Consider the following 288358-nt stretch of genomic DNA (forward strand, 5'->3'; position numbering starts at 1 on the left):
GTCATGTGATGTATCACAATTTTTCCCCTTCGCTAAACTGGGCATGGGCATGGCCAGTGTGTGATGCATTTGGCCCATGGGCTGCGAGTTTGACAGCCCTGAACTAGTTGAAATGCAGGGGAGTTAAAAGATGATGGTTTCATTCAGGAAGCTGATCACTTCTCAACCCAAGATGCCCACCATGAATTGAAGTAGTGTAGATTTGTGAGGTCAGTCCTACCAGACTCAAATCTAATAGTATTGAATGATCTCTGCCAATGTTTAGTCCCATGATGGTGAACTTATGGCACGCATGCCGAAAGCGGCACACAGAGCCATCTCTCCGGGCATGAGAGCCATCACCCATTGCTCTTTCGGGTTCTGGCGTGCCAGCCAGCTGGTGTTCGCGTACTTGGAAGCACTGGAAACCAGAAGAGCAGCTCCCAGCTGTGCATGCGCACTCTGGGAAGATGATCCTTTGGTTTCCGGCACGCGCATGCGCACCGGCCACCTGGTCTTTCAGTTTCTGGCGCGCATGCATGCGTGAAGACCAGCGTGCATGTGTGCGCCGGAAACCAGAAGATCATCTTTCCAGTGTGCACATGCGCACCGGGCAGCTGCTCTTCCAGTTTCTGGCATATGCACGCATGCACATGTGCACACACTCCCATTTCAGCACTCTGTGCCAAAAGGGTTTGCCAACACTGGTCTAGTACTTCTCTAAATAAAATTACATATCAGAAAATATCTGCTTGTAAAAAGATGTATTTAGGAAAAAGTATTCTTCTGAAAGTTACAAATAAAAAGGGATAATTATATTAAAAAAGCTCTTTAACATTAGAAACATTTATTTTTTAAATAAATATTTTAAAAAGGAAAGTTACTTTCAATAGCTCCATCTGTTAAGAAAATTGCGAACAAGCAATTTTGTTCCCTACTGACATAAAGTGAAACAAATTTATACTGTGCAGCATATCAAGATCCTCACCAGTTTTAGGCTGCTTTCCCTTTATAATTCTAATCCAAGTTGCCTTAAAAATGTGGCTTCATATGGCTTTCTATCACAGATTGCATGGATTAGGGCAAGTCTTCTGCCCTCATTTCCCCATGCATAAAATAGGACATTTATCAATTGTCCAAAAACTGGCCTATCCTAAATGCAATTTCTGGATCATTTTAAAATGTGGTGTAACTTTTGCACTGCATTTTATTACATAGGTGCTGCAAGATAATGAATAATTAAAAATGGCATAAACAAAATCTAATGGAAAAGGAGGATTGATTAATATCCCTCTACTCCCTCCCCCCCCAAGTACTGTACTCTATGTTGTGCTAACCCATCCTTGTCAGAGGAACACAGTTTTTCTAAGCAGAACATTATCCTAATGCATTAATGTTTGGAATTATAAAGTAGTTAGCACATTTTCAATTACATAGCACATTTGGCAATTAACATTTTGTTAATCATCCAGGTCCTAATTTTATGATACCTTTAAAAGAATTATCTTACCCTCCACCTAGGTAAAATGATAGTTTATTGTCAGTGAATACTAAGACTTGAAATTTTGCATGCAGATTTGTTCAGAGCAGCTTCTGATATTCAGAAATTAAAGCATTTCCTTTTTTTTTCATCCCTTTATTGCAACTCAACATTGATTAAACGAAAAGATTTTCCTTTTCACAAGTACTTTTTTTATTTACAGTTGTGGGTTATTAGAGTAGACCTTTGGGGGAATTTAGCTGCTTTCTACCGGTATTAATATTTATCATAGTGGTTTTTTCAGTTTTATTGTTGATTTTAATTTATTGATGGTCACCCAGAATCATAGAAGTGAAATGGATGAATATATACATAATATGGATATATGCATGCACAGATGAAGAAAGAAAGAAAGGAAGGAAGGAAAAAGGAAGGAAGGAAGGAAGAAGAAGAGCAGAGGAGAGGAGAGTTCCTACTGCTGATTCTGTTAATTTAATTATTCTACATGTTTTACTCATTAGTTTTATCTGATATATTTAGTACTAAGAGCCCTGGTAGCACAGTAGTTAGAATACAGTACTGCAGGCTAATGCTGCACACAGCCTGGAGTTGGTTCCTGAAGGGCTCAAGCTTGACTCAGATTTCTTCTCTTCCAAGGTTGGTAAAATGAGGACCTAGATTGTTGGGGGTAATATGGTGACATTGTAAACTTGCCAGAGAGTCCTGTAAAGCAGGGGTCCCCAACCCCCAGTCCGTGGACCAGCATTAGTCCGCAGCATGCCAGAAACCAGGCCACACAAAGAAATGAAGCCCCATCCATGGGATGCAGACATCATACAAAACCACAACCCCTCCAGTCCATGGAAAAATCTTTCCATGGAACCAGTTCCTGGTGCCCAAAAGGTTGGGGGCTGCTGCCATAAAGCACTATGTGGCATTATATATGTCTAAGTGCTATTGCTGTTTATATTTTGATTTAATATTTTTAATTACATTTTGCTAGGAGACATTGGTAATCAACAGGATAGCAAATTAAATAAATACATCCATAAAATTAAATTGGCACAAAAATGTATAGAAAAGCTGCAGAAGAAATACCCTTTCAAACCTAAGTAACAAATAGATTACGAGCAGCCTTGCAAATGCTTCCTCTCTTGATTCCAATGTCTTATCCGTGGAAGAGATTTGTGAATAGATAGGCCTGTGAGTGTGACAGAATATACTGACAATATGTAATTAAATAATTAAAAATAAAAGAATGTTAAAATAACTATGGGCCTTCTGGGAGATTCAGCTTTTGGCATGCTTTTTGAAAAGCTGGCCAAAAAACACAAGGCTAGGAGAGTTCCCAATAGATAGAGATTTATAAAAATGTAAAGATCAAGGCTTTGCTTTGGACCTCAGCCAGGTGCATTATTTGATGGAAAACATGCGACTGTAGGGGAGTGAGAGAGTTCACATAGGGAGATGCAATCATATCCAAAACGTGCTGTGCTTCAGCCATTTGGTTTTTTTTAAAAAAAAAAAAAATCATAATGAGTTATGTTGTTTTATGTATTGCAGCTCATTGCTTGTGCTAAATGGTTTTGGGCTTGCTGTCAATGAAGTCTCCATTACTGGGAGAGAACAAAAAAGTCAGTTGCAATGGAATCATCTGAGAATTTATTTTTATTTTTTTTAATTCTGATCCAGAGAGCATTTGACATGCAGCTGCCTTTCCTTTAGGCAAATTTCAACATTTTCGGGATGCCTTGCGCACGGTCACTCATGCCCTAGTTACCTCCCGTATGGACTATGTAATGCTCTCTACATGGGGCTCCCCTTGAAAAGCACCCAGAGGCTCCAACTGGTCCAGAACGTAGCTGCGCGGGTGATTATGGGCGCAGCTCGTTACGCCCATATAACTCCTCTCCTATGCGAGCTGCACTGGCTCCCGGTGGTCTTCTGGGTGCGATTCAAGGTGTTATTTATCACCTTTAAAGCACTCCATGGCTTAGGACCTGGGTACCTACGAGACCGTCTTTTGCCACCAATAGCCTCCCACCGACCAGTTCGTTCTCACAGGGAGGGACTACTCAGGGTACCGTCAGTCAAATTATGTCGACTGGTGACTCCCAGGGGGAGGGCCTTCTCTGTGAGGGCTCCAACCCTTTGGAATGAATTGCCCCCGGTGATACGGAATATCCCTGATCTCCGTGCTTTCTGCCGTGCCCTCAAGACCCTGATGTTCCAACAGGCGGGGCTAAACATATGAACATGTGAATGATTTTTTAAATGTGATCTAATTCTGGGTTTTATTTAATTGACCAAACTAAGTAATAATTTTAATTAGCAATTTTATGATGTTTGTGTGTCTATATTTTTCTTGACTGTACACCACCTTGAGTCCTACGGGAGAAAGGCGGTATAGAAATATAATAAATAAATAAATAAACATTCATTCTTTTCCAGCAGAACTGTCATCTGGATGTTTTCTACAAACATAGAACCATGTTGCACAGGGTTAGAACTCAGGTCAAATCTGGGAGTGTAAGAACTTAAGCATCAACCAGGTCATTTAATATTTAGTTAACTGTTGCATTCTTAAACAAACAGACATCAACCAAAAGAAAAAAGAAAAAATGAAGCTACTTAAGAGCATGTGTATGTTTCTGAATTTTGTAGGTTTTTTTCCAAGACCATAGTTATTTTAATGGCAGCTCAAATAGTGTTCCTGATTCTTTTCTCCTGATTAACACATAAAGTAGGCTGTGTGATTATCTGTCCATTTACTCAGATAATCATTTCCAGAAACAAATGCCAAGACAGTGGAGAATTCTGTTCTGCTCAAGTGAGGATGGATATGGGATTTTTAGACTTAGTTAAAAAGTTACTCAGCAGACAATTTAGATTAGAAAGAGACCCTTTTGACAGCTACAGTAGATAATCACTCCTGCCCTTCCCTCAAGAATTCAAGGGGAAAAAAGATTCATTCTTAATTTTTCCCTTTGGACACACATACCAACACCTTCATGGAAAAAGTTTACAGGAGAAGACAGCTGTGTTAGCCTACCAGAAGGATTTAGGTAGCACCTTTTAAATCAAATAATTTACTTTTAAAATTCACTGAATTTTTTTCACTGAATCTGCACAGAAGTGTTTAATGATTTTTGGATTTGTGAATAGATAGGGATTGGGGTATGAAAGAAGTGTTTTATGTAAAAGAAATATTAAGTTTGCTTGTGGTTGTTGCAAAGAAGATTGCAGCCACTCTTTAAATATTCTAATATATGTATTACTACTGACTTTATTTCCTAAATTATTTATAATTGTAATGTCTTTTCAAAAACAAATCTGTGTCACCTGTTACCACTTCAGAAATGATAACTATGGCAATTTGGTAGGACTGGCTGAATTATCACTCCATAACTGCAGTTTCTAATATGGTTTGCATTCCATATTGGGAACCATAACAGGAACTCATTCATACTGAAATATAAGCTCACAAATAATATTTGTCAACAGCTAATTTGGCATACTGAATCTCTAATTATCAGGGCTTTGTTGATAAATGGATGTCCATTACTTGAATGTACAGTAAAATGTCCATGTATCAATGGATCATTGTGAGTGCAACATCATCAAGACAACATTTTCAGATCAATTTACCCACAATGCTTTCAAATCAAGTTGGTTTGCATCAGTGGTATTCACTTACCTTCACTACCAGTTCGGAAATATGAACGCGCACACCGCTTCCTGCGCAAGCACAGAGCATCTGTCATGCCGTCCAGGCAGGCTGCCACCAGTTTGCCCGAACCAGGTAGAACCAGTAGAATCCCACCATTGGTTTGCCTGTTCAGAAACTAGCCAGTAGATGCCCAGTTATTAAATATGGTAAAATCCAGAAAGCAATGTGTTCAAACCAGTCTTCACTTTAGAAACAAGGATGCTTGACTAAAATCAATCTATACATTGGCTGTGTTTGCTCAACATGTATAAGCAGCTTATTTTCTAGACTGGCATAGAAGATTGTGTGAAGGCAGCTGCTAGATAGGTAGGTTATGCAAACCTAGCCATGATATTAATTGCATGATGTGCAGACATTTCTCCACATTTCAACCTAAAGTTCTAATCTGAGTAGGATAAATTATACATGGGAAGATTACCTGTCACTTTGTTCTCTTTAGCAAGAAAAACAAAAGGTTTTGCGGAAGCTGATGAAACTTGTTTCCATCCCATTCTCAGGCCATTCAGGCAACTTTAACATGGCAACTGAGGAAACAAAGACTGAGACTTCCTTTCTTTTCTATGGTAATCTCAGTCCAGTTATGGATAAACTATATTTTACCTTATGTAAAATAAATAAATAAAAAATGGGGAAAATTGTGTCCTACATAAGTAAATTAAAATGGAACTTCTAATTTAAGCCACAATGTATCAATTTGTTTAAAATTTCTGAAAGGAATTAATATAGTTCTCACTCTCAATATATAAATTAATCTAAAAGATTAAGGAATCCAGTTAAAATATGGTTGGATAAGAATGTAATAAATAAATTAATAAATATCAGTTATTTTTTTGGGGGGGTGATGCAGATTAAGAATCTCCCTTTTAAAGCAAAAGCTTACAAGTGAAAAAGAAGGCTTTAATTTTCCTGACTTTAAATTATACAGTTGGACATTTTGTATAGTGTGTTAGAATGAAAATTACATTGAATATGTACCATTATAGACCACATTGAAGAGTTGTTATTTGGCACCCCTAGAAACTTGGCAAGTGCTCGGTTCTAAGTATACAAGGAATTCTGTGATATTTCTGACACTGTAACCAATAGAAACCAGGCAAGAAATTAAAATTTAACCTTAGTTCTCATGAGAGATTGACTCCTTGGAATAATCCTTATTTGAAGATGACTGAAAGGTAAATGGAGAATGTTAGGGTGTGTGTAAAAAGTATTTGTTGCTTGTGCAACGAGCAGAGCAGAAACACACAGGGAAGGAGATAAACGTCCAGCTCGTGTGAGAAAAATACTTTATAGATAACAAGCAGTCTCGGTGTAAGTAAAACAGTCCAAGGTCATAAACAGTAATATCAGTCCAGTAAGTATCTTCCCTTACCAAAGCAAACAGACTTTAGTAACTCTTGGTATACAGTACCATATAATAGACTCAGTAAGCAACAGGATACAATCAGGTATCAATCCGGAAGAAGCAGGAAGAACCAGGAACGCTTCTCTGTGCTGCTTATTTATGCACTGTAGCCTAATTACAGGGCTCAGCAAACCCTGATTACGTGGCTCAGTTGTTTCTTAAAGAAACAGATATTGCCTGACCAACAAGTTAGGAGTAAGCTGCAAGCTGAACCTAACATTCTCCCCATTGGGCAGGACAATATACACAATAGATACAGAAACAAAAATACACATCCAAATCATACATTGTACAGTGGTATCAGTTACATTTCAGATTCTTAATCCAAATCTTTCACAACAATTGGTGTGTTTAATAGCACCTTGCGCTTTGGTAAAACTATCGGCAATATTGTCCTCTGATGCGCAATATTCCAATGTAATCATGTTATCCTTAACACATTGCCGAACATTCAGATAGCGTATATCAGTGTATTTAGTCCTTGTCTTTACAGCAAGATTTGTTGCCATTTTAATGGCTGCCTGGTTATCCTCATAAACCGTGATAGGATAGTCCATTTTGAATCCAATATCTTCCATCAACTGTTTATAATAAATCAGTTCAGTACATGTAAGTGATAGACAAGAAAACTCCGCTTCCATGGTAGACAAACTTATGTGTTTCTGGCGAATTGATTTCCATCCAATCAGGCAGTTATCCAACATGATTGCTATTCCAGACGTAGATTTTCTGGCAAAACTGGCATCAGCATATGCCTTTAATATAATATTGGCATTTGGTTCTAAATACATAGCAAAATGCAATGTTCTTTTAAGATACCTAAGAACACGTTTAGCAGCCTGCCAATGCCTATCAGTAGGCTCTGAACTATATTGTGCTAGTTGATTAACACTAAAAGCTATATCAGGCCGTGTCCAGTTGCTCAAATACGACAAACTACCTATTAATGATTGATACAGTTCTTTACTGAACTGTGGACTCTGCAAACTATCCTGTTGGAATTCTTGTGCCATAGGAGTCTTGGCAGGTTTACATAATTCCATCCCATATTTTTTCAACAATTTGCAGATCTTATTAGATTGTGATATTTTAAATCCTCTAGATGTTTTCAGGATATCCAGCCCTAGATAATGCCGTATATGTCCTAGATTTCTAAGTTTAAATTTTGTTTGCAACTGACCGATAATCTCTCTGGCCTCAGCGTCAGTTCTGGTAATTATGGCAATGTCGTCTGTAAAGAGTAACAAGAATGAAACACATCCATCCTGTTCTTTTTTAAACAGACATTTATCTGCTACGCCCTCATAGAACCCAATGTTATGTAATTCCTGCACTATACATTGGTTCCACTCGTAACCTGATTGCCTTAAACCATATAGGCTTTTCTGTAGCTTCCAACACTCAGTTCTATCCTGTGTATCATAACCAGGAGGTTTCTTCATATATATTGTATGCCTCAACGGAGCGTTCAAGTAAGCTGTCTCGACATCTATATGAGTAATAGAGCATTTATTTCTAGCTGCCCAAACAAGCATCGTTCTCAAAGTGCTCGCTCGTAGACTTGGAGCAAAAACCTCATCATAGTCTCTATCTGTCTGTGAGAACCCTTGTGCAACAAGCCGAGCTTTATGGGTTACTACCCCATCTACACTTTTCTTTACCTTATAGACCCACCTACAGCCTATAAGTTTCTCATTTGGTGGTATTCTTACAACTTCATAGACACCAAGTCTCTTCAATGAATCAATTTCTCTATCCATTGCCTCTTGCCAGGCTTTTTGCTCCTTTTCTGGATATAATTTTATATCATGATAACTGGATGGTTCGATATCTACTTGGCAAACCACTGTGGCTTTATAGCGATCTGGTGGATGCCGGTCCCTGGAAGATCGTCTAGGCATAACAGGACTAACATCAGGTATATTGGGTTCATCCTCCCCTAACCCTAATTCCTGTTCCTGTTCTTCCACCTTAATAGATGGTTTATCATCCATCTCAGATGAACTATCATCAGGAATATGGTCCATCTTAACATCTATATCTGTAAAACCATAGTCTGCTTTTTCTAACCTGTCCCAGCCTTCATGTTCTAGGAATTTAGCACTAGCGCTACACAAAACTTTTGTTGTACCTTTTTCCCAGAACCTATAGGACCTATGGTTAGCCTCATAGCCAACAAAAATCATTTTCTTTGCTCTCTGTTGGTCCTTCCTTCTCTGACTAACAGGTATATGCACCCAGGCTGGTGCACCAAAAGTATGTATATAACTTAAATCAGGCTTCCTCCCGTGCCATAAAGTAAAAGGAATTTTTCCTGTAGAGGAGTGCACCACATTATTTAAAATATGATTGGCACATAGTATTGCTTCTCCCCACAATTTATCAGGTAAACAAGCATCAGCCAGCATAGTCCTAGTCATAGCTTGTAGGGTCTGGTCTCTTCGTTCAATATATGCATTATGTTCTGGCCGAAAAGGGGCAGAACGTTTATGCTGTATCCCAGCATCCTTCAAAAACTTAGCCAACTGATGGTTAGTAAACTCAGTTCCATTGTCAGTAACAATGCATTTCACCTTAAACCTCTGCTTCCTTTCAACAAAACGAAGCCAGTTTGTGATACATTGAAACGTATCACTTTTGGACTTCATAAGGTAGCAAAAACCATATCTGGTAAAGTGATCAACTATACTCAAAATATAGCATGCTCCCCCTAAACTGGGTTTCTTTGGCCCTATTAAGTCTAAAAAGACTACCTCCAAAGGTTTAGTTGTTTTAAACCCATTGCAGCGGTTTGCAGGTGTAACTTTACTTTTATGCTGGTTACAAGTATTACAGTTCAGGTATTTGCTGCAAGCCCTTAAATTAATGCCGTTAGACTGCTTAACAGTCAAATGCAACAACCTGAAATTCAGATGACCAAGCCTTCTATGTAGTAAATGTAAGCATTCATCATGAGGCTTTACATTTCCAAATTTAGCTTTTGACTGAACTAACAGTAATGACTTATCCCTAATAACAAATAAGTCGTTTTCTAATTCTGCAGTAACTACAGTGCCTTCACATTCCAGCAAACATTTGTTGTTTTTAAAAGTTACTGTAAACCCAGAATGTAGTAATGACTTTACAGATAAAAGGTTATATTTCAAACTAGGGATATAAAGCATGGGTAAAGGGTGCTTACTAATAGAACATTGAACAAGTCCCTCCCCAGCTACAGTCACATTCCAGCCATTAGCTAATTTGACCTTTTTAGTACTTTTCTTCATATTTAGAAACAGTTTTCTGTTTTTTGTTATGGATTGAGAGGCACCGCTATCAATCACCCACCAATCATCTTTTATATTATTAGATGAACTGGTTGCTAAATTACACCCTTTCCTGGGTTTAGCAGAGTTTCTAGCAGACACTTTCTTATTATTACAATATTTTGCAATGTGCCCCTTAGCCCCACATGCATAACAGCATTTAACAATATTGACATTTTCATATACAGCTTCCACTTTTGGTTGCTGTTGCATCCTTAACTGGTCTCGTTCTTGGCTACGTTTGGCCTCATCCAGTAACCTACCAGTTATACTGGCCAATGTTAGTTCATCTCTAGACAATACTTCTAATGATGAAACAAAAGAGTCATAACTGTCATCCAACGATGAAAGAATAATATAAACTTGCTGCAGTTCAGTAAACACAAGGTCTTTCTCATGTAGCTCCTGGAAAAGCCCTGTCATGGAGTCCAGGTGAGCCATCATGTCTCCTCCTTTCTGAAGATGTAAGCGAAATAGTTTCCGTGTCAGGTAGATATGGACACCCACAGAGTCACGAACGTAGAGCTTCTTTAGCTTTGTCCAACACCTCGCAGCAGACTCTTCGCCCCGGAAATGGACAAGTTGCTGGTCTCCCAGTGTCAGGCCAATGATGCATAAAGCACGCTCGTTGTCCCTGTGAAACTTCGCTATCTTTTTGGCATCTTCTTCGTCAGCAGCATTCAATGCAGTTATGTCCGGTGGATTATTAACCATGTCCCACAGTCCTTCTTTTCGCAAAAGTAGACAGCATTTTGTGGACCAGGTAACATAGTTTGTACCATCCAACCGGGTTATAGTAGAATAACTTGTACCTTGCTCAAAAGCCATCATCTTGACTACTACACCCACTGCCTGCACTTCTCACTTCCACAAAAACAAATTAAAGAGCCCTGGAACGTTCTGGGCCCATAACCAATGTTAGGGTGTGTGTAAAAAGTATTTGTTGCTTGTGCAACGAGCAGAGCAGAAACACACAGGGAAGGAGATAAACGTCCAGCTCGTGTGAGAAAAATACTTTATAGATAACAAGCAGTCTCGGTGTAAGTAAAACAGTCCAAGGTCATAAACAGTAATATCAGTCCAGTAAGTATCTTCCCTTACCAAAGCAAACAGACTTTAGTAACTCTTGGTATACAGTACCATATAATAGACTCAGTAAGCAACAGGATACAATCAGGTATCAATCCGGAAGAAGCAGGAAGAACCAGGAACGCTTCTCTGTGCTGCTTATTTATGCACTGTAGCCTAATTACAGGGCTCAGCAAACCCTGATTACGTGGCTCAGTTGTTTCTTAAAGAAACAGATATTGCCTGACCAACAAGTTAGGAGTAAGCTGCAAGCTGAACCTAACAGAGAAAATGGGATAGTTACTCTTAATAACTTGATTATTAAAGATACATTACAAAAGGAATTTAATTTACCTAGCCAGCTTAGTCACAATATGTGCAGTTATAGCACCTACAAAATTCTGGTTTGTTGTTCTTGAATAGTCTTACTTGCCTTTGAAACACAGTTAACATTGTATTAAAGAAGATAGAAGCTAATTTTATAGAGGCTAAATTAACTAAACTAATTCAGTTATACCAACAACTTGAACATTTTGCAAATACAAATAATAATATACAAAAATGTAATAGAAATATTTTTTTATTGAAAAATCAATACTCTCTGGCTTTAAGGAACATTAAATGTTTCATAGGATTTTTTTTAAGAAGTTAATTCATCACCACCAATCTGCTTTAAAAACAATGTGTTGGACCTCCCAGTAAATGTGTAGAAATGTCATTATAGTCATAGAGGTGAGCATGTCAATTGGTATTTATTTTTGGGTAGGGCGGTGTTATTATGATGACCCCAGTCCTTTAAGTTTTGAAGATCTTAACATACTGCTAAATTATATCTTCAACATTTAGGATGTTCTGTTATGAAGAGTTGATGTTGTGCCTGGATTGTGCTAAAAAGAGTGAATACATGTTCCTAGAAGGATGCCTGTATGCCAGATTCTAAAACGTGATTGAGCAAAATTTGTTAATCTCCTTATTAGGGTTTCATGAAGCAATCTGGTTTGGAAGGAGGAATAAATACATCTGATTTAAGGAGGTATTTGATAGGGCACTTTGAATCACATTTTCCCTTTTGAATCCAGATTGCAGTTCAGACTTATCCTATATATATAAACCTTAAACACTCATTTAAATCTTAAGTTGAATCTCTATTTCCGTATGAAACAGAACTGCAAGTAAATTTAAATTTATCACTGGGTGCGCTTGAGGAATGTACTGTATATTATATTCACTCCATTTTCTTAAAGTTATGTTTATGGAAGAATCTATAAAATATTTACTGTGCAGCAAGTGAATATATATGGAACTGATTTTGCCTGCTAAGGTATTTTACCATTATGAGAGTACTTTTTTATGCCACACTGGGTTGCCTATTAGTGAAAGAAGCTATAGATATTCTTTATATCAGGATAGTAGAAATAAATTGTCACTACTAATACAGGTTATGAATATGCTTGTTTTATGTATGAGCTACTATACTGAAACAAAAGGAGCAGAGTTTATATAATGAAAAAAATCAGATTATTTAAAGATTAATTAGATATGAAATAGAATGTAAGAGAAATATGGTTGATAACTTTGAGTCATTTTTCAATTAAAAGGTTATGTATATTATTAGGAAGTTTGGGTCTTATATTTTACCTACAGTAGAAAGAATACTTATTTCTGAATTTGACCTCTGTACAATGTGCTTCTGATTGTTTTAATTAAAGGAACTTGTTATGAGCAAAAATCTGTGCATCGTATGAGGAAAAATGTTTTCACAGAGATAATCTCCCTATATATGTAGAATAATTAATCCCTAGCATATATAAACAATATTTTCAAAGACTATTGTGATGATAAGGAGTAATATTTTGTAAGTTTCTGAATGTTCAGGATTTCAGCAAGCAATAAAAGTTAAATTTAAGAATAAATCAATGATGGTGTTCTATGTACAAGTAGAAGTTTATCACATCTGGGATGCAAAAAATTAGGTGATGCACCAACTACCTCTGCTGCTGTCCTTCTGGTCCCTCAGATTTTCACACCTCAGAGATTATTGGAAATATATGAGTATTTTCTGGAGTTCTTATGACCTCTGAATCCAAAACCATTCATCCTGTACAAGAAGGTAAGTTATTTTTAGTGTGGAAAAGGAAATTATTCAACCTGTCACACATGAAGGCAAACCTTCCTTGTGCTAAGCTCTACCAAACTAAATCCAGATTTCTGTTCGGATTGTTGGAGTTTTCAATTGAGTGGAAGGCAAGAAATTATACAAGTATATTGAGATGATCAGGGAAACTATTTCAAAACATTTCCAATGAAGACATGTTTTTACAAAATGCAAATAAATTTATTGTTTTTATTAAAACAAGTACAGTAAACTTAGATGAAATGGACTGACTTAAGGTGCCATGTTTTTGTCATTAAAAAGTAACACAGCTACTTTTTAGGATGTTGTATATACCTTTTTCATAATAGAACTAATAATTCACAATAATTCAACCCATGAAAGATGTGAAATAGTAATTACAACAAAGCTGCTAGTCAATTTTTTTAACTCTTTGAATATGACTTTGAATACACCCACTCTTTTATAATGTTGGGCAGTTCCTTTGACAAGTGCAATTAAGGCCCCATTTAGTTTTGTCCTCCTTTCGTGCCTATTTGCAGACAACAGCAATAGATGCTGCATTCATTAAGTTATTCACATTTAGACAAAAGATAGAGATAGTTGATTCTAAGGCAATTGTATCTGCATGTGATCAACATGGTTCTACAAACTGAGATAGTTTTTTTTTAAATAAATTTTATTAAATTTTCCAAGTTAAAGCCAACATAAGACAAAAACATTGATTATACATAACAACAAAAACCATACATTCCCTCCCTCCCTCCCCCATTCATAACACTAGACATACAAACACATCCATCCCGGCAGATAATATTTCTGCCCTCATTAATAAATAATTGTGCCCACAACACAGAATAAAATAAATAATCCCCAGATATGGTTTTCAAACAATTATCTTTCAATCTAGATAAGTATATCTCTCCTCATATTGACTTAGACCCTCATTTCATCTCAATCCTTTTATTCAACCACCGGTACCAACTGTCACAACTTTGAAAAAAATTCAGAATCCTCTTTTTCTTTCAACGTATACATCATTCTGTCTGCTTCAGCGCACTCTAATACTTTATTTATAATTTGGACACTGGCCAGTATCTCTTTTTCTTTCCACTGTTGGGCGAACACTATTCTAGCTGCAACTAAGATATGTAGAGTGAGATACCATTTTTTCTTACTTAGCCCCTCTGGGCGAATACCTAGAAAATATATCTCATGTGGAGATCCACATTAGTAATTTCCTTAATCCAATTCTTAATCCTTCTCCAATACCTCTTTGCCATTATACAAGTCCACCATTGATGGAAAAATGTACCTCTGGTTTTCCCACATTTCCAACATAACTCTGATGCACCTGGAAACATTTTAGCAATTCTTGCTGGTGGGAGATGCCACCTATACAACATTTTATATGTATTTTCCTTGAAAGACGTTGCCGTAGTCATTTTAATATTTCCCCCCACATTTGTTGCCATTTTTCTAAAGGAATTGAGTACCCAAAATTCCTCCCCCAGGCAATCATAGTGTCTTTTACAACCTCCTCTCCTATCATTCATTCAAGCAATTGTGCATACATTTGGTTATATATTTATGATCCTCTCCCATTAATATTTTATCAAAATTCTGCTCCATCACATATATCCTGTAATTATCTCTACCCTTCCTGTAGCGAGATTGAACTGTAGCATAGGTCCACCAATCTAACCTAATTCCTTTATCAGCCAAATCTTCCCTAGATCTTAATATCCCTTGGGCATCCACAAGCTCTTTATATCTATAAATGTTATCCTGTTTAAGAGTTGTTGGGTATGTCATCGCTTCTGTTGCTGAGAACCAGGTTGGGTTCTTAGTATAAAATTTTCCTCTAATTATGTCCTAGGATTCCAGCAACAAACTGAGATAGTGGGGGGGGGGGGAGAAGGAAAGAAGCATCAGGTTCTTGCTTAGCTGGGAAGATGGATATATATTAAATCTCAACATAAATGAGCTGTCGTCTTGAGTTCCGCATTCACAATAAGAAAGAAATGTTGTGTTCTAAGGTTCCATACTTGGCCTTCTGTTGTTTGACATGAGTCAAAGTGGCGCAGTGGTTAGAATACAGTACTGCAGGCTACTTCACCTGACTGCTAGCTGCAGTTCAACAGATTGAATCTCACTGGCTCAAGGTTGACTCAGCCTTCCATCCTTCCGAGGTGGGTAAAATGAGGACCTAGATTGCTAGGGGCAATGTGGGCTGACTCTAAACTGCTTACAGAGGGCTGTAAAAGCACTATGTAGCAGTATGTATATCTAAGTGCTATTGCTATGTTTAGAAATTACTTGAACATGGAGTTAGAAAATACAATTATCAAATTTGTAGACAATACACATTTAGGAGGACATAGCAAACATCTTAGAGGACAGTATCAAGATTTAGGAAAATCGTGGCAGGCACAAAGTGAATTTTAAAACATGTGACTAGAGGAGGGGGGAAAAAATCAAAAGCATGAATTTCGTGACTCAGAAGGGACTGAGAAGCCAGGAAAGTAGCTCCCTGTGATTTGTTGCTATGAGCCCTTGTAATAGGAAAAAGTTGGATTGCTTAAATGTGTACTATTTTTGAAATGTACTGCACTTTTAAGTAGACTGCCCAGTCCGTTCTCTCAAAGAAAGGGTTTAATGCTATGTCTGAAGAAGTCACTGCAGAACATTGAGACACCTTGTGAGCTCAATAGCATTGTTTCAATTTTTATTGTTGTTGCTGTTATTGTTGTATTTTATTAGACTACACACATATCTGTAGGCTGTTTCCTAAATATAAAAGCAAAGTTGTAAAAAGTTCATTGTTAGAGTGGTTTATTTTTTTAAAAAAGTGGATGATCTAGGAACCATAGAAGGAAAGGTTTTGAGAAACTTTTCTTCTCAAAAGGTTTGTCACCAGACATGGCTGAAGTGAATGAGATAATGATCTTACTGGGAGTACTTCAGCATTCCAATTCAGGACTGGTAACTAGGGGTTATTTGGCTTCCATGTGGGGAGAAAAAGTAAGTGCGTGTGTGTCTGTCTGTGTGCATGATGGTGTTTAATGAATAGCTAGGCAATTCAATATCTACCAGATGTTTTGAGTTTCAAAACCATTCTCACAGCTATTTAGCCAACAGTAACAAAGAACTAAGGGATGTGGTGGCTCAGTGGCTAAGATGCTGAGCTTGTCGATGAGAAGGTTGGCAGTTCAGCAGTTCGAATCCCTAGCACCATGTAATGGAGTGAGCTCCCATTACTTGTCCCAGCTTCTACCAACCTAGCAGTTCGAAAGCATGTAAAAAATGCAAGTAGAAAAATAGGGACCACCTTTGGTGGGAAGATGATAGCGCTCTGTGCACCTTTGGCATTGAGTCATGCCGGCCACATGACCACGGAGACATCTTCAGACAGCGCTGGCTCTTTGGCTTAGAAACGGAGATGAACGCTGCCCCTAGAGCCAGAAACAACTAGCATGCATGTGCGGGGGAACCATTACCTTTACCTTTTTAACAAGAACTAATGGACTTGTAGTCTAAAACATGTGAAACACATCAATTTACTAATGCCAGATATATGGCAGTATTTTTATTATTAAATATCCCCCCCCCAAGCTTTGGAGAGTGACATAACTTCCAAGAACATAACAATTGGCTACCTATTTTTATTCTAGCAGGCTGCAATAACAGAACACTTCCTTTGATACTATGGAGGCTAATTTGCTGATTCTTTTGATTCTGTTAATAATCACAATGTACAATAGGTTTTCCTGTGTGTTCACTTCAGTAAACTCTGTATAAACAGAGCATAAATCTCTCCCAATCTTAAATTTTGAAGTGGAAAAAAGTTATTATAACTCCTCTGAAACCATAGGCTTCTGAATGAGATTATGTACTGAATGTTACTTTCACTTATTCATTGACAATGTTGTGTGTGCTAACTGTACCTATCAAAGTCTTGAAAATATTCTTTTTAAGCCATTATTTACCTCACCTTCCTCCTCCTTCTGACAGTAGGACAAATCCTTTGTCCTCCTGAATTCTCTGGAGAGGAACAGCTATGAGAAGGTAATTATTATGAATGTGGTAAAGTGCCTTATCTGAGCTAAGGTTTTACTAACATATGCTGCAGTTTATGAACATAAGCTGCTGGACAGTAATGTCCTTGAAAGGGTCATGCTGAAAACAGTGGAACTGGTTCTTTTATTATTAAAATAATAACTGCACCATATTTCTCATGTTATATAACATGGGAAATACAAAGAAGGCTTTAGAAGAATACACAAGAGCAGGCTCTTGGCTTTATGCCATCCAAAGCTAAAGGAGTGCCGAATCCAGAGAAATTATGACAGCTAGAGCTGAGATTTCCTGTGCAACAAAAATGAAATATAGTTTCAAGCAGTTCTGACTGTTTGTTCACTTAAAGGCAGCGTTTGCATATGGAAGTCTGGACAAGCCATACCCAGAATCCATGGGAAGGAGTAAAAATATCCTTTCGATTGACTGAAAAAAACTAGAGATGTGCAGTTTGGACTTTTGGAAATGTATAGAAGAAGCATCCTGATATAATAATTTGTTTTTACTTACCTCACTATGCATAAAATGTGTTGCTCAAGATGGGAGACATCTGCCTCCCAAAGTATTTATATAAAATATTTCCTTTTTGTCCTCCTTTGGCTGCAAAAATTCAGAACATTAAAAAGAAGCATAAACTGTATTGGCAGTCACGGAAATGCAGTATAATGAAAACAAGCAATAAGAGGAGGATGAAACGTATTAGCTAAGCAGATGAAACCAAAGGCAGGAAAGAGTATTTAAAGTCTAAAAAAGTGACCAGACCAAATGTCAGCTGAGATGTTTGGACAATTAGAAATAGCAAAACTTGGAGACTGCAAGTACCAGATTTATGCTAAATGTAGCTAAAGTTACAGGGCCTCAGACAGAGACAAAGTGGGTACTAGGCAAAGTCATTTTGAAGAACATACTGAATATCTCTCCTTTGGGCTCATCATCCAGCAAATGTTTGATAATGGCAGAATTTACAACTTGGAAGTTCTGGACATGATGAAGGCGTTCATCACACAGCCAGCATTTGTCTGCAGATCAGCTATCCTACTGTTGCCTCTGTGCCCCACTCCATCATCAATGGATACAAGTGTGTCTTGACTGAGATTGTGGAGGCAAAGTACTTTTTCTCATTAACTGAAAAGGTGAAGGCCTTCCTGGCTGATCTGTCAGCTTTTGCAGCTGCTGCCCCAGCAGTGATTGAAGCAGCTGCTCCTGCTGAGCAGCTCCAGCCAAAGAGGAAGTCAAAGAACAAGTCTGATGAAGATATGGGCTTTGGGCTCTTTGACTAACCACCTGTTGTAGGCTGAGTACAGTGGAATTCAAAAGAAATAAATAAAAGTATACTTCTTTACAAAAAAAAAAGCTTCAGGCCCTCACATTTCAGAATATCAGTTTTCTGGTTTTGCAAATGAGTTTATTATTACTTATATTAAGAAATAATAATAATAATAATAATAATAATAATAATAATAATAATAATTTAAGAAAGGCAATCCTGATTACTTATTTTGTCATTGTTTTCTCTCTCTCTCTCTCTCTCTTAATGTATCTTAAAAATATTTTAAAAATTATGTTTAATTTTTATCCTATAATCTATGAGAAAGATCAAGCTAGCCAAAGCAATCAGTAAATACACTCATTTGAAAATAATTTGTATGTTTTACTTTAAATATTTTTCTATTAAATAATTAAAAGTTTTCAGATTGTTTCTTTTTTTGAGAGGGGGGGATGCAAGGTCCTGTTTTGGTACATCCCTTAGTGAGACCTTCTGATTTAATTTTTTAACAAGAGGCCTCCAAGGTTTATATAGCTTAGAGCCTCACTAAGGCTAAATCCAGCACTGGACAATGCTGTAGCATCTTATCCCTAGTTGAGCTTTGTTGGGAACGTCACCTGGAATGAACATACCACCACCAGAAAGTCTTCGTTATTAATAGTACACAATGTATTTCCGCTAAAGATAATCTTTGATCCATGGAATGCTCTTCTTATCTAACAGGTTTTCTACCCCATTCAGAAGTTCTTCCCTAGGCAACTTGGTGCACTATCCTAGTGAATTCAGTTATGTAATAAAGAATTAATATTTTGGAGATTAATACTTGCCTACCTTAAATGCCTAAATCTGACGATCGAGACATGACAGTTTGGGGGCACACCAGACTTAAAAATACTCAGGATGCCTTGTAGAACCATTTTTAATTTTCCATTCTCCTGGTGAGTTTGGATTTCTGAAGTGGATCTTGTGATGTGCTTACATTACAGAGAGTTTAAAAAGCATCCTGTTGGTTTTACCTGTTAACTATAATATTCCTATCTCTTATATTCCATATAGTAGATAGATGTCAGATTAAGTGGGTTGGGTAAACAGTGTTGTAGAAATTCAAAAAATTGTGTGCCTGCTTCACAAGAGGGGAGGATTATTATTATCTTTGAAGTATATTTGTCAGTATTTAACTAGGGAGAACAATTTATGTATATTTCTGTCTTTTTCTTTCTTCTTATGCACTTTTTTTTGTAGTCTTGCTAGCTTATTTTTATATTTTAAGGTTTTGAATAAAATAAAAAAAAATGATAGAAAAGCATCCTGGAAAAAAGCAACATGAGCGGTGGTGACGCAGTGGTTAGAGTGCAGTACTGCAGGCTACTTCTATTGACTGCCGGCTGCCTGCAATTTGGCAGTTCAAATCTCACCAGGCTCAAGGTTGACTCTACCTTCCATCCTTCCAAGGTGGGTAAAATGAGGACCCAGATTGTTGGGGGCAATATCTGAGGGGAGAGGAAGATTGGAAATATCAGCTCCAGATAATAACAAGAAACTGTCTCATGTGAACTGTCAGGTGTTTCAGCAGATGTTTGCCAAGCCATGAACATTTTATCACAACAATACTTTGATGACTAATTGGACAAAGTGACCTGCACTAATGTGGGGAGGGAGGATTCTATGCTTTAATTATATTGGGCTGCCCGGGAATTAGCCAGAACTGATTTTACTTCAATCTGTGCCAAAATGATGTACTCAATAAAGTTTTGCATGAAGAGATTGGATAGTCTTGTTAATGTTTACTGGGTTCATCAGTCAGAACTCTGACAGCTATGGTATGGTATGTTATTTGCAAACTAGAATGTTTAAATACTATCATTTTTTTTAAAAAAAGCAAAGCAAAGCCTATTCGGGATAAAACCATAATGGATGAATTCATGCATAATGGTAAGTCAAAATCAAACAACCCAGCATCGTTTAGCATGATATGCGAATATAAACCTCTAGTCTACCAACTTGTTACATTATAGGTCACTAGCAGCAGCCTTCAAGAAATTATGAAGACATCCAAAGACTTCGATAATAAATTGCCATTTACCATTTTGCCTTATCACTTTTCAGCCAGAATATTTGTGTGCATCTATCTTAGATGAAATATATGAACGTCAAAGGTTGAACTGTAGTTTTCCACTGAAAAAAAAAAAAAAGGAAACATTTCCAGGCATCTTCAGTAAAGAATTCCCAGCTCAGCGATCCCCTCTTGGCCATAGCTGGTGTTTAGGAGAAGACATACGTTTCATCATCTGGATGTCTAAATTCCAATAGTGAAAGCATTCTAAACTCAATGCACTGTAGCAACAAGCAAATGAACTGTTAAGCACTGGGCTGTTCTCTGGGTTATCTTGAGAACAGAGACGTGTAAATGTACAAATGTTGATGCATATGCAGGACACGTACACACACACACACACACACACACACACACACACACACAAATGTTGATTCCTTAATTTGGAATGCATGAGTGAGGCTGAATTTTTTTTAATAATTAGAAGCCTAAACCATACGTAGAAAAGGTGTAAGAAGTGAATGTAGGTTTGAATGCATCCTGACAAAATAGTTCTAACTTGAGAAAAAAATAATTCCTTGCTGATACATCAATCTCTATCTCTAATCTACACTGCTATTTAATTTCTATCTCGTTTACAGTATCTGTATCTATATCTAATATATATCTGTACATCTAATCTATGTAAAGAGCCTTGGTGGAGCAGCGGACTAAAGCGCTGTTAAATAGCACTTAGCTGCCAGCTGCAATTACTGTGAGTTCAAATCTCACCAGGCTCAAAGTTGACTCAGCCTTCCATCCTTCCGAGGTAGGTAAAATGAGGACCCGGATTGTGGGGGCAATAAGCTGACTTTGTATAAAAAAGAAAACCACTTAGGGGGGCCCAAAAAGCCCTACTAAGCAGGTATATACAAAAGTATGAAGGCTATTGCTTAACGCATTGTAAGCTGCCCTGAGTCTCCAGAGAAGGGCGGCATATCAATTGAACCAATAAATAAATAAATAAATGTCTATATCATCTATAACTACTGCATATATCAGGACCATATTGGTTGGAAACATGCAGAAGAGGCCTTCATGCTGTAGTGGATAGACAATGGCTAAAATGATGATGATCTATATTTATACCTATATCTTAATCTATACCTATATCTCATCTATATATCTATATCTACATCTACATCTATATATCATATAATTATATTTGAGCACATTTTTCATAATAGACAATAATAGACATTATTGTCATCATCATATCTTTATCATCATCATCAAAACTCCAGTTTCTTTTCAAGCCTGTCAAAACCTAATCACAGCAAGCTTCTATTAAATCAATGGACATAGGATACAATAGCAAAAGTCTTTCATACTGACCTTGTTGGCATTATGGCTCATATGGTATTATATAATTAGGTAAGAATTACCTAATTATAGGTAATTTCAGGGCTCAAAAGATTGATTGACATTTGTTTAACTTCAGCAATTTCAATTACTGTAGTTCTTTGATCAGTAAAACATTACCAGAAACTTTAACCTATGCATTTACAGGTAAAGGTTGACATGATATGGAAAGTCAAGGCCATGTGGATTTATTTATTTATATTTTGTATTTCTTAATAGCCTATCTCCCTTAAAGAGGGGCTCTGGGCAATGTACAATGTAATATAACATACAAACGTTGACATTAAAATTAAAGTGGATTAAAAGAAATTAAAATTATAGACTAATGACAAACATCAAAAGGGTTTTAAAAAACCATAAAATGGCCATTGGTTAATATATGGTAGAGAGGCTCATCTGGCTAGTCCCATGGTTGAATAACCGTCTTCCCCCCCACCCACCCCATGAAAGGCTGCAAAGCAGGGATGAAATGCTCCCGGATCGGGCCGGATCACCCGGTCCGGTAGCAATCTTAGCCGGTGGTTTGGTGATCCGATAGTGATGGCGGAGCAAAGCTCCACCCACCTGCCCAGGTGTCATTGCTTCCTGGTTTTAATCAGGAAATAATGTGTTTTTTACCTTCTGCGCATGCGCAGGTGTGCGCACACACATGATGTGCGTGTGTGCTTCTGAACCGGTAAGGAAGGTAAGTAGATTTCACCCCTGCTCCAAAGCCACCCCTTTGTGGAAAGGTGAGAGATTGGGGAATTTCCTCACCTCTGAGGGCAGGATTTTCCACAATTCAGGGGCAGCAGCAGAGAGAGCCATTTTCTTAGACCCTGCCAGTCAAAATTATTTGATTGATGGGGATTGCAGCACTCCTTCCCTGCCTGATTGAGTGAGATGGGCTGGAGATGGGGCAAAGTCAGTTTTACAGGTAACCTGGTCCTTATGCCATTTAGGGCATAAGGTGATGCAATTTATAGGTGATGCAATTCTCAGAGCAAGGGTGTTATATGTGACCATTTTTCAGGCACTCAATATAGCTTGTGCACTCTGCACCAACTGAAGTTTCCAAATACTTTTCAGAGGTAGCCCCATGTAGAGCATGTTGCAGTAGTCCAACTGGCAGGAGTAACCAAGCATAGAGCCTCCCTGTCCAGTAAAGGGCATAGTTGTCGCACAATGTGGACATGGGAAAAGACCCTGCTGGCTTCAGCCATGACCTGCTTATTGAGCAGGAGCCATGACTCCAAAAGGACCCTCAAGTAATGCACTGGATCTGTCTGGGATGGTGCAACCTCATCCAAGACCATTTTACTGAGGTTAATTTAATTTAATTTAGCATATTCCTTCCCCTTGTTGTAGTGGAATTGCTCATTGTGGTTTTCTCCAGACATGACAGATGTCACTTCCCAAAATGGTTGTTCCCTTGCAAAGCATTTTAATACACGGCATTGCCTTTCAAAATGATCCCACACCTGGCTAGGAATTTTGAGAATTCAGAGAATTCAATGCCTCTGGAGGCCACCAGACTGGGAAATGCTGTCTGATGAGTTTCATAATTGATTCTAATTCAGATGAATATACAGCTACAATACTTAGAGTCTCTGCTGTGTGTGTGTGCAATGGTTTGAGAGGCTACATATCATCTGAAAGGCAATGAGTAATGTAGCTTTTGTTGATTTAAATGAGAAGTGAAGGTGCTCACTGTCTCAAGTGTGGTTCTTGGTAACTAACAATATCAGCAGTTCCACTGTTCCTGAAGGCTGACTTTTCTTGACATTGATCTGGAAACCCTCTTGTTTCAAAATGGAACATTCTCTTAGGGTTTAATTTCAATCCAGTGTGCAGCCGCAAAACTCACTCTGTGTTATTTCTCACCTCCAACTAGACAGCAACTTGGCTGCAGTAAATATCAGCCAGTGGGTTTTTTTTAAAAAAAAATGTTGCCATTCAGCGTAGGTACCTATTAAAGTTATTCACAGTGCTGTTTTATTAAAGTAAGCACAGTGTTGGCAGAGAGTCATGCTACATAAATATCCCTTGGTTAAGATCTAATAAAGTAGAACGTCCTGACTAATGTTAAAAATACCATATAACAAGATGTGCATGTCAGATTACATAAAAGTGAAAGTTAAAAGCAGATTAATAGAAAATTATTGCACCCTAAACCAACATAGATATGCACATAGAAAGACGTGCTATTGATTCCATGTGTACCCTACATAGTTCCCTGTCAGTGGAAAGCTTTCGTAAATTAATCTGCTGGCTTTCTTGATAAGAAAGAAAAAAAAAAAAAGACAGGTTTGGGATTTTTTTGTACCACAACCAGAACTTGACTACATCTAGAGAATGTTATTTTATTTTTTTTAACCAATAACACTCTCCCCTCAGTTTTGTCCTCAGTTTAACCAGTGGGTGGTTAAAAAATAGGAACATTTAAGAAATGGTTCTTAGTTATCAGTCAATATTTAGACCCTTGAAATTAAAGCCAATGAAGAGTTTTTGAGGCTCCCGCAAGACCAACATATGTATTTTCTTTTCCTTCTGGAACACTGTCCACATTGTCAGATGTTACAAAGTCCTTTAAAGAAGAAATACGATAATACTAATTTATGACATTGCTCCATGCTGTTCCTGCTAATCTTTGCAAGTAGGGCCCAGTTTAAGCTAAGGCTCTAATGAGATACCAAAGCTTAGGGAAAACCAACACTGCCCTGCCTTCTGAATAATTCGAACAATATGCTTCTTTGCATCAGCGGAAGGTGATGCCATCCAGCAATGCAGCTGAAGCAGGGGTGGGTTCTAAATATTTTTACTACCAGTTCTGTGGGCGTGGCTTATTTTGTGGGTGTGGCTTGGAGGTCATGTGACTAGGTCGGCGTGGCTAGCTGGTCAGAGTCATTTCTGGAAGGTCCTCGCACTTACGACCGGTCCTCGCACTTACGACCCGACTCATTTGTTTGCTTTTAACACTGATCAGCTGTAGGACAGCCCTTTGAAGCCCCGTGGCAAGAGTTTAAACAGTTTTTTTTCCCTCTAGTCATCAGCTGGGACTCAGGAGGCAGCAATAGATTGGGACCAAATAAAAGGTAAGAATAACGTGGGTGGGTGGGTGGGTGGGAGGGAGGGCGGGGGGGGGAGAACCGGTTCGGTGATGTCATATCGTCACCGCTATTGGCTCGGCCGAACCGGACTGAACCGGGAGGAACCCACCACTGAGTTGAAGGGTACCTTACACCCTTGAGCTGGCACTGTTTGCATCCTGGCACTGTACTGGCCAAACAGTGCATGACATTTGTGTTTCTTTGGGTGCATACGCAGGCTGTATTGTGCTGTGTGAAGTGTTTGTAAAGGCAGCTTTGCAAAACACATTGGGGCTAACAAAACAGCTTTTTGCAAAACATTGAAGATCTATGTTCCATGAAAAGCTAGCGCAATGCTCCAAAGGTTTACATATGGACAGAACTGCTTTGCCTTGGGGAGAGTCCCAGAAGAATTGTTGCCCTGTGCAGACAACTAGGAAAAGTTTTCAAAGCAGCTGCATCAAGTCTTCCTTTGATGCTTCAAGGAGGAGAGCTTTGCTCAAACCAAATGAAATGTGTCAAGCATCCCTTTCATACACTTTGCACAATCTCCTTTATTCTTCACACACACGTACAGAAAGGCAAAAAAGAAAAAAAAAGTCAATTTTTCCCCCCATGGTTCTTATCACATGCTTGTTCCTCTACAACAGCAGGCTCTTTGGATTACATATACTTATTTATTTGGGCTTTTTTGGTGCAGAAAACAAGCCAATAGTTCTTGCCTTTTCTGAACCTGATCGTTGTGAAGGGGAATCTTCTCAAGATACCTCAAAAAAAAAAAAAAAAAAAAAAAAAGGCAGCTCAAATTGGCAGAGTGGAGTTCATCTTCAAACTTTTCACTGAACTGTCCCAATGGAATAGTGGCATGTCAGCTCTTAACATGACAGCTCAGGGTTGTCATGTAAAAAGACTGAAACCAATTGCCAAATAATTTGTGACAAGTCTAAAAAATATAAAAGAAGTCCTGTCACTAAAGAAGAGACTCCCCCCTCCACCTCCAGCAAATCCAATAATTTCCAGTAGAATTTAACCAGCTAGCTACCCAGGTGTTAAACAATGTGTGCTTCAAGAAATCAGCTATTAGGTTTTTAATGAATAATATTACTGCTGTACAAAACTGGTGAGTGGCCAATGGTGTCAGTACGTAACATATATCTCGTTTATTATGCTGCTTTGAAGGCAACAGTGTGGAGGAAAGCAGTATACAGTAGCCTCTTTACCATATTCAATATGATTGCCATTATGAAATCAATCTCAAGTAACCTTTATTTAAAATGCAAAAGCAAAAAAAAAAAAAAAAAGCTTAGGCTGCTAAACGGATAAGTTGGAAGTTTTGGTAAATGGATGGAAAGGGATGTTGTGAGGCTCAGTAAAATACATCATTATACCAGGAACGAAAATAATGGTACTAAATACATTCGAACTAAGATTTATTTGTGCTAGGGCCATCTATATTCAGATCAGAACCACGGGCTGACATGGACATCATTCAGCCTAATACATCATTTTGCAAGGGTAACATGAGAGTTAGCAATTTTTTAAAGCCATATTATGTAGAAATAGCTGCAACCACCATAAACAAGAAACAAACAAAAATACCTCAGTGCTTTGCCAGTATGTACTTCTGGGAAGGGTTTGGACTAGAGTACAGATCTAATATTCTTTGGGGGGATCTCTCTCTTCCAATTATTAATGAGGCCTGACTTTATTTAGCTTCCAAGTCCAGACAAGGTGCTAAAATACAGTGACAAAAAGTGACTATAGAAAAAGAGCAGGAGGGAGAGAAGGAGGGGGTGGTATCTCACAGTAAGCCTGTTGGCTCAAGAAGCCTCTATGTACTATAAAGTAATGAGCTCAGTGACCAAATACATAATTTGCAGATGGAATGTCTTCGAATTCATTTTCTGGCATCACCAGGGAAAATGATGGTGAGCGGCCATAGTCCTCAGTGTTAACTATGACAAGTCCTAGAAAAGCAAGCAAATTTCAGAAGCATTCTGGAATACTAGATGTTCGAACATCTAGTAAGAGCTGTTTCATTACTGCCTTATGCTATGCAAGGAGAGAAGAGAAGAGAAAGCCAGGGTTTTTTGGGGGGTAGGGGATGGGTTATAGATCAATGTTTCCCAACCTTAGGCATTTTAAGATGTGTGGACTTCAATTCATCTTAAAATGCCTAAGGTTGGGAAATGCTGCTATAGATGAAAGCGTTAATATCCCCCTTTACTTTTGCCTCTGACTAGGGTTGAAATCCCGCAGGTTCTGACAGGTTCTGGAGAACCGGTAGCGGAAATTTTGAGTAGTTCGGAGAACTGGCAAATACCACCTCTGGCTGGCCCAGAGTGGGGTGGGCGTGGAGATTTTGCAATATCCTTCCCCCAGGAGTGGGGAGGGAATGTGGATTTTGCAGTATCCTTCCCCTGGAGTGGGGTAGGAATGGAGATTTTGCAGTATTCTTCCCCTGCCATGCCCACCAAGCCACACCCACCAAGCCACACCATGCCCACCAAGCCACACCCACAGAACTAGTAATAAAAAAAATTAGATTTTACCATTGCCTCTGACCCACTGCTTGCATTTGCCCCAGATGCTTCCCTAAGCAATGGAAGATTTTTCTTAACCTTTCTGTAGACATTATTCAGTTTTATGGACTAAATGGTTTGATTTTCTATAGAACTTCTTCCCTTTCCTTTATTGGGTTATTAACCTTCATAATTTTGAGCAGAGACTGTGATTTCTCTGGCCTAATTCTTGGGATCCTGATGGGAGTGTTTTGAGAGCAGCAGTTCTCTTTGGAAATCATTTGTAATAAATGAATTTCAGCCTGAACAGCTGTTCCTGAACATTAGCCATCTGAAATCTCCAAAGCCTAGAAACTGGGCATGATTACATTTATTTATGATTTTAGTATACACTCACATTAAAATAATTAATCCATAAACTAATGGTCACTATTCAATAATAATAGCTATGACATTTAGAATACCAAATTCTATATTATTTAAACATCTACTGATTTATTTAGCATTAACTAAACTTAGAGATAGGGATTTGATGGATACACTAGCCATATGATAGACAAATCAATAATCAGTGTCATTTCTTTTTTGCAAAATTTAATGGTTAACAATGCCTCTGAAAATAGAGGAAAACTTAAATTAGAAGTTAAACATGTTTAACTTCCAAACATCTGAATAGCATTCTTTACTTAACTGAAAGCAGCAAGAATTTTAAAAGTGCCTAATTCTTGCAGATGAAATCCTAATAGGCTATGTCTTGATACAGAACATTAAGCTTGAGTTAATAAGATAACTGATAGATATAGTTAGTAACAACAAAACACATGGGATTCTAATCAATCTATTGTAAAATCAGTGCCTTTAAGAAGATTTATCCCTGTATTGTCATGGGATATAATGCTGGATGAGCATCCAATCTGCATCACATTATTACAAGGAATGACAGGCCTATGATTGCTTCATGGTCTAGCTATTTCTTCAGTGCAATGAAAGACAAAGATATTGGAAGTGTACATGGATCGTATACACACACACATACATATATAGATATACCCATGAACAGACAAGCTACTCTTTGATATTATCATTGGGTTGGAACATGGTATACAAGTAGATGCATGTATCTTGAAAAAGAAAGAAAGCAGAACTTTAATATGCTGTAAGGCAAGGATGCAAGAAGTGTGATCAAGAGACAATATAAGAATGTACAATATTTTTGTGTCTCTCCAAGCTTCCTCTAGATGGATGAGGCCATCCTTCTTCTCCTCCCCTTCCTTTCTTCCTTCCTTCTTTCCTTCCTTCCTTCCTTCTTCAGGTCAGAATGTGTGCTTAAAGCTTGCAGTGGCTTAAAAACTGATGTCATTCTTTGAAAGCATGAAACTCTTTCCAAATGGATGCCTCAAATGGATGCTTTTTCAAAGGCTAGTTTTTTTCCCCTTTTCCCTGAAGATGTTTCACCGGCCTGACCTAAGTCTTTCCCCTTTTTAAATGGAAATTTTAAATTTGGTTTTAAATTATTGGGGTTTTAAATTTGTTCAGCCAAATTATTTAATTCGTTTTAATCTATTTTAAATTTTGTATTTATATGTTTTATTCTATAGCTGTTCACCATCCTGAGTCCTTCGGGAGTAGGGCGATATACAAATTCAATTATTTATTTATTTATTTATTTATTTATTTATTTATTTATTTATTTATTTATTTATTTATTTATTAAATTTTTATACCGCCCCCTCTCCCGAAGGACTCGGGGTGGTGAACAGCCAAAATTAAAAACACACAATACAAATATTAAAATACTTTAAAACGAAATTAAATTTACCTTTGGCTTCCCCAATTTAAAACCCCTTACCCATAAAATTCCCCAATTAAAAGATTTTTAACCCAGCCCGGCTTGCTGAAATAAAAAATTCTTCAGGGCCCGGCGGAAGGTCCGGAGGTCCGGGATCAGTCGTATCCCTGGGGGTAGCTCATTCCAGAGGGCGGGTGCCACCACAGAGAAGGCTCTTAATAAAATAAATAAATAAATAAATAAATAAATAAATAAATAAATAAATAAATAAATAAATAAATAAATAAATAAATATTTATTTTTATTTTATTTGATTTCTAAACCGCCCTATAAATAAATAAATAAATAAATAAATAAATAAATAAATAAATAAATAAATAAATAAATATTCTCATCCAAGAAGCTTCTTCACTTCTGGCTGGATGGTGGAATGGGGGAGGGATGGAAGTATAAGTTCTGATGAAATTTCTTGGATGAGAAGCAAAATGTCTTCCTCTTCTTTAAAGGAAAAAAACATAGTCTAGTTGCCTTTTGAAAAAACATTTTTGAGACAACCGTGACCTGGTTGACTGAGAATCTCTATAGACATTTTTCCAAGTGGATCTTTATTTATTTTTTTATTTTTATTTTTTATTTGATTTCTATACCGCCCTACCCCCGAAGGACTCAGGGCGGTGCACAGTCAAACAATAAAACACATACATACCAAATTTAAAAGTAGAATTAAAATCAAATTAAATAGTTTTGGCCCAGACAAATTAAAACCCCAAACAATTTAAAACCAATTTTAAAATTTGAATATATAAAATACTAAAAGATATTTAAAATTTAAAAATCTTTTATAAAAGAGGGAGAAAATTAGGCCAGGCCTGCCTGGTGAAATAATAAGGTCTTTAGAGTGCGGCGGAAGGTGTGCAGATCCGGGATCCTCAGTATCTCCGGGGGGAGCTCGTTCCAGATAGTAAGTGCCCCCACAGAGAAGGCTCTCCCCCTGGGGGCCGCCAGTCAGCATTGTTTGGCGGATGGCACCCGGAGGAGCCCCTCTCTATGAGAGCATACCGGCCAGTGGGAGGCTATTGGTGGTAGTAGGCGGTCCCACAAGTACCCAGGTCCTGGGCCATGGAGCATTTTAAAGGTGGTAACCAAAACCTTGAAGCGCACCCGGAAGACCACCAGGAGCCAGTGCAGCTCGCGCAGGAGGGGTGTTATGTGGGAACGCCATGTCACTCCATTACCACCCGCGCGGCCGCACTCTGCGCCAGTTGGAGCCTCCGGGTGCTCCTCAAGGGGAGCCCCATGTAGAGAGCATTGCAATAGTCCAGGCGGGAGGTGACAAGGGCATGAGTAACCGGCGTAACGAGTCCTGATCCAGAAAGGGACGCAACTGGCGGATCAGGCGAACCTGATGAAAAATCCTCCTGGTCATGGCCGTCAAGTGCTCTTCTAAAGACAGCCGTGAATCCAGGAGGACGCCCAAGTTGCCCGCCCTCTCCATGGGGGCCAATGATTCACCCCCAATAGTCAGTGATGGCACCAACTGACTATATCGGGACGTCGGAAACCACAGCCACTCAGTCTTGGATGGGTTGAGCCTGAGCCTATTCCTCCCCATCCAGATCCACACAGCCTCCAGGCACCGGGACATCACTTCAAGGGCATAGTTGGGGTGGTCTGGGGTGGAGATGTACAGCTGGGTGTCATCAGCGTACTGATGGTACTTCACCCCAAAACCACGGATGATCTCACCCAGCGGCTTCACATAAATGTTGAACAGGAGGGGCGAGAGGACCGACCCTTGCGGCACCCCACATATGTGGGGCCTCGGGGTTGACCTCTGCCCCCCTGTCAACACAGACTGTGACCGGTCAGAGAGAAAGGAGGAGAACCCCTGTCAACACCGTGCCTCCCACCCCTAACTCTTCCAACCGGTGCAGCATGATACCATAGTCGATGGTATCAAAAGCCGCTGAGAGATCTAACAGGACCAGGAAAGAGGAACATCTCCTGTCCCGAGCCCTCCAGAGATCATCTACCAATGCGACCAATGCCATTTCCGTGCTGTACCCGGGCCTGAAGCCCGACTGGAACGGATCTAGATACGTCGTTTCATCCAAGTGCTGGGGGAGCTGTTGTGCAACCACACTCTCAACAACCTTCACCACGAAGTGAAGGTTGGAGACCGGACGATAGTTTACCAACATTGCCGGGTCCAGGGAAGGCTTCTTGAGGAGAGGCCTCACCACCGCCTCTTTCAAGGCAGTGGGAAAGTCACCCTCACCCAACGAAGCATTTATAATCCCCTGGAGCCAGCCTCGTGTCACTTCCCGGGAAGCCAGTACTAACCAGGAAGGACACGGGTCCAATAAACAAGTGGTCATGTTCAGTCTGCCCAGAATCCTGTCCACATCCTCAGGGGTCACAGGATCAAACTCATCCCAGATAACATTCTCAAGACCTGCCCCTGTCGCTCCCCCTGAGACTACCCAGTCGGAGTCCCAATCTTCCCAAATCTGAGTAATTTTGTCATACAGATACTGGACAAAATCCTCGGCTCTACCCTCCAAGGGTAGAGAGATCTTAGTCTCAATTATGTTAGGGAGACAAATGATTTGCCATGTAGAACTTTATATATACCACTTCATAGTGCTTTTACAGCCCTCTCTAAACGGTTTACAGAGTCAGCATATTGCCCCTAACAACCTGGGTCCTCATTTTACCCACCTCAGAAGAATGGAAAGCTGAGTCAACCTTGAGCCAATGAGATTTGAATTGCCGAACTGCAGCTAAGAGTCAGCTGAAATATCCTGCAGTACTGCACTCTAACCACTGCACCACCTCAGCTCTATTTATGCAATCCTTGAACCTGCAGAAGTTGTAAACTCTGCTTTTCTGACCCCATGGTATATAAGTCTAAGTGCTATTGCTATTTCATCAGCTCCTTTCATCTCTGCTGCAAGTTACATTGCTTAGCGCATTGTAAGCCGCCCTGAGTCTCCAGAGAAGGGTGGCATATAAATCAAATTTTTTAAAAAAAGTGAAAAGAGCTGCCTCCAGAACAGAACAGAACAGAACAGAACAGAACAGAACAGAACAGAACAGAACAGAACAGAATTCTTTATTGGCCACCAATATTGGACACACAAGGAATTTGTCTTCAGTGCATAAATTCCCAGTGTACATAAAAGCTATAAGTGATAAATCATCATAGTCATCATAAAAATACATTAATCATAAATCATAAGGTACAACACTTAGTGATAGTCATTGGATACTAAATAAGCAATGAACATAAATCATACTAGGAAACTAAATAAAACAATATAAATCCTAAAGATTCAAGCAATGAAGTTATAGTCATAGGTAGAAAAGGAGATAAGTAATAGGAAAGATGAGAAGAATAATAGTAATACAGCCTTACTAAATAGTTTGACAGTGTTGTGGGAATTAGTTGTTTAGCAGAGTGATTGCATGGGGGGAGGGAACTGTCCTTGTGTCTAGTTCTTCTGGTGTTCAATGCTCTATAACAGTGATGGTTAACTTTTTTGGTGCTGAGTACCCAAAGCGCTCATGCACTCATGTGAAGGCACCTGTGCGTGCCCAAATCCCTAAAATGCAATGCGAGTGCCCCTGCACATCTGCCCCAGCCCCCCTATGCATGTGCTCTAGGCCTCCCTGGGCCCCGTTTTGGCTTCCAGGTTGGTGCTGGAGGCTTTCCAGGCTCAAAATGGGGTGCAGGGGGGGCTGTCATGTGAACCCCAAAATGCAATGCAAGTACCCCCACGCACAAGCCCTGCCCATGCATGTACCCTGTCCCCTATGCATACACATGTATGTCCCCTGCATGCGCCTAGCCCCCATACATGTGCGGCAGAGACCTGAAGACCAGCTGGTTGGCGAGAGGCGTGTGCACATGCATGGTGGAGCTGGGCTGGGGCAAAGGCTGGCGTGCTCACAGAGACAGCTCTGCCACCTATGGCACCCGTGCCATAGATTCACCATCACGGTTCTATAATGTCATTTTGAGGGTGGAAGTTGAAACAATTTATGTCCAGAATGTGAGGGGTCTGTAGATATTTTCACAGCCCTCTTTTTGACTTGTGCAGTATACAGGTCCTCATCTGAAGGCAGATTGTGTCTGTGTCTGTCTTGTTTGGTTGCAGAGCCAAATCAGACAGTTATAGAGGTGCAGATGACAGACTCAATGATTCCTCTGTAGAAATGTATTAGCAGCTCCTTGGGCAGTCTGAGCTTTCTGAGTTGGAGCAAAAAGAACTTTCTTTGTTGTGCTTTTTTAATGAAGTTTTTGATGTTAGGTGTCCATTTTAAGTCTTGAGATATTATAGAACCTAGAAACTTGAAGATCTCTACTGTTGATATGGTAGTGTTGTCTAGTATTGTAAGAGGTGGTAGAATAGGAGGGTTTCTCCTAAAATCTACCATCATTTTGACGGTTTTGAGTGTGTTTAGTTCAAGATTGTTCCGGTCACACCAAAAGGCTAGTTGTTCAATCTCTTACAAGCTTCAGCCTGAACTTGGTATAAACAGGAAAAAAAATTACACTATAAGAAAAATATTACAGAATGAATGAATGATGTCTGAATAGCCAGGTCCCAGATGTACATTCTCATGAAGTCAGAGTAGTAAAAAAAAAAAAAAGTGTTAAACACAGCTTGCCTTTGATTGCAAAATAATTGAAAGAACTATGTGACTAACCTGAGCTTTCCACCTAAGACAAACATCTCTACATTCATTCATATGTTAAATAGTGCTGCAGAGAGTCCTGCCAACTTCTTTGTTTAGTTAATTACTGCTAGTGCTCTTGCTTGCTTATGAGAGAGAAGAGAAACAAGCAGGAAACTCATAAAAACACATGTTCCTGAAGACAGCAATCATTCATGCCTTAGACAGACTTTTAGAGCATGCTTGCTTGAATCTCGTTCAAGCAAGTGCAATTTAAATCTACTGAAAGCCTTCTCAGTTGACCCTTTGTCTGGCTGAGTTTCTGCTAAAGGAGAAACGGAGTCAGGCCCTAGAGACAGCAAAGCCATTTTCATTTGGCTAGGGATCTAAAATTTAGTTTAAATCATATTCAATTCACCCAGCCACAATCGCCTTCCCAAAGTCCTTGCTATTACTAGGGGCAATAATACCACACTACAGCGTAAGCTGCTTCTCTGCCATGATGCTTCTGGCCATTTCTTCAGAAGTTCAGCCATCTCACATACATGACTCTATATCATTTTATAATAAAATAGAAATAAATACATGGTATAAAAATGTTGTGATGCTCAGCATCACAAAATGCCACCAACAAAGCCAAGAGATGGGCTCTACTACACACCCAGAGCCCCAAGACCAGGCAGACAACCAAATTTTCATGGAAGGCCATCAAGTTTAGGATTACTCTAATTTCAGAGGGATGGTGTTACACAATAGGGCTCTATATCAGAAAAGGCTGTCATCCTGGACCCTGGCAATTGATTTTTCTTAGCCAGTGATATACGAAGTATGCCCCTCCTTACCGGATCCAATGGACTGAGTAGAAACAATTGGGGAGAAATGGTCCTGTAACTAATCTGATCCCAAGATTATTCCAGCAAGTGGCCCTGTTTCTCACATGTCTGCATGCCTTTTCTTTGCTTTCTGAGATACTTGCAATTATAGAAGTCTTCACCCATCCACATCTTCCCATTTTAGTTCCTTTGATAGTAAAACAGTCCCTTTCTTTTTGTTCCCCTCCATTTTGCATCTTATGGTAGATCTGATGCTACCAGGTAAATGGTGCAGTTGCTCTTTCAATCTTTCTCTATAGTCCATGGAAATTTTGTAGTCAAGAGAAACCGATAGTTCAACCTTGTACAAAATGCCTTAAAAAATTACGCAAAGGAGGCTTTGCAGTATTGTGGACAGGTAATGGGAAAGAAAGAGAAGGAGGCTTAGTCCAGCTTAAGAAGAAACTGAAAAGGTGACCACTAGAAGATAAAACAATTGAATGGAGCAAGCATTTCTAGGTTTGAGGACAACCAACAACAAGATTAAACAATGAAAAAAAAACAAAACCCAAAACAGCAACTGCCAATCAGAAGAGAACATGGCAGCTGGAAACTCAGGACGAGGTGGCTTCCCAGACCAGCAACCAGATGCTAGAAGGGAGGGACCGTGCCAGGCAGTGCAGCTAGTTGTAGTTGCGTTTGTGACTATATTGGAAGAAAATTCTGGACAATGGCTCCAGTTTTGAACTGAAGCTGGAAAACATGGTTGTGTAATGGCATATGGGAGTGATCTTATGAGATGAAACAATGAGACACAACCACGGGGATAGTCTAATAAAATGAAGTTTATCAGGCAGCAGGAATGTGGGAGGGACAAGTGACCCAGAAAAGATCCTCCTTGTTTAGGGGCTGTAAATTAGGGGGCTATAAAGGGAATGGGGGAAAGTTTGGAAAGTTTTTTTTTCTCCCATACATTGTTGATTTGAATTTATATTTTGTTCTTTTTATGGAGATTAAAGGTACAATTTTTTTCTATACTCCTATACAGAATATTTTAAAAGCAGCAGAAAATAACAGTTCTGATGATTCTTTTTTGTATTCATTCATTTCATTTGTTTCCCTTGATGCCTAAAGCCACATTCATTGAACTTAATGTTTCTGAAGTCAACAAATATTTTGTTCTAGGATGAAGATATAACATTTAAATGTGATGTTTTAACCAATATATAAAAAAAGCAATTTAAAATGCTTTAATAACTTTGGTAGAATGAGCCACAACAAAAAGTTCAAGTTAAGCCTCAGAATATGTAACTTACAGGATAATCAATATTAGGTTTTGCAGATAAAGTATATTAAGAAAGCTAATAGAGTGCAGTTCTTAATATATTACATTTCAAAGCAAGTTCCCATAGAGTTCAATGGATATTTCTGCCCTGTATTTCCCAAATGCACACACAATCCCTGTTCATCTACATGTTCCCACTGAATTGACAAGGATTAAGCATAGGATTTAACGTAGCCCACCCTGACATTTGAAAAGCATTTATTATGGTACTACATGATATTTTCATTGTGATTTAGTGAGTTAATGCAAAATACAAATAGCACTAGGCCTAGCAGCTGAGGTAAAATTATGTAGTAAAACAGAAGGATTTCGGGGTGGGGGTTTGCTTGGTTTGCCTGAATGAATCAAGAAGATTTTTCACTCCTTTTCCCATCAATCCTTCAACACATTTTGCAATAAGGATTTCTAGAGCCTGAAGAAATCATTCTCATCCTCATCTATTTTATTGTGCAATATTATCCAAATTGCTTAGATGTCAATGCTGGAAAGCGCCAGATTGCAGATGACTTTATTAATCTCTCAGTAATGTTCATCACCAAGGACTGCATTGCCTCTTTGTGGTTCACCTGGGAGACATAGGAACGTGAGAGTCATTTTATGTCATTTCCAATCCATTCTTTAGGGTTGCTTCAAAGGCAGCTTGGCCATTGAGCCATGGCAGCTCGCGTGGATTGTTTTTGTGCCCACATCATTCAACTTGAATACACAATTGCTGAAATGATTGTCAGATAATTTTGGGATACATTGTTCTCAGTATATGCATGTTGAAGAGCTTCATTTCTCAAATATCAAGTAAGCTTATGATGTTTGGATAGTTTCTTCTCCCCCCAATTAAATAGCTACTGTTTAAAGTTCAATACTTAAATGTGGTGTCTGCTTTTTTTTTTTTTTTTGTATTTTTCATTTATATTTTAATGCATTTTAAAATGCACTTTTTTTTTTCAAAAGTCTGAGATTTTAAACTGTACCTGTAGTACTAAGATAAGTAAGATTTGAAAGGTGAAATATTACAAGGATGAGAGCTTCTTGGTCCATATTTTAGTTTTTCGGCTATTACTTCCCCAATTTCTGCAGCAAGTATTACCTATATATGTGTTCTCTAAAATAAATCCCACTACATTCAGAAGGATTTACTCGCAAGTATTTGGCCTTGGAAATCATTTAATTTTGCAGGACTCTATCATGAGTATAATGGGTTAACCAACAGCACAAAAAATTATTAGTGTTAAGATGATCACAGTTCAGGTTGTCCTGCTTTGTCTAAACATTTGTCTGAATTGCATCACAGGTTATAAACATTGGAAATCCAAAAGATTGTTCAGTGGATAACTCTAAATGACACCTGTGTTTCTCCCACAGATAATGGAATAATTGTAAATGCAATGATAAAAAAGTAAAGCCCATCTAATAAATTACACAGCACAAATTATTCTCTCTCTCTAATTGCTAATGACTCATTGTCATTCCTGTTGGCAGGAACGATTAAGTGCGAAAGAGCTATGGTGATGTTCATGTGATTCAGTATTTTCAGTAACACATTAAGATGGCTGGAGTGGAGATTATGCTAATCATATGTGTTGTTTACACAGTGATGAAAAGAAGCAAAAATATCTCAGTAATCAGAGTAAGATAGAAAGATAGAGAGACAGAGCTTAAGCCTCATCTTATTTCCATGTAGCTCAAAATTATTTTTGTATGCTCTCATGCAGCTTTTTTCAACTTGGTGACCTCCACATGACTTGGAGTTACAATTCCATGAATTACAACAAAATGGCTGTTCAGTTCAGTTGGAGAAATTCCAAGATTTCTAGTCCCAACACATATTAAGTATGCTATATTAGGAAACTTCTGCATCTTCTGCATTCCTATATTAGGAAACTTCTGCATCTTGAAAACTTTTCTACTAGAACTTCTGGGGTAGGTATAGCAAACTGAAAACAGCTGTGCAAAAATGGATCTGGGTCACATGTGCCCTGGAAGACTGCTCCCCATCGGGAGACTGCAGAATAACAGTTTTCTGCAGGTTTGAGTGCTGAGAGATAATGGGATTAGAGTCACTTTGTTGAGATGGGTGGGAGTAGAGTAGAGTAGAGTAGAGTAGAGTAGAGTAGAGTAGAGTAGAGTAGAGTAGAGTAGAATAGAATAGAATAGAATAGAATAGAATAGAATAGAATAGAACAGAACAATAAAATAAAATAAAATAAAATAAAATAAAATAAAATAAAATAAAATAAAATAAAATAAAATAAAATAAAACAATAAAACAATAAAACAAAACAAATATTGCTTGCAACCACAGGAGATACTTTTAAAGGACTCTAGATTCTCAAGCCTCACTTTCTAATCACTTTCAGATTAGAAATTGCTCATTTACTACTTTTAAACTGTTGGGGACCCTCAGAATGATAAATTTTAAAATGCTGGGTGAGTTGACCTTTAAACCTAAACCCCACAAAAATTAATCATAAGCTTAAAAATTTAAAGAATATGAAGCAAAAAGTTACATAATATTTTGATCTTAGAAAGCGATAAATGGACTAAAGGACCAGATAAAATTGGAATAATTACACTTTTACAATAAGGTTTTGGAATTATTTATAAAGTACAAGCATAACATAGATAATTTCATGATTTCAAAAATTGGAAGAAAGTTAGGATTTTAGGTAGAGGAAAGATATATATATTTCAATTTATATACCGCCCTTCTCCCTGAGGACTCAGGGCGGTGCACAGCCAGAATTAAAAACATGAAATACAAATATTAAAAACAATTAAAATCTATATAAATTTGGCCCAAAATTTAAAAACCACAAACCAATTAAACATTTAAAAATTTAAAAAAATTTCTTCCTAAGCCAGCCCGGCTTGCTGGAAAAAGTGGGTTTTAAGGGCACGGCGGAAGGCACTGAGGTCTTGGATTCTCCTTATCTCTGGGGGCAGCTGATTCCAGAGGGTAGGTGCCCCCCAGAGAAGACTCTCCCCCTGGGGGTCACCAGCCTACATTGTTTGGCTGATGGCACCCTGAGGAGGCCCTCTCTATGGGAGCGCACGGGTCGCTGGGAGGTCGTCAGTAGCAGCAGGCGGTCTCAAAGATAGCTAGGCCCTATGCCATGGAGCGCTTTAAAGGTGATAACCAACACCTTGAAGCGCACCCGGAAGACCACCGGGAGCCAGTGCAGCTCGCGCAGGTGTGGTGTTACATGGGAGTGCCATGCTGCTCCCATCACTACCCGCGCTGCTGTGTTCTGGACCAGCTGGAGCCTCCGGGTGCTTGCAAATGGGGCAAAACATTATGATATCCTTTTCTACTCATTTTGAAATAGTAGCTGGGCCTACACTATATAAGGGATGTCCAAACAAGGTTTAGTGACTTAGTTTCAACATAAAATGCAGCATAGTTAATAAACAACAACAATGGCTGAGCTTTATTTATTATGCTTAAAAGCAATTCAACCATGTATATATGAATCTAACCATAGACTTAGCAAAATATTGTCTCTCATTATTGCCGAGCATTGGATGAAATAAAGGATACATATATAAGAACAGAATAGAAATATAGAATTGAGACTCATATCCAGTGGTGGGATTCAGCCAGTTCGCACCACTTCGGGAGAACCAGTTGTTAACTTTCTGAACAGTTTGGTGAACTGGTTGTTGGAAGAAATCATTAGGGCAGAGAACTGGTTGTTAAATTATTCGAATCCAACCACTGCTCATATCCCATAGCCAAGATCTATTCCATCAGATGAATTCCCAATACATGGAAATGGTTCACTCACTGTGGAATACACTGCTGTTGGTCAGATAATAGGCAAAATCTTGAAGAGTTTAAATAATTCAAAACATCAGTGCATAAATAGTTTTGCATGTCTCTATCACTTTTAGTCATTTTGCTGAATAGCTCTGTTTAAAAGACATTCTATCCTTATATATTCCAAAATCAGTTTCTACTGCTTTTTAATATGTTGCTTTAATCCATTTCAAGTTAGATTGAAAAGTACAGGCTGATATCAAGCACATTCCTTTAATTTAATTTCCACTGAAAATCAATGAGAATTACACGAGTAAATATATTTAGGATTTTCATTGTGTATCTCACTGAAGGTATACAAATAACTTTGGCAATCTTAAGCATAGGTTGATTCCCAGCTAAGGATGATAGCGTTCATAACTAACTCTCCCTCTGATTAAAACCAATATCTTTTATTTTTAAGACAGTATTTCTGTAATACTGTATGTTTACTTTTGCAGGGTTTGCTCTTAAGTAGATAAATCCTTAAAAGGGGCTGATTATATATATGGATAAAAAAGTATGAGAATCTTAAATGGAGAGATTTGTTTTTTATAGTGGGCCACATGATAGAATTGAGTTAATACACATACACACTATATTCTAAACATTTTTTTAAATAATGACATTCTGTATACAAACACCTCGCAAAGCAGCACAAGTGGCTAAAGTCCTTTTAAATCAGGCACAATGACGATGCTTCAAATTAGTCACTGGGTGCTAGGTTGAGCTATTTATCCTGAACTATAAGTTATGGTTTCATAACCATACTCAATCTGTCCTTCTATTATAACACAGCATGGCCAGTTTCAAGACCAACCTTTTCCATCATGCTGTTAAATAGCAATCACAGTAATTACTGATTATGTATTTTTTAAAAAAACATAAAAGATATGGATGGTTGAAAGTGACCTAAGGAGCTTTCCCTCTGTATATGCTTGGAAAATAAACAAACTTGTTTCCTATAGACACTTACAAATGTCACATACATTTAAACTACACAGAAGTTATACGCAGTTATTAAGTTAAATAGATTATCTTGATATTAATTGGCAAAATCATAGTGTAATGAGGCAAAATACCTGACCGATCCTGGCTAAATTCCATCATTCTTCTTCCAGCACCATTTATTCAAGAAAACGGAGGCCCCTTAAAACTTATTTTTGCTTTTTTTTCCTGAGAATGCATCTTATTTTCTTTCACCTCTGTATATATTTTATATAAAAGTCTCAAAGGGATAAAGGATTCCATATCAGGATAATTTAGAAATTTTACCTCCTTAGGATCGTTATCTGAAATAAAATTTCATAGGCAATGTCAGAGTGTACTAAACTAGGGTTGAGGATCCAGACAGCAGCTGTCTTTATTTATTTTAAAAGCAACATGTATGTTTTGGGAGGGAAGAGTAAAAGAGAATTAAGTTAGGACCCCTGGTATTGAGATAACTTTTCTTATTTTTTTCATGGAAGAGGTTGCAATGGAAAAACAAGCAGTAGAAACCAAAACTCTGTTTCATATTCTATATATCTTTTGCTTTTTTCTCATTTTTTAAAAAAAACATTTCATCATATAGTTTTTATTCTCTCTCTTTCTCACACACAAGCACAGACAAAACACACAAACAAACAATACATACTAAGTTAATGTCCTTCCTTCCCTTCCCTTCCCTTTTTCTTTTCTCCTATCCTATCCTATCCTATCCTATCCTATCCTATCCTATCCTATCCTATCCTGGTGCCATTACCCCTTAGTGACTTTTTGCATTAAAAAAATTGAACTGATGATTTATGATTCTGGTGATATGATAGGAGAGAGTTATTCTATTACCATAAGAGTAAGAGATAAAGTTATAATTTTACTTATAAGTGCTGTAAAGATCAGAAGCTAACTCTTTGTATTCTTTCTTTCTCTTGTATTTTTTCCTTTTTCTTTCTTGCACTTTTAGCTTTCCTTTTGATTTCTTTTTTTCCCTTTTATATTAGTTTTTATTGGTTTTTTTATTTCCTTTTCAAAAATCTTTAAGAAAATATATTTTAAAAAATAAATCTATACAGCTGTCCATTTCATAAACATGACTCTGGCTGGCATAGTGTAAGTAAATCAAATAGTTAAAAACAAGGCCAAACAACCATTAGAAACAATTAATCATAAATATAAATATGACTGGAAAAGAATGGACCAACATTCTCTATGTAATGTAATACTGTCTTTTTATACCATTATAAGTAGTTTTTTTTAGTTTTTTTTTATTGAACTTCTATACCGCCCTTCTTCCAAAGGACTCAGGGTGGTGTACAGCCATATTAAAACACATATAAACTTACAAAATTTAAAAAAACAATTTAAAAACGAATATATAAAAATTTGGCCCACAAAATTAAAAACTAACATACACCCATTTTAAAATTCATATTAGGCCAGTCCGGCTTGTTGGAACAAAAGGGTCTTCAGGGTGCGGCGAAAGGTACGCAGGTCGGGGATCATACGAACCTCTAGGGGCAGCTCATTCCAGAGGGCTGCTGCCCCCACAGAGAAGGCTCTCCCCCTGGGTGTTGTCAGTCGGCATTGTTTGGCTGACGGCACCCTGAGGAGCCCCTCTCTGTGGGAGCGTATTGGCCGGTGGGAGGCTATTGGTGGCAGAAGGCGGTCTGTTATGTAACTATTTAATTCATGCATTACTTAAATAAAGAAAAAGATAAAGAAATGTTAAAACATTTAAAACATCTAACATTTAATAATGTAAAATGCATTAAATGCAATTTGTAGTACATACAATTTCATATATACAGTAATAATTTTTTTAAATAATATTTTATAAATACACAAATTGAATCCTTATTTTTGTGTAATAATAATTATGGATAATTTTCCCAATGGGGTTAAGCTATAGGTTCAAAGGGAATAATAAGCTTCCTTGACTATTGTGGGTCATGAAAATATTTGCACTGTTTTAACAATATTTCAAAACACAGACATTTAACATAACACAGAATCTATCATCCAAACAACAGTAACAAAAATCTGTAACAGATGGTGAGAAGGGATTTGTTCCCATTCCAGCTGAGTAGTTTATTCCATGACTTTTTTTCTGCAGCTAACTGGGAACACGTTCCAAAATTCAGAGGTACTGAAGTTGCTACTCACGTGGAAGGAATATCTCTATACACCCTATTTAACCATCCTTCTACCTTATTACTTGTTACAGACTTATTCAGTGGTAAAAGTCAATTGAAAAAGATCTATTCTGAGACAGACTATAGAATAGATCGAGGAAACCAAACTCTCCAAGGTGTTGCTGAACTATAAACCCCAACTTCATTTCCCATTTGTCATATTTCTGGACTGGAATGTCAGGATTATAGTTCATCAACATCTACAGAACCACTGATTTCTTTCTCTAGCAATTTAAGTTGTGGTACCAGACCACATTTTCCAGCACCACACTTTCCCAGGGTACAGGACTTGGCACTTTGTAATAACAGTTCCCATGTCTTGAGCAACCTTATCTGCTTAGGTGTTTCATTTATATTATCGGAATAAACATGAGTTGATGCACAAGATTTTCTTTTCTTTTTCATGAGTGCAGACATTTGTTTAAATTCTGGAATGCCTACTACCACCAATAGCCTCCCACCGGCCGGTACGCTCCCATAGAGAGGGGCTCCTCCGGGTGCCGTCAGCCAAACAATGCCGACTGGCGGCCCCCAGGGGGAGAGCCTTCTCTGTGGGGGCACCTACTATCTGGAACGAGCTCCCCCCAGAGATACGGAGGATCCCGGATCTGCGCACCTTCCGCCGCGCCTTAAAGACCTTACTATTTCACCAGGCCGGCCTGGCCTAATTTTCCCCCCTCTTTTATAAAAGATTTTTAAAATTTTAAATATCTTTTAGTATTTATATATTCAATTTTAAATTGGTTTTAAAAGTTTGGGGTTTTAAATTTGTCGGGGCCAAAATTATTTAATTTGATTTTATTCTATTTTTTAAATTTTGTATTGTATGTGTTTTTATTGTCTGGCTGTGCACCGCCCTGAGTCCTTCGGGAGTAGGGCGGTATAGAAATCTAATAAATAAATAAATAAATAAATAAATGCAAGGAAAATAGAAAAGGAGCCAGAGATAGATGCCAAGTCAAGGCAAAGTATGAGCAGAAGATACCAAACAGCCTAGATCTGTAGATTACTTGATACAAGTAGTCTTCACTTGCTGATCACTTGTTCAGCAACCGTTTGAAATTACGATGACAAATGCTACTTATGACTGAGCCATCACGTTATGGCCATCCCAGCACTTCCATTTGATCATATAGTTGTGATCTGAGTGCACTTTCACTTCATAAGTGAAAACCAGTTTGCACTTATGACAGTTGCAGTAGCCTGCGGTCACACAATCGTCATTTGCAACCTCTCCTGCTGGCTTCCCACAAGAAAAGTCAGTGGGGAAGTAGACATGGAAGGTCACAAGTTGCTCTGTTGAGTTCTTCCTGCTCCTTCCAAACATCCTGGCTTACTGAACTCGTACCACTGCACCCCCTCCCTTGCTCTCCTGTACTCTATAGGACTCACCTGTTTTATCAGCCTGCTTGCAATCTCCCTAAGGAAAAGCTTGTTGTGACTAGGACTTGCAACTTCTTACCAGCTTCCCCATTGACTTTGTTCATGGGAAGTTGGCAGGAAATCACAAACCTGATCATGTGATTCACATGATCCTTGCTCAACAACAGCAACAAGGGTTGCTGACATTGCCATCACTAAGCAACGTCACATAATATCACACTTACTGACCTCATCCCACAGCGACAGAAATTCTGGTTGCAACTATCATCGTTAAGTGAGGACTAGTTCTAGAAGGAGAAAACATATCAATTCCTATAAACTGTTGAAAATTTTCTCTGAGATGTCATTAAACAATCTCTAAACAAAATGTTAATGAGATAACTGAGAATAAGGACAAGTTAGAAAGCAAGAAACTTCAGGGGTATCAGTAAATCAATAGCAATCACCTTTCATGATAAGAGCTCTCTGGTTTTTCATTTTCTTTTTCTACATTTCATTTTTATTAGGGTCATTCTTGGATTTTGGTGGCACTTTTAAATGATTATTTTGGGGTTTTGTGCCTAGATTTTGCTTTCATCTTCTCTGAGGGACAGAAGAGATTTTATTACTTGAACTGCATCTCTCTTGCAATTTTTTTGGCCAACCTTGTTCTGCGTTCTTGAGTTAGTCTTTTGGGGCTTGAAGCTTAGCCTCTCAGTGTCTTGGAAAGCACTGAGCTCTTTTTAAGCTCTTCTGAACTTGTCTCTTATTTGCATCAAGAATTTTTTTTTCTGTTCTATTTTGAGCAGCTCCCTCATGAATGAACTCTTCAGTCTGAATTCTCTCACAGAATGTTAAACTGTCCTGTTGCAACAGACATACAAGTCCACAGGAACCTGTTCTACAGATTAGATAATTCTAAGGGACTTATTTTTAAGAAATCATTTAATTATATTATATCTATTGATTCATACTCTTCATATTAATAATTTCCTTTCAAGATGAGTAACATTATGCACAGTGCAGGCAAGATATGTGGAATAATAGGTCAAAAAATTAAAGGCACAAGATTTTTAAAAAGGAGCAAGGAGCTAAATGCTGTCACCACAAACACCATTCATGATAGCTCCATAACTTTGTATCTTTGCAAATCATCCTTGCTAACTCTGCAGCCATACAGTCCTTCATATATTGCCTTTTTAATATATATATATATATATATTTGAACATATTGACAACTTAATCCAATCAAGGCTTTTTCAGTATTTCTCTTATTTTTTCTTCATATATTTATTTTTTGTGACTTGATCCTCATTGATTCTTTGACTAATCTTTTCAATGTATTTCTTCCATTCTGGTCGCTTTTGCATTTAATCCATATCCATCCGTCCATCCGTCCATCATCAATTTTTTGATCCTATCACTTTTTGTTTGCCAGACATACTTAGGTAACCCATCATTACTCCATTTAACCTATTTCTTATGTTTTTTTTCTCACATACCTAACTCTCATTTCCACACAACAAAATATACAAAAGTATGTCTATAATCAAATGCCTTTTTACTTCTTTCAGTGTTAATTTCCTGCTACAGGTCACAGAGTATTATCTTTCTACCTGAACGTTCATGTGTTAAAATTTCTCCACCAATTTACCCAAGTTTGTGTATGTTCAAAAAAAGTCCACTTATTCATTTAGTTGCTTCGTTTTTTGCTTTTTATGTATACCTACCAATTGCTAACCCTGTTTTTAAACATTCTTCTGATATACATAGCTAATTTGAAAGTACTTCATTAAATTTCCATAGCAACCAAAGAAAATATCACTATGTGTGTGTGTGTATGTTTATGTACATATGTATATATGTATATATGTATATATACCATGTTTTTCAGAAAATAAGACCGAGTTCTATTTTCTTTTAGACTTGAAAATAAGCACTTGGGCTTATTTTTGAGGCAGTCTTACTTTTTTTGAGTTGCAGCAGACCAGACTTGGTGAGTTGGATGCGTCGTGGATACACTGTTCCCTCCATTCCGAGCCTTCAGCATTCAGAATGGAGGCTTTTTGGCGAACGGACTGAGGGAAGGATGGCAGGCAGGAAAATCCCCTCCCCATTTTCCTCCTGTTCACCAAAAAGCCTCCTGCGAGCCTCCCAAAAAGAGGGAAAAAGCAAAGCAGCTGGCTATAGAGCTGCTGGGGAAGTGGCCCAACAAGCAGAAGTGCTGTGCCCAGAAAGAGAAGGCCAAAAGCGGTATTTGCGCTGCCTCAAGGGGCCAGCGGGCTGCAGTTGCAGCCGGACAGTTGCCCCTCTGCGCCACCACTCGGTCTGGCTATGCCCATCCCCCCGGGCTTATTTTTGGGGTAGGGGTAATATTAGGTTAAAATAATTAAGGTTAGGCTTATTATTGGGGTGGATCATGTTTTCGAAGAAACACTGTATGTATGTGTGTGTGTGTGTGTATGTATGCAATGTGCTTCATACATGTACTGTTCTATGTGTGTGTTTATTTACACACAAAAACACAGTTAAATCAAAATTTTGTTGTTTACTGTACAGATTGAAGTATCATTATTTATAAAGTCTTCTATTGCCCTTATATACCAGTTCCTCTCTTAGGGTTTCTAATACCACCTGAAGCAAACAATACTTCTCCCTTTCATGATAAGGAGCCAGTTAAAACTGTTTAAAAGCAAATGAAAACTTTTGTTAGAATGAGGGAAATAAACAGACCTCTTTGGGATCTAAAGCAAATCTTTTAAATTGGGTCTTTGATTCCCCCAGTTAAAGATGCAATGGCTACTTTCAAGAGAGGAGTAGAAAATTCCACACAATTATTACTTTTCGGAGGAATGGAAATATTAAGGGTTCAGAGTGATCTTATGGAGTGGAAGGACACCTTCCATTTTTTATCAGTAGTAGGGCTACCATATCTTAGCTGCAAATTTCCTTAGGACCAGTAGAGGTCGGCAAAGAATTTGTTTTTTCCTATATTTGCTGCCCTCTTCTGGACACACATCACTATGTTTCAGCCTCTCTTCTTGTGCTCATTCACCACCTGGCAGCTCCGCTCCCATCCATGATGCGATTTCATAGGCTAGTTCTCTAGCTGATCATGACCAGATTTGGTTTCTTTAAAGCCTTATGAATGCCCCTGTGCTTCCAGGTTCCATACACCTGCCTCCCTTATTTTGCCTGTATTTGCTTCACCAGTTAGGATCCGGCTGGGAATCATGGTTTTGGAGAAGGCTAGAGTGCCCTTGCTTTCCTCATGATTACTTTACAAGGCAAAACACTTTAAAGATGGATGACAGGAAAAAAAAATAGATTAATGAGAATCTCTGCAGCCTGGTCTTTATGGATGGACAATTTCTCTTTCTTCAGCTTTATTTACTGGCATACAAATCTGATGCTAAGAAATATGAAAAGGTCTACTCTAAGTCTACTTAAGGTAAATCATTTTATCCAAAAATATTTTCCTGCCCAAAGTAGAAGAAAGTGCTACTTAATAGAAAAAGAAAGTGCCAAAAGAAATAACAACTGCAACATAAAAACAATACCTAAGTGGAAAACTTTATGGGCTGCCAATTAGTCATTTAATTTCCCACCCCTGTGTAAGTTTTGAGTATTCTTTTCTTATTCACCTAAATAAAGTAACATAAGGTGCCTAATCATCTTATCACATTGATCTTTTATTACACAATATGTCAAAGCCATAAGACTGTTAATAAAACTGTAATGTTTTTTATAATCTACAGGGTTTAAATGGAATTTTATGACTCTTAACTTCATTCTACTGTAATCACCCAGGAAGTCAGTTGACTTTTTTACAAAAAAAATATTAAAAATCTTTGCACATATTATGGAGTAATAAAAACATTCTTGCACTTAAAATAATGGTGTCTGGATAGCAATAAACTTCATTTGCAATGGATTGCAGTAGAAATACTGCCAATATGTTGCTCATAGTATCTTTCCAAGGGAAGCTGAACTCTATTCTTTCTACCTAAAAATGGATGAAATCTGTCAGGCTGCTTTTGCGTTAATTATATAAAAAGTGCACATCCTGAATAGCATGTTTAAAGGTCCTCCTAATCATTGATGCCTAGGTAGAAATCCCCTTATCCAGACATCTTGTGTGCACGAAGGAACATTTGGCTGCTTCTCATCAAATGTTGCACCGCAGTAGTCTAGATACATTGCAATTATTTTGGTACCTCAGGTAATAATAAAGTCCATACATAGCTCTCCCAGTTCCTTGCAGCAAAAATATAATAGTGATAAATTAAGTAGTGATTTCCCTGTTTTTTTCAGGGTATCCAGAAACCTAGGATGGTCATTTTACTCTGCTAACGATAGGGCTGACCCTGCCTCTCCTTGACCAGTATTTCATTAAAAAAGATGATGATCATCATCATCATCACATGACGGAGTTGCTAAATTAATCCACTAGTCATTATGTAAAAAATATGACTTACCTGTATCTGAAAAGTTATGGGAACATAGGGAGGAAAAAGTTGTCGAAAATGGGAAAGTGAAGATCTTGTGGGACTTTCAAATACAGACAGATTATCATTTGGAACACAACACACCAGATATCACAGTTGTCGAAAACTGAAGCATACAATTTATTGATATCGGTGTACCAGGAGATGCCAGAGTCAAAGAAAAAGAACTGGAAAAAAATCACAAAATATTGCGACCCAGCCATTGAAACTATGTGATTATGGATGAAGCATCCATAATCGCATAACAGCGATACCCATTGTCATCGGGTACCATGTCCAAGAATTTTATAAAATACATCAAGAAATTGCAGCTTCCTGCAAAACATCAGCGGAACTGCAAAAAACTGTGCTACTCGGAATATAGTACATTTTAAGAAGATACTGCCAGTCAATGATATTTATGATACATTTTTAAATGTTCAGTTGACTCAGTTTCATGTTTAATGAATAACAACAACAACACCTGGAGTATTCCTTGAACCGCATTGGTTGTTATTATTGACAGAAACTACATCAATCAATTGCAAAAGACAGCTTTAGTTGAAATACTAGCTAGCTAGATGATATACTATACACACACACACATATACATATGTATCTAATGTTGTGCCTAATGTTTTATGATGAATGTATTTTTACAATGACTATGATCATGATCTATCACTATTGTTGTATGTACACTGAGAGCTTATGCACCAGAGACAAATTCCTTGTGTGTCTAATCACACTTGGCCAATAAATAATTCTAATTCTAATAAAGGCCCTACATATTATATTGTATATGGAAATCCAAGGAGTGCGGCCTGTAGGAATTGACAGATGAATTTTTTTTCAATACACAGATTTTACAAATCATTATTTTTATGGTTGATAAAACTGCTGAGAGATTATTTAGGATTACTTACAGAAGGAGGGGACTGCTCTAAGCTTTCTTGCAGGGTGTGTCCAAATAGTAATAGTAATTTCACATTATCATTATCTGCTATAATTTATCCCCTTGCATTATTAATAGTTATTTATCTATTCGCATTTGCATGCTTCCAAACTGCTAGTTTGGTAGGACAGGAGCTCATCCTGTCACTTGGTGCTTGGGTCTTGAACCTCGGCTGCCAGCTTTCCAACTGACAAGCCCAGCATTTTAATTTTATCTTTATTAATAATTATTAATGATAAATAAATAAACCTGATATGGTGTCAGCGTTCCAGCGGTGGCATATGAAAGGAGAGGTGAAGCTTGAACTTTTGCCTACTTAATTCCTTTGAAGATTCTGTCTCCTCGGAGATGGGAGGAGGGGAGAACATTCCTGTGATCTGACGGAGATGGGCTGCGGAGAGTGGCTTGGAAGATAGCCAATGAGAAGCAGAGAATTGGGGATCAGAAAGGGAGGGCTTGGGGGGCAAAGGTCAGTGCTGACCGCGAAAGAGCCAGGGACAGATCGCTATGCTCAATAAAGAGAAAATTTCCTCAAAGATCAGCAGTTTGGAAATTCATTTATTTTGAGATTGCATCGAAACCTGACATATGGATTATTTAATCAGTAAATTTATGGACACCAGTTTGCCAATTGCACCTCTCTTGGTGTTGTCTCCCATCTCTCATCCCTCCTCTGCCTTAAAGTTTTTTTAATTAACAATAAATAGAAGTATGGAGAACAAACAAAAATATATTATATTATCAAGAGAGTAAAGGAATTAAAATGGAAATAGGAGGGTCACATAGCAAGAACTGATGGTAAGTAAACCAAGGCAGTCATAGAATGGATCCCACTTGATAAAAAGTGGAATCCATAAAACAAGATGGATTGACAACATCGGCAAGTATTGTAGTCCCAATTGACAAAAGAAAGCTCAGGACCATGTAAGTTAGAAACATGTGAAAATGCCCTACATCCTGCAGTGAACAGACAATGGCTAAAATGATGATGATGATGATATTGAAGTAAACTAGAAAGTAAAAAAATCAGTATCACCTTATGGCAGAATCCTAGAACCCAATGTTGAAAAGCATCTCTAAGAGAATGACTTGTCCAAAGTAATGGAGCAGGATCTTTATTCCCATAAAGTTTTTGGACAAATTTTAGAGCTATTTTAAAAAGATTTTAAAAGCTGTGCAAGCTGTGCTTTATTTCAATGTATGCCAATCTGTTCAAAAAATGATGATGATAGTTGCAATGATAGTGAACATCTTTGAACCATTCACAAGGAATACTTGTGAATAACATTATTGGTTCACCAGATTGCCTTTTGGTTAAGGAGGTACTTAGTCACTGGCTACCTGAGAACCATTTACTTGTATACAATATTTTAAATGGGTTACTGATCCCAAAAGTTTTAGAACAAGAAAATAAAACTTGCAAATTATTCAGAACTATTTTTTCACATACTTCTGGCCAGAAAGAGAAATTGTTGTAAAGTCCGTTGAGAAGCAAGTGTGTGGAAGATGGAAGGAAAATGGGGCCCTTTGACCTCTCCAAAATTTAACAAGTCTCTGCTTAAAGCAAGAATCTAAGACAAAGCTCCAGTGAAGTATGGGATTTGGCACTGGTGCACTATCCATAAATGTATAATCCGTAGCTTCACATACTTCCTATGCATGAATGTACTTGCTATAGGAGAAATTATCTTCTACTGAGAATACAGTTCCAGCTGGTATCAGGAATATAAACCTATCTTGCAGTTGACTGGCATACAAACCTCTGTGAAAAACTATACCACAAGAAAACTATAATTCATTGTACATAATGTGAGAACATGTTAAGCAATGTGTTTCCACCATACAGAGATAACATTTATAACCAAGGTTTATCATGCCATTTCCAACAACCCCAACTCCATTCTTCTGATTAAATAGAAGCTCCTCCTGGTGCAACTCATCAAGAGAGGCAAGGCTGCCCTCTCACAAGTGGCCTCACTGATCTCCATTGTTCTGCCTGCTCTCAGCCATGCTTGTCCAGGATCAGATGGAAGAGGCACCTCCCTGCTGGCCAGATGCAGATGTTGCATCTTCTCTTCCCTGTGCTTCTAGTGGAGCCTTTGAGTTCGACAGCTGCAGCTGCCCCTCTTCTTTTTCTTCTTCAGCTGGCCATTCATCCAGTCACCTTTCCAGCAACTTCTCTGCTGTGCTTGGCCCCTTCACTGTTGGCTCAGAGCTCTTAGCAACATTCCAATGCTCCTCCAAAGTGTTCAGAGTTGGCTCTTCTTCATTGTCTGAGCTGGCGTCTGGGGAAGCCATCATCACCAGCATGGTGGGGGCCAACTGGGCCTCAGGGTGGGGGAGAGCCATGTTCCAGGGAGCAGACATTGACATAGAGAAAGTGTTCTTCTGGGATCCTAAGAGACACCATTGTTTAATCAAAGGAACCCAGAGTGCATCTACTACCAGACTGGATCAGCTGGGCAATAAATAAATACCTTGCTTTAAACTTTCTAGCTATGAAATTATTGGAAAAGGAGTGGAAAACATTTTGGTGATGAAAGAGGATATTATTCAAGTCATTTTAATTAATAGCTTATTGTTTTATATAAAAACAAGTCTGGGTTTTACTTTCCTTAAGAACCATATTTTGTAAAGAATTTGGAAAATTAACTTGAGGAAGAAGTAAGGACTTTGAACCATTTCCTTCAAATATTAATTTTAGTGGATGATGATGATATATTATTATTATTGTTATTGTTATTATACAGGAAGCAGCAGGTGAAGCTAAGTAGAATCACATCAGATACCTGTACTATTAGCACAGGGGTTCTACAAGGCTGTGTGCTCTCTCCACTTCTCTTCTCTCTATATTTCAATACTGCATCTCAAATGATCCATCTGTTAAACTACTGAAGTTTGCAGATGAACAACAGTGATTGGTCTCATTTGAGACAATGATGAATCCGCATACAGATGGGAGGTTGAACAACTAGTCTCGTGGTGCGACCAGAACAATCTGGAACTGAACACACTCAAAACCAGTGTGGTGTAGAAATTGTGGTGGACTTTAGGAGAAACCTTCCCATACTACTACCGCTTACAATACTAGACAACACAGTAGAGACCTTCAAATTTTTAGGTTCTGCGCCAACTCAGAAAGCTCAAAGAGCTGCTGATACAGTTCTACAGAGGAATTATTGAGTCTGTCATCTGCACCTCTATAACTGTCTGGTTTGGTTCCACAACCCAAGAAGACAGACATAGACAGAAAATAATTAGAACTGCAGAAAAAACAATTACTACCAACCTGCCTTCCATTGAGGACCTGTATACTGCACAAGTCAAAAAGAGGGCTGTGAAAATATTTACAGACCCCTCACATCCTGGACATAAACTGTTTCAACTCCTACCCTCCAAACGACGCTATAGAGTACTGCACACCAGAACAAGTAGACACAAGCAGTTTTTTCCCAAGCGCCATCACTCTGCTAAACAAATAATTCCCTCAACACTGTCAAACTATTTATTAAGTCTGCATTACTATTAATCTTCTCATCGTTCCTATCACCCATCTCCTCCCACTTATGACTGTATGACTGTAACCTTCTTGCTGGTATCCTTATGATTTATATTGACTGTTTCCCTATGACTATCATTAAGTGTTGTACCTTATGATTCTTGATGAATGTATCTTGTCTTTTTATGTACACTGAGAGCATATGCACCAAAGACAAATTCCTTGTATGTCCAATTACACTTGGCTGATAAAGAATTCTATTCTATTCTATTCTATTCTATTCTATTCTATTCTATTCTATTCTATTCTATTCTTTTCCATTCCACTCCACTCCACTCCACTCCACTCCATTTCTAGTCTAGTCGTCATATTATTATTATTATTATTATTATTATTATTATTGTTGTTGTTGTTGTTGTTATTGTTGTTGTCGTCATCATCATCATCATCACAGTCAGCCAGATGCACAGACTTGGTTTGACATTTTTGTCTATCTATCGAATCAATTACCAAGGACCTTGGATAGGCAGATCTGGATGTTTGGTGGTGTTACAAATACCTTCACAAGATGGAAACTGTTCCAAGTAAAACTGCCTTCTGTAATTGACTGACGGTGAATTTGTCAATGCCAATGGTGTTAAAGGGGTGCTCCATTTGTTGTTGTTGTTGCTGCTGCTGCTGTTATTAGTATCAAAAATGGAAATTTTCAATGAAAAGGGCCACAAATTCTTGATAAGACAATGGATAGAATAACATTGTGTTTTATATTTTGGAGCGCTTACAAATTCTTGTAAGAATAACAAAATAGAGCAGCATGGATCAGGCATTGTAAAGCATACTTGTGCACTTACTACTTATATCTACTTCATTAAGCAGGCATTAAGCAGGCAAATTTATATCCTCCTTCATTAGGAGTATTCAAATAGAGAGACAGTCATATCATTCTAACACCTCTATGATTAGAGCAGCAATAAATCTCAGAATCTCTTTCTCCAACTATATATTGGAGATCGCAATTATATATTGCTGAAAGCTTTTATGCAAACTCCCGTCCTTTACTGCAAAATTTTCAGCTTGCTCTTGTTTCTAGCGCTAGCAATATTAGTAAACTGATCACAGTCCATTTCTTTTCATGGTATAATTTCAAGTTAATCACTCAATAACATTTACTATCTGGAACAAGCAATGAAATGTACCTTTGAGTAAAACTATGTATGGTAGCACATTTTTAAAAAGCTATTCCGCCAAAGAAAATCAGAGGCTGCTATAATTGGACCATGAAGTTTTCATGATAAACAGGAATAGGTAGAAACAGCCCCGGAGTAACCGTTAACAAAAAGAAGCACAGTCTAGGGCACCACAGGAAGAGGAGCATCAGAAAATCTTCTCCTTCCTCAGCTATCATGCCCTTAACTCTTTCATTTCCACGTTCAAATTTAATTGGGTTTTATTTTTTGTAATTATCCTTATGTGCCAATTTCAACTTCAGTCTGCATTGCTAATAAGAAACAAAACAAATGAACAAAAAACAAGACAATTGACTACAGTTTAAAAGTTTGGTTTGAAGATGTCGCCACGTATCATGTTTGGTTCTGTCTTGTGGTATGAGAGATTTTCTTCCATTGTGGCCACCATGATCGGGCTGTGCTTAAAACATCAGTTAGCATTAACCCAGCTCTGGGTAGAATTTATAGATTTAATTGTAAAGTTTTTCAATTAACCTACAAGGGCTCAGGCATTTATTGAGAAGGGGATCAGGAAAAATGAAAAATATCTAGAAAATTACAATTCTTTGTTCTAAGCATTTGTTATGTCCTTCTACTGAAAAAACTGGTGGGGCTGGTCTACTACAGGTAGTCCTCAACTTACAACAGTTCATTTAATGACTGTTCAAAGTTATGGCACTGAAAAAAGTGACCTATGGCCATTTTCCATACTTACGACCATTATAGCATCCTCATGGTCATGTGATCAAAATTCAGATGTTTGGCAACTGGTTCATATTTATGACTGTTGCTGTGTCCTGGGGTCATCTGATCAACTTTTGTGACCTTCTGATAAGCAAAGTCCATGGAGAAGCCAGATTCATTTAACAACCAGGTTACTAACTTAACAATTGCAATGATTCACTTAACAACCATGGCAAGAAAAATGGAGCAAAATTCACTTAACAAATGTCTCGCTTAGCAACATAAATTTTGGGCTCAATTGTGATCATAAGTCGAGGATAGATAGATAGATGAGAGATAATTAAAGGAGAACAATATTTTAACAGATAGAAAGAAAAAGCTCTTTTCAAAAAGTGAATTGCTGGGTTTAAGTTACATGTTCTTCTCTTCATATTTTATTTTTCTGTCCTTCATACATTTCAGTTGTTATGAGAAAGTTTACTAAGCATGTGTGTACATATGTTTGTGTGTGTGTCTGTGTGCACATGTTTAAATACTTTAATTGTTATATTTCAATAAACAAGCATTTTTTAAAATCCGGGATCTAAATAAATAAATAGAAGGCCTGAGCTAAGTAAAGCCTAGGAACATAAGACTCCAACTGCTACTAATCATTTAATCACTTCTAAGGCCAACAAATTAACAGTAACACCACTGGATGTGCAAAGGACATAAAACCAATTAACACACAGCAGTGCAAGTAAATTATACAGAAGGGAAAAATCTAATCTTTCTTTAAAATGGTTTCCAGAAGCTCAGTACAACAGAGAGAAAATTCCAGTATCTTAATGATAAGTCTGATTAGCCAACATTGGAACATATTCCTAAAATAAGCAAAACATGTTTAGTGGGATTTACTTCTAGAAAAGTATTTAAATATTACTGATACCAGTATTTCTAATGGATGTTGGAGGAGACAATGGTACACATTCCCTAAGAAGCCATTATTGGACTCAATGGTTCTGGATAGTTTTGTGTGTGTGTGTGTGTGTGTGTCCATTGTTAGGTAAAGTTGTTGGAGTAGTTACCGGTAGGCTAAATCTCCTAAGGTCCCTTGTAATGGTATGTGAAAATGGCTTTGGGAAATTAGGGGAAGAATTGCTGTCCAGGAAATGATCTGATAAGAGAGGACTATGTCCGTAGCTGTGTAATGGATGCAGAAAGAGGTTCAGAATGGACTCCCTCAAGTTATAAGGACACAAAGAAGATGGCAAAAATCCTGTATTTTCAGACATTCAAGATTCTATCAATGTAACCTTACAATAAATTAGAATTAGTTCATCTGGATGTATTTCCTGTCTGATGTACCTAGTGGGAAGGCTTATAATTCTGGAAGAAATGAATTATCTGGACCTATTACAATTAAATTTCAGATCAGACTTATCACATTTTATGATTCTTTGTCCTAAGCATTTATTAGACCCAGATTAAATCATGGTCATAGAATCAGTTGTATAACATCAACCACATGGATGATCTGAAGTCCTCGAAGTGTTAACTGTAATGAACAGATACTGCTTTCATGATGGCATTAGTTTACCTTATTATAAGCAAATTTGCTTGCAAATGTGAGCCTGAAATATAATGAGATAATGATAAAATGAATATTGATAAAGTTCCATATTAATTCTCAGGGAAATATTTATTCTATCTGTCCCATACAGAAGAAAAATTGCACACAGAAGCCACAAATTTGTCCTCACTTTGTAAAGAAGTGAATTTCAAGGGAAAATATATAATTACTTTCTAAATAAATCTGTTTAGAACAGATTAAAGCAAAAAAAAAAGTTTATTTTTTGTTTTTGTTTCTTTTTATTAGTGATGTGGGTTGTTTATTAATCAGTGTTTAACAACGTAATTACAGCTGTTTTTAGTCACACTAGACAACACAGATGAATAAATGATCTGCAAGTACTGGTGTGTGGAAAAAAGGTAATGAATTCTTTTCAGAAGCCCATTAATTTACTAGTAATACATACAGAGTATGATGAATTAGAAAATATTGTATACTTCCTGAATATTGCAACAAAAGTTGCAAAGCATTTAATCATTCTGTTTCCCTTCATTTATTTCTCTTCCTGTGGCATCCTATGTTGAGATAACATTTTTTTGACTCCAATAAGGGAATCCACATAAAGTTTTGCAGCCTATAGAGTGCTTTTAAAATGGGCATTGCTGCATATCATTTTCTCTGGCAGCAGCTGTGGCAAATGTTGATGCAAAGTAATTAATTCTTTCCATTGAGGCAACAGACTTAGTGCTACTTGGCCAAGGCCTAGAAAATTAGGTTTACCTCTTTCCACTGTCCTTAACTACCCTTGATACAACTTGAAAAGGAAACAATATTTAAGTACAAGGAAACCATTTGAAGATCAATCTTATCTAGTGTGAACTACCGTATTTTTTGGACTATGAGACGCACCTGACTATAAGACACACCTAAATTTAGAAGAGGAAAAAACAAAAAAAGGTTTTGGCCTACCTTTTTTCGGGCTTTTTTTCAGCCCTTTCCCAGTATTTTTTCAGCCTGTTTCCAGGGCCTTTTTCGGGCCATTTTCAAAGCTTTTTTCGGCCTGTTTTCAAGGCTTTTTGCAGCCCATTTTTGGGGCCTTTTTTGGCATATTTTCGGGGCTTTTTTAGCCCTTTTTTGAGGCTTTTTGGGGCTGTTTTCAAGGCTTTTTTGGCCCATTTTGGGGATTTTCTTCGGCCTGTTTCTGAGGCCTTTTAGGGGCCATTTTTGAGGTTTTTTGGTGCCATTTTCAAGGTTTTTTTTGGCAATTGGGCCAAAAAAGCCTTAAAAATAGGCCAAAAAAGCCCCCAAAATGGGCTAACAAAAGCCTAAAAAATGGGCCCCCAAACCCTCAAAAACAAGCTGAAAAAGCCCCCAAAATGGGCCAAAAAAGCCTAGAAAACAGGCTGAAAAAAGCCCTAAAAACAGGACATGCGGTTGCCCAAAAATGGCTGGTGGCTGGGCGGGGCTTCAGCCATATTCGGCCTATAATATGCACAGACATTTTTGCCCCCTTTAAGACAAGACAAAAAAGTGTGTCTTATAGTCTGAAAAATACGATACCTTAAGTTTGTCAAACAAAGTTATGATACCTCATAGTGCTTATACTGGTGTAGTGCTTCCATGGCTGGTAGTTCTTGGGCAGTGTTAGGCTTTAGGTTTAATGATGGTGGTCTAGACCAGTGGTCCCTATCTTTCTAGCTCCGTGGACCAGCAGTGACAGGCAGCAGAGGGCAGAAGAAGGCGATAGCAGCAGGGGGTAGGGGATGGTTTTGCAAGTGCAACCTAATCTGATACATGTACAAATGGAGCTTTGTGCGTTCACACCGCCACTTGCATGGCAATCCGTGGACCAGGGGTTGGGAACCCACAGATTCAGACCACAGATTTCCTGACTTTTTGTCAGCAGCTACCCGAGGGTGATGGGTGGCTAATATGTCAAAAATATAATAAACTGACTGGCATGGTCAGAGGCAACTGAGCAGGCATTGAGCTCCTGTCTTTATACTTTATACAAAGACTATCCTGTCTTTGAAAATGCCAACCAGAGTTGCCAGCAAAATATCAGCTATTCTGTGGTCAAGACCATGGTCAGGAACCCCAGTTCTGACCAACTTATAATTATTTTGCTATGCAAAATCTGGAAAGCAAATATGTCTATAAAGCTTAACCAAAGCTTCCTACCTAGACCATTGTCATTTCACTGTGTAGTGATTGTCTTGACTATCATTATGCACCCTGGATTTTGTTTTGTAGTTGTCAGACCCTGAAAATGAATTCTGTTCATGGTTTGTGGTATTTTGTGAACATTTTTCTCAGAGAGGCCTTTCTGAGAACTTACACTATGACCTCTCCTCTCTCCTCTTCTCTCCTCTCCCATCCTGTCCCCTCCCCTTTCCTATCAAAATCCCATTTTTTTGCTCATTAAGAATGATCTGCTAGGAAATTAGGCTCTGCTCTCTCCCATTATTGTGTCTACATCTACAAAAATCTATCACAGATTGGTCCAATAAAGCTTAGGCAAGGCACAAGAACGTAAGTATTCATTCCAAGTGACTTTAGACTGATTATAAAGAAATGACAGATATAATCTCTCTCTCTCCCTTTCCCTTGAAAATCTAGTGCTTCCGGTTTTGGCTGAAATGCAACTACACAGTTTCCCTTAGCTTACTGCCTTCACTTGTCTCTTTTCCTCCTCTCTGAAAAAGATTTCAGCAATTTCACTTTCTGTATTTCCCCCACAGTGGAAAGACATTTTAACAGGCTGTATTTTTCAGCTCTTCATACCTCAGACTTGGTGAATCCAGATGCTGCTACAGATAAGGCCTGCAATGCTTATCTTGTAGACTGAGCAATATATTTGATCTACCTGGTTCTTATGACCAGTCCAAAGTCTGGACCAAATAGCACAGCCAGATAAAAACTAAACAGAAGATTTAGGAAAGATTCAATGCTTACTGTTTTTTCTTCTTCTTTATCTTTGACCTGGAGTGGACAACAGAAGTTCAAGATGAAAACATAATAGCAGCTTTGTTGACAGAAGTTGACTTCTCTTTGAATCTCCACTGTTTCCATGTTTTGGAACTCAGAACTGACAATGTTTCTCACTATTTATGCTGTTATAATCCTAGTTTTGCAGATGGAATTCAGTCCTGAAATTAGTTATTTGCCCTTCTTTGTGCCAACCAGCTGCTTGGATTATTCATTTTTCCATGGCCATAGAGCCTACAGACCTCTGCCCTTCTAAAAATTCTACAACTGTCCATACAATCTATGGATTTTGACCTCCTTCCCACATTTTAAGATATACCTTTTGAAATGTTTCTTGATAAATAGTGGATACCAACACATTCTGTATCACTTTTGCTGATGAAATCCTTTCTCACAGAGATTTCTACTGAGCTACACATTTCTATTCCATGTTTTTACTCTTGGGTGTTTTCTGAATGTCTAGGCACATTCTATAATCTTATCTAAAGTCCAGTTGCCAGAATTGATCACCTTTAACATGTAATTTTGTATTTTTAGTCCTTTCCTGTGTAGTATGGCTATGTATATTTGGTATAAAATGCTTGCTTCTGGGCAATTGTCTAACAATAGCCTGAAATGAAGACATGCATGTGATATCAAAATGCTAATGATCTTACCTTAGCAAATTGCAAAACTTGTATACACATTTTCATCTCACATTTCCTTGATGCTTTATGAATGATCCTCCTTGGCATGTAACACTCTGATTTATTCTTAATTGGGTAATGGTAATGTAAACTGCTGATAGCTGAAAATGCAAATGATCTGCAAGCTCTAGTAATGAAAATCAAGGAGCACAGTAAAAATGGGCAACTAAGATTAAATATAAAGAAGTCTAAACTCATAACAACAGGTGTGGCAACCAGCCTAAGAATTGACAATGAAGATATCAATGTGATGGATAGCCTTTTAGGATCAGATATCAGCAGTAAAGAAACAAGTAGGGAAGAAAAATGCCACATACCAGAATCAAGGCAATTAGGCGGCCTTGGAAAATATATTCACATGCCCTGAAGTGTTCCTATCTACAAAGATCAGATTTGTGCAGGCAATGGTTTTACTTGTGATACACAATCAAAGTAAAAATTGGACTTTGAAGCAGGATAGAGAGACTATTGAAGCTTTTGAATCTTGATTCCCCCCCCCCCATTTTAAAAAATTATCGGACAGGAAGTTCACTAATCCTTGATCAGAGGCAGTTTTTGTGTTAGATTATATTAGAAGTCCTTCATTCATTTATGGTGAAAGGAATGAATGGATGGAAATAAATAAATAAAAAAGTAAAGTCTCCCTTAAATCAACCTCAGCTGGTGATAATATGGAGATGTCTGTATTGTTTTCCTCACGACAGTCCCAAAATGGTTTGCCAGATTTGTTTCCCCCTTAATCTCTCTGATTTACAACCATGGAATTTTCTAGTGGTCTCCCATCCAATTATTACTCACTTCCAATCTGCTTAGTCTTTTCAAGAACAGTAGTCACATAGTGCTGCCATCTGCTGTCAGAGAAGTAAATAAGGGAAATAAGTAAATAAAAACTGGAAGTACATGATAATTTGTACCAGACATTAGGGACTAGTTGAGGGGAAATCCCCTTTGAGGTTAGTTTGGTCCTGCCCTTTTAGTTGCCATTTATGCATATAAATACAAATGCTAAAATGTAAAATTTATGTATATAAATTGCCAGGGTTCTAACAAATTTGTTGTTTGATGATGGATGTCGAAGTGTGTGTGTGTTATGCTGTATTCTGCCTAGAGCCATAAGGTCTGAATTGGCCAGACCTTATAAACCTTTAAATAAATAAATAAACAAAATAAGCTGTTCCTAAATAAAGCTATTTATATGTGGAACAGATAGTAGACCTATTAATGTGCAATTTTAATTTACAATACCTCTACCTCTACAAGAAATGGTTTTATGGAGGATGATAAAGATCATTGCAAGATCTTTGTGGGAGTGATTTGAAGAAAAAGGTTGAAGGGGTAGTCTAATAGGATGATTTGCTTGAGGAAGTTCTTTCAGGAATCTTTATGAAGAAAAGAAGGGAAAGAGGATTTGCTTTAGCATGAAGCAGAAAAAGAACAGAAGAAGCAGGAATTGTTCAGGTAAAGTGTGATAAGCCAATAGAGAAGGATCACTCATTTAAGGAAAGCAAAGCTAGGCAACTTACGCAGTTTTAAAAGAATAAATAGTGGTTGAACAATTATAGCCAAGTCCAGTGCAAACAGCAAATAAGTAAAATGACCAAATAAGAGGAAAAAATATACAAAACCACAGCAATGGGAGACGGAATTCTGACTATCTATTGTTAAAATGGATATTTTATCCATTTAATATTTTCTGAAAAGTTTTAAAAGAAAAAAAATATTGCTTTAAATGTTAATTATTGGCCTGCCTGTACGCACATTTATTTTGGCATTTAAAATTTTCCATTTCCATTTTGCTTCAGTTGAATTCAGCAAGATTTTATTTTACTTTTAAAACTATGCTTTGATTTATAAGCATCCTATTAAGCTTTACATGAAATAACTTCCAGTATGCAGATTTCATCCTTGAAGACTGAGCCCACTTTCTCAATGCCTTCACTGTCTTTTTAAAGGCTCACAGCAGTTATCCATCTCCTGAATATCTTGCTGTCCTCTCCCTCTTTTTTTAAACAATTAATTGTGCCTTACCTTTATATTTAAACAGCGGTTGGGCATCTCCTTTTAAATATTTATAATATTTGCTTAAAAATATCAAATCTTTCTCTGGAAGGAGAAAAGAAGAGCTCATGAAACCACCAAAGTTAACTAGTCAGGCACAAGCACAGTTACTTAGAATCAAAAGGTTGTGATCTATTTCTCTTCAGTTGAAGATTGTATACACATGACAATACAATGAGCATGTTTACATGGCAACTGACCTAATATAAACTGCTTCTTCATCATTTTAAGGCATGTAAGCAACATGCCTGCAATTTACCCTTGTAGAATTTGAGAGCCCTACAGCTGGAATAAATAAAGTTAAGTATCTATAACTTCTGCTGGAAAGAGGCTTCTGGGAGCCATTTTTCTAAGTCATAAACGATAACAGTCAATGTCACTGATTATTTGTCTGCCATCAGCATGTTCAGATAATGGGTTACGATAACTACTCCAATATCCATTGGCACTATGTGGGAAATAGCCCATTTGTTGAAAGCCAGATTTTCTGCGAGTCACTCAGTGTTATATACATTTTTTCTCTAAGTCTCTATGAATTTACAAAGTTTTATCTTTAGATAAATATTCCTATTTTGTTTCTCTCTTCCTCACTTTTTTGGTCCTATTTGGATCCCAAAAGACAAATATGCACATTAAATCTTAAAGTAAAGCACCACATTCAGTTTTAAAATATATTAGCCAAACCCATATTGAAAACAACCTTTCCTTCCAGATAAATTGAGCCTTGAGTCTTCGGAGTCAACTTGTATGCCGCCTTGAGTCTTCGGAGAAAGGCGGCATACAAATTGAACAAATAAATAAATAAATAAATTGAAAGAACACCTCACAGAGACTGTGAATTCTGGGACTGAGCTCATGTATCACATTAAGACAGAGTGGCTTTGGCTTAATGTGTTGTGTGAAGCCACCCAATTGTGATTTACACAACAAACCATAGTTAAACAAACCTCGGCTTAGGGTAAATGTTGAAACAAACAGTGATCCCAAAACATGTGGATGGTAAGTGGTTGGAACAAAGTAGTTACAGCTAAAATATCCTCAAACCAATATCCTTTTCATATTTAACCATTTGTTCAGCAATATTCAGATTATCCTTCACAATTCATTGTCAGGCTTCAAAAGCAAATGTTGAATGTAATTGGGGGCTACTCCATCACAGGCAATCAAGTCATCCCACACAATGCTTCCTTTCCATGTAATAGCCCAGCAACTAGAAAATCGTACTCTACCAAAGTTTGGATTAGCTGAAGAAACTGTCTCTGGCTGACTGTTAAAAGAGACTCTTCTGAATATGGTGGTGATTCGGGTGATGGTTGTTGTTAAATTCTATATGTGAGCTATTTCCATACAGAATTGATTAGTAAAACCACCATGAAATTCTGGCATAATTGAAACAACACCCCAGAAGGCAAGCTACTTTGGTATTATTCCCAGAAAACAATATGTGTTCCTTAAATCATCAGGAATCAAATTTAGCTGTAGGGTAATTTTTATATTTACTGTACATATACACAGAATACTATGACATATCTTGGACATACAGTCCAATGTTTTCTGCAGGAAGACTTAAAATAAAATCACAACTACATTCTGCAAAAAGAGAATTAAAATGTGTCTTGATAATGAGCCATCACAAGAATCATCCAGGACAGGAACAATGTGGTTTCTAAGGTTGGAATGAAAGTGTTTCTCCTGCAAAATCCTCTCCTTTCCTGAAAATCTGTCATCTTTCTCTGTTGAGAGCTGCAGAACTAGAAATAGCTTTTATGAGTACTTTTATGGTACCAAGTGTCTTACCTTATTTTAGATATAGATGCATTGACCTTCAATTTCATAAGAAACTATTTATTTTCTGAATACAGGCCTGCTACCATCAATTGAAAAGTAAATAAAGTACATTACTTAGAATGTACTTTATTTCTGTCAATTGTTATGTCCTTTCTGTCAATTGTTATGTCCTTTCTGTCAATTGTTATGTCATTAATAATTGGCAAGGTTATCTGTCTAGAAATCATGGAAGAAATTTTTACAACAAAAATATGTTCTTTTCTAAGTACAAACACCTTGATTTTCTATTTTTGTTGTCCTTACACTACAGCTAGAGAATAAATTTTGCATTTTGGTCTATAATATTCACTCAGAAAATAATACAATTTTACATAATCATATTTAGATACCATTTCTACATGCAGGTACTTATGCAGAGTAAATGTAATATACTGTACGTGTTCAGGCTCCTGTAAACTGGAAATTCAGTTCCCTTTTAATTCTTAATCAGTTCCAATTCTTAATCAGTTCTTAATCATAGAGCAGTGATCAAGTGCTCTATTTGCAGGTTTTCAGTATCCTTACGAAGCGTACTAACTTACTATTTATCTTCAGGGAAGATAAATCAAAACATGATTGGCAAAAAATCCTCATAAAAATAAAAACATATTAAGTAAAAAATAAATATTACTAAAGTTTGCATTCTGTTAAAATCATTTTCACATCCAGGAATTCAAATGTTTCCTTTACAGTAAGAAACTGGGTTCTTTAACAAAACAACTCTGTCTTGCTGTTGTTGACAAAAAAAAAAAAAAAAAGAATTATTCTATATTCAATTTATACAAAGGCATTACTAAGATGCCTAAAACAACAGTAAGACGTTGTTCACCTTTATGTTGCTGAGAAAGCATGCTTTGCATCATTGGGCTGAACTTTAAAAAACTGACAACTTTCTTAACAAAAGAAAGCAATAAAATTCTTGTCTGATTAGAAGTTGCCTCTACTTGAATCTTCCAGGAGGAAAAGATGCTGAATAGCAACTAGCTTTATGTCATCATTAAACTGATTTCTTCACAAACACTGTAGTGCTGAAGACAGTAGAAAGCACTACCCCAAAAATATTGCTAGTGAAAATAATTTTACTTTGAAAAAAAAATCAAGGAAAAAATATAGGTTAAATTTTAAATTCAATGCAATTTAAAAGTTTTACAATGGTTGCTTCAGAAACAAAACCAAATATTTTATTGCAGATACTTGTAACTGGCAGATCAAATGAGGTGACAGATTTTTTTTAAAAAAAATCTTTTTTAAAAAATCTATTTTTAAATCCCCCCCCCCATATTTGAAATACGAAGGATAGTGCAGTTTAAAACCTATTTGGGTGTTACAGATTGTAATCAAATACCCACGGACACTTATTCCAACTTTAGAATGATCTACATACAAAAATAAAACCTCATTTGAGTTGTGGAATAGAATTAGCCAGCTGTGGACAGGGATGTTAGAAGCTTGGAAAATAACTCCCGCTACATCTAATACAATTTTTTGAGGAAAATCATGCATAAAAGCAAGAAGAGGATCTGAGGTCAGGAAATAATAATGACACTGATGTATCTGATTTGAGAGGTAATAACATCATCAGGATTTGTATTTTGCTGACTATTGTGTAGTGTAACTCATAAACGGAGCAACAGAATCAACTTGGGCATTTGGTCTATATAGGAGCCACAGACCCACAAGAGCTTTATGAATCCAGTATTTTCAAAAGAGACACAAACATCCGATGGCACACCCCGATCGTCCCCAAAAGTGATCTGCTCCCATTCCAACAGCTTTAGAACGGAAAAGTCGAATTGTTTGCGTGTGTGCGTTCACTAGCGCGCGTGCTTTGGCGTGTTTCCACTTTCTGAATCGCTGCCACCGCTTTCCCTTATTTTTAAAAGCCAGCTTTTGCGAACCAACTCTCATTAGGGAAGGGAAAAGGAAAACCCTTCGCGATGAGCAGTACTCGTCCAGGAGCACAAGAACGTAAACAGCCAACTCTCTCTCTCTCTCTCGTTCCACTGCAGCGTCTGGAAAAACGCGCGGGCGGGGATAGGCACCCCCGGGGCCTTTTGAGGAGAGGGGAAAAAACAACAACCACCGCCCCCTAGGAGGTCCCCGGGCGGGTGCCTTATAAAGAAAGCGGGCCCGGGTGCTTCCCCTGGATGGATCTTCCTTTCTTAAGCAATTTTTAAGAGCATTGCTACCGTCTTGCAGACTTCCCTCCCAGATTCCTCCCTCCCCCCCCCTTTTTTTTTTCTTTTTCCAGGGAGACTCTATTGTGGACGGCCAAGCAGAGCTCCAAGAGAGATGGGGGCCCAACTTCAACCAATTTAAAAAAAAAAAAAAAAAGAGCGGGTGCTGCCCGGAGACCATGCAACACCCTCTCCCCCCCCCCCAAAAAAAGGCGCCTCATTGGCTTTCCCTCCGGGGAGGGGAGCAAAGGAAGACGGTGTTCTTGATCAAGGGAATCCCCTCTGCTTCCCCCCACCCCCCCGTTCTTTTCATTCATCGGGGAGGAAGGGTGAAGCTACTTGGACCAGGGGATCATCCCGCAAAAGAAGGACGGAGGAAGGAAGCAGGTATACAGGCTATTCTCCTTCCAGATGGAGCACCGCTCCCGGGGGTACCGGGAGAACCACTGCTTTCTCCTTCCTTCTCGCGCGTCCCGCAGGAATATGAGGCAAAAGAGAGGAGGCAGCTGCTTGGCTCTTCGCGCCTCTCCTTCGTCTCGGGAGATTCTGGGCAGGGTAGCTGGGGGCGTGGCCTTTCGACTCCTCGTGGAGCGAAGATTTCGCCAGCCCAGCTGCTGATTGGTGGCTTTTTTTTTTTTCTTTCTCCTTCTTCCAAAGAAACATGTCAGAGCTTTCATTCCCTGCTGCTACAAACTTGCCTAACGCTCCCTCCGCCCGGCCAACTGCGCCTGCTGGAAACAGGCACTCCAAGGGAAATTACAAGAGAACCTGAGAACCGGCAGCAACCTGACGCTTCCTTCCCGTTGATTGGACGAATGGCTTAGCTCCGCCTCTCAAGATGGAACGATTCGTTGTCCGGCGGCCGTGATTTCGCTTTCTCTTAGGTTGGCGTGGCCTGCCAGTCATTTTGAAGGACGGGCTGTTCTTTCTCCATTGGTCCTGCCCCCTTTTTCTTGCCTCCTCCTCCTCCTCCTCCTCCTCCCCCCCCCCCCCGCGCCTATTGATATTATTGGAGTGTGGAGCGAAAGGTTCGGTCTGCAGTCGGAGACTCGCAGGCAGCAAATACGGAGAGCGAAAAAGCGAGCCGGGAAAAGCGAGAAGGCAGTCCGCGAAGAGCTGCGTTGAAAGAGCACTGCACATTAAAACACATCGCAGCCGGAGCCAGCAGTAGCAGCAGCAGCAGCAGCAGCAGCCCGAGCCAGCCGCGGGAGCAAGCAGAAGCAAACGCCAAGCGCAGTCTCTCTCTCTCTCTTTCTGAATGTATATGCATAATATCCTTAGCTTGATTTAAACATCTCCAGCTCACGCATCATGGTTTTTCAAACTAGGCTCCCTTCTTGGATTATTTTGTGTAACATCTGGCTGCTTCAGTTTGCACACACGGGGGAGGCACAGGCTGCAAAAGAAGGTAAGATGATGCTTGGCCACAAAGTTTATCGCTCCTTTTTCTCCCCCTTTTTTTCCCCCCTTCTCCCGCTACGAGGGCTTTTTTCGGGACCGTTCTCGAGATTTGCGACTTGCCTGCCGCTTCCCTTGGCTCCGTCCCGATGCCATCCAGGCGAAAAGGAGAGCGTGTCGGGCACCTTTCGCCCCGTGTCGAGCGCCTCTCGCTTCTGCCCTTTCCGTCACGAAGTGAAACCGACGTCCCCCCCCCCTCAGTCCCCTTAGGCATTTGATCAGGAAGGAGAGAGATCGGGATCGCGCCCCGATTGTGCCTTTTTGCATCCGAGACTACGGCGCATTTTCTGAACTGGGTTAGCTGCGCGAAGGGACCGCACGTGATGGAAAAAGGTCTGGGAAGGCTTTGAATCTCCATATATGCCAGTTAGCGAGGTTGGGGAGGGGGGCTGGGAGAAAAGGGGGGAGAGCGATGGTTAGGATTCTCGGATAGATTCCTCTTACCAAGGTTAATTTTTATAGATTGGTAGATGAACCCTCTCTGCTCTCAAAACACATCTGGCTACCAGGCGATTACCTCCCGGCTTCCTACATCGCCGGAGTTCGGGATGGGAAGGGTATGAAGCGAGCGACCTGTTCCAGGACTGCAGAGGAGTTTCGGCTCCTAAGAATGTATCGACTCTAAGGATTAAGGGAGGGTGGAAAAGTAAACTGCTTTTCCTTTGATAGCCACCCGTGTCACCTGTAATAGCTAATAATAAAAGGCCATCTGTTCGTTTTGTGCTGGTGGCGTGATCACATCTCGCAGGGCGCGGGGTTTTAGGCAAACGAGGAGAGCCGGCTAGTAGAAATATTTGCATCACGTACGCAGATAACGCCGCGTATCTCTTGTATAATGCCGCGTTCTTATGGACGCTGAATGGGCATTACGGCCTCCCCACACCCTCAATCGCTCGCTCTGTACATAATATGCGTCTGTGTGTATAAACCGGTCCAGCAACACATTATTATTATTATTATTATTATTATTATTATTATTATTATTATTATTATTATTATTATTATTATTATTACCCATATTAATGTCAGATCTGTTTTAAAAGGGACAATTTGAAGGCAGTGCTTTTCGGAATAGGCAAAAAGTATGTTTTCTTACTTGGGGAGAATCGAAACGACGTTAAAGACCGATAAAATGATTTCTTTTGGGGGGGGAGATTGAGAGACCCCCCCCTCTCCGTTTCCGGATATTTCTTTTTTTTTTTTTCCCTTCTTTTTTGAACTATGGGGAGCATCGAAAAAGCAGGCTTTCCGCTATCAACTGGAAATGGGAAAGAGAGGGTCTCGGAGATGAAATAAAGCTAATACATAAAATGGAAGTCCATATGCATGCCTATGCTGGGGAATGGGATCAAGCTTTCTTGAAAACTTTTATTTTAAAGATGAAATCGCTTAGCTCGGGAAAAGAGAGGAGGAGGGTAAAAACCGACTAGAGAACAAAACTCTGGATTAGGGGGCGAGATATGTGGCGGAAAGCAAGTGGCACCTTCCCTTTGGAGTCCTGGAGTCGCCGTGCGAAGTAATTGAAGGTGTGTGATTTCACAGATGCTTGTAGTGCTACTTTGCTAATTTAGGAACTGGCTCTCATTTGGACCGAGCTGATCAGAGAAAAGGAGTTTGTGTAGGAAGTAGTTCTGATCTCTTGACAACTGTCACGTTTACCTGGGCAAGGCAGACTCGCAAAACTTTCCAACTTTTGGAGTTGTTCTTGGGCTCTGAATACCTAAGAAGGATCGATCATCAGTTGCGCGCATCTGCTTTCCTCCTCCTTAGGAAGTGGGGGTGGGGAGTGCATGTGAGGGATCGGAGTTCAGGGTTTTTTGTTTTGGGGGGATTTTTTTCTTCAACGGGTTAAGAAGCCCTCGTGAGTGTGTGGTGAAGACACACAGGTTTGTTTTTTTTCCAGCCATCCTACTGGGAATCAGAGTTGAGCCAACGGCGCTCCCGCTGAGTAGGGCGAAGGAGAGAGAGGTAGGCAAAAAACGAGGCTCACCTCTCCATTGAAGTTACTCCGGGGGCACTTTTCCCCCTGAGGGATCGGTATTCTTTATCACCTGTAGGCGAAGCCCCCGGCGCGTCACAGGTGCTGAGCCGGCAAAAGTGGAGTCAGTGGCGGTGGAGGTGTGTGTGTGTGTGTGTGTGTGTGTGTGTGTGTGATGCTCTTTTAGCAGCTTAGTAAGGAGAAGCGCGGGAACTGGCCGCTTCTTGCAAGAGCTCAGCCCAGGAAAAAAAAAGGAGGAGGGGGAATGAGAAACTCCTCCGCGCTTCGCTCAGCGGGAAGAGGAAGCACAGCGTGGGTGGAAAAAAAATGGCTTTCGGACACTTGGAGGTGAGATGCTGCTCTCCCTTTTAACGGGAGGCGTAGCCAGGTGAGGCTAGGACTCCCTCCCTTCCTCACCCCGTCCCACCAGGGAGATACATCCTTTCTTGTCTGCTTTCTCTGAGAAAATAAGGTCTCCTGTGACTGGGTTTGTGGACTGGGGTCCCTTCATTATGTAGGCAGACTTCATTCTTCTTTTAGAAGTTCTGTTAACTGACATTGGCACCTTGAGGCCTAAGTGGGGGAAATTAGTAATAAGGAAGGGTTTCAGGCCACATGCAAAGTGACACTCGCTCACTCCCCAAGGAATACTGAAAGTCATCCCTGCTGCTCTTTAAGCAAATTCTCAGAGGTGGAGTGTGTGACACTTTAGGTCTCAGGGAATCTGAGATTTCTTCCTGTCCAGACCACTAGCCACCATCTGCCCCCTGCATAAGATAAAGGCATGCATGACCCAAAACAGATTATATGGCTTCCCCTCAGTTTTCAGTCACTGAAACTGAACTAACAGAGGGGAGGGAAGGGCACTATGCTTTCCTGAGAAAATTAAGCATCTGTCTAATATGTTGGGTTATTCTGTTGCACTGTGCCTTTTCTGCTTGGTTTTGTCAGGGGAGGGGAAAAAAAACTGTTATCTTCCCTTTTTAGGAAATCAGCATAATAAAAGAATAAGTTGCTTTAGAGTTCTAGTGGCATTTTGAGATCCTATCATCTGATTTTTTTAAGTATGTTTCCTGTTGGTGCAAGTGTGTGATGCAGATTTGATAGGATTTATTTCCCCCCCCCCTTCCCATTTTCAGATAATGACTTGGTTTGAGTCAAAAGGTGTTTCTTTTGAAAAGAAAAAAGTTCTGCTTACAACCCTTAGCAGAAACTTTAAGGAACTTCATGTCAAGAATAAACAAAAGGATCAAGAGAAAGTTGCTGCTCATCTTTCAGTATCATAGAAGAGAGTTCTCCTAACTTTTTCTCAGCACACATTGATACTATTAAAATTATGATTTTGCATGTTCAGGAAGATTTTTTAAAAAACTTTTTATTTTTCACTTTTTAAGTTTTGGAATTGTATGTGTAAAATATTTTTAAAATGCAATTGCTCTTCAGTCTGTTTTAAGGGCATGGAGTGGTTAAATATGTAGAATAACCTTTTTTAGCTGAATTTATTAGCCTGGTTTTTGATTAGCAACTCAATACAGAACTCTCTTATCTATTTTTTTTAGAAACTATTAACACCATAGAAGGAATCCCTTAGTTATCTGGATTAATTAGTGGTATAATTATGTAGAAATGATGCTTTTTATATGAAACCTAACTTCCTTCACTGAGAAAGCGTAAAATTATATCAAAGGTACACATGAGATTTTCTCAGTATGTTTCCACAGTATGTAAGACTGCAACCCTTTATGCCTATTTGCAAATACTATTGAAATCACTGTAACTCTTAACTTTCATATGCACATGTGATCAGGCTATGCACATAATCCTCTTTAACTATATTATAATTGTTGTTAGAATATTATAAAATTAATGTTTAAGAAATCATTCTTGAATATTCTGATTATTATTATTATTATTATCAAGTTTGTTTTATATAGGGACAGGGTCAAATGTTACAATTACAAAAAGTATTTTAAATTTAAAACAGAGCATCTATTTATTTGTGCAAAGTGTTGATAGAATTTATTACTAACTAGTACAAAGTGTTGGTAGAATTTATTACTAACTAAACATAGATGCATATGTTTTATATTAAGTTGTTAATTGAAATATTTTTTCTTAGTATAGTAGGTGAGAAAATGTATGATAACAAAGCAATGAATAAATATCAGATTACTATAAATGCTTCCCAAAATGATGTTGAAAATAATTTTTTAATTATTAATCCAATTGTTAGCAGTTTCAGCACCTACCAACAGCTTGGGACATCTTACAAAACAACACAAGTAATCTGTCCACAAAGTTTTACAGTTTTGTTTAGATGCATTCTTTGCTGAATAAGTGTGAAAATTGAATATTGTTACTGATATACCAACCCTTTTATGTTTATGTTATAAATTGGAGTAAAAGTCAGAAAAACTGTTGCATTTCTGTCATAAGTACATACATAAATACGTATGAAATTTGTGGCATGAAATAAAGGTTGAATAGATTTCATATTTAAAAAGTTACTATTATAAAGGCATTACAGTATAAAGGAGATTCCTGCCATTTCCTTTAACTCTTTGATTTATATTACCTACTAAAGTATCCTTGTGAAATCAATCACTGATTTCAGTATTTTCAACCAGCTGCTAATTTCTTCTTGAATAAAAACATGGAGGCAAAGTAGTTTAATGCCCTTAGTTTACACATAATCAGCATGAGAGTACAATTCTTAAAATACTTTTAATACATAGATATTTTTTCTTTCAGTAATATTGCTGGATTCTAAAGCACAACAGACAGATTTGGAATGGATTTCTTCTCCTCCCAATGGGGTAAGCATACCATTTAAATCAAAATCCAAAATCAGAATGAATAGTTTAAATGAACTTGTTCAAAATTCCTTGAATAAAACTTTCAGTGAAAAAAATTCTGTTCTGAAAAGCATTGTGATTCCGATACAAACTAATATAGATATTTTCTTAGCTGTTAAATGCCTTAAACTGCGGCATATCTCAAAGAACTTTTTAAAACCATGAGTAATATTTCAATTTTCATTCTTAAAAACAACTTTACTGATCATAATGTTGAATATTATTTGCATCATTCTATGTAATTAATGTATAAATATATTCTATTAATGCATTATAATTAATATTTCAGGTACTTAATCATTCTTGTAAAGTTTCTAAATGCAAGACCAATTTTGCTGGCTTTAAGGCAGAAATTTGTATCTTTAATTCACATTTTTTTCAAAGCAGGGTTATCTTGTTGATTTCTGAAAATATCCTTATAAACAATTGTTTCATTATTGATTTAAATAATTAACTTTCAGACCTCATTTGGAACTCATTTACTCTTAGGCTTCAGTTCTTAATATGGTAAAAATATTTGTAAGACCCTTGTAGTGAAAGGACAGAGCAAAATTTTGAATAATATATAATTATTTCAAAGATTATTTAAGTAGCTATGACGTGACTGAATACATTAACTTTAGAAACTGCAATCAAATAAGTATTTATTTTCTAAATTCTCTCTGAAGCTTGATTATTTTAAATGGATTTCTACTGCCTATCATTTAGAGTAGTTCATATTAATACAAGTTTCAAATAAAAGTTTATACAATCAAGCCTTTAATCTGGCACTTATAAGGAAATCTGGAACCAAAAGAAAGTGAATTCTGAGTAGGGATGTAGAAGTGTGACAAATCCTGTAAATAAAAAGAATGAAAACTTGAAAGTCTGTTAACTAAAAAGAAAGATCATAAAATCAATCCAGGCAATGGCTGGAAACAAATCTAATGGTTTTTGGAATGTATGAAATGTTAGCTGAATGCTTAAAATGAGAATTAACTTAAGTAGTAGCACTTCACACTGAAGGAAATCTTTTAAGAAGAGGATTAGAACAATTTTAGAATAAATTGTGATAGTCCAGCTTTGAAACAATAAAAACATGTGCATGGTTCAGAGAGAGAGATATAAAAACATTGAACAGTAATCCAAATATAACTCAAGGATGGGCAGTGCCTGAGAGTTGACAATTGTAATATACTGTATTGTATATGTATTGTATACATAAAAATGTAATATACTTTTGGGTGACCAAAATGATGCAATGATAGGAGTAGTAAAACCACTGGAGTTTTTCCTCCCGGGTTTTTTGTTGAAATTTAGTACAAGTTTATTGATTTTTTTTTTTTTAAAATACTATTTTAAAATATTAAATTTCTTATAATACTTTCCCCATAGTTTGGTAACATTTATTTATTGACAAGAAACCTCATTGATTCCCAACAACTCTAATAATTTGGTTGTGGGAGTTGTAGAAGATTTAGAAGGCTTCCATTCATCCAGGACATATATTATGCAGGCAACAGTTACTGACTGTTTAGATTACACTTACAAATATGTCCTATTAAAAATCAATGATCTGATTAATGATTTGTTTTAATATGCTTTCCATAAATACAGCTCAGTAAAGAGTCTCTAATATATCTTTAACATGTAAACACTATGTATTGTGCTTAAGAAGGCTTTCCTTTAATAGTTGCACTCCTTGATTTATTAATAGTTAAGTGACAAGTAAGAATGAGCATAGTTTTAATGCCTATCATAGTTTTAATGCCTATCATAGTTTATTAATTATTAAGAAATAGGGATTAATGTCTACAACACTTAGCTCTTTCCCTGTCCTGGTACTGATGTTGCCTTTGTTTTCTTTTCTGGTGTCAAGTACAACTGTATTTGATCAATAATGATTAATCAGTAGTGGTTAAAGTTAGGATTATGAAAGTATTTCATATATTTTAGTGAAGAGAGAACCTGGAAATACTGTCAGTGCTTATATAAATGTTGTGATGGCAGTAATGGCATTAAGCTTGAATTACAGTTACAGAGTCCTAAATAATCAACTGAACTTGCAAGGCATGTAATGTTTACGACACAATGTAAAATTTACCAAACATTTTTTTATTATTATGCTTGTCAATTTTCAGTGGTATATCAGATAGCAACGATTGAGCTTAATATCAGCAAAACGTTTGTAAATATAATTAAATTGAACTCTAGATTCATATAACTATTTTGAAAACTAGCCACATTAGTGATTTAATATTTGCCATCTTTGGTAATGCAACTTCAGTTTGTTTATATTAGAATGACATATATTGAAGATTTGAGATTTGCTTGAGTAAATTTGAAATATAAAACTGATTCTAATGTCAGTAAAATTATTATATTTTATTTGAAAATAGATTATTTCAGTTTAAAAAGTTTAGTCATGTTACATATAACTTATCCGAAATGTTATGATTGTGCAGTGGCTCATCTAAGATGGCATTTCATAATTTCAGGCTGTTTCAGGAAAAATAGTTATAAAAGTGAATTATAGGAACATTTTTTTCCACGTGAATTTGCTAAAAAATTACCAAGGTTCAATTAGATATTTCTTCTTCACATTTTGGACCAATTACTTTTATTAAGATTGAGAGTAATTTTACTTATGAACTAATAATCTTATTACTGTTTATTTCTTCCTTTAGGAAAAAAAAATAGCTATATTATATTCAGTTATGTTCCTGTAATGTCAGAACATTCTATAGTGGGCACCGGGTGGGGCTGGAGTGAGAGAGAGAAAAAGAAAATTTTGTTCCATGAACTCCATTTATGTAAAGGTTTACATGAGTCCATTTAAGTGGAAATAATGTGGACCAGGAAGCTGAATGAGTCAGTTGAATGACAAAACAAACAAACAAACAAACAAACCTCATGAATCAATAATTTAGGTATTGGCTAGTAAATAAAATAGATAAATAGAGAATAAAACAGTTAAATCAGAAATGGCTGTCTTTGTGGTTAAGAGTTTATGTGAAAATTTACTGTTTAGTTTTTTTTCTAAGGGGAAAAAACAAAATTACATTTTTTTTAAAAAAGAAACTTGATAACTGTTTGATTTGACGTGAATGTAAAATTTCTGACATTACAGTTAGAATATCACATTTCTTGCACATAAGAGAATATTTTGAGGGTACATTATTTTCATATATGGGCCTGATGGCTCAGCAGACTAAAAGCATTGTGATTAACACCAGCTGTCTGCAATTACTGCAAGTTCAAATCTCACCAGGCTCAAGGTTGACTCAGCCTTCCATCCTTTCTAAGGTAGGTTAAATGAGGACCCAGTTTGTGGGGGCAATAAGCTGACTTTGTATAAATATACAAAAGTATGAAGGCTATTGCTTAATGCATTGTAAGCTGCCCTGAGTCTCCGGAGAAGGGCGGCATATAAATCAAATTTAAAAAAATAAAAAATGCAATAGGAAACATTCATTGAGAGAATTTTATGTATGTAGGTACACACGTTGGTCAAAGGCTCCAATAAAATTTACCATTCCATTTGATCAACGTGGAATCCTATTGTTTTTGGAGCTGGCCAGTAGAACTCCCTGTGATATTTTTCTCTCTACCAAATGGATTTAAATTTTAGTTCTTATAAAATACAGTCGAGTTTTTAAACAACCCTTCTTAAGAAGCAGGTGGAAAATGAAATAAATTTTCATATGTTAAACCACTTATTTTTGACCTGGCCCTATGTAGCAATAATAGTTTATCTCAATATTAGAATGCAAGCCATTGTTTTGAGAATTGGTAATGCAATATTTTGGAAGTTCTTCCACATTGACCATACTGCTGTCTATGCAGTATGCTAATTTCATGTTTTTAACATTTTGCTTTATTTACAGTCTTTTTCTAGGGTGAATAGATACAGTGGTCACCATATTGGTTGTTCACACTAGAATTAACATTTCAAATTAGGGATGCTTAATACTTGCCACTGTTACATCTGCTCTCTGCCTATAAATTTATTCTATTAGGCATTGGATCATATCATTCCCTTCCATTTTTAAATAGTTCCTCATTCCATGCTAAAAAATTGTAAGCTGTTAAAACATATGCTCTGGTTACTAGTGGTCAGGGGGGAAAACATGATGGTACATAATCTTGTACTATATTTATTATCTAATTTTTCTCTATTAGAAAAGTTTATCTCAGTATGGATAACTATGCCTTTATGTTCCAGTGGGAAGAAATCAGTGGACTGGATGAAAACTACACACCTATACGAACATACCAGGTATGCCAAGTCATGGAACCCAACCAAAATAATTGGCTGCGGACTAACTGGATCACGAAAGGCAATGCACAAAGGATTTTTGTAGAACTAAAATTCACTCTGAGGGATTGTAATAGCCTTCCTGGAGTCCTCGGGACATGTAAAGAAACGTTCAACTTGCATTATTATGAAACAGACTATGACACTGGAAGGAGTATCCGAGAAAGCCAATATGTAAAAATAGACACTATTGCAGCTGATGAAAGCTTTACCCAAGGTGACCTTGGGGAGAGAAAAATGAAACTCAATACAGAAGTGAGAGAGATTGGACCTCTGTCCAAAAAAGGATTCTACCTTGCATTTCAGGATGTAGGGGCTTGCATTGCTCTGGTTTCTGTCAAAGTGTACTATAAGAAGTGCTGGTCCATTATTGAGAACTTAGCGATTTTTCCAGACACAGTAACTGGGTCAGAGTTCTCCTCCTTAGTTGAGGTCCGAGGAACCTGTGTCAGTAGTGCCGAAGAAGAAGCAGAAAACTCTCCTAGAATGCATTGTAGTGCAGAAGGGGAATGGTTAGTGCCAATTGGGAAGTGTATCTGCAAAGCTGGCTTCCAACAAAAAGGAGACACGTGCGAACGTAAGTAAAAAACGTATTTACGTAGTTACTTTTTTTTTTTTTTACTGTTTTTAACAAATGCCTCTTTAATGGAAGTGTTGCCTTACTTAATTCATAGAAGCCAGAAATTAGAGTGTCTGACACTAAAGAAACAAATTCTGTTCGGGAATGGAAATCAATAATTGGATGTTGCATTTAGAAAAGCCATTAAAGTAACTGTCAAACTAAACAGTAGTTTACCTTTCCTAATGCTATTACATACAAGCAGTTACATAACATTTTATAAGAGAGAGGCCAAAAAAGCTATTTAGTACTTAATGATTCTTTAAAATAACACTTGAGAAAAATGTGTCTTGCAGAGAGGGTATCATTAATAATCCAAGGATTACCGTTCTTGCAGTATATTCAGTAGCTAATTTGGGAAACTGTGCGGAAAGTTTTAAAAATATAATGCGTTTCTGATTAACATACTGAAAAGCAGTTCAGACTGTAGTATTGATAGGAAAGCTAAGGATATGTGGAATATTTCTTTTTAAAAAGGAAAAGGAACACAATAAATAGTTTCTTTAAACTGAAATCTTGGAATAGAAATATCTGAAATCTTGGAATAGAGTTCAGGGCTGAAAACAGGCAGCAGGAGAATAGAATAGAAAACAGGCAAGCATACTTGTTTTTCCCCTTTTACAGTCTGCAGCCCTTGACATTCTGTAAAAGTTTAGATGATTTCCAGAACAGATTTTGAATTAAGATTTAGGAATTGCAAAATATATAAAAGCATACTTTCTTTTCATCTGCAAAACTGTTTCTAGTGGAACCAAATTATTGGATCCTTCTCTTTATCTGGAAGAAGGAGATAGAATTTGATCTGAAAGACTATTTTCAGAAATTAGGTATCTCACAAGTTGTGTATAGATACTATTTGTCAAGGACTGACAAAATAGTGACTTTGGGCAACGGGCACAAATATACCTTTTTAGAATAAACATTCTGCTTTATTAGATAGGCTGGGGGCTGAGGGGATATTTCCAAGAAATACCAAATGAAATTGACTATATAATAATGGGTTTGATTAGTGTTGTCATGTATGATTTTCTCTTTTTGTAAAGAGAAATTTAATTTACATTAAAACATCAATTTGATAACTTCTGAAAGTCATAGACAGCTGGGGTCTTGGCTTTTGAACTTCTGACAAAGGGTTATGGTTATCGACAATGAAAAATAGATGTTTCATTAGCAATTTACCATTTGGTCTGACTGGTGATGGAGGAGACAAGTAGGGCATTTTCAGTGAAAATATCTGTCATGAAACATATATTTTCTCTGACATATGTATAGTCCTCTTTTAGGATCAGCAACTTGCTAAGTGAAATTGTAACACTGTTTATGACCTTATTTCAGCTTTTCTTTGTTTTATAGACCAGCAAAGGTCATAAAATGCAAGGTTTGATAATAAAATTTACTTTTTCATCAAAACTGTAACTGCAAATGGTAGCTAAACAAAGCAGTTGCTAAATGAGGACTTCCTGGACTGCCGCTGGCTTTCTTCATTCTTGCTTTTCAAGCCCAAACAAATCTGTTAGCATTGGGTAACAGCTAAATATTAAAAAGGATATTTCAAATATTGAAAAGCTACCTGTGCAAAATTAGTTCAATGTCTACATCTTGATTCTGCTTAAAACACTTGCATAATGCTGTGTGTTCATCAGATTTCATGATGAGAGTTAGGGTTTCCCACCCAATCTTTAATCTTTTTTTAAAACTGATTTTGCAGTGATCAAAATAATGTATAATGACACTTTAAACGTTATTGTTTAGGAGAACTTGTTAGAATTAAAAGTTAAAACAGAAGATTGATGGAGATACAGCTGTTATGATTAGAATTCAAGTAAATTGTTTATTAAATAGGGTTCTTAATTTTAAACTTCAGTGATGTCAACTGAAGCATTAAATGATAACTTGCAGTTGAGTGTCTCTCTTGTGTTCATTTTGTAAGAATACGTCTCATGCCGGCTGACTGCCAGAGAAACTGCTAAAAGAATATATTCTGTTGGAAGTGTTCCAGAATCGAGGGAGACAGGCAGTTCTATCATTTCTGTTCTTTCAAAACCTGTTCTTTGTGAAAGTTTCAAAATGAAGTTTTATTTTACATTTGTTGTGAGAAATGCGTGATTAGTAATTACTACCTATATTAAAAAAATGTAAGCTGACTAAAGTTTGAGGCACATATCTTTCATTAATTCCTTGGCTCTGATAACTTAGGACTTTCTCAGTGATAGCATTAATATTTAAACAGGTGGTGACAAATGGATGCTATATAATGATAGCATTCATGGTGAAACTGGTAGTTCGAGACAATCATGGGATCAAATTTGTTATAAACCTAATCCTACTATTAATTCAGTGGAATATTTTGTTTTCGTCAGACTTTGTAGAACAACCCAAAATCAAATTATTCTGTGATTTTTTAAAGTCTTTAATTGATTTGTAAGCTTTGCATTTGATGTATAATATTTTCCACTCTCATATAAAATATTTATGGATCATGTAAAAATGAATGTTTGCGCTGTAGTTCGGTGCAAAATGTAGTTTTGACATTTTAATTTCCATATGCATTTACCCAGATCTACATATATTTCAAAGCAGCTTTTTGAATTTGCAAAATTAATAATCTATTCCCAGAAAAAAAAAACCACACACCCAAAGAGCCTGATTTAACCTTCTCCTCCTCCTGAAAAGAGTAATTAATATCTAACTTTTGATGTTGCAAAATGTAATATTGTCCCTGATCCTAGACGAAGGATTACAAAAGAAAACCTTTTCTTTGTAATTTCCTTTTATGAATTAGCTAATTAAGTAAAATGAGGTCTAAAACTCAAGTACATTTCAGTAGATGATGTGTGTGTGTTTAGGATAGTTGTTCAGAGAATTAGTTTTGTAATACTCTTTAAATATTTATAAATTGCAGATTACCAAATATCCTAAGGCAGTTTCTAAACAATATGAATAATATCAAACTAAAATATAAAATATATTTTAAAATCCTGGTTAAAAAGCATATTTTCAAAGTTTAATGGAAAACTTTGTTAAAGGCTTAAAACAGCATTAATTGCCATGTTTTCTAAAGGAAATTGATCCTCTAGCAAAGAAGTAACAGCTAAAATTACATGAGTCCAACCTGTCTCCATAAAAAGTAACAAGCAAAGGTGTGGAGCATTAATAAATAGTAAGAGATAAAGATTGAGCAGATATAAATGTACTGAGGCAGCTCAGATGTAACATTTTATCTCCACGGTTTTGTATGTCACTAGAATCAACATCAGATGTTAATGTTGCTACAGTATACTTTTTCAGGGTGCTTTTGTGCTATATAAATCATTGCTGGATAAAGTGTATTACAGTATGCAGATATAGAGAGCATTAGCTTGTGCACCACAGCATTTACACAAATTTAACCATTTTGCATATAAAACATTGTGAGATAAAACTTAAATTTCGCATTCACTGAAAGTATTAACTGAACGTATTGAAGGGAGTATATATTCAGAAAGGAGAATTTTTCTATCTTTGATTTTTCTATCAAAATGCAACTTCTGATATACATTCCATTATATTAATTGTACTGTTTTGTCTCTTGCATTGTATTAGTTATACCTTTTAAGGGCTTTAATGGCCAAGTATGTATAAGCTATACATGGGGATAATTGTGGAAAAAATTGCAGAAATTTCTTTTCAAATGGAAAATAGAACTTGTTGTTTAGTATTGCGTCTATCTAATAAGGCATGCACCCTAATTTCTTTTGCTTTTGTCCAGTCACTACAGTATGTCTCCCTCCTCTCTGTCTCTTTTAATCAATGGGTTGGAAAGAAATGGCACGATTAAAATAGAAGGAGCCTTCCTAATATGAATAGTTTAAGTAAGATAGACATATTTCTGTTATTGATAATAATAGTGTTTCCGGTGTTTCTACCAGTTCTACTCACTGGTAGAATTCTCATTGTACTATATCCGTGATGGTGAACCTATGGCACATGTGCCAGAAGTGGCACGCAGAGCCCTCTCTGTGGGCACGCATGCTGTCACCAGCTGCTCTTCTGGTTTCCAGTACGTACATGCATGCTGGCCAGCTGATCTTCATGTGTGCCGGAGCGCCGTAAACCTGAAGACCAGGTGGCCAGCGCCCCCATGGTCTTTGGGTTTACGGTGCTTTGGTGTGCGTGTGCACATGCGTGTGCGCACATTCTGCTTTCGGCACTCAGTGCCGAAACGGTTCGCCATCACTGTACTATATTCTATAATATATAATTAACGTAAAAATATAATTAATGAATTGTTTTTCTTGTGTGAGTAAAAAACCCGATACTCCATTCTTTTGTTACTTAAAAATGAAAATAATATCAAATTGCTCATACACAGTTATAAAATACTAGACTTTTCATGACCCATTAGGTCATTGCTTTAGTTGTATCATCATTTTACAGATAATTACTTACCTACACAGATCAACAGAATGACTGTGGGTAGCAAAAAAGCTGTAAAAGACACAGCAATTTCAATATTTCTTCTGGCTTCCCTACTGACTTTTCTTGTGGAAAGCTTGTAGGGAGGGAGTCAATGGAGAAACTGACAGGGAAAATCACAACATGCTTGGATAAGTCTCCCCCACCCAGGCGCTATCCCTCCAATCTCTCTGTGCACATGCCATGTTGGCACTTGCATATCCCTGTGCACCTTCCCCAACCTATACAACAACTTTGTGCACCCTCCCTCACCTACGCTGCATTCTTGTTCACTCTCCCAACTTATGTCTTTGTGATCTTGCCCTACTGCTCTACCCTTGCACAACATCCCTGACCCATGCCACATCTCTCAGGCACCCTCTTACTTCCCCACCACTTAGTTGCCTGCTGGACTTGGACTTGTAACTTCCTGCCAGCTTCCCCACTGACTTTGTACTTTGCTTGGGGAAAACAGAGTCACCACAGTAGTACATTGGTGTTGGTGGCTACAATGTTTTCAAATTTAAATCCCAAGGGAGTAGTGGGTCCTGGATTTGGGGCACATTCTCTAAGTTTGCAAATTTGTGGCAGTTTGGTTTGACAATAGTCACCCTACAATGTGCTGGTTCACCCAGTTGAAGGTTACAAACAGACAGACAGAAATGTTTTAGTAATATAGAGATTTCATGTATTTCAAAGATTTTTTCCCCCCAGTGTGCATGAAATGTACATGAAATTAACTTGGGCATTTCTGCTCTATTTCTTAATTTAAGCTCTTTGTTTCTTGTCTTGTCTGAACAATTTTCAACAAATCTGCTCCCTCTTGCATGTGAGAGCTTTTTGGATATTTTAGAATATTTTAGTTAATAGAGAATTTTATTCTTATAGTTAATTACTTAGTAGAACGGATGTACCTTCCATGTGTCTAAACTGGGGGGGGTCTAAGTGGAGGTACGGTTCTGCTCTTTAATGCCAACCAGAAAAAAGAAAAAGAAATGTGTATGCTGAAGCACAATAATAGAAAGAATCAACTTGGACCATGCAAATTGCAATATTGGGCATATACAGTATATGAAATTAGATTTCGGGATACCTCCTAAAAAAGAAGTGTAGTTGTCAAGGGACATTTTACGGACTTGGAAATTTGTCTTTTTTGTGGGTTGGTTGAGATCTACATTTACATAAAGAACTTGCATGCATATATAAATGGCATATAATTTGTCTTTATGAAGCGCTTGTGCTATAATAATACTGTCTTGAAATAAGCTTTGTTACTCCGCGTCCAGACAGTATATGAATATTAACTATTCTTCCTTTTACTTCTCCCTGTTTAGTATTGATTATCTTCCTTTTAATCAGCTGAATGTTAGATTCAGTACTTCTTTACAGTTCCAAATTCACAATGGCAACACAGCTTATCAAAACTGTTTTTTTTTTCTCTAAAAGAGTCAGTGCATCAGCTCCTCTTTTAACAAAAATTGTGTTAAATATTTGTACTCATTTTTGTAATATTTATATTACATAGAAACCCTGGTATCTGTAATACTATGGCTGTTATTTTATAGAAAATTGTTTTAAATTTAAAATAGTTTTAAAATTTAAAATAGTTTTAGTTTGCTATAAATATAGATACATACCAGGGGTGAAATGCTCCTGGTTCGGACCAGATTGCCTGATCCGGTAGCAATAGCGGGTGATTCGGAGAACCGGTAGCAAAAATCCCTGTGCCCCCCCCCCCCACAATGCCCTGCTGAGCCACACGATCATCAGAGGCTTTTTTTTTTACTTTTAAAAGCATTTTTTCTACAACCTCTTCCATCCAAAAAATGCTTTTAAAAGTTAAAAAAAAAAGCCTCTGATGATTGCGCGGCTCAGCTGGGATTCTCAGAGGCTTTTCAAAGCATTTTTTCTGCAACCTCTTCGGCCAAAGAGGTGATTAAAAAAATGCTTTGAAAAGCCTCTGACGATCCCAGCTGAGTTGCCTGATCGTCAGAGAGGCTTTACAAAGCATTTTTTTGCAATCTCTTCAGCCGAAGAGGTTGTAGAAAAAATGCTTTGAAAAGTTAAAAAAAAAAAAAGTTGGCCACCCCCACCCAGTCACATTACTTCCCCCACCAAGCCACGCCCACAGAACCGGTAGTAACAAATTTTACATTTCGCCCCTGATACATACACTTTCCAATCAGTTTTATTGTGTCTCTGTGTGTGTATTATGATGCATTGAACTAAATGGCAGAGAGCCAGTATCATATGGTTATGTTACATTTTTTACCAGAAACCAGGAGATCATGAATTTGATAATCTTGATCACACACTCTCAGTAGTAGGAATAAGGTAGTGACAAACCATTGAAATTATTGCCAAGAAAACCGATGGATTTATCCAGGCTGTTTCCATGAGTCAAGACTGACTTGAATGCATTTTTAATATGTTTGTTTGCTACCCATCTTGCCAGAAGGTGACATTGGGTGATATACAAGGTTATATATAAATTATGCCTAAAATTATGGCAAAAACATGGAGAGGGAGGAGACAGAGTGCCCAGGAGGTAAGGTGGGCTCTGCTATTGGTCGATCAACCATCTGCAGTCTGAAGCTCCCCCATGGGTCCCCAAGCCAAATATATGATCTTTGTGTTTTTTATTATCGGACTTATATGCCGCCCTTTCTCCACAAGGACTCAGGGCAGCTCACAGCAATAAACTAGCGAAGTGGGGAAAAGTCACGATACGTCACATGACACTGCCATGATGATGCGAGTCTGACACCCCTGGTGTAGCTGAATAAAAGCAATAAAATGTTTATTGAATGTGGACATATAGGTATTAAATCTGAAAGTTTATGAATTAATCTGTTTCATATTGATGTGCTGCAAGAGGTAAAGTGTCATTTTTGTAAGTAAGTTAGTTACTTACTGGATGACTTTAGTGGCTTTTGAGAAGTCAATATTTCCAAGTTTTCCAGTATAACATGAATAGTTGTAAAGCCTTAACAAGTGATTGTAAAAGACCAGAGGAGGCATTTGAGAGTTTTGCAAGGGAAGTTCAACTTTTAGTTTGAGGGGAAAGCCCTTCAGGACCTCCTCTCACAATAAATAGGAGGAAATACACAATGGCTGCTATATGCTCCACTAAAGGAGAGACAATCATTCTGACTTGACAGTCAATAGGTAAGAATAGCCATTACTAGTAACACATTATGGAAAACAATGTGAGATATGCTCAGTTGAAATAGATTTGGGAGGGAGACAGTAATGATTTGCAATTGTTTATTCTTTTTCCTATCATACATAATTATTTTGGCACTTTGTTTATTATTTTTCAGATCCATATTTCTTTCTGCAATTTGCTGCATCATATAGTATATAGTAAATCACTCAGTCTTCTCCAATACCATGTAGAAAAGTGAATGTCCATCACACATTCTCTCAATATATACTCTATGCACTTCTGTGTTGCTCTATTATATAGTGTTAATCAGGCTAAATAAAGTGGGAATAGAAGAATGGAACTAAAACATAGAATATCCATTATTGATTATTTAATTTTTCAGTGCTGCGTTCTTTCACTGTATTTCTGAACTGTCTGTTCTGGACTGATGGAAAAACCTTTGTAAAAAAATTAGCAATGAACAACTGGATTATATGAAGTAAAATGAGCAAGTGTAAATGAGAATTTTGTATACTAATCTTTTTCTTTCTTTTTTAAATGAAGCAACTTCATAAAATTCAGAAAAAAATGTTCCAAATCAGTTTGGAATGTACAAATTAGGTCATTTCACAGTAAGAAGTGAACTAAATGAATTCTGAACAGAACCCTACTTACAGTAACAAGTACAGTGGGACATTAGTACTCATTGTTAATTGGTTCTGGGAAGCTCTATGAGTAGTAAAAATGATAAGGACCAAACATTTTTTCCCATAAGGAATAATGTAGTGAGTCATGAGGCAGCTGACACCAAGTTCTAGCTTGTGTATTGAGTACCAAACAATGAGTACTGGGACAAAATGTTTGTGTCAAAATATCAAAATTTAATGAGTTTCAAAGCAGTTAAATATCAAGGTACCACTGTACGGTTGCCAGGATTTTTGTCTCCTGAAAGCTACTGTTACATGTAATCTAAGTGTGGATCATTAAAATGCTCCATGCCCTCCTTTGAGTTACACAGAATGGACTTTGGACTGAACCTCTAGTATGGCTTCCCGTGGTGTCACAAGGCTTTTGCACCAGATTTTCTTCTGTTGCTGACATATGGCAAAACAGTAGACAGTATTAATAGTATCTTTGGAACCTTCATAAACGCCAGAAAGATTTGCTCATAGGAATTGCTTAGAAAATAAAATGGTCAGGGCAGATAAATTGAACGGATACAGAACATCAACATATACAGAATTAGTAAGGATGGTAGAGGAGAACCTCATTAATTTGTTCTAGACCAGAGGTGTCAAACTCAATTTCATTGAGGGCCATATCAGGGTTGTGTTTGACCTTGGGGGCCCAGGGTGAGCATGGCCAACTCAACATCACTTGTCTTGGGGGGTGCCTGTGGTGGCCCGAGCACTCTGCCAGTGAAAATGGGCTCCGTTTTCGATGGCAGAGGCACTGCGGGCCAGTACTTAGCTGTTTCCAGGGTGGCCCTGCAGGCCAGATCTAAGCAACCCATGGGCCAGATCGCCCCCTGGGCCTTGTGTTTGAAATCCCTGCTCCAGAGGAAATGAGTTTATTTATTTATTTATTGGTTCAATTTATATGCTGTCCTTCTTCGGAGACTCAGGGCGGCTTACAATGTGTTAAGCAATAGCCTTCATACTTTTGTATATACCTGCTTAGTAGGGCTTTCGGCCCTCCCTAAGCGGTGTTCTTTTTATACAAAGTCAGCTTATTGCCCCCACAATCCGGGTCCTCATTTTACCTACCTCGAAAGGATGGAAGGCTGAGTCAACCTTGAGCCTGGTGAGATTTGAACTTGCAGTAATTGCAGGCAGCTGGTGCTACGTAACAGCACTTTAGTCTGCTGCGCCACCAAGGCTCTACTGGCCAACTTTGTGACCAGAGAGCCAATATGATGCTCTTAACAAGTTGGAGCATGGAACCTGACCAATCTGATGTGGGTGGAGGGGTGGAGGGAAGCTGGCAAAAGAAAGAATGGATTTGAAAAGGGGCCAAATTTTTAACAGAAAAAAAATTCAGATATTTTCTGCCAATCTATCCCAATGTTTGGGACAGTTGAATTGAACTCATTGCACTTACTAAATCTGAAAAATGTTTCCTCCATTCTTAGTCTCTATTATTACAGTGCTGGAAAGAATTCTAGAAGCTATTCTCTGTTAAATTTTGGTAACTTGTTTTGCTTTGTTTGTTAATGCAAACATGTTCAAAATCATGGGAAACTAATTTAGAATTCTATCAAGTTAAATGAGATTTATAATTATATTCCATCTGTAAAGTTGTTGTCTGGAGATCTAGTAAATCTGAGTTTTTGGATGAAATATCAAATATCAACCCAGTCTTGTCTGTTGTAGATGAAATATTTTATTGTCATAGTTTTTCTTCACAATATTGGCTCTTCTCTCGGGGATGACATATTTTGGATCCATTCATGGTGATTATATGCATTGGAATCTCATTAAATGTCTTTGGCAGTGGGAGGCAAAATGAATATGTTTGTCAAGTTTTAAGATTTTTTTAGGAATTTAAATTATGTATATCTTTTTCATATTATTATTGTTCAATTTTTATATCCACTAATATAATATAGTTTTTGTAGTTTAGTTCTGAACTATGTAGATGTTACGTTGGAAAGAGTATTTCTCCCTAAGACTGCATGCTTCATATATTGTTTTTTCTTTGCTTAAGAAATTACACATTTTAAAAAGGGCCTTTATAAAGATATAAAAATATATTTAAAAAGCAGATAACAGCCTTCTCCCCTATGTGTTTGTTTATAGAACATGACAATATTCCAGGAGGATAAATAACAATACCATTGACTTGTCTTATGTATGTGGCCTTTCCTCTTCAAAATAAAAGTACTCATTTTTTAAAAAAAACAACAGTATGCAGTATAAAGTTTTGTCCTAAGTTGTATATGTAGATTGTTTAAAGTAATTAAGGTAGAATAATTATATTTAGGGTAGGAGTCATAGTTATCTTGGAATCTGAAATATAAATTTTCATGTCACATGTTTTCAACAGAGTGTATTCCTATAATGGAGAACTAAATACAATTGAATACTGAGTGTCTATGGAGATTCTCAGTCATCCAGGTCATGGTTGTCCCAAAGAGGCTTTTTCAAGAGGCAACTGGACTTTCTGGTTTTTCTTTGAAGAAGCTTGGATGAAAAGTGAAACGTCTTCAAAGGAAAACCAGAAAGTCCAGTTGCCTCTTCAAAAAACATCTTTGGGACAATTGCATACAGAGAAACTTGCTATACCCTTAACATATACAATAACATTTAATTTTCCTTTCCTATAATATTCCTTTTATCACTTCTGTACTACATAAAAGAAAATACAGATCTTTGTTTTTAATGTTAGATTTTTGCAGCTATATACTTGAATGTTTATATTTAATTTTATAAGATACAACACATTCATTATTAATTAGCTCTGAATCGATGCTTGTCAAAAATTGGAGGGTAGGAAAATAATTGACATTGATGGACATGACATGTGACTACATATATCATTTGGGCATGAATATACTGCATCATTTTGGCATCGTTTGGGAATGAATCTATTGGGGATGAATATGGGCATTTATTTGGGCATGAATCCAATGCAACATGGATACGGAGATTTGACAATAGTTCTTTGCCTGAATTATCCAAGTATAAATAAAATTTGCCTGAAACCAGAAGTTTATAAAACCATTGTCGTCTATTAAGAAAAATGTGTATTTTACTTGGCAAATGAAACCAAACATGGTAAAATGAGAATCCAGGGAGGAAATTTAATATCGGTGAAACAGGGTAATATAGATGTGCAGAAAATATATTTGATTCTGTGTTTCAATTTTACTTTTTAAATGGAGCAAATAGGATTACCTACTGGGAACATTTTTTTTTTTGGCACGGACTTTGGAAAGAATGCAGTCCACAGGCACTGTGCTGTCATCATGGAACTTTCCTCTCCTTATATTATTATAGTTGGCATTGGACATTTTAACCTATCAATTAAGGATCTCTCTGGATCAATTAATTATAACTTGAAAGAACTTGCACCTCTTGAGACAGCCTCTTATTGCTGTGCTTTGGGGCTAATCACTCTGTGAACATCGGTAGAAATCATGCAGTGACAGTCTGCAGCTGGCCATTCACTTGCATAATTATCAGATGCTTTCAGTTCCCCGAGCCTGGTCCTCAGAATATCTCTTGAAGTCCTTAGGGACTGATTTTTCCTCAGTGCTCAGGTTTCTAATTTAGGAGCATTGCTTTGCATGTTAGGCCAAGGACTATTATTACAAACATGTTAAGGATTTAATATTTTATGTTTTAGACTTTCTATTCCTATGTGAATAAGTGATCTGCAAAGCTCTCTAAATGGACTAGATCAGGGGTGAAATTCTCCCAGTTTGGACCGGATTGCCCGATCTGGTAGCGATGGAGGTGGGTGGTTCGGAGAACTGGTAGCAAAAATCCCTGCCCCCTCCAGTGCCCAGCTGAGCTGCACAATCATCAGAGGCTTTTAAAACAATTTTAAAAGCATTTTTTCTACAACCTCTTTGGCCGAAAACATGCTTTTAAAAGTAAAATAAAATAACCTTCAGATGATTGCACGGCTCAGCTGGGATCATCAGAGGCTTTTAAAAGCATTTTTTCTACAACCTCTTCGGCCGAAGAGGTTATAGAAAAAATGTTTTTAAAGAGAAAAAAAGCCTCTGCCAATCAGGCAAGTCAGCTGGGATCATCAGACGCTTTAAAAAAAAAAAAAAGAAAGCCTCTGCCGATCAGGTAAGTCAGCTGAGATTGTCAGAGGCTTTAAAAGCATTTTTTTTTACAACCTCTTCAGCCAAAGAGGTTGTAGAAAAAATTGTTTTAAAAGTTTTTTTAAAAAAAGTTGGCCACGTCCACTCAAGTCATATTACCCCCCCCACCAAGCCACACCCACAGAACCGGTAGTAACAAATTTTACATTTCACCACTGGTCTGGAAATCTTTTCCCAGTTAGATGAGTCCATTATCCTGAGCAATTCAAATTGAACAAGATGCCAGTGTTTTATTAATTTGATTGTCTTGTTGTATTAATGGAATATATGAGGACTCTTTCCTTCTGTCCTCAAATAAATGATTTGATCAAGCAACCATTTTTTTTTTCTTTTTGCATTCTAAAATTTTTGGAATGTACTGATAAGTTTTGATTTGCCACTTCGGAATTGTGTTAATGCTTAAGAAGATATGTAATGGTATTCCTATAATGTCCCTAATGATCTGCTAAAGAGCAAGAAAACAAAACAACAAAACTACAAAATAACAAAGCAAATACAACTTCACTTCTAAGAGTCTAAGTTTACTTACTGTTTGTTTACATAGGGTCTGGGATTAAATAGTACAGTAGTCTTGGGTAAGCAACTTGAATGTTGGGTACCTGAAATAAAATGATATGTAACAGTCTCTCTCTTCTCTTCTCTTCACCAGTCCACTTGCCAGTTCCAAAACTAGATTGACAAGGCACATGGAAAATTGTTGAAAGAGTCACAAAGTATTTTTTTTTTTTAGATCCCTATTATGGGCCTTAAATTGGTAAACTAAAAGATGAATGTCCACATATGTAGGTAGTACTTCAAAAGAAATTATTATGATCAGGCCTTCTATTTATCTGTTGCAATTTACTGTAAGAAGTAGATTTATCTAAGGCAGGGCTCCCAATCCCCAGTCCATGGAGAGGCACCGATCTGCAAGATGCCAGAAAATGAGCCCTGTAAACAAGTAAAGCCCCATTTGTGGGATGCAGGCAGCACATGAAACCACACCCCCTGTGGTCCACGTAAAAACCTCTCTCCACGGAACCAGTCCCTGGTAGCTAAGGAGTCCATATTTTTTTTTAGTCTTGCTAAAGAAAATGTTTCGTGTAATCATATCAGATCTAATTCTAGATCCTTCCATTTCATGACAAAGCTTTGAGTCAGCAATAGTAACTAATTACATTATCTGCATTGTACTGATTGCAGTATTAATACATGTGATTATTTTCGATCAGTTGGGATAAAAGCAAAAACAGAAGCTTTCAATCTTAAATAAATTGAAATGGTATTAGTTTTAAAAAGTTTTAATACTTAAAAGTTAACACTGAAGATTCACATAGACTATAGGTTTGATTTTGTATTTTGTTTTCTTAAATGACTTAAACAAAAGGTACAAACACACACTGGAGAAGTTATATGTTAAGTTGCATTTACATTTCATTTATGAGGGCTAAAGTGCATGAGAGACTACTTCTCTGATTTAGTTAAAACAAAAGCCTGATCTGCAAATGGATATATTTTTTCTATAGTAAATACACTTAGTCTGCCATTTTTAAGGCTTTCATATGCAGTGTGGTGCATTAACATAATGCAAACAATGACTCCTATTAGGCAAACGTGCAAAAATAATGCTGTTTGTGAAGAAATGAGGAAATTGAGGCCAAAGTAAATGATATGGACAAGATGGGATTGGATTCTATCTGTTCCCATCTCTGGAGACGAAATGAATTGTTAATTATTTTTTTCACTGATGGCAATGGCATGGCTTATGAGAATGTAATTCAAATTGTGCCAGTGAAAAGTTACTCTTCATCATGAGACATACATTGTTCCTTTTAGCTAATTCCAGTTCTCTACTTATGCAGAAATATTTGTCAATAGAACTACATTGCTATCACATATTTAAATGGTGATGAGGTGACTAAATAGAACAGCTGAGGACAAATATGTATGTTTAAATGTTACAGTGAAAATGCTTATTGCCGATATAATATATATGGCAATAAAGGATTGCACATTATTTAGCCATGGAAGTGATTTAAGTTTATTTATTATGACAAGCAGTAATAAGTATTTTCCTTCCTTCCTATATTATTTTGTTTTGTTCTAGTTTGCTCCAGGGAGTTATCTTTCTTCATTGTTTCTGTGATTATGAGTGAAAGGATTATTTTTGTTTCAGTAACTTTCACACCATATCTTTTGTACAAAGTAGAAGCTTTTTTTTTTTTTTGAATCATTTGACAAGTGAGGTGCAGTAGCAATAATAAAAACAAAAAAATCTGCTTTATCTTTTAATTTGTTTTCATGTAGGACTTTTTAATATCTTCAGCATCCTGAATTTATTCCTAATATGAAACAGGAGGGAAATCCTGCTCTAGTCCCAGTGATCAGGCCTCCAAATCTCCTTGGAATTTAGCAGAAGAAATCTGGGTTAGACATTTTTCTGGGAAATTGTCAATAAATAAATAAATTAGAAATACGGCATCAACAACATCAGAGCTCTGGTGGCTCAGCAGACTAATTAACATCCACTTACATCTGCTGCCTGCAATTACTGCAAGTCTAAATCTCACCAGGCTCAAGGTTGACTCAGCCTTCCATCCTTTCTAAGGTAGGTAAAATGAGGACCCAGATTATGGGCGCAATAATCTGACTTTGTATAAATATACAAAAGTATGAAGGCTATTGCTTAACGCATTGTAAGCTGCCCTGAGTCTCCGGAGAAGGGCGGCATCTAAATCAAATTAAAAAAACAACAACAACACAACCACAAAATAAAGTTTTTCTAGTTTGAAAACTTCAGTTTTATTTTGTCATATTCACATGGTTATTCAGCATATAGATGTTTGATTCCTGCTTACAATTTCTAATTTGTCATACTTTTATTGAAATAAAAATTCTGTCAGAGTGTGTACTATTTTTATTCTGAGTATAGAATTGCTCCTTTTTATAACAAACACTACAATTCACTTACTTCTTATTGAACTTTCAGGTGAATTCAGTGGCATTAATTTTTAAAAACATGGGCAGAGAAAGGTTGGTTTTCCTTTTGTGATTTACAAATATAGAAGAATTTTTTGTGGGCTTGTTTCTGAGAACAAAGCTTACCTGTAGGAAAGTCAGATTAAGGCCAGTTAAGCCGATGAGCTACATATGGGTTAAATTCTGCAGTCATACCACATATCAGTTTCTTCCAGATGCCATTGGGAAACTGAGATAAATACTGCAGCATTTTCCTGTGTTGACATGGTGTTCGCCTGTCTGACTGCGTCTTCCCAACAGACAGCACTGAAGCAATTACAAAATAAAAAGACATCTGTGCCAAGGCTTGGCTAGTCAAAGAAGGACAAACTCTTGTGTTTAAGGGTATAGAATCCAATCAATGAAAATGTCTGGACCTGTTAGTACCTATGAATCTGAAGGCCACTGGGAAACTCGGAGAGGGTCTTTTGTTGTAGAGATAGAAAAGAGGCCCAAACAGTGACACTTTAGAGGAAAGGGGTCAGCCAGTAGGATCATCCATCTTCCTCAGTGGCAGCTTTCTGTCAGCTCCTAACCCCACTCAGCAGAGGATCTAAACCTCTATTGTTGACACCAGCCAATTCTCAGCCAAGTGTAAATGAAGTTAATATTCACTGACCTTATGCATACCCGATGAAGGCCCTCAGTGTCATCTTGGAAATAATGTTATCTGACACTTCAAAAGCAAGTGCTGCCAGTTTGTGTATTTTTGTGTGTGTGCTGTGCAAGTAAGCAGAACTGTGTTGTTTAGCTATCAAATTGTTTGTCTCCCTTGATATGTATTATCACTTAAGAAAATATTTTTTACTCTGCATCAACCTAAATATAATGTAGGGTTTTGTTGGTTAGTTGGCAGGTTGCTCTTATAATGCTCTGCGAGTATATAATATGCTGTACTAGTATATAGAATGATTGTCATAGTTGCAATTCTTAGTAAGGAGTATGTGCTAATACTATTAACTATGCATAGCAGTTGTAACGCTTAAATATCTGTTTAAGTGCAAGATATATTTCGACATTCTTTTTCTCTGAAAGGAAGCATGCTGAAAGCAACTGTTGCTCTTATTTCTGTTCATTTTTCTTCTGATTGTTTAGAACCTTATTTTCAAATAAGAATGAGCATACATTAGTTTAAGAACCAAGAAACTTTTGAATAAAAAAACCCCCCAATTATCAAAAGTGATTTTATTAAAGTGCCACTTTTTCAAAATAGAAACTTTGTAACTAATTCCTCTTATATTCAGGATAAAATAAAAATGCAGAATATGTTGATCTGGATGGCCTTTTCTGGGTTTTTTGGGTTCAGTGAGAATGAAAGAAATGTATAAGACGTTGTTTGACATATTAATCAGTTTTGAAGTTGTTTCCTAAAAGTGGTTTAGCATTTACTTGGAATGGTTCAAGTATTCTTGAATGCCTCTTATATTCTTTGTTTAACTTTGTGCTAACTTTTCCTTTCCTTATTTGTTCTTTTTCTGGAAAAATAAATGGTTATTAGCCATCTGGATGATTACTATTTACATTTAAAAAAAAAACTCCAAATAATGGAAACATCCAATCCGTTGATTTTTATTCCAAAGCATGATAGTATTTATGTGATTTAAATTGCAAGATGCTCTTGGAATCCTAGATAAAGTAGAATTACATTAGTATTTTAACCTACTGCTTAAAATGACATTGAATTAAGCCACTGACAGAGAGATTAAAACTGCATCACTTCTTTCATTCATTTTTCATAAATATTTATTATTGACAATGTTCCTATGTCAGAGTAATTTTATGATCAGCTGTAAATCACTGTGTATAGATTACCCAGTTCAATCTCATTTACCTGAGTGATCAGAATTAATTGATTAAAGATTGCCAGAAAATTTCCATGTTGCCACCTTGAGTTCCTTGGTAAAAAGGAAGCTTATAATACAATAAATAGAAAAAAAAAGTTTTAAGATATACTTAAGAAATTTCAACACATTAATTTATAAAAAAGCAATTAGAAGTCTGGTGTATTAGAAGATTGCTTATGTAGTATAAACTAGTTTATTTTCAAGTGATCATCCTACTAATTTTTTCTCTGATTTTGTCACTTATTAATTGTAAATCCATGAACAGTGTTTTTCTTCCTATGGGATTGTTTGATCAAAGGCAGGTAGCTAAAGTAATTGCTAGTTGTAAAGTAACCTCAATAGCAAAATTTTCTTTAATTATCAGCAAAAGCTTTGCAGTATGGCAAAAGCTCACAAATATATTGTGACATAAATTTCTATGGACTGCTCTATATTAGTGAGTTAATTTGATACATATTTTTGAGTTAAAGTGTTCACTTTGAACAATAAATAAATTCCATTCTATTTATTAGCCTATGAACTACATATCAAGTTAGTTCATTAAAAATGTGGACTCAAAACAAAATAAACCCTCCTACATTCCTATTGCAATTATTTTTGCAAATTACGTGTCAGATTAAAGTTTTAAAGGCATTTATTGTTTCCTTTATGAACAATATTGGTGTGTATTAGTGATACCACATAATATTTTAAAAACATAAACATAATATGGACTCACTTTAGGCTTAACTAAATAATATTCCAATAAAATCTAGATAGACAGAAAAATATTCATTAGTGTCTTATTATGGAATGGTTTTTAAGGTTTATTTCTTTTTATGATTTATTTTTATTGTATGCTACCAGAGTCACATTTGAGAGCTATATAAATGGGATGGATGGATGGATAAAAAAGTTGGATATCTTTAGATTACAGAATAAGTAGTAAATGATACAATTGCTATATTCAAATATTTGAAAAACTGTATCATAGCTGGAACAATTCTAATCCACTGTTTACTAATCTAGAAAGGAGGGAGATAGAAGAAATTTTGACAATGAAGCTTGCTGGTAAATCAATAGAATTGGAAGATACCAAATTGACATGCTAAGTTTTCCAAATGTTTAAAGTACTGTTTTCATATTGTAGCTGACTAGCTACAAATACATTTTGTATAGTACAAGGGTAAATATACACAAACACCATTTTATAGTTAAAGATTGAGTTGCTTTATTTTATTTTTTATTTTTGAAAAACAAAAAAAAAAAAAGCTATCACAGTATTTTTTTGTTTTCAATATTGAATAGGTATTTTGCTTTTTTTGATCTAGTTTTCAAAATGTTAGTGTCTTCATAGGCCAGAAACCAAACAAGTGATCCTCAAATAATGCAAATGGAAAGTGTTTGGTTAAAGGAACACTTCTGTTTGTTTTTCCTGTAAAGAAAAGAAGTAAAGATTCTTTGTACTAAATGTCAGCAAAAGATTCATTACAACAATAGTGACATCTCTAGCTGTGAATTGTGAATTTTTGAGAAAGTGGCAGGTTTTTTTTTTCCTTTGGAGCAGTCTAAGGGAAAGATAAACTAGTATTACCAACAATTGCTTCAATGTTGCCTTTCTTGCCAGCTTTAATTTGCCACTCTGACCAGTATTTCCTACCAAGAGATTTAAGCAAAACTTCATGTAGGGAATGAGAAGATAGCATATCCTAAAGAGTTAGAATTATTTTTATCCTGATTAATCTCACTGGCAGTGGGGCAAGATTCTAAAAGGCAAACTTTGACCCATTTCTGTAATTCAGAATAATAGGTAATTTTCACCTTTTCTTTCTCTGGGTCTCTGTAGGAAAGGTCTTTATGGATTGGAGTTCAACGTGTATTGCATTGTCAGCACAGCTGTGATTTCTCTGACAGTTACATCAGTAGAAAAAGGGAAAGGAGAAAAAATGGAATTAAAGCATGAAAAATTGCTTTGTTCTCTAGAGTTCTAGGAAATGGGTTTTTGAAGCTCCATGCAACCTTTAGCACCTCTGAAGATAATTATATTCACAAAGAGTAAACATCAAAATTGCGTTTGAAAAATTTGATATTGTAGGAGAAAAGACAAAATAAAATCAATTGCGAGTGTAGGTAGAATATTTTATAATGAGTAGTCTGCATTATTCAATTAAAAAGTTTAATTGTCTAATTAAATATCAGCTTGAAACAGGCAATTAAGTATATCCTAATATGTTAAAATAAAACTAAAATTTATGTGCACCAATTGATGGGATATTTTAGACCTGAGGTTTCACAAGGAATATATTGTCCATCACATGTGTGAATCCAAGTAAATATTTTCCTTTCCCTCAGTTTTTTATTTTTAAAACCTACAACAATAATATGTTCTAGAATATTCATTTTTGATGATAGATTTTTATTATGCTAGGTTACTCTGGTAAGAATACTCCAATTTATTATATACAGATTATGAGAAACTTGTAAACATCATTTTGCTTGTTGTATTTATAAGATGTTTATTACTTCAAAAGTACCATCAGATTGGCATACCATTATTTATTTAAATAAAATTGGCTATGCAATTTGAGTCAGTGATACCTACATGAAAACAATTATATACCCTTACATCTATCAAGGTTTGCTATTGTCATAACTATCTCCAGCAACTCATCTGCATCTCAGAAGCACAAAATCAAAGAAGACAAAGACTTGGTCCTGAAAGAGGATTGATTTGAATTGAGGGAGGAGGAGTAATAATATCAAATGTCAGTCCTACATAATACATTCTGTTATGGTTTCTTGAATGGTCTGCGTTTACTGCTGATTCTAGCTCTCCTCAATTAATACCTGAAACATATTTCAAAAAGAAATCAGTTTCTAGAAAAGGAACAGCTTACTACTTTCTGAATTTGAAAATGAGGTCAAGAGATTCTGGTTCAATCTCTACAGTCACATATGAGTTTAAATGATAGACTATATTGTGATTATTTATTCATGAAAAAAATAATGCCATGCACTTAAGAAACTCTGGGCAGTATACAGTACAACATAGATATAAAAGAAATACCCAACAAGAGTAATCATACTCTTTATTAAATCATCATCATAAGAAGGCAGAACAGATAATAATAAGACCTGATGATAGTTAAGAACAGGAAAATTGAAGAAAGAGATAGAGGGATTAAATCTGACTTCATAAGACCAATCCTTAAGAGCAAAGGCATACAAAGCCAGAATTGCGAAGATTGCAACAGACAGCAAATATGGCTTCTGCAAAAAAGCTGAAGAAACAATGGACTCAAAGCTGCTGCAAGAAGATCACACATACTGATTACAAACAACAGTGTGAGAAAGTAGCAACATTGGCACATTGGAAAATCTGCAAAAAATATCATTTGCTTGCCAGCTAGAAGTGGATGGGAACACAGAACAGACAAAGTAAAATGAAGATGAAGATGCTAAAGTATTGTACTCTGGGAATTTAGAATTCAAACAGACAAACACCTACCACATAACATCCCAAACTTAACAATGATTGATGAGAAAAGCAAAAAAAGTCTGGATAGTGGATAGTGGATATTGCGGTACCTGGAGACTAGAAGAGAGAGAACTGGAGAAAAATCATAAAACATGAAGATCTGCAAGTAGGAATAGAATGACTGTGGCAAAAGAAATCACCAATTGTAATAGATGCCGTGGGTACCATCCAAAATTATCTAGAATACCATTTGTATACAATCAACATTGACCAAATCACCATCGGTAAATTACAAACAGCAGCTTTACTTTGAAAATATTGTTATATCCTCCAACAATATCTTTAACACCATCAAACAGCAACATATCCCTATCCCAGGTCCTTGGAAAGGACTCTATAAGTGGATAAAAATGCCAGTCCAACCTAAACATCTGGCTGAATGTGCAGTCAGTCATAATAAATGTGTAAGGGGAAAAAATGCCTTTAATATATATATAATTATATATTTAATATATATTTAATATATATATTCTTTTCTTTATATATTCTTCTTTATTTGCTTTCTTTACTTATAACCAAAAAGAAGACACTGAATACATGAAAGGCCCCATACCACTAAAAGAATAGTAGACAGAATATATAAAAGTTCTGGCCATCACCCAACTTCCTACTAATTCTGGAGTTGCCTCCTTCCTTTGTGCATGTGCTTAGTAATTATGGATTTTGACTAATTCATTGTGCCACAGTTAATAGCCCTACAATCCTAGAAGAAAGGTGTAGCTACTTTAATGTGTTGCAGACAAATATTGTGAGTGTACTTTTAAGCATCTTTTTGCCTGTGAACCCAAAATGCTGAATCATCCATCTTCCACCCATTATTTTCTCTTACACATGAAAACCCTATCAACCCACAACATAAAATTTCACATGCATATGCTACCCCTCTTTATTTTTGACAAAAATAGCACCCGAAAAGGGAGAAAAACTCAGGAAGGAAAAGCGTTATAGCAAACAGTGCTAGGAAAGAGAACAAGCTGGATGGAGTTAAGAGGAGGGGAAGAGATAGTTGGACAGGGAAAAAAGTGCCTTGTTAGGCTTCATAAGGTTCCCCTCGTACATATGTGCTAGTCATTCTCGACTCTAAGGGGCGGTGCTCATCTCCGTTTCAAAGCCGAAGAGCCAGCACTGTCCAAAGACGTCTCCGTGGTCATGTGGCCGGGATAACTAAATGCCAAAGGTTCACGGAATATTGTTACCTTCCCACCAAAGGTAGTCCCTATTTTTTATGTGCTTTCAAATTGCTAGGTTGGCAGAAGCTGGGACAAGTAATGGGAGCTCACCCTGTTATGCGGCACTAGGGATTCGAACCACTGAACTGCCAACCTTTCGATCGACAAGCTCAGCGACTTAGCCACTGAGCCACTGCGTCCCTATTTTAGGCTTCATAGAAAGGGTTAAACTCATCAAGCAAACAGCTCTTAGTAGGTTGCAGTGGTATCAACAGTCATGGGTATCTCTCGCTCAGTAACACCTTTTGGTCTTACAAAGTGATTTGCTCACTTACAGTTTGCGTCCTTGTCTTCCTATATGGTTAAACGGAATTTTTTTCCTCATGTTTCCTAACAAAAAATGAGGCCTAGAAGCGATATTTCTTATCGTTTCTTATTCTTGGCATTAAAAAGAACATACAAAGTTTCTAATGTGCACTGTATGTCTGAAAGTTAAGAACATTCCTGATGTTGCAGAAAAGTAACCCATTTTAAACTCATTAAAAACACATTGTATGTTTATTCTCACTACGATGTGTTAATAACACTTTGAGCTATTAGTGAGTATCTGTTGTGCCTTTGCAATAAACTATATTGCTAGGTCAGCATACATGTTACTATCTTGTGATAAATGAGTGGTATTAACATACTAGGGCATAAATAGATTAAAAATAGCTTAGGATACCAGTTTTTTATTGTATATTTCAGCTATTTCTTCCTTTTGCTAAAATTATGAGTCAAGCATTAAATAATTTATGACTTCACATTTACAAATAGGATTACATTGTATTGATCTCATTGCAGCATGGACTATTAATATGGAGATACAATATTCATCATCACTTTAAGTTTGCTGTTTATACGGGTATGAAATAGTGACATAGCCGAAAGTCAGATTTCCTATTGGTTACGTAGACTTGACACAGGCAGAGGAAGGTCTGTGTAGAATGTTAAAAATATAGCGGGGGGGGGGGAATCCTTAGCCATAAATTTCACCCCAACTTATTTACTTTCACATCTATTTTCAAATAATTTTTTTACAGTCATTTCAGATAAAGTACAAAAATGTTAATGTTACTAATGGAATACTTGTTAAAATTTATAAATAAACTACTGAGCAAGGAGTAAAGTTGCAAAAATATTTTTAATTGATAACTGAATACAAAACATTTTTAGCCATTTTCAGATTATAGTTAATAGTCTTCCAAGTATATTGTGTCTTTAGCATGGTGAAAAATTAATACTTCCTTAATACATTAGAGTATTTAGAGGAAGGTTCAGTTTCCTGCAACTTCCAAATTAAATGGATATTTATCCAACAAATGTTGGATAAATGTTTAAAATACACGTATCGAAAAAGGGGGATGAGGCAGAGGGAAGTATAAAGAAGTGTATAAGAAGTGCTTAAACCTCATTCTGATTTCAAAGTATCTGAAATTTAGAAAAAAAATCCCAAATTATTTTAACCATATTTATTGCATATATACTTAGTTTAATAAATATGAGTTTTAATTGTACTGGTTTTGTTTTCAAAGGTATATTACTAGTATGAAACACAAGAAATATAAGAAAATTAGTTTTTATCTTGATGAAATACCTAGCTTCTCTAATATAGATAAAATGTGTACATTGTTACTCCTCTGTAATCATATTTTTATTCCATTTTTAAAATTTAATTTGCATTTCTTCTATTTTTCCATCGTGATGTTAAAGTTTATATATTATAAGCAATATTGATACAATTCATTCCATAAATAAAGTTCCGATAATATACTATAAGCCTAGGTTTTTAAATCATTATTTCATTTCATGGTGATTTACATTCTTTTTTCTTTTTGTTTTGAGAGGAAGAGTAAATAAATCTGTTAAAATTAAATGGTGCTTATTTCTACAAAGGCCGATGAAATATTGAGTGTCTCTAGCATAAAATTAATGTATTGGAGGTCTTCATTTATACAATCAGAATGGAAAAAATATCTCAGGATACCTGTCTGGTCTTTCTTTTTAAGCTCTAAATAAAACTCAGTTTTCTTTGAAAAGGCAGTGGTGAGTTAGGGCTAAAGAGGCATGATAAATGCAATCAAACATTATTTAAACGCAAATCAAATAATCTGGCAACAGGTAAATTCTTGCATTTTCTCAATTTTATTAACTTCTTCCCTAATTTTTCATACAGATCCACAGCAGTAGAAATTTCTCTTTAATTTAATTTATATTAATTTATATTCTATGATAAGAGTATTCCTAGTTTTTTGCTCTACTCGTATTGGCAGTAAAATAATTGAAGTTAAAATAATTAAACACAAAATCACTTTGTACTAAAGTACAATGGTGCCTCGTCCAAGATGTTTAAAAAGTTATGTTTAAAGTTTTGTTAGCAGGTTTATTACTTGTTAATAAAGTACATGTTTTAGGATTGAGGCAACTATGTTTAAAGATGCTCTGTTTAAAGGGTCTTTGGTTTCTATGATGTTTTAATCATGGAGAAAATAGGAGGCAAGAGTATTATCTATACTTAGTATTTTGAGTTGAGTCCAACTCTCTCTCTCTCTCTCTCTCTCTCTCTCTCTCTCTCTCTCTCTCTCTCTCTCTCTCTCTCTCTCCCCCTGTTCTGTGTGCTGTTTGATTCCATCCATCTATCCTTTTATTCTTCCATCCATCCAAGAAAAAAGATGTGATGCATCTCTTTTACTGTTATTTGGTGTATTTAATTTATAAATTCATAAAATTGTAATAAATTATGATGCCAGTGTCAGCCAGAAGGAGATTGTGACAAGGTAAAAATTAAAAGTAGTGAATAAACTTTATTCCTCATCTTTTTATGTATGTTTGAAAATGGAGAAAAAGTTCAGAGAGAATTTTATGTGGGAGGAATGTCAAAGCCAGCAACTTTTTTTTAAACAAAAAAATCAAGATTTTATATTTCTGTCATTAGCAAACTATTTAAATTGTTAAAGAAATCATTATAGGCATTGTCTAATTTCCCATGTCAAGTTTTCAAGACATGAACAATGCATAGTGATTTTAGTAGCACATTAATAAGCTAATCCTTTTTTATAGCTGAAGTGTTTTTCTAAAGAAATAGAAATAAATTAACCCAAAAAGAGTCTAACTTTTGTTTTTATTCTGCAGAAACTGGAGAATTTTTGAATAAAACAGCTTCTTCACCATTGCATGTAATGGCTGAACTTGTTGCTAGTTAGAATAATATGTCAGTATTTGAGGGGGGCAGGGAATTTAAAATAAATTCATCTTTAGTTTAATTTAACTTTAACCCTAACCCTAAATTTGATGCTGGGTTTGTTAAGTTTTGCAATACAAAGTCCTCGAATTACAACAGTTCATTTAGTGACCATTAAAAGTTACAAAAAAAGTCACTCACTGAAAGAAAGTGAGTGATGACTGTTTTTCACACAGTGGCAGCATTCCCAGGGTCACATGATCAAAACTGAGATGCTTGACAATTGACTTACAGTTATCAATCACACTGGTTACAGTGTGATTCTTTTGCGACTGTCTGACAAGCAAATTCAATGGAGAAGCCACTTAATAACCATGTTACTAATTTAACAACTGTTAAGTGATTCAGTTAACAGCTGTGGCAAGAGAGGTTGTAAAATGGAGCAAAAAGATTGTAAAATGGAGCAAAATTCACCTAACAACTCATGCTCAGCAACAGAAATTTTGGACTCAATTATGGTCGTAAGCAGGGGTGGGTTCTAAATTTTTTTTACTACCGGTTCTGTGGGCGTGGCTTATTTTGTGGGTGTGGCTTGGAGGTCATGTGACTAGGTGGGCGTGGCTAGCTGGTCAGAGTCATTTCTGGATGGTCCTCGCACTTACGACCAGTCCTCGCACTTACGACCTGACTCATTTGTTTGCTTTTAACACTGATCAGCTGTAGGACGACCCTTTGAAGCCCTGTGGCAAGAGTTTAAACAGTTTTTTCCCCTCTAGTCATCAGCTGGGACTCAGGAGGCAGCAATAGATTGGGGGTGGGCCCAAATAAAAGGTAAGAATAACGTGGGTGGGGGGGACGGCGGGGGGAGAACCGGTTTGGTGACATCATATCGTCACCGATACTGGCTCGGCCGAACCGGACCGAACTGGGAGGAACCCACCACTGGTCGTAAGTCAATAATTACTTGTATCTGTTTAGTCGTAGTAATTGTGATTTCAATCTATCACTTATTTTGGCTGAAGTGTAAATACTGAAATCCTACTGCATAAAAATATTTATAAAAGGTGATCCTAGGAAATGCTATTTAATTATTAACATAAGATGCTTTCATATCTTCATCAAACCTCGTGTTTTTTAGGAATCTAACAGTACAAAACATTTAGAGAAATAAGATTCTATTTACTTACGATGGGTGTTTTACTAAATGAATGGGAAACTTCTTTTTCACAGTTTCTGACTCTTACAACTGGAATTTTATTTTATTTTAGACATGAAACAAATTCTAGTACTGAATATAATAGTATTATGTTATTTATAATAACGAATATATTAAGCTTTTTTAAGAACAGAGGAAAGATCAAAATTTAACAGTACTGCGAATGGCCAGCAATCCAATAAACATGGAACAGCATCCCTGAAGTCTATTGAATAACTATGAAATGTTTTAGAAGTTTTTATTGAACAAAGAGGAAAATGCTGATTTGTGAGGAAACCCTTTTTTATTTCACATATCAAGATTTATAGGTATAATAAAAAAACCTGAAGCAGAACGATTCTTGTGATAATTAGGGCTTGCTGAGATTCTGTTTTTCATGCTTTCAGTTGGCGCTGAGACTGTGAAATCTCCAGCTTTATATATTGCTATGTGAGTATGGTCTAGAAAAGAATTTATACTGATTATTTCAGTTTTCTTTTTATAACTTTATATAAAGTTTAAGATAGGATTTCAGAATCTGAAGGAACAGAGGGTTTTATTCCTTGCTAGTATTAACTAAAAGCAGTAAAGCTGTCTTTCCCCCCAAAATTTTATACAAGAATTTTCTGTAATAATTAGAATATTTCTATCTGTTTTTATATATGTGAATGCCATTATACATAAATAGTTTATCTAAAATTTAATTTAATTTAATTAATCATATTTCTATGCCGCCCAACTCCCAAGGGACTCTGGGCAGTTTACAAAAGAAATAATACAAACAGTGAACATATTTTTGGCATAAATTTATTGTTTAATGCTATTTTTCCTTTTCACTGTGCCCATCTTCATGGAATTTTGGAAAATAAATATGTGAAGGCAAACGAAAGACTTAAAAATGGGCTGGATCTCTCTCTCTCTCTCTCTCTCTCTCTCTCTCTCTCTCTCTCTCTCTCTCTCTCTCAATACATACATACATACATACATACATACATACATACATACATATATGTCTTTGGTTATTCGGGTTTTCTCCCGCGTAAAATTGGAGGTTTCTTGGCAACGTTTCGACGAAGTCTCATTCGTCATCTTCAGGCTGGTGTCTTCGGCTTCGTGCTTCTAGGAGCAATGTGTGTGATCGCAGCTGTTTCTTCCTTTTAACTGCCAGTGGGGGTGTGAACTGATTGGGTAGGAGCTTGGCTGTGTTCTGATTGGGTGGAGGTATGTTCTGATTGGTTGGGGGTTTGGCTGTGCTCTGATTGGATGGGGGGTTGGCTGTGCTCTGATTGGATGGGTGTGTGTTCTGTTTAGGTGGGGGCTTGGTTGTGCTCAGGTTAGTCTGAGTAGCAGGGGGATTTGAGCTGGTGAGCTGTGTTGCTGTTGTTTGGCTTCGTGTTCGTGGCCGTGCTACCTCTTCATGGTGGGTGTCAGTCTGCTTCATGTATGGATTGGAGGGGTTTAAAGGGGCTAATGATGCAGCTGTGGTCTGGCTTCTGGTCCGCGGTCGTGCCTCATCCTCAGTGTGGGTTTGAGTCTGCTTTCTGCATTCCACACTGAGGATGAGGCACGATATATATTACGGGTAGGGATAGTTTATAGACACACACATACAAACACACAGACACAATCCTTGATGCTTCCTTAATAAGTGATAACCAATGCATCTATTCTGCTATCTTCTCCTTCCCTCTCACAAAATCCAGAATAAAACATATGCATTCCATATGATTGCTTTCCAGTACAGATAAGCCTAGGGCTACTTCTAGTAAAGAGATAGGAAGTAATTCCAGAAATTATTTTTTGCTTTGAACTAATTGATCTTGCTTAGCCATCATATTCTTACCTTTAAAATAAAATTTCTAATGGATCAGCTGTTGCTGGCTGCTATGTAAGCCTAGTCATTTGTTTTTTTCTGAAAAACGCTGTAAATTAGGCTATAACTTGGTGGACATATCTATCTATACTTACCAGTCCTGTTTCTTTGTACTGTCTCTGAAGATGATTTCTATTGCAGTTCTCTTGAATGACAGATGCCATATTAATGCTTAATGGCACGGAGGTGAACAGTAGTTACTAGATTAGATATTGAGAACATCTTTTGATGGACCATGAACTGAAGCTACATGGCCTTTTTGGTGCAGAACCTATTCCTAGATTGTTTTTAATCTTTAGTCTGGATTAAGTGCCAAGGGTGTAATCCCTTAAATGCAGTATTTGTGATATGTGGTATTCATGTTTATTTTTGTTAAGTATAAATTCAATTCTCACCAGGCTCAAGGTTGACTCAGCCTTCCATCCTTCTGAGGTAGGTAAAATGAGGACCCGGTTTGTGGGGGCAATAACCTGACTTTGTATAAAATAGAACACCACTTGGGGGGGGGGGCAAAAGCCCTATTAAGCAGGTATATACAAAAGTATGAAGGCTATTGCTTAAAAGCATTTAAGCTGCCCTGAGTCTCTGGAGAAGGGCGGCATATAAATCAAACTAATAAAATAAATAAATAAAATAAATAAATAATAATAAATAAATAAATTATTTTCATGTAGCAAAAGAATCGAAATTATGATCTCACCATTTTTGCTGCCTATCTGTAATCCACAGAGATTGTAAAATAGAACAGTGATTTAATTTAGTAGATTAATTTTACTTTCCATGGTATGCATGTTCCACTGAAAATAGGCATAGATTGATAAAATATTCCCCCATTCTTTCTTGGATTCTTCAATCTCTATCTATCTCTATCTCTATCTCTATCTCTATCTCTATCTCTATCTCTATCTCTATCTCTATCTCTCTACCTCTCTATCATCTTTATCTCTCTCTATATGTATGTGTGTGCCTTTTCCCATATCCAGTCAATTTTACAAATTTTACAATTTTTCCTGGATCATGTCTTCCGGCTCCATCCATGCACATTATTTATTATTAAGAGTATTTATGAAATACATCAGAAACTGCGATCAAGCAACAGTGCCCATAAGTATCTGATAATAAGATGACTTTGTATAAATATACAAAAGTATGAAGGCTATTGCTTAACGCATTGTAAGCCGCCCTGAGCCTCCAGAGAAGGGCGGTATATAAATCAAATTAAAAAAAAAAATTGCAATGCTCTTTGTAAGAGAATCTGGATTATAAGAAACCTGAATATCAGAAATGCAGTCTTTGAAATATGGTCAATAATTAACAACAATTAACAATGACCTGAAACTTATAATAAAGATAATGTATAATTAATTATTCATGTATTAACTGCAGCTAGAATTATATTTGCACAACATTGGAAAAGTGGAGAGATTCCCATTGAAGAGAAGGTGATAAGGAAAATATTAGAATGTGCAGAAATTTACAGATTAACATTAGCAATTAAGGAGAAAGAGCAAACTGAATATTATATGATATGGGAAGTATTTTATCAATGGTTGGAGAATAAAAATGGAGTTTGGAAATGAAGAAGACTAAAGAATAAGTAGAAAATATATTAAGATAGAAATATAAATAAGAGGAAAATTGTTAGTATGTGTATGAAGAGAATAATGATATTTGATGTTAATATGGTATTATTACTAAAAGATACTAAGAAGAAAATGGAGAGTTTTACAATATTTAAATGTTTAATATACTATAATATTAATGTTAATGTGTATGTGAAAGATGTGACAAATGAGGAACAATGTAGCACAGAGATGTTTGTACCGAGACGATACATTACATAAGGAAAGATGGAATGTGTATCTTTGTATTTAAAAAATAAAAAACTTTAAAAAAAATATTGCTGAATCTAAAAAAAAAAAAGCAATGTCATGGAACGAAAAGCTAGAAAATTTAATTTTCTAAAAAATTAAAATTAAACCAGAAACTTAAAAGTATAATGAACAAAGTAAAACACTGAAAACTTTTAACAATTCTGTCCACAGCTGGTCATTCTCTCCTGTGTTGGTGATCTCAGTGTATATCCCTGTGTCTATGTAGCAAAATTTTGGCACCGAATAACATATACAGTATGTGAACTATAACTTATATTAAATTCCTCAGTGTAACCAGGGAACTTATTTAATAATGATTGGAATAGCCATCCTTTCAGAGCAGAAAATTACAAACACGTTCCATGTTTCTCACTGCATCTTGGATACTGATTTTTTTTTTTTTTTGAGCCTGATAGAAAGGAGAGTGTTAAAGCAAGCACTGGTAAAAAAAAAAAAAAAAAAAAGCCTTTCTATAATTGGAATAAGTACAAGAATACAAATATTTTGGAGGTGGTGAGCCTCTATTACCCTCAGTGACCAGGGAATCTTTGTAATATGGCTCAGCTCATATTGCAACTCTTTGTCTCCAATCTGTCAGCAAATTAATTCATTGGCCTTAGCCAAACCCTAATTGAGCAGAAACTCAGGAGACAGACCAATTAGGCTCATTGTACTCATCACATGCATCCACTTTCTAGTTTTACATTTATCCCTTTTAATTAGAAAATCAACCCATTTAGAGCAGCTGATTTTTAACCGTATAAGTAGAATTAATTGCCAATTCCTTGCCTCCATCTTGGTGAGCCTTGACCAGCTTGTATGCTCTACCGGGCACACATCTGGGTGTCATAAATGACAATTTTCAAAAACCCAGACTGCAATTTATCAAAACTAGAACCAGATCCCAGCTATGTTAATGTTGCATAACATAGCTGAGCAGCAGATTTTGTGTCAAAGAATGTAATAGCAGCTAGGATAAAGCATCTTCATTGGCTTCAGTGCTGATTAAATTGGCAGTTACATTGTTAAAGGCCATATTGGAAGCATAAATTAGAATAGGCTAATAGACTTACAGCCATTCCTTTAGTGACTGTTTGAAGTTACAATGACACTGAAAAAAAGTAGTTATAACCACTCTTGAAATTATGACCATCATAGCACCCCTATGGTCATGTGATCAAAATTTGGGTGCTTTGTAACCAGCATGCATTTATGAGGATTGCAGTGCCTTGGGGTCATGCAATTGCTGTTTGCAGTCTTCCCACCAGCTTCTGACAAACCAAGTCAATGGGGGAAGCTAGATTTTCTTAATGACTTCATGATTCACTTAACAACTTTGGAAAAAAGGTCATTCATTTGGACATGACTCACTCAACAACCACTTTCCTTAGCAGCAGAAATTCTGGTCCCAATTGTAGTTGTAAGAACTACTTGTATTTAAGAATAACCTTGGAGGATAAAATGGACCACACTGTTGAATACATCTTTCCTATCCATCACACTGATATGATCACCTGGTATCCTGCTTTCCTTTTCTATTCTATCGCTGTTGTATAAAATAAAATAACTGTATTTCCAATGTCTCTTATAAGAGCTGCAGTGGTGCAGTGGTTAGAATGCAGTACTGCAGGCTACTTCTGCTGACTGCTGGCTGACTGCAATTTGGCAGTTTGAATCTCACCAGGGTCAAGGTTGACTCAGCCTCCAATCCTTCAGATTGTATGTTGACTCTGTAAACCACTTAGAGAGGACTGTAAAGTACTGTGAAGTGGTATATAAGTCTAAGTGCTCCCATGTTTCCCTGAAAATAAGACATCCCCTGATAATAAGCCCTCCCCAAAAAATAAACCCTCCCCAAAAATAAGCCCGCCCCGAAAATATTTAAACACATGTGCAGCCAGTCCCTGCCATTTCTTCTGGTTAGGGTTAGGGAGACAGAGCTTGAAATCAGGTAAGATGGCAAGAGGGGCCCTGTCTTGCTCCATGTGTTCCAAAATAATAAGATCTCCCCGAAAATAAGGACAAGTGCTTATTTCAGGGTTCAAAAAAATATAAGACAGGGTCTTATTTTCGGGAAAACATGGTATTGCTATTACTCTGTGAAGTTTTTTGATAAACAGATTTAGATAAGTTAGATTGTTATTAAAGCCTTTTTTCCTTTTTTATCTTTTGTCCCTCTTTTATCTCTCTCTCTCTATCCCATTCCCTCCCTGATTTTGCTTGCCTTTTGGTCCATATCGCCAGTTAACTGTTTTGATGTTTTGCTCAAACTTGTTGCTAGCTAACCTAAGTGGTTTGTGTGCTTTCTCTGATCTCAGGAGATAACAACCTGCAAATACCCCCCTTTCAATATAAATATCCTTTCTATTTTTTTGCTAACAATGTAAGGAAACCTTTTCTCTCCCTAGTCACATTATTAGCTTCTGAATCACATTGGATATGGCATGCAGTTTGAGGAGCAGAAAATACAGGTAGCCCGTGACTTAAAACAGTTCAGTTAGTAATCATTCAAAGTTGTAACAGCAGTGAAAAAAAGTTATTTATGACCATTTTCACACTTATGACCATTGCAACATCCCCATGGTCACATGAACAAGATTTGGACGCTTGGCAACTGACTCATATTTATGATGGTTGCAGTGTCCTGGGGTCATATGATCACTTTTTGTAACCTGACAAGCAAAGTCAATGAGGAAGCCAGAATCACTTAATAATTGAGTTCTTAATGAATGTGGCAAGAAAAATCATAGAAATGGGACAAAATTAAAATGTCTCACTTAGCAACAGCAAATTTGGGCTCAATTACGATCATAAGTCAAGGACTATCTGTACCCCTTGTTACCATATACATGTTTTTACTGATATGAATACAAAAATATCAGTCTCATGATCTCATTTCCTGGCTCCAGGTGGGAACTAGATAGTGGGAACCCAGGACTTTAAATCTGGATGTTAAACAATCCATAAGTATTGACACACCATGATGAATTTGCTCTCCCACCACTGACTGAATGGAACAAGTGTGTTGCTTCCATACCTAATAAACTTTGTATTTTCTTACAATCCTGACATCCGTTGTTCATTATATCTCCAGGATCTTCCCATGGCCAATATTGTCATTCATAGCCATAGTTTGTCCCTCCCCACCAACAATTAAGCAATTTGATTTTGAGTATTATTTATTTATTTATTTATTTATTTATTTATTTATTTATTTATTTATTTATTTATTTATTTATTTATTTATTTATTTATTTATTAAATTTCTATACCGCCCTACTCCCGAAGGACTCAGGGCAGTGAACAGCCACGAAATAAAACACATACATACAAAAAATTTAAAATCGAATAAAATGAATTAAATAAATTTGGCTGAATTTAAAATACCCTTAATTTAAAATACCCATATTTTAAAATACACAAAAATTTAAAATTTGCTCTTAAAAGGGAGAAGATTTAGGCCAGGCCAGCTTGATGAAATAGAAGAGTCTTAAGCTCGCAGCGGAAGGTGCGCAGATCCGGGATCCTCCGTATCTCTGGGGGGAGCTCGTTCCAGATCGTAGGTGCCCCCACAGAGAAGGCTCTCCCCCTAGGGGCCAACAGCCAACATTGTTTGGCTGATGGCACCTGGAGGAGCCCCTCTCTGTGGGAGCGTACTGGTCGGTGGGAGGCTATTGGTGGTAGCAGGCGGTCCCGTAAATAACCAGGTCCTAAGCCATGGAACGCTTTAAAGGTGATAACCAGAATCTTGAAGCACACCCGGAAGACCACCGGGAGCCAGTGCAGCTCGCGCAGGAGAGGTGTTACATGGGAACTCCACACCACTCCCATAACCACCCACACGGCCACACTCTGTGCCAGTTGGAGCCTCCGAGTGCATCTCAAGGGGAGCCCCATGTAGAGAGCGTTACAATAGTCCAGACGAGAGGTGACGAGGGCATGAGTGACTGTGCGTAAGGAGTCCCGATCTAGAAAGGGACGCAACTGGCGAATCAGGCGAACATGATGAAAAATCCTCCCGGTCTCGGCCGTCAAGTGCTCTTCTAAAGACAGCCGTGAATCCAGGAGGACGCCCAAGTTACGAGCCCTTTCCGTGGGGGCCAATGATTTGCCTCCAATAGCCAGCGATGGCACCAGCTGACTATATCAGGACGTAGGAAACCACAGCCACTCAGTCTTGGATGGGTTGAGCCTGAGCTATAGTTTGGTACGGTTAGAATATGACACGGTTAGTCTTTGGGCTGTTCTATCAAGACATTTGAAATACATGAAAAGCAACAGAATGTATACATTTCATACAGAACATAAATAAATTACAAGGGATTTTTTTTATTAGATTAAATATGCCTGCTTATCAAACTAAATATTGGATGCAATTGATTAGCTAAATATTCTAACAATTAAAAAAATGGAGGAATTGTAAAAAAAAATGGTCCATATATATGTGTGTGTGTGTGTGTGTGTGTGTGTGTGTGCATTTGTTTATATGTATATTTTGGGCAATATAATAAATAATATAGTATAATATGCGGACTGGCGAATAGCTAAAGCTTCTGAACAATTCTGTCTTACCTTTTCCTTGATTTTTCAGTGGGTTGGTGTGTTCAAGTCACTTAACAAAATTCAACTGGAAGCAGATTCAGTAGAGAAGATACTCACTAGAAATAAGTGAGATCTTCCCGTGTGTGCTTTGCAAACACAATATAAACTACACTTTCCATCCATTCCATGAATTTGCCTCCAATTGTTCTGCTGTAACTAATTTTTGATTGTAATATTTTTTTAAAAAAGATATGGTCCAATTTTTTATTGGTTAATAAGACTATATATACTTCCTTCTGGAATGGTAATCCAGAACATATATGAGCCTGTTTAAGTTGTTTCTAGGATTATAGAACTGCTTCAGAAGCTACTCTCAGAAATCTCTATGAAGCCACCTTCACTACTATTATTATTATTATTATTATTATTATTATTATTATTATTATTATTATTATTATTAATCTATTCTGGAAAATGAGACAGTTATTGAAAAATGATGCTACCTTTCTGAATTTACATAGCCTATTACCTAAAATGGGGAAATCTAAATGTCTGATAGTGATTATAATTTTATTTTTATCAAAATGAAATATAGAACCCTGTAACATTAGAACCCTGTGAACATTTTAGTGGTTGTTAAGTACCTCAATTATATGCTAATAAAATGTTTTATGAATACATTGCAAAGTGTTGGGCTTCATTTTTTTTTTTAAAAAACAAGACATTACAATTTTTTGTTAATTATACAGGAGTCTTTCTCCAACATAAAAAGTTTTGTGTTTTCACACAGATCACCAATACATTTTATTTCAGGATGTTCTACCTGCTAGGTGGGCCTTGTTTAACTATGAAAGTAAACCAAATGTAAACGTTGTTTCACCTGGACTCCATCTGCGATTCTCTTGTTTTCACACTATCTGTCATCTGTTTTTCCTCTGTGAGTGCTTTTTCATTTCAGATGGGTGCTTTTGCTCTGTCCCCCTCCCTCAAAGTTATACTTAGTGGTAAGTGACATTGCCAAATCCTCAAGTTCAGCCAGACAGATTTGACAAACTATCAGCTGAGCTGAGACACTACACTGATGATCAGGGTATGCAATTAATAGAGACAGCTTCATTTCACAGTGCTGTGACTCTTGCTTTACTACTTGGAACCTCACAGTTATGGATTCTGTTAGTAGCCTCTCCAAGAAAAAAAATTCCAGCAAATAAACCTGTCACACAGATATCAAAATTTTGTTTAACTCAACCATAAAGAATCTCCTTCTGTTCAAGTTTGATTTAACCCCTGTCCTGTGGTACTATATAGTTATTTCATCCCAGAATGTCTTTAAATTCACTCATTCCCTCTCTCCCTCTCTCTCTCTTTCCACCCACACCTATATCCACTCTTTCCCATACATACTAGTATTATTTTTAAAAAAAAAAACACGTGAATTTTTTCATAGTTTTACATTTATACTCTGTTCACATTTTTTTAAAGGAATAATATAGGTTATTTTCCCCATAGGTAATAGTCTTTGATAGTTTAGACGCTGGTGCAGTTGCCTTTCAAAGCAATTACCCATTACTAGCCAGACCTATTCAAACAAAGTCTTTTTAAAAATACCATTTTCCATATTCAGTGATTTATATCAGATGTCAACATTTTACAACTTAGCTCTATTATTTTCAATAGTATATACACTTCAATCTTTTAGGGATCACTTTTGAGTTAATTTATTTATTCGTTTTGTGTACTGTGAAATACTGCTATTTCAATTTTTCCCAAATTTTGTGTATGTGTGTGTGGGAGTTCCATCTTGAGTAATTGATTTCCATTCAGGTATAGAATTAAGCTGTGATTGTCCAGATTCCAAAATAGTGTATGGAACGAATAGCACCTATCATTAGAGTCTTCACTTGTTTTCAGGAACAGGAGATTGTATCCATACTATTTATACATGTATTGAATTTCAGTGGACTCTCATCTGTATTGCATGTGTCTGGGTAGCTAACAATATTTAAAAACAGATTAAAAACAATATAACAAAATTATAAGTAAATTAAATAGCAATCAGGAAAAAATAACCAAGTAACAAGAAGCAATAATGATTTGAAATAGGTAATAGAACTAAGATACATACACTACCACAATATTTTTAATGATCAGCCCATCAATTTCTCTAAAACGGTGGCAAAATATCTGTTTTTGATAATGGCTCGTAGAAGCCTTCTACTACCCATGTAATGTAGACAATTGTAAGATAGGCTATTTTTAATGCATATTTCCTACATATATAAAGAAAAGTTTTCCATTGGTCTATAATAACAATTATGTTAAGAATTGAATAAGGGCCAAAAAAATTAGATATTTGGGAATATGGTTAATGGCAAAATGCACCATGATAAAAGAAGATAATTATAACAGACTATTAAAACAAATACAAAAGGACTTGGATAATAGGACTAAAATTACAGATATTAATTGGCAGAATCTCAACAATCAAAATGAATATATTAGCTAAATTACGATATCTTTTTCAAACAATTCCAATAAAATTAGACAATTTTTTTTTTTGGAACAATTAAACAAAATTGTTTAATTGTTATTGCTTAATGCATTGTAAGCCGCCCTGAGTCTCCAGAGAAGGGCGGCATATAAATCAAATTAAAAAAAAAAAAATGGTATCAAAATTTATCTGGTCAGGAAAAAAAGCCCGCATAAAACTCAAACTCCTACAGGACAGTAGAAATAGAGGAAGATTTGCCCTCCCAGATTGGGAAATTTATTATCAAGCTGCAGCCATGACATGGCTCAAGGATTGGATCCAATTGAAAAATAAAAGGATACTAACAATAGAAGGCCACAATCTACAACTTGGCTGGCACGCTTTCCTCTGGAAGGGGAAAAATAAATCCCATTCATATTTCCAGAGGCATCTATTAAGAGATGCTCTGCTAGGTATTGGGGGGGGGGGATATCATTATACGAAGATCCCTATTTGGTTATTGACGATGGAGGCAATGATGTATCCAAACACTACAGATCTTAATAAAATGGTAAGCTATGCAGAACTTTTGGACAACAAAGGAGAATTAAAATCGGCCCAAGACCTGAAAAAACAAGAAATTGCTATGGAATGGTGGCCTTATCTACAAATTAACACAAGATACAAAAAAGATCAATATGACATATTTATTTATTTATTTATTTATTTATTTATTTATTTATTTATTTATTATATTTCAATACCGCCTTTCTCCCGTAGGACTCAAGGAGGTGTACAGTCAAGAATAATATAGATACACAAACATCATAAAATTGCTAATTAAAATTATTATTATAACATAGTTTGGCCCAATTAAATAGAACCTAAAATTAGATAACATTTTAAAAACATTCACATGTTCATATGTTTAGCCCCTCCTGCTGGAACATCAAGGTCTTGAGGGCACAGCGGAAAGCATGGAGATCAGGGATATTTCGTATCTCAGGGGGCAGTTCATTCCAAAGGAATATATGAGAAACAATTGGAATTAGACAAAATAATATTAGGAATGGGAGGAAAAATGATTACTAAAATATATAACATACTTTTAAGATATAAAATGGAGGAAGAGACAGTAAAGGAGACAATGATAAATTGGGCCAGATATTTTGGCTACAATATTGAGTTAGAACATTGGGACAAATTGTGGGAAAGAAATTATAAGCTTACTATGGCAGTTGCCTATAAAGAGAATCTATATAAGATGTTCTACCGATGGCATTTATCCCCAGCAAGATTGGCCAAAATGTTCCCAAATTTATCCCCTGAGCTTTGGAGATGTAGACATAAATCTGGAACATTCTATTACGTGTCCCAACGCCAGGAAATATTGGCTTAAAATTAAAGAATGGCTGGAAGGAATCACGAAACATAGGATAGAATTGAAACCAGAACTATACTAGACCCAAAAATAGACAAGAATTATCAATATATAATATTACATATACTAACTGCTGCTAGGATCACTTTCACACAAAACTGGAAACAGAAAACTACTCCACCAGATGAAATGGTAATTAGGAAGATACTTGAATGTGCTGAAATGGACAGGATGACCATGGAGTTAAAAAGAAAGAAAAGAGTCGGAGTATTATAAAATTTGGAGTAGACTGTACAAGTGGCTAGAGAATAGAAGCCCAAATAAGAAATAAATGTTCAAAACCATTGACTATAATAGAAAGATAACTGTATACGCATATAATCAGAATATATTATATTATGTTATTATTACAATATAATTATACTATTACTAGAATTGTAAAAACATATGAGAAGGCAAATATTGAATAGTGAATTACAAAAGCAGAACATACATGCTGATACGGAAAGCTGTAAAATTATACTATATTGTTGTGTTGTTTGTGTATTTTATCTGTTTACATTTGTGTTTGTATTTTTTCTTTGTATTTTTTCTTTTTTTCCCCTTTTTCTTTTTTTTTTTACTTATGATTTTTAAGCTTGGAAAATGTTCAGTAAAAACTATTTAGAAAAAAAATTAGTAAATAGGATTCCCCCCCCCCCCAGTTTTGTTTCTCAGCTCCTCTTAGATTAAAAGTGCTGAGAACTGTTAATGTCTTTTCTTCCTGACCTAAGATTCTGATGGTTTTGTGAATGGCAGCTGGTATGAGATATAATCTGACTCCTCATTTATCCTCCCCTTCTGCTCTTTTCATGCCTTCACTGGCATATTTTGAACAATAGACCATTTTGCAGACAAAGTTCTGGTGTCCTAAGTGCTTTCTCTTAGTAGATGTGACTTAACATTTATTTTCATTCTAAGCTCTTCAGTCATCATGTCTTTAAATTAAAATTGTGTTGTTAATCTGCTTACTTAGAAGTAAGAACCAGTGAATGTAATAGACCTTCTGAATTGACATCTATAGGATTGTGCTGTCAGTTTAATTTAGTTATGCCATAGATTTTTGTGAGCTGATTGCCGTGGTGGAGATTTGCATATATATTAACTTTGCCATCACTTGATGATTTGAATGTACCTATGACGATTTGATGTGTTTGCGCAAAAAGGTAATAGCCAGTAAAATTGACTGGATATGGGAAAAGATACATACAAACACACGCACACACAGGCACACACACACACGTGTGTGTGTGTGTGTGTGTGTGTGTGTGTGTGTGTTTTCCCATATCCAGTCAATTTTACTGGCTATTATCTTTTTGCGCAAACACATCAAATGTGTTTTGATGTGAGATATATATATATATATATATATATATATATATATATATATATGTATGTATGTATGTATGAGTAATGAAAGAATTGGTGTATTAAACTATGATATTTACGAGTCATCATTTTAAAATGTAAAACTAAAGCAAGACCTTTTTCAGGCAGAGACATTTCTGTTGGGTAAACAATACTGAATGAGTCAATTTTGATAGACATTATGAATATATATGACAGTTCCAGTATTATTCTCCAGAAAGAAAAACGTATCTGAGAAATACTTGACAGGTGATAGCAAACGTTTTGCTGGTGTGCAGTCAGAAGATAGTTCTATTTGAAAATTTCATTCACACTATTGCTGAAGAACTATTATCAGTCCTACGTATACTTTTGCATTCAGTGTAACTTTTTGACGGAAGCATACATAGCTTTTAAACACTATTGTCATTTCAAAGAAGTATATGGAAGATTGTTTAGTTGAAATTATTAGTATGACTAATTCTCATGTTCAGACTTAATTCCCTCTTAAGTCATTTATTGTAGATTTCTGGATCTTTTTTATGCACTATTTTTTTTCACTGTCCTGTAAATATGTCTTCCATACCGATTTAGCTTGGACATCTAGGTTATGTAATGGTTATGCTAATTTCTTAATGTTGGTTCTATTTTTAATTTTTTTTATTATTGTGCCTCAGCTTCTGAATGTGTGTGTTGTTTTTATAGTTGTGTGTTTTAATTATTTTCTTTACTGTGGTTAGCTGAAATTGAGATAGGTGAATGTATAAAGTAAAAGGAAGGAAGGAAGGAAAGAAGGAAGGAAGGAAGGAAGGAAGGAAGGAAGGAAGGAAGGAAAAAGAAAGAAAGAAAGAAAGAAAGAAAGAAAGAAAGAAAGAAAGAAAGAAAGAAAGAAAGAAAGAAAGAAAGAAATAGCTAGATCTTACGGTGAGGTGGTTATTATTGTATAGTAGCTAGTCGTATTTCCTGAAGCTTGGCACATATCCCACATACAGACCTACAAACACATAATTGTATATTAAATGCCACAGAAAGTATACTATTATCTTTGTACAGTTGTAGTGATAGTGACCACTACAAGAAGCTAAAGAGCTAAAGCTAAAGCCAATGCATTTTTCTTGCACTTGCCTCCTAATTGGAAAATAATTGTTTTGTTGATGGCCTGTCTTAGTAGATTCAGCTTAAGCATGATTCCATTACTTTGATAACTTAGCTGGCCATTAATATTGTTATGAGGGACACATATTTAAAATAATACATGGCTGTTTTATTCTCTATGAACGAAGAGCTGCTCTGAAGCCTCTACCTGGAGTGTTGCTTAAGTAACAGTCCCGGTGGATTTGTCTTTTGTGCATGCATATACATGCTCAGAATACCGGGAAGGATTCCTCCAAGCAGCCAGGCTGAGTCTTCAAAAGACTGTTCACTTGCAGCTTATCTCTCCAAATATTTTTCACAACACTTCTTTATTATTGTTGATTTCCTTCAGCCAACTGAACAAACTGCAGGTGATTATAAAATGAATATTTCTTTTACTATGGGAGAAGGGATGAGACTCACACCTCAGAAGATAAGATAATTACTAGCATAAAGATAACATCTAAAGAATGGTTATAGAAATACAATCTTTTTTGAAAAATATTTCTGTGCTTATGGAATTGTGAGGGTCATACAATAGCAATGAAGAGTTGACATTAAAATTAATGTCATCCAGGGGTGAAATGCTCCCGGTTCAGACTGGATCACCCGATCCAGTAGCAATGGCGGTGGGTGGTTCGGAGAACCGGTAACAAAAATCCCTGCCCACCCCCCATGCCCAGCTGAGCTACGCGATCATCAGAGGCTTTTTAAATTTTTTTTAAAAGCATTTTTTCTACAATCTCTTTGGCTGAAAAAATGCTTTTAAAAGTTAAAAAAAGCCTCTGATGATCACGTGGCTCAGCTGGGATCGTCAGAGGCTTTTAAAAGCATTTTTCTACAACCTCTTTCGTAAAAAAAAAATGATTTTAAAAGTAAAAAAAAAAGCCTCTTATGATCGTGCGGCTCAGCTGGGATCGTCAGAGGCTTTTAAAAGCATTTTTTCTACAACCTCTTCGGCCGAAGAGGTTGTAGAAAAAATGCTTTTAAAAGCCTCTGACGATCCCAGCTGAGTTGCCTGATCGGCAGAGCCTTTTAAAAGCATTTTTTTACAACCTCTTCGGCCAAAGAGGTTGTAGAAAAAATGGTTTTAAAAGTTAAAAAAATAATAATTTGGCCACGCCCACCCAGTCACATTACCCACCACCACCAAGCCACGCCCACAGAACTGGTAGTAACAAATTTTACATTTCACCACTGATGTCATCTCAGGTTGGATATAAGCAGAGGTGGGTTTCAGCAGGTTCTGACCAGTTCTGGAGAATTGGTAGTGGAAATTTTGAGTAGTTTGGAGAGTAAAAATTCTGACTGGCCCCACCTCCATCTATTCTCTGCCTCCCAAGTCCCAGAGGAAATGGGGATTTTGCAGTAACTTTTCCTTGGAAAGGGGAGGGAATGGAGATTTTACAGTATCCTTCCTCTGCCATGCCCACCAAGCCACACCCACCAAACCATGCCACACCCACCAAGCCACACTCACAGAACTGGTAGTAAAAAATTTTTGAAACCCACCACTGGATATAAGCTAATAGAAAATGCTGAAAAATTTCATATTCTACTTTTGAAAATTGCATAAGGTCTTCAAGTACAATGTTTTGGAAATCATCACAACAATTGTATGAAATAACCAGAATTAATAATCTATATTATATGGAAGCAGGTTTTTGATGAAAGAAAAACATATTGTTTACCCAGAGTCAAGTAACTGGATATAAATTTATTAAATAAAATAAATTAATTTAATTCAACATTTCAAATTCAAAGGCTATCTTTTGGAATCCAGACTTTTGCAGTCTGGTAGTTCTAAAATAATAGAATTCCAGTTTCAGACAAAAATGTGAAAGTTTTGAATGTCTTCATTAAGAGCACATATCATATGTTTTCTCTATACCCGATACTGAGGTGTGTTTAAAAGACGTTATATTTAAAATGATACCTCTTTTGTTTCCTTCTTTCTTAGCCTGCGGACGTGGATTCTATAAGTCATCTTCACAAGATTTGCAGTGTTCCCGCTGCCCAATGCACAGTTTTTCAGACAGGGAAGGATCTTCGCGATGTGATTGTGAAGACAGCTATTATAGAGCACCTACTGACCCACCATATGTTGCATGCACAAGTGAGTTATTCTTGAGTTGCTTCCTATTGCTTAGCCAATCACAGTCATTGATTTCCCCTTCTCCCATTTAGTTCTGTATAGGACACAAAGCAGCAGTAGAAGCATTTTCAAATGCATTTTGCAAAATAGCAAAAGGGAGAAAATTAAAAAGAAACAATGTAGAATCCAATAAATTTAACGGCTGTTTTTTTCAGCATAACCTGAAGCAGACGCAGAATAAACACATAACTGAAAGGAGACTATGATTCTTATAGATATTTTTAGCATGATATATCTAAGGTGGCACAGCATCAAATTAAGAATTTCTGAGAAGAAAAATAAGCCATTGATGGCTCAATTAATGAATATTTGCAGACCTCTCAAAGACAAAGCCGTACCCCATGTTTTTGTAAATCACATTACAGAAGATTAAAAAAAAAAACTTAAATTTATTCCAACTTAAGCATTTCGAAAGGAGCAAAAATTCATTTTGAGGAATTCTCTGTGAGTCAGCTCCAGAGGTACATTAATTTACCCTTTAATTTCAGACAAGAAAAGCTGCAAAAAGGTCTGCAGTAAATACATAGAAAGTGCCTTTGTTTCCTTAGTGGAAAATAAATATGGCTTCTTGTCAATTGAATTCAAGTAGGAGTTTTTAGTAGTGTGTGGTGGATAAAATGAAAAGTTTAAAGCCTGGCGAGCTTTAGCTTGGGTAATTAAAACATGAGCTAAATTTTCCCTGCTGATTTTTCTTTCAATCTCTATCTCCCCCCCCATCCCTCTTTTGTGTTTGTATTTAACAAAGGACCGCCATCTGCACCACAGAACCTTATTTTCAATATTAACCAAACTACTGTGAGTTTGGAGTGGAGCCCTCCTGCTGATAACGGAGGAAGAAATGACGTGACCTACAGGGTATTATGCAAGAGGTGCAGCTGGGAACAGGGTGAATGTGTTCCCTGTGGGAGCAATGTTGGATATATGCCCCAGCAAACTGGATTAGCAGACAACTATGTCACCGTCATGGACCTGTTAGCTCATGCTAACTATACTTTTGAAGTTGAAGCTTTAAATGGTGTCTCTGACTTAAGCCGTTCCCAGAGGCTTTTTGCAGCTGTTACCGTTACCACTGGTCAAGCAGGTAAGTCGTCATATTTTAGAGCACGTAGAACAAAGAGAACTATATTGTTAACAAGTGAAAGGAGGCTTAACTCACTGCACACAAATGCATCCATCTCTACATCGCCAGTAGGACGTTATTGGTGTGTTACTGATTGCATAGGTAGCTTTATGTCAGAGTATTTGGGTTTCTGATGGCCTGAAGTTTTCAAATTCTGAATGGTTGCCAGCCTGAATTTTGATGCAGATAGACTCGCTTACTAGTTAGGCTAGCTTACTAGTTAGCAAAAAGACAACAACTAGGCAAGCCTAAGGCATCAGCATTTTGGTCAATGAGTTTAAATCAAATCAAATAAATAAAACATCTCTTTCTTTCTGCTGTGTGGAATAAGATAAAACTGTTAGCTTTATATATAATAGCTGAATACTTTGCAGCTCCATTAATTGAAATAGATAAGTTATAGGTTTGCTTAATTTTGCTTCAGTGGGGCTTTGAGGTGCTTAATGTTGGTTGAATTGTCCCTTGGGAGTTTAAATTATTTTTGTATATGTTCTTAATTTATTAAGGAATGTCTGAAACAGAGAGACAGCATGATTTACTAATGGTTTCACTGTTCAATCAAGAAACCATGTGCCTTTTTTATAGTACTGTCATCTAGCATTTTCAGAGTTATATTTAATTTTGAAACAATTTGAAGCCTTCAGTAAATACCTGATTTACTTAGTGCATTCAGTATTCATAGTCTTCTTCCAAGATTATGCTTTCAGTTTATTTTGTAGCTTCAGTTATTTTATGATGAAATTCAGTAAGACTACAACAATTATTCTTTGTGGCTTATATTTATGATAATATGACAGGTGAAATGTCAGGCAAAATCACATCAAACTAGAATGTCCCCAAAGGGGAAAATGTGTTTTAGTGATTTTGCATATTGAAATAGAAACTTCCTATTCAGGTATGTGAAATAATAAATTGCTTGTTGATAAAATGGTGATCTGAGAATGCTGTGCTATTCATGCCTTTTTATTGTTCGTGCAGAAGAGATTGGTAACTGTAGTTGCTTTCTGAGTTTTCAGTAAAATTCCTATGTGGAGTATTTTTTTTTTTAATGTTCAGATAAATAACTTTGGACTAGAGAGCTATTTTGGGAATATTGGATACTAGGTTATGCTTACAGTAGGCAAACTATATTCAGAGAATAAGACGGGATATGTATAAGAGATTAGATGAATTCTTTTTCTTTTGTTTCATTGTTTCTTTTTGTTTTCCCATCAATCCTCAACCAGACATTTATGCAACCACATCTTTCCAAATGTTACTAGCAAGGAACATCAGAAATGCAATTCCCATGTAATCCACTCTTTCAATGTGCCTGTTTTCATATTGTGTGGTAATTCTTGGAATAAATTTTAATGCAGAGGCTTATTTTATTAAGCAAAAATATTCATGCATAGGACCTGTCAGTAAATAGTTAATAATTAACTAATACTATGTGTCAATTAGTCACATTTATTTGCTTGGGATAGCTTCTCCTTGCTCCAGTGTAAGAGATAATCAGAATAAATAAGAAGGAAAATATACATTATCAGGCTAAATTAAGTATTGAATTAAGGGCCTTTTCCAGCTGTTGAGTTAGAGTACAGTATAAGTGATGTAAATTTTTGCCAGTTCATATCATGTTTTATTGTGTCAGTACCTTGATTTTCCTTCAAGAAAATGCATGATGAAAGCTGCCCTTAGACAGAACACAGAACATAGAATTGGGAATGGAAGGGACCTTGGAGGCTTCTAGTCCAACCCTCTGCTTAAGCAAGGAGACCTTATGCTGTCCCAGTCAAATGGTTGTCCAGTCTATTTTTGAAAACCTCCAGTGACAGCATAAGGCCAATAGGGGAATAGCATAAAGTTTGGTAGAGAGACTTGCTTTTACTTATAAGAATGTTTTAAGAGTAAAATACTCTTAATACTCAAGAGTATTTTATTCATTCACTGCAGACAAAATAAAGATAAGATCATGAGAACACAGAAATAATAGATGTTGGGAGAAATAATGTGATCTTCAACTATTATCCTTTTTAATACTGTTGCTTAAATTCTATTTTTTTGGGAAATGGGAATAGCAACACTGTGCAACATTGTGATTGCGAATAAGAAGATCTGACTTCTTTCATTAGAGAATTTCACAATTTGGATTCTATCACACAAAAGATCATGAATGTTTTGTCTTAAGATTGGCTAGGAAACTTTTATGGGATTTGAAATCTACATATCTTAAAGCTGCCAAATTTGAGAAGCAATGTGTTAGCTCTTGATCAGATTGGTTGTTCTTCTCTGAAGTTTAGCTTTGTCCTCATCAATTGTCTTCAGGCTCCCAAAGCTACTTATGCCTACTAGGGGGTATCTCGGTAGAGTTTCTGAAGCATATATTCCTCTGTTATTCCATTTACATGATTCTTAGGTAACTCTCAACTACTCTAACTACCCCATCCAGAAGAAATTTCTGGGCACCACTTCCATTTCTCCTGTTGGACAAGAACTAAATTATACTCTCTCAGTTTGCCCATTCTTTGCCTCTGTTTGTTCTTGCCACTTTAAATTTGTAGCTGAGGATTTTGACTTTTATCTGTGCACTTGTATTATATGTTATTCTACTTCACTATTATGGAACTCCTTGTCTTGTGTTCTTACATTTTTATTCCTTGCTACGTAACTTATATTTAATTAATGTGGATTGTAATATAGATTGATGGATCTATCCATTTTCATTTTGTAGGATTTATTTTCTGGACCTATGCCTATAATAAATTATTTGATTTGATTTGATATCAGCAGCTGTAGAAAATTCAGGAGAATAAATCAAAGTTTGCATAAATCACTGTATTCATACAGCTTCATCCAGACATAGAGTTGCGTAGGTCTTTGTGTATAACTTTGTACAATTAAAAAAATGTCCTGAAGATATAGGTATTTTAATTGAAAGGAATATGAATAGAGATAGATTGGAGCTATGATTTTGAGCAGTTTTGCATAACACAACCCTTTCGGTCACTTATATCCTCCTAGATAGGAAAACAGTCTGACAAAAAATATTAAATTAATTTCAATCAGTCTAGTATGAATTTACTTTATTTTTTAAAAAATTAAATCTTCCCTATGATTTACAAGGTAAGATTTGTTTTAAAATATTTCTTAAAACAACCTTTTACTGGGCTCACGGAAATTAATTAATTATATTATTTAGGCCCAAACCTAACAGTGCAGACAGTCAGGACCATACTGTCTGTATCAACTGCAGCATTTAAAACTTCATTTGTGGATTTACCATTTCCCCTCCGGCTGGTTATGAAAAGGAACAAGAAAAATGAACTACAATGTGCAGAAGTATAAAACAACAAAACAGCCAACCAAATCAAAGGAAGCCATTAATATAGCACATTGGGGGAAAACGATGTTATCTGATGATAACTTGCTGAATTTAAATGTGCATGTGTATTTTGTCCCTAGTTTTGTCGTGTTGATTGCCAGGTTTTCCGAATGCCTGTTGATATTAATTTTCAATACATAAAGATCCTGAATCTTAGCATCAACAGGAACTAAGACCTTTCAGACAGTACAATGTTTTGAACATTGTAAACTATGTTCAAAACAAAACAAAAAAAATCCACTTTATACATGAACCATTCTCTGTTCTGCGTATGGAACAAGTAATGCAAGAAATCTTTTGTACATCCTTAGAATCAATCATTCAATCCATGAACAAAGAACACTTTTTACTCTTTGTATATCAGTTTAATTTTGCTTATACTAAACTCTGTATGTTATGGTAATCCCCCTTCTTTCTATTTTACATCTTGTGCTATATTTTTATTGCTTTAACCACCTCAGTAATTTAAACAGCAAAATGATCCCTGATTCTGGATCACGTAAGAACAAGTTTAAATGAACTCTCCCAATATATAGATACAGGGGTGGGCTTCAAAAATTTTAGCAAGGGGTTCTCTGCTTGGTTGCTGGGTGGGCATGGTGGGCGTGGCCTAGACAGCCTCCTGCACTATGGTGGGGGGGTGTTCTTGCCCTCCCCAGGCTCCAGAAGTGTTCCTCGAGCCTCCGGGAGGGCAAAAATAGCCTCCCTAGGCTCCGGAGGCCCTCTGGAGGCCGGAAACGGACTCATTTCTGGCCTTCCTGAACTTCCAATAGGTTCATTTTTCATCCTCCCCAAGTCTCCATGCGCGCCCTGCACTTACCTGCATCCAAAATGGGTCATGTGGGGACTCCTGGGAGGGGCAGCATAGGGTGGGCGAGGCCAGCCAGGAGTGGGATTTGGGGGTTTTCCAAACTGCACAGAATCTTAGCTAGAGGTTATCCCAAACCCCTCTGAACCTCCAGCAGCCCACCCCTGAATATATAATTAGCTGGGTCACTATATACATCCATCAGTGGCAAATTTTCCCATTTATTCCTTTGTTTTAATCAGTTAATAGGTCACATGAGGACCCCTTCTTTTATTCTGTAGCTTATGACTTTGCTCAGGACTTCAATGGCTTTGCAAAAGTTGTCAATCACTCTGTCCACCGGTCCTTATTTTGAAACTTGTTGAGATTCTCAAAAATTCTGAAAGGTTAGTGAAATTGAAACTTTTAGAAGCTTCATTTATTTTTTTTTCTAGGAGGCATGTCTTTACATGTATTTTTAATTAGGCATCTTTAGTAACCAAAGATGCCTTTTAACTATGATGTTACTCAAGTTGGGCATCTTGATGTACTAACCACAGTTAAGAACACTAGGCTTCCCATGGTATGTCCAAACCATTCTCTAGAGCTGTTTATTTATATTTCTTTCATGTTTGCTCATGCTTTCTAATCTTCAATACTTCACAGGACAAGTAGACAATCTAATAGGAGAAGTAGTAAATACTATCTTAATAAACCTGTTTTACTATAGGTAGTCCTCGACGTACAAACACAATTGAGCCCAAAATTTATGTTGCTAAGTGAAACATTTGTTAAGCGAATTTTGCTCCATTTTACGACTTTCTGGTCACATGTGTTAAGTGAATTACTGCAGTTGTTAAGTTAGTAACATGGTTGTTAAGTGAATCTGGCTTCTCTACTGACTTGCTTGTCAAAGTTGATAACATGACTCCAAAACACTGCAACTGTCATAAATATGAGTCAGTAGCCAAGCATCTGAATTTTGATCATGTGATCATGGCAATGCTGCAAGGGTCCTAAGTAAGAAAAATGGTCTTAAGTCATTTTTTCGGATGGTCACTAAACAAACTGTTGTAAGTCAAGGATTACCTGTATTGGAAAGCAGTGGGATTTCACTCTACTATTTCCATGCTGATGTTGCTGAAACACTCTTATTGGGCACTTTGTGGGTGTTACACAGCTGGTGGCAACTTTTCTTTTATATCTTTCGTATAAATGAAGTTAGCCCACTAGAGCAGGGCTATCAAACTGGCGGCCCACAGGCCAGATGTGTCACGCACAGGCCACACCCACCCCAGCTCTGCGAATGGGAAAAATCATTGCAAAATGTCATGTGACGGCAATGTGACACGGCGAGTTTGACACCGTTGTAGTGCATAGAAAGTCAGCCCTTACACACGTAGCTATTACTTACCAAGAGTGGGAGTTGGGAGGAAAATTTGGGGTGCATTTTACTTTACCCAGTTTGACTCATTGAATTTATGCAAATAAAGGCAAACATACTTTTCCCAGGATAATGTTGCAGGATCCTACCTGAGTCGGGTCATTGGGAACCAAAAGTTTATACTTTTAAGCTTTCAGGCTTATGCTGCTCGAGCCCATCATCAGGGAACTTCTCTCTTTCCAGAATATGTGCACTGTGCTATTCTATGTGTTATATTTATATGGTATTTATAATGTTGATTTTATATTTGCATTTAGGAAGGAAAGCCCATACATTTTAGGAAAAGAGGTGAGGTACTATATGATTGTTTAATTTCAAAGAAGAATAGTCAGGGATCTCTCTTGATTCCAACATAGTGCAAAACCATAGGCATATCCTGCCAGAGTCAGAGAGAAGGTGTTAGTTACTTCATAAAACATGATTCCAAAGATCTCAGACAAAAAAGACTACAGTAGTTTTAGAAGTGTTGCCATTGCTTGTCTCAGCTTTGCAACTTTCTTCTCATAAGTGCAGGAGCGGCCATAAGAAAGTCAAGCAATAATGCTGCTATGAATAGGTATACCTATATGTATACCTAATATCTATATATTTAAGAGCTGCGGAGGCACAGTAGTTAGAGTGTAGTACTGCAGGCTACTTCTGCTGATCACTGGCTGCCAACAGTTTGGCAGATCAAATCTTACCAGGCTCAAGGTTGATTCATCCTTCCATCCTTCTGAGGTGGGTAAAATGAGGATCCAGATTGTTGGGGCAATATGCTGACTCTGTAAACCGTTTAGAGAGGGCTATAAAGCACTGTGAAGCAGTATATAAGTCTAAGTGCTATTGCTATTGCTATTGCTATACAATGTTCACATTTTTTCTTCTGTGAGTGGCATGAAATGCATACTTTTTTAATTAGTCTATTGTCTATGAAAGCTTCTTTTCTTCATGAACGAAGTACATAAATACCAAAACATTCTCACATTTCTCAGTTTTTTAAAGTATTTCATTAGAATGTTACTTGCCTAGAAAATGGGAGATTTCTGCTTATTTGATTTATAAATAGGTTTTGCGTCTTTGTTTAAAACAAGATATTTTATTTAAAGATTATTAAGACCCAAAGAATGGAACCTATTTATTTTACTTTATTGTTCTGAGTGCAAATCAGTTTGCTGTATAAATTGTGGCCTCCACAGTTAAACGGAAAGAAAATATTTTAGAGAGAATGATTGATGACTATAATTATGTCTAAGAAAGCTTGGAATTTAGTGGAGAGACTTGACTTCTGTTCATATGTGTGCAGTTACACATAACAAATATACATTTACTATGAAGAAAAGAAAAAAAAATAGCCAAATTTATAGCTGTGTTAACTAGAATTCATATGATTCTTATTTATGTCTGTGATTGGTTGTACTATACAAAGCAGTAGTTACTTTATGTAGTCAGACTTGCTTTATGAGAGTAAACCTGTACCCTATATATTGCTGTTGTGCAATTAAATTAGATGGTTACACTGATAACAATTACCCATTATGTTGTTTGAGTTTATTTACTCTTCAGGGTTTTATTCACAAAACACAAATCATTGCCTAAAGATAATATCAATTTATTTAAAGAAACGGGGAAAATGACATAAAATATATACATTATTCCTTTTTTTGTTCTGCCTAGGCAACATTGAATTTTAATGAAAAAAAATAACCATGGCATAAAAAATAAGAAAATTAATGCCAAATCAGAGGAGACTAAATGTGCAGATTATTACAATTAAATACCTCATCATTTGAAATAATACAGAGGAATTTTTGTGAGATTTCAAGAAACAGTTGAGGTTATGTTGTAAAGGATTCATTATATAAGTATGTTCCAATATAATTAAAATAAAATTTAGCATGCAGTTTTATAAATTGTAGCAGAAGGTTGCAACAATATTTGTTTAGATCTATCTATCTATCTATCTATCTATCTATCTATCTATCTATCTATCTTCTATCTATCTATCTATCTATCTATCTATCTATCTATCTATCTAGCATCTATCTGTCATCTAGCATCTAGCATCTATCTAATTGTATATCAACTTTTATTGAAAATAAATCAGAAATTAATTTTTAAATTTAAATTTATATTCTTCCATCTATTCATTCAAAAACATAACTTTCCCAATGTCTGTTTTTAATTAAAAGGGCCCCCACATATACTATTTTGAATGTCATTTTCTAAAATATTCTCTTTTCCTGATGTAACATTCCCAAATATATGTTTTAAGGGATTGTTTTTAATAGGACAAGGAATGGGCCATTCATTGGAATCTGGATGAGGTGGCAAATAAATCAAAGCAAATAATTTTTCTTTAAATTTGCAATAGTTAATAAGCCAGCCTTGTGTTTATATTTAAACATAGTGATCCAGTTATAACGGTAGATAAATATAGGTAGTCTTCTTTTAGAAGCCATAATTGGGACCTGCAACTTAGTTATTAAGAAGCAGTCACTATGTGAAACTGCAACTGTGGTTACAACTTTGCTTCACTTTTCCTTTGCTTTACAGACCTGCAAAGGTTATAAATACAAGCCTTGATTACAAATTTATTTTTTCATCACCATCGTAACTGTAAATGGTCTCTGTACAAGATGTTACTAAATGAGGACTATCTGTAGATTGGAGTAGGTTACTCCTTCTGCTCCAAATGTCAAAAAATACAAATACAACAGAGGTAGATAAAACTGCATATATAGGGTACTAAATGCTGTTACATATCAAAGTTTGTCTTGTAAATGATATGCTATACTTTTTCAAGTAACTGAGAAAAGTATTATAAAAGCAGTACACGTATAATATTTTTTTAAGAAAAGCATTTTAAAAAGTATAAAACAAATGCCTTGCTTATAAAATTAGTGTTTTTTTTTCAAGTTCAGTTTTTGCATTTATCTGTTTTAACTGCTGTCTCTTGTACTTTAAAAAAGGAATGTAGAATATTTATCATGACATATAAACAAGCTTGAGTATACAATAAAATTATGCAATTACGATTTTCGTATGTTTTTTCTACACTATTACATGGCTAACTTTTTTTAAAAAAAATCTTTATCCTATTATTTCTTACATTTAAAACTTTATGTTCGAGTATTTAAACAATAAAGTACAATGATGCATGCTGTTCTTTATTAAGTATATTCCATACCATTTTATAGAAAAGGTTCTTTGACTGCTTTACGCTGCTTTAACCAAAATAACGTTTATTACTCCCTGAGTTAACTTAATGTCAGGTACGTGACAGGATTTACTAACTTATTTTATGCTCGAAGTAAATGAAAAATCAGTGGCTGCCTATGAAAAGTAAGATTCATATGAAAATAAGAAGTCTTGTCATTCCAAAAATTATGGGGACTATCATTTTAATATGCTTATTTTCTTTATTTTCTAGACTGCTTATTTTCTTTAAAAATTATATCAAATTGTAACAAAGAATAGTGTTTCCTGCTTTAAATTTAGTTAACCACCAAATGTCTTCTAAATTTCGACTGGACTGGACTGGACTGGACTGGACTGGACTGGACTGAACGGAATGGAATGGAATGGAATGGAATAGAATAGGAGTTGGAAGGGACCTTGAAGGTCTTCTAGTCCAGCCCCCTGCTCACATAGCATGAAGAACTAGAATAAAATAAGGTTCTTATTTGTTCTATTTTATAGGTTTAAATAAAATCAGTGCTGGCATATATCTTACTAACATAGTACAATACTCTAAATTAAAACAATACAAAAACATCAATATATATTTAAAGACAATGTGCAATGACCACCTTAAAAACAGAGTAGTTGAAAAAAAATGATTGTTTAAACAAAAAAAAACCTGTTTTATATCAGGGTCATATACTTAGGAAGCAGAATATTTTGATTGATGGATGGATGGATTGATTTTGTTTGATTGATTATATGCCATCAAGTCTGTTTATATCTAGCTGCTAGTTCTCTCTCCTTCCACCTTCCCCAGCATCAAAACATTCTATATAATGTATCTATCTAAAGTAGGATAATTTGAGACTAGTGATTTTTGTGAGAACTCCGAGTTCTTTTGTTCAATTATTAATTTCTCTGGTTTCTTGGCTGTTCGTGGTATTCTCAGGAGTCTCTTCAATAGCAGAATTCAAAAGCATCAGTATTCTTCCTACTTAGTTTCTCCAAAGTCCAACTTTTGCTTCCATAAAGTTTCATAAGGAATACCATTTTCTGCCCTGTTTTGATCTTTATAGGTATATAAATGTCATGGCATCTGAATATCTTTTCTAATATCTTTATTTATTTATTTATTTGATTTGTATACCGCCCTACTCCCGAAGGACTCAGGGCGGTGAACAGCCAAACAATAAAATACATAAATACAAAAAAATTAAAAAACCAGATAAAAACGAATTAAACAATTTTGGCCCAGACAAATTAAAACACCCCAATAATTAAAAACAGATTAAAATTTACATATTAAAAAGAGGGAAAAGATTAGGCCAAGCCCGCCTGGTGGAATAAAAAGGTCTTCACAGCGCGGCGGAAGCTGCACAGATCCAGGATCCTCTGTATCTCCAGGGGGAGCTCATTCCAGATAGTAGGTGCCCCCACAGAGAAGGCTCTCCCCTTAGGGGCCGCCAGTCAACATTGTTTGACTGACGGCACCCGGAGGAGTCCCTCTTTATGAGAGCATACCGGCCGGTGGGAGGCTGTTGGTGGTAGTAGGCGGTCCCGTAAGTAACCAGGTCCTAAGCCATGGAGCGCTCTAAAGGTGGTAACCAAAACCTTGAAGTGCACCCAGAAGACCACCGGGAGCCAGTGCAGCTCGCGCAGGAGAGGTGTTACATGGGAGCGCCATGTCGCTCCCATTACCACCCACGCGGCCGCACTCTGCGCCAGTTGGAGCCTCCGAGTGCTCCTCAAGGGGAGCCCCATGTAGAGAGCATTACAATAGTCCAGGTGGGAGGTGACGAGGGCATGAGTGACCGTGCGTAAGGAGTCCCGATCCAGAAAGGGACGCAACTGGCGAATCAGGTGGACCTGATGAAAAATCCTCCCGGTCACAGTCGTCAAGTGCACTTCTAAAGACAGCCATGAATCCAGGAGGATGCCCAAGTTGCGAGCCCTCTCCGTGGGGGCCAATGATTCGCCCCCAATAGTCAGTGATGGTGCCAACTGACTATATCGGGATGTCGGAAACCACAGCCACTCGGTCTTGGATGGCTTGAGCCTGAGCCTGTTCCTCCCCATCCAGATCCGTACGTCCTCCAGGCACCGGGACATCACTTCAAGGGCATCGTTGGGGTGATCCGGGGTGGAGATGTACAGCTGGGTGTCATCAGCGTATTGGTGGTACTTCACCCCGAAATCACGGATGATCTCGCCCAGCAGCTTCACATAAATGTTGAACAGGAGAGGCGAGAGGACCGACCCTTGCGGCACCCCACATATGAGGGGCCTCGGGTCGACCACTGCCCCCCTGTCAACACAGACTGCGACTGGTCACCGCAGCACAGTGCCTCCCACCCCTAACTCTTGATCTGGGCCAAGTAATAATCTGCAACATATTTCTTGACTGTTTGTTTCTTTACTGTTGGTGGTTTATCATTCAAGGCAGAAGCTAACCACCATTTCAGTATCTTCATTGTCACTTCTAAAGCTCATTGTTCAACCTGTTGCCATAAATTCGGTCTTCTTAGTATTTAATTGACTTTTAGTATTCGGAGTTGCAGGTTCTTTGCACTTTTGGCTATCAGGGTCGTGCCATCAGCATAGTACAGGTTATTTATGTTTCCATCTTCAGTTTTAAACCATGTTCATGTTCCAATTAAGTTTCTCTTTATTCAGCATAAACATAAAAAGGGGAGAGTGTGCATCCTTGTCGCACTCTATATGATAGCATGTGGTCATTGAAAAGTAGATGGTACCTGATATTTTTTCACCACCATTTTAATAGGATATTGAGCAAAAAAAAAAAAAGAAAAAAAAGGGGCAATTGCTTTAGAGGACAGAGAAACTTGTTTAGACAAAGTGGTTCCCCATATTCATGAATGGGACTGGCTTCCCTTCCTAAAGGTATCATGCTTTTCCCCTCACGCCTCCTTTTCAAAAATTCTTCGAAACAAGGTAAAGGTAAAGGTTCCCTTCGCACATATGTGCTAGTCGTTCCCAACTCTAGGGGGCAGTGCTCATCTCTGCTTCAAAGCCAAAGAGCCAGTGCTGTCCGAAGACGTCTCCATGGTCATGTGGCCGGCATGACTATACACCAAAGGCGCACAGAACGCTGTTACCTTCCCACCGAAGGTGGTCCCTATTTTTCTACTTGCATTTTTCATGTGCTTTCAAACTGCTAGATTGGCAGAAGCTGGGACAGATAACGGGAGCTCAGCCCATTACACGGCACTAGATATTGCAAAATCTCCATTCCCACCCCACTCTGGGGCCAGCCAGAGATGGTATTTGCTGGTTCTCTGAACTACTCAAAATTTCCGCTACTGGTTCTCCAGAACCTGTCAGAACCTGTCAGAACCTGCTGAATTTCACCCCTTCCCAGAAATATTGCTCAAGCAAATGGACAGTATATTTTACTGCCAATTCCAATGTAAGTATGTTCTGTGCATGGTGAATTTTTGGTTCGATAGTCTAATAGTCCATTGCTAAACAAGGCAGTTGTTAAGTGTGGCATTCGCAATTTTATGACCTTTTTTCTACAGTTGTTAAGGAAATAATTGTAATTGTTAAGAGAATCACGTTGTTAAGTGAATTTGACTTCAGCTGGGAAGGTTGCAAATGGCAGTCACATGAATCTGCATGGGATGCTGCAACCATTGTAAATACATACCAGTTGCCAAACACTTGAATGTTGATCATGGGGATGCTGCAGTGGTTGTAAGTGTGAAGGCTGATTGTAAGTTACTTCCTTCTGTGCTGTTGTAACTTTGAACAGTCACTAAATGAATGGTTGAAGCCAGGGATTACTTATACATCATGTTAATCGCCAGTGGGTGAAGTAATTATATCGAAATTGTGTTTTAGAAAAGACAGCTTTTTAACTCTGCAAAAGTAAGAACACATTATTTCCTATGGTATACATTAGTTAAGGAGATCTACACTTCACAGAATAGTTCTAATTGCTACTTAGCTTTGGTTTCGTCCCTGTGTGCTTATCCACAGTGCACCATGGTGGACGAACTAGCTTGCATCATCTGACTACCGTGATTCCCTGAAAATAAGACTCTGTCTTATATTTTTTGAACCCCGAAATAAACACTTAGCCTTATTTTCAGGGAGGTCTTATTATTTTGGGGCTCGTGGAGCAAGACGGGGATACTCTTGCTGTCTTACCTGATTTCCATCTCTGTCTCCCTAACCCTAACCAGAAGAAATGGAGGGGACTGGCTGCACATACGTTTAAATATTTTTGGGGTAGGCTTATTTTCAGAGGAGGGTTTATTTTTGAGGGAGGATTTATTTTTGGGGGAGGGCTTATTATCTGGGGAGGGCTTATTTTCAGGGAAACATGGTAGCTGTGTTCAGTTTGGTGACATCTTCCAGGGCTTCTTCTGCCTATCTTGCCTCATGTCCAGGCAGGTCCAGCACCGGTTCCTGTTTGCCACATGCAGCTAGCCTTTCCATTGGAGTGATACCCATTTATCTACTTGCAATGATGCTTTCAAACTGCTGTGTGGGCAGGGAGGAGTTAGAGATGAGTGATGGGAGCTCACCCTGTCCCAAACAGGGTGCTCAAACTGCCAGAGTGTCAACCATTTCTGATAGGCAGATCCAGTGTCCTTAAACTGGTATGCCAATACGTTGCCTAACATAATTTTGTTGATAATTTGCTGAGATAGCAGTAAATTTCTAGTATTATTTGATGTTCTTTTCCTACTTTTAATACTAATATCGTAAATGTTGATTTTTTAAAATATTTGTTTCATTAATGATGAATGAGAGCAAGTCTGATAAGACAAATACTCTGGTGGAATTATGTATGAGTCTACCAATGGAGTGAATTATAGCTACAAGCAAAATACATTGATCCAAGAGGATCATTAACAGCTTTAGTCAATTAAACCAAGTACCAGGGAAAGGAAAGGACATAATCATGATATAAACCTTTAAAAATTGTTGATTTTTATCTGTTAATCATTGTCATTCTTTTATATTCTTATATTAAATTATTATATAATCTTTATTGTAAGAAGAAATAAAGTAAAAGATACAATCTGTAGGGAAAAAAATACAGCCATAATGCATCCCACTTAAGAGAAAGTCAGTCATATAGGGATAGTTAATTATTGTGAAGCAGCAAAATTAATTTAATATGACTAAGAAAGAAAGTAATATGTCATGTAACAACATGCTGAAGATATACATACAAATCGATATTTCCTTCTTTTGGAGAGGATACAAGAACAAGACAAGGAGATGTGGGAAAGACAATTAATATGGATTTTGATTCTTAATTATCCATAGCATGTCGACACGAGATAATTACTATTTCAATTTTAACAATATTTGTGATTTACAGCAGTACTGTAGAACATGGAGGAACCAAGATAAAATAATATGCTAAGAGTTACAAAATAGGATCTGTATCTTAACATGAATTAACAACCGCGCATCAGTTAATATGATATTATTGACTGACTGTTTTTTGTTTTTGTTTTGGCCAGGTTGATATTATTTTACTTTGCAATGTGTAATATTTAAGCTCTTATAAATACTGCATAAAGTAAATACCCAAATGTAGATATATATATATATTGCATGTTTGTACACATTGTGAAATGCATATGGTGTTATGGGGGATAGGATTTATGCTCATGAAATTCTAGAAACATACCCCAATCTTTCAGTATATATGGGGGCCTCTTTTCATTAGAAGAGACCTTTAAGTAAGGCCCAATACACATATAACTTACTGATTTCTGGACAGTATAATCATAAAGATTAATGATATTGTGAGGCAGGGAAAATATATTTTAGTGCTTTTAAATTAAAATATACCAACTGCACTATTCATATTAAATTAAATTAAATGAATTCTTGAAATATATCCTTGCTAGATTATTCCTTTTCTATGAAAACCTAAGAGTTTTTCACAAACTTATAGAGACATTTTATGTATAAATATTTGTTCAGCAATCCAGTCGGGTGGGTTTCACTTACCTTTGCTACTGGTTTGCTCGTGCGTGCACCTAGTGCATGCGCAGATCGTATTTGATGACGTTTGGGCAGGTGGGCGGAGCTTCCTGCCGCCGCTGCTACCAGTTCGCTCAAACCGGTAGCAACCCACCACTGGATCCAATTATATAAAAAACATCACCTATTGCTCAAATGGTCTTGAATTCTACAATATAATATAAAAATAAAGGCCTATTGATTAGCATTTACTGACAAAGATTCCAGTGTTATTGGTGGTGTAAAAACCTTTGATATGTATCAGAGTTGTAGTGCTAAGGTTTTTGAAATATTATTGCCTCTTGTATGTACAAACATCTGAAACACTAAATATAATTGAGTACCACTAGCTGTATGGCAATACAACTAATCAAGTTAGATACAAAATTCAGTGGCATATCTGAATTTGTACATAAATGTCCTTTGTCCCATTTTTTCAAACATGTGCTATTTATTCTTGCAAAGGTTATTTGTAACCTTTCTAGCATACAATAAGTAGCATACAAGCATGTGCACTGTCTGTTCCTAAGACCAGCATTATCCTGGTTTATTTTCAAGATTGATTGTAATTTCAGTCTGTAAAGTTATCCAGAGAGGGCAAAACAAAGCTGACGTCTCAGTTAATTTAAGAAACTGAAGATGTAGTATAAAGAGTATAAATTAGCCATAATCTCCTATTTCTTACTAAATTCACTTTCTAATCTTAAATATAATTATGGTTTAAGCTAACACAGGTGTTGGCAACTCCTATTTCCTGACATTCTGAGTCTCTTCTTGAAATTTTACAACAGTGTATACAAGTTTTTGAGGCAACAACCACACATTTCTTGTGCAATCTACTTTCTTGAGAGTTGTTTAATCTTACATAATTGAAAGCAACTGAGGAATGTCTAAGAACAGCATGATTTATTGTTTCTCTCTCTCTCTCTCTCTCTCTCTCTCTCTCTCTCTCTCTCTCTCTCTCTCTCTCGTGGGGGGGAGGAGAAACTCAGAATAATGTAATAGCTAATGAATAATCATTCTAACTGCCTTTCTCCCTCATTTTGTGTTACTTGTTGGAGGGAGGAGAAATGTTGTGGTTGCCTATTGAGTGGGAATTGCTAGGGAAAATGGCTCCTACTCTTTCTGTTGCAATACAGTATGCTAGTAAGTTGTAAAAATATGCAATTGGAGATATGTTCAGGCCAGTCCGACTTGAACTGCTGCTAGCCACACCTGTATCTCAATTTGGAAAGCTGTTTGGCATAATGAGTAATGCTTAGGAGTTCCTGGCTCACAGTTTCTTCTTTGAATATATTGACATTTGGAACTGGATGAATCCAAATTTAGATGTGGAATGAGAGGTTGAGAAGAGTCCCTGACATCTATTTATTTTTGTTTATTCAAATTACTGTTCTCCTGCTTAAAGTTTGACAGACACCTTGCTGATATGAAATTACTTAGAAGTGCCTTGTGGGGTTTTTTTCACCTGCTTTTAAGCATACCTGAATATTACACAGCTGAACAGTATGCTGTTGTTATTACTGTGACAGTTTTATTTCTATGTGAAATGATTTGCATTAACAGGTAGAAACAGGACTGCCAACAAGTGAACCACAGCCAGAAATAACTCATTGTCTAAGTTTTTTCATTAATTTGTTTTATATTATACGGTAGAAGGAGACTGTCATATCCACATTTTCTTATAATCACTAGTCAGAAAAATGATTTTATGCTATTATTCTTTTGTTAAGGTTAAATCTTGCCCCTCTTTAGGTATTAATGCTATGTTAGCCCCTTACTAAGTCTTTGGCATCATGCCTCCCTATAGGATAGTATTAATCAGAGGGATTGTAAGAGTTTGGCCTCAAAGCATAGAGGTAAAAGAAGTAATCCATCTGATCCTGGTACTTTTCCTGGTTTAATTTCTTTTATAGCTTCAGAAACTTCCCTTATTTTTATACGTCTGTTCATATACTATCTTTGGTTCTCTGTAAAATTTTGTGAATTTTGTTTTTTTTTAAAGTCAATCTTTTTTCCAAGGAGATATGTTTGTTTAAGTAAGAATAATACTATTGAAAAGTTTTTTTTTCCCCTATAGCCATTGTTCATTTATACAGCACCTCCCTCTTGAAGTTTTAAAATCATTTTTCTTTTTGTTTTCTTAATTTATACCCTAGTGATTTCCTTCGTTTATCCAAATTTTCTTGTGCGCTATCGCTATTGAATTTTGACTTAAGTAAATAGGTGTCACTGATGCAGAATAGATCATTTACTTGAATTTCATAATTTTTCTTCTTTGTCCCCTTTAAAAAAAAACCCTAATTTTTCATGTCAATATTTAAACAATTCACATAATCCAGTATCTGCAGTCTGTTTCTGTTTCCAGCACTGTGCAAAAGTTCCAAAGCAGTGTACAATTTCATTATTGCACTTGCCAAAATAGAATTAAATACTGACTTGTCATTGTAACTTCAATTCTTGAAGGAGAAACTTTTTAGTTACCAGCAAAAGATAATAGTTGGGGTTTCTAACATTGCTATTCTGCAACCTCTCCCACTTTCTATATCACTTTGTAGGAAGTTAGCACTCACCCCCCTCCTAGAAGAATGAAATATTTTAGGAAATATTTAAAAAGGCAGAATATTATATTTCCCTGGATGAGAAATGGAGAAACATGTTTTAAAGACAAAGCAGCTTCCTGCCTCTCCCCCCACACACACCTTTGTCAATGGGCCATTAAGGCCTCAGCCAAGCTCACTCATTTCCCCCCACCTTTGTCAATGGGCCATCATCTGCAACACAATAGGACACATCTAGCAACAGAAACTCACCACATGACAAGACTCAAGCAAGCTTGAGAGACAACTTACAAAGTCAGCTAAGACCCCTAGACCATCCGGAAGTTTGACAACCAATCTGGATACATTTCTTATACAGGAACAAGAAACTCAGAGGTGGGGCCCAAGGCATAAAACCAAGGCACTCCCAGCATCTGGGGCTTCTTTGTTTTCTACTCAGGAACTCAAGCCATGTGATTCTGCTCAAGAGCTCAAGCCATGTGCTCCTGTTCAGGAACTCAAGTCATGTGATTCCTGTCCACCATTAAACCATCTTTCCAAGCAGTCTCCATGTTTCCAGTGTCTTTTTCCCCACTTGGAACTGAACCCAGATGGACATTTCTTCCAACAACTTCACACATTTATTACTTTAGGTTTTATATGCAATATTAAATAGATTGATTTCTGTAAAATTGATGTTATAGCAAAGTTTAATTGATAGACTAATCTCATATTTGCACCTGCACAGATTATTTATTTACATTTTATTGATTGATTGATTGAATTTGTTTTCCACCCATCTCACCATGAGGTGACATTGACATTAGTGTCAGCACTTGTTCTTTTACTTGGCAATCAAATACCCCGAAAAGCTTAGAAACAGTATGTGGGAACAGCCATCTTTCCTAGTTGCTTGTCCCAGAACCAAGTATTCAGGAATACAAGGACTGGCTGAAAAGGAATATCTTTAATTTAAATAGGGAAATTTTAAATAACTAAAATGGAGAAAATAATCCTTGAAATGGGCCCTGTATTTAATGATCATGTAAACATCACCATATAGTATACAATCCTGCTAACAATGGACTAGCTTCTTAAAACTATTACAAAATAACTCTACATTTCATCTCTTCATCCAGGTGTAGACAACCTATTGTACCTTTTCATTGGAGTTAAACATAGGTCCACAAAGGTATTACTTCAAGTTTAGAAAAAATATGGAAGTCTTATGGTGCCAATTCTGGACTATGTGGGATCGGTTAAAGTGAATAAGACCCAACATCACAATTGCTATTTGAATGGCTCCTGAGATGTGAGGCCTAATATCGTATGGTGGCAAAAGTTCCTTCTTGTGCTTTTGAACTCTGTTTAATTGTTACAAAGTTTCCAGTGTTGCATTGTAGTGCTTTAGGTTGATAATGGTGAAAGGCTCACCTCTGGCATTATGGTCTTAATAAACAATTTGAGTTTATTTTTATTTATTTATTAAATTTATTCACTGACCATCTCTCCAATAGAATTGAAAATCCATGTGAATTACACTATTTAAATTTTCCCGAAATCGCCAAAGCCTAAGATTTGATTCCCCCCCACCCATTGGTGAAGTTTTGTAATTATATTCCATGGACTGATGCTGCATTTATGGGTTACTATGATAAACCCATGTTTCATTGGCTCAGTGCTGTGAAGAAATTCACTACCTTCATTCTTGTTGAGTGACAGCAATTGCTGACAAATGTCAATTCTCAGCTTTCATCTCTGCTCGCAGCATGCAAGGAACACATCATGCTCAAACCTTCCAATATAGAAGAACATCCATAATGCAATGGTCCACACGTAAATGTGAAATTTCAAGCTTGACAGCTATTTCCCTTTTGAGTGATCTGTCAATTGCCCTTAATCAGTTTATCACCTTTTCTCATGTGAACTCGCTCAGTTGCTGTCACAGATTGTCTACTTCATTCTTGATAACATACATCAACTCTTCCTGGTTCACCATCTGGTTGTTTTTTGCCCTAGCAACGTGGCAGTACTTACACCAACACAGTTATTATCATTTGCTGTGAATTTCAATTGGAGAGACTCCTTTGGCAATCAAAGAAACAGTCACATGGTGCTTAAAACTCAGTGTTGAGTGCTCGCTGCAGGCTTCCATTTCATGAACTGTAACCACACCTTTTCTCAAAGCAACTTTCCCTCCAACAGAAGATAAGTAATGAATTAACTAATATATCATAGCTTCTAAAACATCAGACCTGTCATCTGCTGCTGACATAAAAGTCTGGAGGCATTACTTTTCGTTCAAAATGTATGATTATTTCTATTAATAGAAAACATTTACATGGACTCACCCAAAAGGTAGCTGGTAATATGAACCTTCACTGCCAACTATTGAAACTGTAACAATAACAGAAGCTTCATAAGTAATATGGACGTGGCATGCATAACAATTTATGATAAATTCATGAAGGTTCATTTTGTATTTCTGGTCACAATGAGAATATATCTCCTGAACAAAGCCCTGCATTGGTGGCTGTCATGGTAATGACACCGTAATAAACCACTGTTTGTAAAACAAACCTCTGTGTCTTGTATTTTGCTCCTGGGTTGTCTCAAAATAGTAGTCATGCTGTAAACACTCTTGACAGAGGCAGGAAGGGCATCTGACCATTAAACCCTCTGCTAGCTATATTCCGTTGCCTAGATTCCACCCCGCAAGGGATTATGGAGTCATTAAAAGATGATGGCAATGAAGGTTCATTTTATGAGTTTATAAACTTTTTTAGTTTTTTTAAACCTCATGATTTTTTAACTATTTATAGCCTTGTATGCATAGGTATGTCATTCATGCCATTTTATTTTTATTAGTTTATTAGTAGTTTATTAATGTACCAATAGGCTTTTTATGACATATATAATGATATTTTTTTAAAAAAACCAAAAAACAAAGTATCACTGCTGTTCCATCTTAAATGGTTTTGTGTTTTATAATCTCTTTTTGTTGGAAATAAAATTTAATCTCATACGTCGAAGAAAAAATAAAATAAAAATGTACGAAGTAACTATAGTTACTGTAAACTAAAAAGGCAAGGGTGTGCCTGAATTTAACCTGTACTTTTTATTTTTTTAAAAAAATCTTTTGATTTATCTGTCACCTGATCTATCAGCAATGAATAATTTTCATGGAAGGTGCACTTTAATTACATTCCCATTTGACTTGCATTATCATGTTCTATCTAGGTAATTAATCTCACCAAGTATCCAATTTCGGGCTTTATTGCTGGCAGGCGGGCCTCTTGAATTATGTGTGCTTAAGTGTGTATTTGGTCTGTTTTAAGATAGCCATATCATGAGACTATTTTAGGGATTCTACTCACCAACTGTTAAAATGTGACCTGAACTTTGGATGATTTAATCAACTCTGGTTGATTCATTTATTTCGCTTCATTAACTACTTTTTAGAAAGTTTGATAAAAAGGTTCAGTTCACAGAAACAGAAAAACCATTAAAGTAGCCAAGATTTTGGCTATGTGTTGATTTCTGGACCGGGACTCCCTACGCACGGTCACTCAAGCACTCGTCACTTCTCGTCTGGACTATTGTAACGCTCTCTACATGGGGCTCCCCTTGGGGTGCACCCGGAGGCTCCAACTGGTGCAGAATGCGGCTGCGCGGGGGATTATGGGAGCGACGGGGCGCTCCCATGTGACTCCTCTCCTGCGCGAGCTGCATTGGCTTCCGGTGGACTTCCGGGTGCGCTTCAAGGTGTTGGTGATCACCTTTAAAGCGCTCCATGGCTTAGGGCCAGGGTACTTACGGGACCGCCTTCTGCCACCAATAGCCTCCCACCGGCCGGTTCGCTCCCACAGAGAGGGCCTCCTCAGGGTGCCGTCGGCCAGACAATGCCGGCTGACGACCCCAGGAGAAGAGCCTTCTCTGTGGTGGCACCTACCCTATGGAACAATCTACCCCCAGAGATACGAGTGATCTCCGACCTCCGGATTTTTCGTCGGGCCCTAAAAACTCATTTTTTTCAGCTAGCCGGTCTGTCCTGATTTTAGGGTTAGTTTTAAAATTTTAATATTTATTTTAATTGACAAGTTTTAAATTATGGGCCAAATTTATAAATTATTTTAACTTTATTTTTAACTGATGTTCGTATAGATGTTTTTTATCTGGCTGTTCACCGCCCTGAGTCCGAAAGGAGAAGGGCGGTATAGAAATTTGAATAAATGAAATGAAATGAAATGAAATGAAATAGTTAGGAAAAAGATAATGCCCACATTTACTGAGTTATGCTGCTTCATTATTCCTTTTTGGTGAAACTCCTATGGCTAATTTATCCTGCCATGTGAAATGGGATCAATGAAGGGCAAAAAAATGGTACCTGGATTAAGGGTGAGAAAATGACTGTATTTGCCCATTGTTCCTGGTTCACTTTATATTGTAAACGGACCATAGAAAAAGTAAGATGCTTTAATTTTTTAACTACACTAATTGCTAAAGGAGCCGAGCAAGAAGAGTGCTATACAGATTAAATCAGTGATATGGAAGGATTAGGAGAGTAGTATTTTTTGTTTCAGGAATGAAGTAAATAGAAGTATGTTCAAAGAAACATACTCCCTGCCACGCCCTACCCCAAGTTGAACAGTTGAATTTCTTACTAGAGTGTATTTTTACTGTGAACCAAATTCTACTATCCTTCCTGATGTGAGGTTAAATTTAAATAGTGGCAAGATGGGCGACAAATTTATAAACAAACAAACAAACAAATATTGCAGATAAATTAAATTTAAAATTCAATTTTTTTCTGAAAATGGAAAGGACTTAAAATGCTTAAATTGAACCTACATATTAACACCCATAATCTGGTAGAGAAGATTATTCTTAATTCTTATTTATGTAATACTTTAATAGGATTCTAGCTAAGATCTGTTGTAATTAAGTTTATAAAATAGTCCAAGCCATGGAAAATAATAATAATAATAATGAACTATAAAAGAAATTAAAATAGAAGCAGGAATGTAATTAGACTTTTTATATCCTTTAAGGTTATATGTAAAACAAAATGCTTTCATCTTTCTGAAAGTGATTGCTTTCTGGGAAATAAAGTACGTAATGGTATTCTGAATTTAATTTGAGCCTCTTAGTTCCCAAAAGTTTGGCTTTAGTTTGTGCAACTGAAGCTATATGATCCTTTACAAATTTTAATGTGCTTAATATTATAATGATACTTGTCTATACGTTATATTATTTTAGATACCTATGTGAAGAATTACGGTTTTAGTTTAGCATCCAAACAAATTTCTGATGTTCTTTTTTATTTGCATAACTTTTTAACACCTTGTTTTAGATCTGCATTTAATTATCTGAATTCTTTTCACACATAATATAAATAACTTAAGAACTACTCCTCAGGATCTAATATTTCAATTATTTGGTCCAGTGTTCTGTTTGCAACATCAACGAAGTGAGAATTTAAAAAAAAAACTGTTTAGTTTTTTTTTGGCACAAATATCTGTTGCTCAAGGGTATATTATGTGTGAACATGGAGAATCAGTTTAGTAGTTCTGATAAACTACATTTATGTAGTGTAATATAAAGTTGCTGTGAGAACTATGCTGAGTTATCTGAGGAATGTTTAATTCTTTTAAAGCATAACATAAGCAAAGTGGTACTTTCATAAGTAGTAGCCATGAATTACATAAATGTTTTATGTGAAATATCATTTATCCTAAGGCCAGCAGTTTGGTGTTTCAAAAAAATCCAGATGACCATTAGTTGGCGATAAAGAGATATATAAAACTCTGAGGCTATCTAGAGGTCCTTGACAGGGGTGGGTTCTACTTACCTTTACTACTAGTTCACAGCGGGGCTGCACGCTCTTCTGTGCATGCGCAGAAGCATTTTGATGATGTCGGGGTCGGTGGGCGGAGCCTCCCATCGGTTTTACTACTGGTTCTATAGAACCGGTGCGAACCGGAGGCAACCCACCACTGGTCCTTGAGTTTTGCATCTTAGGTCTGGTAGCCCTAGCTTTTCCTGGCATTGTTGCGGAACTAATCAATTTGGTAATAAGTAAATAATAATTTATTTATGTTTATAGTAATCATATGGATAGAAAAAGATCTCTATTATTATTATTATTTATTTATTTATCATATGATCACAATATTACAGAAGAGAAGCAAAGTTACACATCCAGTCCACATAATTATACACAAAACTTCTATGCGGTACAGAGATTGCCCCATAACTGGATGTCCAATTCAGCTATCAAGACAGTCACCTCTGGTGTTGCTTTGTGCAGGTCTTCTAGGGAACCAGACAATGCATGTTGTGGGCAGTCTTACACAATATGTTTAGTAGTTTGCATATCAGCATCACAATTGCAACGAAGGAAATATTTCCATTCCCACTGATACAGAGGCAGAGGCACTTCTGTATCACACCTAATTCTGTTCAATTGTGTCTGGATAGGACGAGGCAGGTCAAAACCAGGTGGTTTGCTAGCGGGATAGTCAGGCCACAAGAAGCTATCTTAGACCATTCCTCTCTCCAGGCATTCTGGAGGTTAAACTGGGTAGAGGTTAAGTAAGTAGCTGTTTTCCAAGTTGGCCTGAGGGATTTCAGTCTTGTGATCGACTGTGTAATGTCCTGGTGAATAGGGAGGGCCTTGTTGTTCATTGCCTTGACCACAGCTGGACGAGTGCTTGTTATCATCTAATGTGGGGTGGGGTGATATTGCTAAGTACTGGCAACAAGTGCACAAGAGTGAATGCAGTGTGCCAGAAATGATACAATATCAGGGTTCGAGAATACTTTCACTACTGGGAAGGGCCCTATAAACTTAGGACCCAGCTTCTTACAGGGCAGCCTTAACTTGAAGTACTTTGTGGGCAAGTAAACCTTGCTACCCACCCGGAGCAGTGGCTAGGGGGAGCGGCGTTTATTGGCTTGAGCTTTGTGGCTTTTTGCCGCTTCTCGCAGAACCCATTTGGTGTTCTCCCAGGGTTCTTTTAGTGACTGCATCCATTCATTTAATGACATGGATGAGGGGGGTTCCCTGGGAAGTTCAGGCATGGGGATAAACTTCATGCCACTGGTGACGTGGAAAGGTTAGGGTTAGGGTTGACATACACATTGTCTGGCAGAGTTTGACATCTATCATTTGGACATGGACTCTGTTAAGATACATTCTGGTCCAGTATTCAGCTGTGGAATCAACCAAAGCCTGGACTGTTGTTTGTAGGGTGTTAGGATCAACACCCCCAGGATGTTCCTGCCAATCTGTTCAGTAAATTGTTGCAGCAATTCAATTTTGCAGCTTTTTTTTTTTTTTTTGGTCTATGGATTCAGTTTATTTTTTAACAACAGTAATAGTTTCATGACTTTCTATCATACTTCTCTCTTAAGCTTTCTTTTTAGTTAAACATCACAAAACCCTTTAGTCTTTCCTCAAAGAAAATTTGCTTCAAAAGTCATTGAAGAACTGGTTGTTTCCTCAGGCATATGGGTGATAAGTGATTCTTGTTGGCTGGCTTTGCATTTTACATATGATTAGTCATATTTTGTTTATCTCATAATTTAATGTATGTGTATGTTTTGAAAAGGCAAAGTATGATCACTAAATTTCTTACAAAGATATTTCAAGACTCCTACCTAAAAGAATCTCAAAAGTATCCAATACTTAAGCATGTGTTTCATATTTGTGCAGCCTTATTAAGATGCAGTGGCTCACTTTAATGTGAGCCAACCATCAATTATTTAATTTAACAGTTTGTGAGCAGTGTGGGTTGTTCTGCGAAATTATAGTGCAACTTTAAGGTTTTGGGTGTTTGCTTTAGAGCAGTCAGTTATTTTTTATGAATATTTTTTATTAAAGGAAGATTTTACAAAGATTTTAAAAACATCAGAAACATAAAAAAAGAGATTGCAAAAGGATAAAAAAGTAAGAATAATTTTAAAAAACCAAGAAAAAGAAAGGTATCTAAAGAGCAGTCAGCTTTATAAACTTTATGAACTATATTCCTAATAGTAGTCAGCATTTTCATTCCTATATTCAGTGCAGCTTGTGTGTATGTGTATGTATGCATGTATATGTATGTATGTGTATATACACATACACACATGCAATAGAAGCAAGGTAAACTTCACTACGGAATCCAAGACTATTTCTGTAGCTAATGAAACTTTTCCCCTCACTTTCTAATAGTACAATGTATTTCCTTTTATTACACATATAAGCACCAATGGTTTATGATATAGCACAGAATCTGTCTCAGGGATATTACATTTAGAGTGAAACTGAATATTTACTGCTAGTCACACAGAATCTTGGATTGTGCTATGGGACACTGGCAGTGGTGGGCTGCTGCTGGTTCAGGCAAACGGGTAGTTCCGATCAGCACCTTGGCGCTATCAAGTCCTATATAATCACCGGTTTTTCAATGCACGCATTCACATTTTCATACACATTTCAGAATGCGTAATAAAATTTCATTTTATTACAACCGGCAGCAGCCCACCACTGGACACTGGTCATTAGCTAGTTTCATTAGGAAGCCAGACTGACTGATAAGAGAATAGGAAAGTGATGTGCCCTATGCTCACCAACCTCGATACGATGACCCACCAGTATTTCGTGCTTTTCTTCTGCATGTGATGTAAGGCTAAGATGTGACAAACTTTTTAGCCCTAACGTAGAGATGTATGATCTTAACTAGAGCTTCAGAGTTCTTGTTCAATAATGCTGGAATTCTGAAGAGAACATCAGTTGTTGCTGCATTGAAATGATGCAGATTGGAAACATCACATCTTTATAGCTTCATAGATGTCTTTTTTTTATTATATGTCAGCGTATAAAATTCTCATTAAAGAAATTGCAAAATTTTATTTCAATTCTGTGAGCATTTTGGTACAGTTGGAGACACTATCAAAGACCACTGCAATGTCACTAACAGATGCTAGGAAGAATCAAGACTAATATATATCTGAATAGAGGTGGGGTTAAAAAAATGTTTGTGGTTTGCTCAGCAATTCAATGAAACATATGTTACTATAACAGTCCTAAACATAATGATGTAGAAAGCAGCAGCATGTATTACCAAAACTTCACAGCATACCATATGTTGTTATAGGCTTGCTGGATGGAGAGAGCTAGATAAAAGTAGAAATTCAGCTAACTTGGGGAATAAACCACATCTGAACAATATTAGTAATGTCTGCTAACAAATGTGATGCTTTGCTTCTGCTAGTCGATTATAAGGAAAAAGATAAGTTGCAAAGGAGGAGTTTCCAGACTTACCATTTCAAAATATTTCCATAATATTTACTGTATGGTGCTGATTGGAAACTTATGAACAAAATACTTCCACACTTAATGATAATATATACATATTGAATTTTTAAAAACCAGTTTGAACTCTGAAATTCTTTGAACACTTTCCTGAAGAATAACAATGCTTGGCTGTTTCAGGTTCATTACCTACATCATTGTATTCATATTTATTACTTTGTATAATTAGGAAACAAATATTGTTCCATTAAATTAAGTACATTATTACAGCATTCAGCTTATCTTGTCATATTTTGTTTAGATGGTATGTCAACCATTTATAATATTCTCCTACTTAACAGCTAATGTTGTTGTTTTTTTTGTATGATTATAATGTTAATATCATTTTGTGGCTAGAAATAAAAACCAAAGATGTTTACATTGCTAAATGCACAATTCAATTATTACTTTGTTATAAGTGCAATTTCACAATTCTCTATAAAACAGCCACTATAATTTTTTTCCACTGCATTAACCATAATGATTTAAGACATGTGAACTGTTACATAAAACATTTATATCAATTTTATCTTACATCATGAATAAAAACTTGCTTTATTGTATCTTACATAGTACAATAATAATTCACAGTATATAACACTATGAAGCATTGTTAATAGTTTTAATAACTTCACATCATATATTATGAATTTTTTGAATGATAGTAATATTGGTACAAATACATTGTACCAGTAGAGTGATTACTAATGCAAGTACTAAGTAGGAATATTTGGCAACCAAAAAACTTAAGTAATAAGCAATAATTATCTATTCTCTTTGAACAAAAATATCTGATAAATTAACAGCACATTCAGAAAAAAAAATGCAGTTGGGTATGTTTGTGTATGTGTTTATGGAAGGGCAGATAATTCTAAGATACCAAGTGTATTAGAAATTAGCATATTTATCTGCAATCACATGTGATTAGTATAAAAAGTACAGTATAATTAATTATTGCTGAAATGTATATAATAATTGTGATATACATCATTTTAAAAATATTTTAATCTTTGTTTAAATTAATCAGGTATCTGTTCATAAACGAAGTGTATGACACCACATTAATACAATAGAAGTCATTAATACATGATTATTACAGTGCGAAATACTTTAATTTCTGTGGAATAGTTTGAAACCATGAATTAAATTTTAGTAGCTTTCTGCCTCAAACTTTAGAAAAACAGTTTTCTGGTAACTTACTATGTATTAAATTAAAGCTTCCTAATTCTTTTTAATATACAAACTAGTAGTTTTCCATCTGTTCTGAAAGTTTAAGAACTTAGTTTGTCTAAAATATAATACAATTTCTTTGATTAGACTTGAGGAAATATATATTTAGGTATCAATTATAATGGTGTTTTTTAAAAATGCTGACTTTCCTTTTAAAAAGACTATCAAGATGTATGTATGTATGTATGTATGTATGTATGTATGTATGTATGTATGTGTATATATATCCCTCCCTCCCTCTCCCTATCACTCTCTCTCTTCAAACTGCTACAGTAGTCTGCTTCAGTTTTGTGTGTGCTACAATTTTATAGTCCAGCTGTTAACCAATTACTACTTTTAGCTTGAGTTGAATCTGCTGAGCCATGGATCAGCAAGATTGCCAAGGGTATTTTTTGCTTCCTTCTACTGCACAACTAAATCCCTATTTACAGTATTCTTCTGTTTTCAGTTCTTGGCTATGTTATGGAGAAGTACTTAAAAATGTGTGTCTTTTTGGTTCAGTAGTTATGATGTATGCCCAGTTTGACATAACTTTGTTATAGTTTAAAAGTCCGTGCTGTTTGAAAGACTAGTCGCATTAAAACAGATTTTAGATATTTGACAGATTTGATTGAAGGCTTTCTGAATAAAAAAATATTAAAAATATTTTTTTAAATATTAAAAAATATATGCAGTCTGCATCAGGGGTGGGTTCTACTTACCTTTACTACTGGTTCGCATGCACAGATCGTCTATGACGACAGCCGGGTGGGTGGGCGGAGCCTCCTCCTGGTTTTACTACTGGTTCGCAAGAACCGGACCGAGCCGGGGGCAACCCACCATTGATGTGCATACAGTATTTGAATAGCACATGATGGTTTACTTCACACAGATATACAGAAAGTAACAAAAGTTTATTTTGATGCCTTTCTCTCCAGTTTCTATGGTTGAATTAATAAAAGTAATAATAATATAGTTGCTTGTAGACCCCCCCTTCAAATATTTTTTGAATATCACTGATGCCTTTTTGTTTGTTCAGTCATGTTTCTTAAATTATATATATTAAATATTGTAAGCCATCCATACTTCTGCAGGCTCAAAATCCAATAAGTTAAATTAATTTAGTTAAATTAAAGGCAATAAAAAGTAATTCATAATCAAAATCAGTTATAAAAAAAATCAGTTATATATTCAGATATTCTACAGGAAAAAAGAAATAATAACTTTATTTGCATCTTTAAGTTATTTATATATTCCTTATTTCACATTTGGGTTTTTTTCTCTGTTCAAAATGTGATACAAATATTAATATATGATACAACTATCTCACTATGTCTAAATAAAGGCAAAAAGGAAAATATTGTTTTACTATAATGTAACTATTTTGTAAACATTTTTGCTTACCATTGTAGAAAATGCAAGAGCATGGAAAACAAATTAATTAGTTGCTCCATTTCATAATTCTTTTCATTTATATTATTTTAGAAAATTATGCAGTCTGTTTACACATCTGTTTATGTTAGTTCAGTCTGTTCATAAATACAAATTGCTTGATTTCTCTAAAGCAGTGTTATTTTAAACTTGGTCAGTTTTGAAAAACATTGTGTTAAAGTCTGGCAATAAAATGTTTGAGCAAACATAGAGTTATAGGAGAGTTGGGTAATAAGATATACGCACTTTCTATTTCACCTCCTTTTAATCATTACTTTTGTCTGTTATTTATTTCCACTGCAATTCACATGTTTTTAGGATACCCCTCCTAAAGGTCCATGTTATTGTTCTTCCATTCTTTTTATTCTCTTTTATACATTAAAACTACAACTGAAAAAAAAAACATGTTTTACTTTATTATATTTATAATTTTCAATTTATACTTACATTTATTATAATTATGATTGGTGGTCAGATATTTAGACTACTGATAGAAGACAGTGTTGTATCTTAGGGGTGAAATGTGAGGTCCTTGATGTTTTCTGAGCTTGTTTTTTTTCTTGCAGACATTTCATTACCAAACTAGGTAACATCTTCATTGCTAATAGGAAATGAGATTAGCTCTCATTTTATATACTAGTGCAGTGGTTCTCAACCTTCCTAATGCCGCGACCCTTTAATACAGTTCCTCATGTTGTGGTGACCCCCAACCATAAAACTATTCCTAAAACCATTGAAAATATGTGTTTTCCTATGGTCTTAAGCAACCCCTGTGAAAGGGTAGTTCGACCCCCAAAGGGGTCGCGACCCAACAGGTTGAAAACACTGTACTAGTGGGTTGCTCTGTCAGTATTGATGGGAGTAGTCTTAGTGATTCCTCGATTAGACTGTTATTTATTTGTTTGTTAGAATTGGTAGTTCCTTGATTGTTTGCTTGTTGATTGTTGTTTTAACATGGATCTTGATGTTAATATCTGCTCAGCTGGGTGTTGATTACTGATGAGGAGGTGTTTTAGTCTTTTTGTTTCCTTTTGGCTTTTGATTGTCTCTTTTGAATGGTATGTCAGTATTGTTTATCTCTATGTGCCTATTGAAGGCTGACTTGTCTAGGTGCCAGGCTTCCAGGAATTCTCTAGTGTGTTTTTTTTAATTTGTCTTAATCTAGGACAGGGGTGGGCAAATGTGGCTCTTTTACAACCTGTGGGCTTCAACTCCCAGAATTCCTACGCCAGCTTGGCTGTCTCAGGAATTCTGGGAGTTGAAGTCCACAGGTTGTAAAAGAGCCACATTTGTCCACACTTGCTCTAGGATGCTCACAGTATCTCAGTTGACTCAATGATTAAGTCTGTCCATGTGTTATGAAATAAAGTAGTTTTCATCATGTCTTCTGATCCCTAATTGGTGTTCATAGCTGTCTTCCATAGTGGCTGTTGCAGTTCTTACACTGTCTTTTGGTTTACTTATGATGTTTTGGAGAGTTTTAGTTGGTTTATGTTCTAACAGTGATGCCATCTGGTTGTAATCGTCTCTTGGTGGTTTCTGTGATGTTTCTGATGTACAACAGTATTATACTTTTCACAGCTTGTGTTGGTTGTGCTATATTGGGTTGAATGGCCAGGCACTTTTTGATAAAGTTGTGTGGATATCCATTTCATTATAAGATGCACAGATGATCACTTTCCTTTTTCTGATGTTCAGGTTTGCTGCAGTGTGTTTGGGCTCATCTAAATAGTCTACTTATACAACTTCTCTTGTGGAAGGTTGGGTTGTTATTTTGGTAGTGGAGCACTTGGTTATTGTGGGTAGTTGTATAATAGACTTGTGTTTCTAATTTGCCATCACTGCCTCTGCTGATGAGGATATCCATGAAGGTGTTACTATTTTCTTCTTCACTAGTATATTTTATTCCTTTGAAAATATTGATGGTTTTGTGCAGGGTGGATTTGATTTAAATCGAGTTGATTTAAATTGTGATTTTTAAAGAGCAGCTGTCATCTCTGCTACTCCTTTGACCCACTGTTGACTCACCGATAGTCCTAGTGTTGCAGAATATACAGCCTCATGCTACATAACTAAGCTCCATTTCATGCTGAATAAACTAAATTATTTATGTATCTTAAATAGAAAACTATCTTACAATAGATTTTTACCCCAAAATTTTTTTATTAAAATAAATTCGATAAAAATAAAAAAAATCCAATTTAAATAAAAAAAATCTGATTTTTTTTTATTTTTTAAAAAAAATCATTGATTTTTATCCACCCTGGTTTTGTGTGTGTTTTGTCAATGCCTGGAGTGTTCCAATGATGCTCCAGATATTTAGTATGGAGAAAGTAAAATATGCATGCATATACTATTACGCAGTCATACTAAAATTTTGGATTAAATAGATTTAATATCCATATTATCTCTTTCCCTTCCCTTTAAATTTTGCAATATAGTGAAGTGAGTTCTTTCTAGGCAAAAAGTAGGCCACATTGCCAGACTTTTTTTTTTTTTTGAAGTATTCAACATTTGTGCTGGTTGTCCTTGGAAGTCTAAACATGCTTTGCACTCTGAAATTAGGAAGTGACATTTCTGAAAAGGATCAACTCTTATTATATTAACATAGTAATAAAGATTTGGCAAGTTAAACTATATAATTAGCCATAATGCTGTATCAAAATAATTGTTTATATGAAATGGATATATAATTATTTGTCTCAAATTCTGTGCTACACATTTTGTAAAGGAAGGGCTCCTACCAATTCCCTTAATTCTCCTTTGTTTTCAGCAGTCTCATACATTATTCCTGAGACTGGAATTGTTCAAATACTGTGTGGTGGTTTCTGTGATGTCTCTGATGTACAACAGTGTTATACTTTTCACAACTTGTGTTGGTTGTGCTATATTGGGTTGAATGGCCAGGCACTTTTTGATAAAGTTGTGTGGATATCCATTTCATTATAAGATGCACAGATGATCTCTTTCCTTTTTCTGATGTTCAGGTTTGCTGCAGTGTGTTTGTGCTCATCTAAATAGTCTACTTATACAGCTTCTCTTGTGGAAGGTTGGGTTGTTATTTTGGTAGTGGAGCACTTGGTTATTGTGGGTAGTTGTATAATAGACTTGTGTTTCTAATTTGCCATCACTGCCTCTGCTGATGAGGATATCCATGAAGGTGTTACTGTTTTCTTCTTCACTAGTATATTTTATTCCTTTGAAAATATTGATGGTTTTGTGCAGGGTGGATTTGATTTAAATTGAGTTGATTTAAATCACAATTTAAATCATGATTTAAATCACTAGTAAAAAGGCTTGATTTAAATCAACTCAATTTAAATCATAATTTTTAAAGAGCAACTGTCATCTCTGCTACTCCTTTGACCCACTGTTGACTCACCGATAGTCCTAGTGTTGCAGAATATACAGCCTCATGTTACATAACTAAGCTCCATTTCATGCTGAATAAACTAAATTATTTATGTATCTTAAATAGAAAACTACCTTACGATAGATTTTTACCTCAAAAGTTTTTTATTAAAATAAATTTGATAAAAATAAAAAATATCCAATTTAAATTAATTTGACGGCCGTGACCAGGAGGATTTTTCATCAGGTCCGCCTGATCCGCCAGTTGCGTCCCTTTCTGGATCGGGACTCGTTACGCACGGTCACTCATGCCCTCGTCACCTCTCGTCTGGACTATTGTAACGCTCTCTACATGGGGCTCCCCTTGAGGAGCACTCGGAGGCTCCAACTGGCGCAGAGTGCGGCCGCGCGGGTGGTGATGGGAGCGACATGGCACTCCCATGTAACGCCTCTCCTGCGCGAGCTGCACTGGCTCCCGGTGGTCTTCCGAGTGCGCTTCAAGGTTCTGGTTATCACCTTTAGAGCGCTCCATGGCTTAGGACCTGGTTATTTACGGGACCGCCTGCTACCACCAATAGCCTCCCACCGACCAGTACGCTCCCATAGAGAGGGGCTCCTCCGGGTGCCGTCGGCCAAACAATGTCGACTGGCGGCCCCCAGGGGGAGAGCCTTCTCTGTGGGGGCACCCACTATCTGGAACGAGCTCCCCCCCGAGATACGGAGGATTCCGGATCTGCGTACCTTCCGTCGCACGCTTAAGACGTTCCTATTCCAGCAAGCCGGCCTGACCTAAATTTCTCCTCTTTTAAATGGGAATTTTAAATTTGGTTTTAAATTATTGGGGTTTTAAATATGGATCAGCCAAATTTATTTAATTTGTTTTATCTCTATTTTAAATTTTGTATTTATATGTTTTATTTTATGGCTGTTCACCGCCCTGAGTCCTTCGGGAGTAGGGCGGTATACAAATTTAATAAAATGAAATGAAATGAAAATGAAATCAAAAAAATCTGATTTTTTGATTTTTTTAAAAAAAATCATTGATTTTTATCCACCCTGGTTTTGTGTGTGTTTTGTCAATGCCTGGAGTGTTCCAATGATGCTCCAGATATTTAGTATGGAGAAAGTAAAATATGCATGCATATACTATTACGCAGTCATACTAAAACTTTGGAGTAAATAGATTTAATATCCACATTATCTCTTTCCCTTCCCTTTAAATTTTGCAATATAGTGAAGTGACCACATTGCCAGACTTTTTTTTTTTTTTTTTGAAGTATTCAACATTTGTGCTGGTTGTCCTCGGAAGTCTAAACATGCTTTGCACTCTGAAATTAGGAAGTGACATTTCTTAAAAGGATCAACTCTATTATATTAATATAGTAATAAAGATTTGGCAAGTTAAACTATATAATTAGCCATAATGCTGTATCAAAATAATTGTTTATATGAAATGGATATACAATTATTTGTCTCAAATTCTGTGCTACACATTTTGTAAAGGAAGGGGCTCCTACCAATTCCCTTAATTCTCCTTTGTTTTCAGCAGTCTCATACATTATTCCTGAGACTATTATTCCTGAGACTGGAATTGTTCAAATACTGTGTCTTATCATCTCTTAGCAAATGCTACAATTATGACAGTAAATTCATCCTATAGACATGCTTCATGACTTATGGTTGTCTCTTTCTCACAATGTAAAGGTTTTATAAAATAACTTCACTGTAAACAGTCCTACTCCTTTTGCATTTGTAATTTTTGTTTCTGTCATCATAATTTCTCATCTTCCTCTTACCATTGGTAACTTTCCATCTTTACTTTTCTTGATATCATTATTATTCTGGATTCTTTATGGCCTCTAGATTTCAACTCATGTCTCTTGTCCCTTGGATTTGTTGCTTGATCATTGGATCCTTGATCTTGGCCAGAGCTCTCGACTTTTGCTGCATTACTTTCCATCTTTAGATATGGGTAAAAAGGATTCCTTTCTTATAAAAGTTCTGCCTTAGATTGCATATCAGTGGACTGTATAGGCATTCAGCTTGCTATCTTGTTGACTGGCCAAGAGAAATGGAAAATAAACTGCTTTGATGTCATTTTCCAGTTTGAAAGTTAACAGAATAGCAGAGTTGGAAGAGACTTTGAAAGTCTTCTAGTCCAACCCCATGCTCAAGCAGGAAACCCTATACTATTTCAGACAAATTGTTGTTCCCTGATTTGTCTGCTTAATCCCACAGTCCCATGCCAAGATTGTATACCAAACTCAGATTCTACCAGCAAGAAAAAAATTGTTGTCAGTGGCTTTTTCAGCCAGTATATATGTATACCCAACTCAACTTTGAATGATTCCGATCCATGTTTTTCCTTGCTCTCAGCACAAGCTATCTTCTATCTTGGAGAACCATAACAATTGTATAGGATTTTTTAAAAAATAGCTAATTCATGAAATCACTGCTATTTTCAAATGATCCCCAAAGTCATCCAAACTGTGGCTTGACTCTGAAAGTATTTTTAAAAAGTACTTCCCAAAATTCAATGCTTATAAAGCCAATATGAACCCAGGGCACACACAGGATCTTCCTAAGTAGAATTGTTAATAGAAACAATTACTTAAGCATAAGAAAGGGTGTTGTAAAATAAGACACCTACTGATATTTTTATCCAAACCAAACTAATAACTTAGCCCAATTCTGATGCATAATCATGGATCAGCTGAGCATTACCTTGGCACATTTGGATAGCAGCATCCCATCAGAAGTCATGGAAAGGTATTTTTACAGCACTGAAGAAGCTACTGTATATATCAGCAGTTTCTTTGGCATGATGTTAGAGTAGGGATATCAAACTCAAGGCCCAGGAGCCAGAGCCAGCCCGTGAGGTGCTTAGATCTGGCCACAGAGCCACCCTGGAAACAGCAAAGGACTGGCCTGCAGTGCCTCTGTCAGAAAAAAAACAGAACTTGGAAGGGCCACGTGTGGCCCTCCCGAGCTCCATTTTCTCTGGCAGAGGGTTGCAGGAAGCCATCACAGCCGAATATGGAGCTCTGGAGCCTGTTTTTGCTGGCAGAGTGCTTGGGCCACCACAGGCGTCCCTGACATGAGTGACTGTGACTCGTGTCACTGTGACATGAGTGACACGAGTGGGCTGACTATGCCTACCCCTGTCCCCTGAGATCAAACACAACCCTGATGGGGCTGCATGAAATCAAGTTTGACAACCCTGTGTTAGAGGATCTGCCTATCAATGATCCATCTAAGAGGTCACATTACTGATTTCTCATTTAGGCCTTTGAAGCTTCTGGTCATGATTTAATTCTTACTAAGGTACTCAAAGCAATTCATCATGGCCTCAGTATTTACATGCATGTTTCTTACTGTCTTGTTGATGAGAACATGTACTGGTTGATGTAACAATGGGGCACTTGAATAAATCTACAAATGACCAGAATTTAAGGTAGTTCAAACCCACCAATATGAATATTATTTAGAAGTAAACATACAAATTGGTAGAATGATCCAGGTCTAATATAAAATCATAGACAAACTAGTGTCATGTTCCCAGACAAAATAATATTTTTTAAAGGGAGAAGAAACAAAAGAATAGTTTAACAGGGTGAAAGACCACTCCAGCCTCTTAATATTTGGAAAATATGGATGATTTCAGATGGCATTGAATTTCTTCTTGTATATAACAAAATATTTTTTAGAAAAGGATTTCTACATATTTATTCTATATTAGTTTTTATTTATTAGAGTAAACAAAGATGATTAGAGCAACAAAGATGGAGGCTAAATCATATGAATAACTTAGTATGGAATTGGGTATGTCTAGTCTAGTGAAAAGAATGACAGTGTTCCAATATTTGAGAGGCTGCCACAAAGAAGGTCAATCTGTTGTCTGAAGCACCTGAAGGCAGGACAAGAAGCAATGGATGGAAACTAATCAAGCAGAGAACAACCTACAACTAAGCAGAAATTTCCTGACAGTTAGAACACTTAACCAGTGGAACGATGTGCCTTCAGAAGTTGTGTGCTCCAACAATGGAGGTTTTTAAGACAAAAATGGACAATCATTTGTCTGAAATGTTATAAGTTTTCCTGCTTGAGCAGCGGATTGGACTAGAAGACTTCCAACTCTATTATTTGTGGTTGTTGTTATTGCTGGTTTTATATCGTATGTATATGCTTTGCTTTTAAGCAAGCAATTGGAAACCTGTTGTTGTTTTGAAAAGTGGCACTTAATACCATAATTTTCTTTCTCAGATAATTTAAAATAATAATTGGTCTTTTTTTCTGTTCCATTTGTTGTCGTTTTTCTGTAGCAAAGGGCATGAAAAAAGCAAAGAGTATATTGTAAAAAAACCCTATTACTGTAATCAAAGCAACAATTTTCCCATATCAGAATAACAAAAGAATATTTTTTATTCTGATATTCCACTTGTTTCCAGCTGGAATTTAGAATAAACTATCAGAAGGTTTTTATTATGTTTTCTATATTCCAGAGAGACATGATTGTACACTTTCTTTGTCTGTGGGATAATTTTGAAAAAGAAATCCCTCTATTGCTGTCAATTTTATCTAATGCAAGCCACACAGTTTGCAAATTTAGATATAAATGTCTGAAAGTTCAATTTTATGCTTACAGCTTAAATATATTTCCTTTTACAATATTGTTTGCAATTATCTGCAATTATGACCAATTTGCCACTGATTTCCTGAAGCAGACATTTTTAAAGTACTATTTTGCTTTCTATATTTGAAAAGCAAATAATTAAAAGTTTTACAAAATATCATAGTTGTGTCGCAGTTCTGTTTTGAATTCTGTTAAAATTGCAGTGCATTAATGAAAAGAATACAATAATCTTCCATGGCAGACTCAAAAGGCCAAAAAGTTGTTGTCCAGGTGGTATGCAGTTCAGTGGTGAGATTCAAAAAAATTTACTACCGGTTCCGTGGCATGGCTTGATGGGTGTGGCTTGGTGGGCATGGCAGGGGAAGGATACTGTAAAATCTCCATTCCCTCCTCACTCCAAGGAAAGGTTACTGCAAAATCCCCATTTCCTCCCGATCAGCTGGGACTTGGGAGGCAGAGAATAGATGGGGGTGGGGCCAGTCAGAGGTGGTATTTACCATTCTCTGAACTACTCAAAATTTCCACTACCGGTTCTTCAGAACTGGTCAGAACCTGCTGAATACCACCTCTGATGCAGTTGCTCCACAAAGTACTGTAGATATCTTTGTGGCACAGTAATATAGAAAGGAAAAGAAGTTAAAGCAAAAGCTCTGATTATTTTTGGATGTTCATTTTGGGTGATGAACAAAATTCCTGTAGAAAATATTTCATTAAAGTTTCTAGCTTCATGGGGAGGTATGAAGTCAATTGAAAAGTTGTGGATTCAAATATATTGTGTACATAAATAATGACACAGATTAAACAATTCACATTAGATATGAAGCTTTCCATTTTAATATAGACCATAACTTCCTTAGAAAGTAATTAACCATTGTTCTTAAACTGGTTTTTAAAAGACAATAATTACATAAATCAGACATGAGGAATCAGTATCCTTCCAAATATTGCTAGAGATGCTGGAGAAATCTAATTCTGTCCCTAATCCTTTAAAAATAAGTATGACATTTTTAATTAACAGTTTTGAAAGTACTTTGCAGTTTTCTAAATAGTTTAGGAAAAAAATAAAATAAGTAATGAATTTAGCTAATTCATCTATTACCTCATTATTATAATCTATATTTATTGTTAGTAAGTTGACAGCCATAATGTTAATATTGTTATCAATTGATTATTTATTTATGAGATGTGTTTATCCTTTGAAACCAAAAATACTGTTTGTTTGTTTGTTTGTGTGTGAGTGTATGTTAAAGTTGTCTACACAAATAAATACACATGATTATTTTAAACGTGACAGTATTAACTTTTAAGTACCGTGTTTCCCCAAAAATAAGCCCCTGTCTTATATTTTTTTGAATCCACAAATAAGCGCTTGGCCTTATTGCCATGTGCTCAAAAGCCCGATTGGGCTTGTTATCAGAGAATGTCTTATTTTGGGGAAAACAGGGTATGTGAGCAAAGAATAACAGTATATACGTATTTTCAGTATTAATTTTCTTTTATGTTTTTAACTAACTTTTTAAAATTGATTGCTTACAACTCTTGCAACCTATTAAATTTTTTTCATCTTGTATTTTGCTGTGCATCAATTCATGTTGCAATTATACATCACCCTAGCAGTCTGTGTGATTATAAGTGGTGAAAAATATGTAATGTATTCTAATCTCTGTGTAGGCAGCTACAAAGTATGAATTGCCCATGGTCCATTATGACAATTTACTTTTCAGGTTTTACAAATCAGGGAAAAATATGTAGCAGACTATATTACTGAAGTTATATGATAACCATGAATACAGAGTGGAAGATCTCTTCACTCTGGTGGCAGATCAGATGTGTATTTTCTAAAATCTAGTGAAGTCTATATTCACTCACCTTATTGGTGCATGTTGTTTTTACAATCATATTGGCTATTTAAGTCTACAGACCATTTTTCAGCATTACCAGGTTTCCCTGCATTTTATCTTATATTGCCTAAAATGAATTGGTTTCAAGTCAGATTTTCTGGCTTCTGCAACTCTGCATCTTAACAAGCCTTTAATGGTTTGAATAGTTCATTAGAGTCAATAACATATCATTCCTCTGATTATGTAGACCATAAAATATACTAGGATGGTTGGAATTTGATGTAATAAGTATTTGAATATAGATAGAACATTAATTTTGGTGTCATTTTAGAAAATCACTTCTATTCAGAAAGCACAGAAGTATTTGCTTAACATGAAGTGTTTTCTTTCTTCATAGGGAATAGATTAAGTACAGGCAGTGATTTGCTGAACTGGCACATTTAAACGCAGGCTTGCAGTTCACTATTGGGTCATAGAAATCAGCGGGGTGACAAATGGACAGTCACAAAGACATAACAGATAATCAGTGTGGTAATTAAATATACCTTGTTTCTTCCCCCCCCCCCCCCATGCCTTTATAGGAGGCATGAGGAAAAATATTTTCCCCATGCCTCCTATAATATTACATTCATATTTTCAACACACTCTAAATGTTGGGAAACAAACCAACTTGATTTACCAGTTTTGATAGACCAATGTTTTAAAATATGAAAACGATATCCTAAATATTTTCTAGTGAAGAATCATCATGTGTATGGAATCTGTCTTCCCCCAAATCATGGCACAAATAGATGTCAGTTCCTTTTCTCCAGATCCATCATGGTTTGCATCTCTGATCCATCTGTGCCTCATTTTTTTGTTTAAAAAAACATTTGCAGACCATTTTTAATAGTTTTAGCTTTATCTATTAAAATGATTTAACAAAAAAAATGTTATAAGAGGTTATGAACCCCCTTCCAATAGCCGAGGAGCCAGCTGGAACTCAGGTGATGGTGGTTCCTAACTGGAGGAATAAGTCCTCAATCCCTACTACTGGTGCAGCCAGGTTTCCTGTGATTCCTGGAGCACCCTTCCAAAGGAAATTGACTTCTACCTTCATCGGGAACCCTTCTATTTTACTTCTTTCTTAACGATAATTCTGTTGATGTAACTACAGTCGATTCTCTGAAGATTATGCAATCATTGAAAGTTTCAAGCCTTCTAACACACAATGCTATCTTTTTTATCCAGACTTTTTCAAGGACCAACTACTTGCTAAAATTTCAAAAGCAAACTGAACCAGTTATCAGGCCCAGATTTTCCCCTTTCGGCTCAACTCCTGAACTGCCTGTTCAGTTTGCTTCATTCTTGTCGGTGAATGTTCACTCTTTTTCTGCTAACTTACAATCGTTGCATCCATTTTCCCTCGTCTTCTTTCTGTGGAACATTGCAAGATCTGACCAAATGCTCACATTCTTCCTTTGTCAAATGTTTATCCAAACATTCAATATTAAATTCATACAAGAAACTTAACCAAATTGATATTGATGATTCAATTCTCACTGCACAAGTCTGTTCCAAGTAAAAGGAAAATTACAGCCAAAGAAGGTTTTGCCACCTAAATTTCTACACATTATAGGTAAACATTATGTCCCTTCTCCCTTTTCCCCTTCCTCTTAAATGACAAATGAACCAGATTACAAAGGTTTTGGTCAATATCTATTCAGCCCCATCCCGGTTACTTACGAGATTACCTTCTGCCTCCAATAACCTCCCACCGGCCAACACGCTCCCACAGAGAGGGCCTCCTCAGGGTGCCGTCTGTCAGGCAATGTCGGCTGGCGACCCCCCGGGGAAGAGCCTTCTCTGTGGGAGCACCCGCCCTCTGGAATGAGCTACCCCCAGGGATACGACTAATCCCGGACCTCCATACCTTCCGCCGGGCCCTGAAGACTTTTTTATTTCAGCAAGCCGGGCTGGGTTAAATTTTTAATTGGGTAAATTTTATGGGTAAGGGGTTTTAAATTGGAGAAGCCAAAGATAGTTTAATTTTGTTTTAATGTATTTTAATATTTGTATTGTGTGTTTTTAATTCTGGCTGTTCACCGCCCCGAGTCCTTCGGGAGAGGGGGAAGTATAAAAATTTAATAAATACTAAATACTCAAGCAGATTATACATTTCTGGGACCAATTTGAAAATAATAATGAGAGATCTATGGACTTTCATTTCTAAGATCTCAGTTTTAATGCACAAGTGGGTCCAGTAACCAAACTCTATGTGCCCTTTACTAAGACTATCCTGAAGAGGTCAGTGAGGATTACCTCTCTCCGTGGTCCTTGCTAAAGATACAGTCAATAATTTTGCAAGATGTTGCCTGAACACATTAAAGGATTTTGGGCTGCCAACCTGATAATGACTCTAAATGTCAGTAGACTACGAAAATATTTTCTGGGATTTATTTGAGAACTTCAATGAAATGATAGTAGTGATCCTCTTCCATTAACCCTATTAAACTAATCACATTTTTGTTATGCAAAATTCAAAATGCTTCTGAATCCAGTGAGTGGAATTAAAAGCAAATATGCTAAAGAGTTACAGTTCCTTAGTTTGATGGAAATTCAAAAAGAAATGGTAGCTGTAAGGTTGAATAATTTGATCTTTACCTATTATGTGTCTCTTGTCCAAAGTCTACAAGAATAGATTGGACAAATTTGACTTGGCACCATATTAATATCAGGTGCAAAAGTTGGTTTTATCAGGATTGTATTACAGCTGTGCATGGATTATTGGCATATTTTGGTTTATATCAAAAGGCTCTCCCGATTTGTCCCTTGCTAAATTAGTGCAATTGAAGAAATAATATATGGTCCTTGTGAAATCTGTGAAGAGGGATGGTATGCATCCTGGTAGCAATTAGTTCTGGCAGCCAAGGATAAGAGTTCCTCCACTACTTTTTGGTGAATCATAGCAGGCCATCAGACAAATGATTTACCCTCTCCAGTTAGCAAAGTACTCAGGTGGACTTGGGAAACATGCTTTATGGTTTCAGTTGCAGTTTTAGCATCCATGCATAAAATGAATTCCTTGTTTATTTATTAAGATCTCTAACTACTATGTCATCCATAGATCTTACAGCGGCTACCTTGAATAAAACAAATTATATTAAAATAAGTAAAAGCTGCTCTTTGAGAAATAATTAGGCTCTAATGGACTCGAAAAGGTGTTTTTTTGACAGTGCTTCTAATTATATTTGTTTTCTGAAATTATCCAAATCACAAATGTAGTCACTGTATTTCTGACATGAAATCAATATTTAAATACTGTATTTGTTTCTGCCATATCTACCAAAACTTGATGCCAACCATAAAAATCCATTGGTAATTCATCCTTCAGGAAGTCAATCTTTAATTAATCAACTAATCCAAAATATACTTTTCCTGGTATTTGTGTAAAATGCTACCTAATTAATTCTCAAGTGCATATCTGGGAACTATAAGTGCAGTGTGTTTTTATTCCTATTTTAATTATTAATACTTTTTAAAGCAGGTACCAAAACTTGATTTAAATTCTAAAATGTTAATGATGGAATTTAAAGTGTATTTTTAAAAGAATGAACAGGTAAAGAATTTAGATCCTTATGAAATAATCAGGCCTTATACTTTAGAGTATTTGGATTTATAGATTTATCTTCTTTCATACTGTTCAGAAACATATCTAAGAATATTATTTAAGGATAATATATACCACTAAACTCTTCTGTCAGATGGATTAAGTAATAAGTTCTCCTCCTCTTCCTCCTTCCTGGCAAGTGAAATTTCTTTTTGCACTTCTGAAAATATTCAGAAGACAGAGCTAGCCAGGAAATATATGTGTCTGAACAGTTACAGTATTTGAAATGAAGCATTTTGTATTCTGAATATCTTTTTTGACAGATTTCAGTGGTGCTAAACCTTAATATAGAAAATTAACAGCACCCTTTTTCTGTGGGTACATATAGGAAGCAAGTAATTGTCTTCTTATGGATATTGATTTAGTAGAGATCAGGGTTGTTTCACAACAATTTTCATGCTTGGCAATTCTTGTAGTTCTTTATGTGATAAAAATATTCTCTATTTCCACATTTGAAGTAAAATGAACTTTTATAATTTCTCTTTTTTCATTTCTAAAGCAGTTAGAATAACAGTGAAAATTAAGTTTTACGTTTTATGCAGAAAATGTTTTAAAACTGGTATAGGGAAAACTATTTCTCTCCCCCCCCCTTATTCATCCATTTAAACTTTTCTTATATAGCTATTAAAATAAAGCTGCTTTATTCACTTTAATTCCAGAAGGAAAGGAGGGAAAATGCCCTGTCAAATGTGAATCTTGTGAAAGGATACCTGAGTTTTAAAGCTGTGTTCAAACTGATGACATTGATGAGTTTGGAGCGGATCACATTCTTATAATATTGTGGATTAGCCTTGATTAATCCTTACTGTATTCTATTCTTTGAAAGCTTTGTGATGTTCTTTTTTCTTAAAAGAAGATTAGTTTTCATTTAGTTTGGAGCAGGATGGAAGTCACATTTTTCTTCCTAAAGTTCACTATTAATAAATGGCATTCCTTTGACAGGTCTTTTACTGGGTTTATTATAGTTGCTTGCACTTCTCAGAGCAGGTGATAGAGCACTTTTGAAAGCCCAATTCTGAAATCACCTAATTCTGAAAGCCTTTGAGATGTGATTTTTAACCAAAATAAACACTTGGTTGGATGAGAATCCAAAGTAAAACTTCATGTTATCAGATAGCACATCACTCCATCATGATTAGCCTTAAATATTTCAACATAGGGACCTTTGTCACACAATATATATAAAAAATACTTTTTAAAGACTCCTCCGACTTCATGTTTTGAGTTATATACTTGTTTTCTATTCAGACCATTAAAAGATTCTTGCAGTTAAGATTCTAATTTTTTTTCTAAAGTACAAATTAAAACAGGAAGCAAAAAGTGTTCATCCAAATACAAATATCTATACAAAAATTCACATTTGTATATTTAAAAAATTACATGTAGTGATATGTGAGAATGACTTTGCGAGAAGAAGGGAAGAGCCTTAGGAAATGATCAGATAAAAGTGGGTTCTACTTACCTTTACTACCGGTTCACAACGGGATCGCGTGCGCGCCTTGCTTCTGCGCATGTGCAGAAGCTTCTGCACATGTGCAGATCGCTGATGATGACATCTGGGGTGGTGGGGCCTCTCACTGGTTTTACTACTGGTTCTTGTGAAGCGGTCCAAATCGGGGACAACCCACCAGTGGTGTAATGGTTAGAGAAAGACACTTAGGAAGGACATACCCTAATTGATCAGGCAATTAAAAGTGTAAGTGGAAGATTTGTACTTCTACTTACAAGATTATGTGAATGTAATATTGTAATAAAGTAGAATTAGGCCATCTAGTTGTGTTTCCTGTCTGGTTAGCTGGGAGTGCTGACACATTGATTAATGTAGATAAGATAGATAGATAGATAGATAGATAGATAGATAGATAGATAGATAGATAGATAGATAGATAGAAAAATATTTCATGTATACATTGGTCATTAAGAATTTTTTCCCTCTAATGGCAAACTTCATATTTGAAACATTTAACAGGCTTTTTTCAGAGCGGTTTAAGAAAATAGTTCCAACGTATGTTATTTCAGATAAAGATATCAAATATTCTAGCAATGAATTAACAGAACTATATGGGCTGGATTGAAAATTAGAACTTGGGAAAATAATGATCCAAGTGCCTAACCTTTATTAGGTTCAGTCCTCTCCAGTCTTATAAATCTTGATAAAGTCCCTGAAGGAGTCTATCAAATTTGCATAATAATAGTTCATCTGTCTTAACCATAAGATTGAAATTGGAGACTTTGCTGTTCCTATACAGTAATATTAATGGGAATAATTTCTGATGTAATGTCTCATAAATAGCTAATAAAGAGGATATCAGATCAGTAGAAGGTATGAAACAGTGTCAAACTTTTTATGGTAGGTGGCATTGGAAGAAATTATTCTTTTGTAGGATCAGTATATATGTAAAGAGTGAAGGACACTGAGGGCAGTCTTGTTTCGTATTTAAATAATATGAAAGCATTTAAAATGAGAGTTAAAATGATAATATTTATCAGTTACCTTTATTTACACTTTTATGGATATATGATTTCTGGAGGAGAAATACATTTAATTATACTTGGCATAAGAATGCTAATAGATTTTCACTTCAGGCGTGGATATTATTAGAAATGGTTGTAGTAACTATCAGGATAAGACAGAGATGTTGGTGCTCTGTGTTGTATGCCCCTAATGACATTGTTACCATTTGGGTAATTTTCATAAATTCAAGTCTCAATACCAGATGAATTGGGGAAAAAAAATCTCCTTATTTTCAAAAAGGGAAGGAGGAGGAAGATCCAGAAAATTGCTAATCTATCAGCCTGACATCTATATTGGCAAGATCCTTGAAGAGATTACTAAATAGGATATTTTGAGTACTTGGCTCAGAATGCAGTAATTAACAGCCATCAGGCGGTAGCAATAAAAACTGACTTATCTCTCTTTTCAACAGATACTGGTTAGTATGATCCAGGAATACCATACCTTGATCTTAGCAAAGCATTTAACAAAGTTTCTCAAGATATCTTCATAAATAAAATGGTAAAATGTGGGCTAGATGGTAAAGAAATTGGAAACCCTGTCCTACGAGGTACATTCAAATGCATGCGGAATGTTTAATTTATAGAAGAAAAGACTAAAGGAAGATGGTATAACAGTATTCAGATATGGTTATCATAAAGAGGAAGTAGGCCATTGCATCAGAAGTCAGGGGCATAAGCAGTTGATTGAAACCAAAGATTAAATATAAGTAAGAATTTCTTGGTGGCAAGAGCTGTCAACCAGTGGAACAAGATGGTTCATGAAACAGTATGTATTTCTTCAGTGGAGAACTTCAAACAGAGTAATCTGTGAATTGCTTTAGCAGATTCTGTGTTGAGCTTGATAACTTCTGAGATCTTTTCCAAGTCTATGATTCTATTTCAATAGTATATAGAGAAAGCTTTGATCATGTGCCATCTATTATTATGTCTTCAATCTGCTGTTACACCAGAGAGTTGATGGTGGCTGCTGCAACTCTTTCTAATCACCTATCCTAGTTCTGTGCTGTTTTTGCCATCCTGAAGAATTGGGCATAACTGGTCTTCATTCAACACTGGATATGTTGATCTCCCACTTAAATTACGATACAGATTTGTGCTGTTATTACAGCTGAGGAAAGTACAAATTATATTTCTTTATGAAAGAAGGCACAAAACTTTAAAAAGAATGTTAAAGGTTTCTATGAAATTGGAATTAAAAGCTCAAACTTTGATGGACACTTAATTGTTGTTGATTTGTTATTACTTGCTTTGGCATTTACATTTGAAGACTATCTTTAATAATTGTACTATATAAATTTCTTCCTGCACTCACAGTAAAATGTATTGTGCACTATTTCAAGAATGTATTTTAAAATTGCAACCATATGTAGTTGCATGGGTTGTGTTGAAATCATAAATACATCAGTGGTTAGTAGTAGAATGCGGGATGACATTCTGCGAGGGTTTCATTAGTGCCAGTATACAAGTTATTCTAAATCTTGCATATTTATAATTCTGAAATTATTTATGTTAGACAAAGTTGTTTATAACAGTGTTTTTATTAGTGAAAAGTGGGTGCAAAAATGCATTTATTAAGAAAAAAGTATGTTGGTTTAATTATGAGGATTAAAAAGAAATGCAAAATATACATTAAAATTACTGTAAGGGGAAAAATGAAAACTTGGCAAATTTGTCTACTCCTAGAAAATGAACTAATACATACAGTTTCACATTCATTTCCTTTATTGCTAGTTGGAATGAAAAGTGAGAAGAGATTGGTTCCATCATATGTCTAGTGTGGAATGCAAACCTCCGGTGTTTAAAGATTCTACTGTCATAATTCCATATGTGAGATTTTCATTACATAACAACCATTGATTTTTTTTTTGTACTTTTGAAATGGAAATGAAAACTATAGGCATGATAAATTTCTAAATTTTCTGCAGAATTTTTTAAAATTGTTTTTATTGTTCTGTTGTGATCCCACTGCCTGTTGGGGACCCATAGTCACAATTTATGTAAAAAAGAACATTGATCCTACATTCAGAACAAAAAATACACAGAAAAGAAAATGTAGTGAAATCTTCACGGATCACCGACTTCATATGCAATGGACTACATTTTGTTGCAATTTAAGTCATTTGTATAATGATGTCATTAAGACAAATGACATCATTTGCAAAATGACATCTTTACACATTGCAATTTACATCCCTTTATGTTATTACTTAAATTCTGTAATTTGTGTCATTTTCATTATCATGATAATTTACCAGATTTTGGGAAATAGCATACATTCTTCCCTCTCCCAGTTAGCCCATTAAAAAAGGGTTATCTTGCATGTTACAATTGGAATGCTAACTTTCCTGCTGATGTTGCTTAGGCATTGTAGATGCAGTGATGGATGCACTAAGTGGATGCACAAGTATTAAGGACCACCTGGGGATGCTCATTCACCCTTGCTTAATCAAGGGTTAAAGGTATCCATTGTCCACCATTACAACTTTCCCCACTAGGGACAAATCCTGCTTGTGGAAGCCATAGACCAATCAACAGAATCAGGCCTCTGGTTCTTACATAGGTTTTTCTTCTTGGGAAAGAAAGCATTGCTTGACAGAAGGGGCTGGTGTCAGTAAAATTGGGCATGCTATAGTCAGTGCATATTAGCGAGGCAGAGAAACAATATTCCAATTTTGGGTCATCAGTGCCAGCTTTTTGTGAGATCTGGCAACCAAATTGGTATGACTCTGGTCCATTGACCAGCATCGTTATAAGACAATATTCTTCCTAGTATGTTACCATGCAAAATATGCAGCTGGAACAACTTATTTCCAAAAATGAACCTCCCCTTCCATCGTTTAGCCAACACTCTGCTCTGAGGATTATTAATTTATTCCTAATCTCTTTTTTTATATTTATCCCCAGTCTCCATTTTAACTCTATAAAATATGTAGATTGTCCTGTATTTATCACATAATATTGATCTGAGTCTTTACTATAAATCTTTGTTTAAAAATACTTTTGAAAATGCAAATGAAATGCACATGGCCAAAACCCCCTCTACATTTTTACAGACATTCCAAGTAACAATAAATTAGATTGTGTGTTAATTCTTCTTTAATAGTGTTTGACCTACTATAGTCCAATAACCATTTTAAAAAATAATATGTTAGGCAAAAGTAATATTAATTAACTGCCATATTATTTCTCTTCCCTACCCATTCCTTTCCCAAGTGTCTTCCAATACATAATTTGTACTGTCCATTTGCAGTGTTTTGAAACAGTAGTTCATCTTTGTATATTGTTAGAAGATTAGTGTGACATGTTTAGCTTTTTTATTTTATTACTTGTCAACATTATTTTCTTTATCTAAACTACATAAATACCAATTTGGTCCAAATGTGGGCTTTTCTAAAATATTTTTATCCTCAGTATCTCTTTAAATATCTTCTGATCCAACTGATCATTAAAAAAAAAAAATCTAGGCAGTATTTTTATTGTCATAACTTTTTTTATTTATTAACTGTGCTAGCAATTGTAGCTCTTTTTCTTGTCCGCAGACCACTTTCTAAACCTGAACTTGTTCTATTGTGGTTTTTGTAATCCCTAGCTCTTTCTGGTTCCCTTTAGTCCATTTTCAAAGTCCTCTCTTATCATCTCTTTATTTTCCAATCAATAAAACTTTCCCATTGGAAGATTTCTTATAATTAATTTCAAAATCTTAATATATATTTTATAAAGTTTTAAAACACCCCACAGGAAATGCTCTTTCAAGTCCATCTAGCCCTTTAGGTTTCCACAACAACTGTTGTAGCCCGTTGGCTGCCAGCAGAGCTAGCAGCAGAATCAGATGAGGAGGACATTGAGGGAGACCCTGGGCCAGCCTTTGGAGCCTTTGGAAGCCTCTGATAAGGAAACAGCATCAGAGACAGAGGCAGAGCTGGGGCCTTCCGTCTTCCCCCAGGTGGAGAGGCAGCTGTCTTTGGGGCCTGAGCTGAGTGAGGGGGAGGAACAGGTGGGGCCCATCCCAGATGTGCATATGTGCAGAGAGGAAAGGAGAGGAGAGCAAAGGAAAACAATAAACCAGTTCTCAAGGAAAAGCAGACGTGGACACTAGCCAGCCCCTCCCTGGCTGGGAAATAAATAGGAGGGTTTTGGGAGTGGCCGGTTGTCAGAGAGAACCATTCGTTTTTAGGATACAGCATGCAATTCAGGTTTCTTGGCCAAAACCAGGTCTGTTGGGACTAATTACATTTGGGTTTTTTTGTTTATCCACGTGAATAAAAGACTGTTCCTATCCTGTTTGAAAAGGGATTTTTTTACTCACGAGTAAATGGCTTATTATTACTTGCTAAGGCTGGGTCAGAACATCAACATTCTAACCCCCCCTTTGTGGTTTTCCAAAACTTAAAAGTTATTGTTTTAATCCTTAAACTTACATAGAACTTCTTTCATCCATGGCAGAAGGAGATTGTCCTGGCGAAATAAAACTTGCTCTTTAGAAGGGTCTTAGCATCTAGAAAATCAATAACAAGTAACTTTCTAAAGTAGTTAAGAGAGGAAGTAGATAAATGCAGTGTTTTCTTGAAGGTGCTGAACCATGGCTTAGGAAGTTATTTCCTCCTTCCTCTCCTGCTCTTTTAGAGCTGTTTTACTCCCTTCTTTGCAAGGAGATTATGTACAGACCAAAATTGTAGCTGATCATTTCCTCTCCTTGATCCATTCACTGACTCCTCTTTTGTTGCAGTTGGTGGCTCCTCAAAAGCAGAGCCATGTTTAGTCCACTAGTGCTGACCCACATACTCTTATCCTCCTCAATATTCTGAATGCATCTGATTCTTTTATCATTCAAAAATTATTTAAAAATATGCCCATTTTATGCAAGTTTTTCTTTCTTTTTTTTTAAAATAATCTTTATTTACATTTCATTTAAAAAGAAAAAAGGACAACATAAAATGACAAATATCACAATACAACAATAAATATATGTACTTCCATATAGTACCATAGTACACAAGTATTCGGTACTATAACTCTAAATTATATTCCGGAGAAGGCAGAACATCTTATATCTCTTAATGCATCACTTAGGTCTGTCCGACCACACTTATCTTATATAGTATAAATATCTCTTCAAATACCAGTCCTCAACTAAAGTGGGTTATAGATTCCTCTTTTCTAACCATTTATAAAATTTGTCCCATAAACCTACTTGTGTTTGTCCTGTAATTTTTTAGTTAGCGTATCTGCTTCCGCACATTCCAATTTTTTTTTTATAATAGCCTCCTCTGTTGGGATATTTTGGTTCTTCCAAAATTGTGCGTATGTCAGTCTCGCCGCTGTAATGATATGTAATGCCAAATACCATAAGTCCTTTTTTATATTTTCCAGTTTGGAGCCGAGCAGGCATGTCTCTGGTCGCCAGTCAATTTTTAACACTAATATCTCATTGAGCCATTTTTTAATTTTCCCCCAAAATATCACTGCCTTCGGACATGACCACCATTGATGATAGTAAGTGCCACGTTCTCCACCACATTTCCAACAATCCGCCGACAGCCCTGGGAACATTTTAGCTAGTCTATTGGGAGGGAGGTGCCACCTATATATCATTTTATAGATATTTTCTTTATAGGCCGTGGATACTACTGATTTCATATTATCCCACCAGATCTCTTGCCATTTATCTAGGTGTATTGGGTACCCGAAATTCTTCCCCCAAGCGATCATAGAATCTTTGACTATTTCTTCACCTATCTCTAATTTCATAAGCAATTTATAAGATTTTGAGATCATACCCTTTTCTTGACCCATCAAAATTTTATCTAATTCTTGTAGTTCTCCATCAATCCCACTTCCATCCCTATCTTTTTGATATTTAGACTGGATCTGCAGATAACTCCACCAATCCATTTGCACTCCTTGGGCGATTAATTCCTGTTTAGACTTTAATCTCCCTTGTGTGTTCAGTAAGTCTTTATATGTTAATTTTTTAACCACATTATATAAATTGGGATATGTCACTGCTTCTAAAGGTGCTAACCAACAGGGCATTTTGATATAGTACTTTTTATTGACTTTTTCCCAATTTTGGATTAAAATCTTTCTTAAATAGTGTCGGGTAAACCATTTACTCTGTGGGGTGTTCTCATGCCAAAGTGCTTTATGCCAACCCTGTTGTATATCAAAACCTTCTATCCTAAGGAGCCGATTGTTAGATAAGGTAATCCATTCTTTTACCCAAGTTAATAAAGCAGCTGAATAATAATTCTCCCAACATGGTAAGTTTTTTGCAAGTTTTCTTTCTATGTCTTGCGTTTCTATGTTGTCTTGCATTTCCTTGGCAAAATTTTGTTTACATACAAATTAGACTTCATAATGCAGTGATGTCATTGGAAAAGGAACTAATGCTGAGAAAGGTGGAAGGGAAGAGCAAGGTGGATGTACTCAGTAACAGTGACAGAAGGTGCACCACTGAAATTGCTGATTCACCAGGTTAGGTGAATCAAAATGTACCTTTATAGTTGCTAAGGGATGATAGAGACTTTGTGCATGTAATTATCGTCATCATCAATGCAGTGTTCTCCTTACATTCAAATCAGCAAGAATCACAGCATCTATTACAATCTTGATAACAGTTATCATTAAGTTCACAATTATTTCCCATCTATCAATTACTCAGGTTTTCATTCTCCATTTTAAGATGACACTGAGTTGTTCTGGGGATTTACAGAATTTAAATTGTTTTTAAAGAAGTTGTGTTGACTCTTCTTCTTTCAGGGTTTGATACTGTGTCCTCTCTAATATAACCAAGAACTATTTCCACAGTTTATCCTGTCCCTTTCTCTCTTTTTTATATTTATCATGATAATTCTATGTTGTTTCATATGGTTCCATAACATTTCACTTATTCCTATTTGCCTTTTAAAATGAAGCACTAAATTGCTATTTGTGGATTGGAGACTTCTAGCATTTCTACTTATCACCCCTAATAGTAGTTCAATATCAGTCTTTGTGATTTCCGTAAGTATTTTAGCCATTTCAACTTCTTCCTTGCTGGCTTAGACATATTTTGTGGGCCTATTAACTATCTATCAGTCTATATCATCCTATGTTGTGTTCACATATCCGCAAGGAATTAATATGTGCTATTGAAGAAATATACCCATAGCAACATGCACTGTTTTTAGTTATTTAATAGTATTGTATCTGATTGGTTCAATCAATTATTCCATTGTTTTCACAAGAGATTAAATCTTTGTCTTCATTGTGATGCACTCATGAATGTTAATATTGATCTTTCATCTGAAAAAATTGTCATTTTTCCCCTCAGCAATTATCATACAATACTGATTCCCTTCCTGAATATTTATTATGTGCAACTATTCATTTAAAATATTACAAGGGTAGTTATTCTATCCTTCTAAAGTTATGCTAGTAAGATTGGAAATAGGTTGATCCCATTAAGACTAAAATGTGTTCTTAATTCTTCTAGATCTCATTTCAAAAACTTCTTCCATTAATTAGAGTTTTGGAAATTAAAGAAATGAAAGAAACAATGAAGAAATTTAAAAAAAATGTTTCAGCCTGTTATTTTCTTAAACTTCTACTTTGAATTTGCAAAAATAGAATATAGAAAATAGAATATTAGGTAAACTATTGTAAAACCTGTAGCCATATCCCCTCCCCCAATTTTTTTTTTTTTAAATTTGATTTATATGCCGCCCTTCTCCGGAGACTCAGGGCGGCTTACAATGCATTAAGCAATAGCCTTCATACTTTTATATATTTATACAAAGTCAGCTTATTGCCCCCACAAACTGGGTCCTCATTTCACCTACCTTAGAAAGGATGGAAGGTGAGTCAACCTTGAGCCTTGGAGAGATTCGAACCAGCAGTAAATTGCAGGCAGCTGTGTTAATAACAGGGTGCGTAGACCACTGTACTATCAAGGCTCTTTATTTATTTTATTTTATTTTTTATTTTATTTCAAATTTATATACCGCACCTTCTCTCGAGGGACTCAGGGCGGTGTACAGCCAAATAAAAACATACAATACAAACATTAAAAGACAATTAAAAAGATATATATTAATTTGGCCCCAATTTAAGATAACAAACCAATTAAAAAATTAAAAATGTGTTAAAAAATATGTTAAGCCAGCCCAGCTTGCTGAAAAAAGAAAGTTTTAAGGGCACGGCAGAAGGCACCGAGGTCTTGGATTCTCCTTATATATGGGGGCAGCTGATTCCAGAGGGTAGGTGCCCCCACAGAGAAGGCCCTCCCTGTGGGGGTCACCAGCCTGCATTGTTTGGCTGATGGTACCCCGAAGAGGCCCTCTCTGTGGGAGCACACAGGTCGATGGGAGGCCGTCGGTAGCAGCAGGCGGTCTTGAAGATAACTAGGTCCTATGCCATGGAGCGCTTTAAAGGTGGTAACCAACACCTTGAAGCGCACCCGGAAGACTACTGGGAGCCAGTGCAGCTCACGCAGGAGCGGTGTTATGTGGGAGCACCAGGCGGCTCCCGTGATTACCCGCGCGGCCACATTTATATGTATTTCAAAATAAATAATAGGCCCATCGTGAGTATGGTAATGCCTGACACTGTGCTGATAAAAAGTTCCCAAGAACACATATTTGTCCAGAACAGGATGAGAAAAAGACACAAAAAGGAACATAATGGAAAGGCAAGGTTAGCCTATAATATAGCAGTATCATGATCTTGTGCTAGATATTAATCATAGGGTAGTGTGATGATATAATGATTATAATGTGGGAATTATGTCATTGTCCTACAACTGATATGACAATTGTACATATGTAAAGGAACAATGTACTTTAAATGATAGGGATATGCCTCTAGATAGCTTCCTTTAAGATACATATTATTAGCTACAAACCTTCTATAGAAAAATAGGAAGGAAATACACTAATCAAAAGAACATGCTCAGAAATTTCCTACCCAATAAGTTTCAGTAAAGGACAGTAGACAGAAACATGCAGACACAGCCATATTTCCAAGGACACAATAATTGTTGAAAGTACCCAAGGCAATCAAGAGATTGGCTTGTCCAATACAAATAGATTGGCAACATACAGAAAAACATCTGGAAGAGATCTAGCGAAATGATTTCTGCAGACTGGATGCTAACACAGATTTGTTTATTCTGTCAGTTGCTGAGTTATCTGTGGAATTACAGGAACCACAAAAGTCTTGGTCCTTCATCCTCAACAGGTTCTTACAAGAGAAAGAATTGCAAACAAATCCCATGATACCTTAAAAATTAGTATATTTATTATTCTATAATTTTAAATCAGAAATTGTATCACACTTTTTTTTTTTTGCTCCTGTTCATATCTCAGCTTTCTCCACAATTGGCATTCCTTCAACCAAGACAATATTCTTGTATAAAAATTGCACTGGAACTTTGTGTATATAGCGTCTGTACATGGAGAATATTAGAGGAGCTACTCAGAGTGCCCTTCTGGCGAATGGACGGCAAATAAATGAAACAAAATGAAATAAATAAATAAAATTATCCCGCATGTCATCACTCTGCTAAACAACTAATTCCCACAACACTGTCAAACTATTTACTAAGATTGTATTACTATTATTCTTCTCATCCTTCCTATTACCTATCTCCTTCTACTTATGACTATAACCTTGATTCTTGTATCTTTATGACTTATATTGTTTTATAGATTCCTAGTATGATTTGATTGCTTATTTAGTATCCTATGGCTATCACTAGGTGTTGTATCTTATGATTCTTGATAAATGTATTTTTATGTACACTGAGAGTTTGTGCACCAAAGACGAATTCCTTGTATGTCCAATCACAGTTGGCCAATAAAAGAATTCTAAATTCTAATTCTAAATTTTTTTGCTTTATGTCAGAAGTGTCCATAAGAACCTGTAAGTCAACTTGTCTCAATATGAATTCATATAGTATATGGAGAAAAGCTACTGAAGGACAAAGTAGTTTACAGATGTATAATTGTGTACATTGGAGGCTTAGAATGAACAGAACTAAATTCTTTTCTGCATAATTCTTCTTTTCCTTATTTTTATATGTTCTCTGGTTTTCTGTTCCAGCTTTAGGATTGGAGTGAATCCCATTTTGCCCCAGTATTTTTATACAGTAGTACCATTAATAAGTTTCACTGGCCCAATTTTAAGGAAGATTGCACATGCATGACATCATGCATGTGCGTACAGTGGCCTATGCATATATTAGAGCACCCTAACCTTCACTCATATAGTTGCATATACAGTGTGTGTGTGTGTGTGTGTGTGTGTGTGTGTGTGTGTGTGTATGCAGAGCACAAGAGCACTTAGATTTATATACCACTTCATAGTGCTTTACAGCCCTCTCTAAGTAGTTTACAAAGTCAGCATATTGCCCCCAAAAATCTGGGTCCTCATTTTACTGACCTCGGAATGGTGGAAGGCTGAGTCAATCTTGAGCCATTCAGAATTGAACTCCTGGAGTGAGCAGTGAGTTAGCCTGCAGTACTACATTCTAACCACTGTGTCATGGCTCTTATTCATATATATTGAAAAAGCTAATAGTACACAATGATTTCTGTGATTCAAATAGGCAGTCTCTAAATTTGAGAAATTAAAAAAAAAAAGATGGAACAATATATAGAGAGTGAAACGCAAGAAGACCTCTTCACTTCAGAGAGTGTACCGCTTGAGGAATAAGTTTATTGCAGCTGCAGTCTCACTTATGAATTAAGTGCTGTACATATTTTAAGATGTACTCAAGCAGCAGGTAGATAGTTCTCTTTGTAACAAAGGCATTTCTCTGTAGCTTCATTACAAGAATTCTGCCATGTGTCTGTAGTTATTTATGACAAGGCTACTTCAATTCCTGTTTCTGTTTTCAGTCCATTTTTGGATTTCAAAATGACAGTAATGTATGTGTTGAAGAAAATGATACAAAATTTGTGAATTGTGACATTTATAGGGGTATTGGCATTCCCAAATGAATGTTGAATATGCCTGAATATCTATCTATTTTTATTTATTTATTTTATTTTATTGGATTTCTATACCGCCCTACTCCCGAAGGATTCAGGGCGGTGAACAGCCACAAAATAAAACACATAAATAAAAAAATTTAAAATAGAATAAAAATGAATTAAATAATTTGGCTGAGACAAATTTAAAATACCCCATAATTTAAAAACAAATTAAAATTTACATTTAAAAAGGGGAGAAGATTTAGGCCAGGCCATTTTATTGATGAAATAAAAAAGTCTTAAGCGCGTGACGGAAGGTGCGCAGATCCGGGATCCTCCGTATCTCCGGGGGGAACTCGTTCCAGATCGTAGGTGCCCCCACAGAGAAGGCTCTCCCCTTAGGGGCCACCAGTCGACATTGTTTGGCCGACGACACCCGGAGGAGCCCCTCTCTATGGGAGCGTATTGGCCGGTGGGAGGCTATTGGTGGTAGCAGGCGGTCCTGTAAATAACCAGGTCCTAAAATCTATTGCATTTTTTTCTACACAAAAGCAACTTATGACAGTTATTTTTAGATTAAATATATTTTCTATACTCTGAATACTTGCATAAAACATATAAATTAAGCATTTGAGTCTTTTCTGAATCTTCTCTCATTATATTAATACATATGGGAAATGTCTGTGATAATTAATTTTATGCCTTTATTATTCCTTTTGCATCCTCAGGGCACACGGTATTAGCTATTATTGGGTTGGAGGGTTATTGGTTAAAACAATTGAACAAAATGGAAAGCATTCCATTCATGATTGAATATTGGCAAAAGAACAAGGTATTTAAACAGAATGAGCCAATATTGGATAGGAACACATTTCACTATCTCAGCTGCACAGGATATCTGGCCTAAATAATAGGCTGACACTGAGGTTTTGTTAGACAAGAGTAGGGCTAATGAAAACTCAAACCCAAAACAGGATGAAATAGAATATTTTAAATGAAAAATATGATGGCTATGAAAATATATCACTGGAGTTCTAAGTTTTTAAAGAAGGGAATAAGTGTGACAAATAAGGACACCAGATCTTTGAACAATTCCCAAATGAAGCTAAAGGATTAAATAAAAAGGCTGCTCAAAAATAAATGATGAATACAAATGCATGCTGTTGAAATATCATGGGCATACTTTAGGCAGGATCTCACATTTCAAAGCTTTTCAAATGAAAAATTAAGCAAGTTATGAAACATTTCTAATTAAAATCAGTTAAGTTTAAATTTTTAATAGATTGTGCTTTATTAATTTAATCCTGGCATAGATAAAATATAGATAAGGATTGAGTGGTACATCCCTCAGTTATATTCAACAAATAGATAGGAGTTTAATTCCCCCCCCCAATTGTTTAAAACCAAAAAGAATAAGTGACATTGTTTCTAAATTAAGCTGCTGATATGGTGAAAGGATAATGTGAATAAATTTATATGGGGAAGAAGAACAATCTCAGTTTTTGTATTAAATAAATATTGTAGGTCTCCAAACCTATCTTTTAATTTCAATCTACATTAATTTCCCCATTTCCATCCTGGATTTGGTTCTGTTCTTTAGTTTCTAAGTGGGTTTCTTGTTAAATGATGTAGTGTATCAAAAAAATTCAACTTTTTCTTGTTTTAATTTAATCGATTTCATCAAAAATGAACTATTTCTCCTAATTCCAACCAAATAATTAGTTCAAATAATTGTATTTCCTTTCTTTTGGCCTTTAGGAATATATTTAATTATATGTAAAATATGCTGAAGAAAAGAACATAGTTTTTACAACACAAACATTCAATAACAAGTATTCAGATAATGGTTTTATTTGATGCGTTCATTTTTAGATAACAATACAAGGTGATTCCTATATTCCTTATTCCTACTATTCATAAATGTCTCAAGAGGATGTCTGAGTAAAGCCTGCTAAAAAATGTCAAATCTATTTTGAAATAAAGCATATACACAAGACCCTGATGCAATTTATTGATTAAACATTTATTTATTTATGCAGTTAGTTTATGTATTTCTTTTGAATTAATTTTTTAAACAAGGCTAGATAATATTCAGTAAATTCACACAGCAGGTACTAAAATGTAACATTTCAAGTATGTATAATTTCTATGGTTTTCAAACATGAATTCAGCTCTAATATATTCTGCTATGATAATGAAATATTGAAACTGAGAGTAATAGAGTCAGGGGGAAAAGAGAGAACAGTCAACCAGAATCAATTTGAAAACTTGGGGAAAGCAGAAAGCTGTATCATTGATTACAGCTAAGTCACAATCAAATGAGTTTGAATAATGTGATATATGATTTACTGAATTCTATAATCATACCAAGTTGCACTTAATATGAGCTAAAATTCAATTAATGCGGGGCTCATGCTTGCATAGTTGAGCTTACTGGTTTATCATTGGAGTTTTAGATGCTACTGCTTCAGCCTCCTCTTGTGTTAAATGGCCAAAAGGAAGATTCCTTCAGATTAAGAAACACTATGAGCACCAAAAGAAAGAGGCTCATTATTATAGTAGAGCAGAAATTTGATGTAATTGAACAGAATGAATGTGATTACAGCAGCTTTGAAATAGAACAATATATTGAAATACCAATATATTTTTTGTATTTATTTTGCTTTCTGTACTACTCTGTATCTTTGTTAACAATAAATTACACATATAATCTTAATTTTATCCATTACTATAGTTTTTGTTAATAAGCATACAACAACTTTCTAAATTTTTCATTGCCTATTTCCACCATACCATAAAAGATTAAAGTCAAGAATTGTATAACCTGTTTAAAAAACAAATCAGTAACAAATATATTATTTTAATATGGAGGGTTTTGTGTGATTTTAATCCTATAAACAGGCCGTAGTTGCATGGTGACTAAGCATCCTTAAAAATCAAAGATTCGAATGAATGAATGAATGAATGAATGAATGAATGAATGAATGAATGAGTGAGTGAGTGAGTGAGTGAGTGAGTGAGTGAGTGAATGAATGAATGAATAAATGAATAAATGATGTGATGAGCATTGTAACATACCTCTTAATTACTACGCCCACACACATACACAAAATTGAAATCAAGTCAAAGTCTGGCTAAACTGTAACGAGTATGATTTCATTGGCACAGCCAGGTTTTTAATGTCATTGGAAGATAACAGAGTTGCCACTATGTTATGTTTCTTTTTTTGAATTGCAAGAAGCTTTTTCCCCAAATAAGAATCTTTTTTTCGTGTGCTTTTCTAAGTCGTGTACTAAGACTAATGTAGATGAGTAATGATGCAGTCAAAAAAATGAACCAATGATCCTATACAAATAGCAGGAATGGAGAAAAGGCAGTTTGAGTTGTTCAGCATCATTCATTTCTTTTAAAAGAAAGGTAAGTTCTGAACAGATTCTTCATCAGCTTTCAAGAAAGACTTCTACTACAGTGCAACTGGATTTAGATCAGACATTTTTCAGGGATGACATTAAAAGGATTGATTGTTTATCCTAGAATGCTCCATCATCATGTTATATCCCCATTTACTAAGACTCTGAAAAGAGGAAAGGAGATTTAGTGGTTGGATTAGAAAGAATGGTGCAACTTTAATCGAAAATAGAATTGCTGCCACAGCACGGATAACAAGTGAGACTTTGGCAGTGATGAGCTCTTTCCTTCCTAAGGAATTGTAACCCTTTTGAGGCCCCTTTCAGCTTTGTGATTAATGGATTCATTAGAAGAGTGGTTTGCTCTGTTTTGCTATATGTAAGATTTACAAGGTTATGGTGCAAAAGTATTGTTAAATAGATTGCAGCTTTTAAAACTGCATTACTTGAAAAAAATAAAAATAAAGGACTTCTATTTGGTTTGATTTTTTTTTACTCTTGAACATATTCTTTATGGATAAGAATTATGTTAATTCTTATAATTCTTGTAAGATAATTATAGTAATTATATTCTTACACTATTGAAAAGTTAATATTAAATATATAATTTAGTGTAGATTAAAATTAAATTATATTGCAATAATATTGATTATATTGTTACCAGAAAGAATGAATTATGAATTATATATCTTTATGAATTAAATTCTTTATGATATTCAGTACATGCTATATTGAAGTATATGTTCATAATGTGGGAAAGCAAGCTTGTTTCATAAAAAGGAAAAAAATCTCATATGAAGTAAATGTTTTTTTTTTAATGTGGAGTATCTATTACATAGTTGTTATATTATTTCTTTATTATATTTGAACATGTAATATCAATGTTCCTAACAGAAAAGCAAATAAAAATGGATTATGTCTTCCAAGGATTTTTTAAAAATGTAAATAAATCTGAACGAATCTTTGCACACACAGAATTAGGGTAAGATTTATCAAATTAAAGTGATAAAATTAAAATCTAAGATATTCATACAGATCAAACACCTTTCATAATGAAATATATTGGATAAACTATGGCATTTAGCACCTTAGTATTATACAGTATGATTTGTATGCATGTTTGTGTGTATTTAGTTATATGTGTAGATATAATATAAACAACCAATTGTTTCTACAAGTTTTTAGGGAAAATACTAAAATGGGAATGCCCTGACATGGGGAATGGGAATGCCAATATATTAATCTAACAAATAATACACAACATAATTACTTAAGTCTGCAAACCATAACTACAGATCATTATAATAAAATTCAAAATATAATTTTAGAATGAAAAATGAATCTTGTCTTTCATATATGGTACCACATTGCCGTCATATGTAGAAACTCTGAGGCGTAACTTCTGTAATGTTATGACTCAAAAAGTTCAACAATTAGAGTGATTATGTGACAATGGTGATAGTTATATAAATTGATGTTTCTCCAGAACCAAATTATATTCTATCCAGAACTTGATTTACCAGATGTTTCTTCACACAGATATTCCAGTCAATGTATTCTATTACAAAGTTGGTCTGAAATGTCTACATTTGGATATTATGTGTCTTAGATTGTGAATGTAAGGGTCATGTCCCTACTTTTCAGGAATTTGTACACTGAAGTTCAATGGAATAAATGTAAATTGCCTCTTATTTTTTGCTTTATTTTATTTCTTCCTAAATCTATAGTGACAGCTGCATGGCTTCACTTTTTCTGGTTACCATTTTTTTCTCCAATTTTTTAAAACCCATCTTCCAGTGCATCATGACAAAGAATAAGATGCACATTAGGGATAGAAAGCAATAGGTGGATTTAAAAAAGGGTTTTTTTAATTGTATTATTCATTAACAAATTGGTACTAAGAACCTTAAACACTCGGAAGTATTCTAAATTAATCCCATGTATTCTTTACTTAGATGTCAGGTTTTTGATAGTCAGCAGACTAAAGGAATTCTTATGTTGTGGCCATGTTTGCTTCTAGTATTCAGTCCACACCTCAGTTATTCCTGTGAAAGCTGACAGAATCAGTTGTTAAGTTAGCATTAATGCCTTTAATGTGATCTACTGGCAGAGTATAGGAGTGGCCTATTGCTAAGAATTGTTTCTTAGTTTTGCATTGTTTAAGGCTAATCAGAATGTTTTAAAGGAAGAACTTGCAAGTCTTTTAACTTCTTCACACAAAAGTAGGAAATTACTGATTAAATTTCTTTTCCTTTTTAAGGTACTGTATGTAGCTAATTAAAAACAGAATAAGCTGGTTAAACACATGGGTGAGCACAACCTGTCCCAAAACTGTCAGTATGGAGTTTTATAAAGAATTGTAAATTCTTTATAAAGAATTTCTTTATAAATTCTTTGTAAATTCTTTATAAAAAATTTACAAAAGAAATAAATATTGGATTGGGGAGTACTATCTCATCTTGGAAACTGACTATTGTTAATTTCTTAGTACTAAACTATACTGTAGTAGATCTTAGATTAATAACTATGGGATTCAAACCAAAGCCATTTTTATTCATAATTGACTACCACAAAGCTTATATAAATTAATTCAGAAATTAACAGTACTGAGTATGTACTACATAGTATAATATATAATAAACAGCTGATATGTTGTAGATACATATTCATAGGATGACTTGAGTAGGCCATCTTCTGAGCCACAGCATTGCAATGGTTTTTAAATACATAGCTTTTGACAAATGTAAAGAACAGGGAACATGATAAGGTCACCAGAACAGACTACATGGGATCTATCTACCCAGCCATCCATTTACTTGTGTTTGAGAAAAATTAAGATTAGCAGTTGGGTCAGGCTTATTGGAGGGCTTAGTGTACTTTCTTGCTTTCACTTTTAACAAAAACTAGAAAACTGGACAAGAAATGTATGGCATCTTTTCTCATGTTTAAATGGATCAGTAACTACAGGATCAGTAATAATGGAAGCTTCTAGCATGTCTCAAATTTGTTTTTTTCAAAATTGAAGAGATTCAATGTATGGATTCTTTGTTTTAGTAGTTTCTCCAATAGTTTAACAATCTCACATTTAATAATCTGATGTTGAATTCCTCCATTATTGTGGTAGAATTTGCAGCTGAAGTAGAGGAGTTAAGAGACTGGCAAACCTAGAATCTCTGATGAGGAGGAAGGGAGGGAGGGAGGTATAATTCCTCTCCCCCCCAAATTCCTGGTGTGCTTATCTGGTTGTTCTCAGAATGTAGTTAGTCTAGTGAAAATCTTGTAAATAGGCAAGAAGCAATACACATGCTTCTCTGAACAATACAAAACTCATTACTTTGTTCTTGTTCCTTGTACCTGACAATTGTGAAGTATACCCATTCTCAATTCCTGCTTCTTGAGGATCCATGAGGTAAATTTGAATGTATTTGGCATACTGGTTGAAATCTGTTCAATGTGATGTTAAATGTTCAATGTGATGATGGGTTTGCCCTCGAACAATCACAGAAACATTCCATCTGTTCCTTGTTGGAAAGACTTCTTTGGTACTCAAGGATTTCATATGGAAGAAGCAGTTATATTGTGTGATGTTCTTCTTGAACTCATTTGTAGTAGGTTCATCATTGCTATATAGATTGAGGAGTTCATTCAGTAGAGGTTTCAAACTGACTATCCCAACCTTTCTTTTCATACATTACAAATTGGCAGCATAAAAATTAATGACAGTGAGGGCAGAGTTTGGCCATGGCACCAAGATCAGTATTATGCAAGTAATACAATTTGCCTTGCTCTGTGTTGAAGTCTTATTATTGCAGCTGGATAGTGCAGTCTTGAAGAACTCTCAAAGTAATTAGTGATTGCCACATATTCTCGAGTTGATCTTCCCTTTCCTCCATCATCTTTTCTTGCCTCCTCATCCCTACCTTTCCTTGTGATTCTGGAGAAGTTTCATTCTCCATTTCATCTTTCTTCCTCCTTTCTGCATGGCATATCCAAATGAAATTTGGGTATGCCATTTTTTATTGTCACATCCAATGTTGTATATTGCCATTCTCACTTTAGAAGAGTTTGGAATCTGCTGGCTTCTCCACTAAGTTGTAGGAAGCTTTCAGATATAATAAAATAAGGTCATGTGACCTGAGGGCTAGAATGGGACTAGTCTATCTGATCTCAGATGACTGAAGGAAAGACCAGTCTACACTCAATTTCAGAGTATCAAGCACTTAAATAATGAAACAGGATGGGCAAAGACTATAATAGTGGTATTGACACCAGATAGATCCAGTTTCTACTCCATCTGCAGCCACAGCAGCTCACTTGGTGACTCAGCCCAGCCTTCCTCAGAGGATTGTGAAGAAATATAGGAGGATGCAACATTATACATGTTCCTGAAGCTCCTAAACAAAGATAGGTTAAAAATACATGTGCATGTTTGTGTGCCAGAGAAAGGGCACATAAAGCAATAAAAAGATCAAGGCCTTTCTTCATGCACCTTAAAGTTGTTGCTTCTGTAAGAGTCACATGATGAGTCCTTGCTCTGGTTGGGGGAGGGAGGGAGGGATTGTAAAACTGTCACTGAATGTAGAATGTGCAGCAGCATCCAGTAGTACTGAAATCAGTCACAAAGTTTCCCAAATTTCATTCTTTCACGAGTCATGGGTCCTGGATTTTGGACTCATTCTGTAAATTAGCCCACTTGAAGTACCTTGGTTCAAATATTGTTGCCCTATAATGCACCATTTTGCCCAATTAAAGGTCATGACGAGAGTTTTAGAAGTATATAGACTTTTTTTTTGGCAGATCAAAGGAATGGAGCATTAACTGCAGATTTGTCATTCCTAACCTAAACAGTGTATGTAGCAAACACAATATGCCATCCCTATATCATATCCCAAACTAAGCAACATGTCATTTGCAGTTATTGCAGAAAATCTGATATTATTTACTGTGTTTTTCTTTGTTCAAATTCAAATAAATTCAACTATATGGAAACATTATAATAATTTATATTGTACTGTATATAAGAGTTCTTCAATATATAGTAGCATATGGAATGCCCAAGGAAAAGTTTGTCATTCAGTTCAGCAAAGTATGGGCCATCACATTTTTTTTAAATTTCAAACATCCATATACAGTATGTCAATGCCAATTTGAAGTGGCATTTTAAATACTTTTCAACAGTGGGATATTCTATGAAATAGAACTTAATGGAACTGAAAAATTGTAGGTATTATCTTTGTATAATTGCTTTGATGATAGCAATTAAAACACTTATTGTGTAGCTTGATATTGCAATCTTATTTTCTATATATATTGTTGCTGATACATATTGGATACTCTCTTTAGTATCATTACTAAAATGATAAATGAATTTGTGTGGTAGCCCATGAATAAAGCTAATAATTCTATTAAGATTAGCATTGAACAAGAACTAACTATTCAAACTTTAATGATGCAGTTTTAATCTATATGCCACAATATAGATTTGTAGTACTGTAGCTATCCATTGGGGAGCAAATCTCAAATTAACTTTTGACACTGCTTCTGCTCAGGCTGATCAGTTTTGTTTTGTTTTAAGGGAAAACAACAACAACAACATGATCATGTATTCTAAATTTTTCATTATCACCCAAAGTATCATACAGAGTTTGAGAACTCTGGATCTGGGAAAGTCTATTTGTGCGATGTCTGTGAGGTATTTGTTTGTCCTCTTCAATAGAGTTGGTCAATTTTCATGTTACTTGTTCTCTCTCTACATTTCCTGGTAAGGAAAATGAATTCACCTTGTAGTTAAAGCATGAGCATAAACATTAGTTCAAATCATTAACAAGATTAGAAATATCTGTCAAGCATAATGAAAAAACTGGCAACTATATGTAGAGTTCTAGTTTTGCAAGCTTGCACAGTTTTCTGTTTCTAGTCCAGTTGCTATTTATGTCATAAGCCAGGATTTAATACAGTTATGACTTAATATGTTGTGTGAACTTAGTCATTAAGGAATTAGAAATGCTTTCTGAACTAGTACAGTTGCATTCTTTTTCCTTTCTGCCTATTCCTTATTGGATTATAAATATTTAATTTTGTTTTCTCAATGGCAAACTCCATTTTACGCACAGAGAATGTCAAAATAATAAATTATTTATGTTTATTGACTGGTTGGATTATTGTGCATATAAAAATGTGTCTCAAAATATATATGAACATGGATAATAATTCAAAAAATATTTTCAGTTGGTTATTAATTACATGTTCTAGGCAATCTATAAAAGTTGTAGACAAAATTTCAAATTATAAAGTAGACCAACTTTTTAGGATGATACATTGATAGATTTTGAAAACTGGTTTGTACCTGTAGTAATAATGACTGTTTTATGATTGCTATAATTAAATTTTTTATGATGTGGAAATGTTTCCTAAGCCATGCATTAGTGAAAAGTAAAACTAGAAGGATATAGATATGGAAATGGAAGCGGCATCTTATGGGTCAATTCTGTTTCAATATGCTACTGAAATCAGTACAATTTTCTGATGTCACACGGCAAATCAGAATCAACAACTCAGCCATGAAACTCTATAGACACTTAAACGATTCTTTTGCCAAATGTGGGCTTTATTGGCAGAAGATTCTTAGACATGATTCAGCTATATTAGCCTCTATTTCAGACAACAGTGAAGCCATATACAAACAGAAGATTTGCACAGTGCAGTACATAGAATTTTCTTATATAGGCCTATGTTCCAGGATTTAAATTTCAAACATTTTCCTCCTACATTTCTGAATCACTTAAAAGCTGTGGGAGGTGTTTCATTTATGTTGACATAGCAGTTCTCTCTAGTCTGGAAACTACCATCTTTGCTTCACCATCTATGTACCTTATGCAACTAAACAAAGAAAAAGCAAAAAGAGATATAGTTTTTTGTTCCTTGCACAATTAAAGGGGAAAAAAACTGAACTGTAAGTCTGTGTTATTTCTTAATAATGCCTGCAATTTAAGTTTTTATGCAAGCACTTATGCAATAAGATTTATGCACTTACTGCTGTATTAATCTGCACAGCTGCCTGAGCAGTTTTCAAGTAGGTTAAATCTTTTTGATCATTATTCAGTGAACCACCAGATAGTTAATGTTCGAACACATGCATGCTTATTTTGGGGTAAGTTTCATTAGGGTCAGTTGAACTTGATTTAAAGTATAAGAAGGAGAGTGATTGGAATTAATGATACCTGCAATCTTATTCCTAAATGTTTTCTTTTAAGCTAGTATGAAAAAATCCATTCCTTTAATGGAGGAAAGGAAAAAGTAGGGGGGAAATGTAGCTGTTCCATCCAACGAAAATACTAACTTGTATTCAATTCTGTCACCATACCATTATTGAACATCTGCATCTAGGATAAATAGACAATGGTGATCATGGCCATTATATTCTGTTTCATAAACATTTGGCATTCAAAATTACATTGCTCCATACATGAGAATTTAAATATATTTTTTCCCTGAAAGATAATTTCAGTTTAATTATCCTGATGGTTGTATTTCTTGTTTAAACCATTTTTGTTCCTTCCTTTATAGAGTGGTTGCATGAGATTAACCTGTCAAATTCATTTTGATAATACTGTACTACAAAAGAGATAACAAGATTAAGCCCTTGATTTAAAATTTATTTTAGTTTATTTGTTCAACTTTAAGTTGAAAATTTTTTTGTTATCTCCTCACACCAAGGCAAGGCAAGCTTCTGCATTATGCTAAGTAGAAGAGGGAGAGGGAGGTAGGCTAATTGTCAGGGTTAGGGTTTGTTCCATAATTTTCATCACTTGAGATCTTAACAGGCTTTGCATGGCACACTAAGTGCTTCTATTCAAAAATGAGCAGAATGAGACCCATTTTGGAAGGGATTCTTTAAGGGGTGGAATAGCTTAAACAGTGCAGAAATTCAGTTCTTTTTGCTTCTTAGAAACCTCTAACTGCCCTAAAATAAAACATTTTAGAATTTTTAGGGGAGCCCTGGAAATACAAGAAAGAATGCTAGCACAAAATGCCCCTGAACTTGTTCTGAAGTATTGGATCTTTGTCCTGTGCTATGTTAAATTGAAATGAAAGTAGATATAACCAATAAAGTAGATATAACCAATAAAGGAATGCAGTATTTGGATTCAAAGTGGGCAAAGATGCTTTGGATCCAGACTGGACAAATCAAGCTGTAATTACTTATAGAAACTTCCTTTTCCTGAGTTCACATGGTGGCTCTGAGGCCTCAAGAATATATGTAGTTGAGTTAAGAAAGAAAATGCTGTCTCTATAATGCCTTCTCAGTTCAAACCTTTATCCACTTAGCTCTAAATACTTCTAATTTCTAGTTGTGCTTATTTTATTACTTGGCTATATGTGTGGTGATTTGCCTTTTCTCCACAAAGTTAGCAAATTAAATGCTGTGAAAGATGTACAGTCTGTACTTAATTAACTTATTACATATTATGTTTGCATTATAAGATGCATTATCATCTATCTATCTATCTATCTATCTATCTATCTATCTATCTATCTATCATCTATCTATCTGTCAATCCATCCATCCATCTAATCTATCATTTCACACAAAAATTTTATTCATCAACATAATGAATATGTAAGCCTCAATTTTTAAAATAAATCTGAGATATAGTTTCCCTGATTTAGAAGCTATTTCTCAGCATATTTAGGCATATGCTTCTAGCCTATAAGATTTGTGACAGGTATGTTTACAAAACATTGATTAAATTTCACAAGTATTTGGAAACAGATATTTTAATGATGTTATAGTTCCTGCTACAAAATTATAACCTTGAACCTAGCAATTTCAGTTTCAACAACTCTCTAATGATAGTTTTCTCTTGGTACCTAGATAGACTATTTATATGATTTGCACAATATTTGACTGCATATTTGTCTTGTGATTTTTTTTCCCTTTTTCTCAGTTCTAGTTCATTTTAGGTCAAGCATCCCAGAAGTAAAACAAAAATATATATTTTTAGAAAGGCTGAAATATATCAAAGCTGTTTCCAGATATTGTTCTGTAATAAATACAGTCATTACCACATGAACCTGTAAACACTGTTTTTATTCTTCAAGCATCTTATTTTTTGCTATTATGATTTATCATGAAGATAAATATATTTAAATCAGGATGGTATTGCCAGTAGTAATATAAAATACTGGCCCATATTCCATGACTAAAATCCTTGAAGATGACATCTTTTTGTGACTGAGGAGATAGGAACAACAAATTCAATTACAGAAAGCCTTCTCTGTCATTACACTTGTCTGCTTCCACAGGAAATGATATGTAAAATGTGCTTTAACTTTCCCTCCCATAAATCTTGTGGTCATAATTGACACTTGTCATTGATGATGGATGGTAAAAGAAAAAAGAAAGAAAGCAAATGAATAAACTCTCTGGGGGAAAATATCTCTATATGAGAAGTTATATTTAGAAACTTTGGCTCCTACACATTAGATTTTAAATTTTGTGGAATCTCATGTATGAGATTTAAATTGGATTCAAACACTGCACTAAAAGGGTTTTTTCTGCTTTATTTTTTTCCCATTTCTTGCACATAAGAAATTATACATTTTGTGCCTTGCATGTCTGAATTTATTTATTATTCCAGTGCAGGAGCTATGAATGACATTACAGTCAATAGTATCATCTATCAATTTTAAGGTTGCTTTACTGTTGACTGATACCTATGTTGAAAGTTGGGAAAAAGGAAGCGACAGAGTTGGAAGTAATATTTCAATCAAATATTAAACAAAACAGAATAATACATAAAACAGATATATGAAAGTACCTTTCAGAATGGACAAAACTTGAAATATGGGTTCAAGTTTGCATATAGGTTTATTTGTAATATTTTCTCCATAAATTTATAATAATTTATTTTTTAATTAAAAATTTTATGGCCTCCCAACTGGCTCATAGTGACATAGTATGTGCAATTTATTCTTGTTTCTACATGAAGAGTTTTAAATAAAAAGTGAACATGATCAGGACAATGAGATAAATAGGATTATTTTAAAAATCCAACATTGAGTGATATTTGTATGGACAATTTAATACATTTTATGCAAAAATATGCTAATTAATCAGATGAGATTAATAAATAAGTGCATTTAAAAAAAACATACCTTACAATGTTAACCCTGATTTAGAAATGAATTGAGGCAACCATTGTCATCAAGTAACTCCAAGGAACAGTAGATACTTTAAGAGTTTTGTATCTGCAAAAATTAATGATTGAAAGCTACAATCTGCACCTGCATTTCATGGAGGTTGCTTATATTTGTATAATTTATAGGATGCTGAAGCAGTGTCAGGATTATCACATTGTAGTTCATAAGCATAATGAACTAACTCAGACCACTAATGAATGTATCAGTCTTTTAGCATAGTCTCTCTATCATATAATAAGTTAACAATAATGGATGTTATTAATCATTGAAAAGTATACATTTCTATCTGGTAAAATTAAATTGTTTGATTTTAGAACTTTTTCTCCATTTCTGTCATGAATTGTTTGTAAATGATTTAAACACTATAACCTAAATGTTACACGTAAATGAAAGGGATAATATTTAAAGGTGTCGTATTTTTTAATATTTACACTGTTCTTAGGATCTATATATTTTTATTACAATTTAACATATGTATCTAAAGTAAATCATTGGGTTTATTGTATGTATGATTTGGACACACAAATAATATATAATATAACGTATATTTGGTGATAAAAGAATTCTGGAAGGGAAGAGAAGGAAAAGGCAGGCAGGCAAGCAGGAAGGAAGGAAGGAAGGAAGGGAAATAGATTGTTTAGTGTGTTACAGTTTATCTTAAATAATGTAAACGTAAATGTATTCCTTCTCTTTCCCATTCTCTTCTCCTCCTTTTCCTCTCTTTTAAATCTCAAAGAAAACTCATGCATTTTATAATTTTGCATTTCTGTCAAAGTAAAAGTTATTATTCCACATTTGTAAAGTCTAACAAATATTTATCCAGTGAACAGCCTTGGCTGGGAGTGGAATTTTGTGTGAATACATCAGTATGTGTGAGTGTATAACCATTGTGTATTTGTATTTATACCCATTTTTTAAAGTAAATTTGCTTAGAGAATATAAACGTGAGAGAAAGCATAATAGTATTTTGCTGCTGGTTCATTTTTTTAAATATTTAGAATGATAAGGCAGTTATGGAAAGTTTAAAAGGTTTTTTTCTAGTTAAATAACAGAATAAAATAGTTGGAAGTGACCATAAATATAATTACTGCAATCCATAGTAGCCGGTTCAATTGCAATCTCTTTCTCTTTAGTAGCAGATTAACAAACAGGAACAGATAACATTCCAGTGTGTCTAAAATTCCTTTATAATCACATAGAATAAAGAGTATTTTCATAAATGGCTCTGGAAGGATCTCTGAAATTTAGGATAACGTTGGCAAATGTATATACAAAGTTAAGCCTATTTTCTTAAAAGAAGGGTCTGTTTTTTTCAACTAAATGATTATTATTACTTATATATCAAATTTATATGGCCATCCATCTTGCAAAAAGTGACCACGTATGACATACAACGATTACTTAACATGCTAAATATATAACAACAGTTATTCATTAAAATGTAAAAATAAAAAAGCAAGTTGTAAAAGAAAATGTTTACTGTAGTGATGGAACCACCTCAAGATTTTACTGGTTCCCTTCAGATTCCCCTTCCCCACCCCCCCAAGCCTGATGACATAGGCCAGTTTTGAGGTACTTCTGAAGTATTAACAGAGATGCAGCTCATCTCATTTGTGGCAGGAACAAGGAGAGAATGTTCTATAAGAGGGCTGTAATTTCATTAGATTTCATGGGACATATTGATTATGATTTCAGTTCAAATTTAGTATTATGTGAACATGGCAAACTGTATACTGGTTTCTTCTTTTCTTTATATTGGTAGGATAGGATAGTTTTCTTGTCTATCCCCGTATTCATACTTGTGGGTACAAATTGAGAATTTTTATCTGGCAAATATCAACCAGAATAATTATACTACTCTAATCTATAGAAGTGTTGCAACATTTTCTCATGAAATTTAGCAGTTACACTCAAGTTACAGCTCATTTTGCCAGACGGATTATATTATTCCATATTTATTTGTTTTTGAGGGGAACATTCAAGGAGAAATTCTCTTAATGGTTTAGAACTCAGTACTAAAAATGATAGATGCATATAGCGCTTTTTCAGAGTTATAATTCAGAGAGATAAGGCATACAATGTCCAACATTGGACTGTCACAGAAGTTGTTCCAGAGTATGAAAGTTACCTGTTAGAAGCTTCATACTGAATGCTCCCAATATCCACTTGTCAGCTTTGATAACCAAAGAAAGTTTAGTAGTAGCAGTAGCCTACTTTCAAGTATGGCAGTCCCGCAGTCCCAGTAAAGGAGAAAGGGCCACATCACTAAATGGAAATTATTGCGGATCCCAAAGCACCAGTCAGCTGTCTCATTACTAGTAGAGAGATAGTGTAGTGGAGCTGGTGATAGCAATGAGGTTTGGAGGCTTCCAGCAGCATGACTTTTGCAGTAGCTGTGGCAAATCTATTGCTTTTTTAAAAATGCCAGCAGGTCACACAACTCTGCTTAGTAGGCCTCAGTTAGTGCTTAGTGGCCATGGCTTGTATGTTGTGCAAGCCTGGATTACACCCTTCTGCCCAAAAGTACATCCTCATATAATCGTGCACTCCTTCGTCTATTTGTCCTGTGATTTTATTCCTTATGTCAGTGAAGTGGGTTGGATAGCCATGGGCCATGGCTCCTTCATGATTTGATTGAATGAGGAGTGAAGGATCTGATTCATTCTACTCTACCGTGATGATAGGCCTGGCCACCCAGTGTGATATCTATTTGTGTCTCGTCCTGTTTCCATTCTTCGTCTAATAATTGCTGGTATGTGATAGTCATGACACCTTCATGCTTACTGCAACATATGCTCGTGCAATTATTGTTGAATGTGAACAACTGTTTGAAATCATCCAGTTTGGGCCATTGCTCTTCCTTGCACTGTGCAAAAAAGTTCCTTGCTTTTTTATCTAAAATTAATTAGCTAAGTAACCATCAAAACATAATGTTTTGGTTTTAACTACAGTTAATATGGTTATTACTTTCTTCCAGTTTTCAACTTGTGACACATATATGGACATTTGCATGTGGCTTTAGATCCGCAGGTTGCAGTTTGTGCCTACAGGGAGATTGAACGCATATCCTCCTGGTTTCTAGCCTGGTGCCTTAAAAACAACAGTAACTGGCTTCATTTTTCGTATCATCACAACCTTTTTTCAGATGGGATGACTTGATTTATATCCGCTTCCTTAATTTTGATAACAGTTTTGTTTAATACACTGTAACTGATCTGTTTGTTTATTAAATTTGCCCTCCCCCCATCTCACCTTGGGAAAACTCTGGCAGCTTACAACATTAAAATTTGCATTTCCAAGTATATTTGTGGGATGTACTTTGGCTTTCAAGATGCTTCACTTCAGGCCTCCCTTCCCTAATTTTGCTACTGCGAGTGCACCTGCACCTGCCCTCTTCCTCTCTCTTTCTTTCCTTCCCATTTCTTCCTCTCTTGATATCTCTCTTGCTGTCTTATGGTCACTGCAACAGACAGCTGGCTCATCTAATACCGTGTTTCAGTGGTGGATTTCAAATTTTTTTACTACCGGTTCTGTGTGTGGCTTGGTGGGCATGGCAGGGGAGGGATATTGTAAAATCTCCATTCCCTCCCCAATCCAGGAAAAAGGTTACTGCAAAATCCCCATTTCCTCTCAATCAGCGGGGATTTGGGAGGCAGAGAATAGATGGGGGGCGGGGCCAGTCAGAATTTTTACTACTGGCTCTCTGAACTACTCAAAATTTCCACTACTGGTTCTCCAGAACTGGTCAGAACATGCTGAAACCCACCTATGCCATGTTTCCCCGAAAATAAGACCCTGTCTTATATTTTTTTGAACCCTGAAATAAGCCCTTGGCCTTATTGCCATGCGCTCAAAAGCCCGATTGGGCTTATTATCAGGGGATGTCTTATTTTGGGGGAAACAGGGTAGTATGCTTTCCTTAGTGTTGTAGTTGCCTTTTTGGAAAAAGAATCCCTCCCTAGTTAAATAACTGTACATAAAATGCATGTAAAATAAATTCAGTTTCTTTTTTATCAGAGTCTTGCTACTTTTCAAAGTGCAGCCTCTTGCATGCTTCCTAAATCCTAATGCAATTCTTAGCCCGTAGGTAAATACTCAATCAGAGTGCTGGAATTTCTAATATTTTAAATTATGTGATGCATTTGCAACTCTGGAAAGTATGCCTAAACATGTGTATGTTAGGAGCAAATGTAGAAAGAAATGCATACTATATGTTAAGAAAGAAATATCCAATACTACACTATAAAGGAGGTTTGTTTAGGAAAAATATGTATTTTAGGACAGGATGCATAAATACGTATATATTGGGATAAACATCCTTGAAGAGTTTGCTATAATGGTTCTGTTACCGTTGTGTCTTCCATAACCAGGCAGGGATAATACTCAGCTCTAAGAAAAGTGAAACATAAAAATTCTATATTGATATTTAGGGAATGAAATCTTACATTTTCTTCCTGACAATTCAGAATCTTTTCTGTTAAAACCGCTATCGCCACAGAGAAGTGCTGAGAGTGCAGTAGAGTGGTGAATTTCATAGTCCAAAGTTAAATATCTGTTACTCTTTATTGACAGCTCAGTAGACTTACTCGTTTTAAAACAATTTCTCAGAGAAACATGATTCCCCAAAGAAAAATGGTAATGCCTTTGCAGCTATAGCAGCTTTCTATTATTCAGCATTGCACGCATTTTGCTTTCGGACACATTTATAAGTGCAAGAACCTCATGAGCTTGAACTAGAATCCATGGTGAGGATTTGAAATAGGACTCCATATTTGTATCCTTGTGCCTGTATTTTTCTTATAAGTGACATTGAAATATATATAGAATATTTGACTATTGGTTTACCATCAAAAATATTCTAGAATCATGTTTATCTGGTTAATTAGAATTACTTACTTACTTAATTTTTGTCATTCTGATACCATCCCTTGCTAGTTGAGACCAATTTGAACAGTGCTGCCTTTTGTGATTTATATTTTAATTTGTGTTTCTGTTCTGGTTTATGCACAATAATAAGGCCTTGCTTGAATATTCACTGCCTTTTAAATGTTGAACTAAGGAAGATGCTTTCTCTTACTTTAATGATAGTAGCACGGCATGGGATTGATCAGTAGTGACATTTGATTGGAGAGATCCAGCACATTTGCCTGTTGTTTATTGAAGTATTTTCTTCAAACAGCTCCCTCGCAAGTTAGTGGTGTAATGAAAGAAAAAGTGCTGCAAAGGAGTGTGGAGCTTTCCTGGCAGGAACCTGAGCATCCCAATGGAGTCATCACAGAATATGAAATCAAGTATTATGAGAAAGTAAGCATTACTTTGAATGTGGGCCATTCTTCTGTTCGTGTCATTGCAATAACTTTCTGTAGCGGACTAACATTTTGCATAGCCAGCCTGCAGCCTTAATTTTGGTTGCCATTCTGTATTACTACTGAAGATAATCTTACCCATTTGATTCTATCTTCTCTAATGCACAAGGAGAAGGTAGTAAAATTAAGCCACCATTTTAATGAACAAAAGCTTCGATTGATGAATTATCGAGGGCAACCTTAGTTGATAATGCCACAAAGCAATTAGTTAGGATGCACTACAGGTAGTCCTCAAGTTACAAAGGCAACTGGAACCGGTATTTCCATCGCTAAACAATGCAGTCATAAAGTGTGATGTCACATGGCCACATTGCTTAGCAATGGTAATCCATACAGTCTCTGGTGCAGTTGTTAAACAAACATTGTAGGTTTGTACATAAACGCCTCCTCACAACGTCTTGCTGGCTTCCAACAACCAAACTCATTGGAGAAGTCAGAAAAAAGTTATAAGTTCTAGGTGGCTTTGCAAACAAGCTGACAAGCAGATAAGTGACTGCTGGTGAGTGGGAGGCCATGCACAGGTAGACAGGGAAGTGCAGCAGGGTTTGGATGGATGGTTGCTGCTGACAACGAAGTTGCAAAAAGGATGGAGAGATGCAGCGCAATTGTAACAGGATTTAGAGTCATTGCTGCCAGGTCAGAGAGTGTGCCTAAGTGACTGAGGAGGTACAGTGCAAGCACAGTGAAGCTTGAGAAGGGTATGAAAGTGGCATGGGAACTGTAGTGCCAACACAGTGAGGCTCAAGGAGGGCATACAAGGATGTGTGAGTGCCTAGAATGGCTTGTCACAAGCAGCAAAGCTCAGGGAAAATGTACAAATGGCAGTGTAATCCCAGTGAGGCTTGGCAAAGGGGTGTAGGAAGTTGGGTGGCAGGAATACAGAGGGGCTGGGGACACTGCGCAGGGAGGGGGAGACTTACCTGAGTAACTTGCAAATTTCCCTTTTCCCATTGACTTTGACTTGTGGGAAGCGAGCAAGGAAAGTCAGAAATCTAAAGCAGGTGATCACAGGAAGCTCAACCATTGGAAGGGCAAGTTTGTTGCCAAGCACCAGATTGTGACCGCAGAAATGCTGGGACAGATGGAACTTTGAGGTCTGGTCATAAACACAAGTTGTTTAGTGCTGTTGTAATTTCAACCAATCACTGAACAGTGGTTATTAACTGAGGACTACCTGTTTGTACCCTTTACTGTAATTGGGAATGAAGAAAATATTTTGAAATGCATTTACTACTAAAAATTATTAATAAATTATTACAGCATTTAAAATGCATATGTTTTGATATAGTAATATACAAATTATTATAATATTAATTGGTTAAAATTAGGATAATTGACACTCCAAAATACTTAATTATTAACCATATTTATAACCTTCCGACTTTAGAACACTGGATTACTTTATAAAAGTCTTCAGGGTGGAATTATTATAATTTCAGATAATTAACCTGAAAAGAAACCATTGGAAATATAATACCAGAAGAAAGGTATCTGCAAGAGAAATTGCAGGAATTGTTCTTTATATATATAGATGGTCCTTGTCTTACAACTGGAATTGAGCCCAGAATTATAGTCCTAAATTGTACTGATCATTAAGGAGGTCACCAAATGACCGACCTGATTTTATGACACTTTTTACAGTGGTCATTAAGTAAAACACAGGGCAAATCCATGATTGTTAAGCAAACCCATTCTCTGCAATGGGTGGTGGGGTTTTTTGCCAGAGACCTGATGTAAAAGCATTTGCTAGCAAAAAAAATATATCTTAAATTGCAGTCACATGACTGCAGGATGCTCAAACGTCTGTAAATTCAAATCAGTTGACAAGTACCCCAAATGCAATCACATGGCCATGTCAGAACTTGAATGGTTGCTAAGCGACCAATCACAAGTAATAGACTGCCTACACTTATTTTCTCCATCCTTGGATATCTGTTTAAATCTTGGTAGATTTACCATGGAAAATTGTATTTGATAATATTAGCTAACTTCTTACATTTAGCTAATTCCTTACAATTTATTAATTTAATAATAAAATATTGTCACAATCTCACAAATTTGGGCATTATGAAGGAAACATAAAACTGTAGTCTTTACAGTATATCAATAACAATTTTAAAACAAAATAAATAGTTAACTGGACATCTTCCTACTCTTATTGGGCCTCAGAAGTGTTGAAGTCCATTTGCAAAGGAGTATAATTAATTCAAAAGCTTCTTGAAATTCAGAGCGGAAGGGTCCAAATATATAGTGTAAAGCTTTAGGGTGTAACTTAAGTATTGTATTACTTTACATTTTATGTATATAGACACCCAATACAGTTGCAATGTAGTTTTGTAGCCAATCCTTGCAGTTACAACCTTTCCAGGTCTGTAAAGCAAAGAAAAGATGAAGTAAGATCATAAGCATATTTGTAATTTTACTTAGCAACTGCTTCATTTAATTACTATTTTCCCCTTTCTTTGTTTCTATCTCATTCCATTTCTCATTTTATAAATAATTTGGAGAGAGTAAAATTCATTTTTTTTTCTTTAACTTTCAATTCTGAAACACTGCATGATGGCTACTGTGTGTAACATTCTCCGTGAATCAGGCAATTATGGCTTTCAGTGGCATCTTATCAAACAGGAATAACATTGGATGAGATTCAATCCTAAGGATAAAAGTAGTCCACATTTTTTGGGATGAAGAATGTGAAGAGAATTTGCTTATAACTTAAAACTGGATTGGATGACTAATATAAGCAGTTCCACCAATTAGATAATCCTGACCTATGTAATTCTAAGGTTATGAAACTAACATGGCCGGTGATAGAGAATGTGAAAATCAGCTTAACACAAACATTTCTTAAAACAACAGAGTGAGCCCCACTAATAGCATACCTATTAGATGACTTTACTATAACACTAAAAGGATTGACTGAGATAACACTGTTGGAACACCCTGTCCCAACAGAATCTGACTTGAAATAGATACCAAACCATTTAGCCCACAGGAGCACCTCAGTTTTGGGTAGAGAGCCAGAAGATACAAAGTAGGTTTGAGAAGGGGGGGAGGAATATATTGTAACACTGCTTATAAGTGCCATATAGCTTTAAAGCCCCAAGTTCTTAAAAGCAAATTAGGATTGATCATGACCTTTTATCCAAATACAGTTTATATGTTGGTAACAGCTTCCTGTTTAGAGTCTATTTTCACATAACTCATATAATACTGTATTTGACTTCTAGAACTCCTGATTCTGTGTCCTCTTGACCAAGGCATCTATCTTACTTTCTAGGCTGGGTGAATATGAATTAACACACTACTTAGCATTTTGTGTGAACTCAGCCCCAGAATATAATATGCTAAAATGAGAGTTATTGTGCTTTAGATGAATTTCTGTCTTTTAATATTAAATAATAAAAATGAACCAATAAAAAAATTTGTAACTATTTGTAGTTTAATATTTTTTTGTAAAAGTAAATTGATATTTACTAGTTGATATTTAAATAGAAAATACCATTTTAATTTGACTGTCATGAAATGTTCATGCATTTTCTTCAGATAATTTTATATTACAGAACTGTAACATTTCTTTTTGATGTACAGTAGATTCCCTCAATACTGTACTATAGTACTATACTCTATACTACAGAACTGTAACAAAAATGTTGGTGTAGATGCCCCCAATGAATATAAAATCCTACATTTTAACATGATTGATAATTTAAACTAAAGATAACTGCACATATAGTATATCATTAAGACCTACCTTTCTTAGGTTTAGTGCAGACGTGAAATGCAACTGGTTCGCTCAGGTTTGGGTGAATCGGTAGTGATAAAAACTACTGGTTCAGGTGAACCGGTAGTAAAAAAAAGCTACCGGTTCAATTGAACCGGTATTTCTGACGATCAGCTGTGCCGCGTGGTTTAGCTTCGCTAGAAAGCAGGAAATTCTAGTGAAGCTAACTCACGCGGCACAGCTGATCCCACCCTCTGTTCTACTTACCTTCCCAAGCCTCCTTTTGGTGTGCACACTGCGCACACATGCACGGCTAGCGAACCGGTAGCAAACCGGTTCAGATTTCACCACTGGTTTAGTGTGATATACATAAACGAACTATCATAGATTTACTATCAATGACTGATTTACTGCCAATTTTTATTTTAAAAAATATGATCTAACTTTAATAATTTAGTAAATTACTAAAAATTAATTTAATAATTTAGGTACAAATTCACTGAAAAAAAACTTCTGTGGAATCCATTGTGTATAAGCCTTGCATAAGGTTGTTACCCTGTAAGAAAATTTTACTTATCCCCATCCTCATGTATTGTATGGGAAATAATAAGAATGCATCTACCACCAAAAAACATTTTTAATAGAAGAAAACAGATAGAGATACATTTAAATGCACATAGACCTTTCTGGGTCATTGTCTGTCCTATTAAAAATAAAATGAACATGCTTTTGCTTCAGTTAATGTTAAGCTCTTGCTATCAGAGGTGTTCTTCCACCCATAAATGAAGTCAGGTAGAATGAGCTTTGTAGAGTCTGCAGAGCTGAAATAAATAATTGTTATGATTTTTCTAGGTAGCTGAAAAAGAACATCTTATTTCCTAAGAGTAGGGAGGAACGTGCTGATTCCTGAACTGATACTTCACAATATTTGAAACTGATTGATGAACAAGCGAAAGTCCGCAGTCAAACAGGCAATGATTTTCTCTCTTCACTTTTATGAACAGCACCATGTGCTTCTCATTTACATTTTGTGTTATTTTAAAATCTCCTCAGTGAAATGACATTGTGTTATGCCGCAGCAGAGTCTCTGCTAAATTCTTATGCAGGAGGAGAAAAAAAAAAATCTCTTCTAATAAATTGAAATAGGGTGCCAGGAGCCAGCTGTCAATTATTGATACAAAGCAAAATGAAAATCTGAAAGTTAAATACCACTCAATTGTGTATTTATGTTTGCAGGACCAAAGGGAGAGAACTTATTCAACAGTGAAAACCAGAGCCACTTCTGCTTCGGTTAATAATCTGAAACCAGGAACTGTATATGTTTTCCAGATTCGTGCTTTTACTGCTGCTGGCTATGGAAATTATAGCCCTAGATTAGATGTTGCTACACTAGAAGAAGCCACAGGTAACACTTACTTACACTTTTTGGCAATTAATATCACCAAGGAAACCCAAAACGTATAGCAAATTGGTGGAATGGAAACATTTCTGCCTTTCTCAATTATAGTCTCATTTCTCACTTCTCAATTAAGGTCTCAAGATTTCCTCTAATTTACCTTGAGGTTTACAAGCAAGACTTAAGTCAGTGCAATTATCTGTCTTAGGAAAAAAAAAATATCTTAGGGCTGTTGCTTTTTGCTATGAATTCTTCAATAGAAATTTAAGACTTTAAAAAAAAATCATAAAGCAACATACAACACAAAATGATTCAGTGTCTTGAGGCTTTTTATTTTAACATTCCAAATGAATGGATGGTATTTTTTGTTCACATTCAGATCACATGATTAATTCTTCTGATATCAATAATAGTTTCTAGGTAGAATCTTTATTGCTGGCTCTTAGCATAACATCTTTTCCATCGACACTGGATATATTTAGAAATTATTCTCAGATCTTATTTATATAACTCCATTGTGTCCCATTTTCCAAAGGGAATAAAAACCGAACAGAATAGCAATATTTTTCTGTGTTTTTGGTTTTTAAGCTGCTCTTCTGAGGATTATGAAAGGCCTACACACTTTCTATCTTCAGTATTTCTCTTTAAATATTTATATTTCAAAAATACCGTTTAATTTATTTAATTCACTGTGGATGCTAGCAAGAATGGAAGTAGGGAATAGCAAAAGTTATCATTTGTAGATAACTATATATAGAGATAGACATTATATACAAGAGTAATTGCAAACATCTGCTACACATTATTCTTTAACTATTGTGCAATATTCACAACAAAAACAAGATACTTATCTATATACCACCCAGAACTAAGTCTGTTTTGGGACTTTACACTGAGTCTAGATGTAAAGTCCACTGAACAAGATGACTTCTGAGACCTGATACAAATCTTCCATATTAGTGCATTCTATTCCAAATTCACTTACAGCCGCAGTTATTATAGCCTTGTTCTTATTACAAATAGTCCTCCATTTACCACCACAACTGAGCCCAAAATTTCTGTTGCTAAGCAAGGCAGTCGTTAAGTGAGTTTTGTTCCCTTTTTACAATCTTTCTTGCCACAGTTGTTAAGTGAATCACTGCAGTTGTTAAGTTAGTTAACACGGTTGTTAAGAGAATCTGCCTTCCCCATTGTCTTTGCTTGTCAGAAGGTCTCAAAAAGTGATCACATGACCCCAGGACACTGCAACCGTCACAATTACATGCCAGTTGCCCAGCGTCTGAATTTTGATCACATGATCATGGGGACACTGCAACAGTCATAAGTGTGTAAAATCGGATCATAAGCTATCTTTTTCAGTGCCATTGTAACTTCAGTCACTAAACGAATGGTTGTTAGTCGAAGACAACCTATACTTTGATATAGGCCTCATGTTCCTCTCCCTCTTTAATCTCTTTCCCCTCTCCCCATGCCTGTCTTATCCTGCCCTCTTACTCTTGGAAGAGTTTGGACTTAGTTTGGTTTTGCAATGAAGCACAGCCCTGAGTCCTATTTGGAGAAGGGCAGTATAGAAATGGAAACAAATAAATTTGAAAGTGGGAAAATGTGTTTGACAGCCATTTCCAGCATGTGAGAAACAGTAGTCTTTCCAGGTTAAGAAATTGAGGGTAGAGGCTATGGGGAGGAGAATTTATGAAATGAGGCAAAGATTTACAGCAAATCTATTGGGGACTGTATATGAGAGGAAGATATTTGAGTATCAGAGATTATTCACCTGATAATGATTATTCATCATTATCTGATCTTCTGGAGATGGTGAATCTGCTGTGAGGAGGATAGGAAGAAATATGCTAAGAAACAAAGGACTTCATTCTTTGTTGATGGAAAAAAAAAAAAGACAGAAAGCAGAAAATTCTTTCCAAAAAAACAAAATGCATGGCCAAAAGTTTTAACTAAAAAGAAGGTGAAAAAAATTAGTCCTTTTGTTACTTTATTCCATTATCACTCCCACATGCCTTAACCTTTGAGAGGGCCTGGTTTTTCCATTATTGGGGGATTTCTGTTTCTCACCTGACAGCTGCTCTTCCAGCATCTTTCCAAAATCCATTTTTCCCCTAAGAGTTGGAGCTGCAGAACAAAAGAACATTCATATCCATTCATTCTCTAGAGACCTTTTAGGAAGTCCCATGTAGCAGGACTGTGTAGAGATCCACTGAAAAATAAACCTAATGATGCAACTGAAACTTCGTTTTACACACAGCAATTTTGTTTTAACTATTAAAAGAAAAAGTAACAAAATGTTTTCAATATCTGTTACTGCATGCTAAATTGAGGGGAACACAACAGTGGTGGGAATAGATAGAGAAAGAATGCACACACCAAGCTTGAAGGAACCAGAATATCTTTAATTTTATTTTTATTGAATGGTGCTTAATTTTGGGTTTCCAGGAACTGTGGAACCCAGACCTATGACTAAGGTTTCGAACCAGGTGGTACCACTGTTTCTAAAAGGCAACATAGATTGGCATGTTTAGTCTATAAACTTCTGCAGATTTACTTTTTTAAATTATATTCCAGAATTGCTATATTTTTCAACCAAAACTTGCAGATTTATTTAAGAAATTGTGTTGGCTGGCAGAAATGCAACAGATCCCATTTCCTGACATAAAGCTAAAGTAATGAGAATGTTGAATGTTTGTGCCTGTCAGGCAAAGTACCGTACCTTTCTCTGATTGAAGAAGCAGCACTTGTTTCTTGCTCACAAATACTGAATACACATTCTATGCAATAGATTTTTAAAAAATGAAAGTTCTAAGAACTGACGAGATAGATGGATGGATGGATGGATGGATGGATGGATGGATGGATGGATAGATAGATAGATAGATAGATAGATAGATAGATAGATAGATAGATAGATAGATAGATAATTCTTAATTTTAATTTTCATCCTTGCCTTTCTCTAATACAGCCACTGCTGTTTCCAGTGAACAGAATCCTGTAATCATAATAGCTGTGGTAGCTGTGGCAGGCACAATCATCCTGGTCTTCATGGTTTTTGGCTTCATCATTGGGCGAAGGTATTACTTTAAAATATTAAGATGCTTAAAATAGACAGGAATTGGAAAAAAACTCAAATGCACATTAATCATTGGTAAACAGCTGGTTTATGTAGATATACCTGTACAGATTGCCAGTGGGTAAGCAGCTTTCTGGGGACTGAAAGGAACAAAAAGTTTAGATCACGATGTCATTTTGCCAGAAGTATCTGATTCAATTCATATCCATATGACTAGTTTTATTTATGAATGTGTTACCAAAATGTATGTCGATATATGTATTTAAAACAATTTTGGCTATCTTAAAAGACAAATTCCAGGAAGAGTCACTACTTTTTCTAATCGTGTATGACAAAGGACCTAAAACACTACGTATAATAATCTGCACTCCATTTTAATGAATCCCATCATTTGTCTCTTACGAGAGTTCTTTGAGCAAAAACAGTAATATACTGCAGGATATCAATCATTCATTGGTGATCACTGAATACTTATCGATTCATAAACTATCAGCTGTAACAGTGCACATACTTTAAAGTAAGCATGTAAAAAACCTAGAATTATATTTCCTATTACATTCGTATTATTATTTCTAACACATTAAAGGGTGACACAGTTTTAATTAAAAATTGTTTTCTTCCCCTAGACACTGTGGATATAGCAAAGCTGACCAAGAAGGAGATGAAGAACTTTACTTTCATTGTAAGTGCTTTGCTGTTATTTCATCCAGGAGATTCCAGGCCAATTACAGTAGATTGGTCCTGGCACTAATAGAACAGTGACAGTGTTAAAAGAACATTTTTGCTGAGAGCAAACATTTTAAATTTGTGTAAACCACAAATGTAAAGTTTAAAAAAAGTACTTGTTCCAAGATAACATCATAAGTTTTATTACTGGGTTTTGATATACAGGTAGTCCTCTCTTAGCAACCGTAATTGGAATCTGCATTTCCATCGCTAAGCACCCCAATTGCTAAGCAAAAAATCATATGACTGCCAAGGGCTTTATGACCTCAGTTCCCCCTTTAATTGTCAAGTAAAACATCATGCTTGTTAAGCAACATATGTGACTACTACTTACAATTTTACTTTGCCTTCGTTTATTTATTCTGCTTATTGCAAGCCAGTTGCAAAGCACACAAATGGTAATCATGTGCAACTGCAGGACACTGTGATGGTCATGAATTCATACCAGTTGCAAAATGCCTGAATGGCAATCAGTGACTGTGGGATGTTGTGATTTTCATAAATCCAAGGATTGATCACAAAGATGCTTTTTTTTTTCCACCATTGTAACTACGACCGTTTGCTAATCAAGGCAGTCAGTAAGCGAGAACTATCTATATGCTTCTTTCCAGTTCACAAACTTTGGATGAACATGCAATAGTTTCTTAATCATTCTTCTGGAGCAAAGATGATTGATGTAATTAATAATTGTTGGCCCAGCAAATTTTTTGATTATGACATTTATATATTTCGTCAGTTGTACCCAAATTGAAAAACTAATAATGATGAACATATATGATGGAAATAATAATAATAATGTTTCTTTCAAATTTAGTTTTCAGTAAAAAGCCAGCATGAAATGCGAAAGTGTTTTATGTTGAAAATAGCCCAATCAAGTTTTAACTTATCCGTGAATTGTATCAACTAACTTTAGTACATATAGATATGAATTGAATATTTGAATTGTTTAAAGACAATATTAGTAATTGTCGATGTGAATGTAATCTTGTGTACTAATAATATGTGTATTATATTTATTTCATTAATTCTGTAATCCTCAACATTTCCATAGGAATAATGACTATCTGAATATGTATCCATCAGATTACAAAGTTTTCTAAATTTTGTCAATTTGCTACCCAGAAGCGAAGCAAATATTTGATAGTATCAAATTAAATTAATATTTATTTAAATTTGGAGTTCGATTTTCATTGTATCAATATTTCTGCTGTGTTTTATATTTTGCACTCTATTTTATTGTGAGCGGCAGCAAATGCTTATATAAGCAGAAAGACGGAGTAGAAATATATAGGACAAAATTGTATTTTAGGACAAATTGCTTACCAAATATGAATGCTAAGAAAGTACATAGAAAATATGCATACCAAGAGAAATATGTATAATAGTTCATTCAGTAGTTTATGAAAATATTTTTCTACATATGAAGTGATGCAGAAGAATACAGTTGGAAAAATAAGTATCTGAGCAAAAGTGGAAATTACAGATTCACTCATCACACTTAGGAGATCAACAAGAGAACATCTGTGAATGCAGATATGTGCAGGATGATAATTATTTAAATCAATGGAATTTTTTAGTAAAATCCTGGAATTTCAGAATAAGGTGAAATAATATTAAATATATCCAAGAACTGTGGTCCAAATTATATGTTCACTCTGCCAAGCCACCTGGATTTAGTTACTCCCCCCCCCTAAATTTAATAATTATTGACAATGTTAATCACACCTTAATAGAAATATCTGGTATTCATGTCCATACAATGAATAAAAATTCCTCCTCAGCCTACTGTCCTTATCTTGCAGTTTCATGATTTGATGCAGACTTGCCCATTTCTCATTTGATGAATGTATAGTGAAGATATCTATTTACATTGTCTGCTCCCTTATTTTGCAAATCTGTTGAACAATCAAAAGATGAATGGAAAATATACCTATATTAAAGAAAGCTACTGAAATGTGTAAAAAGACACCGTTCAGTATCCTTATAGACAAAGGATTAATTTAAAAGTGCCAACCACAGAAATTTTACTCTAGCAATTCCTTGGTGCTCAGCACTGGATAGAGTGTGCAGTTTCTTCAAAGGAGGATTTCATAATGCACAGGAGCACATAAGAAACAACTATTTTCACACTGTAAAAGCAGCTGCATCTTTTCTTGGCTTAAGCAACTGCTTCAGAAATGGTTCCCAATTGTTTCCACATGTGTGTTCACATAAGCCCATTTTGCTTCTTATAAAAATTAAGAAAGAGGTGTTTTGTACAGATCCTCACACATTCCAAATTACTTTTTTTTTTTTTTAAAGGATTTGGTTTTTGGTAACTGAAGATTCAGATCCATGTTAAGTCAGAGTTTATATTTCCCTTTTCCTTTTTTCAGGAAATCGGAGCAGCCTGTATTTGTTCAGCTCATATGGCAGCATTAAAATCAATGTATGGCATTTTATTGGTTTCCCTCCACTGAAGGAAGGCTATCCTTTGATGACTGTGCATGGGAGGTAGATTTTTGAGAAGCCAGCAGCTGCAAGGGAAAAAGGGGAAATTACTGAAATTCTCCTTCTTGATCTTTAATGGAAGCCTTCCCTCAGAGAAGGAAAACAGTGGGTTTCACTCTTCACAGAGCTCAGGTTGAAAACATCCTGTCTAAATCAAGCCTTACTGAGGAAACCAAAAACAGTAAAGAGGATTAGAATTACCACGTTCTCATTTGCTTTAAAAATAATGCAACGGCAGATATCCCACTGGTGAAATGGAACGATACTAAGAGTGTGAGAGGATTAATAATAGTGTCTCATTTTAGCTGCAGTGAAAATCTTCACATATTTAAAATAGTTCTTTTAAAAAAATGCACTTCCAAGTAATATCTGAGAAGAAAGTACAGTTAATTTTTTGTGGATAGGAGGAGGGGAGAAGGGGGCTTTCATGTATAGTATATGTGTTTATAAGGGAAAGTGCTAGCCAAAAAATGTTTTTCCTCAGCATGCACTAATTTTTAAAATGATACGTTTGGGGGAAATTATAAATAGGTTAACAGCTTAGTCTTAATTGTCAGAAACTAATTTTGAAAATAACATTTTATTCCTTGTTTGTATTCCTTTCTAGAAGCTCAGTTATCCAATATTAAGGGAAGTTAAAAGCAGATTACCTACCATAAATTCTTACTTTTTTCTTCTTTTCTCATCTAATTATATTTTTTTCAGAGTCTTTAGACAGAAAGCATAGTTTTTAATTTGATATGGTCATTGTTTCAAAGGAAAAATTAAATAGCATGCTGTATTCACTACAGGTGATTTTCAACTTACGACCAATTTCTAAAAGTTACAACAGCTTCAAAAGGATGTTTTATGGCTCATAAAGTACTTGCATCTGTTGTATAATGTCATACTGCCACCCTGACCCCAACCTGCAGTGCTATGTCTGCATTTCGAACCAGTGGCAAACTGTTTGCATTCATGAACAGGAGCTAAGTGCCCCACAGTCATGTGATTACATTTGCAATCTTCTCTGCAGGCTTCCCCAGAAAGTAAGTTGGGAAGCCAGCAAGAAATGTTGCAAGTACAGGGGACAGAGGGGTGCTGAAATCCTTTGTGGGGATTTAGGAAGGGAAGGGAATCCTGAAGATTTCAGCTCCCTTCCTGAACCACCAGACAGGAGTTCCCCTCCATGCACAGAGAGAAAGATAAATTCTTTGTACAGCTCCAGGGATAGAACTGAAATCTTTAGATTTCAGATCCATTCCTTCAGCTCCATGAAGGATTTTCCCTCTGTTCAGTGATGGGAATAGAACCTCTTAGTGGGGCTTCAGGAATGGATCTGAAATCCTAAAGATTCCGGTCCACCAAAGTTTTTCCTTCCCTGCTCATAGGGAAATAGAATTTTTTTTGGTGGAGCATTTGAGAGAGAAAAGGCTGCCGAGAGGATTTCAGTTCTGTGGAAATGAAATTTCTTAGTAGGCAGCTCTTTTTGCTTCATCAATTTAACAATCCAGGAGTTTGCCTAATGACCACAACCGTAAATGCCAGGTTTGGGGTCATTGAATGAAGCAGTCACATGGGTGTCTTGCTTAACAATCATTTCACTCAGTAATTGAGATTCCACTCAATTGTTATCTTGTAATCAAGAATTACTTGTAGTCATTTCAATTTTTCATCTATTTGCTCCTGCACAATCCAGACAATCTGCTCACATATTGAAGAAATTAGACTTAATTTTTAATGGTAAACTATAAAAGCAACACCTTAACTAGCTCAGAGCACAGTATTGGACAAAATAACCAACCTTCTCTCTCAGTTTTTACTGAATTTTTTTTACCTTTAATAATCTCAAATATTACATTTTAAAGGATATAGAAACATAATGAAAAAGTTCAGTTAAGCAACTCTCAATTTACATTTTGTTTACTCTTTCTGTTTTCTTTTAGCAGTGCCTTTGAATTTGAACAACATTACTTCATGTTGATATGCCAAGAGAGCTTTGGCATGTCAAAGTGTTTTATGACAGCTTGAATAAAGTACCATCAAATACCCATTTGAAATTCACAAGGTTACCTCCAATTCAGGCCCTTACTATAAGTGCAAGGAGAAGGTTCATTCTCCATCTGCTTTCCTGAAAGCATAATATAGATATTTAAACTGCTGTTCCTTTTTCCTTTAGAATGTAAATAAGAATGACTATCTATCAACTCCAGAAACTGAGCCATTATCATTACTACTAATCATATTATTGTTTGACTTAGTCAAAAATGCTATGCTGAAAATTAACATTTGCAGAATATTTGATAATATCTGTATTGCTGAGTCAAGGTTGACTCAGCCTTCCATCCTTCCGAGGTGGGTAAAATGAGGACCCAAATTGCTGGGGGCAATATGCTGACTCTGTAAACCACTTAGAGAGGGCTGTAAAGCATTGTAAAGTGGTATATAAGTCTAAGTGCTATTGCTCTATTGCTATTGCTAGCATTGCATTTTCATGTAGTTATATAAAACAGGTATGACAATTGATACCTGTAATAATTCAGATGCTACAGTTATTCATTTACCAGGGAATAAATCTCACTACACACTAAAGGGATCTGTTGCTGAGAACATACTGTATATGTAGATCTGTTGGGCATGATCATTTCATTAGTAGCATTTTGGAAATTGTTGAAACCAATGTCTAAACATTTCTCCTTAGGATTCTTCAGTGTTATTGTCATTTCCCCCTCAGTTATTTATTTTTACCAAAGCAAATCATTATTAATTTTTTTTCTCATTCCTTGCCCCCACCCCACCCCCTCTTGAAGAGGTAGTCTTTGTATTTCAACAAAAGGTGTTTTCTGGAAAACAAGAGTTCATTTCCCTTTCGGCCAGATGGAATATATGCAGTTTTAGGGGATAACAAATTAAAAAACTTTTGATAATGCTTATAACATATTCACTCTTGGGGAACAGTTTTAAACCAATTGTCAGAACAAAGGCCCAATTCTTAATAATGACATTTTTTTGAACTCAGAAATACATACACATATTCCAGAATGTGTATATACTGACTGATATGGTATAACTTTTATATAATAAAATGTGATTAGCTTTGTTTGGACTATAGTATCATTGAAAAGTAGAAATTTCAGGTAGTCCTCAATTTATGATTGTAAATAAGCCTGGAATTACAGTCAAAAGTCGTTGTGGTCATAAGCCAAGGCATCCCCAATGGGCTGCAATTTTTGCCAGAAACTGGAAGTAAACACCAGAAAATAATGAAAAATGTCACAAATAATGTTCATGTGACCATGGCAGGCTGCAAATGGCATTAGGATGAGCAAGTTGCCAAGTGCACCAAATGAGATAACATGACGGGGTGGGGGAGGAACAGCTGTCATAACTTCAAGTACATGTCGTAAGTAGCTCTGTAGAGATCTGTCATAAGTTTGAACAGTCCTTAATTGACCAGTTATAAGTCAAGGAATAACTATAGTGCTTGTTAGGACCAAATATAATTTGTGTGCCCAGTTCCTAACTCAGAAAAAATATAAGTACGGTTTGAACGATGCCTGGCATAGTTGCCTACACTGGGAAAGCGGGTGGGGGGGAGAAACCGAGGTCTTATTTATTAATCTGTCTTCTATTTGACCACCCTGTAAAATTGTTTGCTCGCCATAAACAAAAGCAAATCTGGGTTTTTCTGAAAAAATAACTTGATTACCTTATATACCAAATGTTTTCTAATGCAATCACGCTGCTTCCTCCTTGTGTACCTACGAGAGATCCAGATGACAAAGAAATTCCATTTATAAAATGTATTTATATTGCATTTATTGTGTGTGTGTGTGTGTGTGTGTGTGTGTGTGTGTGTGTGTGTTCTGAAAATATAATTAGAAAATCTGTTAAGGAAGAAAAATCAGAATGTCTTTACAATGTTTGATTGTTTCAGCTAGGATTCCCTCATGTGGAAGCAGACTTGGTTTAACAAAAGCTTCCCAGTTCTAGGGAATATTTTACATAATTAAATCTCGGGGTTGGATGCAACATAAATGGTTTGCTTCATCACAGTCATGCTTTCTTACATCATTACAGTTAAATTTCCAGGCACCAAAACCTACATTGACCCTGAAACCTACGAGGATCCCAATAGAGCAGTCCATCAATTCGCCAAGGAGTTAGATGCTTCCTGTATTAAAATAGAGCGTGTGATTGGTGCAGGTAAGGTGACTGGCTTCATATACGATTCTTGTGTCTAGGCAAATCAAAGCTCATATTTCATGATGACAAGCAAATAATTATATTTACTTACGTAGCTTTTGGCTTACATCAGGGTAATTAAAGGCAATGGATTGCTCATATATGTAAACCAAATATGTAAACAGTCTGGTGGTCCCAAATATTTGTTTTTATTTAGGAAAAAAATAAATACCATTGCATATTATAATTCAAATAATTTGTTTTGGTTACACATTGTTAAAAGAAAAAAAATACATTTGAGTTAAAATGCAGAATCCTTATACACTTCACCAAATGCTTTCATTAAATTACAAATGGAATCTATGTGCATATAAAGGATATTTCCATGAAGTTAGATCAGATTTGTCCAACTAGGAATTGGCTTATAGAGCCAACTTTTCTTCAGGGAATATTTTTGGTGCCATTCCTAACATTTCATTGCTACAAGAAGTTCTTGTCTTGGCTCTTATGAGTGATTGTAATTGTGCTGTCATTACATTGCTTTCCTTCCTTTTTCCACATACTTAGGCAATGGTGTTCCGTGCTCTGAAAACCTGTTTCCATTTGTTTGCATTAATAAGAGATGTGACACTTTCATTACACTAGTTCATGTAGTGAAATTAAGTATCCATGGGCAAGAAAGATGTCAAATACCTAAGACTCCTGGAGGAAACATTCTTTGATTTCCTGTTGTTTTATGTTATATCTTTAAAGACCTTTTTTTTAAAGATCACCATTACAGGAGTGTGACAAGCACTATAATGTATACATCATTTTTAAAGGAGGAAATGCTTTTGTTAAAAAAAAATCTGAAAGACAAACAAATCTTATGAATATTTACATAGAAGTAATTTCCAGTCACTTCCATTATTTATATTTTTAATTTATTCCTAAATCAATGATTGTATGAATGCAGTCACAGGAATCATATGGCCTTCAATTAAAATTATATTCCAGTATATATTCTGAATCAGAATCTATTTTAATGTATGATTTTTTTTCAGTTGAATGTCACAAAACCTCAATAAATAGCATTTGAATAAGAATTTCTACTCTGTGTCACCACTATACTTATACATACTTAGCCATAAGTATTTTCATTTCAAAAAATAGGTAATTGACCATAGGAATTAGATCCTCTACGCAAACTGTAGATGGTTCTCTATTGAATGACTACTGCTGGGAAAACTGGATTCCTGAGAAGAATTGATTTTTTCCACCCTTGGCATATAAACAGGCCAGCTTTTCAGAATCACCAAATGCACATATACTGTAGAGAGTTACAGAGATTTGGAGACACTAGACAGAGACTCTGGTTGAGTAAACATGCGTTAAGCTCAGGAAACAGAAATCTTGAGAAAGAAGCTCAAAGTGACTCCCTCTAATTGACTGGGATAAAAGAGAAAGGAAGTAAAGAAGAGAAAACTCCACCAGACATTCAGGATTCTGTTACTGTAACCTACCTACAGTATATCTGTAAAGTATAATTTCAGTCAGATTTGTGGAATCTGTTTCCTGACCTGGCCTACCTCAAAGGACTGACACACAAATAAATATCTCCTTTTTGTCCGGGGTTGCAAATTAAAAAGTGCCAGACACTGTAACATAAGTATTTAAACTGAGCTTCTTTATATCTTAATTCAGGAGTCATAATTTACCAAAGAATATGAAGAGGGAAATGTTCCAGATACCCTAGACTGATAATGAAGAATGGCTACCCACGTCACTCATAAAATATAAAAGTAGAGAACTTCTCTATGACAAATGGCATTGAAATTTCTGCACTTTCCACTGTTATTCCAGTGCAATTGTCCATGGAATAAAAGCTCTTAGTCTTTCGGTGGTTGATGTCCATGTTTCATTTTGATGACTGCACTGTAATTTTCTGCTGACAAGTTTATGGTAGAGAGCAGTGCCTATGTTTAATAGGCAATCTCTTCTTCTGTTTATGGCATATGTTTTTAGTAATTTTTGGATTGCTGAAGACTAAACTGAACTATTGAACACTGAGAGCCTGATCTTACGGAACTAAATATTTTTGTATGCCTTTCTTTTGGTGGGCTTTTCTAATTAAGGATGATGTTTCAAAATACTTGCTTATTTGGATTTGAGGAAAGACTGAAATTAAATCGTAGCAAGACCAAGTTGTTGCTGATTTTGTCTTAGCCTCTATGCTAATTCTAGATGGAGTTGCAGTCTCCCTGATGAAACAGCTTTATAATTTGGATATCCTCCTGGACCTATGGCACCTGCTGGAACAGTATATGGACACCCAGGCTTTGACTAGTGTAGAGGGTTGAGCTATTTTTAGAAGAGGAAGCCAATATTTAAATTGTTACTACTTTGGACTGCTACATACACTTTACTTGAGGTTACTTGAATTTTGACTGAAAGGGATCCAGATAATCTAGTTCATCAAGAGTCCATTAAAACAGCTACACAAACACAGTCTCAATAACCTTCCCTAAAAAAGGAAAGTTGAACACTGGATGAAAATTATCGAGTATGATGGTATAAAGCAATGGCTTCTTCAGGACAAGATGAACCAATGTCTCCTTAAGAGCTGAAGGAAAGTCCCTTTTCTCAAGGAAAACTTCACCACTACTAAAACCCATTTACACAATACACACATCACTATCCCAGCAGCCTTGGTTAGCCAAGAGGGGCAACCTAAGGAGCAGTTTAGCCAAACTCATAGTCAAGGCTGAATCATACATGTCCATTTCCTCAGGCGCAACAGGTTCAAACTATTCTTGGATTAATAGGGCAAGACTGTGTCCCAGGAATCTCAACAGGTCCTGCACCAAAGTTGCCCCTGCAACTAAGGGGGAACAAAATTTAATTGAATTCATGCTTTAAAAGAAGATTTTAAGATTGATAATTTTTAAAGGTTGGAGAGTTTTTCTTAATTTCTTGTTTTCTATTGCAATTGTTGTTCCTTTATGACTTTTTGCTTGCTGCCCAGAATCTCTGGAGAAGGAGAGCGTGACTGAAGGAATATTTAATTTTTTTTAAGGTGTTGAACTTTGCTTGGATTAGCTTTTGTTCTCTTACTGATTTGATTTTCATTTTCCAATAAATGCAGACATTGCGCCTTGTTTCTTATTGGTGTGAACTAAAATGATTCTGTTGCAAATAAATGTTTCTTTATATTCAGGAGAGTTTGGCGAAGTATGCAGCGGTCGTCTAAAGCTTCCAGGCAAAAGAGATGTTGCAGTGGCCATTAAAACCTTAAAAGTGGGCTATACTGAAAAACAAAGAAGGGATTTTCTTTGTGAGGCAAGCATCATGGGACAGTTTGACCACCCTAATGTGGTTCACTTGGAAGGAGTTGTTACCAGAGGTAAGTTGCAATCAGTTCTGATTTTTGAACAACTTTCCAAATTCTACCTCATTGTTATAAAGTTTTCATAGTACGTGGTTCAAATCAGATCATTGTACTACATAAAGTAAAGGACTTTTTTTGTTCTCTTTTGATGTGTGGTTTAACTAAAGCAATATTAAATGTATCCTACAGCTTGAGGGAAAAAAACTTAAAATATTTTTGCAAGAAGAAGAGATGGCAACACTTTGTAACATTTTTTTTCCTAGTCACATTTAACATTAAATAAAATTCTCAATGTCTTTTCTTATTAAATGAAGTGTCGTTTTTCCAGAGTTCAGTTCACACAGCAGGAGACAGAAGAACACACTGACATTTTGATTTGTATGGTTTAATTTTTTGAGTCATGATCATTTTCTGTACGGAGACATTTAAGGACTTAGTAGATCACAGGAACTATTTTGGAAACATTAGGAGCAGTCATGCCTCATTATTCATCTTTCAAAGAAACAACATGTTTTATCAAAATGGGGACATTCTGTTCAGATATAATTTCTTTAAACCAAATATGCCTCCCTTTTTCTATTTCTTCCTTTTAGGAAAACCAGTAATGATTGTAATAGAATACATGGAGAATGGAGCACTGGATGCATTTCTCAGGGTGAGTGCCTGAGGGAAACATATATAGCACTTCAAAAATAATATATATATGCTAACAATTTAACATAATAAAACATTTTCAATGTAAAACGAGAACACACTAAATTTTAAGAGATCTCTGAATGGTCTTGGTAAAATCAGATTAGAAATTAGAAGACCAGACAGGATCAAACAACATTTTTGGCCATCTAAGTGATCCAACATGGCATAGATACAGTGGTTTTGATTAGCATCACAGAGTAAGACCTGGAGCCATGTTGTGGGAACACAGTTATGGTTTTTCTCCATTGAAGAAAAAACAGTCTTTAAATTAATGCAAAAATAATTCAAAAATCAAGGAAGCACTTTTTTAAGATCCCTACATTAGCATTATTTTACATGAGTTTCTTGTTTGTGGCAGGCAACATATAAAACTCTTTAACGCGGCCCTTAAGAGCATTCATTCATATTAATGAATATGAATAAGATTAATAGCAAAATATATTTCAAGGCTTTTAAAGTACAGTGTTGATTTCACTGCCAATCTTTTCGGCAATTGGTTTTCTATCAATAATCTGTGCTTCTGATTTGTGTTTATATGCGTGCATGTATGAATGTTCTATTTGTGTTAATAGGCTTGATTTATTGTGTCTGGGATCAGCTTGTTCTTATGATTAAAATAGCCAACACCATGAAATAAAACTTGAGAAAGCAATTTTGCTCAGGTATCCTTTTGTGAATAAATATGTTTGATTTACAGATATGAGATTGTTTTTGTTTTAGCTGCAATGTGGAAAATTGAAGGCACATATGGTTTTTGATAATTTGTGCAAATTTAAAAGTTTCTCATTTAGGATAAAAGAATTTAAAAGGATGGAATTTTCTGCCATACGTGTTTTGTTCTTTTAACAGATTCATCTAGCTATTTTTATACTCTCCTGATTTATTATTTTTATTATTAACTATGCAGGATTATACAAATGAGCATATGCATGTATAACTTTTAGTATAAATTTGTATTTTCCCCCCAAATATTAAAGGTCATAATATACAGCTTCAAACATGCTATAGCAGGGGTCCCCGATACTGGTCCATGGGCTGTTAGGAACCGGGCCACACAGCTGGAGGTGAGCATCAGGCAAGCAAGCAAAATCAAATCCACCCACTACCCCCACTATGTGAAAAAATTGTCTTCCGTGAAATCAGTCCCTGGTGCCAAAAATTTCCACTGTGCTATAAAATTACACATTTCTTCATTGTTTTAGAATCCTATTTCTTCATTATTTTAAACTATTAATTTCATATTTAAATAACTTAAATTAATAATTTAATTAATGATTTAAAAATTAATTAAATGATTTAAATAAACATCAGATCCGCTTCATTTCAAAAAATGGTGCTTGCAATGTATGGAATCATATTTGTGAATTCTAGTGGTTTTGCATTTTTTAAAACATTGGAACAGCACTACGATAATGAATGAATGAATGAATGAATGAATGAATGAATGAATGAATGAATGAATGAATGAATGAATATTCATCCAGATATACACGTGCACATACACATAAATATATACAAGAATTTGTGCACATACTTTCAGGACATAAAAGCACACATTTCAATCCTGAAAACACCCCTGAAATGGATTCCAACATCACTTCTTTTTTTAAAAAATTGAGTTTATACACGTATATAAAATAACATTTTCATTAATATCGGATGTGCAGTGTTTATACATATATACAAAATATATACCTGGTGTCACTTAAGCTACTTTTTCCTTTTATTTAACACACCTTTTTCTCTTTCTTTCATTTTATCATTCATCCATTCATACCACCTAAGATCAGCTCTCAAGCCAAAGAAAGTTACGTACGCCTGTCTGAATGCCATCCTGCATTTAGTTTCTTAAAGGTAGAGATTGAACATGTTTACTTTCTCTCCTCTCAAGTACTTTAAGCAGCATCTCTGTTTCTGTCTTCATTTCAGAAACACGATGGGCAGTTCACAGTAATTCAGCTGGTTGGAATGTTGAGAGGAATTGCTGCTGGAATGAGATACTTGGCAGATATGGGATATGTACACAGGGACTTAGCAGCACGCAATATTCTGGTCAATAGCAATCTTGTTTGCAAAGTATCGGACTTTGGTCTATCCAGAGTTATAGAAGATGATCCTGAAGCTGTCTACACCACAACTGTGAGTTGTGCACTTAAAAGAAAAAAGTCCATCCAGTATACTTTCATTTTCATATACAGTAAGGCATTAGGTTGGGTTGGCTTTGGAAGAGAATGTGCCAGATATTTATTGGGAAGGGAAGTTGTGCTTAGTTGGGTTTTGTAAATTTTCTTATTTAACAAATATTCATATAAAAAACTGCATACTACAACATCATGTTATAAGTAAAACAGAAACGGACTCACAAAGGATCCTCAAATGTGGCTTCATCCGATGTTTTTTCTGTGTTCTTTCTTCCTTTCTGATTATTTTTCATTTCTTGGGAACTGTTTATTCATTCAGATATTTTTGTCCTCTGGAAAATGCTTTTATCATCTTATCTACACACCAGTGGCTTTCTAACTGAAAGATCTCTTATTTCCCAATAGTTCCCATTGAGAACTACATTTAATTATCTTTCACCATTATCTTAAACTTGAACTATTAACAAGTCATCTTGTTAATAGACCAAAAGAATTGGTTTATAAATTTATCATATCATAACACTACAACTATCAATAATGATGATATGATAATCTAATTGTGTAGAATATGATTCTACCCAAATCCCTCACAATTGTTTAAAATAGCTTTTTTTAGAAAAAAAACCAATACTCTTTGGGAAGTCTTGTAATAGGGAAAGCAACAGGCCATTATTTAGAACCTTGTTTATGGAATGCATAAATTGAAACACTGGAAGGGGGAAAAGCAGTAGAACAGTGTTCTTCATAAACCACCATATAGGTCCCAAAGGGATTGCTTGTTTTCTGCTTTGTTTTGCTTTTCATTTTGGTTTTTGGAAATCTGCATTCTCTACTGCACACAACTCCAAAGTTGTTGTTGTTGTTGTTGTTGTTGTTGTTGTTCTTTTTTATTTATAAAACGAAGCAAGTTTTGAGAAGCAATAACATGGAATAGGATGAAGAGTTCAGATCCTCAATTGAGACTGGGAAGCTTTGATGCTCTTCCTCCTTAATCAATGGAAAATCTAAGACTTGAGTGGTGGGGTGGATATCAGGAACAAAAAGTAAGAGGTTAGGGCCAATAGTTCCTCAGTTTATCTACTTCTGATCTAAGTACGGGACAATGGTAATAGTGCCTAAAATGTTTGAAATACTATGTACTTACCAACAGTCATGCTGGTGTAGATATGTGCCATCACTGACTCGTGATAGCCCAGTGCAGTACTGCAGGCTAATTCTGCTGATTGCCAGCAGTTCAATCCTGACCGGCTCAAGGTTGACTCAGCCTTCCAACCTTCCAGGGTTAGGGAAATGAAGACCCAGATTGTTGGGGGCAGTATGCTGACTCTATAAACTGTTTAGAGAGGGCTGTGAAGGACTGTGAAGTGGTATATAAATCTAAGTGCTATTGCTATTGCTATTGCTATTGCTATGAGCTTGTTTCAGAAACTTTCTTTTCCCATAGGGTGGCAAAATTCCAGTAAGATGGACAGGTCCAGAAGCCATACAGTACCGGAAATTTACATCAGCAAGTGATGTATGGAGTTATGGAATAGTCATGTGGGAGGTGATGTCTTATGGAGAGAGGCCTTATTGGGACATGTCAAATCAAGATGTAAGTTGCCAAAATATAATTATACTGCTTATAATATGATAGAGTTGGAAAGTCAAACTTATAAGCAAAATGACCAGCATATTTTACTCCCATGAGCACATAAGAAGGTTTTAAAGTAATGGCCACATATATTTTATAAATAACTTAATTTGTAAATTGCATTGATTTTTCCTATTCTTAAAGTTAGCCTGATGCAAACTAACTAATCATACAGCCAACACAGTACTACAATTACAGTACCTAGGTGTTTTGTTTATGATTGCTTAGTTACTGGCTACAGTACATAATCATAAAGTAGCTGGCCTTCGTGTGTGCAGCAGTGCCGGAAACTGGAAGAGCTGGTCTTCCATTTTCCTGCATGATCATGTGTGCCAGCTAGCTGATCATCACGCGCACATGTGCCCCAGAAACCCAGAAGACTAACTGGTGGAAGTTCATTTTTGGATATCACATATCACGTGGTTGCACCGGAAGTTCTTTTTTGGATGTGTATATGCACCATGGGCAGCTCATCTTCCGGGTTTTGACACTACTCGGTGCCGAAAAGGTTCACCATCACTGACCTATACTTACATTTCAATAATTATATTACAAAATTCAAAGAACTATGAAATCCAAGGGCAAATTACAGTTTGACGAACATGTTAATTCAGAAGTTGATTAGTAGGATACCTGAAGCTAGTTGTGAGAACTTTTCTTAGTTATATACGGAAATATTTTTATTGTTTTAAGAGCACTTTCGATTCCCAACATAGAGAAGCAGCCAAATTCAATAAATAATACGGAAAATAAGTAAACGAAATAATAGAACTATTTAAAAATTACAAGTGAGGAAAGGAGAAGTGAATAATCTTTCATCCCACACATTTGTGTTCTATAATTTATTGTAGCTGTCTTTCCATTATCTTCAAACAAAATAATATAATCCTTTTATAAATGGAAGAAAAAATATTCTAACATGAAATAAGATAACCTAGTACACACCTTCTTACTATCTTTAGTCATAGGGTTGAATCTGTCATATTTTTTTCTTTACAAAATAAGAAAATGAAAACATGTAGTCAACTCCACACCCTAAATCTTAGCCTCAGGCTTGTTTATGCAGGTGTAGATTAGAAGTTGTTTTTATAGGATCCAATATAAGTCTTCTAAAAGCATTTGTTGGTCCTTTTCTATGGACTCCTTGTGACTAATGTTTTTGAAGATGCTTACTTCTTATACAAAATATACTTCAATGCAGGTAAGAAAAAGTCCTTGATCTTATCAAAACTTTAAGCATAATAGTGCCTGACTTTACAGTCAAGATCAGGAAAATTTCTGAACTACAAAATAGTTTGGCCTTCTTTATAAATGAATTTGTAGGCTGTTGTACATATTGTTTCTTTTTTTTTTTTAATAATTGCTATGACATTAGCCCTTCCTACCCTGTTTTCCCCAAAATAAGACATCCCCTGATAATAAGCCCAATCGGGCTTTTGAGCGAATGGCAATAAGGTCAAGCGCTTATTTCAGGGTTCAAAAAAATATAAGACAGGGTCTTATTTTCAGGGAAACACGGTATTTCTTTAGTGTGTTCATCTGAAGCACTTTATACTAAGGAATTTCTTATCAGCAGATAAGATGGATTTGTAGAAAGATAACTTTTATACATAATTTTCTGGGTTTTTTTAAAAAAATCTTCTTGAATATTACAACTTCCATCAGTGGAATAGATTGAATATAGGGACATTACTCTTAAAAATCCATCAAAGAATAGTCTAAAACAAACATATCAAAGCATTTCCATTCTGGGTTGAGCAGTTGGGTATTATAGATGCCAATTGGCAAGATAAAGGATAAACAGTTTAAAACTAGATAAATAGCTAGGATAACCAGACAAGTAAGAAAATTCATGCTTTCTTACCTTATTTTGAGCCAGTTGTATACAAATCTTGAGCCAGAAAATAGAATTAAAGCATTATGTAATTTGCTTAGCAGTTTTCATACTGTGCATTGAATTGTACTGTATTTCATCTTATTTACAATATTTGAAGCTTATATAAATCTATAAAACTAAAATCAGGAATTTAATATAGAGATACCCAGGATTCCTATCACCATATTTTCAGTTAATATCCATCAAGGATTTTGGAAACTCTAGTCCAAAGAATTTGAAAGGTACTCTACTACCTACCTCTGTTATAAAAACAGGTACTGGCTGAGATGTCACTATATGAAATATTAAAAGGCCAGGTACAAGTCGCCATTTCACCAACAATCTCACACAATGATTAATTTAGTAATTTTCTTTTACTGAAACTTAATTCACATGTAGGATCACATGACAGGTAATCCAGTATATGTTGCTTTGAGCTTTTTAGAGAAAAGGTGGAATAGAAATTATGAATAGATAGCAGAAAGAAATTTAAGAAATAATAAATGGACTTAAAACATTTGGGAAACTATAAATTTAGGTAAGATATCATTGCATTTTTTTCTTTTTTATTCTTTGGATCACGACCATCATGAAACATACTAATTAAATTCTATTTTTCTATGTAGAGAAATAAGCAGATATCAGGAATAAGTGAAATTTCTGTCTGCAAATCAGCAGTCCATTACAATATTTTATATTCTATGAAAATACAATATATATCCTAAAATAACTTAATTTCATATTTATAAAGCAAATAATCAGTTCATTAGTGAGCACTGAACTATGACATTATGTGGTATTACTATTGATTGGCAATAGTAATGCAATCAATGCGACCTTGCAAGGTCGTGCTGAGGATTTTGCGCATTATCTGCACGATAAAGTCGCTCATATTCGGGAAGGCTTGGACTCCGACTGGGTAGGTACAGGCGGGTTGTCCGAGGTCTGTCTTGAGACGGTTATCTGGGATGAGTTTGACCCTGTGACTCCCGAGGACGTGGACAGGATGCTGGGGAGGTTGAACGCAACCACATGTTTATTGGACCCGTGTCCCTCCTGGTTGGTGCTGGCTACCCGGGAGGTTACACGAGGCTGGCTCCAGAGGATTATAAATGCTTCCTTGAGTGAGGGGTTCTTGCCTCCCGCCTTGAAAGAGGCGGTGGTGAGGCCCCTCCTCAAGAAGCCCTCTCTGGACCCAGCTGTTTTAGCAAACTATCGTCCAGTTTCCAACCTTCGCTTCCTGGCGAAGGTTGTTGAGAGTGTGGTTGCGCGACAGCTCCCGCAGTACCTGGAGGAAACCGTCTATCTAGATCCGTTCCAGTCCGGCTTCAGGCCCGGGTACAGCACGGAAACGGCATTGGTCGCGTTGGTTGATGATCTCTGGAGGGCTCGGGACAGAGGTTGCTCCTCTGTTCTGGTCCTATTAGACCTCTCAGCGGCTTTTGATACCATCGACCATGGTATCATGCTGCGCCGGTTGGAGGGGTTGGGAGTGGGAGGCACTGTTTTACGGTGGTTCTCCTCCTATCTCTCCGACAGGTCGCAGTCTGTGTTGGCTGGAGGGCAGAGGTCGACCTCAAGGCACTTGGTTTGTGGGGTGCCACAAGGGTCAGTCCTCTCGCCTCTCCTGTTCAACATTTATGTGAAGCCGCTGGGCGAGATCATCCGTGGTTTTGGGGTGCAGTGCCATCTGTACGCTGATGACACCCAGCTGTACATCTCCACCCCAGACCACCCCAACGATGCCCTTGAAGTGATGTCCCGGTGCCTGGAGGCGGTGCGGGTCTGGATGGGGAGGAACAGGCTCCGACTCAATCCCTCCAAGACTGAGTGGCTGTGGCTGCCGGCGTCCCGATATAGTCAGCTGGTGCCATCGCTGACTATTGGGGGCGAGACATTGGCCCCCACGGAGAGGGCGCGTAACTTGGGTGTCCTCCTGGACGCACGGCTGTCCTTAGAAGAGCATTTGACGGCCGTGGCCAGGGGGGCTTTCTATCAGGTTCGCCTGATACGCCAGTTGCGCCCCTTTCTGGATCGGGACTCCCTATGCACGGTCACTCATGCCCTCGTTACTTCCCGCCTTGACTACTGTAATGCTCTCTACATGGGGCTCCCCTTGAGGAGCACTCGGAGGCTCCAACTGGTGCAGAATGCGGCCGCGCGGGTACTTATGGGGGCGGCATGGCGCTCCCACGTGACACCTCTCCTGCGCGAGCTGCATTGGCTTCCAGTGGTCTTCCGAGTGCGCTTCAAGGTGTTGGTTCTCATCTTCAAAGCGCTCCATGGCTTAGGACCCAGTTATTTACAAGACCACTTCTGCCTCCGATAACCTCCCACCGGCCAACACGCTCCCACAGAGAGGGTCTCCTCAGGGTGCCGTCTGTCAGGCAATGTCGGCTGGCGACCCCCCGGGGAAGAGCCTTCTCTGTGGGGGCACCCGCCCTCTGGAATGAGCTGCCCCCAGGGATACGACTAATCCCGGACCTCCGGACCTTCCGCCGGGCCCTGAAGACTTTTTTATTTCAGCAAGCCGGGCTGGGTTAAAAAAAATAAATAAATTTTTTTTTAATTGGTGAATTTTATGGGTAACGGGGTTTTAAATTGGAGAAGCCTAAGATAATTTAATTTTGTTTTAATGTATTTTAATATTTGTATTGTGTGTTTTTAATTTTGGCTGTTCACCGCCCCGAGTCCTTCGGGAGAGGGGGCGGTATAAAAATTTAATAAATAAATAAATAAATAAATAAATAAATAAATAAATATGTGACTATGAGTTGGCAAGCAGGAAAAAGTGATTAAATATACAAGTATAAAAAGGAAGAGTTTTAATGACATCATACATAGTTTTCATCATTTCAGCATCAGTGTGACTAGGTATGGACACCTGTGTATCTGATAATATGAAGAGAAATTAATTGTTTAATCAATTAATTAAAATTTGTTTCACTGGAGCAAATATGTGTGTCACTATGACTCATAGTTGTAGCTGAATGCAGATTGTAATATAGAGCTTCTGAAAAATGAACAACCTGTAGAAAACATCCAGCTTCTCTCTGAGTCCATTTATATTAAGCAAGACTGAATTTTTCCCATGAGGATGGAAAACAGTTGCATATTCATTGCATAAATTTGCTGCTGAATAGCCTTCTTCTCCTGCCTGCTGTTTATCTACAGGCAGGAGTTATTATTTTTTTCTTCTATTAGACTGGAAGCAAAACATAATGCAGGGGAGGGAAAGGGGCTGATTACATAGAAGGAGATATTTGTCAGCAAAAGTGAAGCCATTGTGGATATAATATCTGATATGACATCACATGTTGCATTAAAGTCAATGCTATTATTGCAATCTTACCATAGTTACATTATGTGAGAATCAAATCAGAGTTGCCAAATAGAGTTTCATTTCATCTAGAAAAACACTATTTGTAAATCAACACTGTTCTGTATAGATAAAGATATGGAGAGAACATAATGTTTCTCTAACAATTCTTAAGAGTGAGTGATAGAAATCAAAGGTTAGGGTAAGGTTGAATTTTATCATCATTACTTTTATATAAAATCTAAATGATGAGTCATTTTGGCAGAATGAAAGTTGTTAATATTTGACAGGTCTCAGTGTCAGAGATTTCATGGACTGTCAAAATATGGGCAAACAAGTCCTTGGGGCAGAGAAAAAGAAGTATTGACATTCCCAAGACACTCAGTAGAGTTTCATTCCTTTTGACACCTTCCTTCTGTACTAGATTCAACATAAAAGATGTTTGGCAGGAAGATAAGATAGCTGGAAGGCAAAGCTTACCTATCTTTTTTTTTTTTTTAAACTAAGGAAACTCAGAATCAATATTTTCTTTTGCTGAAGTTTTGCATTGAGCTTGTGCTATTTGCTTGTTCTGTAAATATCTAAATAAAGCAAAGTGTTTTGCAATTATAAAGAAAAAATAGATCAGGATTATTTTAATAAGCATATAAATAAAATATTTCCTTCTTGATGGAAAAAATGCTTCCATTATTTTAGGGAAGAATGTTGTATTTTTACACTTTATCTACTCTTTTGCAGAAGAAGAACGACTTCCATATTAGTGATTTATACTATCTTTTTAAAATCATTTTTTATTTTATTCAAAACATTAAAATGCAAACTCAAAAAAAGGAAAAAAAAATACAAAACTAGGCTAAACAAGACTACACCAAAAAAAGGTACATAAGCGAAACAAACATATACATAAGTTGTCCTCTCTAGTTGAATACTGATAATTATATTTCCGAGATACAAGATCTGTGATACAAATGTATTGCTAAGTGTATAGCATGGGTTTTGGAGTTCTGGTTAGGAAGGTCAGTTTTGCTGATGATTTTGAAGGAGTTGACCAGTTTCTGTCTGGAAATTCCTTTTTGTTGTTTTTGTCTTCTGTTTTACTTTTTTCCTTCCTCTCTCAAAATTCATTTCTTGTCTTTTCATTTTTCTTCACATTCCTCATGCCACTCTTGTAATATCCTAGAGCTTGGCTTACCATCCTTATTCTCTGTTCCCATACACAACTTTTATAGTAGTTCTTGACTTACAACTGGTCCTTTAATGACCATTCAAAGTTTCAAGAAATGCCAGAAAAGCTACTTACAACCTGGGTTTGAAGTTCCAATGGCCAGTACGCTGCCCCGTCACATGATCACATTTTGGGCACTTGGCAACCAGCCTGCATTTATGGCCATTTGCATCATTGCTGGGTCACATGACCACGATTGATGACATTTTCCTCAGAAACCAGCATTTACTTCTGGTTTCCATCAGAAAAACCTCCCACAGCAAACCATCTGCTCAATGAATGACCACAGCATTTGCTTTATGACCACCCAAAAAAAGATCATCAAAATGGGCGTAGCCATAAGATGGCCCACTGAATGATCATCATGACTTAGAACTATCATTCCAGACTCAATTTCAGTCGTAAGTGGAGGAGTATCTTTAATTTGTTCCTCAAAGTCCTTAATTTAATTATGATTCTGAAGCAGAAATGAAGTTCAGTAATGGAAATTAGATGAACATGAGAGAAACTCTTGTTCCAGGTGAAATGTTCTGCCTTCACGTCTGCTTCCCACAGGTTGCTCTCTTTTCCTATTGCAATTTCCTATTTCCTATTCCTTTTTCTGATGACATTTCAACTACATAAAGAGACTTCAGCTATTCTAATTGCTTAATGACATTCCCAACATTCAGCAATAGGGCTGTTTTGCAGGCATCGTGAAAAAAAGGACAGTACATTTAATTTCTGTCTGCCAAATGATAGTTATTGTAATATATACCGAATCCAAATGTGCTCACGTTACTTCTGCTGCAATAAAAATATGTCTCGCAAAGTCCAGAGCACAGCTGTTATATGACCCATACACTAAGTGAAACTAAAAATTCCATAGTTGACATTCCTAAAGATTTATTTCAGATCCCCCTTATGTTACAAATACACAACTTCAGTTCAAAGCAAGGATTGTGAGAGTGAAGTCACAACAGTGGATAGTTATTTTCAATGTAGGACTGGAGTTAATGTTTCTTTCTAATGGTTTAGTGCTCCATGTACTTTCAGCTAAATTTCCACCTATCTAAAAATGCTGGTTGGAGAGGGAGCTGTGTTATTACAGCTTCTCTTAAGATTTCCTTGTTTTAATGGGATATTGAAAAGCCAAGTCAGTGATTAAATAGTGTGTTTGTGATAAGGTATGGCATATAGATTTGGGTTACATAAATACAGCTCTTTCACCTCGGGAAATCAAATGTATATGTTTAAGCCAGCAAGATACCTTAGAATGATTACAATACCAACATTCCACAGAGCATTTTATTGGCCTACTTGGAGGCATTGCATTCAGTGGTGTTTGAAGGAAAAGGCACGATACGATGAGCATTATTTCGCTTGCAACACAGGAAACATGAAAACAATGGCTCATAAATTGTTATATGGTAATTTCTATAAAAACTTCCTCCCTCATTATTTATTGAAAGTCCTAAAGGATTATTCAGGAAGCTCAAATACATTTTTATGCAAATTATGTGTTATCAGATGCATATTGCACAGTTATAACGAAGTTGCAAACTTTTGTCAAAGTGCAAGTAAGGTTCAGTAAAGGATTATTTGATTAGCCAAGCAATAAACAAACATGAGAATGGACCTTAAATTCATTGACAGTGCTTAAATGGGGTGTTTGTAATCTGCCTATATGTATTTATACATATATTTCTGATAAGTGGTCAAAATAAAATAGCATATAGCTATTGTTAGAAACTTTGTTGTTCCTACCCAGTATATTTGTACAACAAGAAGCCATTCATTTTTAATATTTATAGTGTAAATGTTTCACCACTGATATAATAATGATATTATTTCCAAAATAAAGATAAGAAAAATAGCAAGTAATCATTTGCGAAGGAGAAAGGTGGATTGTTTGGTTATTGTTTTTGCCATGTAGCCATTGTGCCACAAAGCCCTCTTTATTTCTAGCTATGATTTATTTACATCAAGTTTCCCACTTAAAATATTGGGTTTAATATTTTAAAATATTAAAATAATGGGTTTGCCCGTAGACTTCTGCAAAAATTTGTAGAACAAAATGTTTTTGTCTTATCAGTGGAATGCTGTTTTGCCCATTATATTGGTATTTTTTATGAAACTACATTTTAGCTTTTCAGTGCTATGTGAGCTTAACAAAAGTTTCTTGTGATCCTCTTCTCTGGTTTTGCTTTGGTTATTTTCCTTTTCTTACTTCAACATCAATAAATCAATGCTGCAAAAATAATAATGGCTTAACTGATCCTTGAGCTATTATGTTGGCCTACACTATATTTTGATACTAAACAGTTACTCAAACATTCTATAGTCAATCTTTGATTAGAGTCTCATCTAGTTTGGACTGCTGTTGAGAGCAGCATCTTTGGAAAGCATTTTCTTTTCTTTTCTATTATACACTAATTTTCATTCATTCATTTCATTTTCATTTAGATATAGATACCTAGATGTATACACAGACTGTTTAATCATGCTTTGTTTCCCTGCCAAAAAGAGCCTCTTGGACAAATAAATAGCCTCTTGTTTTCAAAGAGTATCTCATGTATCAGTTTCTCAGTTGCGCCCATGGTGAATTTAATTGCTATTCCCTCCTGCTGATTTGACTAGGTAATGCAGCTATGTTCTCGGCATACATTACCAAATACTATAATTTGTTTAATAGGCACGGACAATAAAAACAAGTTTACAATATTATACAACAACAGAAAGTGTTGTGCTAGAACAGTAGGTTCTATTTGAAAGATACGTTTCATAAAACTTTGCTTAATTTGGTGGATCCTTCATGAGCTGTAAAAATTTAAACTCATGGCAGGTTTTGTTATTAGGTTATAAAAGCAATTGAAGAAGGATATCGTTTGCCAGCACCCATGGACTGCCCAGCAGGCCTTCACCAGCTGATGCTAGACTGCTGGCAGAAAGAGCGTGCAGAAAGGCCAAAGTTTGAACAGATTGTGGGCATTCTGGATAAAATGATTCGGAACCCAAATAGCTTGAAGACTCCTTTAGGAACCTGTAGTAGGTAAGTTATGGATTAGATTCCTAAATTGTAGGCTAAAATTCTAGACAGCATTTCTTTGTTTCAGCTGTTGTTGGCCCATGATTTATTTATTTTATTTCAATTTTTTTTATCCCGCCATTATTATTTGGGATAAGTTCAATCATTCCATATTCAAGATGCTTTTACAAGGGTAAACTAGGTATTAAATCTAGGTTATATTGGTGGTACAGTATATTGATGTTCTTTATCATAAGCCAAGAGAAAATGACAGCTTTATCTGACCAGATTCCATTTTGAAAAAAAAGATAACCATTTGGAAGTATTTTTTTTTTTTTAGAATTTGCCTTTCTCACTCCAATTAGTTGTTGATTTGCTTAATTAACTTCATATTGGATTATGTCAAGATATCTTTATAGACTGCCATTGAAACAGTATAAATACTTGATGTAAAATTGTGGCCATTTGCCTTCTGGGCAGAATTAGAAGATCAGAATATACTGCTATTTGAAATACTAAAGGACAGAAGAGTATGTCTACAGAAGCACTATAATTGGATGTAACAGTGGTAATTTTATTATTTTAACAAAAGTTTGTGGAATTTTATTTAAAATAATTATATTAAACATATTAGATTTGACATACCTATTTGATGTTTGTTTCATTCTTTTTTCAAAACATAGAAAGCACTATTAGATATAATTTTCTGTGCAAAAAGAGGTTGAGATTGTATAATAAATTGTCTTATGTAAAATTAATCTGTCCAATTAATCTTGTTTTGCTATAAAGAACCAGTTTTGTGATGTCTGCGTAGAACCACAAAGGTCTTCTCAATTGTGGCACCCAAATTATTTTTTAAAATGGTACATGTTAATTCCCATTAATTGCCCCAGCTTCTGCCCACCTAGCAGTTTGAAAGCATGCAAACACAAGATTAATATGTACCACTTTGATGGGAAAATAACAGCATTCCATGAGCCTTTGGCATTGCTGTGAGCCATGCTGGCTACAACACCACCGAAATTGTCTTTAGACAATACTGGCCCTCTTGGCCAAGAAACAGAGATGAGTTAGACACAACTGACAAGGAAACCTTTACCTTTATCTCTTTTTTATTGACTTTCACTGCCATCCTTTAGACAATTTAGTGGCATTTTTGCTTGCTGAATGATATTTTTAATTGATGCTTTTTTTGCTATTCTATTATTTCATGTATGATTTTAAAATGTAATAGTTTAACATAGTTCAGTAAAGTTAATACTATATGCTCCCATTGTAAAAAAAAAGGCCAACAGTATGTTAGGAGGATAAGAAAAAAAAAAAATACAGATGCCAATCACATAATGCCATTATATAAATCAGTGGTGCAACTGCAGCTGAAATATTTGTTGTTTCTCTATATCAGAAATAACATATAGAACTATAGAAATCTCAGAAGACAGCAACTAAGCTGATCAAGGGAGTTGCAGCGACTTCCTTATGAGGAAAGGTTGTAACATTTGGGGCTTTTTAGTCTAAAAAGGAAACAAATGAGAGGGGAAGTTTGTGGTGTTTGAGGTGCATTATGCATTATTATTCATAATGTGGACAAGGAGAAGTGGAAAAGGAAAAGCTATTCCTATCTTCAGACAATTCTAGGACCTAGGTAACCAATGAAATTGAATCCTGGAAGAATCAGGGCAGACAAAATTTATTATTATTTTTACACAACACATAATTGAACTTTGAAATCTGCTACAATGAAATTTGGTGCTGGCTACCAGTTGGCTGGCTTCAGAAAAGACTTAGACCAGTTTTGTTTTATTTACAAAATGTATAGACTGCCCATCTTATCTCAAGGTAACTCTGGGCGGCTTGGAAATCATGGAGCTTCATGGGTGAGTGCAAGTACCCTCCACTCAAGTGAGTGGAGCTTCGCGTGCAAGTGCAAGCACCCTCCACTCCCACAAGGGGAGCTTTATGTGCGTGCACTTGCCCATCTCTCCCATGGCCTGCTTTCAAACAGGCCATGGTCCGGTAGTGGGCCATGGCCCAGGGATCAGGTACTCCTGAATTATACTACCACCCACATGTTTTCCTTAGGTCTCTGCTGCATTGCTCTTATCAATCTTAAATTTAACATTAAGGGTTCAAAGCTTTCCAACTCCAAGCAGGGCAAAATGTTTCTGAATGTCATACGAACAACCCAAGATTAAGACATAGTGCAGTAGACCATTACATGTATTGTTCTTCCACTTTTCTCTAATTCTGTTGCTTAATCATGTGCGGGACTGACCATATGACAGAAACCTCTTGCAAATGTTTTCTCACCCGCAGGAATCTTCTATCTTCCAAGAAGGCAGTTAGAGTTATATGGTCAGCCCACAGTCAATTGGAGTCAGACAGTGTCTAGCTTGAAATAAACAGATAAATAAATCAAATTCCTCCAAGGCACATTCGCTATCAAGACTGTGACACTTGCAAACTCGAAAAACCAGAACCATTTGGATTTCTGGAAATATCTTTATTGCTAGTAAGGGAGTATAACAGAATATTGAAAGCCTATCAAGGCTGTTCTACAGTTCAACATATACCTAGCATAATTAAAGCAATGTTACTCTCAGTCCCTTTCTCACAATTCTCCCTAACTACCCCTGACTCAGGAATCTTTCCTGTAAAAGCCCTGTTTTCTCCTCTAATAGCTGTGCACCAGTCTCCACATTCCCAAGGTCTATTAGATGCTTCATAGCACTAGCCCAAGATCATGTCTTGTCAATAAAAAAAAAGAGTCTTCTTTCTCTCAGCGAAGCTACATTGGTGCCTATTACTGGTACTATTGAGCCAGTGGGGCTTGTGCTGATCAGTCCTGCACTAGACTGAATGCCAGACAAGCAGGAAACAATTAGCATATTTCCAATGGCTTTATTAGCTTGGTTGTAAATCAGCTAACAGATGCTAGGACAGCGCAGTTGTAAATTAGGCAGATAATGATCTGAAGAGAATCTCTCACCTGTAAAAAAAAAAAAAAAGAGCAGGTCTGTTGTAGAATGATAGTCTAGAGCTGCTGATATCCACAATATCTTGTCCAAGAATCATAAATCAAAAACATATCCATAAGGCAGAGGTGAAATCCAGCAGGTTCTAACAGGTTCTGGAGAACCGGTAATGGAAATTTTGAGTAGTTTGGAGAACCGGCAAATGCCACCTCTGGCTGGCCCCAGAGTGGGGTGGGAATGGAGATTTTGCAATATCCTTCCCCCTGGAGTGAGTTGGGAATGGAGATTTTGCAATATCCTTCCCTTGAAGTGGGGTGAGAATGGAGATTTTGCAATATCCTTCCCCTGGAGTGGGGTGGGAATGGAGATTTTGCAATATCCTTTCCCTGCCATGCCCACTGAGCCATGCCCACAGAACCGGTAGGGAAAAAATTTGGATTTCACCCATGCCATAAGGTACAAGTCTCCTATCTAGATGTTTTCACAGTCCTCCAGGATGAGGTAGAGAAGGTTACGATGGTTTCTTAGAAACCATGTTCCAAATATAACATCACACACAAAAAGAGAAAATTAATTCCCTGAACTCCATCATGACTTCCTCTTGCATCCAAACTAGTGAAGCTTGACTTTTCTTCAATAATACACACAAGCACACACGTATACACAAAGAGGCATTTATTGGACATATCATTTTCATTGATGATCATTGATTATTGCTTAATACTTCTTTTGTATCCCTTTTCAAAGTCTCAGCAAGAAAAGGATTCTACCACTAGTGAAGCAGTTATATTTGCACTTTCTACCTAAATAGATATCAGAAATATGCATTATCCCCATGACTGTATTAGGTTAGATACAGGTGAAACTCGAAAAATTAGAATATCATGCAAAAGTTCATTTATTTCAGTAATGCAACTTAAAAGGTGAAACTAATATATGAGCTAGACTCATTACATGCAAAGCGAGATAGTTCAAGCCTTGATTTGTCATAATTTTGATGATTATGGCTTACAGCTCATGAAAACCCCAAATTCATAATCTCAGAAAATTAGAATATTTTGAAAAGGTTCCATATTCTAGGCTCAAAGTGTCCCACTCTAATCAGCTAATTAAGCCATAACACCTGCAAAGGGTTCCTGAGCCTTTAAATGGTCTCTCAGTCTGGTTCAGTAGGAATCACAATCATGGGAAAGACTGCTGACCTGACAGTTGTGCAGAAAACCATCATTGACACCCTCCATAAGGAGGGAAAGCCTCAAAAGGTAATTGCAAGTAAAGTTGGATGTTCCCAAAGTGCTGTATCAAAGCACATTAATAGAAAGTTATGTGGAAGGGAAAAGTGTGGAAGAAAAAGATGCACAAGCAGCAGGGATGACCGCAGTCTGGAGAGGATTGTCAGGAAAAGGCCATTCAAAAGTGTTGGGGACTTTCACAAGGAGTGGACTGAGGCTGGAGTCAGTGCATCAAGAACCACCACACACAGACGGATCCTGGACATGGGCTTCAAATGTCGTATTCCTCTTGTCATGCCGCTCCTGAACAACAAACAACATCAGAAGCGTCTTACCTGGGCTAAAGACAAAAACAACTGATCTGTTGCTCAATGGTCCAAAGTCCTCTTTTCTGATGAGAGCAACTTTTGCATCTCATTTGGAAACCAAGGACCCAGAGTCTGGAGGAAGAATGGAGAGGCACACACTGCAAGATGCTTGAAGTCCAGTGTGAAGTTTCCACAGTCTGTGTTGATTTGGGGAGCCATGTCATCTGTTGATATTAGTCCACTGTGCTTCATTAAGTCCAGGGTCAACGTAGCTGTCTACCAGGAGATTTTGGAGCACTTCATGCTTCTTTCCATAGACAAGCTTTATGGGGATGCTGACTTCATTTTCCAGCAGGACTTGGCACCTGCCCACACTGCCAAAAGTACCAAAACCTGGTTCAATGACCATGGGATTACTGTGCTTGATTGGCCAGCAAACTCACCTGACCTGAACCCCATAGAGAATCTATGGGGCATTGCCAAGAAAAAGATGAGAGACATGAGACCGAACAATCCAGAAGAGCTGAAGGCCGCTATTGAAGCATCCTGGTCTTCCATAACACCTCAGCAGTGCCACAGGCTGATAGCATCCATGCCACGCCACATTGAGGCAGTAATTGATGCAAAAGGGGCCCAAACCAAGTACTGAGTACATATGCATGCTTATACTTTTCAGAGGTCCGATATTGTTCTATGTACAATCCTTGTTTTATTGATTTCATGTAATATTCTAATTTTCTGAGATTGTGAATTTGGGGTTTTCATGAGCTGTAAGCCATAATCATCAAAATTATGACAAATCAAGGCTTGAACTATCTCGCTTTGCATGTAATGAGTCTATCTCATATATTAGTTTCACCTTTTAAGTTGCATTATTGAAATAAATAAATAAACTTTTGCACGATATTCTAATTTTTTGAGTTTCACTTGTATAGTCACCTATTTTAAATAAAAGTTTCATCTTATATCGACAAGTGTAAAATTAAGCCCAGTCTTCAAGGAGAACACATACTGTAGTATACTATTTCAAATAAATTTCTTTTTCTTCTTCTTCTTTACTTTCTCTTTTACCATTTCAGGTGTCGAGGGATGAGATAAGAAGCAATTATGTTTACTTTATTTTACAAGTATTCTATTTTTCATTATTGAAAACAAAGAAGATTTTATTTTGTTCTAAATATTGAAACATCTAAAACTTTTAGATGACTTCTATGATTGTAACTCAGTGGTAGATTCAGATAAAATCCTTTATTACCGTTGATGACCAGATGTAGCTACAATTTAGTAACAATTTTACAGGATGAAAGATAGATAAAGATAGCTGGGCAATTTACACAAAAACAAGGAGAAAGGGGAGGAAAGGAGAAAACAGCAGGTAAGCACTGGAGTACCAGACCATTTCTAGAGTATTAATAGTCTACTAGAATGTTACACAGCAATATAGGTTTGTACATGCTTAACAAGCATTTCTTGGCCTTTTGCTTTATATTATATAAATTTTAGTTTGATTATATTTCTACTAGGTAACAAATACTGAATTATGTTTCTTTTTACCTGAAACAATATTTTTCATTCAACCTAGACCAATCAGCCCTCTTCTGGACCAGAACACCCCTGATTTCACAACATTTTGCTCTGTAGGGGAATGGTTGCAAGCAATCAAGATGGAAAGATACAAGGATAATTTTTCTGCTGCAGGTTACAATAACCTTGAGACAGTAGCCAGGATGACTATTGAGTAAGTAAACTATATGCTTATTTCTATTACCTATTTCTGCTTATCTTTATCACGTTTTATTGGCAGAGGAGAAATATTTGGCCAGGTTATATAAAGTTTATGTATTAAAAATCCCCAAGATTTAGTCACCTAATTAACACCTTACTCAGCCTTCTATTAAAGGGGGGGAATACCACTTGCTAATATTTGTTTAACTATTATAAAAGAGAGTTTGATTTTGCAGGTAGCAAAAAATATTGTCGTATGGGGAAGTTGCTTCTTGCTAGTTAAGGACTTCAATATGGTTAAAGACAGTATTTTTTTTTTTAATTTGATTTATATGCCGCCTTTCTCCGGAGACTCAGGGCGGCTTACAATGTGTTAAGCAATAGCCTTCATTCTTTTGTATATTTTATACAAAGTCAGCTTATTGCCCCCACAAACTGGGTCCTCATTTCACCTACCTTAGAAAGGATGGAAGGCTGAGTCAACCTTGAGCCTTGGAGAGATTCAAACCAGCAGAAATTGCAGGCAGCTGTGTTAATAACAGGGTGCACTAAACCACTGTACTATCAAGGCTCTTTTTATTGTATTGTATTGACCAAAAGTAGCCCCTTCTAAGCATCAACCAGATTTTTATGACCCTTTCTTGGTTTTTTATGCAAACAAGTGCTTCATATTGAGACATTTTCAACGACCTTATGTGACAACCACACAAGGAGTAAAGAAAGTTGTGCTTCAGAGCAACGTAACTTGAGAACGTTAAATATCTCCGTGTGCTACTCTGCATGACAGAATGTCAGGGAGAGTTTTAAGTCTAAATAAAAGTTGTAAAATTTTAAAATTGTGCTGCTTCTCTCTCTCTCGCTCTTTCTCATCCTTTGAAAAAGAAAAGCAATAGCTATAGTTAATATCCTAAGAGATATCTGACCTTCACTGCAGGGGTCATGTTATCTCCTTGGAACATATACCCTTGCCAATTAATGGAAGATAATAGCAATTTTATTTTTATTTTATTTTTACTCGCCATAGTCTATGTCATCAGAAAGCACCGTGCATGTATACCTGGCTTTTCAAGTGATTACTTCATCCTATAACAATATGGTGAAGTAATCACCTGAAAAGCCAGGCATGCCAATAACGCATTGAATATCATTTGGTTGTATCAGTATTGCTGTTTCTTTTCTGTTCTGCTCTGCTGAAAGATTACTAATATTGAATTTTCCTCCCTCCCCATAGTGACATAATGAGCTTAGGAATCACATTGGTTGGCCATCAAAAGAAAATCATGAGCAGCATTCAGACTATGAGAGCACAAATGTTACATTTGCATGGCACTGGCATCCAAGTGTGATGAGACATTTCTCCCTTCCAAGGGAGGGGACAGACTTGAGAGAACAGTGCCAGCCTTCAGTCTTCATGAAGTGCTGCTGGAAGACACGCGATTTGACAGAGCCTTCATGCAGGTGACAGAAGGCCCACCAGAAGCACCTACAGACTTGAACTCCTAAGTGCCACCAGAAAGTTACTTAAAAAGGGAAAACAGATCTACTAATGGCGGCAACAAAAGAAGTGACAATAAACAAAGTACTACCTGAAACACCTACGAACACCTTGAACTCTCTAACCTCCTTTTTATCTAATGGACTTTTTAAAGTGTATATAAAGGATTTTAAAAGAAAGAATATATTTGTCAGATAAAAATCATGATATTGTTAAAGTCAACAAATATTTTCCTTAAAACTTCCATTTCAAACTTGTTTTAAGAAATCAGTTGTGTTCCTTTTTCATATAGAACTTCTTTTTAGTGTTGCATTTATATCTTTGGACCTTCTTAGTGCTAAGCATATGACACATTATTACACTGGGGAGTTTTGAAAGATTGTACAAGTTTCTATAGCCACAAGAAGTGTAACAGGGAAATGTGTATCAGGCTAGCTACTGGGTGGGTGAAGCAGGGTTGGCCAGGATTTTTTTTCTTTTTCTTTTTCTAATTTTGGCATCTATTTTTGTCTGTTTATTCCACACCACATTGATGTGGTTTGCTAATTGGCAGGAAATCAGGAAAAAAAAAATCATTGCCAAGAGTTCTGATATTTTTTAAAATAATTTTGTATAAGTAAATCACACACTCTTCTTTAAACAGGAAATGAATAAAATGGTGAACCTAGCAATAATGTTCCCTAAAAATGCCTAGGCACTTTTTAAGAAATGGTTTGAAAGATGGTTTTAGTAGGTTGCCTGGGTTAAAGGAAACTGTACAACTGCAACTTTAAATGGGTTGAAGCCCTTTCATGGAATGATTGATGGTACAGTAGGTGTATAAACAGAACAAGTACAAGTACTATAGTGTTGCTTAGCCTTTTAATCAGAGCACATTGGGTGTTTGTTCTTGCAGGGGATTGGGTGTCTTTTTATTTTTATTTTTTCAACAATGTACATTAGAAGGTCTAGAGAAATAATAAGCATACGGCTAATATGAGATTAAGATGAATGTAGTCCTTCTTGCAGAAGTAAGAATGAGAGGATGCAATCCAGAGAAGAGTACACTGCATATAAATTCAGAAGAAATTGCATTCAGCTTTGTGGATACACTCTGTTTTTATCAGCTAGGGCTTATTTTCTGTCCATAGTTCTACCAATCATGCTGTTTGAAACATAGGTAGGCAGATGACCTCACTCATAGATTGCCTTCCTTGTAATAGACAACCTCATCTGTAGTGGAAAGCAATGACGGGAACCCAGTCTGCAGCAATTCACATAATTCTTACCAGTATTTCTACTAATAATGTACAAGCCAGATGTCAGGGTTCCAAATAACAACCCATATGAAATCAAAACACTGGGGTTGACAACAGGTAAACATATCTTTCTCTGGTTCACACTTTGAGACAAGCCCAGTTCAGAACGAGGAAGTCATACACATTGAAATGAATGTGATTTCAAAAAATGTAATTGTGCTCTGAAGGTCCTAGGATCTCATGGGCCCCAAGTCTACCCATCATTCTCTGGATTGCAATTCTCTTGTGCAAGCTCTAATGAAATGAGTGACAGATGGACAACAGATAACAGGGCTTGCACGGGACATGTTCCTGTCAGATGGTGCCTTTGGATTTTCTATTACAGGTGTAGGAATATAAGGCAAGTGGCACTTCAACATTTCATTGTGTGTATGTGTGTTTTAATGAGCTGTTCTAGGCGCATGCATTCAGAACTTCTGACTGAAAGACGATTGAGAGATGTTGAGTGAGAGAACCCTTTTTTTAAAAAAAAATACCAGTTTTAATTTAATATATGTGTACTTGAGTTGAGTGAAATATATAATTACCATAAGCAATAACAAAGTGTGTCGCAGGACTATATATGAAACAGGTGACTAATGCTGTCAAAAATATGAAAATCGTGAGCTACCCAGCAGTGAATAGCTGTACTTCCAAAGAGAACTGGGATGCTTCTATTGGTTTTCATTGAGAAAGATCCCAGGGATCAGTCATATAAATTAAGACTTGTTTGATAATGTGGGCATCCACAAAAAGAAAAGAAAAAATGAAAAAAAAAAAAAACCCTGTAAATGTTCCTTTGTAAAACTTGTACATTTTATTTATACTGTCTTGTTTTGTACACACATTTATGTGCAGTGAGCTCTGAATACATTGAAAATGCACTATATTTTTCTATTTTACTTAACAGAGCATCACAAAAAGGAACATGTTTTTCAGTGCTATATAATGTGTTTTCCCACGTTTAGGACCAAAGATAGTTACAAAGAATTCAAATAGATAATTTGCCCTTCCTCCCATTTTCTTTTTCCTTTTACAGCACTGTACAATGTTTTATTTGTTGTTTTATTTATTTATTTTGTTAGAAAAATAATTTTGATTATGCTATTTTTTTTCTTCTTTCACCCTTTGTTAAAGAAATCTGTAAAAAAAAGATAAACAAAAATATTTGAATTAACATAATCCCATTACATAGACACTTCCATTTGTAATCTTTGTAATAGACTGTAAATATATTTTTGGAAATATAACTGTGAATAAGGGTTATTTGTCATTGTCTGTCTATATAGCAACTGCAGCATTTTATAGCTTTCTTTAAGTGTCATAATTCCTCATTAGGTATAAGGGAAACTGATAGCTTAGTATTAAACTGAGAATAGCTGTTGTGTTCTTAAATGTACAGATACGAGCATTTTTAAGATTGGTTAAATTGGTTCATTTAAAATATTACTTACATAATTGATTTCAACAGCCTATGCCTAGATGCAAGGGCACCTGAAGCACATACAGAAATAAGCCTATATTCATGATCTGTGTTGATTCCACACAGATCACATGCAAATCTATTCTCATATACTGTATGTCACGGGGGTGGTCGAGAAAGAATTTAGGTAACAGCTGCACATGGAGCAATTAGAGAGGATGCCAACTATCATGGCAGTTGCTTGCTTGGGAGCAGGAATGGGGTATATGTATGGATTCAACGGTAGCCTTCCATTTTCTATGAATCCCCAAAAGATAATTTATACTATTGTTAACAGCTGGACCTATCATGAGTAGCATTTGCACAAGAGCAACTATTCTCATTGGTTTATTGCTCTGCCCATGGATAGGGCCTAAGGCTATAGTTCTAATCTCACTTCATTTGATTACAACAATTCTGTGGGCTATAATTGTTTTAGCTTGTGCTATTTGCTTGCAAATTTACACCTCTAATTATCTTCCTATATCTTCCAATATAGATTCAGTAGCTAATAGTGTTTGTGTGATTGCAAAAAAGAAATAAGTGCAGTGCAGTTTGGTGAAAATGGTCATGTTTACCCAAAAAGAACAAAACTTTTTCTTTATGTTTGACTGTTATGAACATAACTGTGTTTCCTCTTTCTGATTCTAATAATTTGAATCTAATATATTCAAATAGGAATGCAATTTGGCTTTGAACCCATTCCTATCTAGAATGGGTATCCTAGAGTTGATCTGATATAGGACCTATTTCTCGTAGACAATCAACCATTACCATCAGCATGCTTATAATAATTCTCAGGACATGAAATACTTCAAGAATAATGCCTATATATTAATTTATACATTGCTCATAATTGAGACCACAATACAATTTCAATCATTAGGAGGATAAGGCAGTTATATCATGCTTTGTTTGAATTTAGTTTTTTTTTTTTTTCCATATTACCAGCAGCTTTGGAGAAAAATGGATTGCATAGAATTTCATACTTCTGGAGAAAGATATAAAACATGACACAGTGTGTATATAATGTATCATTTTTTTTTTTCATCTAATTAGATTCTATCCGGAACCCAGTCTTCCTCTCCCACATTCTGTCTGGTCAGGGAAGATATGACAGTATGCGGCGGGGTCACAGACCCAATGACTCACTAGGGCAGTGATGGCTAGATGGCTAGAAAATAGCCTTTTCCGCCCCCAGAGGCCCTCCAGAGGCCTTCCGGAGGCCAGAAACAGCCCATTTGCCAACTTCTGAAAATCAGAAGGCCCGAAAATCAGCTGGCCAATGTGCGCATGCGTGCTGGAGCTGAGCTAGGGCAATGCTCGCGTGCCCACCAATATGGCTCCATGTGCCATCTGTGGCACGCGTGCCATAGGTTCGCCATCATGGCACTAGGGTATTGAGCAACTCTGAACAATAGTTTGTAAGATCTGCTTATATCATATTGCTGCTGGATATAAGATGATTTAGAATCAATTCCAGAAGTCTAAAAAAAAAAAATTCAAATTATATAAAGTTATGAGGGAAGATAATACAGAATGCCTATAAAAGCTAAGACAAAAGCCTGCAAATCCTTCAGAAGAAAGTTTTTGCAATGCTGCTTTAAATTTTTTTTTTTTTTCTGGAAAAGATGAAGCTGCTAAGAGAGGTGTTTCATCTGCATGGGAAAACAAGCCTTTGAAGGATTTTCACAGTTCTGTTGCTACATTCAACAGAAAAGTTGATAAGGTAAATATAAAATCACATTTATTACAGCCCTAAGGCCGGATGCAAACAAAATATCTAATAAAAAAGTATCATATTCTTCAATGTGTGTGTGTGCGGGTGTGCGTGCACGCGCGAGCGCATATAACAAAAATAAAACAGTATAATGGAACTAAAAATAATTAGGAGCAAAGTTGCTAAAATAAATCCAAATAAATACTATTATAAGAAGTTCCAAAATTAAGCGATGGTGTGGCATATCATACAATTGTAGCAGAAAAGTGCAGCTTGAAAGGTTATTTTTGAATCCTTGTCTGAAAGAAGTAACATTAAATAGAAATCACACTCCCTTAAATTTCTTTAAGACAGGATATGAAAGAGTGTCTTGAATCCTTATATAGGAAACAGTGTACGCATATGGCTTAGAGTTTCTACTGAACCATCTGGACATAACCAAAGGTACATTAGAAGTACCCTTAAAATGTTCAAGAAGGACTGCTGAGAGTGAAGTATTCATTATCTGGCTAAAGTGAAAATCAATTTCAAAATTGGAATACTGTAGGTGATAAATAAGAGTTGGAGCAAACCCTTTCAGAAGCAAATGATAAATATTGTGAGGTGACACTTTACTTAAGCTTGTTTGGAGACCTAAATCCCAAATTCATTGCTCTAGCATTTCCCGCTGCCCCCCGGAATTCTATCAAAAGCTTTTTTAAGCCATGATGATTTAAAACCATCTCTAAATACTAATGAGGCCAAACCAGTGGTGGAATTAAATTTTTTTGCTACCAGTTCTGTGGGCGTAGCTTGGTGGGCATGGTGTGGCTTGGTGGCGTGGCTTGATGGGCATGGGAGGGGAAGGATACTGCAAAATCTCCATTCCCACCCCACTCCAGGGGAAGGATACTGCAAAATCCCCATTTCCTCCCCACTCCTGGGGGAAGGATATTGCAAAATCTCCATTCCCACCCCACTCTGGGGCCAGCCAGAAGTGGTATTTGCCTGTTCTCCAAACTGCTCAAAATTTCCGTTACCGGTTCTCCAGAACCTGTCAGAATCTGCTGAATAGCACCCCTGGGCCAAACCTATAGGAAGCAGAATTAACTTTAGCCAGAGGGTAAGAAGAAGAGACTATGCTCTAGCTTCCAATAAAATTATAAGATAAATGTTGCAGGATGTGAAAACTAAAAGTTTTGAATTTTTATTTATAGATATCTTCCCATCTATAGAAATGTTAAGACTGGCATTATTTCTCAATGGAGAACATGTTTATTTGTTGTTGTTTTTAATCTTGGCTTTGTTCCAACAAGTAGTTTTTTGTTTTAAATCAGGTCTGACCCAGTCCTTTTCGTTTCTTAAGTCAAAGAATAGCAGGGTGATTGTCTTCTGTTTGACATATGGAACACAACTCTACTAATAGTTGACTTTCATTTCCATACCATAAATGTTGCATCTGTGGTTTTATGTGGAAAAAACTTAGTGGGCAGAAAGAACGAAGGCTTAGAACAACACAGTCAACAAATATACTGGGTTGGGTGGGGTTAATTTGTGTGTGTGATATTTTTCCTTGAAGCCCCAAACTGCAGTTGAGTTTTTAACTCCCCCCCCTTTTCTCCTCCCATATTAAATTCGGTCCTGTTCTGTTTGGTTTTTAGAGAATATTATGCCATGCAACAACAGAGAATTATGAGCTCCTTTCCCTAATTTCCTTCCAGCAAATATAATAATAAACAAATATGCAACTAGAATAATGAAGCTCCATTCTTTAACATCCTGCTCAGCTAAAGGAATGCCTTAGGGCCCACTGAGTGGATATAAAAACACCTCAGCTAACTCTACTCCTTTGATCAATGGGTGCAGCCATTTTGTGGCTATTTCTACAGCAGGCTGTCAAAATTACTAATAGGTCCTGTCCTCAAAATACTGCATATTCCAGCTATATAGGTAGAAGAAGGAATGAAGGAGGACTATGCTATGGTCAAATGGAAAATTTAAAGACCCAATTTGACCAGAATCACAGGAATTTGAAACTAATTTAAGTGTAATATTTTAGGTGAGGAAGCTATATGCAATGCAAATAGTAGATCTTAAAATGAATTTTTAAAAACAGAAGTTAAATTAAGGGGGGGAGGATTTAAGAATGAGAAAAGGAGTCCATTTACTTTGGTTAATTTACTTTGGAGAGACATTTTGTCTGACATTGACCTAATAGTGCATTCAGCTCAAATATATCAAATATATAGATGCTTGCACTTCAAAGAAGCAGTTCAAGATCAGAAGATGTGGAGAAAACTCATCCATAGAATCACCAGGAGCTGGACACTACTCAATTGATAATATCATCATCATAGATGCTTATCCATTCCAAGAGATTTTTGCATTATAGTACGATTATGATATGTTTAAAACTTTTAAATAAAGTGGTGGAGCTGGGAGATTGAATAAAATATTTTTTGGATTTGCCCAATTCACTGACTTGTAATCACCTGGCCAGGGACTAGCAAAATAATAATAATAACAACAACAAGAAAGCTTAACAAACTTGCAAATATAGCAGCTGCAAGGATTGTAACTGACTTTGTTAAGTGTTCCGTAAAAATAGCTTATATGTAACCGGGAATAAATGGCTTCTTCAGACAACAGTGATGAGGGAGGGAGAGAAAGAGAAGGAAATTACAAGTTCCCCTTTCCAACATGCAATGATATTTCTTTGGGGGCGGGAGGAATCCACCTTGATGCATGATGTTTCTGGCTCCACTTTTATTCTTGATCTAACTAGGACTGCAACAGCTTCTTATGAAGGTATTTTCAATCCCTGTGGCTCTTCCATCCCATGTATATAAGACAAAAAGATTATAATATGCTGGCAAGATCACAGGGTTGTTTTTTTTTTTACTGTACTTAGATACAAGCACTTGTCAAATAAAAACAAATTAAAATTAAATAAGTGGCAGGTAAATCCTGTGCGCCTGGGAAGACTATTCAAGAAAATGACAATATTCAACTAAACATTGAATCTAAGAGAAACTAAACCAGCATAACATGCAAAGTAAATCTACTAGGTGTACCAGAATCTGAAATCTCAGCATCCTGTTGCTTTTGCGGTTTGTGTTTGTGTGTACTAAGTGCAAATAGAGTATTTTTAACTGTATATGACATACTTTACCTTATGGGTCATAATAAAAGCCACAAGGAGAGAGAAGCAAGCTACCAACTCCATCGTCCTACTAGAATAGCTCAACATATCATGTTGACTTAAACTCCACCAGCAGCAGCCACAGTAGGCTTTGATGGTCAGAAATGTGTAGTGAGTTCCATGATGCAAATTCCACCCTTATGTTCTTATATACTGATGTTTGTAAGAGGTATGGGTTAGGGTCACACAGTATTTGTGACTTCATTACCCTCATAACATAGGGCTGTCAGTCAGAAATCGTACAGGTAGTCCTAGACTTACAACCACAAATTTTGAGCCCAAAATTTCTGTTTCTAAGCAAGACAGTTGTTAATAGCAATAGCACTTAGACTTATATACCACTTTACAGTGCTTTACAGCCCTCTCTAAGCAGTTTACAGAGGCAGCATATTGCCCCCAACAATCTGTGTCCTCATTTTTACCCACCTCGGAAGGATGGAAGGCTGACTCAACCTTGAGCTAGGTAAGATTTGAACTGCCAAATTGCAGGCAGCCGTCAGTCAGCAGAAGTAGCCTACAGTACTGCATTCTACCCACTGTGCCACTGCAGTTAAGTGAATTTTGCCTCATTTTACAACCTTTCTTGCCACTGTTACTAAGTGAATTTCTGCAGTTGTTAAGCTAGTAACAGTTAAGCTTGTTAACTGAACCTGGCTTCTCCATTAACTTTGCTTGTCAGAAGGTCACAAAAGATGATCACATGACCCCGGGACACTGCAACCATCATAAATATGAACCAGTTGCCAAGCAACTGAATTTTGATCACATGATCATGGGAGTGCTGCAATGGTTGTGTGAAAACCGACCGTAAGTCACTTTTTTCAGTGCCATTTAACTTTGAACAGTCACTAAATGAATGGTTATAAGTTGAGGACTACCTGTAAACTCGTGGCTGTTGCATATCAGAGATTCTGCAACAGTAAATTACTCAATTAACTTTGTCTTAGACTAATATCACAATCCAGGTCTGACTCTATATTTAAGTTGGCGTGCTTGATATTCCAAAATTAGGAAGGCATAGAACGCAATTGCTAATTCTGAATCTGCGAAGAGAAACTACAAATAGAGTATGAGACTATATTCCAGACACCTAAGAAAACCAACATTTTTCTTAGAAGCAGATACCTGACACTCGGCTGTGACAAGATTACTAAGGGACAGCATTTGTATCAGAACACTAAGTAGAATAAAATATAGCCCCAATCAGTCTTCTAGGCTCTTAATGTCTGAAAGATGTCATCATTTACAAGCTTGACTGCTAGACAATGTAATTGGATGCAGAAAAGAAAGAAACAATATATTGTTGGTGGCAAAACCTTCAATATCTTTCAGGATATGTTTTTTTTTTTTTTAAGAAAAATAAGTATCACTGACAAAGGAGTGCAACTTTCAATGAGTCAGCAGCCTCATATGCTATCCAAATAAAGCTAAGCATGCTTTTTATTGAAGAATAAAAAATTCTGAACCTTGAAATGGGTGACTTCCTCCCATGACAATGAATTATTATGTAGCCAAATGGAATATCTGACTTGGAAGAATAAAAACAAGACAATATATAAGTCCAACATCGGACTTTCTCCCACTGAAGTTCTCGCACATTAAATAAGCCTCTACAGTCAACACAACCACATGAGGAACATACCTGACCTGAAATTTATCTTTAGAGCCAAGTATTAAATGTGTATCCACAGTATATGAGTATACACAGGCTTGCTCTGATGCCTGGCTCTGAGCTCGCTAAGGCCTTAGGCAAGGCAGTTACTGTAGAGCAGTGGTTCTCAACCTTCCTAATGCCGCGACCCTTTAATACAGTTCCTCACGTTGTGGTGACCCCCAACCAGGGGTGGGTTCTAAATTTCTTTTACTACCGGTTCTGTGGGCATGGCTTATTTTGTGGGTGTGGCTTGGAGATCATGTGACCGGGTGGCCATGGCTATGTGTATAGGGACTACTCAGAGGGCTGAAAAAAGTCATTTCTGACAGGTCCTCGCACTTTTGACTGGTCCTCACACTTATGACCATCCTCACATTTATGCCTGTGCAGCATTCTTAACAACCATGTCACTCATTTCACAACTGCTTCTCTTCAACATGGTATAAGATAGGGCAAAAAACGTAAAATGTGAGGACAGTCGTAAATTCGAGGACTGGTCAAAAGTGCGAGGACCAGTCAAAAATAACTTTTTCAGCCCTCTGAGTAGTCCATATGCATAAAAGGATACAGCAATAGAGAGGGATGAAGGAAGGGAAGAGAAATTAGAATAGGAGTGAAGGTAAGAGAGGGAGGAAGAGAGGAGGAGAAGGAGAAAGAGGAAGTAGGGAGAAGAAGAAGAGGGGGGGAAGAGAAAGTAAGTAAGAAAGAAAAGACAGAGGTGGTAGGTTTGAGGAGAAAGATTGCTGTACAATAAAAAAGATGAAAGGGAAGAAAGCCAACCCCAAACAAATATAAAGATATTAAGATAAAGAATGAATTGTTAAACTTTAAAGAATAAAAGAGAACAAATAGGAATAAATAGCAATAATTAGAAACACACATACAAACATACAACATATTTTCTTTGAACAGAGTATTTGGCCGGTCCACAAATTTAAACAGTTGTAGGAGGTTAGCACCCACCCCTTTCCTAGAAGAATGAAATATTTTTGGAAATATTAAAAAGGCAGAATATTATATTTCCCTGGATGAGAAATGGAGAAGCATATTTTACAGACAAAGCAGCTCCCACCTTCCTGCCCCCCACCCTTTGTTAATGGGCCAGAGGCAGAAAGTCAATCCTTTGTCAAAGGACATTTGCAACACAATAGCAACAGAAACTAACACAATGGGCCCCATCAAGCCATGTGATCCTGTCCACCATTAAAACATCTTTCCAAGCAGTCTCCATGTTTCCAGTGTCTTTTTCCCCACTTGGAGCAGAACCCAGAAGGATATTTCTTCCAACACAGTATTTAGTCATTTCAATTAAATTTACAATTTCTATATTTCCTTTTTACCATATTTATTCCTCATCTATTTTTTAAAAAAACCAATATTACCCTTCATCCTCATCTCTAATCTTAATCAAATTCAATTTTTCCCTTCTATTCTATATTATACCCCTTCGTATTGTCATCTGTTTTTATATCCATCCTCACATTGGTTAATTATGTAATACAGTTTTTTAATACAAATTCAACATTTTAATATAAATCAATTAGTTATATAACTATCTTTTTTGTATATTTATCAATATGAACATGAATATTCCAATTATTTCCATGCAATCCAATTTCTTACAAATCAATTAATTATATTTACCAATAATAATAAACCAAATAATTTCCCCCATATATTCCTCCAAACCACAACTTAACCATTTCTGCTTTCAACACAATATACAATTATTAATAGTATCTCAATTATTACAATTCCCTAGTTAAATAGAGCTTTTTTTCTTTTGTGTTTTAAAATCTTGAACCTCCTCTTGCCCTAAATTTCCCATTGTTTGCAGTTTTGTACCTACCTTTTTTGGTGAGGAAAAAGAAAAAGAAATCTCTCTGCCTCATTTTGTCACGTTGCACCAAAGACCCTGCTTTTGCTTTCTCTTTTCAGCATAGCTAGCGGGAAAAAAATTTGCTCCAGGAATTTACCTCTTTGCAGCTAGCTCTTTGAAGCCCCGCGGCAAGAATTTAAAGTTTTTTTTTCCCTCTAGCCACCAGCTGGGACTCCGGAGGCAGCAATAGATTGGGAGTGGGCAGGGTAAGCGAACGGCAACCGGGCGATCCAGCAGAGGGTGAGGGTGAGTGAAGGCGTGGGGGGGGGGCGAGAGAGGGCTTTGGTGACCCCTGTGAAATGGCCGTTCGACCCCCAAAGGGGTCGCGACCCCCAGGTTGAGAACCACTGCTGTAGAGTGATACGTGCCTCTCTAGGAGAATGTGCTTGATAGATGTCCTATTTGAACAAGGCAAGGGCCAGGGTGTGTGTGTGTTAAAAAGTGCTTAGCGTTCTGTAGATTGCCCTACATTTATTGCTCAACAGTGGCACTTTCCAATGTCACACAGCAACTGTAATGGAAATAACAATTTTGGAGAAGCTGAAATGCTGGGAAGTTATCTAATTATTCACACACACTAAAAGTAGTCTTAAAGCATTATTTCAGTTTTTCCATAGAAGAGGAACAAAAATGAACCATCTTGGCAGCCATAAGAAATAAGCATCAAGAGCATTTGTCTCCTATTTTATGGTGGGGGTAGGAGGTGTTCATGATTTGTTCAAGTCAAGCCATCCAATCTTCTTAGTGAGTATTTATTTATCTTTTTAGTTAATTTCCCTTTCCCATCTTGGCTCATTTTTTTTTTAATCTGCATTTGATTTCCTATACTCTTCCCATTAACATTTACATTCATTCCTGTAACATAAATAATAAATACCTTTTCAATGTGTCCAATCAACCTACTGTAGAAGTGGCTCCAATTATATAAATAGTGCTTAATGCATTCATGACTTGATTTGGTGCACTCCAAACAAGCATTGCCTACGTCTTATTTGTAGGCAATGTATCAAAGCCTACAATCCTAAGAAATTAGACTGGGAGTATGCTTTCATTACAAAATTTATTTCAATGTACAATTCAACCATTCAGAATATGATCTGCTTTAACTTGGACTGAATCAAAAGAAAACACTTTGATTAAGAACCCAATTTCCTTTTCTTATTAAAGAAGATTTTCTTTCTCCTTTTCTTAAAAAACATTGGATTAAAAATTGCCTACACTTCAGTAGTGCATAATTTGAGGGTACATAAAGTTTCCAACTCTTGGGTATCTCCAGCCTACAGTCTTATCAAAAATTGCCATTCAATTGTAAGTTTTAACATAAGAAATAGTGGAAAATTTAAAGGCATGGGGAAAATGCATTAACCTATGCAATTAGATTTAATTGAATGCAATCAAAAGTGTTTTTTTCTTATTTCCGTGGATCCCATTATCCTAGTCTTTCATATTTAGAATATAGGCCTTGTTGTATATTTTAATAAGCATTGCTGATAAAAGTATTAATGCTGGCTACTTTCATGGAAATGGATTTAGAAGTAAAACCCTTTAACTTAATTTTTAAAGTGCATTAATGTTTAAATTAAATTACTTTTGCAGGTATTGTTGACCCTAGAAGGAGGATAAATCTTACAAATTTAAATTAATAGATTTTTTTTTCATACGGAGAATCTTACAAATTGGAGTTAATTAAAAAAAAGTTTAATTAATTTAGTGGATTACATTGATGAATTACTTTGAAGGAGTAGATTAGAATGGCTACCCTTTCAATTATGCTGCCCTAAATTTTCAACTATTTCTTTCTAGAATTTTTCAGGCAAACTCTGTAATCCAAATACAGAATTGTTGGTAGTAAGAACTTCTATCAGTGAGAAATGAATTAAGGATGCTCCTTGGGCGTCCTTCATTTTATCACATCTTCATTTGTTATAACTAAAGGGTTCCTTCAAAGTATTACAATTTAAAATCTACTGGCTAACTTATCCTATTCTACTTAATAGGAAAGTTAGATTCCTGACCAGTGTCCTACCTGCTCCCATGCTGGCTTACAATGCAGTGTGATACTAATTATTCCTTCCTCTATATGCCAAGGTCTATCAGACATCACTATTTTTCATCCCCTTAGTGTGAAGGTGTGCTGTCACAAACACAAGAAAGAGATTTGACTGTGTTTGTGACTAACTACTTTAAGGGCAAAAAAGAGGCTGCATATGTCCTGGATTTCTTTCTTTCTTTCTTTCTTTCTTTCTTTCTTTCTTTCTTTCTTTCTTTCTTTCTTTCTTTCTTTCTTTCTTTCTTTCTTTTTTTTTAATTTTCTTTTACTAGTAGAAACTGCTAAACCGCTTAAGAAGTTTACCAGATCATTTTGTAAGTTATTTTTGAGTTACTTAGATCTGGTCATATATTTTTCAATAATGACAATGGTGATTTCTATTCTTAATTTCCCCCACACACACACTCAATTTCACACCAATTCAAATCTCGAGAGTCCTCTATCTCAGTAGCAACTGTACCTATAAAAACTTGTGGATCTGAGAATGACTTTAGTGCTGAAATCAATCAAATATTTCAAAACCAAGCAAGATATGAGAATACACAGGAATGAATGATTGCATTATGATCAGGAGTTGTAGATTTGTAGATTTGGCTACAGATAGTGCCATATTTTTCAATACAGCCTTGGCAGCTAAAATGTAAAATATATCCTGGCCCTGAAAACCTATCTCCGCTTTAGTGTACTACAAGATCTTCTTCCCTCCTTGACTTTATCCCTCACCAGGCAACACAACCTGTTATAAAATCCTCAATCAGAAAAGAAAGATATATCCAGCAAGAAACCACTAAGCTGATTCTCCCAATCTCATACATCATGTGCTGAGTTTTCTTTGTTCATTACTTGCAGAGGAAATATTTCCAAAAAGAGGAACACAGGCCCAGTCTCTCAATGTAAGCGTATTCAGTAAAACTTCTGAATGACATCAAGTGTAAATTCTGTTTTCCTCAGGATCTGTAGTCTTATGTGCTGAGGCACAGACAAGGTATAGATTGTTGAGAAGCCATCATAAATGTGAATGCAGGTAGTCCTTGAGTTACGACCACAATTGAGCCCAAAATTTATGTTGCTAAGTGAAACATTTTTTAAAAAAGTATGCTTGTCTCATTTTTATGACTTTTTTTGCCACACTTATATAGTGAATCATTGCATTTGTTAAATTAGTAACGTGGTTGTTAATAAGTGAATCTGGATTCCCTATTGACTTTGCTTGTCAGAAGGTTGTAAAAGATGAGCCTGCGACATGGGAACCATCATAAACATGAACCACTTGCCACGTATCTGAATTTTGATCACCTGACCATGGGGATGCTGTAAGTGTGAAAAACGGTCATAAGTCACTTTTTACAGTGCTGTTATAACTTTGAACAATCACTAAATGAACTGTTGTAAGTTGAGGACTACCTGTACTATGAAGAAGACTTGGTCAAATATTGTTCTGCCCCAGCTATGGACCCCAAAGAACGCAGCACACACAAACTCTATACAAAGCTTATTTACTCAAAATAACATAGTCTTTATCATTCAAAGGCTGTTAATGAACTGTCTTAACAGCCTACCAGAATTCTAAGATAAGGTAATCACAATGTTACTAGAGTTGGCAGAAAGCCCAGAAGGAGTTTTGCAGACATGAAAGAGAGTGAACTAAAGTTGTTCTCTACAGCTTGTTGCAAGCGGCGTTCCTTCTTAAATAGGCTAAGGAAGTGGCCAATTAGTCCCAAGCCTTACTCTTGAGGAGACCTCCTCCTACCTTTTGGCAGCTCTGTGCGCCTGTGCATTGAGAAGAGGCTCCTCCTCTTCATCTTCTTCACTTAAAGGAGCTTCTGGAGGTTCTGAAGGTCCTGGCTGAATCCCTGCCTCTGGCACCATATCTTCTCCAGCCTCTTCACTGTGCGACTCGAGCGCCAGCTGCACAGGCTGCTGGCGCAGCACCACACCAGCCTCCTCATTGTCAGAATCAGCTACAATCTGCACAGACCACTGACGGGCCACAACAAATATTGCTATCCCAATGTATTGCTCAAATTTGGCAGATTATATGTTGTGCATAGTCCTCAAACCGTTGGCCACTGGATTAGCAATAGCAATAACACTTAGACTTAGACTTAGACTTATATACCGCTTCACAGTGCTTCACAGCCCTCTTTAAGCAGTTTACAGAGTCAGCATATTGCCCCCAACAATCTGGGTCCTCATTTTACCGACCTCAGAAGGAAGGAAGGCTGAGTCAACCTTGAGTCTGGTGAGATTTGATCTGCCAAACTGCTGGCAGCCAGTGATCAACAGAAGTAGCCCGCAGTACTGCACTCTAACCACTGCAGCACCACGGATTATGTAGTTTATGCACAGAAATAAATTAAGTTTGAACTAGCATTTGGTGACGTGAAAAAAAGTAGTGATTAATTTTTAAAGACTTTTCTTCCCTACATTTGGAAGTCATTATTTGATATTGTAATTGATTCTTGATAACCATTACTCAGGAATAATGACTCTTGGGTGGGAATCAAGTTAATTTAAGAAGACTGAACTATGTTACTTTAAAAAAAAAAAAACCTGCATTGGATTGCATTGCATCTATTGATGAAATTGTTACATGTAACCTCCGAACATCTGGCCTAAATTAATACAATAAGGTAGAGGAAGCCAAAATAAATAACAGATGTACATCCAAAAGTTAATTGATTTCTTAACACAGTAAGATCTGAATTAAATCTGAATTTAAATAACCCAAACTGAAACAAACTTAAAAGGAAATTATCTTTAGATCTGGTCATTTACAATTCATTATGCCAAAGGTCTGCTATTAGGTCCATGTGCTGAATAATTCAATGTCCTTCTTTAAATGCCATCTTGCATGATTAGTCAGTCATATATATACCATCATACATATAAGCAAAGATTTGTGACCCAATAGTTTTCCTTTTATTAACTGAAAATGGGAAACATTTTCCTGCAGCTTTCACTGTATTGCATTCTACCCCAGTGCTTTGGGATCCAGTTTATCATGCCACAAAAGAAGTATGAAATGACAGACCTGTCAACACCACTATTGTCAGCTTTTTTTCCCCCTCTCAAAACCCTCTGCACAAACAGTGGCAGCATTTAATCACTGCTTTTTCAAATGTCAGGCTTCTAAAACGGATGGAGTTGTCCCATCTTACCAAAAATGAAATGCCAGACATCCATCCTCACAAAGTACTCCAGATCCATCACAGGAGTTGATAACAGGTTATGAGCACAGCTGACCACCTCTCTGGAAATCTATCAAGGGAAAGCTGGCAACCAGGAAAGTATGAAGAACTCTAGACAATATGCTTGAGGAGTTTTCTCAGTCAGCGTTCCTTAAACCGAAGCCTGCTCAGTTTCCATAAGATAGCCATGTTATTTGTCTTCCAACCATGTCTGGAACTGAGTGTGGGATGCTGGTGGCAATGGGACTGAATCCTAAAAGAGATGGAAAGAACATCATTCTTCAGATATTTGAATCCCATGCTAACTATATGCCACAAGTCAATCTCAACCATTGAGCTACTTATATTGGCAAGAACTTCTGGGCTTAGAGGTTAATACTTCTACCTATATGCAAGCAGTCCGGGTTTGAATCCCAGAAGGGTATGGCTGGCTGATGAGAGCTAAATAGCTTGAAATAGATCTAAACTAGTCTCCCTTTATTTCTTTGTCGGTAAAACATAAATTTAACTCAGAAATACTTTGCAAATTCTCACTATTGATACCAATACTTCTGCACATACATTATCTGAATTGCTGAATATTCCAGATTTTGATCTGCCAAGGTTAGCAGAACGCCAATTGCCTTTCGAGGGATGGTAAGCATGCAAGCAAGCATCTTGCACCTCAGTGTTGTTTCCTCATCACTGTATTCTTTGCTTAGGTGACCTGTTTCCATTTTCCAATAAGTGCAGTTTCCCAGCTCATTTAAAACTAATTCTGCTATTCCTTTGGGCCCAAACCGGCATCAGAAATGAGATAGAGAGATTCGTATTTTTTTCTCTGGAAGCCAACAAATCATTGAACGGTTTGATGTCAAAGCCAAGAGCAATAAAGAGGAAATTGCTAATTTTTTATTCATTATTAAAATTATGATGCTGAAGTCAGTTGGTACACAAGGGAAAGGAAGGGAGGACAAAGCAAGAAGAAGGAGAAAAGACAGAGGGATGAAGGAAAGAGCATTGAGTATATGATTATTTCCCAAGACACCACATCATAGACTAATAATATGTGGGAATCTGCCAAACAAGAAAGCAATTATATGCCATTATTTGGTATTTATTATCCATCTGTTTTAATTGAAACCATTGCCTAACATCTCCCCTTGAGTTATAAAACTTTCAGGGAATATAGGCAACAATGTAGTAAAAACAATGAGCAGAAAAAGAAAAACCTTAAAAATAGAATAAGATTCCTAAGGCTACTTTTTTGTTATTGCTTTATTAACTTTATTAATTCAAAAATAGCTCACTGGCTGTTTACCTGAATACGATAATATGTTGGATACTTCTTAAGAATCATCCACAAAACTGAAATCTATGTAATAATATGTGTTCAGCAACCTTACTGAGTCATCCACCCAAGATCTAAGTGAGTTTCATGACTGAACTGAAATTTAGATGTCAGTGCCCTATAGAATTTGTGGGATTTAATTCACAATTCTGTCAGGGTAATGATGATTTAAAGCTGATCAGCCCTTTAAGACTGAGGATGAGTCAGCAGGGTTACTGCCCTTTAAGAAGCTGCCTATATAAGGAAGGCCATTAGAGGGCGTCACTCTCTCTCCTAGTGTATCACTCGTTCTCCTCGTGTATCTCCATTGTAGTTCTCTGTGTAGAGTTGAAGATTAACAGCTTGTCTGGTATGTGCTATCACTTGTATGTCTGTATATAGAGGCCTGTATATAAACCACTGTTTGTAAGAAAAACCTCTGTGTCCTGTATTTTGCTTCTGGGTTGTCTCAAAATAGTAGTCACGCTGTAAACACTCTGACAAATTCTAAAAAAAATACAATAGCACCAGGTCTATAAAACAGTATTACTGAAATATACATTGCAGTATTTGTTTCTAACAGAGCAACCTGTATAAAGAATTAGCAGCAGGACTATTTTGGGGAACTTAAAATTAAACAGGGAATGGTAAATATTAGAACTAATTCTTTGCTGTTGCATATTTCTGGATCAATAAGAAGTTGTGAAAGGCTAGCCAACAATTTCTTTCAAACAAGAAGAGTTGTTTGCCTTGTGCAGTCTTGCATTTATTTAGGAATGTAAGCTTATAATGTTATTTTCTTAGGGAAACAGTGATCTGGCCCATGTGTGTGTGTGTTTGTGTGTGTGTGTGTGTTTGAAGAAAGCTAGGAAGATTTGAAAATCCAAAACTTCTAAAAAAGTTTATTTTTAAAAAGTCAAAGAAAAACATTTTCTTATAGTTTTCCTAATAACATGATATTAAAAATGCACATAGTAAGAGTAATAAAATAAAAAAAAAATCAGAACATTACATCAAGTGAATCACATTTTAATATCTTCATTTTTTTGATGGCATTTAAAATATTTATTCTAAATTACCACAATCATATATTTAAAGGGTGGAGCATAAATCTATGATAAAAAAATTACAATACAAAGAAATCTTGCACAAACAAGATTGTTCTTTACTATGAAAAATATCATTAGCAACACACACACACACACACACACACATACACACAGAATGCTTAATTTACTTTATTCTCTATTACTTATTCCAAATCAGTTTAAAATTATCTTTCAGATGGAGGATGCAGCTGCCTCAGTCCTAAATCAAGGGACAAGAATGTTGTAGACATATTCAGACATTTTGGCTTTTTGTACATATGTAATTTCAACTATCGCACCATTGCACTCATTTCACATTCTAGTAAAGTTATGCTTAAAATCCTACAAGCTAGGCTCCAGCAGTATGTGGATCGAGTACTACCAAAAGTACAGGCAGGATTTCGAAGAGACAGAGGAACTAGAGATCAAATTGCCAACATACGCTGGATCATGGAGAAAGCTAGGGAGTTCCAGAAAAACATCTACTTCTGCTTCATTGACTATGCTAAAGCCTTTGATTGTGTGGATCACAACAAATTGTGGCAAGTTCTTAAAGAGATGGGAGTACCAGACCATCTTATTTGTCTCTTGAGAAACCTATATGCGGGTCAAGAAGCAACAGTGAGAACTGGACACGGAACCACTGATTGGTTCAAAATTAGGAAAGGAGTCCGGCAAGGCTGTATACTGTGATCCTGCCTACAGTATTTAACTTATATACAGAGCACATCATGAGAAAGGCGAGGCTACATGAATCAAAAGTTGGAATTAAGATTGCCGGGAGAAATATCAACAACCTCAGATATGCAAATGATACCACTGTAATGGCAGAAAACAAAGAGGAACTAAAGAGCCTTTTGATGCTGGTGAAGAAGAGGAGTGCAAAAGCTGGCTTGAAACTCAATATTAAGAAAACTAAGATCATGGCATCTGGCCCTCTCAATTCCTGGCAAATAGATGGGGAAGAAATGGAGGTAGTGGCAGATTTTATTTTCCTGGGCTCCAAGATTACTGCAGATGGGGACTGCAGCCAAGAAACTAAAAGACATTTGCTCCTGGGGAGGAAAGCTATGACAAATCTAGACAGCATTCTAAAAAGTAGAGACATCACCCTGCCAACAAAAGCGTGTATAGTCAAGGCTATGGTTTTCCCAGTTGCAATGTTTGGCTGTGAAAGTTGGACCATAAGAAAGGTCCAACCAAGAGCCTAAGAATTGAGGCCTTTGAACTATGGTGCTGGAGAAGACTCCTGCGAGTCCCTTGGACTGCAAAGCGGTCAAACTGGTCAGTCCTAGAGGAGATCAACCCTGACTGCTCTTTAGAAGGCCAGATCCTGAAGATGAAATTCAAATATTTTGGCCACCTAATGAGAAGGAAGGACTCACTGGAGAAGAACCTAATGCTGGGAAAGATTGAGGGCAAAAGAGGAACGGGACGACAGAGAACGAGGTGGCTGGATGGAGTCACTGAAGCAGTCAGAGTGAGCTTAAAAGAGCTCCAGAGGATGGTAGAGGACAGGAAGACCTGGAGGAACATTGTCCATGGGGTCGTGGTGGGTTGGACACGATTTTGCAACTAACAACAACAACAATAACATATGTAATTTAGGACCATACTTACGTTGTAGCTATTGTCCTGAGGCTGAGGTATCTGTGTTTCTCCAGAAAAGCCATTATTAAATTGCAGAAAAGTCAACTTTTATCCATACATTTTTCTCTTTTGATAAACAAAAAACAAACCAAGAACATTCTTTCCAACATTTCTAGATATGTACTATTAGACTTCCAAAGCATAACTTAGGCTTTCTTAAAAAGGTAATCATTATTTGGTGTGTCCAGAAACCGGGGTAAATATTATCTAAATTCATCTGGATATCCCTTGCTACTTTTTTTTCCCCTTCTGTGTGCATCCCAACTATTTCTTGCCATTTTAGAGGAGCAACTCATTCCTCTGAATAAATCTATTGATATCACACCTTTAGAAAATGTTATTTTTTTCCCTTTCTATCTCAGCTCCTGTACTAATACATGAAGTTCATGTGTAATGAGCTGCGGTGGCACAGTGGTTAGAATGCTGTGCTGCAGGCTACTTCTGCTGACTGCCTGCTGTCAGCAGTTTGACAGTTCGATTGTCGCCGGCTCAAGGTTGACTTAGCCTTCCATCCTTCTGAGTTCGGTAAAATCCAGATTGTTGGGTCTAAACCACTTAGAGAGGGCTGTAAAACACTGTGAAGTGGTATATAAGTCTAGGTGATATTGCTATTGCTGTAATAAACAGGGATAGGCCGGAACAGGAAGTGCAGTTTGCCCTATGACCTTGGAGAGGAAGTTTAAACAACAATGGATACCTTTTTTATATAATGATTATGTGCCATCAAGTTATTTTCAACTCCTATTGCTTATATTGATAGATTTTTCTCCACAATAATCTGTCCCAAATCTGTTTTTTCATGTCTTGCATTCATTACTGAATTTCTGATCTGGACCAAGTCTTTTTTTTTTTTTTTTAATTTGATTTATATGCCGCCCTTCTCCAGAGACTCAGGGCAGCTTACAATGTGTTCAGCAATAGCCTTCATCCTTTTGTATATTTAAACAAAGTCAGTTTATTGCCCCCACAACTGGGTCCTCAATTTACCTACCTTAGAAAGGATGGAAGGCTGAGTCAACCTTGAGCCTTGGCGAGATTCGAACCTGCAGTAAGGCAGCTGGTCTTAATAACCAGCTTAATAACAAGGTGCCTTAGACCACTGTACTACCAAGGCTCTTTTTTGCAACAGGAAGAGGATGAGGACAAGGAGGAGAAGGGAGCTACATTTATTTATTTATTTAAAATGTAGCCACTCATTTTATAACCAACATGGGGTGGCTCCCAATCAGGTACACATACAGTACATATTATAGAGAATAGGTAGTTTTTATTTAAGCAAACAAAATTGCAAAATTTATAATAAGATATAATAACTATGATATAATTTATAATATAATATAGAGTTGTAGTGGTGCAGTAGTTAGAATGCAGGCTGACTTTGCTCACTGCCAGGAGTTAGAACCTGACTAGCTCAAGGTTGACTCAGCCTTCCATCCTTTCAAGGTGGGTAAAATGAGGACCCAGATTATTGGGGGCAATATGCTGACTCTGTAAACTGCTTATGAGAGGGCTGAAAAGCACTGTGAAGCAGTATATAAGTCCTATTGCTATTGCTAAGTGGTATAATAGCAAATATATGAAATTTGGATCTTTGTAATGAGAAAAATATTTTCTTTTTTAAATTTTTTTTTTAATTTTTTAACAAACATACACAAATAAACAAACAAACAATGCATTTTTTCTGAACAGAGTATTGGCCGAGTCACAAATTTATGCAGCTTTTAGTTATCTCCAACACAATTTATATATTTCACTTTTTGCCATAATATTCTTTCTCTCTAATTTTTCTTTTCTTTTCCTTGTTTCTTCTGATATATAACTAATATTACCATTCGCCCTAATCTCTAATCTTAGTCTATTTTTTTCTCCTCCTCTTGTTGCTTTCTCCAAGTTCAAACCCTTAAATTTAAAATCAGTCATTTTTCTAATACCTAACCCTAATTCTAAATCATCCTGTTCAAATATTTCCCCATTTCTCCCTTTTCACCACATAATACAATTTCAAGTGTGGGGAAAATACTTTCTGATAATTTAATAGAACAAATAATAGAACAAAGATTAGAATTCCTCTAAGATTTGCTTAAATTCTAGGCTCCAGATATAATTTTACATTTCAAAATGCCACAACTGAATTGAACTAAAATACATTGTTCAATTGATTTCCCCTACTTTTTGAAATCAAAATCCAATAAATATCAAATGTCAAACGGTAAAAATTGAAGAAAATTGAACTTGAAAATTGAAAAAAAAATTGAAGAATTAAAGAGACTTGTTAAAACTCTGAAAAATTTAATGAGAAAGGGCAAACATCTTTTAAAAAATCAAGTTCTAGGACATTATTTGAAGGGACTAAAGATCAAGATTGTTAAAAGTAAAAGGAAGGAATATAAAGCTCTTTTATTTGATCAAATTTAAAATGGATAACACTGTATCACTTTACAAACTGTAACTGATCAGGACTGAATGATAAGGCTTTAAGTATTAGTTCATAGTTAAGAGATGAGATATGAGAAGAGGGGATAATTTGATGTATTTTATGAGAAGATAAATTACTAAAATTGTGGCAAAATTAGTGGACCAGAAGAATGCCATGGATATAATTTACTTGTACTTCAGTAAAGCATTTGATAAAGTAGACCATAACATACTACTTGATAAGATAGAAAAATGTGGGTTAGACAGAATTACCAGCAGAGGGATTTGTAACTGGCTGACCAACCATAGTCAACATGTAGTCCTCAATGGTACTGGAACTACATGGAGGGAACTTTGCAGTGGAGTACCCCAAGGCTCTGTTTTAGGGCCAGTACTCTTCAACATCTTCATCGATGATTTGGATGAGGGGATAGGTGGAGAACTCATCAAACTTGCAGATAATATCAAGGTGGAAAGAATAGCCAATATTCCAGAAGACAGCCTTAAGATACAGAAGGATCTTGACAGACTTGAACATTGGGTGCTATCTAACAAAATGAAATTTAATGGTAAAAAAAGTAAGGTTCTATATTTAGGCAAGAAAAACAAAATGCACAGGTACAGTATACATGGTACCTTGCTCAATAGTAGTATCTGTGAGAGGGATCTTGGAGTCCTAGTGGACAATAATTAAATATGAGCCAGCAGTATACTGCAGCTACCAAAAAAGCCAACACAGTTCTAGGATGCATTAACAGGGATAGAATCAAGGTCACGTGAAATGTTAATATCACTTTATAATGATTTTAAATGCATTGTGAGCCGCCCTGAGTCTTTGGAGAGGGACGGCATACAAATTGAATTAATAATAATAATAATGTCTTGGTAAAACCACACTTGGAATACCGCATCCAGTTTTGGTCACCATGATGTAAAAAAGATGTTGAGATCCTAGAAATAGTGTAGAGAAGAGCAACAAAGATGATTAGGGAACTGGAGGCTGAAACATATAAAGAATGTTTGCTGGGATTTGGTATGTCTAGTTTGATGAAAAGAAGGACTACAGGTGACATAATAACAGTGTTCCAATATTTCAGGGGTTGCCACAAAGAAGAGGGAGACAAGCTAGCACCTGAAGACAGGACAAGAAGCAATGGATGGAAACTAATCAAGCAGCGAACTGATCTAGAACTAAGAAGAAATTTCCTGACAGTTAGAACAATTAATCAGTGGAACCACTTGCCTCCAGAAGTTGTGAATGCTCCAACACTGGAAGTTTTTAAGAAGAGATTGGACAACCATTTGTTTGAAATGGTCTAGGGTTTCCTGCCTGATCAGGGAATTGGACAAGAAGACCTCCAAGGTTCCATCCAACTCTGTTATTTTGTTCTGTTCTGTTATATTTGTGATGTAGGAGGAAGTTTATAGTTCTTTCATTTCCTTTTTCTTTCTTTTCTTTAATTTTCTTTTTCACACTTTCTAATGTTTTACTTGAGTTTCTATTTGTTTTTATCTTTTTAACTTCAATTTTTTTATTAAAGTTACTATTTAAAAAATGCTGAATTGCTTATAGGTAAAGTAGATAAGGATTGAGTATTCCTCTTCCCAGAGCATAATGTATCCTCAAGACAAAAATTGGTTTAAAGAAATTGACTAACAATATGCAAAGCAATGCATATTGTTAGTCAATTTGAATGGCATCTTAATTAGAGAAGTCAGAAATTCAAAATTAATTGAGTAGGGTAATTTGTAGATCACTAAAAAAGGGAAAAAATATAGGCTTGTTCTTTACCTGGGTAGATACAGCAAACAAAATTAGTTGACTTTAAAATATTGGTGGCTAAATAACATAGAAGCATAAATCATCATATGTGTACATCACGTTGAAATTAAAGCTCAGTTTGGATGAAGAGATCTGACTGATTTTCTTTCTAATAGTCTTTTTTTTCTCTCCAAGTGGGAAACAAAATCATCATATGGAAGCTTTTTGTAAAGCAATTTTGTCTTGAATTAATTTCTACTGTGATCTTGCTCTTTGATGAGAAAAATAATCTATAGCTTATTTCTAGCACACAGCTCTGTCCCGGCTATAGAAAGGCACTCTTACTGTACTGACCTAGCTTTCTTAAATGGTGTGTTTGAGTGCTATAATGTGTTCTACATTAGGCTGCCCGTGAAGATGCCTGAAAAGCTTTAGCTGGTATTACTCTCAGCTGTCTCCTGTTCTGGGAACTTTGAGGGATTTGCGTAGGCTGTGTTATGTTACTGTTCCTGGCTGTCAATATGCTTCTGAGCCCAATCCAAGATGCAAATATGGGAATTTCATCTTTTAAAACATAGCAGGCAATCATCTGTGGGAAAGGTTTTGTTGGCTTCTGCAAAACCCTTTGGAGGATGCACACATCATGCATGTATGCACACACATTCACACACACACATATGCATACAACATACCTATTTTCTTTCTGCCTCATTTGCATACAATTCTCTCTCCCTCTCCCCATACACAATATTAACTGGATCATTTAAGAAGCAACCCCCCCCCACTTGCTTTCTCAAGAAACTCTAAACTTGGAAGGAACATGGAAGAAGTATATAAGCTGTCTTGGCTTCCCATTCTTATTTTCTCTTCATGTCTGCTGGCTCCGGGGTCTCCAATCTCCAGACCGGCACTGGGCATGCCAGAAACTTGGCTGTGCAAAGAAGCAAAGCTCCATCGATGGGATACAGGCAGCACACAAAACCACGCCTCCTGTTGTCCGCAAAAAACTCTCTCTATAGCACCGATACCTTTGGGGTACCTGGTGCCCAAAAGGTTGGGGGGCCGCTGTTCTAGCTGACTTGCCTATTGCTGTTGTGACCCAGGCCCAAGTAGGTATTATCAGACGCAATCAGTTCGAAAACAAACAGACTTTATTAGAACAGCTGAGAATTAACTCATTCTCAGCGTAGTCCAAACTAATTAAAAACAAATTCTTCATAACACAATTCTTCAGTCTTATCATCAACCTTGGTCTAATTAGGCAACCTGCCAAAAGCTTTTCTTGGCAAAAGTTCAGGAGCAGAAGATGCCGATGAGAAATAAATGCAGCAAGACAAGAAACAAATCTATCAACGTTGTTTTCTGACAAAGAGCCCAAGTTGCTGGTCTTTTAAGCCTTATGGGAGGGGCCAATCATCTCTTGGCCTTACTCCCAAGTCGTCCTTTTTGCTTTAGCTCCTCTTGCCTTCTGGCAGTTCTTCTCATGCATGCACTAGGAACAGGCTTCTCCTGTTCCTCTGCCTCTCTGCTGTCAGCCACTGGAGGCTCCGGAGTCCGTACATCACTCCCAGATGGCCCTGGCCCCATCTCTGCCTCCGACACAGAGCCCTCATCTGGGCCTTCCCCAGCATCCAGGACTAGCCCATGTTCTTCCTCAGCCTCCTCACTGTCCAACTCCACTGCCAGCTCCTCAGGCTGCTGGCGGACCACAACACTTGCAAGCAATTTGTGTTTTGTCCTTTAAAAAAAGGAGAAACACTGAATTATTTTCCCCAAATCCTGCAACTTGTATTTACTTCAATCATTTATGTATGTTACAATTTCAAGGGATGCATGAATACAAACTGCATGGTACCTAACCCTTAGTCGATGTTATCTACTGTACTTCAAAATGATTTCCTAAAGGCAGAATTTGCACTAAAAATTCTAAGGCGAAACCATTTAAATAGTTCTATACTTTTTTATGGATCACAAAGTTTAGACCCAATCCTTAATCCCTGGATTATTATGGAGCCCTTTTCCACCCATTGTGGAGAAACAGTACAACACTGTTTAAGTCAACCTAGCAAGTCTGCAGTCAGGCTATAAAAATGACAATAAATAAACAACCAGTTACTAACAGATGGTCATTCTTGTTTCCATGTGTAAAACAATGTTGCAGGAATTTGGGATCAGGACATTATAAATTGCAGAAGAAATAATCCCTCTGAAAGAGGCATATTTTTAGTATTCTGTTATCCCTTCTATCATTTTTGAAGGTGATTGGATAAATGGCCAACATGCCCCCCCCACCCCCCTTTGCATGCTACAGAGCTGGGAAGCATTTGTCACTTTGTGATATGATATGCAGAAGGCTTTTAAGCTTTTCTGATTGCAAACAAATGTTTATGTGGAGTTAAGTGTTGCTCTATTTCCTTTTATAGATTGTAGCATGCTTACAAGTAAGGGAGGGAAGGAGAAAGAAGGCTGATGATCATTTGGATATGCATTCAGAAGATTTATAAGGATTAAAGCTAATGGAATCCACTTCCTCAAACAAAGGCACTATTTTATGAAGGCAACTATGGCCTGTCAGTTTAACTGGAAAGCTATTATTTGGCGGCTGATGTCTTCAAGAGAAAGCCACTTCCTTGAGCAGGTGTGAGAAAACATTAGGAGACACACAATTTACTCATATTTACCAACCACTGAGTGTGATAAAGATGATAATTAGGGCGTAATCTTTGTATTTCTTGGGCTAGAAAAATGTTCTACATTATATATTAGTATCACACTGCCTATGATAATAGACATATTGGATAAATATGAAAAGTGTGGGGACTGTGTAACTGAATTTTTTATGTTCCAATGTGCACATTTTCAAATTTCACAAAAACCGAGACCACTTGGCAATTTTGAACTACAATCAACAATTATTCAGATTGTGTAAGGGTATGCCAGGGATGGTATTCACTTACATTCGCTACTGGTCCGCAAATGTGAGAGTGCATGTGTGCGCTATGCTCATGCGTACCTCCTCTACGCATGCACAGAGTCTTCTGTGTATGCGCAGAGCTTAAAAAATGGGATATGATGACATCTGGGTGGGTGGGCGGAGCCTCCCGCTGCTGGCACTACCGGATTGTACGATCCGGCTACAGCCGGCTGAATTTCACCTCTGGGTTAGGCATGTAGAAAGGCTGGGGAAGGAAGAAATGTCTCTTGCTTTTGAAACACTGAGCATTTAGGGAGGGTTGTGGGAAAGGTTTGTAGTTGGAGTCTTGAGTTTGACAAGGGTGGTGGGGAAAGTATGAGGAAAAATGTAGGGCTCCTTGTGGAGTCACTGCAGCTTGTTTCAAAAGATGAGTAATTGGGTCACTGATTTTCAGTTGCGGTTCTCCAACGGTCTTACTAAAATCAAAAGGAACCCCTGGAGGTCATAGGGCCTTAGTCTGCATGTTATCCATTCTAATCCCACACCATGGTATGTTATGGCAAGTATCCAGACTTTCATATAAGACCATTTCCCTGAACAATCTGAGGATGGGATCTGGAACTTTCTGAATGAGAAACAATATTCTGCTATTGACACTGTAGTGACCTTCTCTAAAATAAAAGGTTTTGTTTGTGATGTCATATAGACGCATGCACGCACGCACACATACACACACATATGTATACATAACCCATAACTACATATATAATTTAAAGGGAGAAAAGATTCTTGGTTAAATGTAAAGGACTGTTGGGAATATTCAAGATTAAACTGCCAAACAATATCCCTTAATGTGCTGGCCGTTTTCATACTTCATAGTAAATTCAGTGAGTTATCACAGTTTAGTGGTCCAATTAAAACAAAAAAAGTTACTGGTATATTTAGTATTACATAGGCTCATTTTTCACACTATTTGCTCAGGACAAGTATTCTTGCACCATAAACACAAAGAAAGCCCCACACCTCTCAAAAATGGTGCTGCTTCCCTTTAGCATATGAAGTTAACTTCTTTGGAAGGGGCTATGATGGCTGCCTAAGTAATTGGAACTCAGTTCATGAATTCCATTTTGTCCTTTGCATGCGACGATCCCTGAATTTAATTCTTGGCTGTAGAAAAGAGAAATGAGTTTGTTTTGAGTGTGATGGGCTTCTAATGGAGCATGCCCACTGAAACAGGTTCGTGTCTTCTGTATTTAATTAAAATGAATGCCTTGGCCAGAGATACAAATGCATCAGAGGAAGAATGGCATGTGATACAAAGCATGGGATTTGGATTTGGGCTGGGCTAAAGGCTTTTCTTAAAGGCAATCTAGCAGACATTTATCTTCACTTAGAAGGAAGAGCATTGGAACCTTTCTAGACTTGTTTCTTTCATTCAACTCCCTGACAACACATGTTGCACAGGGATTGCAGCATGTAAATCAACCCTCTCTTAACTTCAAATTAAGAACAAATCAAGTTTTTTAATATTTACCTCTAAATACCAAATATAAAGCCTGAGCAGGCCAGTTTCAGATTTGCTAAAATGAAAATTCATGGAAAGAGAAAAGGCTCTGGATTTGTTCAATATTTCTTTGCTCCAGCTCTATCCCTCCCACCCCCACAGAGTTAGGCATGCAGTTTAAGTATATTTGTTTACTCAACCGAATAGAATTTGTAAAATAAAACCACTCCAAGGTGGAAGCATTCCTTTCGCAAAGACAGGACCAAATTCAATAATAGCTTTTGGGTCAGGAGAATTAGTTCATCCTCCTCCATCTGTTCTTTCAAATTTCCCTTCTTTTTTTCTTTTTTTTAAAAAGAGACAACCTTGGGAGCAAAGTGCAGATATTGTACACCGTTGTGATCCTCTGAAACTCTAAATCTTTCTTTTTGTGATTTAAGTAAAATTAAAATTCATTCACTTAAAATTCTGAAATCCTGCTTAAATTTTAGCAGTGTGATGGCTCAGTGGTTAAAGATGCTGAGCTTATCAGACAGCTGACAGCCCAGGTTTGAGACCCGAGCTCTGCACAACAGGGTGAGCTCCTGTTACTTGCTCCAGCTCCTGCCCACCTAACAGTTTGAAAACAGATGCAAGTAGATAAATAGGTACAACTATGGTGAGAAGTAGCAGCATTCTGTGCACCTCAGTGTACAGTCATAGTATTAGTATATAGTCATAGTGTATAGTCATAACATATAGTCTTCAGACAATGTTGGTCCCCTCGGCCAAGAAACAAAGATGAACACCATGCCCTAGAGTTGGATATGACTGACAGGAAAACCTTTACTTATTTTTACAACTACACATATAGAACCGTCCCAGACAAATGTAATTACAATGATACGATTCTGCACTACATAGAACATTATTCATTTTTTTTTCACTGTTGGTACTTAGGATGGTATGGAAGCAAACAGTGAGGGCCTTGCTTCTTAGTTAGCTGTCTCCAGCAAAACATTGTTTTGTATATCCCAAAGGTGCTTTTCTCAAGAGGCAACTGGAATTCCTGGTTTTTCTTTGAAAACGTTCCACTTCTCATCCAAGAAGCTTCTTCAGCTCTGACCGGATGGTAGGGAATGGAAGGATTTATATTCCTTGCAGAAAAACTGGTCATTTGCACACTTTCAGTTGTCTGCAAGGAGTATAAACCCTTCCATTCCCCACCATCCAGTCAGAGCTGAAGAAGCTTCTTGGATGAGAAGTGAAACATCTTCAAAGAAAAACCAGAATGTCCGGTTGCCTCTTGAAAAAAGCACCTTTGGGACAACCATGACTGAATGACTGAAAATCTGCATAGTGACTGAGAATCTTCATAGACATTCTTTTGTATTATATAACTATTCTAAATGCAAATTTTGGAGGGTAGAGCCAGAGAAGGACCTCTACAAAGAATGCTGTGTTAGGGCATCATCCTCATCCTATGTATAGGTAATCCTTAACTTACAACAGTCCATTTAGTAAATGCTCAAAGTTACAACGACAGTGAAAAAAGTGACAGGACCATTTTCCCCACTTGTGATCATTGCAGCAGCCCCATGGTTATGTGATCAAAATTCAGACTCTTGGCACTGGCTCATATTTATGACAGTTGCAGTGTCCCCCTTTTGCGACCTTATGACCAGCAAATTCAATGGGGAAGCCAGATTCACTTAACAACCATGTTACTAACTTAACAGCTGCAGTGATTCACTTAACAGCTGTAACAAGACAGGCAGTGAAATGGGAGTGATGTCACTCGGCTGCCAGCCCATTCTGTGATTGGACCATGTGACTGATTGTTTTGAGAAAGTGGGAAAACTTTTAATTTTAATTAGGTGAAAACCTGCAGGAGACCTTAGAGTCGGTTTTCACCAGATATGTGCCAATATGCTAATTCCAAATAAAAGTATTCTTTGAGGAATCTACATTCCTTGGAGTCTTGCTTGCTATGGATTTGTTACTTGGAACCCTGACACTTAACAATTGTCTCAATAGAAACGTTGGGATCAATTGCGGTCATAACTTGAGGACTACCTGTAGTTCAGAAGACAATTGAGCCATTGGACTCTAAGATAAGACCCTAAATATATTTAGGTTCATAGACAATTTGATAGAATAGAAGCACCCAAAACTTCATTTGATTAGGCACAACAGAAAAGATTAAAAACATTAATTTTTAAAAGCTTTGCTAAAGAAATGGATATGCTTTATACCATTCCTCAAATATTTGCTTTGGACATTTGCTTATTTTCAAAAGAAGGTAGTTAAATCTCTTGTCCTTAACGCTATACTTTGGGCTGTGATACCAATGTCTTGACTGAGACTGCTGCTGTGTGACATAGATCTCAGCGATTTCTAGCCTAGTGACATAGATCAGTTTCTGGCATTCTCCCCCCTCCTCTCTCCCCCTCCCTCCCTCCCTCTCTCTCCCCCCACACACATTTACTGATAACGACCAAGTTCTCAAAGAGAGGAAGGCAAAATAAATCCTAAAACAGAAACAAATAAATTCTTATGGATTTAGATAAACCTGAACATTCTTTGAATGTTAAAATGGTTAATGTTCTACCATCAGAACATAAGAATGATTCCTGCCAGTAAATTATTTTTTACTATTTCTGCCCCCTCGCCTTGCTGAATGATTAGCATGTATAGATATTCATTCTGTGGTCTTCATCTCATGAAACTGTTCTGTTTGTCCAGCTCGGTGATTGAGATAGGTGCTGTGTCCTAAATCATTCATAAAATTCTTTTATATTTGGAGGCAAGATTTTTACTCTTGATTCACACCATTAAATAATCTTCTAATCTGTGCTCCAGAATGATAACCAATACTTTGAGATCTGTTTTAAGGATATTGGTGGGTCAAATGGGAGAGAAGTAAGACACATTCCTTTGTGGGTTTATTTTTCTTAAGGATTAGTTTTACATTGGCTCGTCTCAATGTCTGTAGTAAATTGCTTTTCTCTCAGGAATTTCTAGATAATTTAGCCAGGGGATTGCTAACCATATGTGTAATTTTTTTCTATTAACTTTCGGCTCAGTGCCAGCAGTCAAAGAGCTATATTGTTTTAGATATTTCATATGGCTGACCTGTCACTGAAAAGAGAATAAAATTTACTTCTCTTTTGGCCAGTATTTCTTTTGGCAATGAGAAAATTTGAATAGTGCCTCAAAATTCTCAATATCATGCAATGAAGGAGAAAAACCAATCATTAAAGGTTTAAGATAGCACATTCTCTGTGATGTCAGGATATAAATACTAACATTAGACATCTGAAAATCCTGCCCTTTCATCAATTTATGATGACATGCAACTTCTCATGTGCAATTTATAATTTATGCTCATCTCAAATTTAGATGTACACACATATATACAGACAGGAATCAACTAACAGAAACCTTAGTTATCAGACACAATTCCTCCAGGGAAAAATTCAATGATTAAAGATTGTGAAACCATCATCTATATACCCACAACACAGAATGTTTTTCAGAATTATTGAAAGACCTCATAACTTGAAATAATAGGAATTGGCAGGGCTTCCATGTTTAAAAAAAAAATTAAAGGCAGCAATGTGCATCCTACAAGGAAATACTTATACCACCTGATGGGAAACCATGATGTAAAACAGACAACGTCAAGAATGAAATTCATCCATTTTAGAATGAAGATCCCAGAGGCCATTGTTAATGACTGGAATCTCATGACAGGTTTAGAGATTCAGAAGACTGAAATCCAGCTGAAGCAAGTGTATAGAGACAGAGAATAAAGCCAATGGAGAATAGAACTAATTATGATTTGATGTGAAAAAGATTGTGCCTCTGTTGCTTACTTAGGAGCAAACAAATAGAATGTATTATTGTTCTTTACAAATAATTGGAGCAGATAAAAGGAAGCATTTATTAGAGGCAGGATGGAGAAGAGAGTTATTAAAGGAATTTAAGCCCAAAATGTTGGAAATGTAACCAACGTCAAGGTACCTTCTTTCATGCTTGGTGGCTATGTCCTGAAGCGAAAAAGTACTGGATTAAGATACAAGGATAGTTACAAGAGATAATAAAATGTCAAATAGAACTAAATCTGGAAACATTTTTCCTGGGAATACTTAAAACAAAATTTGATAGAAAGATAAGATATTTGCTTCTACACATATTAACAGCGGCAAGAATTACGTTCGCGCAATACTCGAAGGAACGCAATACACCACCAGAGGGACTGATCATTCAGAATATATAGGAATGTTCTGAAATGGATGAACTTACCCTAGAACTAAAAGAAAAAGATGATTTGGAATTTAAGCAGTTTGGGAAAAATGGTACACTTGGATAGATAATAGAAATCAAAATTAGAAATATACATAAGACAATTGAGGATTAGATATTTTTTTTTTATTGCAAAAGTTTTACAATTACATTTTCACCCCTTTTTTTCACCCCCCCACCTCCCTCCCCAAACTTCCCGTCCTCCCTAACCCTCCCTAATCCTCCCCCCCCAGGCTTCCCTATTATGTACTCATAACTAATAACACTGATATATAAACCTGAACCCATCCCTCCCCCTATATAATTTTTCCTCTTTGTCTCTTTACATTAAGATATTTCTAATACATTATTTTCAAATAAAAGCTATTTGATACTTTCTAGTTTGGTATTTGTTCTGAACATATTGAGGATTAGATATTGAATGTATATAATGTATATATTGTATGGAATGTTGATCCGAAGTATACAAAAAATTACACAGTCTGTTGATTATGTTCTAGAGTTGTGGTAGTAGTAGTACTAGAGTTGGTGGTGCAGTGGACTAAGTGATGTTAAAGTAATACTTAGCTGCCAGCTGCCTGCAATTACTGCAAGTTCAAATCTCATCAGGCTCAAGGTTGACTCAGCCTTCCATCCTTTCGAGGTAGGTAAAATGAGGACCCGGATTGTGGGGGCAATAAGCTGACTTTGTATAAAAAAGAACACCGCTTAGGGGGCCCCCGAAAGCCCTACTAAGCAGGTATATACAAAAGTATGAAGGCTATTGCTTAATGCATTGTAAGCCGCCCTGAGTCTCTGGAAAAGGGCGGCATATAAATCGAACTAATAAATAAATAAATAAATAAGTAAAGGAAAATTGTAATAAAAATTATTTTAAAAAAAATTAAAGGAAAATATGCATACAAGAACTATGCATCTCATGACTCAATCTACTTCAGTTGGTACTGTAAAGCATTTATACAAACAAAGTAATGAATTCTCAATAGTTGATGAACAATAGTTGTTTGAATGTGGGAACTTCAAAACTGGATTGGTATATTCTACAGAAGAAATAGTTGAATCACCGAAGTTTAATTTCTTTCAGTCAATTTATTTCTGAAATGTTATATTCTATTTCTACATCAGTTTATTTTTTTAAAACTCAACATAAAAATTCATAAGAACGTTAATATGTATCCTCATATATACATTTGTCATATATATATTTAAGGATATGTAACTGCCACTGGCATCCCAAATCTGAAAATGATAGGTATAAATTTAAGGAAATGAAATTGTATAAAAATGCAAACCAAGCAATTTCTTCCGGTCCTTAATTTAGTCATTGTACTGAATGACAATGAGATACTTGTAATTTCAGTATAAAAGAAAATGTTTAAGTCTGCATAGAAACGTTAACAGTAACACAGCAGCAAAACGTGAACCTAAACATTTTAATTTTCCTTGATTGTTACTGCATTCTTTAAACCTTGATCTCTGTTTATTTCCTTCATAATATAGATTATCTTATTTTGTTATACAGTATAGGCTAATCAAGATACGTGCTTAAGGTCTCTCCAAAATTCCACTTCTTGATAATTTTCGCCTTTTATCCCATTCTCTTAACTTCTTCTTTTTCTTGGAAAATGGAAAATGGTTAAAGAAGGGAAGATTAGTGGAAAGGAGGAAGGGAAATAAGGTACATATTAGTAGATTTAAAGGAACTGTATTAATATTATTAATTGTGGATGGTCAACTAAGTTAAAGGGTTTTAATGTAAGATTTGAATATGATGATATATATTGCTTATAGTAAAACAAAATAGCAGATGAAATGTGAAATGGCAATTTGGTTTAATTTTGAAGACAATTTAAATTAAGAGATAAAGTTGAAATGTTAAAAAGTGGGATGGGGATTTTGAGAAATATATTTTGTAATGGAGAAATAAGATAATTAATTAATGTTATTTTAAGAGATTAGGAATTAAGGGTGGATATTAATACTGTTTATATATTAAGAAAAAATTAAGAAAAGATAAAGAAATATGGAAAAAGAATATTACGGCTGAAATTGGAAATATGTAAAATGGACTTGAAAAAGAAACGAACAATATGGCAGAAGCTGAAATAACAAGATATGGTGAAAAATGATTAATTTGAGATAAAGAATTATATAAAAGAGATGAATATGGAAAAATGGGAAGATTGGAATAGATTATAAAGATTTATATATATAAGATGTGATCTGGTCAACACTCTGTTCATAAAATATGTATGATGAAAGAAAAATTCTAACAAAACTTATTTACAAAAAAAAAGATGTGCTTAAGGATCCTTTTTTCTGTCTGATATAAAATGTCAATTATCTCTTATGGAAAATAGCTTGATTTTCATTTATTGTTTTGGACAGATAGTCATTTCCATATTGATTGATTAGCTCTTCTTGGAAAAGAAAGGAAAGGGAAGGGAAGGGAAGGGAAGGGAAGGGAAGGAAAGGAAAGGAAAGGAAAGGAAAGGAAAGGAAAGGAAAGGAAAGGAAAGGTGTATTGATTGTATGCACATCAGCAGTTGCAAAATATGGTGCACTTCATGTCATTTATTGGTTTACAGAGAGATACTTTCATAGTCTTTATAAGAATTATTAACCATATCAAATATGAGAAAATCCAACTAAACTAGTTGCATTTAACATGAACCTTGCACATTCTAATTTAATATGCCAATCAAAATACTGAACAATTCCTTTTGCTGGCTGGACTCAATTCATTTCTTGCTGAGAGATAATGTTAGCTTACTGCAGTGGTTAGTAATTTAATTATTGTGGGAGTGGAGTTTTCTTTGCTTAGTGAAGATTGGGTCTCTGTTGTATTGATTTTTTCACATCATCTGCATCAATTTAGTTGTCTTTGATCAGGTCAAAGCACTATTTGTTCATTTAGTCATGTGGCTGTCCTTGGCCTCACGTAGAAAATCAGTCCAATTTGGTGGTCAATGTTTTGCACTCAAGTCTGCAAAGACCCAGCTTTAAATACATCTTCAACAGGGGTGAAATGCTCCTGGTTTGGACCGGATCGCCCGATCCGGTAGCAATGGCGGCGGGTGGTTCGGAGAACTGGTAGCAAAAATTCCTGCCCCCCCCCACATGCCCAGCTGAGCCGCATGGTCATCAGAGGCTTTTTTTTTTTTTTTTACTTTTAAAAGCATTTTTCTACAACCTCTTCTGATGAAAAAATGCTTTTAAAAGTTAAAAAAAAAAAGCCTCTGATGATCGCGTGGCTCAGCTGGGATCATCAGAGGCTTTTCAAAGCATTTTTTTCTGCAACCCCTTGGCCGAAGAGGTGGTTAAAAAAATGCTTTGAAAAGTCTCTGACGATCCCAGCTGAGTTGACTGATCAACAGAGGCTTTTCAAAGCATTAGAAAAAATGCTTTGAAAAGTTTTTTTAAAAAAAATTGGCCACACCCACCCAGTCACATTACTCCCCCACCAAGCCACACCCACAGAACCGGTAGTAACAACTTTTACATTTCACCCCTCATCTTCAACTATGGAAGCTCACCGAGTAACTGGGGGCTAGTCTCTCTCAACCCAACTACCTTTAAGAGTTGTTGCAGTAAGAGATTTGAAGAAAGAATACTATGTTATTAAGGCCTTGGGCGAACAGATAAAGTTTTAGTATATCACTAGTTACTTGATCTTGTAGGCAAAGTTACTAGGTGATGAACTTGGTATCTGATATCAGCATGCAAGCACAGGAACAGGTACTGTGATTTTTATGTCCTTTTGCTTGAAATCTTGCTACACCTATTTTTGGCTCCTAAATTTCAAGCTCATGATCTACTTCTCAAATTTGTTAAGGGGAAAGCCAATCTAGTGGTTTTGCAGTCACCCCTCACTGCAACTGGTCAGCTATTTTTGTATATGACCAGGCAGATGATCACAACATGAGCTAAGAATGTACTTTTGGAGTGAGGTTGCTAGCAATTTCCTTCCTTGTATGGACTGAGGGTGAGAAGATTGTTCAAAAGGAATGGAAACTCAAAGGTAGCCTCAACTAAATTGTCATGCCCCAGCATACAATTTTTATATATACTGTTATTGCTCTCTATCCCCATCTAGTGGCCAGAGGGACAAATATCAATTATATTGTTTTGAAGCTGACCCAACTCCTTTACCCATCAGCCCGCACTCTCAAAACAAGTGAATGCTGGGAAGCCAGACTCCATTTCCTTTAGCATTTGGAGAAGGCAAAAGCACAAAGAAGAATCCATCTTAATCTGTGGCACATGGTCATCCAAGGACAAACCCATATCCCACACACAGAGCATCACTGGTGAGATTTAGATTGCTAGTATTTATTAATTGTTATGTTCAATAGTAGCTCAATACTGCCTATCATGTATTTGGTTCTCATTATATGTATTCCTATCCCAGTTTCACCATATCCTGTTCTTTCAATAAAGCATCCAGATCTACGCACATGGTCTGTTTTATTGGAGGATAGGAGCTGCACACAGACTAATATGTAGTGAGGACAGAACATAAATGATATTTCATTATACTGTCCCTCAGTGTTTCACACTGGTGGATTTCAAGGGACTTTAGAGGGGTTCAGGAATGGAAATAGAGGTGGTGAAGATGTGTTACTTGTATGTAAAGTGTTAAAACCTTTAAAGAAAATACCACACTAAATTACTCTTACAGTAAACTATTAATGTATCTGACTAAAACTTAAACAGACATTGGGTAAGTATTCATTTAAATTGGAACTTGAAGATATTGATAAAGTTTATAAAAAATACCTGAAATGTATGTGTAAAATTAGTTTTACTTGAAAGAGGAAGAACATATGCTTTTCTAGTTTCCTCTTTTTTCTTTTGCATACATATAAAATACGTATTTTTATGTATTTTTCACAGCAAATAAGTGAAAAGATCATGATGTTGCTCAAAAATGTCTTTCTGTCTAAAGATGTCTGGAGTCAAACATTTTTTTTTCTAAGTGAATAGACACTTTTATGATTCTTTTAGATGCTCAATTGGCAGAAGCAGTTGTCAATAATAGCACTTTGAACTTTGCCATACCCTTCTATGTTTACCTTTGGAAAGATTGATTCTAACCATGGCAGAAGTGTATATAGGTTTCCTGGGAACCCATTTTATTGAATGTTGATTTGTGGATTCAAAGCTATTATTATTATTATTATTATTATTATTATTATTATTATTATTATTATTATTATCATCATCATCATCATCATCATCATCATTAAAATTTGTCATGTCTATTAGAATTTCGTTTTTAAACATGTTTTTGTTTTAACAAATAAACCATGTGCTGACTAATTTAAAGAAAATAGTATTTTAAGGAAAAGACTCTTCCCTGTGTCAGCCCTTTGAGATAGGAAAGCAAAACCATGAGTACTAATAAGGACTTATTGCAAAAACCGATATCTATGTGTGACCCTGAAGTAGGACAACCAACAAAGAAATGGTTCACTCTTCAATTTGTGACATTGCTAAACCAATAATGGTAGAATATATGTCAAAGCACCCAAAGCAAGTAAGTTAAACTACAGCAATCTTTGGTTTCAACTCTACATGCGCTCATTAGGCAGGAGAAGGCTTAATTCCAGTTCATAAGACTTTGGATGTATACATATTTAACTCACAAGTCAGTGGTTTTACAATGTAATACGTGTCATGCTAATCTGTTGGTTTTGTTTTAGAAAAAAACAAGATTGTAATTTGTAAACCATGGTGCATAATAGATGGTTTATAGTTTGGTGCAAAAATTTCAGCCTATGGTTGAAGCACCCCTACTCCACCCTATCTCCCAGCAAGAAAGATCATGGCCTTGCCTATTTTGGTTCTTCACAAGACATGCCAAGTCAGGAATTGCCCATGACTCAATGGAAGTTGCAAAAGTCCCGATTTAACAGATTAAATTTAATCATTAGTTTATTCAACAAATCACAGTTTTAAAAAGTAATAATGGCTTCATTGCGAAGAGGGAATCAGATCCTGAATATCTGATTTGTGTTTAATTTCCAATTAACAACTTATGAAGCTATTATAAAATTCCATTCATTCCAGTCAATTTGATTATATTTATGGGCAAGACAATAGTTTAATTAAGGTGCATAAATGTTTCTTTTTAGCTTAATATTTTGCTGAGTGGGCAAACCCAAGCCGATAGTATGTTCTCAATAAATCATAGTTAATCAAATCACGGGTATGCAAAATATGTGAACCAAATTTATTGTTGTTATAAACATACTGTGAGCTATTATGCAGTAAATATTATTTGTTTACTGGGCTAATACATCACTCCAGTTATTCCAGACCTTGAGCAGCTTACATACTCTATTCCACTAAAAATATTCGTTCAGCAAATTTACATTCCCCTTTGAGGAATAATGTAAGAATTATATATAGATAAAACTCTAAACTGTCACAACAAACAACCGTCTTGCTTTCTATATGAGAGACTATGCTAGCAAAGAAGAATGGTGCCAGCTGCCAAACCTATCAATGCCAGGGGAGTTTTCTATGTCAGAAATGCTTGGGGTGAGTGGAATTTCAAACAGGACTCTCAATATCTAGTTATGGACTTTATACCTGGACCTGGGATGGCTGAGACAATGGGTGCTAAATCTTCTTTTTTGTGAGAGGTGAAGGAGGAGCCACAACATCCTTCTTTGACTGTGACTTGTACCTGATTTTATCCAATGGGCCAAGCCAATTTGAAGAAGATAATCCATAAATCGTAAATGGTGTTAAACGACAACTAGCTCCTACAATTGTACCCGGAAGTAGGCTGGAAATCACTGCAGTTTTCAAAGCAGATATGTTACATGGATAAATTAAAGTATACAGATAATTACTCAAGCTGTTGCATTGTAGACCACTGTAGTTCCCAAGTAGTTTTCTAGGCAGCCCCAAGTAGAATACACAATGCTAGAGTGTGGAACCATGTTGAAGCTGCTAAACATAGCCTTCAGAGTGGGCTGAAAGTTATCAGGACTAGATGGTTCTTTGCACCCTTTTCTCCAAGGAGCTTGGGGTAGAAAGCTTCTCTCAAAATGTGCCGAAGCTGCCTACTACAGAGTTCCTCCATATGTGCCAAAAACCTAGAGCCAGTTTGGTGTAGGGGTTAAGAAACCAGGCAGTGATGGGTTCCAAATTTTTTTACTACTGGTTCTGTGGGTGTGGCTTGGTGGGCATGGCAGGGGAAGGATACTATAAAATCTCCATTCCCACCACAGTCCAGGGGAAGGTTACTTCAAAATCCCCATTTCCTCCCGATCAGCTGGGACTTGGGAGGCAGAGAATAGATAGGGGTGGGGCCAGTCAGAATTTTTACTATCGGTTCTCCGAACTACTCAAAATTTCCGATACCGGTTCTTCAGAACTGGTCAGAACCTGCTAAAACCCACCTCTGAAACCAGGAGACTGTGACTTCTAGTCCTGCTTTAAGCATCAAAGCCAGCTGGGTGAATTTGGGCCAGTCATTCTCTCTGCCCTCTTAACTCCTCTAAACAGTTATTGTGGGGAAAATAGACGGAGGAAGGAATATTTGTATGCCCACTACCTTGGATTTTTCTTTGTGTATGTGTGTAGAATAAAAAAAAAAAACTAAAAAAATAGATGCTGCTCAGGATGTAGTATGCACTGAAGGCATTTCTGAAGCTTGTAAGCTGTTTGGTCAACATTGAGGAAAGGAGTGATAGAAACTTTCTTCCAAAATACAAGCCTAAAGTGATTCAAGACAATCTAATATCTTTGCGAAAGTAACTTGGGTGGCCTGTTTTTGACAAAGTGAATCATATCACTTCCATGTCTTAAATTGCTTCAATGAAGCAAATCTACATCACTCCTTATAGCTCTAGTAAATATGAATTTCTCTTTCACGGTAAATAATATATTGACTGCTCCAGACACTGAAGGCGTTTTCATAGCTTCTGACATTTAAGAAACTTTTTCTATATGTTACAATCAAAATAGAGTTAAATGTGAGGACATATCTTTGCATTTAAAGTGCAAAGATTTCCTTTTTTGAAATGCAAATTACCACAGGGCTTTGTATGTGTGTGTGTGATTATTATTGGACTGCAGCTAGCATGGAGGAGGAATTTCATTATCTGAAGGAGAAATCCATTATCTGAAGGTGTTTCTGTACAGAGATGAAATTCTACATTTGTTCCAACCCAAGTTGAAAATTTCAGGGGTGGGGAAGTGACATATAAAATGTGTTAATGTCTTTTTTATTTCACTGAGATGGAAGAGGGATTGAGGAAGCAAAAGAGAAAATAACTATAGAATGGAGACAAAAAAGTTTTTGGGGTGGAGAAGAAAAAAAAATAGGGTAGGCCGGGAGTAGAGAAAAATTAAGGTGTAAAGATGGATTTTTGGAGGCAAACATTTTCTTAGACCCTACATGAACACAGTTCTGAAATTTCATGAACTTGTCTTCCTATAATTTGGGCTTTCAGAGACTGTTGGCCTTTCTGTCCTCATAAGCTATTTTGGGAATCTCTAGATAAGTGGTAAAGATGTTTCTTTTGACAGCAGGATGCATAGCGATTACCAGAGATTGGCCTCATGCTTCGTCAGATGCTTGATTACCTGTGACTATTCTAAGGAATTTTACCTTTCAACCAAAATTAGAATCCATGTATATAAATTCATCTGCACAACAACTTCTATTGGTACTTTTGTGGCATACATTATAAGCCATGATTTTTATCATTATTGTCTCTCCTGTACACACAGCTTTGGGCAATTGAATGCTGCAGAATTGTAAAACTTATTTCACAGTTTCATAGCTTAATGCATATAAGATATAGAGGAAAAAATAAATAGTATTCATTTGAAAAACAGAGTGACATTTAAATAAGAAGTGGGCCTTAGGTTATAATAACAGAGAAGAGTAACAAAGATGATTAGGGGACTGGAGACTAAAACATGCAAAGTACAGTTGCAAGAATTGGGTATGTCTAATTCAATGAAAAGAAGGGCTAGGTGTGACGTGAAAGCAGTGTTCTGATATCTAAGGGGCTGCCACAAAGAAGTGGGGGTCAACCTATTTTCCAAAGCAACTGAAGTCAGGACAAGGAGCGGTGGGTGGAAATGAAACCACCAAATCAAGGACAAAACCAACCTAGAACTAAGGAGAAAATTTCGGACTGTTAGAACAATTAATCAGTTGAATGAGTTGCCTCCAGAGGTTGTGGGTGCTTCAACACTGGAGGTTTTTAAGAAGAGATTGGACAACCATTTGTCTGAAATACCATTTCAGTATGGTATAGGGCTTCCTGCCTAAGCAGGGGATTGGACCTGAAGACCTCCAAGATCCCATCCAACTCTGTTATTCTATTTCTGATTCTATTCTATTAGTGACCTCTAAAATCCCTTCCAATGTTATTCTGTTATTCCTTTAAAAGTTCTAGAGGAGTTTCTAATTTTGTCTGCCACAATAAAATTTAATGTTTCTCCCCCATATCAATTTTCCAGCTACAAATCAAAACATAGAAATTGGCTTATATTGGAAAATTCCAAGATTCCAAATTTGGATTTATCAACTTCTACATAACCCACAGCCCACCCCCAGACCTAAAAAACAATGAAGGACTTATTTTGGCATGAAGCTTGTTCTTAGTAAGTTATGTGTTTGTGCAGACATTTAAAAACAATTGCTATTATATTAACAGAAGTATATCATTCAATGGTTTGGTTACATTCAGGTGGCTTGAACTGTCAAGAGAGTATTTTTAAAAATGTTCTGCCAATAAGAAAATAAAAATCACCCAAAGGCAGTTTATATTTCAAATGCCTTCTGGTTTCAAGAAAACAATACAGAAATAAATTTTGAGGTGACCTTAATTAAACAAACTGTCCTTATACAACAACCACAGTGTAAATCAAGAAAGAACTTTTTTTTCCTTCTCTTCAATGATGATGAAGAAGAAGATGACAATTCAAAACCCCGTATTTATGCACAGCAGCCCTGAGAGGATTTAGTGCCACAGTGGATCAGATTTCCCTATCAGCTTTGTCATTCCTGATAAAGCCACCTCCGTGAGGTGACATGCCAAACAGCATAAATTACTTTAAGCTGCAGATAAGCAAAAGGCCATTTGGATTTTTTTTTTCAAGTCTTACACACAGCAATGCAAAACAGTGAACAATAGGGAAATTGCTACTCTGGCTTGAACCTCCGCAGGGTTAGTCAAGAAAACTCAGGTTTCCTTTGCTGTCTCAACTCATGAGTTATCATCCGACAGTGACTGAGAACAAGATGGATCCTTTGATAATGTTTGAGATTTAATGGATGCCCCTCTCTCTGCAGGTCATAATTAAACATGTTTGATCAAGGCCTTAACAAGCATCTGTTTGAAGCAATTTCTCTTGCCCTTCTTCCTTTTGGTGCTGACAATAATTACTGGTCATTGGTTATTAACAACATTTTGTTGTTAGCCATGGTTGGTAATAATGAGGACATTAGCATACCTAAATGAAATTAGGATCATGGGAGGAAGGAGACGATTATAGGGCAGGAAGCAAAACACTACATGACCGTAATTGTCAGGCAGTTTGGAAACCTAAAACGCCTCTTATGAATTTGTGATTGCTAAATACATGCTATACAGGCAGAGAAAGGTTTGCAGTCTGCTCCACCTTTTATACTTGTGAAAAACCATTACATTAGGGATGACAATCCATTATTTTCTATGCCAAAGAAAGTTGCTATGTAGGATGGCATCAGCATTCCTGAGTAGTATTTTCTTTAACAGATTAACAGAGTTGGAAGGGACCTTATGGGTCATCTAGTCCAACCCCCCGCTCAAGCAGGAGACCGTACACCATTTCTGACAAATGGCAGTCCAATCTTTTCTTGAAAGTCTCAAGTGATGAAGCTCCTACAACTTCCAAAGGAAGCTGTTCCATTGGTTGATTGTTCTCAATGTTATATCACTCAGTCAGAAAGTTCCTCCTCATTTCTAGTTTGGATTTCTCCTTGGTCAGTTTCCATCCATTATTCCTTGTCTGGCCTTCAGGTGCTTTGGAAAAGACCTTGACCCCCTCCTCTCTGTGGCAGCCCCTCAAGTATTGGAAGACTGCTATCATGACTTCCCTGGTCCTTCTCTTCACTAGTCTAGCCATGCCGAGTTCATGTAACTGTTCTTCATATGTTTTAGTCTCCAGTCCCCTAATCATCCTGGTTGCTCTCCTCTGCACTTTTTCTAGAGTCTCAACATCTTTTTAATAGTGTGGTGACCAAAACCGGATGCAGTACTCTAGGTGTGGTCTTACTAGGGCTTTATAGAGTGGTGTTAGTACCTCACTTGATCTTGATTGTATCCCTCTGTTAATGCAATTTAGGATTGCATTGGTTTTTTTAGCTGCCGCTGCACACTGCTGGCTCATAAATTTCTCTTGATATATTGGCAAAGCCTAGGGGCCAGATCCAGCCCTTGGGGTGCTTAGATCTGGCCCGTGGGGCTGCCCTGGAAACACCAAAGGGCTGGCCCATAATGCCTCTGCCAGCAAAAATGGAGCTGGCAGAGGGCTGCAGGAGTCCATCGCAGCCAAAAACAGCTTGAGAGGGCCACTCTCCCAAGCTCTTTTTTTGCTGGCAGAGAGTTGCATGAGGCCGTCGCAGCCAAAAACAGAGCTCACAAGTCCTTTTTCACTAGCAGAGCACTCGGGCCACCACAGGTGCCCCCAACATGAGTGATATTGAGCTGACCACTCCCATCCTGGCCACACACACACCGGCCCCCCAAGGTGAAACACAACTGTGATATGGCCCTCAATGAAATCGAGTTTGACACCCCTGTTCTAAGCCCTTATTTAATTTCCTTTTTTGTGTGGGTAGACATTCTGATTCCAAAGTAGTTGTGGAATACGGCATACTTTTCAAGTAATTTCAAAATTCAGTTGCTCAAAAGTTCTACAGCTACCTGCAGTTTCTTGAAATTGAGTAAGGCCACCAAAGTCCCAGTGAAGGAGTAGCAAACTTATCAAAAATTCTTTAGAGGTATCCACATAGTTAGAAATGTCTCAAAGGTGCTTTTTTCTTCAAAAGGCAACTGGACTTTTTTCTTGAGGAGGAAGAAGAAAACGTTTCGCTTCTCCATCCAAGACCCTTCATCAGTTGTGATGGCTGGGAGGCAGGAATGGAAGGATTCCCCCCTCCCCCACCATCAGAACTGATGAAGCTTCTTGGATGAGAAGCGAAATGTTTTCTTCTTCCTCCTCAAGGGAAAAACAAAGTCTACTTGCCTTTTGAAGAAAAAAGCATATTTGAGACAACTATGACCTGGATGACGGAGAATCTTCATAGACATTTAGTTAGAAATAATCTCTCTCATTATTTTCACTCAAACATGCTGTGTTTTCTACACAAAAGAGGATTTCTTTTGCAAATAAATATAGCTAGCAGCAGAAACAAAATCTGTTTCCTTCATGTAGGTATGATGTTACTTTGATTTAAGTGATCTAAATGCAAAAGTGACTCAGTACCCGATACCATTTGGCTGATCTAGAGAACTAAACAAGGTCAGGTCTGGTGGATTGGTTGGTTATTTATTTATTTAACCTGTTTGTATACAATTCCTTATTAAAAATAATCTCACAGATGATGATGATGATGATGATGATGATGATGATGATAATAATAATAATAATAATAATAATAATAATAATAATAATAATAATAATAATAATATAATTGTCGAAGAAAAAGAACTGGAAAAAATCATGAAATATTGCAACCTGGACATAGAAACTACACAGCTATGGATGAAACATGTCACAGTGATACCTATTATCATCGGAGCACTTGGTACCTATTATCATCGGAGCACTTGGTACCAAACACTTCAAGAAATTGCAGCTTCCTGCAATAACACCAGCAGAACTGCAAAAAACTGCGCTACGCGGAACATCATATATTTTAAGAAGGTACTTGGTTGATACCTAGGATGCTGGCAGTAACCCGTATCAACCATTAGCACCACTCAATGGTATTTGTCACACATTTTTAAATGTCCAGTTGACTGAGTTTCATTTTTAATGAATAAAAGAGAATAATAACAATAATAAATTGGACAGCATCGCCAGAGAGCAGAGAGAACCAGGAGGAGCAAAAGTCATGTATTATAGTGAGTTCCATGATAGAACCTTTTAAATCTTGCCAAATAGAATGAAAAGACACAACTCTAAAGGAATGAAAAGCATCATCATCCTCTGAATTGCTACCCCCAGTTTTTGTGGTAGACACATACCCCAGGAGCAGCCTGAGAATTACCACTATTATTCACAGGTCAAAGCTAATTGAGTAAATTATGCATAGTATGAATTCAGGGCTTCAAGGAGATGTATCCTTTCTACACAGCAATAATGGAATGCATACAGTAAAACATGAAATAGGAGGAAGGTATGGGTCAGGGGTGAAATGTTACCGGTTCAGACCGGTTTGGCTGAACCTGTAGCGATGGCAGCTGGTGGTTCAGAGAACTGGTAGTGACGGCAGCATGAGGCTCCATCCACCCACCCGGTCATCATTATTTCCTGGTTTTAACCAGGAAGTAATCTGTTTTTTTTACCTTCTGCATATGCGCAGAAGGGTTTGCACATGCGCAGAGGGTTCAAGCATGCATGTGATGTGCATACGCGCAGCATGTGCACTTCGAAACCAGTAGAGAAGGTAAGTAAATTTCACCCCTGGTATGGGTGGAGGTGACTAGTGCATAGGGAGACAGGCACATGAAAGGGGTAATTGTTTTGTACACCAGCGGTCACATTGGTAACCAAATATAAGATGGCACTTCAGTTCTGGGATTTCTGTCAACTATTGCAATAGAGAATATTGAATATTTCTATAGTTGGACTCCTTATCTGCCTAGAGATGTGGCTCCCTTAGGCAGTACATTTGGAAAGGGTAGTAAATTGCTTGCAATTTAATTTATTGATGCATTTCTACAATGGGTTCTTGTGGCCTTCCATATCTTATGTATGATAACAGCAAATAGCAGCATCTAGTGGACCTGGCCAAAGGTCAAATAAGCTAAGCAGAGAAAAATTTGGCCAGTACATCAATGGAAGCCATTTTTTTTAAAAAAAAAAAAAACTCATAATTGTAGACTAGACTATAAAGAAAATTTGGGGGTGGGTGGGAAATGCATTATTGAGCTGAGAGAAAGTTACTTTCTCAAATTGTGAGAAGGAAGTAAATCTTACCTGGAGATAAGTACACGGAATGTCAGTGTCTCTGTGTGTGCAGCTATGTGTTAGTTAAACGATGAGCAGTTCATAGCTTGTATTTCAATTAGTCACCCTTGGACTATGCTTGGATTCTTGTAGCCCATGTGAGAGCCATAATATTATTTATGGGCTGGTTCCCTGACATTAGGCGCACCTTAACGAATGTCTCTTTTCTTTTTATGTACACTGAGAGCATATGCACCAAAGACAAATTCCTTGTGTGTCCAATCAGTCTTGGCCAATAAAGAATTGTATTTTATTGTATTGATTTGGGGTGGTGTCCTCCATAGATGATTATTATAAAAGCTGTAGCTGCAAACCATCAAAAAGGGGGCAAGGCTGGGGCCACTAAAAAATGATCACGTAAAACAAGCGAATTTTTTGGTTAAATTCTTGGACTGATTACCTCAGAACACTTCCATCTTTACACTTTCAGATATCACATAACTGTTTTGACAAACTGGTGTAATGGTCAGTGTTAGTAATGCTACCCGACACCATTCAAACAGGAGGGTTTTCCCTTTTTTAACGATTGAACTTTATTAGGTTTAGTGCATAAATGAAAGTGTCTTTGGTAAAAAAAAAAAGGGGGGGGAGAAGCAACTCTTGACAGGGCCAGTACTAACTGATCCAGCATAGCACTTAATGTGCAATGCAGAACATCGAAATGGAGAAGAGCTTTGCCCTAGGCCATATCAGAAGAAATTCAGAACAAAGGCTGTTCACATGCAAGATAATTTGGCATTTCTACAAGCTCTGAATCAGTTATAAGATCACTTGGAAAATCTTATCTAATCTCTTTGGGACAGCCACCAACAAGTAGAGCTTGTGGCAGAGAAGTACATGCAGAAGGAGAAGAAAAACAAAGTCCCCAATCCCCAGGCTTAAGCATGAAACATTTAAAGAGAAGGATTAAAATGTAGTGGAATGTTAATTACTTTCAGCGTTATACTATAAATACTTCAGTACATCCTCAGAATAGATTCAAATTTAGTGTTTATCATGTTTAAATGGGCCTCCGTGTTAGTGAATTGGTAGCACTTCTTCTCTTAACATAGAGGTGTAACATTGCATTAGTACAAGATTAAAGCTTGTGGACACATTTAAGAAAAGCTAAAAGGGAAACCCAATTAGCTTTGCTTTGCTTTGGTACCCAAAAAGAGCTCTGATAGGTGCAGGGCTTAATGAGACAGTAAACGGATTTATATCAATATTAGTGTTAGCCCAGGGCTGTCAAACTTGTGGCCCACGGGCTACATGCATCATGCACTGGCTCCACCCATGCCTGGTTTAATCAAGGCGAAAAAGGTCATAATGATGATGTGACGACACAAGTTTGACACCCCTGTGTTAGCCCTTCAAGATAGTCCAGACAAGAAGCACAGCCATGCGTGCTATCTTTATTGTAAGATTACTCTCACAGGATTAGTTAGTTAGTTAGTTAGTTAGTTAGTTAGTTAGTTAGTTAGTTAGTTTGTCAAATATGCACAAGATAACAGGTATAAATATAAACATGAATATGAACACAGGAAATGGATACAAATAAATGGGGACAGTAGGACAGGGATGGTAGGCACACTAGTGCGCTTATGCATGCCCCTTACAGACATTTTAGGAATGGGGTGAGGTCAACAGTAGACAGTCTTAAGGTTAAAGTTATGGGGGTTTGGGGGTGCAACAACAGAGTCAGGTAGTGCATTCCAGGCATTGACCACTCTGTTACTGAAGTCGTATTTTCTGCAATCGAGTTTAGAGTGGTTTATTTTGAGTTTGTATCTATTGTGTGATCGTATATTATTGCGATTGAACTGAAGTAGTCATTAACAGGTAGGACGTTGTAGCAGATTATCTTGCAAGGCTAAAAGCATTTTTCTCCTACTTTTTTTTTTTACTCTCCAAAAAACTAGGGCGGATCTCTTCTGAAACACTTCCCACACTCCTTTCTCTTTTATATGAGAGTTGTCAAGTCTTTACCTTTCACTATCAAGATGCACTTGCGCAGGGCTAGGACTGGGGAAGGGTTTGAAGCCCTAATGTATTGAAGTATTGAAGGCAAAAGGTGAAGGGACAGTAAAGGATGAGATGATTAATAGTGTCATTGACACCATGGGACATGAGTTTGGACAGACTTCAGGAGATAGTGGAGGACTAGGTGGCTCAGTGGCTAAGACACTGAGCTTGTTGATCAGAAAGGTCAGCAGTTCAGCGGTTCGAATCCCTAGTACAGGTCTCCTGCATGAGCAGGGGGTTGGACTAGATGACCTCCAAGGTCCCTTACAACTCAGTTACTGTTAGATGCATCCGGTATGCTGTGGTCCAAGGGGCCATGAAGAGTTGGACACAACTTAAAGATTGAACAACAAGTCACCAAGTCTGCTTTAGAGCCTTCACTTGCTTTCATTCCTCTGCCTCTTGAACTTCTGGTAATAGAGTCATGGCAGAAGTGCCATTTATGATAAAAAAAAATTGAAAAATAAGTATATTTTTTTTCCTGCTGCAGACTTCAGCATCTAACTCTGCACAGAATGCCATATAACCTACCATACCTACCTACCATTTTAAAAATGTCCATTCTAATGAGTTGGTAAGTGAGCTAATGTAAACGTAAGTAAAGAGAAGTTTTCTAGAACAACATCAGAACTTTGTTTCCTAGGGACAAAAAGCACTCTCAGCAAATTTTAACTGAGTCTTTTTCTGAAAATGTGGATAAAACTGAGACTTTTATCTCATCTAGTCTACTTATGATATATGAAAAACAATGTCAAACTTAATGCTGCAAAGATAGATAGTTAGATGATAGATATGTAGATAGATAGATAGATAGATAGATAGATAGATAGATAGATAGATAGATAGATAGATGTGTGTGTGTGAGAGAGAGAGAGAGAGAGAGAGAGAGAGAGAGAGAGAGAGAGAGAGAGAGA

At 36.3% G+C, this 288358-nt stretch overlaps 1 protein-coding gene across 2 annotated transcripts; it reads left to right on the forward strand.

Moving 5' to 3' along the window:
* The first annotated feature begins 67869 nt into the window (after window positions 1–67869).
* EPHA7 (EPH receptor A7) lies at window positions 67870–238475 on the forward strand. Of its 2 annotated transcripts, none has more exons than XM_070932840.1 (17): window positions 67870–67966; window positions 72746–72810; window positions 77054–77723; window positions 120747–120902; window positions 121687–122022; window positions 197080–197204; window positions 202227–202395; window positions 205358–205466; window positions 206092–206147; window positions 212741–212866; window positions 216042–216227; window positions 216806–216867; window positions 218838–219047; window positions 220494–220643; window positions 229940–230133; window positions 236207–236362; window positions 237581–238475. In XM_070932840.1, the coding sequence occupies exons 1-17, from the start codon at window positions 67870–67872 to the stop codon at window positions 237693–237695; spliced, it is 2982 nt and encodes a 993-aa protein (XP_070788941.1). In that variant the 3' UTR covers window positions 237696–238475. The 2 variants fall into 2 exon arrangements, with proteins under 2 accessions (XP_070788941.1, XP_070788942.1); XM_070932841.1 differs by having other exon boundaries at window positions 212753–212866.
* The last annotated feature ends 49883 nt before the right edge of the window (window positions 238476–288358 follow it).

The sequence above is a fragment of the Pituophis catenifer genome, unplaced genomic scaffold (genome assembly GCF_029215685.1).
Source record: "Pituophis catenifer annectens isolate HBS135680 unplaced genomic scaffold, rPitCat1.0.hap2 SCAF_1, whole genome shotgun sequence".
Taxonomy (NCBI): Eukaryota; Metazoa; Chordata; class Lepidosauria; order Squamata; family Colubridae; genus Pituophis; species Pituophis catenifer.

Coding starts and splice junctions, on each gene's coding strand:
- EPHA7 (XM_070932840.1), top strand. CDS start 67,870: ATGGTTTTTCAAACTAGGCTCCCTTCTTGGATTATTTTGTGTAACATC. Junction 212,867..216,041: donor AGAGCGTGTGATTGGTGCAG/GTAAGGTGACTG, acceptor CTTTATATTCAG/GAGAGTTTGGCGAAGTATGC. Junction 216,228..216,805: donor GGAAGGAGTTGTTACCAGAG/GTAAGTTGCAAT, acceptor TCTTCCTTTTAG/GAAAACCAGTAATGATTGTA.